At 36.4% G+C, this 288,358-nt stretch overlaps 1 protein-coding gene and 3 long non-coding RNA genes across 28 annotated transcripts; 1 reads left to right on the top strand and 3 right to left on the bottom strand.

Annotated features, from left to right (window-relative positions):
- Positions 1 to 3,570: 3,570 nt before the first annotated feature.
- LOC146545522 (uncharacterized) lies at positions 3,571 to 16,772 on the bottom strand. 2 transcript variants are annotated; one of them, XR_014887639.1, is made up of 4 exons: positions 15,691 to 16,772; positions 15,196 to 15,245; positions 12,693 to 15,006; positions 3,571 to 11,236 (listed from the first exon to the last, which is right to left on the bottom strand). It is a non-coding gene; the product is annotated as an uncharacterized LOC146545522 (long non-coding RNA). The 2 variants fall into 2 exon arrangements; XR_014887637.1 differs by having other exon boundaries at positions 15,196 to 16,772.
- Positions 16,773 to 23,148: 6,376 nt separating this feature from the next.
- Positions 23,149 to 74,384, bottom strand: LOC104913917 (uncharacterized). 22 transcript variants are annotated; one of them, XR_014887617.1, is made up of 16 exons: positions 74,139 to 74,384; positions 73,363 to 73,447; positions 70,123 to 70,252; positions 68,930 to 69,004; positions 68,357 to 68,452; positions 67,070 to 67,138; positions 66,464 to 66,702; positions 65,693 to 65,790; positions 60,095 to 60,361; positions 58,875 to 59,023; positions 39,486 to 39,603; positions 38,771 to 38,930; positions 29,264 to 29,368; positions 28,791 to 29,160; positions 24,663 to 24,790; positions 23,151 to 23,919 (listed from the first exon to the last, which is right to left on the bottom strand). It is a non-coding gene; the product is annotated as an uncharacterized LOC104913917 (long non-coding RNA). The 22 variants fall into 22 exon arrangements; XR_014887600.1 differs by adding an exon at positions 69,275 to 69,393 and having other exon boundaries at positions 23,149 to 23,919; positions 67,070 to 69,004; XR_014887609.1 differs by lacking the exon at positions 68,930 to 69,004 and adding an exon at positions 69,275 to 69,302 and having other exon boundaries at positions 23,149 to 23,919; positions 67,070 to 68,452.
- Positions 74,385 to 104,723: 30,339 nt separating this feature from the next.
- On the bottom strand, positions 104,724 to 256,814 carry GBE1 (1,4-alpha-glucan branching enzyme 1). Of its 3 annotated transcripts, none has more exons than XM_085240893.1 (17): positions 255,781 to 256,814; positions 222,493 to 222,662; positions 218,285 to 218,400; positions 198,137 to 198,262; positions 196,577 to 196,712; positions 194,329 to 194,419; positions 193,640 to 193,849; positions 174,841 to 174,956; positions 174,496 to 174,623; positions 169,820 to 169,918; positions 167,648 to 167,758; positions 162,973 to 163,144; positions 137,453 to 137,637; positions 133,758 to 133,886; positions 118,272 to 118,391; positions 116,484 to 116,546; positions 104,724 to 106,781 (listed from the first exon to the last, which is right to left on the bottom strand). In XM_085240893.1, exons 1-17 carry the CDS (start codon positions 256,347 to 256,349, stop codon positions 106,725 to 106,727), a joined length of 2,598 nt encoding a protein of 865 aa, XP_085097019.1. In that variant the 5' UTR covers positions 256,350 to 256,814; the 3' UTR covers positions 104,724 to 106,724. The 3 variants fall into 3 exon arrangements, with proteins under 3 accessions (XP_085097019.1, XP_085097038.1, XP_085097028.1); XM_085240912.1 differs by having other exon boundaries at positions 256,249 to 256,630; XM_085240902.1 differs by lacking the exon at positions 116,484 to 116,546 and having other exon boundaries at positions 255,781 to 256,793.
- On the top strand, positions 256,142 to 264,883 carry LOC104913932 (uncharacterized). Its single transcript, XR_014887591.1, has 3 exons — positions 256,142 to 256,280; positions 261,621 to 261,750; positions 264,595 to 264,883. It is a non-coding gene; the product is annotated as an uncharacterized LOC104913932 (long non-coding RNA).
- Positions 264,884 to 288,358: the final 23,475 nt, after the last annotated feature.

The raw sequence follows: 288,358 nt of genomic DNA, 5'->3' as shown, positions 1-288,358 counted from the left end.
TCTGTATTTGTATGCATTTACTTACCTTACAATAGTTCACCATCTAGATATGTTAAATCTTTCAATTCAGTGAGGCATCATTTAAACTAAATTGAAACTAAATTATTCATGATCATTCATAGGCTATAATCTTCAAGCACACTACCAAATGGCATGACACTTTTTAAAATTTGAAAGATAACCCTGATAATATATTTTGGAATTTGATCAGAAATAACATCATAGCTATTTTAATGACAGAACAAAACAAATTACTTTGATACAGAAAAACCTTTCACTGAAGGTAAGGAATGGCTGTTCAAAAAGAAACAAGCAAGGCAGGCATCTACAAAATGGACAATACTATTATTTAACAACCAGAACTGTGAGGAGTTAAATGATTTATTCTTATTAAATGTTATGTTCTTGTAGGCAATTTAGTAGTCTGTGACAGGCATTCCTCAAGTGTTTGTTAGTTGCCTGCTTTTCTTTGAAATTAAAATATCAAGCACTGGAATAAACAATAATATTTTTCTGCAGATTCCTAGCTTATTACTCCTTGTCTTTACAAGAACATTGATAATCAGATTGGTTTAATATCCACCCATTTGCTTCTATCTCTCACTCCTTCATTTCTAGGCATGAAAAAAATCTCTCAAGAAATTGCCCTTTGCCTGAATGAGCCAACTTCCCCTCTTGCTTTTTTTTCATCTTAAAGACTGGAATTGTGTAAGAGATGGTTTCTCGTGGTTGCTCTGATACTACAGTCCTCAGCCAGGTCTGATTGATGTATCTCTGTATTTAGGATTGAGGATGGGGTTGTGCACCCCTGCTGCACTGGGTCCCCAGTGCAGTTGTGCTCGCAGGTACCTTCAAGCCTGAGAGCCTCTTAAATCAGGCCTCATTGGCAAAAGGACAACTGACAGGCACAAATGGAGTAATAAGAGGAAATCTGCTACACAAGAGACAATTACCAGAGGTTGGAATGGAAGACCTGCAGATTCCTGTCAGTCGGAGACAGATGAAGAAGCATCCAGGCTTCGCTAAGTATAATCAGTTCCAGAAACATTTGGGGCTCTCTATATAAAATATGCCCCTAATGCTACTACTGGTAGTAGCATTTAAAATTCCATAAGGATTTTGAGGAGAGATACTACCTCATTTTTCTATTCCTGAAGAGAAAAAGACACCACCAAAACTGCTGTAGTCAAATTCAGTAGACTGAAAAGGGACTTATGATTTGTTAGAGGTATCACATTTTGTCACTCATTTTCTTCACTGCTCACTCACACATCTTACCACCACAGCTTGTGAGTCTAGGTGTTTAAAAACTTACGTAAATACATAAGTTTTCTAGCAGTCCTGTAGTCATATGACTGTCAGTTTCATGATTTCTTTATTTCACTTGCCATAGTTACAGAAAATGTACCATGTACATTTCCTAAGAGCCACTTACAACAAAGAATACATTCCTTTCTCTCTTCACTGTTTCCCAAATTCCTTCTCTAAGTGCAGTGAATTTAGAGCCGTGTTATTTTATACCTTGTGAGAACTTCTGCCAGAGGACTTCTGATACACTGGTTTCTGTCCTCCTTAAAGGTCAAAACACTGAACAACTAAGTTTTGAAATCCAGATAGATACTTCCTGTATGTTGTAACAACCAGAAATATAGATTGCTGTAGAATAAACACAGTTAAGCTGATAACCTGAACCAAAATGATGTTACTTTAGTCCACATAGAAACATTGTGCATTTCCAGCAGCAGAGATTATCTATAATATTGTCTTATATTTAATTTTTTTTTCAAGCATTCCCTAATAAACATAAGAAAGAATAAAACTGTCCTTTTATCACCAATACAACTCTATTGATACTGGTTAATCTGTAAATGTGACCCTTCTTTTCAATGTCACAGACCTAACAGCAGTATCTACATTGTTTATATCATGACAAAGTACTAGAATCTATGTCACATTTTTTGAAACAGTATTACACCTTGCCATGGCAAGAGCCAGTAAACAAACTGAATAGATCATTCTCGAAATGTCTGGGATGATTTTCAATCTGCAACCAATTTGATGCAATCTGCAACCAAAAAGCAGCTGATATCTGAGTATTACTGGAAATTAAAATTCTGACATTTTTTCGAAGATTCTGGAAGGAATCGTTTTGTGCAATAATTTTCCCTATCATTTCCTTTGCAAGAAACACCTTGACAAATTAATTTCAAAAAGTGTTAAATCATATCCTAAGTGCTGTGAATATGAAAAAATCCTCAAGTTCTTAATTTCCAAAGGAACAAATATGTTGGTGTATCTCACAGCATGACAGGCAGAACTCAGAATGAGGAGACATAGAGTCATAGAGTCACTTTCATTGGATAAGACTTTCAAGATAAAAAGTCCAGTCATCAACCTAACACTAAAAAAGTCCACCACTAAACCAAGTTTCTAAACGCCACACCCATACAGCTCTTAAATACCTCTAGCAATGCTGTCTCCATCACTTCTCTGGACAGCCTGTTCCAATGCCTAACCACCATTTCCTTGAAGAAACTCTTCCTGATGACCTGTCTGAATCTACTTTGGTGCAGTTTGAAGCTTTTGCCTTGTATTCTTTCACTTGTCAGCTGAGAATAGAGACCCATATCCTCCTCACCACAAAGTCCCTAGAGGTAGTTAATGGCAGATTAACTAATGCAATACACATTAATTATAATGGCAGATGATCTGAGTCAGTTTGAACAAAATTACACATAAATATACAAACATGTACAGAAGTGTTTTTGCCCTTTCAATACCCAAGTTGATTAAAAGTTGTACTTTTTTTGGAGGAAAAGAACATTCTTGGTAAACATAAGACTTGTCAAACCTTAAAATCTCCTAAATTTGATCTCACTTATGTGTCCTTCCCCCAGGCAATGTTTACTTTCAGTTTCTGCTGTGCAGCTCTGACATCTATTGAGCCGGGCAAAAAGTCATTAAACTAAAAGATACATGGCTTCTAATGATGGTCCTGCAATAGTCTTACTGTAAAACACATTAGGCCTCCATGTCTAGCTCCAGCTCTATTCTTTTGGACACCTCAACATCTTCACCAAGTATATGATGGAGAAGAATGCACTGCTAAATAATTTTAGATTTGAGCAGGAGAATGCACTCAGACCAAGAAATAAGGTGCTATTCCCACAGTCATATCTTTTCAAAGGAGAAATCAAAATTTTTTTTGACAAAAATGAGAATTCCGCAGAAACTATTATAACAAGGTGATTGTGGTTTCTTACAACAGCATTCTAAGTGAATTATTTTTGAGTGACAAAAATGTAATTAAAGTCCAGAAGTCGTCTACTTTATCTGAAATCTTGATAGAAATATAAATTTAAGGACATTTTACAGGCTCTCTTTTATTTCACATAGTGTTTATCTCAAAGGGTGTTCATTACAGCAGTGCTTCCTGTTCTCGCCCCAGGTCCCTGAGGAACTCATCAGTAGTCCTTCAGGGATCAATAGGAAACTTTTGCTTGACCATGAAACTGAGATACAAATTATAAACTGGGGTCCTTGCAGGACAGTGGAGGTCATTTCTGGGGAGGTTTGAACTGGAAAGAAGGAAATCAATATGTAGTTTTAAAAATAATTCTGTTCAGAGAAGAAAAATAGCAGTCATACAATGGAGAATTTTATAATTGTTTACTTCTGCAGTACATCCAAGGGCAAGGAATATATTTTTTTCCCAATTGAAACTACATAGGTTGCTCATTTCTGTGGAAATACAGAGAGTACAATAACACTATTTGATAAAGCAAATTCTCAGCTACAAAACACTACTTTTCAACACAGTCACACTAACTAGTTATGCATTTTCACCAGTGATTAACAAGAGCCTGCATGATGCGCTCATAACTATCTGAACCAGTGGAGGTGACTCACTGTCACTATCACCACTGCTGAAACGCACCTCCCACTGCCTCGCTGTACATCCACTGTTTGGTCTCCGTAAACGTTCAGCAAGTGTTGATGAATATCAATGGGTGCCTTCTTTTTCTACCCAGAGAAATTTAGTAACATATTTTTTCTTTATATGCACCTTAATGTCAGATATAATTCTGTCAGACTGCCCCTCTGCTGCCATCTATCACATGGCAACAACATATAATGGTATATTGGTGGAAAAGGTGCAATTTCTGCCATAGCACCAAAAACTATCTGCCACTGTGGACCACCATAATAAAATAGAAGTCATTACTTTTGGAAAAGTCTTTATAATACTTATAATTGCTATACTGATTTATAATATATTTTAGAAACAATATACTTTTTAAGAGAAAAAGAAGCATCTAACAAACATGGAAAAGAAATTCTAAAAGACATGTAATTACAAGTTCTGGTTTCAAACACTGCTCCTTCTAATGAGTTCTCATATAACTACTTTTCTTCATTGAACAGTGGAATGCTTCACAAGCTTACACTAAACTGTTAGTTTTCAGCTGTGAGAAAAGTGTGTCCTACAACAAGACTGCAGCAATTAACACCAGATTTTCACAAACGAACCACCTCTCACTTGGTTGTGCAAGTTTTGACAAGTGTTTAATATTTCACAGCTCTCATTTTGGAAGATAAAGTCCTTTCCATTTCCAGTTCCCTGAAATTTAAAAATTCACTGCTAGATGCTAATCAGCCCCAAAGCTCTTTTGAAAATCTGCCCAGATCATTGCTCAAATCACAGTAGTATACCTATAATCTGTTACACAGACATTCACAGGCAGAGCATTTATTAAAAAAACAATTTACTTTAGAGATCTTTGCAGAGAGTAGTGCTTGCAGTGGAGAGGGAGATCAAATCTCTTAAACTGTGTGGTCAGTGGAAGCCTCTGTTATAATGATCCTTGCAATGATGCCTTCATTTAGGCTGGGCAAAGATCCCTGAACATTGTTTTGCTCAACTCCTATAATCCAGCTGGTCTATAGTCTTAATGTTACCAGACTAGCACATTCACAATCCATGGAAATTGGCTGTGTTAAACTGCATTAAAAACATCTCTAACACACAAAATTCCTACATGACCTTTTCTATATCTGCTGGAACTGTTTCTATTAAGATGTAAAATTTCATCAATTTTGCATCAGGAACCACGTGGGGAGATTTTCTAGAAAGATGATGCACATTCTCCACCATGGATGTTAATCATATTTAAGCACACAAAGTGGACCAGTGGATAGTATGAATAGTTTATTTTTTTTCCTCAGCTCTTCATTAAATTTAATTATTTGAAACACTTATCAAAGTATCATTTGAATAGAGCTATTGAGAAGCACCTGTGTTTGAGTGATACAGTACATGTTTTGTCAAAAAATTATGCAGTCAAGAATTCAGGGAAGCATATTTAGGCATGTATAAACTCCTCAACTTATGCACCACATCAGCCAGCTTCAAATCACCTCATCATGGAAATTACACTCATGCATTAATATTGTTTAGCAACAGCTATTATTACAGAATCATAGAATGGCTTGAGTTGGCAGAGACCTCAAGAATCATCAATTTCCAACTCCCCTGTCACAGGCAGGGTTGCTGGCCACTAGATCAAACACTAGACCAGGTTGCCCAAGGCCCCATCCAACCTGGCTTTGAACACCTCCAGGTCACCCACAACCTCTCTGGGCAGCCTGGTCCAGCACCTCATCATTCTCTCAGTAAAAAACTTCCCCTTGACATTTAATCTGAATCTCCCCTCCTTTAATTTAAAACCATTCCCCCCTGTCCTACCACTATCTACCTATGTAAAAAGTTGATTTCCTTCACGCTTATAAATTCCTTTTATTGGAATATTGGAAGCCTTCAATTAGGTCTCCCCACAGCCTTCTCTTTGCCAGGCTGAACAAGCCCTCCTCTGGATCCTCTCCAACAGATCCACATCTTTACTGTATTAGGGACCCCAGACTTGGATGCAGTACTCTAGCTGGCACCTCAGAGTAGAGGGGGACAATTGCCTCCCTTGTCCGTCTGGTCACGGAATACCATGATAGAGCAACTGTATGAGTTTTTAGATTGGATAATGCTTGCACTCAGTTGAAGAGGATAGGAGTAGACATTCTCTGTGAACACTGGAAAAAGTCATTCTTAAGGCTGAATTCAGTAAGCTTCGTGCCTCTGAACTGGGATGAATTTTCACAAGTAATTTATGCTAATCTAGTCGACGTCTCTAGAGAAAATAAAAACAAAAAAACTTTTGCCTAGGTATGTTTCTGTCCTTTCTACTTTGGTCACCACCACCCCTGAGTGCATACAGGTTGTGGACAGGACTGAGTATAAATACTCATCTAACGGATCCAATTCTGCTTAAAAGTAATGGCCTATTGGGATTTTTGACATAACTACAAAAGAGGCATAAATATTATTTGTCTTTCAGATTACCAATTCTATTTTTCAGATACCAGAAAATGAGAAGGGAAATAGACAGGAGAGGTTTTCCTTAACATCAGCAATCAAACTGTAGAAATACACAGTTTCAGAATCAAATCATACTTTCAACTACTATGAAAGTTACATGTATATCATGGTTAACCTGGTTGTACAGTTAATTGCAAGGGAGAGACTGGAAAGGTTGGTTTGAGAGAGCTGCTGTAATCACAGATGTTTATTATCAGTCAGAGGGAATCTTCTGCATCTTCTGTGATAATTGCTTCTCTGTTTCTCTTGCTCTGGATTTGTTTATTTTGTTATTTTAAGACAAATGGAGCGACTGAGTCAGGTCAACCTTCCTGGTGGAAAGAAAGCATCAAGTGTCCTGCAGTTATTGGAAGAAAAGGGACACAGAAAGGAGCAAGAAGTCTGGAAATGGTTATGAAATTTAGAAAATGCTAGGAAAAGCAAGGTGTGAAAAGTCTAGCATTAGAAATAACTACTTGGTCTCTCACAGTGAGCTCAATAAGGTTTGTTACAATCCAATCCAGGAAGCCAGAAGTTGGCTAAAACCCAGTGTAGAAACCTGTCCTTCTACAAGGACGCTGAGACTGGAGAAAGAGTTGGTTATAAGATCTTTATAAGTTGGCTTGTCTGTTTTCTTTCTCTTTTAAAACTTGTATCAACAAGTCTCTAGTTGTTTGGTTTTTTAAGGAAAAAAAAAAAGTTTTTTTTTTTTTAACATAAATGTCTTTTTATCTTCCTTGGGAAGCTCACTATCCAGAAAAAAAAAAAAAAAAAAGAAGTCCTGACAGCTCTGCCTGCTGGTTCGAAACCTCATCAGATTTATCTCACCCTTATATTACAAGATACCTTAGCAGTTGTTAAGTGGTGACCTTCTGTCCATGAAAAACCTGTCAGGCAATATATGGTATAAGGAAGAACAAATCTAAAAACAAAACTGAAGAAAAAGATAAGGATAGAAGGAAATATGGACAAATGTAGCATAGAAGTGCAGCAGAAAACTGGAAGAAATTATAGTAGGAGTTTGGCTTCTCATGAAGCCAGGTGGAAATACAGTTTTTGGCTTTTTAAAATGACCTTTTGGAGAACCAGAATCTGTTTAGCAGCCTACTGCAATATGAAAGATATCAAAACCAGTTATCAGTTTAGTCTATAAGTTTCAAAAATATGACTTCCCTAGAGAGAATTTTTTTTGAAAGTGAACAATTTCGTCTGGGAACACCAAGATGGGAAAAAAATGTGGAAAAAACGTATGAAGCCTTTAAAACAAATCTGAAGCTCAATCCAACTCCTGTTCAATAGAAATTCCTTTGAAATCTTTAATCTGAACTTAAACAGTAATGGCCTCAGAAATCCAGGCCACTGAGTAAGATTATTAGAAGATTTTAACTGAGAATTATTAATAAATTACTCAAACAATTAATTACATAATAAAATAAGGCAGTATCAGAAAGAATAAAATGAAAACTGACCAAACCGATGGACAGAAAACAAAGCAGTGTCCTTAGTTAGTAAATATCAAAGCTTAAGGAGCATGAAAAAGGAAAACAGTTGAAGGTTAAAAAGACATATTTGCAAAGTTCTATTAAAATTAATTGATGTAAGATGGCAGAAAAGGTAACTCAAAATCCTGAAGATGACACAAAACCCTTAGCAGTATTTTGTGCTTGAACAAGGTCATTATATGTGAAATATAAGCATTTTGCAGAAGCCTGCATTCAGAGAACTGAAGCTACCTAAAGAGAAACAAAATATGAATCAAATACACGTTGAACAAAGAACTAAATTTTTTTATAGGAGCTGCTCAAGATAAGGCCACATTGAGAGGCTTTGTATATCACCTTGAATATGAAAGACGCTTTATGACTTACAATTTAGACACTGATACATAATTTAATATGATCTCTTGTATTTCATTAAATCATGTTGATAAGAAGACAGTTATATTGAACATGGAGAGATAAAACTCAGATTGCACAGTGGTAAAAACACTCCTATTGTGAATGAACATATGTTTGCTGTAAAACAAAATCTTAAAAAAGTGGTTTGTATTATTTCAGGAAAAAGTATATACCCCTGAGTAGAAAACACGGCAAGGTCCACAGGTCACTGAAAGAAATACTTTGGAAGCAAAATGGCAGCCAATGAAGATTTTAAAGTAGCCACAAATGCAGAAGTAGAGAAATGCTACCACAAAACCAAATGATGGAAAGACAAAAAGTAGAAATGATAAAAATAAAGTGATAAAGACAAAAGCAGAAAGAGGTGCTATGTGTGTGAATGCACTCAAAGGCATTTTAGATGAATGATAATAAGATTCCCTTATGTGGTGAATCTTCTCTTACAAAACAGTGAATAGGCACAGGTTAAAGGTTATTTCCTTTGTTATCCAAAAGATGAAGAATTTAAAAATACAGATATCTTGCATGCAGGATCATGCATAACGTATCGGAGTTGGCTGGGGTAAAAAACATACAACAGATGACAACTTGATTATTATGCATTTTAAAATGTTGTTAATTAATATGATTTTAGTGCATTTTAAGAACTCAGGTTTCAGTTACATATATTCTACAAATCTGTAGAAATCAAAGAATCATCTTATTTGGAAAAGACCTTCAAGAACATCTAATCCAACTGTCAGTCTGACCTACAAAGCCATATGACTAGACCACGTCTCTGCTTGCCACCAGTGTTAGTATGGCAAAGCTCAGAATTTGGCCCCATGTAATTGGCATCCTCAAGATGAGAGCACCTTCTTGGTATTGAGTAACTATTCAATAGAATGCTTAGAAGGAGACAGCCTGATTATACAATAGTTTATAATATATTTTTAGAAATGCTATGCCCACAAAAAGAGCAGGAAAAAAGTACTGTTGATAACCTGAGCTAGATTTTGCAGCCACAAGAGAATTCATACAATACATATTCAGAGCAGCTAAAGCGAAAATAACTGGAAAGACTACTTCTTGTCAAGTTGCACCTGACTTCCACACAAAAGAGAGAAACCTCTTTCAGCTCCTTCAGAGGAAGAAGATGGAAAAAGAAATGGGCATTTAGAACTGACTGCAGAAAACAGCCGGGAGAAAGCTTTAGCTCCTGAGGTAGTTTGTACGCTGCATTACAGGGTCACCTTACATACTGGCTGTGACATCTCGATGTGAGGCTCAGGATACCGGACCTAGCTGACTTTACTCTTTTATGTGTCACCCTGAAATGCAGACTCCCATGTGTCCAAGCTCATCCACTGAAGATCAGACAGTCTCACTGCCTCCCTCCAATGCCTGCTTCTTTCTGACTACTCTCCTGCCTTGTCTCAGGTGTAGAAGTTTGGCTTTCCCCAGGGAGGAAGATCTGCCAGAAAATATGTTGACTGAGTCTGTTTGTTTACTATCAAACCAGAGACCCAGCTGGGAAATCTCAGGCCTGCAGGACCCTACAGTTTAGCTAATCCGATCCATTCATTAAAAAGCCATCTTCTTAGTTTTGACTAATATTATATGATATGATTTTAGAATGATTTCCATATGTATTTGTCTTACTGCTTTTGGACTCAGACTGTATCACTGGAATATCTATAACAAGGTCTATATCTAGAGGGAAAAATATATAGTCCCCTGCCAAGAAGGAAGAAGGGTAAAGGGGAATAAAAGAAAACTAAAAATGCCAGGAAATACAAGTCTGTTGTCTGAAATGTCAATCACTGATTTTGATGGCTGAGATTTCTTAAAGAGTTCAGCACTGGCATAGTTCCTTTCTTCACTAAAATCTCCTCTCAGGGCATTTCATGAGTAAAATCTACCCTGGCACAAGAAAAGGTGAGTAGTAATAAGGAAGCAGCATGTATATTTTGGAGAAGTTGAGAATAAGCATACCAACACACAATTTATTAGAAATTGGTTTATCCGAAGGTAGTCACCTAAGCAACCTAATTATGCTGTGCCTGCAATCTGCTTCCACTGAATGTTCAATACTGACCATTTTATGCAATCACTGTAAACAGAGACATAGACAATACCTGGTGTCTGGATGTGTGCCATGTCTTTTTAAGATAGATGAGGTTTACTATTATTCTATGCAGGAGAATAAAAAATTATGAGTAACTCACATTCTCATTTACCACTTTGATCCTGTATACTTTCTTCCCAATGGCTATGTAGAGAATATAATTACAACCTGTCATATTATTTTTTTTTCAGCTACAAAAAATGCAATTTGGTTGAAGCAAAATGTTTTGTGAAAATGAATCAATTTCAATTACACATTTGCTAGGATTAATTCTTATGCAGAGAAGGCTTCAAGGGAGAGCTAGGAAAGGCAAGACTGTGGAAATAATCTGTCAGATCCAAAATAACAATTGTTCGAATGCAAATGGAGAAAAATAACAAAAACTCTTTTATTCCTAAAAAACAATAAAGAATCTAGTCCAGCCATCCCCTGGCTGGACTTCATGCTCAAATCTCAGTAATAGATTTTTCTGTGAAAACCCAGTCTCACAATCATTATAAAATAAATATAATGTAAAATTAAATAAACTTTAAACCTCCAGTATTTCATAAAATGGATTTGCTTTTCCACTTTAATAGTGCCTTACTTAGAGTTTTGGCCAGTTTTATGTCACCACAGAACCACATTTTAATGGTACTTCTCCCTGTATGCTAATTGGAAAGATGTAGCTCTCAGTAAACCTCCATCAGGTCGATCAACAAAAGAGAAAAGTATAATGCACAGTAACATTTCTGCTTGCAGTGACATTCCTAATATTTAGTTATTTGAAGAAATGACTGTTCAAAGAATAATGATGAACTTTGTAGATGAGCAAAGAAGTTCCTAAAGAAAGAAAGAAAAGGTAGAATGGTGAATAAATCAGGTGAGACAGAAATCTCCTCCAATGAGCTAGAATATATATATTCCTTTTTTAAGACACAGGGACCCAGTTCTGTATTGTTTCAGCTAGCTAGTAGCTGCTTTAACATCCACCAGGTCAGATAAAAATCTAATTAGCATCAGTCCACTGCTTGATATGACTGTGACTAAAGTCCTGTAGTCCAAAGTAGGAACCCCAACCTAGAAATGTCAATGTAGCTGATAACATCTATTAACACTTGCTCTGTACACATTTACAGTAAATTCCAGTTCTTACCACAGTTGTGAATTTAAAAGATAAATGAACCTAAATCAATGCTTTCTCTAACTCAATCCTCTCAATGTTTATCAGAAAAATACTATTTTGACTGACTTTGCTATATAAAGACACACACACTGAAAAAGCAGTACTGCATAATCCTACTAGCTAGTAGAACATTACTTACTGATAATGTAAAAGGATCTATGAAACATTCAAATATTTAATACAAAAAATTCTTCAATGATATGTTTTAAAAATAAAATAAATTTAGTAGTAAGAATAAATAATTCCAATTCTCTTTGAAAGTCAGTGCCAGGCAAATGTTTTGGTCTAATATGAGTGCTGGAAAGGATGGAGAGACAGAAAGAACCATCCATTTGAATATTTATTAAAATGTGGGAACAATTGATTTTGTCCTTCCACTGGTGACACTTCAACAAACTTTTGCATTTGACCTTCACTGTTAGCCCATATGAGCTATGAATTCACATAGCACATTTCATTATAAGATTGATCACATAGTAAAATCTTGGTTGCACACTGTAAATGACACAACATGTCATTTACATGTGTTATTCCTCATTGTGCCAGTTCAGTGTGCTATACTACAGACAGTACACATCCTGTTATTCACTCTTAGTTGAATGTTTGAATACATTCATGCACATACCCATATATATAAACACACACATATATATGTACATGTTCACACAGCTCCTCAAATAATACAAAAAAAGCATTGCTTTATTGTTCTCTCTCTTGATGGAGGAGCAGAGGAAACATTATCAAAAAGGCACACAAATAATCCTGAGAAGCACATCATATGCATACTTATGTGCCCCATTCCTGTGTCCCTGGGGATGCAAGTAAGCTCTTCAGCTCTCGTGCAGCAGTGGCACTCATTAGGTGGTGGCAGTACCTCAAGCCTTCCCACCACTGTTTCCGTGTAGCACTCCTCCTCACCCTGCTCATCACCAACCCTATTGCCTCTTTTTATCACTAAGCCCATAATACATGCCCATATATTGAAGGCAAGGCAGATGGCACATCTCATTTATTCAAGAGAATATCAAGCTGTTCCCCATGATCACTCCTTTTATATCAAGTTTATGAGTTTTAGCAAAATATATAAACTATGCAAGACAAATGTATATTCACCCTGTTTCCACCATGGGTGAAGATGTTTCATCCTTCTTTTCTGCAACATGTTGATGTTTCTGAGTGATTTTTCCTATTTCTGGATGCTGCTCTGTTCAGATGTGAAACAGTAATCATGAAGTGAAGCATGTGCTGTGTCCTGATTGAGAGAGTGGAAATGTTAGTAAAGCTTGCAGTTGTGCATGCATCTGGGGAATAAAAGAGGAGAGTTATGCATGAAATACAAATAAAGCATCATAATAGCTTCATCCTAAGTCAGACCTAATCAAAGGTCCATATGGTTTAGTATTCTGCCTCAAGATAGGCAAAAATAAGGTAGTCAACCCAAGAACAGAACAAGTGCACCACAATACCTACCCATGGCATGATTATGGATCGGGTTAGAAATCTATACTGTTTGTTTAGACCCAGATACCTGGTGACTTAATTTTATGTCTCCATGAGGATGCCTGGTCCTTTGGGACATTCAAGGTCAATCTGGACAGGGCTCTGAGCACTGTGATCTAGTCTCTGTTCATTGCAGGGGAATTGGTCTAGATGAACTTTAAATGTCCTTTCCCACTGAAATGATTCTATGATTCTATATTGCCACACTAAAGAAGGTGGCAAACAATTTCAGTCATCTCCCATCCATTCATCAGTCCACATGTTGCCATACTCTGGCATGCCCTCCACTGTATGTTTCCCAGAATGAAGGAAAGATACTTTTTCACGCCGTCTTTGGGAGTTCTATAAATAGCTGGGACTTTATACATGGCCTTTAATAGCAAATTCCAAATGAGCTTCAAACTTTCCAAAAGTGGGTCAAAGCTCCTCAATATTTTCTCGAATGGCTGCTTGGCTTTAGCCAAGATATATCATACAAACAAGTACAGTGACAAGAATTCACTGAATGCAAATTTTTCAGTATTCCAGAATGAAGAAAAGTCATTGGACAGCAGTTCAGTAGCACAGTCATTTTGTTGAAGAGAGAACTTACCTAAGTACATGCATTTGGTAAAATTAGAAAACTTAAAAAAGAAACAATAGAAATGTAATGTTAATTTTATAAATGGCATCTTGGCAAGTATTAGTAGAAATTGAACTCCAAGATGCAAAAACATCTGCTTGAGTCAACAATATGCCATTAAAAAAGACTGAAGAGCTCAAAATATTGCTATCAACTACCTGTTTTTCCTAGCATTATGCAAATAGTAAAAAAAAAAAAAAAATTAGGAAATAAAAGATGTTTAAACTCCCATCTTTATCTAATATCGGTGGAATTTAGGCATCTAAATATTTTTTACAGATTTGCCTACAAGTGCTTATATTAAGTATTTTTTAAACTTAAAGATCTAGATTAGTTTTCACAGCTTTGAGGCTCTTTTATCTGCTATTTAGAAATGCTCTCTCTTTTTCTAATATATAGAAAGAAAATAGAATTTTATGTCATATTTTGCTTTACCTTTCAGTTATAAAAAACTTTTTGTTTCAAAGACATTTTAAGTCATGGGGAGATCTAAAATGATTGGCAAAGATATCAACCTTTTCTCTGTCACTAGTGAGTGATATCAGGGCAGCAAAATAAGGAGAAAATTGCATGATAATTGAAATGAAATGCTCAACCAGAGCATTTTTAGAGGACACTGTTTTATTTCTGACTAAGAATTTGAAAGGAAAACATTACCTTTCTTGAACTTATAAATCAGAATATACTAGTGTATATAAAGTAAGTAAGCCATGCTATGAATTATCTTCTCTGTGAACAAATAGATAATCTCTTCAGAGACTTCCTTCCTTGCTAGCTCTAGTTCAGGTCACTAAAATAATGAGATTCAAAACCATATCGTCATGATGATGAGGTAATAGAAGATGAAACCAACATGGGTTGGTGTTTGCCTCCACCCAGACGCAAATGATCACAGGCACCTGGTCTTTCCATTTTCAACTTGCTCTAAGAAGGGTATAAACTGCAGTACAATAAGCTTTACTAGATGACTCCAGGTCATGAGGAATCAGGCTCATCAAGCTATAGTACTAAAAATCCTTGAAGAGTAGAGATTAAAATAATACAACATTCCAGGTAAATCATAAGTCTTCGTGGATAAAAAACATAATATTATATAGATGACTTATTAAGAAATATAGATATCTCATGACTGAGAAATGCTCAATACTTAGATAACAAATTGGTAAAAAAAAAAAAAAAAGTGTTTCAGAAAAGGAGACAGTGGCAGTTTCGGGCAGATGTAACTTTCCAGTTGTCAGTGGTTTATGGGCTGGTTCAGCCTGGTTCCATGACCAGCAGGGTAGAGGGATCAGCAGATCCATGCCTCTGGAAAGAGGAAACAGGGGAACACAAATAATGAAAAACAGTGGCAATGATCTGAAGAGAAACAAGCTAATTTACTAAATATGGTATCAGAATGTAAGATAACACACTATAATACAGTATAATTAGAATCAAAGCTAATAAATAAAATATAATGAGAGAAAAAGTGTCCAAAAGGTGGAAAGGCCTCACCATAATGCTGAGGTGAGATGTGCAGTCAGGTCGAGCAGCAGGGAGGAGAGCTGAAAAAGGGAAGGGAAGGTCAGGTGGTCTACAAAAGCTTATACTGCCTCTTTGAACACAGGGTCTTCTGGGGTATGTAGTTCTTCTCTTCCGGACAGGTGCCTGGAACTGGAGATTAACTCTTTAACTCCCAGTGCACTACGAGATGTTATGATGTGGAATACCGACAACTAAAAATCATAAAATAATATCACCAGTATTGAATTCTGCACAGGACAGAAAAAATAATCACTTAACCCCTATTTCTCAAAGCTTTGAGAGAATTTAAAAAAAAAAAAAGTCAACAATAATAGCAGTAAAATGGATAGAAACTACATTAATATAAACTGTAGCTTTGCATTAATGCTTTCTGCTCAAAGAGTAGTGGCTTCTAACATTATTTCTAAGCCTTGCAGAGGTTCTACACTGACCCAAGTGATGTAGTTCTTTGCTACTGTAACGCACCAAAATATTTTGTAGGAGATCCATATCCAAATTCTTCTCAGGCCCCTCTTCCGCTAAGTCTCATTTCTCATGAGATCACTCAGTTCATGAAGTATGATAAAGAATGGTATGGATTTCTGTCTGAGCTTCTCTTCAAACTGTGGGCTGTCAATCTCTAAAAGGAAGAGCCAGCAAGGGAGGGAGGAAGAGGGAAAGGGGGAAAAAGGCATGCACATTTGCACACATGAAGGAGATAGAAAGCATTACTGATGATGGATACATAAGACACTGCATTCTGAAATCAAATCCCCAAATTCACCCTCCCCCTTTTCATCTGTCTTTTATTTATGTACAGTTTGTCATATTCTATTTTCCCATCTGGTGGCAGTTATGTGTGTCTGATGAATCCTCCAAAAGTTTCAACTTTATATTCTTCTTTGGTTTCTTAGTGCATTTATGGATAACTTCTTGAAAGCTTTTCTCAAAAGCAGTCACTTGGGTAACATGCTTCTACTTTGCAGGTATTACTGCTACCCTGTGTGTTGCCTGCCTTGTTCTGAAGCCCATTTTTATAGCTTTGTGATTGCAACAATAGGTATACATTATATGAAATAATATTCACAAATGACCACATTGTTCAGTATACTGCATCCCATACGTTTACTTGTGGCAATAAATCCAATCACATTACTTCAGCTACAGCAGATTTATATCTGCTTCCTTTCAGTCAACGCATTAACTTTAAAATTTTGTTGTGAGTTTTTCATTACCTGTCTGAAACATCCCTTTCATACCTATCAAAACTGATCTCCATTTATACATACCCTCAGTCCCTACTTTCTAATAATAAATCTCAAATTCATCAGCCCGCTTGTCAGGTCTCTCATCTGTGGGTAGCAGAGCATTCGTCTGTCACGCCCCTGAGCTGTGGGATTCACTGAACTGGTCTCATCTCCAAGTCCCCTGAGCTCTTCTAATCCCTCTTTGATTCCCACTTATTAAAAATTACTTTTAATATTTGATCCACTACTGACACATGCTGTAGGCTTTACTGACAAGAAAATATTTCTATGTTCTTCACAGAAGATGCAGTGACACTTTCTAGACTAAAAATGCTTTTTTTTTTTTTTTTTTTTGCATTCCACATGAATTACAAATCTTGCCTTTCTCTGCCTCTCATTTCTGAAGTTAAACATCAGTTCATTTATTTAGGCTGTGGTCTCCAGATCCCAAATCTAAAACAAACAAACAAATGAACAAAGTGCTGTTGCTTTTAGTAACATACCAGGAACAAAATACTGAGTAGGCACATTGCCTAAGCTCTCCTAATTAGTAGTAAGGATGCTTTACAGAATATCTTCTAATGACATCCAAGTATTTTTCTGGCCTAATCAACTACTATACTCAAGGAAACTGAAGCAAAGGGGACATGTCAAAAACCACAAAAGACCTTTGGTGGAAGATCCCTGATGCTCCAGTGTCCAAACTCTTCTTTTTCAGGAGCACACAACTGTGTCTTTCCCAGCTATGTTCACTTTGTCTCAGTCTGCATTTTATCACATGTAGAAAGACTTTTTATTTCAGGAGCATTATGTGGGAATAGTAAAGTGAAGTATGTACAGCTCTGAAGCTTATTAGGACTGTAATTCCTGAAGGCAGATACACAGAATCCCAGTAACCTAAGCTTCATTTCACCCCTTCAGGGTATAATAAGTGATAGCTTCAAAACCCAGGACAAGCAAGAAAGTAAACACATCTATATTTTGGGTATTTGTCATTTGTTTTCTTTCCTTCCAGTATGTCTAATTCCACATATAAATTTGTATACATAATCACGCACACACCAATGGTGTAGAACTGATGCTGTATCGCTAAAAGTCCATTTTAGAATTGCTTGGGGAAGTCAGTAGGGCATTGTCTGACAGTTTCGGTAAACCCAGTGGGGATCAAGGACAAAAGAATATTTGTGGTAAGTGAACATAAGAAGGGGATTTATTTTCTGATCACAAGAAATGGCTGCACTTCTGATTACACCTATCCCCTGACCAGGTTTCATAGAAACCTTAGTAAAATGCAAGGATATCTTCCTGCTTTGCACACTCTACTGAACATCATGCACCAGGGCATTTTTGAGCTCTGGCTACACTGAGTGCTGGAAATTCTCTCCCTGGCCCATAGAAGGGCCATGACTGGTGGGAAGCATTGTCCTGTACTGCTTGTTGCTGCCTTAACAGCAGCACTGAACAGCTCCAGGCCAAGAAAGAACCCAGGCAGAACAAAGCACCAAATGGTGATGATTTCACATGTACATTTACATCCCCCATACACAGTTAAACAGTTTATCACAGCAGGCCAAATATATGCTACAGATTTGAGTTCCAAATCAGCCTTTCTGAGTTTTGTCTCAAGATTAATGTCAGGTTGCCAACTCGACTTATTGCGATATATTTTAACTCATAAATTATTGGTGTATTGAATTTGTTTTAGTACTCTGGAACTTCTTCATTGTTCTGAGGTTTATTTAAAATCAACATTAATGGTTCAGAGAATTTCACAGAGTTCTTTCATTACTCTTGGGTGCAAGTTATCTGGCCCTGTCAATTAAAAAAAATCTTTAGCTCTGACACTTGCTGTTTAACACCCTCCCAATTTATTGATTGAATAGGAAGTAGTTCTTATCACTGTCAGATATGAGTATATCAAGACGCTTTGTTACAAATCGAAGTAGAAAAATTTACAGCGAATTCTTCTGCCTTTTGATGGTTGATACTTTTACTATCCTGTCTAGTATCAGCTATACACCATTGTTAGAATTCCATCTTCCTGCAATACTGAAATTATTTCTTCCTCTTCATCCCACACTGTTATCTTTAAATTCTCATATGTATCTGTAATTCCTAATTAACAATGTGCACTCCTCCAACAGTTTTCTGGTTTTCCAAATGTATTACACTAGCTTTAATGAGGACTTATTTTCCCTTCCTAACACCATTTTGGAGTAAGAAGCTTTTGAAGCTTTCTTATACCATTTTGGAAATGTATGCATGTTGCTCTGAAAGTAATGCCTCCTATTTATTTGGATAGAAACTACAACATAGAGTACAATAACTCTGTTTGATGGAAAAAATTCTCAGCTACAAAACACTATTTTCCACTGTTAGCTACACGTTTTCATCAGGAATGAACAGGAATCTACATGCTGCACTTGTAGAAATCTGCACCAGCAGAGGTGATCCACTGCTACTATTACCACTGCTGAAAAACACTACCCACCGCCTCACTATGAACAAATTCACTGTTTGGTCTCCATCAACATTCAGCAAGCATTGATAAATGTCAGTGGGTGCTGGTCAAATCAGTTACTCTTCTGGAGCAAGTCTATTATAAATACTTTCAGAAATAAAAAATGTCTGATGAGTATTTTTAGTTAGGAAAATTATGTTATTAGAAAACAACTAACTTTGAATCAAACTTTACTTTTTCTTTAATAAAGTGTGAAGCATGCTAATTTTACCACCCCTCCCCTCCCCTTTCAGCCCTTCTTATCCCCTACCCTCCCTTCTCCTCTCCATCTTCTTCTGCCTTTCCTCTTCTTCCACCTTTTCCCAAATCTAAAAGAGCTCTTCTGTATCTTGGCAAAGAATATGGTTAAAGACTTCCTCTGTGCCTGCTCTGAAAGCACTTTAAGGGAGGATGGCCACAGCCAGTAGTAAGTAGCTTGGCTCTTCCTGGCCCAGCTTCAGCATCACTCTCACCTGGCATCTGCTTATGAAGAAGATGGGAATTGCAGGCTTTTAATTTCCTGAAGCTATTTGGTCTCACCTCACCTTACCCATCTTAGGGAGAACACTGATAGGCAAAACTGTCCAGGGAAAGGTGTCAGTTTTACAAGGCTAGGCAGGATTTTAATCAACATGAGATGTCATGTCCTTATCTTTCCTCTGCCTCTTCTTCACAGAGTCCACTCCTCCCCCCTTTCTTTCTATTTGTTCCTCATTAAACTTAGGGGTTTTTTTGTTTTTTTGTCTAAATCTTCCTGACATGCCTTGAATTCAGAAGCCATCTTGCTGTTCACTACTTCGGCAAGTAATTTTCTTCTTTTTCTGTTGTGTTTATTTAAAATGTACAGTAGGGAGCTGCCTCTATCTTGTCTCTTTATTACATCTACCAAAATAAGCCAATATTTTGTTTTCTTTTCACTTGGGTCAATTAGAAATTGTAATACAGAAGAAAAAAGAGGCAACAGATCTATTTTTCTCCTTTTTTCTTGATGAAAGACAGTAAAGCATTGCTCAGGTTCACACCACTCTTTGCAATAGCCTGTTGAATAAACTCCTTTATGCACTGAACAGAGATACCTGCTTTAAATTGATGGTACAGTGTGCCGTAAGATGATTAGTAACTTATCATAGTGGACTCCTCAGTTACCCACAGCATCAGTCCTCAAGGTTTTGTTTGATAAATGCCCACCATGAGTTACAGAGCTTCAGGGAGCTAGTTACTTATTCTGGGGACAGTAAGCAAGGGACGACAACAATATTTTGGGCTTTGAACTCAGAGTTTAGAAAGAGGAAGAGTGGAAAGTGCCTGTTTAGTTTAAGTTTCTGGCTGGAGAAGCTCCTCCAAGCATGACAGGCAGCACAGGAGTACATACACAAGTGGCTGTTTAAAAATTTAACAAGTAGGCAGTGGAGGCTGCTATAATAGGTTGATCAAAGGCAAGAGTCAGCATCTTGACAGTGAATGAGTAGTAATAGCTACAGCAAGGTTGGACTCTAAAGAACCTGGAAGGCAAAAGCAGTTATTTCTGATGCATTATAGAAAAAGGAAAGCTGTGAGAGAGGGATACCAAGAGAGAGTGATCTTTTCAGCAGTATCCTTCATGGCTACAAGTGGAGCAGAACGCTATTTGTCAAGGCCAGGGTGAAGAATGTTGCTATAGCTGAGATAAAAGAAGAGGCTGAATGAGCTGGATAGAAAATCTTCTGTATGGAAATGTTTTCAGAAGTGCTGAAGAGGAAGAAATGGTGAGGCTGAGACACTGTCCAGAAGCCCCAGAAGCCAAAATGAGCAGACCATAGGCAGATTGACAGGTACAAGTGGGCAATGGGCAATGAGCTCTTCAGATGAACTGAGCCTGCCAGATGGCTACCTATATGAATGCAGTAAAGGCAGTAAAAAAATCTAGTCAAAGGAAAATATATTACTAAGTAGATGAGAGAAAAGGGAAATAAATTAATGTTTGCAGAATGCATTATTCAGAGAAATGGAGACAGAGAGATGAGAGACATGAGATCTTCTGGTAACCAGCTAGAGAAAACAGGAAGGGGTTAGTTGGTTAGATCTGTTTGTTGGTTAATTTCACCCTGATTATTGAAAGCCTCATCAGTTCAATTACTTAGTTCTTTTGGCATTCATTCTAATACTATACAGGTATGCAGTGGAACAGTCATCTCATGGCAGGGAGCACCAGGATATTTTTCTGCCAGACTCAAGTGGAGCTGCCAGAGCAGGCAAGAAACAACATACTGGAAGAACTAAGTACATCACCTGCATTCATTTGGCCAAGCAATCACCATAGCTTAGAAAAAACAATCTGCGAATTGTAGACAATCTGGAAGTCTTCTTTGAAATGTAACATATTGACTTTTGTTTTTAATGCACCATTTTTCTTCTCATATTTTGCTTAGTCATTCTAGAATGTTCTCCATCTGTTTAGTTATAAACCACATGGCACAGTGGGAGTACTGTCTGGTTAGAGACTAATTCTAAAAGCAATTTAAATCAATGTGAGTGTAATTTACCATGTATAAGTCTCTGACATTCCCTTGCCAGTTTTACCCTTTATTGCAATCAGGGAAGCAAGCATTCGGTTGCAGTTTGCTGTTTTTCCACAAATTATTGTTTTAAAATAATATCCTTATCCTCTGAATACATATTAGAAGTACACATGACTCTTTCAGAAAACTAATCTACTTACATCTGTAAGATTCATCCTGTGAACATGGTAAGCTTAACTTAGCTTAAGTTTTTGGTTCTAGTCATTCCTACTTGCAGTTATTGTGAAAATTATAGTGTAAAGAGGGAAGATGAGAAAAATGATTCCCTATATTTTTTGTACTTTGAAAGAAAAAGTCAGAGGACAATCTATTAAGAACCAAAGAAAGAAAGCCAGTGAAAGAAGAAATCCCAGGACAAGTATGGATGAAAGCATGAAAGGCAATCAGTTGTTCAAGCTTTGGCTAGGAAACAAAATCAAAAGCTTGAGAATCCTTGTGAAAAACAGGCTGCAAGGGATTGAAACTAAATTTTAGAAGAGCTAGAACAGAAACACAGTTAATAAAACAAAAACACTGTATATTTCTCCCACCTCAAATGTACCTAATATACTTAGAAAGAACTAAGTCCTCATCTCTCTAGCCTTAGCTTTAGCTTTCATTGCTCCTTCTGTACTTCAGATAGTCTGACCTCCAGATCCTGTTGGAAACTAGAAGGTAGGACTAAGAATTATTATCATATATGCGGTTCCTTCTTATCAGTGGGAAAAGAATGGGCTAAATTTTGTCCTCTCTTGTATCTTCACTGTAGGTCGATGAAGTGCCACAGAATGAAACAGAGCAATGCATACTGATCCACTTGAAGCCAACCAACAGAAGAACGGTTTTCTGTTCTAACCTAGAAGTTTAGAAAAGACAGGAAAAGCATTTCCTGGAATACCGCAAGAAAATAACTGTTTCAGTATCAGGCACTGTAAGTGAAATAGAAAAGGAATGTACAGAAGTTAAATGAGGCATTTATCTCAAGAGGCCCCACATTTGTTTCTCTCGCTTTTTCTATCATAAAATGTCAGATCACGCCTTTCATTACCACTTCCAAGAACGATTACAGAACACAGTTGCACAGAATGTGGATTGGTGCTTTGGATTGCTAGTTTTTAACAAAATAGTTTCTAACAGAAAACATTAAAGAATTTCATAGAGATATTGAATTCCTAGTCAGAAGAGAGCATAAACCCAGTGCTGAGTTTTGCGACCAGAGCTCACTACAGGATAGCAGATATAGGATCTGAGCCCAGTTCAGAGCAGAAATCTGAATGTGTTCATTTCATCTGTAACCTCTAACTAGCAGGAGATTTACATACAGCAGGGCAAAACAGAAGAGGAGGAAAGAGTGATTCTGTCTTTTGCAGCTTGTCTCTACTATGCACACCATGCCAGCACCTCAAAAAGCAAAATCCCTGAAAGTCAAACCTCCTCATTCAAGTATACAGGCTCACAAGAACATTAAACAACAGTAAGCTCTGTCTTTTGATCACAGGTCACCACAAAGTGCCCATAAGCTTCCCCTTTTGTAGTGGATCCTGATATTCCATTTTTAAACTTTTCAAAGCTTTCTCAAAAATTGCCAGCCAGAAACAAAACCAGAGGAAAGAGCAGTGTTCTTTTAACCAGGAACATCCTGCTGTCCTTTGTTATATGCATACTTGAAAACAGTGCTGATTCTTTTGCTCAGCTGCAGGTATTACCCAGCATATAGAAATATGTTCCACGTGTTTCATTAATGTAAATTATATAGCAGCAAATTTTCCCACTAGGTACAGGCATTTGATCTTACTTGCAGGAGTGCACACATAAAGACAGCTTCATCAGTTCAAGTGCACTGCTAGAAAGACCTGAGCTCGTGTCTTCAGACATCATTGAAAAGAGCAGACAAATAATAGCATGATTGCAGAGGTTATCCAATTTGAACGCAATGGGTATGTCACCCGGCATCACTTATATAAAGCACAGGAAGCATTTATTTCCCACAAACCTGTTTTCAAAATGTGCCTGTGGCAGAAGATTAAAAGAAAAAAAAAAATCAGAGTAAGAGCTCAATAAGGCATGAGAAATAGTACTAAGAAGTTAAACAGAAAGGGAGATTCTGTGTGATTCAGACAACATTTTATTATTTTTTTAACCAAGATCCTATTCATTATTTGCCACAGAGGTGTAAGGAGTACAGCTTTCACAGAAATTGTTTCCAATTTCCACTGTCTTCTCTTCCAGAGGAGATGCCAATGTTTTATGTCAAGAAAGCAACCAAGCTTTTTGTTTCACTGAAAGAAAGTGGTAGATAAAATGGAGCACAGTGAGAATCAGAGAAACAGCTATTTCCAGTTCTAGCACTGAGAGTGCCAGTGCAATCCTACTGTCCTCTTTCCATACTCTCAAAGAAAGCCTCTTGATCACAGCCATTTCAAGCAGGGAGCTGAAAGTAAGCAAAGAAATCCAGGATATTTAAGAAGAAAAGAGTAGGTTACAGCAAAGCCACAGAAATTTTTGAGCCAGTCTTTTCCTATCAAGCGGTAATGATATTTCCTCATCTCTGAGTGGTAGTGCAACTCTCTGTAACAAATGGTACAATACAGAACAAGCAGCCAGTGTGTGCCGGATCAAGAAATACCTCCAGAGCTGACATTCATACACAGAAGATGAGGCAATGCTCACTTGGGCGACACACACCTGGCTCCAAGAATTTAAGTTGATGCTTGCTCAACAAACAATTTGAATAATGCTTCTTTATACTTGTAGATTGCTTTTAAAAAAGGAGTTGCCATATCCTTTTTTTTTTCCTTTTCACACTACAAGAAGTGGAAGAGCAATTTAATATCTGATTTTAACTATATTCTTAGTTTAGTTGCAGCAGGCAAATAGATAGCACCCTAAATTATCTAAACCCTTATCATTGCTTTGTAAGGAAAAACTTTCTCAAGCTATCCCAGCTCATCCATCATCTTTCTTTTTCTGAAGAAATACTGGGATTTTGGGGGACTCTTTTTTACCTCTTGTTTCTTTCCCTTAGAATGAACAACAGCCTAACAACATGCCAGCAAACAAGCATTTCCACAACTATCAACACAGAATGAAAATATCACATTTCTGTAGAGGGATACTGAAAAATATTCTGTTTATCTGTATACAAAGCAATATGATTAACAAAAGACAATATACCTGACAAGATGGTTACCCTGTTTTAGTTTCACATGCCTCCTGGAACTTACACCTTTAAAAGATGTCTTTGAATCACCATCAAATTCTGAAGTAGCTGTCCTTTTTCATTTCTAGGGAAGAACTTCTAGCTGAAAGAAGAAAAAAAAAAAAGATAAAACTCTTGATTAAAAAAATGAATTCTGGAAACTTTGTGTCCTTATGGCTATTTTAATAATTTATCTGGAGAGACAATTATCTCCTTGCATGTGTGTTAATTACTGGAAAGAACATTAAGCCAGTATAAAATAAATTTGTATGGTAAGAATCCACACCCTTTGCATCTTTTCAAGCCTACTGAAATAGAAGGGAAAAATGACTTATAAAACAACTGAGTAGTACAAGGCAGCAACTTTGAAGGCGCAGATAGAAAACACTGCTTGTTTCCATTAGAATTAGTATTGTCTTTAAGCTTCAAAATTATCATTACCTATATTATTTCCAACTATAAAATGGAAAGCTGTAGGGTTTTTACAGGAAACTAGAAGTGTTGCAGAAATTTAAATGTCCTTAAGCTCATGTAGGGGTTTCAGAAAGTCCTTGATTTGAAGTGGTTCTTTCATACTAGCTAATTAAACTACCTGTTCTCAAGGTTTAGCTAATTACTAGCCATGTACTAATTTTTTTGTGCAGCTCAGATAACTTTGGAGGTTGTTGAATTTAGGCCAACTTCCCTCTCTTGAGAAGTCTGAAAGAAGAACTGAAATTAGAACTAAACTTTACTAAGTATGAGCATCAAAGTGAAACTTTGAATTTACACACATATCAACTGAAAACAATTAAGACCTCTACTAGAACTGCATAGGACAGTAAAGAATGAAAAAGTAAAACTAAAAATAAAAAATAAATGAAAAACAAAGTAACAACTGTAGAAGAAACAGGAAGAAAATCACTGTAAGCCCAGTAAGGAACACATTAAATGATGTGAAATTCCTCTACACTCATGGATTGTAACCCACCATCACCAGCTTGGTTTCCCATGCAGAGCTGCAGTGAGCTCCTGCAGTTCCTCCTGCTCCCTTGCTACAGCAGCCCAGCACATGGCTCTTTCTCTCACATCTGAGCCATGGACAGGACAGCAGGCAATACATAGCATCCTCAGTGCCAGAGGTCTTTTTGCTTGGGCAGCCAAGCAGAGCAGGTAGTCTCTGAGCCACAGTGCAGCATTTCTGTCTTAGGGGATGTGAAATGCAAGTCACCAAGATGTCTTTTAACCACATCTATAGGAACATGGTTCTCCTGAACCTGTTGCCTGAATGCAAAGATCTATCACAAATGGAGAGGTGGAGAGACTGACACAGAAAAACTGTACATTTTGTGGTCATAAGGAAAAACAGCTTTAGAGAGGGAAATTATCAAGTTTCTCACATTTTTCAGTCTTATAATATTGTCTACTTTCAGCTATTAGTTCATTATTTCAATTCCAGTATCATGTTATTCAAGCACCACACAGTGAATTCGTTCTGGGTAGTTTCTCTGGACTCTGCTATTCATATTTCCTAAGGAGGCAGTGCAGTTCTTGCAAGAACAGGCATATAATTCACAGCCCTGCCATGGGCTCTCTGTCTGACCACAGACAAGCCACTTAACCTTTCAGTGCTGTGGTTTTCTCAGCTCTAAAAAAGGAAGAATAATGATGCATTTCTTGCTTTTTATTCATTTTGTCTGCTTAGATTGTATGCTCTTTAGGGTGGAGGTTATCTGCATGAAATTATAGTACTGCAGTATTTATTAGTATAAAGATATCGATCGCCCACATAAAACAGTTCAGAATTTATTCTTTTTATGTGAATTGAAGTTCATCACTATCAGAGGGAGCACAAAAGGTTCAAACACTTTTAAAAAGCAAGCAAATTGCTTCACATTGCCTGTATTTATAGATACTGTGCTGTCAGACTCTGAAGTTAAAGCAGCCTTGCACATGTATCCTTGGTTTCTGACAACTGGGAATCCTGCAGCTGGAAAAGGGATTACGGTCTGCCTTGCCACTGAGCTCCCCAGCTTTCTTGATCAGCACATAGTTACTGCAGTTTTAAGTTTTAAGATTTACCACTATTTTGTTCCTATTTGTTACAGTTGTGATAATATGCATAGTGGCCAAGACACACAATATTCCCTTTTTCAGCCCAAAATGGGAAATAATATTATCATTTATACTGTTAGATTGCTAACTTGTTAATCTAGTCAGCTACTTCTGTATGACAAAGACAAAGCATGCTTGCAGAGATTACTAATTCTGTATTAAGAAAAATCTAGAACCAAGCTACATCTTACATTGACTACATCTTCAGTGAGATAATACTTTTTTGAGAGTGAATGAAATGGATAGATATTGAGACATTGCATGGAAGAGAAGAATTCCCTGATAACCTTGTGGCAAAGGAAGTGCATTAGTTTCTGTACCTTCAGTGATATAGTTTGCTCTACAGGCTTTATTTACTTAAGTTGTCATAGATAGTGTGGCTTTGTTCATCACTGGAAAGCCCCCTCCCTCCATTTAATGGAATTCAGCAAGGCTGATTCACCCTTTCTAGTAAATTATCACAAAGATCTTGGGCAGAGCAAGGGGAGAAAGTAAGTGCGGAGACTGTGATGAAGAAAGGAATTTCCTCAAACCACCTACACCATTACTAATGTGCTTCCAAAGACTATAATGTGTTTGACAAAAGCATTACTAATTTACTATGTCACTGCTACAAAAACTTTTTTTTGCCCTAGTCTTAGGACATCTGGGACCTTCTTAAGGTTGAAATCTTAAAAAAATATTTCAGAATATCCTGAGATATTTTCCTGATTACTTTTTTTTTTTTTACCTACGTGCATCATTAATGTCATGTTACTTCAGTCATAATTCCTAAAGAAACCCTTGTGGTTCATATGCACCAGAACCACAACCAAGGCCATTCGCTATTAAAACAAAAAAGAATAAGAACAAACATGAGGCAAACATATATTTCTGAATATTTCATTGAAACCACAAATTATCAAAGGAAAGCTACTTGAGCAGTAAGAGAAAAGCTGTTCATTTAGTAAACAACTGTAGATGGTAAAATGTAATTATCATAAAAGCAGACTTTGCTAAGGGGATAATTGTGAAAGCTGTTGCAATAAAAGGTCTCTTTATATTCCTATATTACCAGCATGAGATCTGTCTGGAGAAAAAAATTCTTAATAAAACCACACATGCAGAAGACCTTTTCAGTCCTTGCTCTCCACTGCATCTTTGCTTATAAAACAAATTAAGCTCATTTGTTTGCAGTAATGACCACATGTGGAAAATGAACAGAAGACTTTCTCGGTACTTCTTGGCAAAATAATATAATCAGATTTTAGATACTAAATCACTCTTGACTCACAGGATGAACGACTAATCTGAGCTCCAATTTTAGTTTCAAGTTTTCATCTGATAACTCTCTAAACTCAGTTTTTGGAACTAATCAAGAGGAGAAGTTAAAATCGGGTTTCTTTTGAGATCAGTTTTCTAATCTTAAGTATAGTGGTACGATATAATTAGATAAAGGCAACAACAGACTCTAATAGCAACCATTTGTTGCTATTAGTTTTTTCTTATATTGTTCCTTTAGAGTCATATTCTAAGAAGTAGATTCAACACTGTAAATAACATAGGTGTTACATTTTAACAAGGAAAATTAGTCTTCAAATTCTATTTTTTAATATATTTTTAATTATTATTAATTTAATGATGTTCACCTCCAGCTTTGACATACCACTTTCTAAACTAATTTCAAAAGATGCTAATTGATTTTTTTACTCCTTGGTCTTCAAAAATATATAATATGTAAAAATTCATCCAATAAAGAGACGAATAGTGAACAAAAATCTCCATCCAGAGTGCTCTTGGCTTCTGTCCCTTGCTTTAGGATGAAGGTCTTTTGAAAACTATGAGGAAACTCACACATATATGAAGGATCAAAGATACAGATTGCACCCTCCCCCCCCCCAAAAAAAAAAAAAAAGTTGATAGTTGGTAAGAAACGTTAAAGATACTTGTTTGTTTTTAGCTTGCACAAAAGAATTAAAGTGCAGTATCTGAGGACTAGGATGTTTGGAATAACAAGAAGGAATCCGTACTTCCACTTCCTTACTTCCCAGGGGAATAATTCTGTAAATTCCTGCCATGCATGTCAAAGCCCAGTCAGCTTTTTGAAGGTCTAAAAGGTCTTTTGAGAAAGGCTGGTTATCGTTTCATCAGTTCAGTCTGTCCTTTCGTGAACATGCAGCCTGATGCTCTGAACATTCATTCATTGCTTTCTCAGTCCCAAAGGACCAGAAGTTCTTTGAACCAAGAAATCAGTGATGTTGCCTGTGTAGTTTATTTAAAGACCAATCTTCTCTTGGTGAATGACCTTAGTTCAGCACAAATGTTTGATTAATAATTCTGATGACATTGCTTCACATTTTGTACTTGATTCTACTGTACCTTTTCAGGCAGAGCTCACACCTGAAATCAAAAGGAATTACACTCTGGTAAAGATGGTTGTTTTCAAAGTAGCACATGCTTCTTTGCATGCAGATTAGTAGTTTGTTTGTGATATCTTAATCACCTCTCTTCATATGATTAAGGAGCATCCATTGTGTTATGTTTCAGGGATATACCATCCTGTTGATTTTTAAGCAAACTCCTGATTGATTTCAGTAGGAAGTTCTGCCTTGAAAAGAAAAAAGAAAAAAAAAAAAAAAAAAAGAAGAAAGAAAGAAAGAAAAAAATCAATGATACATTATGTCTCTTAGAAGGTAAACAGTATAAGAGAAATCATTTGAAGATGTTTCAGAAATTACAAAGGGAGTTTGTTTCAAAACATGAGGAAATAAAACTGGTGCATTGTCTGAATATTCTTATTGATCCGTAAGAACAGAGAATTTGTAAAGAACACATACTCAATGTTCATACCTGTCTAAGGGAAAAATTATGGTGCTAACCATGTCCAGAGCATGACTATAAAAACAGTTGCTTGATGATGAACTCTGCAAGAGAAAAAAGTGACTATCCTTCAGAGAAGTTATTTCTCAGCTAGACTTGAACAAACAAATGTCTTTCTTCTAACCTACAACCACTGAACCACTAGAATTTAAACGTGGTTGTTATTTTTATTTTTGTTGGGTTTTGTTTGTTTGTTTGTTTTAATTTAATAAAGATTGTCACTGTACATAAATTTTAGTCCAGAACATATTTATGTTAGCAAAATTAGGAAAGTAAATATAGAAAATACAGAGAAAATATTCTGCTTCTATCATTACAAGATTTTTCTGGAGGAAATTAAAAAAATAACAAGAAAAAGAACAGAAAAAATATCAAAAACCCAGTGGTTCACTGAAAAGTTCTCACAAGATCTTCCTGTAATTTCATCTTTTGCTGGACCCTTGAGAGAGCAGTGAGACTCTAGAAGAGGCTGTTTCTGTACTACAACAGCATCTCCAATGCTTTCTCTCTCAACACCCAACAAAACTTTATGGCACATTAGTCTGTCAAAAAAACCTCTGAAGAAAAAAATCTCCTTCATTTCTTGTTCATGTAGTGCTTAGCTTCACTACAAAATAGCTGTTCTCATCAGGTTATTCTTCATCTAGTGTAGGTAATTTATTTTGATCATTTGTCCTCTAAAACTATCAGAGTCAAATGGATGATAGCTATCTATAACACCCAGGAATAGCAGACTTGTACCTAACTAAGCACACAGAACAAGGAGAGGCAGCTTGAGTTCACCTGCAGGCAGCCATGCATGCTGTATCAAATAGCAAACTTATCTTGATACCTTCTTCCTCTATTTACTGCTATTTCTGTTAGAACAAAGAGCAAAAATAGGGGGGTAGTTGAGCAATAAGCAAGTCTTTTGCACAGTCTACAGCATGAATAAACACATTTAATCCCTTGCATATAGACTGAGGTCACAGCTGTCAAAGTAAGCTGTATCTGTAAAGCTGAATATTTCAGTTGTACTGTCCAAAAAAAAAAAAAAGAAATAAGGTCTCTAGATGAGACTATAAATAGACACTCTGTATATTTACATAGGTAGGTCTCTAACATATGCTCAGCAGTAGGTTACATGTTACCACTGACAATGTCAAACAGAATTCTCTCCACTTCCCTTTCTTTATTTGTGCTTGGATAGAAGATATTTGATCTTCCTTCCTTAGGAAGAACAAATTCACATTCAAATACAGCAAGAGGTATGGTAGTAGCAGTCAGAAACGGGAAGTAAGAAAAGATTTCTCTCTCTACAGAATTTCCTAATTATCCTTCCATCTATGCTTGTAGCAGAAAGTTACAGAATTTTAAAAACTGTATTTTAAAACAAAATAAAATTTTAAATAATATATAAAAAATATAAATTTATATATAAAAATATATAAAGTTATTTTGTCATTTTGTCAACAATTCAACAAATAAATTAAGATTTTTTTTAATGTATAAACGTAGTGGAACAATAAATGAAACAAAGTAAATGGCCAACTGATTAAAAATAAAGATCTATGCAATCAACTCCACCTTGTGGAAATTTGAATACACTTGTGATCATTTTTCTCCCCGTCCCAAGGGAGAAATCCTTGCTTACAATATCAAACTTTTTCTCCCTTCTAGCCAGCTGCTCTGATTCTCCTAGCTGCTAAACAAGGGGCAATCCCCACACACGCATTCAGAACTTCCATGGGCCAGCTTTTGTAAGAAAGAATACAACCTCCAAAATGGGAGAGAGGCAAAAATTACTTTGCTAACACAATGACGATAAAGCTACCTCAACAGACCTTTCTTCAAATGCTATGTACTGACTATTCAAGGGGAAAAATAAAAATGATTGAGATGTTATTTTTGTCTCAAAGTGAGGCTGAAAATGCAGTACTATCTCTTATAAAACTCTCAAGGGGATTTCCAGTTTGCAGTCTTAGCACACATTCATGATAGATGAATAATCAATGGCTCCCAAGGTCTGTACAAATCCATGGACATGCTACTCCAGAGCTTCTCAAACAAAAATAAAAATAAAAAATAAAAAAGGAAAGTCTTATAATGTACCTTTTGACTGATCTTTTAATGACAGATATACATAACAGATTATAACGGTTCCTAAAATGCAGGTTAGTCAGACAAGTAAAGGGAATACACATAATACATATTTTAAGACTTACGTATCAGTTTTGCATTTACCTGAGAAATTCAAATGATTCCTACAGATCAATTACGGCCATCTAGAAACATAGCACAGTCTGGGACAATGCTATGCTAAGAAAAAATGTAAATATTCAGAGCACTGTTCACACCACAAGAACCTAATTCAGAATTCAGGTTGAAGCTGTGTCCTGAATGAATTGCACTGGGAGATTGGCCTTTCCTGCTGGTCAGAGACCAGCTGGAAGAAAATCATAGCATGTCATCCTAGGGGAAGAGAAAATTTTATATATATTTGTTATTCAAAACAGAGTTCCCCTGAAACTTCGCTGTAAAGTGACCCCTTGAAATTCTTTAAATTTCAAATGCATCTCCTTTCTACAGTAGTAGCTTAGTACTTAATAAGAGGGAGAAAATAATGATTCTATTTTTAAAAATACATATGGTATAGGTGGGGAATTTCAAAGCACTCTATATTTTTCTACTATTATCTAGAGTGCAAATGTCACAGAATAATTCTGCTGTTATTTTCCCACATTATTTCTTGAGTTAAAAGACCTGACTGCTATATAGTCCAGGGTTGCTGATTTCCATTGCAATTACTCTACTTTCAAGTTTACATAATTTATACTGCTTTGTCTGCCAACTTCATACTCAGCTACTGTCTCCTTAAGTATTCAAGGAATATAAGCAACTTTTAGGCTTACTTTATAGTAAAAACAATACAGTATGGCAGAAAAAAAGACTTCATGTTGTCAAAAGACTAAAAATCAACCCTTTTTCTTATTTCATTTCAGTTTGGCCCTAAGCTACAGTACCTTGTCATATATTCTGTTGTACTGTTTGCATTTGAAAATCAGAGAAGCATTATCAAATGTCTCTGTAGTCACACAAGACGATCAAACTGAAAGAGAGATCATGTAAGCTATTGTTAGAAGCAAAGGACAGGTTAGCTGAACATGATAAAACAAATGAACAAGCGAGGCAGCAAATGAATCAGAAGAATTACCCCATCATATAGTGTCTGTCACTGAACTAAGGTTACATAGCAACAACAAAACTGTCTTCAGATAATCCACCTTGCTAACATCATTGATTCTTCAGTTCAAAAAGATGCTGCTCTTTGGGGACTATCTATAAATGGGTGTTTAGAGCATCAAAACTCTTTTCTTCAGAAAGGAAAGCTCAGGTGGATTAAACAATTCCAAGACCTTCTCAAAAGATCTTTTGGCCTGTTAGGGAGCTGGATGGTATTTGCTGTGCAGTACAGGGATTTGCAAAGGAATCTCTCTTGAGATTGACAAAACAGGAGTTTTTGACTGATGATAGACCTGGCTGCAGCCTGGCACCTAGGTACAGGAAAGAATAAGGAATCTTTGCAATGCAGAAAGTTAGTTGGCACCAAAGACAGATAAAGTGGTGAAGAGATTCTTGCAATAAGAAAGAGACTTTACATAATATGAGGTCACACTTCTAAAGGAGCAGTGGTAGTTCTCCTGCTCTTATCGAAGCTCTGTCCATTTAAAAACAAATTCTGGCTGAAAAAAAGAGATTGGGTTTACTCTGCTCCAGCTTCTCTAATTCATGATGGGCATTGCTAGAATTTGAAGGTGTGCTAGCCTTTTTTTAGCTACAGTTTAAACAAAGTTTTATTTAGATTTCAGTATCTCTGGAATAGAAAAATCTTCACAACAATTCACTCCCAAAGAAAATTAGACACAGAGTGGAAAGTTCATTGGAACCTTTCCTTGAAAAGGGTGATCCTCTAAGAGTTGTATGTTTGCCTTTGATACGTGTACAACAAATAAAAAGCAAAGCTTACCATTTCTTGGATCTCACATAAGAATACCTTCTGATTTTTCTAAAAGACAGCTTGGTATTGTAGAAATAGAAATCTTGATTTTTTTAGTTGTTGTTTTTTACAAGAAAGGAGGAAGGATTTTCAGTCAGTTTCTCTGGATTTCGAATAGCACAGAAGAGAAAATTGAGAACTGGAAGCTGATTTATCCCAATGTCTATTATTTGCTTTAGTTTCTGTTTAGTTGATAATTAGGAGAAAACACATTCAAATCTTATCCACAATGTCTATAGGTAAAGACTTACATTTCAACTAAAACATATATCAATTACTTAGATGGAAAAAAATCTGACTTTCCATACAGAATCCTATACTATGAATCAAATGAATTATTAATAGCACATTCCTCTTCCCTGCCTGTTCTGTGTCTAACCATTGCTGTGCACATACACAGAAATGGAAATGGAGATAGATGGTATAAACATCGTGTAGAGGGCATTTATTTTTATTCTTAATTAGTATGTCCATCAGTGAACAGGACCAAAGGAAAATTATTTTTATAGCAGCCTTCTAGTTCAAGATTTAATGGAGGAAGAGGAGCAGAAAAACTATTTTTCTTCAGAAGGAAATAAATGTTCACCTGAGACAGTCATGTTTCCTAACACAAACAAGCAATAAGTATTCAGATTTTATTATGGCATAATATCACTTTTAATAGGAATGGATTGCATTTTAAGTCTGCAACACTGTTGATGGGATTAGCCTTTTCTTTCAAAACAAATTTTAAAACAAGTGACAAAAGTAGCATATTTCAAATGTTAGCTATTTTGTAAAAGAAAAGCTGCACTGCATATCTGTGGCAAGAATAACTTTTCACATACAGCATCACAAAGCCCCTTGGGATACTGATTCCATTATATTTTATTGTTCCTGAGTTCAGTGAAATTCTTTACAGAAATCATTTTAGTAATCAGGCTAACAGCAATTCTGAAAATGTTGCAGTAATCTGTATTCTTTATTAAGCATATATTTGCTGACTAAACAAATGACTCTTGTTTACTTCCATGAGATAATAGTTTTGATGCTATATTTTCTTGCAAGTCTAATACGTGATTTGCTGCCACATAGAAAGAAAAATTTTAGCAATGAACATGATCCAACTGCAGAACAAAAACTTGTTTTTGTAAAACTCACCTGCTCACACCCATAAAATGGTAATATTCTGCTGCTCTATATTAAAAAGACTGAGCATTTAAGTCTATTAAGATGCATTTCATTACCTCTGCCAAATGCAAATGACTTTCAACCTTTTCACAGCAGTAAAGATTTATTGTACAGTTTAAAGAATGATTGTGCCTTTCTTCTTACACAAACAGGATTTGTTTTCATGAGTACATTCCCAGCAATTTAGTAGCTATAATTCATTGGGCTTGATATACTTCTGTAAATATTTGTTAAGGAATTTGAGTAACAGACCTGGCACATCCACACTGATTTATTGAGAGATACTTGCAGGAATGCTGCCACGAATCACAGTATAGTTAATGTCGTCACTAGTAGGATAATTAGTTATCAAATACCACACAATGCAGAGATTAATACAGAGATTCATTACAGTCTGTAATTCATCTTAGAAATAACATATATTTTTTATGATAGGACACAGGATGAGGGTTATGGTAGAAGGTAATCTTTACAAGTACATTTTCAACCTCAGCATTTGATGTTTATATATCACAATAAGTAGGTTATAGAATTAATAAGCTTAGTGTAAACAGATGAATATGTCCTAGCATATGTAGATTAGGAGGGAAATGAAAGATCCTGTTCAACCAAGTTCAGCATACATAAAAGTATTTGTAGGACTTTGGCTTGAAATTTCCACATTTCCACAGTTTATTTCCACATTTAAGTGGAAAATTGTGTGTACTACTATTAAGGCAACAAAACATCACAAAACCCAGAAAATACCACAGGACTATAATCAGTTCTTCTGCTCAACACCTTCTGTTCCTTGTTCTCCCACATGCCATTACGGTGGCAAAATCATACAATTGCTCAGGTTGGAAAAGGTTTTTGAGATCATCAAGTCCAATGGCAACCTAACCATACTACCCTAACTCTAATAACCCACTGCTAAACCATGACCGTGAGCACCACATCCAAATGGTTTTTAAAAATTCAGGGATGATTACTCAACCAGAAGAACTAAGAACACAGTTTGCAAACCTAGAGGATAGACTGCGCAGTGTGATCTTAATTACTCTGAAACTTCTCAAAGATGTTACCATGGGAATTATTTGAAGTTAATTGCACAAAAGAAAGAGGAATTGGGCAGTAAAAGGGAGTTAGACCAATATTTCAGCACCAGGAAGACTACAATTACTAAGTATGGTTTGGGAAAAATCTGTTTTCTTTTTTCAATATCAAATTTTTAGAATTGTTGTGGCAAAATTCACTTTAAAATAAATCTGATCACCCACTTATAATCCAGTTCACTAGTTAGGAAGGCTGTGGACTCAGAAGGCATACAGTTTTAATACATAAGAGTTAGGTACATTGACAGTTAAGTCAATAACGAGGTGCCTGGGGCAAAAACATATTGCTTAGTTTGAAAAGCAAATGGCAGGATAGATCTTCTGGTTTTCAGGAGGACCCAGGAGGTTTGGGTCATCAAAAAGTAGTCTGACTTCTTTCTACTAAAACAAAGGATAAGACAATTCCTCTTTCAGGTTTTCATCCTCACTGCTGGATTCTTCACATTTGGTATCTTTCTGGAAAGACCTGCTACCCCGGGTCCTGAGCAGCACCCAAAACTGGCCACGTTTAGTATGATCCTGCAAACACACTCCACATCCTTTCTTGTGCTCTGCCTTTTGACTGCAGATAAAACCATCAGTTGGCAGGGAATATTCTGAGTCCTCAGCTCACTGGTAGGAAACAAATTCTCCTTCCACTGAGAGGAAAGCTTTCATGTATTGATAGAAACCTGATTTTCAGAGAGTTTAAGTTTCTACTGGTGTAACTTCACTACCAGTTAGTGTACCTCTGAGAAGATCAGTCAGTAAAGCTTTCTGGGAACCCCACCGCCACTTCTGCCAATGAGATCTGAAGCAGAGAGACTTCAAGATATGCTTCTGATATAATCTAACCAGAACATAAAACTGTCGATAAATGGTACACAGTTAACATGTGGAACTGTGCGATGATAAGGAAAATATAGATCTCTTGAAGGGACAAAAAACAATGAACTTTTTCCTGCAAAATAGTGAACAGGCTTTCTCCATGGATTTACAATCTTTTAACCCAAATCCCATTACAATTTTTATAAGAAAAACCCACATAACTCACTGTCTCTATGAAGCCATCTTTTACTGGATCAGACTGCAATAATTACCAGGTACACTACGCTTGAGTAGCAATTATAGAAATAGAAATTTTGGCTATTAAGGGGAATGCTCACAATAGAGAATTTCACAAGAGAGCACTAATTGCATGTCCAGCCACCTTCATTATGTTCTGACTTTAACTTGAAAGTGATATTCTTTCCTGGAATTAATATATTTTTTTCTTTTTGCTAATGAAAGATACTCCTTTGCTGTCATGTACTTCTTTCTACACTTGATCTATAAAGTATGCTTTACACAGTGAAATTAAACAGGTAAATATAAAATACACATTTTTACAATATGATATACAAAAGGTCTCTCCTTTAAATAAAAGGATTCCAAAATGAATTCGAGTGAAAAATTCTGAACACTACACCTTGTTAAAATGAAAAATTTTACATGCTGTTTGAAAGTGGACATGAATACATGTAATCAATTTTTCTCTTGGTGCTATTTGAGACACTCTTATTCTGGCTATTCAAATTATTGTTCTATTTTTGTAATACTACCTACCTGGAATTTATAACTGTACAATACTTTTTATAATAAAATAATCTAAGGTCACTAATAAATACTATTACAACTTGAGATGTGTATGCACTAGAAATCACAAATCACAAAAGGAAAGGAGAAGGGACAGGGAAAGGAAAGCTGAAAATGAATGAAATTTACAAGTTCAGCATCACTTCACAAGGTTTCCTAAGTCATGTTATTACATCAAAACACGCTGAGGTAGAGATAAAGCAGCTCATATTAAATTCTGTAATAAAAACACTCACCTCAAGTGCGTCCTCTACCCTGCAATCTCATTCTCATCCTAGAAGCATATTTTTTAACTTCAGTAATAATTTTCTGGAATAGTACAGAAGCTTTCAGAGGTCTGCTTTAACTCACCACATACTTCCAGAGTAGACAATGTATTATTATTGTTATTTAAACAAAAATCTTGTTCATAATAAAAAAGACTATTTTACTTTCTGCCCCTGGGGAGTTTGAAGGGTTGACACCAGATTTATGTAGTTCCCTGTGAATTTACAAATTTCAAAATACTTACAAATAGGAACAGCTAAGTCCAAGTTGAACAGAAACTTTTGGTTTGTACTACACATACAGTGTGAAAGCAAAAGTGAATTTGTGAAACTATATCACATATTCTATGAACTTCAGAATCTGAATGTAAGATTTAAAGTATACAGGTTAATAATCTTAGCTATAGCTTTTACATTCTAGGCAACAGAACTGGCCAATAGCTATCAATGCATATTGCCAGATGGAGATCTGCATAAAAGCACTGGAAAGACATACAGTTCTCCATCCAAGCTGTTCCACACACTGAATCCAGCATAAACTTTTACTGAGAAAAAGTAAGAGGTTGTGAAAATGAGGTGCTTGAATCTCTTAAAGGGAGCCAAAGTTAGTTTGGAGACCTGCAGCATGTCAGAGGTGTAAAGTTTCACTCCTAGAAAAATGGAGCATGAAGCCCATTTCTTGATCATCATAAGGACATTAGGCTAGATTATGATCAGACTGTAAGAGCAGAAGTGTAACTTACTGACAAAATAAGAATACAAAGTTTTCTAATTTGTTAGTAATGTAACATTATTTCTTTTTTATCTAAATGTAATCATAGCCCTGCTCCTAGGTCTCCACAAATGAAAAATGTAAAACAGTTTTATTTTCAAATTAAAGTAGATTATTCATTATCAAATTATCAAAACACAGATGACATACTATATTTCATATATTTCATGACAGATACCTGGATTAGATATTTCCTCATGTAAACATACTAATTCTTCTGGCATATCTCCAGAAATAGAACAAACTGAATCCCATTACTTCGGCAGTTATTCAAAACCATGCACATTAGATTCTGTCTTCTGAATCCAGCAAGCACAAATGGTGCTACAAAAGTGCATCTGGAATGACAGAACAAGGTTGTATCTTTTAACTTTGGAAAACATAAGATTCTAATAGGTATCTCAATAAGTAAATTCTTGTATGATATTCAGATAAATAACATGAGATACACATCAGTACACAACCAGAGCCTTAGTTCAGTCATTATTCAGTTATTATAAAGATATAATAAAATTCAGAATGTGAATGTATTTATGGAAATAGACTGATGGTTAGCGAAAGTCTTCTGAACCAAAAACTTGACACAACAAAACACTGTGCTCTTTCCAACAAGAATATAATTAGATTGATTGGGAGAGGAGAAAAAAAGGAAGAAGGGAAGTAAAGTGCAATTTCCTAGTAAAGCATTCAAAACAATGACACTGCTATCATGTACCTATCATTTACATTTTAATACAGGAAATACAGTTCTTAGTTTGCAGCTACTAAATTTAGTTCATTACCATTTCACTATCATAAAAGAACTAAAATGAACGCTTAAAAACTTTTATGCAGACTGATTAGCATTAGTCTAGTTCAATGAGCTTATATGAAATAGTAAAGGAAATTCTTACCTTTTCCAACTCAGTTCTGACTGAGCCAATTGGAGAGTATCACTCAGAAAACACTGAAGAAAGCAGGAATCCAAAGCAGCCATAATCCAATCAAAACGTATTCTTTCTCTCGAAGTTTCTATATCATGGTACCACACAAGGTAAAATAATATGATATTAAAATTTTCTGCTATACTACAGAAAATCAGAAAGGATAATAGGATGATAATATAATGCAACAGTCCATGGATATGTATATATATTTTTAACTTTTCATAAGGCAGCATTTCTTATACATTTTTCTTACACCACATTCTGTTCCTTTTCTACCTGCTTCTGCCATAAGCTCCATATTCCTCTGAGGCAGGTGGTGTTTGTGGTGCACCAGCCTTGTCGTGCTAGGCAAACATAGCTCAGTGATGGGACTTCATCAGATTCAGGATCTCAGCATCCCGATTTGGCCTTCTGTTTTCAGATAGGTACTTGTGCTTGGACCGTGCCAGTGCTGCCGCTACTCCCATGCTGTTGCAAGGTCCAGAAAAGTAAAGTCATGGGTTCCCTCTGCTTCTGCTTTGTATTGTCCACGTACTTTCTGCCAAAGCTCTACCAGCATTACCTCACCTTCTAACCCCAGCCTATCCACATCAACAAAACCCTGATCAAGAGGTTCTCAGCAAAGTAAAGAGAGATTTTTCTTCTTTCAGACATATGTTCTTTGTCATTTAAAAGCCGCTAACTTTAAACTTTAATTTAGGAACACTGTCATAATGGAATTTACCAGAAACTGCTTTAGAAGAATTCAGCAGTACTGATGGATCCTGAACTAGACCTGTTTCTGAGATGTCTGGACTGCATAGTTACATAAAGAAAATAAGTATTTATCGCCATTATGCTGTCAAAATCTTAAAAATAATATATCGTATCAGATAAATGCATCAGAGCAGACCTGGTCATACCTGCATACAACACCCTTCTTGAAAGCTAAATTTTCATATTTGCAAGATATGCACTGATTTATTGTTCATTTGTTAATTTTTTTAAATTTGTTCCATGTTCGTATCTTTATTTTTCTTTTCCTTAGAAAGCCTTAGAAAGCATATTCTGTTTGGTTGCTACATTATGATATAGGAACTGTTGCTGAAGATTTAAAATATATCATTTCATTTATCACAAACACTATTATCCATTGGCAATACCACCAAGGTTATTGGACTCTGCAGGGCATAGAGCAGATCTTCCTGGTTTTCATCAAATATTCTGCCAACATGGAGCTGATGGCAACTGGTCTGATATTGTAGTTCCTGTGACAATCAGAACCAGTCCCCCAGCAAGAGCTCTCCCCAGTGTACCTACAAAACATTCCAAGCCTACAATCATAAGCTTAGGGAAAGCCGAAGGACACAATTCTCTGTGAGATCATATAGCCAATGCTTTGCAAATTCATTTTCCAGTGAAATTATTCAAGATACATGGCAGAGCTAACAAGCTTGCCTGTCTCAGACCCCACCAAAGATGCAAAGATTACTTTTTACCACAAAGAATGCTAATTCTCTCCCCACCCCATGTCCAAATACCTTTGTAGTTATACTAATAATATATGTAAGCCAGTGGCTTAGAGAAGGACTTAGGGTATTTAGTCCTGTCATTTATGTTCATAACAAAGCTTCAATCAATGAATAAATGCTCACTTTTCCTTTATCATTAAAAATAGTGGAATACAGAAACTGAATTATTTTAATCCTGTAGGAATTCTTCCAAGTATGGCTGCCTAGCTTATCATACAATGATTTTTAACCCAAAGAACTCTCTTTCCCTGCTTTTTTGGGATTTTTTTTCCTTTGCCAAAAAAACAACTCTTGATAACTGTCAAATTTCTGATGGAACTGAACATAGTTTCCTCATATGATACTGTGTGTGACCCAGATACGTAGCTTACTGCTTTGCAAAGCACATTCTCCTGTACTGACAGATAAATCAGTTCCTTTTGGCTGCTTAAAAATAGCATCTAGCTGTTGGAGAAGTTCTCAGCAAGTACAGCTGAAAGAAGAAATTGCACAAGTAATCTACCACATACTTGACAAGCCCAAGGAGAGCCTGATTCATGCTATCGCGAGCCCCACATGCAACCCCACTGGCAAAGCGACAAAGCTGAAAAACCCTCACGGTACAGTGAAGACTGTCAACAGAGTTAATATGATTAGTTCAGGGGATCTGTTTGTTTTCCTCACACAGATGTGATGTGCTAATGTGGTTAAACTCAGGCACTCTTGTTAACTAGGTCATCCCTGCTATAGGCCCTAAGTAGATATAAAAGCCATCAATCCATGCTGACTGTCAAAGCTAGCCTGTCATTTTTCCTCATGTGTCTGAGCTTGACCAAGAGGTAACTCAACTACCTGTGCATATACCATAACTTTTAGCCAAGGGTACTTCATTATTATGTCATCTTCCATTATACATGAGCTCCCAAATTAGACCTGAATGGTAAAAAAAAAAAAAAAAAAAAAAAAAAAACAAGCTTGTCTAAATAATATTTTTCCACACTTGGAACATTAGAGACCAAACAAAATGCTAGACAGGCAAGAAGAAAAGAATATCCTCCTCCCTAACCTGACTTAATATAGCATTTCTTCGCAGATGTTCCCCAAAATGTTTTTCATAAAGGAAATTCTAAAATATAATGATCTAGACAAAATTTGAAAAGAACTAGTAGTAGTAGAATTGGCTTCAGAAACTGATCGAATGAGAGGATCTCAGCTGTAATCCATTATCTAGCCAATATATTTCATCTATGCTACCTCTAAATTTATTCTTCTCTGCTTGGTTTTGCTTTCAGGAAACAAGAAGGAAAAAGTAAAAAAAAGAAATTGGTAATGATGACTCCCTTACCTCTCTTCATGCCAGAAATTAGTATTTGGCTATGCATTTTATGCATGAAGGCTGCTCCAAAAGTAATACCTCTTATTTTCTTATGTTAGCCTGTGATGTCAGTGGCAGATGGTTGTACGGTATCAGAGGTTGAACCTTTCCACCAATATTCCATTATATTTTGTTGCTATGTAACAGATGGCAGAGAGGGGCAGTCTGACAAAAAGGCATCTGACATGGATGTCTCACTGATATGTCATTGAATTCCTTCATTCAGAAAAAATAGCACCCACTGACATTCATTGACACTTACTGAATGTTTCTGGAGAATAAACAGTGGATGTGGACACAGTGAGGCAGTAAGTATGCTTTTCAGCAGTGGTGACAGCAATACGAATGGCAAGCCATGTTCTAGACATTCATGCATATTTTTGAAAGCGTGACACGCAGACAATTGTTCATTGCAAGCAAAAATGCATTGCTAATGGTGGTAAATACTTTGAAAAATAACATTTTGTAGTTGAGAATTTTCTCTACCAAAGTGTGTTATTATGCTCTTTTAATCTGTTGTAGTTTCCATGGAAATAAATAGAAGGCACTAATTTCACAACGACCTATATAGATTTCATGTCTGTGAAGAGAACATAAGGCTCATGATAGATGTGTTTGACCTGTACGAGTCTCAAGTGAAAAACCCAAGATACGTAAAATAAACATACTTGGAAAGATGAATTTGTCTACTGTAGTAATTAGGTCAGCATAGTCTGTGAGAAGGTAGGCCATTCTCAAGATATTCTTAAACACAGAGGACGAGTAATGAAGCATATGTACTAAAAGACAACAATGCTATGTTGATTGATTCTACTGAAAATATCACATTAGACTCAGACTAATTAACCATCTGATTTGACTTGGTTTCTAAACTACAAAATATTTTTCTGCAGCCTTCCAGATCTTGAATAGTCACATTAAGCTGGTCAAGGTGCTCTAAATACAGCAAGATGAAAAAATAACCTTCTTTGAGTTTTGCGATACATGCTGTAGACAGGAGATCAAGCTCTGATCAGGATGGTTTACTCTGACCTTAAAAGTCTTCTTATATACATGAGAAAATACTGGCATGCCTAGGTTTTTATCCAAACTGAATACTGTCCATTTTCATATGGCTGTCCAACTATCATGAGCAAGATTTTTAGCTACTTGCCTGTCCAGTCTTTTTTTTTTTTAAATAAAAAATAATTAAAACATGAGTTAAAAAAATAAATGAAAAAAATAAATGAAATTCATGTTATCCAATTTACTTCACAAAACAGCAAAAAGAAAAAAAAATCTCAATTACAGCATATTCAATTTAATGAAAAATGACAATAGAAGATAAATATTTCTTTTCTTCTGATTTTCATTGAAAACACCCTTGTTCTTTAATTGCTTTGTAGCTTTTCACACAACATATGTTTTACACTGCGCATTATTTTACTCTGACCAATGAGATCAGTCAGCAGAACTCATTTCCCCATGGGAACTAATTTTAACAGTATATTTTCCAAATCAATTAGAAGCAAGCCAGCTCTAGTCAGGAAGCTGCAGCAGTGTGAAGTTTGATCCAAACTGAAATGCGCCGTTTCTCATCCAGTTTGTGGCAAGACCACTCCTGAACTCATATAACAGAACAGAGACTGATCTTCTCTGAGCATGAACAGATGCATGACCGCCTCTGCACAGGGATATGAACTCACTGAAAATGATGCTGAAGCTATACAAACGCTGAATATTTGTAGCCTACTTATAAGTCAGTTTTGCTCAACAGGACTGGATCTTTAGATGTCTCTGCAAATACTCCTTTGAGCAGCTCCAGCCTTAAAAATCTCCCTCCCTTCTATCTTCATATAACTTTATTGCTCCAGTAGTTTCCCCATGTCAGTAATCAGTTGGGTTTGTGGGAATCACACAGTAAGCTTCTAATTAAACTGATACTGCTACTGCAACACTGGTGCAAAGGTGGCCTTAGTAGTATCCAAGCAATAAACTAGAAAGGAAGAAGAGTAATTGCTGAAATTAATTGGTGCTTTAAAATGAGAAAGAAGAAGAGAGGGGGTATAAAAGTATACTCATTCCTGCTATTCTGCAAAAAAATATTCCAACTAATGTTACCAGCTAACTTCGACCCTTTTCAGAGCTGCCTCTGAACTCAATAAAAGAAGGTATAGATCCCTCTGAATGCAGGCAATCACTTTCATGATGAGAATCATCATCTCCGGTATCATCATTAGGATGATTAATAGGAATAGATCTGTTGCTAACATCGCACTTCATTTGTGGCAGAATCCACAGCACAATGATGCTTAAGATAACTCCCCTGTTTAGTCGTTGTATGATGGGATTTGCCTTTAACTTGCTGTCCTGATTTCAGCTGAGACAGTGCTAATAGCACACTGATGTTTTGGTTGTTGCTGAGAAATAGGAGCAGGGCCATTTTCTTTCCCGTCTTAGTAAATAGTTTTTGTCTCAACCCACAAGTTCTATTTTGTTTCCAATTCTCCTCTTCATCCTGCGTCGGGATGTGAGCAGCCATGTAGCACTGAGCTGCTGCCAGGTTAAACCACAACCCTAGCCATTATAACCAACTAGCCAGAATCAAGTAATAGCTATTTACAGTTCTTTTATACTTGAAAATCCCAGGAATCTATAAAATATTACCAAAAAGAAAGCCTCAAATTTTTATTAGAGGCTATTAAAGAATCCCTTCAATAAAACCTTTTGTCACTATTGACTTCAAGTCAACTTCTAGATTTTAGCTAACATATGCTTCATTGATAAAATTTAGTTTTACTTCTGTAAAGGGCAATATTGAATTAATTAAGTCTTACAATATCTTTTTGGAGTTAAAAAGCATTCTCATTATACTCCAGGTGAAAAAACAAGGCAAGGAATTTCTGTAACTCAGTGACTTGTACGTTATTACTACGCAGCATGACTACAAAAGGAACTCGCATTGGTATCATGCTCCATCAATAATTCTCAAAGATTTCTATTCTAGTAACTATTTTCATCCAAACTTAGAACATTTCAGGAAAGAGAAGAGAGTATTCAAAAAAATTTCAGCACACAGGCAAAGTGTGCAACTTACTTTGAAACTATCTGCCTTGATGCTCTCCAGTGACTCTCTGGAGTGGCCAGTTTACAGAAAGGAAAAAAGAATCAAACTCTTGCACATATTGGAGAAATACTTACATTCATACTACACTAAAGGAAAGAAAGAGAGGACAAAATAATGTATTGTCTTTAAATACCTAGTAGACGATAAAAACAGTAACTCAACGTTATGTACAAAATCCCTGAATCTTAAAAGCTGTGACAAATTAGGCTAATTTTATCTCTGAGATTTGTATCTAATAGAAAATGTAGTAGCCATATCAGTCAGTTTAAAACTAATCTCCTTAGGAAGTGATCATATATTTTATTTTTCTGCAGCTCTGGAAATACACATTAACTTCACAACTCTGTTGACTGCACTTTTTTTTTTTTCTTTTTCTTTCCTTTAAATTATTACTTTTAAAGTGCTTTCTTTTTTGGTTACATAAAATTTAAGTTGATGCAGTACATAAAAACCTGCACTATATCAACTGGCAATAAATACGTTTATCTTACAGATTTGTTTCTTTACTAGCCATATGTTCTTCCCCAGTTACACTCCAAGGTTTATTGTAATACATCTGGCTAAACAATCTTGGTTTATTTTTCAGTAAAAACATGGATTCTTGCTGACAGCGAAATTTTATTGCAGAACTATTGAAAAGTGATATCTGTTCACTATAACAAGATCCCCTGAATCAGTGCTATCAACCAGAAACCTGTTATGGGCCATTTGTTCTGTCTTTTTACTTCCCCTCTCTCTTAAGCAAGTGTAATTGGAGCAGGAACAAAAAAAAGTAACATTGAAGGACAGATCTCAAATGGTCAGCCTTCAAAAGCATTAAGCAGTATACATTGCCTCTTTGGATGCTATCAGTCTGTGCACCTCAATTCCCTCTCATATGAGAAGACTGCCTGTCTCGCATTTCTATTGCATTTTGACAGCTAGAGTTTCCTTTTAGGTTTGTGAAATGAGAATATTCCATGACCCAATACACCTGCTTGCATTAACAAACTGACATGCACACAGGAAAGAAAAAAAAAAAAAAAAAAAAACCACTAAAAACACAATATATTTGAGCAAGAAATTCTTGTTTACCAAGACAAGTCATCCTGAGCTCAGAAAACATAGTCTGGATAGAACTGACTTGAAGTAAGCATCAAATCTTAGAGAAACACACTGGTTTAAATTCTTACTTACACGTGACATGTTTTGTATAAAAGGGATATGTATTCCTTATTGAGCATACTGAAGTACATATTTAACTGATCTAAACTACCATTACAGTAAGAGTTGGAAGGCAAAAGAAAAAGTGAGTGAGGTAAGTCAGGGATGGGGGAGCAAGTACATCCACTCATTGTATTTAACGAACTGTAGCAGTACTTAAAAGAGCAGCAGCAGAGACTTAAATAGGAAAGTTCTGTCATAAACAATTTAACTGCTTAACATCTCCTAACATCAATAAGATAAATTTGCTCCAAGAACCTCTGCAGAGATGATCTTTGCTCTTAACTGGAACAATAAATAGCAGTATGAGTTGGCATCTGGCTCGTGTTGTCTGGGAACAAGAAGAGCAGAACTTTCTCCATCAAAAAACATACAAACAAACAGAAAACAAAAACAACAACAACAACAAATCTGCTCCTCCCAACAGACATACAAGAAGTAAAACCAACAAGGTTTTCAGACCAGCTAAAGCCAGCAGCAATTGAATAAATGAGGAGAAACTTAGGCCCACTGGACTGACATACTCTAGGACAGGAGCTGACTAATCACTCTGGGACAGCTGTTGTCCCTGTTCTCAAGGTCTGGTCTGCAAGCAGTGCAAGCAGCAAAGTAATCTCAATCCATTTCCGGGGATTCAAAATATCCCTGGGGTCCTCACACACCCCCTCCCGCTCCAAGCGGGACACTACGGCAGCCAATTCCTTCTTAGAAGGTGTATCCCTGCCGCCGTAGTCCTTACCCAACTCCTTACCCAACTGCAACAATACCTTAATAACCGATTCCATCCTGCACAGGATCAGGCCACACTCTAGACCTCAGGTCACACACCAGACCTCAGGGGACATCAGGGGGGCGACAGGCCAACGTGCCTCACACGGGGCACCACTTGTTGTCCCCATTCTCGAGGTCTGATCCGCCGGGGACTAGCGATCTCCTCTCGCTAGGACCATAACAGCACTGACACCAATATGAGGATGCTGCAAATGGCATTTATTGTGACTAAACAGCGACTTATATATCCTACATGCTTCGTCTACACCCCTTAAGCATGCGTGATGACTTACATAGCAGAGGGGAAGTCCTATCCTCTCACATCCTGACTCCTCGTTAACGCCTACTACAACAACAGCTAAGCATTAGTCCTTAATCTGATTCAACAATACACTCAAATGCATTCCTTTTTTTCTTACATAAATAACAAAGTGAGAGAAACAATAAGATGAAAAAAGAAGATGCCTGTGAGCTTATGGAGAATATTAAGAAAGAAATCTCATAAGATTTAAATAACTTCTTGGACCTTAACAATGATTCTTATTGGTAGTATTTTTATGCTCCAAGACAAATCTGTCTTAGTACTCATTTTACAACTGCTCTGCCCACTGGTGCGGCTGATAGGGGTTGAGGTTTAATAATGTTAAAATGACTGACATTTTTCCTACACAGATATTGTTCTTTTTGACACATTAAGCTATTTTACTTCCCTTGTATCTTTTAAATGGATATGATTACCATAAGAGATAAAAGCTCATTCTTAGACAGTTCATCAGCAAATTCAGAAGTTGCAATCCTCCCCACTCAAAGTGGTTGACAGTTGCACTGGTTGTTATGAAAGTTTAAAATACATCTTTAGAGTGTGCCAAGGAATCAAAACATGAAGAAGTACTACTGGGGAGAAAGTTGCCATTTGCCATCATTTATTTATAAGCAATTCTTAAGTGTTTTCCAGACACTGTTCCTCCTTTAAGTATTCAAAATATTAATGTGCTGTTACAATGTCAACAAGTAAGCGTGAAAGCTGTCCTTCCCTTTTTGCACTCTTTTAGGAATGAGAGGAGTTAAGTGATGCCTTCACTCCAGCAAATAAATCAGACATGAGGCCACTGGCAGGGGCCCATGAGCTCAGTTCTGAGTGGCCCTCAGATGTCCATCTGACCTTGACAGTCCTCCTAACACAGATCCACAAAGCTGCTTAGGCACTTTCCTCCTAATGATAAGTATAAAATGGGATAACCCAATGGCCGTGTTGTTTAGGTCATAAATTGTTCAGAAATTGCATGAATTGCATGAATTTGTCCATACCTACCACGCCTGAACTTGGCAAGGCCTTCAGTCATGATCTGAATACAAATGAAATAACTGCAGTATATGCTGCAGGAACTTGCCTCTGCTCTTACAGCTTACAGGGTAATTATAGTCCTATGTACTTAGCAGCATTTCACCTCACCATATTTTAACTATTCAGCCTTCTCTTCTTTGAGACTCTCTCTTTGTCCCTCATTTTGGTCCCCCCAATTGGCTGCTATCCACCCACTTAATGTTTCATTAGGAGAGGATGGAAGACACTCCAGCAACATGGTGCTTCTTAGATATTTTGGTCAGAGGCAAATTACTACAATTCAAAAAAAAAAAAAAAAAAAAAAATCCAGATATTCTGCAATTATCTGCAGTAGTGACTGAGGATGTGTTACACAATGATGATGTATGGCTTGTATACACACTCATGAAACACATGTATTCATCTGTTCACATGTCAGAGATAATATTTTCTTTTAAAGAAATTTAGATGTGACAAGTTGATCATGACAACTCTTGAGTCAAAGAGAAAAACAGAAAATGGTAAAGAATAAATTTCTATGTACTTTGTCTCCAAACTTATTGTAGCATAACAGATATGCATCCCTGTGAGTATAGATACATAGCCTCTTTGTCTTCAGTTACAGATATTAATCAGACAGACTATTAAAGCAAATTTGTGTTGTTTTTGACATGCTTGTATCAGTTTGAATGCATGAACTGTCATGAGTTGCTTCAGAATCCTAGGACTATTTTCCCCATGTTTAAGGTCAGTATACCAAAGTCAGAACTTATTATGAAGAGCCTCCTTTTTGTCAAAAAAAAGAGGAGATGATGAATCTAGAGTAACACTGATAGATTCTTTAAAACCTTCAGAAGCATCTACCATATGGAGCTTAGGACATAGATCCACATAGAAAAGTGAAAATAGTGACAAAACCAGAATAGTAATCTTGATACAGCACGGGTAAAGAACCTCAGGCAGATTTTAAAATAGCAAAAGACTCATCTTCAGTTTTGAACAAGAGGAGAGACATTTGATCACTACCCAAAGTTGATCTGGATAATGATAGCTGTTAATCACTTTAATCTGTAATACCTGTACAGTTTATTGTGCTAGTACCTTCTTAGGCATATGTTCACCATCAAGCTTCAGCATCATGTTCTGTTGAAATTATTTCAAATGCACTGTGAATACTCTGAATTATAATCATGTGCCATTCAGATAACAGTTTAAGAACACATTTTAAATAAACTTGAAAGCAAGTTTACTTTTTATCTAAGGAATAAACAACATGTCAAGAAAATAGTTAGGTTGATATTTGAAACTAAAAGGAGATTCCCAGATATTAACATGATTATGCAAGAAACCAAGTTATTTTTTCATAAGATATGACAAAAACAAAATGATTCAAGTATCTCCTTGGGTTAATTTTTATACCTGAGAATATAGAACATGTAGAGGTCAAAATGTCATCTGACATCCTCATCCTCATTTGTTCAATTTTGCTTGGGAATTTCATAATGAGCTTCCAATTGACTTCAACCTGACATAGCTAAAATGTCAAAGATTTTGGCTTAATATGTATTTTAGCCTGTACAAATCTGAAAGGTAAATGTACTGAATTATGAGTGTCAGAACAGTCAGACTAAACCCAGAATACCTTCTACACTATAACGAACACAGGATATGCCATTGATCCTTTTCTCTCATGTTGCTTTATTCTCCAGTCTAAGGAGAGCAGCATACTTGAAGACTAGTTTCACCAGATTCGGAATTCTGGCTATAAAAGCACCATCACATTCAGGAAATCCATCTCTAAACCAGGATCTATTTATCAATACAGAAAATATATATTTTTAAATTGTAAATATCTACTTAAACACTTACCAGACAAGCCTAGGATGGATCTGATGTTTTGCTGTAGTACACCTAAGCTTCCACTCATTCTAACACGGGAGAATTTAAGGCACTGGAAACATGGTTCTTATTCACTGGCCTGGATCTACTTGTTAACAGAAAATTCCAATGCATCCCTGCAAATATAACTGAAAAATCAGGCTGATAAATCTTTCCTGTATGAATGCTAACTCATACTAACAGGATAGGGAGCAATGAATTCATTTGAACTGAATCCTAAATGCTGTTGACTAAATCTGAATTCTGAAGAGGATTGTAAAAAGTGGTAATTTATTTCCAAGTTGCTTAAGAGACCCTTAGTTTCAAAGATTCTAAACCAGATTGCTGGAGTGTTTCTTGCTGATACTGTACACATTCCAGATTATGACATACACACACACACACACAAAAAAAAAAAAAAAAAAAGCTACACAAATATCTATAAGATTTATTAACTCTAAGATTGATCTATGCTCAGACAGTTAAAGGCCTGCCATTCATCCTCATTAAGCCTAGGGAAACATCTGTGTCTCTATATCTCTTAGCATAAGTAAAGAATTCCCCTCTCCTAAATACTCCCAATTTGTAAAAACAATCTATGAATTAATTAAATATGTGAAGGAAAGGTATTTGCTCTTTAATAGAAGAATGTTTGTACACAATACAATGGACGTTACTTAGGTAAAACTTAGATCCAGACAAAGTAACTGTTTCCTCTAATCACAGTGGGAATATCTGAAAGTTCCTCTCTAAAGACAGTATCAGTACTACCCAAAGGTCCAAGCTTTTCTGAGAAAGTGGCCCTTCATCCTGTACAGCCTTTCAATATAAGTCTATTTCAAAGTCTCAAGACTTGCAGTCTTACACATTCAAATATTATTTTACACATCAAGAAGTGCTTCACATGGGAAAAAAATTACACATGGAAAATAATTTGCAGCCTGTCTGCTGTCAGCATTCTTTTTCTAACATTAAAAAGAGAAAATAAAGGTGGCACAACTTGAATGTCATAACTGTTTGAAACATTCACTTTTCATAGATGGCAAGGCATTGCTGTTAATAATTTTACAGCATGATTAATATCTTACATTAAATTTGACCTAAATGACTAAATCAATGCTCTTTAAGATCAGGGTGATGCCTTGATCTAGCACTGTATGAAGTCACACACCTAATTTCATGGTGGTGACTCATCCTCTCCTGAGCAGTGAGGCTGTGTCTACAAAGAGCACTGCGGCAGTATGGTTGAGACACCAAGCTCATTGCTAGCACAGAACACACCTGCATAGAGCTCTTGCATGTCAAAATCATTGCAGCTGTGCTAGAAAGGAATCACACTTTGCTGAATGGATACATTGCTTCTAGTTCTCAAAGGAGAATACCAAATGCTGCTGTAGGGGATCTGATGCATTTTTCTGGGGCATGTATTAGGGGACCTAAGTAGCACAAATCTGATGTTATGCACATTTTCATTTAAAAGCCCTGTCTGAGATGGAAAATGACATCACACTAGTACATGACTCAAGGAGTACTAGTAATTATAGAGTTTTAAATGAACCAGTTCAAAAAGGATTGCTAAATTTAGCATCATTTCAGATGGTCATGCTTAATTCAAGGTTAGTCTTTGCTAACACTAAGCATAATCTCACAAGAGATTGGTTTTTTTTGTTGTTTTTTTTTTTTTTTTTTCCAAAAGAAAGGAGCTTACTGTCTTAACCAATAGTGACTAACCCAAAATATATTCTTAGCAAAAACAAATAAGTGCTTGTATGACTATAGGGTCATTAGGCCAAAGCATAATGTAGTCTTCATCCCAATGTTTACCTTAGCCTCATGCTAAAATGCCAGCTTTTACCAAGATTTCTCTTGTGTTATTTACTCTATTATATAAGGTCTATAAAAGCCTTATTTTCTACTGTGAGTTTTCTCTGTTTGTTCAGTCACAACTAATACTGTCTTTATTTACTCAACCCAAGGGCTGCTCCAGCATCAAGTGATTTTCACTAAAGGGCCAGCATTGGGCAGGTTCCACACACTGCCTACTCCTCCAGCTCTGTAAGGAATGCAGAAGGAGAAGCCTCTACAATGGCAAGAAGATAAAAAGCTGCATAAAATTCTGTAGGGTTGTAGATTTCATGCTATTCACAAGGCATGGAAACTAAACAACAAAAATCTTATTCCAAGCAAGAAAGAATAGAAACAAAAAATCCTTTAAATTTTTAGCCCTACTTATTCATTCTATATGTAAGACTATCTGTAAGACCCAACACTTTTAAGTCCAGCTTTAGGAGTGCTTTGTGTTCAGCCTTCCAGAATACGACAATGTGCTGTGATTTATATGTAGATTCCATAGCAGTGAAAATCAGGACAAGATGCTGCTATTCACATGTCTGACAGAGCCAGTCCAGTAATTATAAATAGAATTAGGAAGAGTCATCTACTTCTTCCCATTTATTCTGGGATTTTATTAGGGTTAAAAAAAAAAAAAAAAGGTAAGGAAGGTAACAAGCGTGGTCTTTTACACTGCAACCTATTTTTAAAGGTTTTCTTTCAAAACTGCCTGCCTGAAAGAACTTATTCTCTTAAAAAACAACTGCGTATAGTTAGGACCTGAAGGAGTAGAAAAGTCAAAGCATAAATTATAGAGAAATGAGCTATTTACTACAATGTAGTAATGAGTAGACTGAGATTTCTCAACATTGCTGCTTCATGCACCTACAATGATCCCAGAAGAACAGTCTGTATTTTCAAACACCACACAAAGCGAATTTCCAGCAGGGCTACGAAAAGATTGGAAAAAAATCACCTTGCAACACAGTTCACTTTATTTTTAAAAGCTTACCAAGGTCACAAGCCCAAGGAAAGCTTAATTAAAGTCGATGGAAGATGCAGAAGTGAGTCGGAAAGAATAAGATGGCTAGAAAAATCATTTTTTAAAACATATTAGATTATGTGAAGCCAGAGAGGCTTGACACCATCGATTTCAGAAATGGGTTAAAGATAAGGAACTGAGTATTGTAGGAATTACAATGAGGCAAAGCAGGCTGGGAACATCTGCTACACACATCCACTTTCTAATTCCAAAAGATAAAATAAAGGCTAAGACTTAAGGGTGCCTAAACCCAGCAGGCTTTCTTTAGGAGCTGTGCACTTACCTCCTTAGAATCAAACAAGCAAAAAAAAAAACCCTAAAAAAAAAAAAATATATATATATATATATATATATATATGTGTGTGTGTACAAAAAACACAAACTAGATCATGACAGACCAGTCATTAGGTTTTCAGTTTTTCTTGTTGTTAACTGTTAGTGAAGGTAACAAAACATTTTCCCTCCATAGACCATGCTATCTCAGCATTTTATCCTGCCCCACCTCATCCCTAAGTCCTGCAAAAGATGTAAGTAAAATTATTTCCTGTCCAAGAAAACTAATAAAGCTTCCCAGCAAGGCAGCTTGTTCTGGAAAGAATAGATAATGAATCAACCCACAAGCTGAACTAGCACTTATTATGCATAAAAATGTTGGCAATACATAACACTTTCATGAAGCCGCCTCTTCTCATCAGTGTGCAGTATTAAAAAAAAAAAAAAAACAAACAAACAAACAAACAAACAACAAAAAAAAAAACACACCACCAACAACACAGGTAATACAGAGATATGGAGTTATGTTTAAAGCTGTCTTTTTTTACAGCTGCATCTTAAGCTGACTTAGATGAATATCTCATTCATAAGGCCAATGCCCAAAGGTGTGCACCCCTTCAACAGAGAGATTTTCATTACCTGAGTAAAGATTTTGCATCTTAACCTTAAGTCACTCAGCCGTTCTCAGCACTCATCTGCTTGTGCATTCTACAACAGTCAGCAGCAAAGCAGAGGGAAAAAAAAGCAGATTACAAAACAAAAAATTGGAAATATCTCAAGTGCTGCCTGCCAGCTAGGGTTAGGAAGGCCTATCATAAACTCTGGAAATGAGTTCAAAGGTGCAAAAACATGGAATTTTGGAGCCCATACATTGCTGATATTTATGGCTGGGTGCATTTGTAGAGCTGAGATTGAGAGAGGCTCTCACCCAAGGAACTCCAGAAAAATTCTCAGGAATTTTTCAGATTAAAGATGAATAGGACTATTCCTTTCGTCTTCCACACAGCACAACATTAATAGTTTGTTTTTGCAAAGCATTTAAAAATGCACTTCAGTATTTCACAAGACAGAGCTAGAGATGCTGGACGAAGCAGAAGAGCTGTCTGATTCTAACACTTTAACTCTTTTTTTTTACCTCGAGGCAGTGCTGACTACACGAATATTAGACTTGCAATCAATTTGGCTAGCCCCTCTGTTGTTTTCCAGATGTGCATATTAAATGTTATTTGAAAAAGAAACAGTTTGAATAATGTAGATGTAGTTAAGAGTTATACGGACTTTTAATTACTTTGGGTTTGTTTATTTTGAATGTGGATTATCTAAAGTATTTTAGGTATATCAAAATCTATGACACCTGTTACAATGTCATTTGCCTGCAGGAGATTGCAACATTTGCTGGATAGTCCCATGAATTAAAAAAAATAGAAAAATTACACCCAACTGAATGCACTGGAGGACTTTCAAATGAACTGATCTCAGTTAGATGTCTGATTATTGGCATCAAGGAAAGAATTCAGTCAAATACTAATATTGTATTAGGTATAGAATTTAGCAAAATATTAATATTGCAATAGATTTAAATTACTAAGTGTTAAATTTATGAAAAAATATTCTCATGGTTAATTTAGGCACACTTTTTTCATGTTCACCACCACTCAAGCTCTTCTCATTACTACTGAAAGCATTCATCCACTCCTAAGTAACAAGAGCTATACATTTCCTACTACTATTTGTCCCACATATAGGCTATATGAAGCAAACAATTAAGAAAATGAATTTTTCACAAACATACTTTTACTTTTATGAATCTGACTGCAGCCTATAATTATTTGGAGATCTTATGTCAGTAACATTTGGCCTATAACATGCTTGCAAATTGTGTTTAGAGAATTAATGTGGCTGTTTGTATTGGGTCACCTTGGGATATTTTTCTGCTCTCCCTTTTCTCAGTGATACACTTCATTATATTTAAGTGCATTCACAGAGGAAAGAGAGTGAAGAAAAGGCAATTAAGGGACTGAGGTTAATAAACTAAAAAGTTATGGGGGGAGGGGGAAGGAAAAGGAGAAGGAAGTGTTCTCTTTTCAAAATGCTCCCAGGGTATATCTTTCTGTTTTTTTAAATATCAATTGACAGAAAATTTCGATTATTGTAAGCAAACTTGAATCCTTAAAGGAAACACTTAGCTTTCTCTTGTTGCAGGAGTATGTGGTTATGTCACTTGGAGTTCTGTCTCCCTCAGAGCTTTCTGCTCCAGCTTCTGAGAAGGCAAAGGAAAGCATCCATAGGTATTACAAGAATATCTTCTTACAGAACTTCTGGTAGAGTTCATTTCAATTATGCTTGGTTCCAAACAGCACTATTTTTCTTGATATCTCTAAGTCACTGGCACACAGATAATATCTGCATGCAAATGACAGGAAGCAGGAAGGACAGGGAAATGTGTGGCAAATAGGGAAGAATTTCTTTAAACAGATCCTTCTAGACCTTTTATAAATATTATATTTTTAATTATAAATATTCAATTATAAATTACAATCAACACCATATCTCTCTCCACCCAACAAGATAGCTCTAACTGGGAAGAAGCATATCAGTGAGAGTCTGAAAGAAACAGAGATACTGCAGATTTAACGCAATCAAGGTAGACCACAATCACCTTAGAAAGGGATACCAAAGACTTTTTACAATGAGATTGTTAAAAAAAATCTGAGTTAGATGGATTTTTCTGTAATTATTCTAAAAAGAAAAGTATTATGGATGTTGTTCATTACTGAAAATATATATTTGCTATATGGAGTATTGAATAAGTGGGTATCATTCAAAGTATATGGAAGTATATGATGGCAGTAGTTGGGAAAGCAAGAAACTGGGCTTCATGGACCTTATCTACTCTTTATTCTACCTAAGGAAGAGTGAGAGGGAGCAGGGAAGACAGAAAAGAGCCTTCTTACAAATTGAATCAGAAAATCAAAAAATCTTTTAATTCCATTTCATCCAAAATGGATTTGGTTTACTATGAAACAGATTTCAACATCCATTTCCCATAAACATTGTACAAAGTTTTACTCACTGAAAAATATTTGAGAAGAGATGAACATGAAAAGAAAGAAAACATGGCCAGCTGTTTCACTTTCTGGATTATCCCAAACATTCATTAATTAGTTTAGCTATTATTCGCCCAGCTTTAAGTTATACTTAAAGTCTAACTGTTCATCTTTAGGGGAAAACACAAAAATTCTTGTTACAGGTGGGCTACAGCAAAGCCCTTAGTCTACTTCACAACAAAGAAGCTTTACTGCTTAATTGGCTGAGCTCTATAATTGCTTACTGAAGTCTGAATACTGGACCTTGATTAAAAATTATAAACTTTTAATGACACTGGAGTTTAGCTTATAAATATTAGGCTGCCACAGAAGACAGATAATTCTGCTTCTTACGCTTCTCACATGACACTTTATATAAAATCTCCCGTGTTAGGCTCAGGCAATTCTTGCAGTACTGTGTAATGTGAAGATTTGCCACTGGGCACTGCCCTTATAACTATGACTCTTATCAGTGATGATTAAATGAGAGAGAGAGAAAAGACACATTTACTTGGTCTCAGTTTTGATAGGGTAATGGATACAGTATAATCTTAGTGAAGACCAGAGATGCAAAATCAGGTTTGATCCTGAAAGTCATTTCAGTGCTGGAAACAGATGTTTTTTTGGAATAATGGCTAGTTTACTGCAACTTTCACAAAGCCGAGTCTGTCCTATTAAATCTAAAAGGTTTGTTTGGCTGGTATGCAGTAGATATTAAACTAGCCACAAAAGTCATGTTGACTTATTGAGACATTTATCTGCTGGAATGATTGCTCACCTTTCACTTGCTTTTGCTGAACTACCTTGCTTCTAACCGGATCCTATGGAAGTACAAGAGTGACACAAGGCAACATAGATCCCAAGGTGCATGACAGAGTTATTACCATTTATTTTTCCCCATCTAATAACTAAAAATACATATAGTGTTTAAACATTTGACAGGACTGTTGCTTTCTTTTCAAGACTTATTTTTTATGCTGTGTGACCATGTGATCAATTTCTCTCTCTGGCACAAAGTTTCCTACTTGGTTATCCACACTGAATCATGGGGAAGAAAATGATTAAGTTCTACTGAAAACAAGATATGCTTTCACAGAGGAAAGGAGTTGCTATGAGGCGAGTTACTTTTTGTGTGTATGCACATTTGTATAGAACTTAGCCCATCCCAGGATGCTGTTTCATTGGCTCCCCCCAAACAGAACTTTATACTCTGTAACATCCTAATCGTTTTCTGAAATGTAGAAGAACACATACATCAACGTCTTTCTCTAGCCCACTCCTATTTCCACAGAAAAGAAATCTTGCAAATCATACAAGAGACATACAACAACTAAGATGGTGATAGATTATTGGACTTGGTCCTCTGTGCCAGACACAAAGACGTATTATTTGTCCTCCTAGGCTAGCACCTCACAAAAAAAAATTGTTGCAGAGCCAGGTATTGCCCTTACTTAGTAGTCAGCAGAGAATACTAAAATTCATTTGATTTCACAGATATTGGAGATGCCACTTGATCCTCTCCATCCTCACTTTCCTTCAGTCTCAGATTGAAAATGAGAATGAAACTAAAAGAGAAAATTAGCCCTTTGGTCACATGTATGGACATATGAATGGAATCTGCATCATCAGTGCAAAGAGTTTATTTTAGTTCTGTCTTAAAAGCAGTCAAGAAAAGTAGCCCCGCATTCGTAAACCTTGTTCTTAGTTTTAATGAGTAAGAGAGAATAACACTGAAAGGACTTGTACATTTAAAATCACAATACATCAGGCTGTCAAAAACATTATAATGTTACATACCCTAATATTTTTCACTCACCATAACACAGTCAGTACAATTATTGTCATGCAGCAAAATATGGAAAAAAAATAGCTAGAGTAAATTAGTGTATCAGAGGTAAAAAAATCTTATGCATCTCTTAAGTGCTGATTGTACCCATGACTAAAAATAGTGAAAAGAAGATAATTTGAAAAACCTTACCTCCTTCCAGTTTCCTGGTGTTTATGACACTTTTCAAAACTATCAGGCTGAATTCATCTGCCTCAACCTGATCACAGTGGCTCAAATGCCCCATGCAGTTTTTGGATATTCCATCACCAACAGCTCTCTGTCATGCTAAAGATACAAACCTAAAGGAAAATGTTAAAATGCAGAAGTAAAAGAGTAAGACCCTATTTGTCCTCATCATTACTGTCAAGAGGAGGATAGTAAGAAGAAAATATTAGAAAAACAGGCAGAGATGACATATTTCGAGGTTTTGCTAAAATTAATCTGTTGAGAAATAATATAGTTTTTGTCAAAGATGGAACATGTATCTTTGAATCAGAGCACATCTTTTTATCTGTAGGCTTTTCATTCTTTAGGAAGATGTGAGGTGGCGTATTGGTGGAGGGTGAAGTCCTAACCACAGTTTACAGTTCACAAATACTGCTCCTAATGACTGGTATAATACATAGGCATAGACACAACATTTTTAAAAAATTAAAGCAAAAACAACAACAATAATCAAAACCAAACTTATTTCTGTCAAGGTAATCAAATAAATTATTCCTAAATTCATTTGTCCAAAGTTTAAACCTAAGATTAGTTTTGATTTTTTTGTTTTCATTTTGCAACGAGCAATGGGCTCTGATCTGCTGACCATTCCTCATGGCTGCCCGCTCCTGCAGCTCTGGAACACATTAAGTAATTCACTTAATCTCTGGAAACACATTACTGTTTTAAGTGTTGGTTTGGTTTGGAGTGTGATCCCCCTCATAGTCAATCTAATGGATTCAGTGAAAATTCATGTAAATACATCCAACTGCAAAAACTTACCTTCTAATAGTACTTTTGTAGCTCCCGGTGATTTAAGGATGAGAGCAAGACAAAGCTTTTAAGATTGGTGTTATCTTTTATTAGGCTAGTATTTATCTATATATCATTCTCTCCAGACACCATTATCCACAATAAATTGGTGCTAGATTCAGATCAACAAATCAGTGCTTATCCTGATGGCATATAATTGGAGGACTTACTCTTGGGTAAATCAAAAACACTTTTTTCCTAGAACTTGAACAAAGCTAGAATTGGCTATCATCTACAAACACAAACACTGACTGACTGCAAGGAGACTTGCTCTTTGCTACCATAAACAATGAAGTAATTGCATGCAGTTGTTCGTCCCCATTCCTGGAGCTGAAGACAATGAAGTAACTCACCTGACTCCCCACAAGCTTTTATCTCATCATGGTTCAATCACCACAAAAATACTTGGAGTATTCCTACTTGGAGTAGGAAGGCTTGTGCAAAGTGTCATCCTTCAGAGACTTGGCATATGACTGAGGCGCATAAATCAGGAGTTGAGGTCTTCTGGGTGCCACACCATGGATGAATTTGTTTCTACGTGTAACAATTTCCAAACTGAATTGAATGAATATTGTTTGCTTGCATGGATAAAATCTGCACAAAGAGGCGCTTGTGTGCTACTGTAATGGAAGCCACAAAAGAGCTAAAAACAGTTGCTCATTTAATTAAATAATACATCTCAGGAGAATTAAAAAAAAGTGCAAACTGACATTTGAAAAATGAATAAAAATTAAATGGTAAATAACATTTCTAAAAAAAATTTAACAATACAGTTTAAATGAAATTTACGTTAATAGATTGAATACCTTGTTTAAAAAAAAATCATGAATGCTGGAGTTATTCATTCAGTACTCACTTGGTTTATTCAGACTAGAAGACTATGTAGTTTGGGTATTAAAATACAAATTTAGTGCTCATTGTATGTCTTTTGGCAATTCATTATTTTCTTAAATTATTATTGATTGGTTGTCTTCAATCATATGAAGATCCAGAAACAGGTGAATGATAACTGGCCATTTAATAATTGGACATACAGGGGCATTATTCACATGGGTATAGAATAAATGAGACACAGCTTTAGTACTTTTCCTTTTAGCAAGTTTAAAATGGCTTTTCTTAGCTCTATCTGATACCCTCTTGTTTGAAAACATATATCCCAGTTAGATAAAGTGTTTCTGTGCAATTACATCCCCACCCAGGATAGTGAAGACATTGGTGAACCCCTTTCAATGAGCTGCCTTCAGCATCACATTTGATCAGTTTTATAGACACAAACAATGCTTGAAAAACAAATTCAGCCTGAAGTGGTTAACTCTTTTTTTGTAGATCCTTCTAACTCCAGCATTCCATTCGAACTAGGAAAGATAATATTCTTTCTGAAATATTTTTCTCCTTTCTTTTTTGGTGATTAGTTATAGATTGAAGTAAAGTGCATGATGTGCCATAATAAGAAGAACGCTAAGCGGTTTACAAGTCTTAGTAATTAATGAGTATTTTTATCACAGAGAATATAGACTACCTTCTTATATCTATCTGAACCTCAATATAAGCCTCTATAAGCCTCCAGGCAGCATAATTGGTGCAATAAGGCTGAAAATAAGATGGAGGATATAAAACAGCTCAAGTAATCCTATATTTAGCTGAAATGGAACAGTGAAGGCTCTAAGCATCCAGAAATGTTGTTTCCATGAAGACTTAAAGCCAGTCAGCTGTTCCTTTCTTTAGTGTACTTTAAATATTTAAAGTAACACAACTGTATATATGGTACATACTGACATTTTTTATCTCTAGTAAATTAAGTAACTTCCACACTTTTTTTTTTTTTTTGTTAGGTTACAAATGGGTGTATATTTTTCATAAAAGTTCATTCCAGAAATTACCTCAGTTTACAACACCTTGGAAATTAAGAAATTGGTTATACCTTCCCTATGCAGTTGTAAGAAATAAATTCTTTTGAAAATCCTAATGGGTTTATAAAGGATTTAGAGAACAGGAACACTGAAAAAATTTATGCAGCAGTGACATTTTAAGATAGTAAGACAGCGCTTGTTATACAGAGACCTGATGAAATCTGTCTGGTTGGGATTTACTACCCAGCACTTTTACCTCAGATTTTAAAAAATATAAAAATCAAAAAATGGGTAAAATGAAAGTAAGACATCAATCTCATCTTCACTTTTCTATACACTTTCTGTTGCAGACAAGATTAGAGCAGACTGATGAGAACAATGACAAAAATATTAACCTACCTTATTGTATTTCTTTATGTCAATTATTGGTAGACAATACACATAGCATAATATGTACACTTTATCATTGGAAACAAAGTGTTCTGGCTGAAATATGGACATTTATTCTGCTTTTCCTTGATTTTTCTTGGCTTCTCGTAAATTTACAATAGATGAAGTGCAGACTGTTACTCATGCTTTTGGATAATGATTATCTTTTTTTTTTTTAAATTGTGTGAAAGGAGCCTAGCAGAGATGAGCCCTGTGATACCACTGTAAAATAGTCACTGAAAGACATTAATTTTTTGGCAAAGAAGAAGAAATCCAAATAATCATGGTACATGATTTCATTTTCAACCTAGAGTCCAGGTGTTGGTCTGCTGGAACTCCATCTTCTGATTACAACAGAAAAATATCATTAATGTTTCTGCCATTTCCACAGACCTATTGCATTTGTTCTTGGGTCAGTTACATTAACATGTTCTCCTTCATCATCTGCATCTCCAAAATAAGAACATAGATTTTCTATATCAGAGAAATGTATGCTTTTACTAATAATAGTTATACATTTTGACACTGTTGGACTGAAAATGATGTGGAACAATAGAGCATTTTTATTACTCTTTAACGTAGTGGAACAATACTTACTACCTTCTTTTTCTTCATGACTCCTATTCTGAAAGTGCGATCACTTCTTATAAGAGGGGAAGAGGGGCTGGTAGGCAATTTTTAGGCAGTGTTCTTCATCCAAACAGGCAATAAACTCACAACCCATTGGCCACAATGAACCTTCTTCTAAGGAAACTGTTCCCATACTCCAAAACATCCTCTGTTATCACCTGTAAAGACCCTGACATTTTGTGTACTTTTGATTTTGGCCTAGGCAAAACATCAGTCAAACTGAGAAGAACTTAATTTCAAAATACCAAATATAGTGAGACATCTCGACATTTGTCGATGAACAGAATGGTCTTTCTTTGGTACCTGAATGTGCTTCCACTCATGACAAAACATGGATCTCAAAAGGACATTTATGCTCTTATATTCATCTCTTCTTTGTATTCTATTTTTTATGCCTTATTTAGAAGAGATTCAAGAGTCGTCCAGTTCAACTGCCTGACTACTTCCGTGTTAGCCAGAAATTAAAGCACAATAATGATGGCATTATCCAGGTGACTTCAGTACTGACAGGGATGGGACAATAACCACCTTGCTAGGAAGATTGTTCCAGTATTTGAACACTCTCACTGCAAACAAATACTTCCTAATGACCAGTCTGAACTTCCCTGGTACAGCTTTATGCTGTTCCTGCATGTCCTGTTATCAGTGACCAGGGAGAAGACATCAGCTTCTTCCTTTAAGCTTGTCCTCCTCAGGAAGTCATGGAGAGCAGTGAGGCTGCCTCTCAGCCTCCTCTTCTCCACACCAGGACAACCAAACTGTCTTCAGCCTTTCCTCACAGGACACACTGGAAGCTCATGCTGAGATTCTGCTGAGCTACTCCATCCCAGTCTGTACCTTTTTCCCGAATTAGTCCATCTCAGGTTCAGAACCCAGTACATTTCTTCATTGATTTTCACATCATTGATAATTGTCCCAGTGCTTCAATTGATCTAGGGCCCTCAGCAAGACCTCTTTTCACCCCAGTGAAAAAACAGTACCTTCCAGTTTAGTATCATCAAACTTGCAAAGGATTGCATTTCACTATTACCTCCAGATCACTGACAAAAATGTTGAACAGAACTTTCCATAGAAATGGGAACAGCACTTGTGACTGGCCATCAAACATCAGCTCTATTCCCTGCAATCCTTTGAGCTCTATTGTTGAGCCACTTCATTGCCCAGCAAAGCATGAAGACGTTTATCTCAGGGATGGACAATTTTTCCAGAAGGGATTCATGAGGGATGGTACTAAATGCCTTCCTAAAATCTAGGAAGATTATGTCCACCACTTCTTCGTTCACTAAGAGAATCTTATTATCTTATAATCTTATAATCTTATCTTATCATTGAATGATATCAAATTACTAAGACAGGACATTCACTGGATGAAGCCATTTTGACTGTACCTGCTAACGGCTTTTTTCTTTAATCATAGAATCACAGAATCACAGAAACACCAAGGTTGGAAACGACCTACAAGATCATCCAGTCCAACCACCCACCTATCACCAATATTTCTCACTAAACCATGTCCCTCAACACAAAATCCAAACATTCCTAGAACACCTCCAGGGTCAGTGGCTCCACCACCTCCCTGGGCAGCCCATTCCAGTGCCTGACCAGCCACTCATTCAGAGAAGTAGTATTTCCTAACATCCAGCCTAAATCTCCCCTGGTGTAGCTTGAAGCCATTCCCTCTAGTCCTATCACCAGTTACACAAGAGAAGAGGCCGACCCCCAGCTCACAACAGCCTCCCTTCAGGTAGTTAAAGGGAGCAATAAAGTCTCCCCTGAGCCTCCTCTTCTCCAGACTGAACAATCCCAGTTCCTTCAGCTGCTCCTCATAAGGCCTGTGCTCCAGACCCCTCATCAGCTTTCTTGCCCTTCTATGAATACGCTCCAGGGCCGCAATGTCTTTCTTGCAGTGAGGGTCTCAAAACTGGACAGAACTCAAGGTGCGGCCTCACCAGTGCTGAGTATGGGGGGACAATCACTTCCCTGTTCCTGCTGGCAGCACTTTTCTGATGCAAACCAGGATGCCATTGGCCGTCTTGGCCACCTGGGCACACTGCTGACTTGTGCTCAGCTGAGCATCAATCAATACCCCCAGGTTCATTTCCTCTACACAGTCTTCCAGCCACTCTGCCCCAAGGGGTTGTTGTGGCCAAAGTGCAGGACCCGGCATTTGGCCTTGCTGAACCTCATCCCATCGGCTTCAGCCCAGCTATCCAGCCTGTCCAGATCCCTCTGTAGGGCCTTGCTACTCCCAGGCAGATCCACACTTCCAGCCAACTTGGTCTAATCTGCAAACTTACTGAGGGCGCACTCAATGCCCTCATTCAGGTCATCAATAAAGATATTGAAGAGGACAGCCCCAGCACCAACTCCTGGGGAACACCACTTGTGACCAGTTGCCAGCTGGATTTAGCTCCTTTCACCACCACTCTCTGGGCCTGGCCTTGCAGCCAGTTCCTAACCTAGCTAAGAGTGTACCTGTCCAAGCCAGCTTCTGCAGGAGAATACTGTGGGAGACAGTATCAAAGGCTTTGCTGAAGTCTAGGTAAACTACATCAATAGCCTTTCCCTCGTCTACCAGACAGGTAAGTATATCGTAGAAGGAGATCAGGTTGGCCAAGCAGGACCTACCCTTTGTGAACCCATGCTGGCTAGGACTGATTCCCCGGTTGTCCCGCACATGCTGCATGATCTCCCTCAAGACAATCTGCTCCATAACCTTCCTTGGCACAGACGTCAAGCTAACAGGCCTGTAGTTCCTCAGATCTTCCTTACAACCATTCTTCTTTAACTGCCTTTCAGTATCACCCAGGAGAATCTTCTCCATAACTTCTCCAGGGACTGAGACTAGATTAAGAGGTGTAGCTTCCTGGATCTTCTTACATGCAAATTGGTATAACGTTGGCTAGCTTCCAGTCAGCACAAATCCCCACCATACTCTCACAACCTTTGTTATATAAACTGTTGAGAGGTGTCCAACTAGAACGTCTGCTAATTCCATAAGGTCCCACGGACTTATAAATGTTGAGAAGATAATTTTTTTACCTTTCAGTTTCAGTGACCACAGATGCAAACTCCCTTCTCCCAGTGGTCCTCCAACTCTAAGGTCTGGGCAGCTTAAAATCTGTCATTACTCTTGAAAACTGAGGGGGGGGAAAAAAAAAAAAAGCAATAAATGCTCGTCTTGTTCTTGTTAGGCTTATTTTGCCTTTGTAAATTACACTATAGAAGAATTGCTACATAGTATGCAAAGAGATAATATGGAATATTTTGCTAAAACTAGTTTATCACATTTACATTTAACCAGTGGTACTGAATAATTTTTAGTATTCATTGGGACATAAATAACTGCTTTTCCTTTTTATGTTAAAAATTTATATTTGTCCATCATCAGTTTAAAACTGCTTTGTCCGACTGCTTTCTTCAAACCTCAGATAAAGTAGGATTAGGGGAAATTTTGTTAAGATGGAGATTTTCTGAACCTCAAATTATTTTATCTGATACACAAAGCCCATTTGACCATATGAAGCATTTCCTCTAGGAATTTCAGACCACTGTTCTTGTGAGGAAACTGTAATGTAAGAAACAAGTTTGTGAGTTACAGAAAGTTTTAATGATATTTCAGGAGCTATAGGTAACCAAGGGAATAGAGATTTGGTTAAAGAGAATACAATATTGCCACAGAAAGTCTTCAATTATAAATAAATAAATAAATAGATAAGAAGGATTTAAAAATCACTAACAGGAAGAGTGATAGATCTGCTCTTAATCTCTTTAAATTACTCATCAGAATTTTTATTTTATTGTTAAAGTCACCTCTATTTGGCTCTGTAGTTCTTTATATGCTTTGAATTTATATATTTGAATATTCTCCTTCCTTCTCTGATGTCTTTCTTCAGATCTCTTGTTAAAATTGTCCTCTCCATATCACATAATTTATTTTTCTATTTCCTTCTCAATATTTTCATTTTGTTTCCTCTTTATTTTAAATGCTTTCAAGATCAGATTCTCCTACAGTGAGACCATTATAGTTTTTTTTTTTTTTTCACATCAACCTGTAGGAAGAAGAAGCACAAGAACTTTTATCACAGGCATTTTGATATTGACTATATATGATGATATTTCTGCCTGCTTATATATACATGAAGTTAATGGTTTTTAAACATGTCCCACACTCTTATGTAGAATGCTGGCCTATTATTCACATCTGATAGCATACAGAAAATATGTTTATTCCATCCAAAGAGGAGGAGAAATAGTCTTTTAAAGCATTTTTCTTAAGTCTATTTTATAGACTGGAGCTCGCAGTTAAATGTAGAGTTCATAAACCTTAATAATACAGAATCCTGCAGCAGGTTATCCATTTCTTAATGTTATGCTACATTTGGAAATTGTGCCACCTGCCCACAAGATAATGTGTACCTGCAGTTTTGAAGCAGACTGCTTGCAGACCTGTGTCACCAAAGACATGTTTCACAGTTCAGGGTGGAGCTATGGAGAAGAAAAATACAGGGAAAAACATAAAAGATTTGCAATCAGGAAATAGTTATGGAAGGATAGATGTTATTAAAGCCATAGTAGTGGTATCTGATAAGTCTATAGTCTGAAGATGTGCCAGCATGTGAATCTGATTAGATCTGTGCTTGAAACTGACCTTAGAGGCACAAAAACAGGGATGCTCAGGGGAAATCAACAAATTTGTTTTCTAGCTTAGTGCATTCAGTCTCCTGCAATCTTATAAACTTCCTCTGTCATACTGCAGGATAATGAGGACTCAAGCTGCAACTACTTTAACATTAGTATGTCCATGATATAAAACCTGGCCTGCAGAAGTGGCAATCCAGGTGGGCGTTAATAAACCTGCCATTGTTTATTACCATATGTGCTGTTCTCCAGCAGGAAAAGCAAGGAACCACTATGCTACATGCCCCTAAGGAGCCAACAGTCCTATGCTTAGCAGGAGTGATGCAGAAACCAGTAGGGAACTAGTGCACTTTGCCCAGAAAGAAGGCAACTTACTTTCCTTTGGGGAGGCTGTAGCTTTATGAAATCATGCAATCATTGAGGTTGAAAAAGACCACCAAGATCACTAAGTCCAATCATCAAACTGACCAAATCCCTCACTAAATCTTGTCCCTTACTGCCATGTCCAAACCTCTCTTAATTTCCTCCTCCAGGGATTCAGACTTTTTTTTTCCCCCGGGCAGCCACTTCCAATGCTTTATCATCCTCTCATGAAGAAATTATTCCTAATTTCCAATCTAATCATCCCCTTATACAGCTCAAGAAGGTTTCCTCATCTCCTGTCACTTTCTCACCTGAGAAAAGAGACCAACACTCTGGTCACTACACCTTCCATTCATTTAGGTGTTCAAGTTGTTGTTGAGAATGATGAGGTCTCCCTTCAGACTCTTCCTTTCCATACTAACCTGTATATGTATCCTCAGCCACTCCTCATAAATCTTGTTTACTAGTCACATCACCAGCTTCATTGCTCTTTTTTGCACTGAATTGCTTGAGCAATTCAGTATCCTCGTGCATTGAGACATTCTTCTTATTTTGGCTGTTTTGCCCAAGAATGGCACTTCTAAATAGCCTGAACCGGAAAAACTGACTTCTTCTGTGATATCAGTGTTTCAGACCAGAGCGAACAGATCTTCGATTGGAAGGAGGATGGAATCAGGGAACCAGCAATGGAGCGACCATCACCTGGAAGACAAAGGGCGGTGGCTTTCCCTCCTACAGTAAGTGCCGTGAGGAAGCCCTGTGCACTGCTGGGCAGCAGGTCTGGTTACTGCATGCAAACTGGCAGGGAAAAAGTGAGTAAAAAATAGAGTAAACAACCAGTATTTATTTGTGTAATTAAAGGAGGCTAAAATGCAATAGAAATATCTAATCTCCACAAGAAATCCCATAACCAATTTCCAACATGATTAAACTCTCATTGTTGCAAAATGAAACAATCTAATCAACCTTCTGTGTTCTAATTATGTCTACCTGATCTTGAAATATTTCTGAGCTTGTTTATCCCCAGGCCCTTTTATCTTGATGTATTGTAAAATCATTTCTAAAATGAATGGAGTAGCGCGTTTTTCTTTCCGTGGCAGGTGCCGCATGGTGAGTGCAGGGAAGTTCAGAGCCTGCTCCTATGAGATGATTGAAAATCTCAGGCAAGGAGGGAGCAGTGGAGAGAGAAAGGGAAGAGCTCAAGGGAAAGAAATGTGTTTAGCACTGGTACAGAAGAAAAAAAAAACACTGTATACAAATGAGGGTATAGCAGACCGTTAAGATGAGGAGCTGTGCAGTGCAGAATGAGAAAAGAGAGCAGGAAGATGAAGGCAGTGCAGTCAGAGGCACCTGTAAATAGAATAGAAGTGATAGACAGTCCATAGCTCTTTTCAAATTACTCTCAATTAATTTTCAAAAAGTTTCATTTCTAACTCTTCCTCACACTCTACTATTTTATTCCTTTGAGCACTTCTCCAAACCTGATTTTTGCTCTCATAACCATAAGAGTTCAAGAAGTAAATGAGGGAGTTAGAGAGTTGTTAGAGGGAGAGATGAATGAGAGATTATATATATGAAAACAGTAATATTTTTAATTCTGTAAAACATAAATTATATTACCTCTAAAAGACAGTGAAGGACAGAAAATCTGGAGAGTGGGAAGAGAAAAAACATGTCTTTATTTCACTGCGTAGCAACGTGCATTACAAGGATTTGATCCTGATATAGGATTCTGGAGGCTACAGCAACATACAAAATTGACAGAGTTGTTATGGCAGTAGGAAAAGAGAACACTTCTTAAATTAGAAAGACTGGAGTTTGAAGCCCTAATTGTTTAACCAATAGATTAACCACACAAATGATGAGAGGGAAAAAGAAATGCAAACTTTCAAGTTGTCATTGTGTTTCTTTTCATTAAAAATTCTTATCAAAATCAAACTTCTTAAAAAACATCTCCCCGCACACATTCATATTTTATTTCCAAGGTGATGATTTAAATTAAGGTTTCTTCCTGGATTTCTGAAAATCAAGAAGATGGGCAGGGTCCCAATTAGAAAAGCTCTCAACAGAACACTACAAACCCATGTCCATCATTTCTCTAGTAACAGAGGCTTAACCTCAGGTAAGAAAACAGTTTGTTACTTTTAATCAACATGACAACAACAAGATCATTTGGACAGGGTAAAAGGCATTGAAGATACTTTTCCACTAATGAATAAGAAATGTTCTGCCCTTCTTGTGAAGGGGAGTACTCCTATGTTTTCAAAACAGACATAAACACTTCAGAGGTGCTTTGTGAAATACCTCTGGCTCCTTGTTTCTTTGGGTACTCAGAAGCAGATACTGTGGGAGATTTTTTCTTTAAAATTTGTGAAATAAAATTCACTGCATTAAATGTTTCTAGCTTTAGAGCTTCAAGATTTAATGTCTTGATAACGATAGCAAGACTTTATTATTAAGATCAATACCTAGGAGAGTGGTCTGCCCTCAAGGAGAAATGCAGTTTTGAAATTTTGGCAGGCTTCCTCTGAAACACATCTAGCGTTCTCGTTCTCCCACTGCAAACAGGTATTCAAAGAAGCAGCATCAGCTGGAAAACTGAAAAGACAACAATTATAATTTTGATGGTGATCACTGTATCAGGATTCAAGAGAAGAAAAAAAAAGAAGAAAACCAACACCAGTTCTCTCTCTCTGAGCTGTCACAGGAAGGCCTCATGCAAGCAGCTTCAGAGTAGAACAGAGAAAAGGCCTAGCTCAGACCTTCACATTTACTTTGCCCCAGTCAGAGCCATGTAGTAAGACTAAAGCAACTTTCTGCATAAACTAATTAGCTGCATTATGAACACACTGAGTTTGGAATGCACTGTATGACACATAAGATCCAGAGGAGATTTTCCTGAGGAATTAAATATCCAGGGTGTCTGATCCAAGGGGGAGGGCAGGGGAATTGGAGAACACGTCCTTATTGGGGAATGTGAGCAGGGGTGGGACAATGGTGTCCTCATGGACAGTTGAAAGAGAGAAATAAAATGTATACAACACCGATAATGGAACAAAACAACAAACAAACAAACAAACAAAAAAAAGGGTTAAAAAACAAACTGCAGATCTGGAACAAGGTTAGCAATTTCCAAAAGTTCTTACATAACCTACATATCTTTCGTTAAATATACTGCTGTCCATAATACAGTGCAGAGATCAGAATACCTTTGTAATACAATATGTCTGATTACAGGTAAAACCATAATTGTGACTACACAAAGCTCAAAATCTAGCCTTTTTTTTTCCCCACATCTTCTTCTCTGACTGCAGTGTATATATTACTTGAAGTGTCAAAATCTCATTTATTTCTGACCTCCATCTGTAAGAAGCTTTCTGAGCTTACAAGGCTTTGCATTTTCTAGAAACAGAGAGAGAAGAAACATGCTGATTATAAACTACCAATTATGCAAAAAGTTGGTATGGTAGCTGATGATTTATATGTTGCTTCATCTTTTATAGGTCAAGACTTATAAGTTAACATTTAAATTATTTGAGAAATTCTGACTCTTAAATTGACTGTTTTAATAACATCATTGCTGCTGACTCCCTTGAGTGTTTCTGCTCTTACTTTCCTGATTTTAATTATTAATTCACCACTGCATGTTGCATTTTTCTGAAGCAACAGAAAAGTTAATATTCATAACTGATATTCTAGGTTATTTTTAAAGGTAGGTGAGGAACAGTGGAGAGGAAGGTGGAGAGAGGGGGAGAGGGAATCAATTTTTAATAACTGGTTAATATCACTATCTAGGTTATGGAGCTGATTGCAGCTCTGCTTCTTTCCAGCTCCTTATGTGCACACAAGAAGTGCAATTCCAACAAAGGCTTAACATAGCTCTCTGCTATTTGCACATCACCTCTGCACCAGCTGCTCCTACAGACTTGTGACCAGCAGTTTTTGTTAGACCAGTCTGCTGAAGTGATAAATGAAGCAAAACATCAGAGAATAATTTCATAAAGGAAGCCCATACATACATACATACATGCAATCTCATGTTATGTTTCATCACGACGTAAACAAGGCTGACTAGCTTCCTTCTTAGTTCGGAAGGACTAAATCCAGCTTCCATTTCCAGAAAGCTACAGAGCTTCCTGGAGACCCAGTCTTTTCTATGTTTTATTCATTAGTGTCTCTCAAAATGATTTTTTATCCTGAGCCAAATCTAGACTTAAAAACAACAAAGCACACAATTTCTTCCTAACGTCTATTTGTCTGATTGTCCATAAAGTGCTAAGGTTGGTGTGCTGTTGTTTAGTTTTTTTCTTCTACAAAGCCAAACTGACAATATCTTCCTTTCTGTCAACTGGGACTTCCAGCACAGACTCTACATTACATCAGAATGTAGTATTTAGCCTTCTCAATATAAGGTGTACTCTCTTACAGCTATAGTGAAGTCAGAAAGTGACAAATACAAGAAGAAATGGAGAAAAATCTTTCTCTAGCACTCTAGCAATCTTCCATTTAGGTTTTCCCAAAGGAAAAAAAAAAAAATTCTCATAATTAACCACATTTAGAACTGGAATCAAAGTTCAGAGTTGCTGGAGACAAACCTCCGCATGCCTCTGCACTTCTCTGCATTAAAATGACGATGTTCCTGTTGGGACTTCTTGCTTCCAGTCTACTCTGAAAATAAAGATGTCAATGGAAAAAGCCCATGCCTTCGTATCCTTTAAAGTTATACAAAAAATTCAGATGTGCACATTTTTTTTTTTCATTTTAAATCCTCAGCCCACGCGAAAGAAAAATAGAAGCTGCTGCTTTCACTTCTTGTTGTCACTAATCTCAGAAATTCACCAGTAAGAACTAAGGGGATAGTCAAGTTTTGCCTTGGAAATTGAGATGAAAAATTGCACCCTAAAAGATACCCCAACAAATAACATTTATGAGAGACACAACAGGATATTTACTTTTATTTTTCCTGATTATACCCAAATGTTCAGGAGCAATCTTTCCAATCTTTCTAACTGCATTGGATCACAAGCATTATTCAATTCAAATTCAAAATCCAATGTTTATGGTACATTCCTGTAATATCCTTGAAATGCAGAATGCATTCTAAAGCTCTCAGGTTTTAATGTAATATAACTATAGTTCTGCCACATAAATACAACATTCACGGTAACCTTGACAAAAATCCCACATACTTAATGATGAAATGGACAACTAAGGGTTACAGCTTTTTTTCTGCTGGAGATATTTTTAAAAATTGTGTGAGAAGATCTGTTATTATTATCTCACAAGATTGTTACAAAATTCCTTTCTGCCGAATGAACTTCATGAACACACTTTGCTGCTACAGTTTATTTTACTGTATTTTCGAGAAGTTTCTTTGCTTGCAGTATTATCTGTTAAGATACAGGCAGCCCCTAGGAACACAAATCATTACTGTACACTCATTCCTCTTGTTTAGGCAGTTTTAATCACCTCTATTTACAAGAGGACATTTACTTTAGACTCGTTTATTTTTCTTTACTGCAAAAATGATGCTATATTTGCCATACACCTGCATTCAAAAAGTCCTTTTCTCTATGTTCTACATCAAAAAGATGAAGTGAATAAAAGCTGAAAGTCTTGTAATATATATAGAAGATAACAATTCTGAACTATAAACTGCAAGTTCATTTTAAATTGCTTTTTCAGAGCAAAAAAATGATGAAACTAACCTCAGCTTATGCCTTGCCACCAGTCAAAACATACACGTGTCCAGTTTCATGCAGAAAGGTGAGTTTTAACTAGGATCACATACAGCTGAGACAAAAGGGAGAGTGATGCTATTATTGCATTTCTCTGAAGACCCTGAACTGTTATTTTTGCTCTGTCAAAGACCTCTAGATGGCATACTTTAGTAAACTTTAATGGTCACAGGCATTTTGGTCTCAGTAAACTATTTACAGTGTTCTCTCCAATGTTTTTGAATTAATCTACTGTAATGACTGTCAGTTTAATGAGTTATTAAAAGATATTCATGCTTTTGTAGTGCAAAGTGTAGAGAAAATAGAATAAATAACATTTCATTTATTACAAAAGTTCCTAGAATAAAATATATTTCTCAGTCTGAACTCCACTGCAGACTCTAGGGGGAATAAAAGCAACAATATTTTCAGACAATAAAATATTTTTCCAGAGCAGGACATGGGCTTGCAGAAGTTATTGTAATCAGATTTGCCCTTGAAGTAATTAAAATTTTTCAGAACTTTAATAAATTTGAGTGGCTTATCTAGTAGAGATTTGAATGGTTTTACAAGCAGAACTACTAATAAGGGAAACAGAAACTTACTTCTAGAATCCCTGCACATTATTCCACCAGAATATTGCATTAATTTCTAGTAGATTCCCAAATAAAGGTATAATTAAATCAGAAGATACGCATTTCTGTGTAATACAAGCTGTCTGTTACTGCTACATGGAGTCCATTAATTTGCATTTAGATATAACCTACCTTTCAGTGATATGCATTTTACAGAATTGGATCCTAGCAGTAAGGCTGTCTGTCTTGACAAAGAGAAGTCAATATGATGCTGACTGTCATAGCCATCAGACGAGTGACAATCTCCCACAGCAAGTTCTCGAATGTATGTGTGATCCAAGACATTTTTATGCTAATTCAGCATGAGAACTGGACACAGTGTGATTACTGCATGGTTCTTCTCCCTTTCATCCTACATTATGGCTGAAGCTTTCTGAGTCAAAGAAAACCAATGCTAGCACAAGAACTCTAGGGCACATGACTTGGCACGTGGAGTCAGCTTATGCCAATCCTGATCTCCCACTGAATGCTCTGGGCTGGTTCCTGTATGCCTGCATTGCTTTCAGGCCTTCACTAGTACAAATGGGCTGAAGAGGCTGCACATGATCTCCTCCTGTTTCCAGACCATAAGCACACAACTTGCCTTTTCTGCAGGTCTGCAACTCTACACGCCTTTTTTAAGAATGTAGTTGTGAGATTGATAGATTTGAAAACCAGCCTCAAAAGACTGAATCATTGGTTAATTATGTTTGATCCAGTATGTACATAGGTGTTATGTTTTTTTAACTGCCTCAAATTAAGCCATGTATGTTCTCTCTTTATATACTCTAGTGGGTGGAGGATACTGCATACTTTATTCAGAATACCATTGGAGAAGGGAGAAGAACAAATGCTATTCAAAACAAGAACTAGCCAAAAGTACCCTGGGGTTATTGTAAACTCCAGCAGATTTTTTGCAGGTGTTCTAGTCTTCAACAGCACAGTGAGACTTTTTCATTCATGTTTTGCCTGCTTCCTGGAAAACCATGCTGATGTGAATATCCAAGCTAAAGAAAACAAAGCCCAATGTAAATTTCAAAAAAAGAACTGGCTTTATATCTCACGGATTATTATATAGCTGTGTTCACAAGCTGTGCCCAGGCATCTCAGGCATGTTGAACTATTCAAGCATAAACAGAGCCAAGATTATTTATAGTTCTTTTGTGTCATACTGGATGAGGCTGTTTTGCAATCGGATAAATAATAGGGCCTGAGGTGACACATACTATAGAATTGGTAGAGGGGAAGGGGGGGATATCACGAAATTGAAATGCTTGAAAGTCTACAAACTATAGCAAGAGCAACCAATGTCATGAGAAAGTCATTCCTCTCTCACAACACGTGGTTTTGGGTTCCTTTTAATCATTTTGTCTAGCTGTGTACTCTGTTTTATGATGGTTTAATTGTAGCTGTACTTCAAATGTGGTACGCTGATGGGGGACAGCAGGGGAGCATTAGGCATAAAATTTAACTGCAAAGCTCAATGCAATCCTAATTATGGTGCTGCTATGACACCTCCATAATTACTCTTTCTTATCCACTGGCTCTACTAAAATAATTCACAAGACAAAAAGCAAGCTGAGAATGCCAGCATTGTCACTGCAGTCCAAATCTAGACATGACTAAAATATGGTGATGGCTGGCTTTTTGACATGCACATCCCTCCACAGAATTTACAAAAGACTTATTTTAAGCAGTCAGTTTCCATATAATCCAAAAGACATCTAAACCAGCTGGAAGGAAATGTGGATGAGAATTGCTTAAAATCTCATCCTTCTCAGTCTACTCTATGCAATTTGAGGTAGTAGTTCCTGAAATCAGGATCTACAGTCCTGCAGGATGTAGGAACTTTCTGAGCACATGCAGGCTGCTTACACTTTTCCTCTTAAAAAACAGCAAGAAATAGGAGTGGAACTTGTACCATTATTTTTCTTTCTTATGGCAACATAGAAGCAGTGCATTTCGTTCATGGACAAAATGAATAAGTATCACCATGCCTTACTCCCTCTCTAGATCAGGAGCGCAGTGACAGGGCTGGCATTCTCAGCTTGCTCCTTGTCTTGTGAAACACTCAGGGGAGACAGCGCATAGGGATGATTAATGACAAATGTGTCATAGCGGCACAGCAATTAGGATTGCCCTGGGCTTTGAACTTGATTTGGGAAGCATAAATCAATCTTCAGTCCTCTCTTTGCCTTATTGCGGGACTATGGAGGCAAATTCCTCTTGCAGACTCTTCTTTTGGACCCATTAATTCACCATTTTTAAAGAACATCCAATCTAGCCCCTCACTTTTCAGTTCAAATGCTTTAATGAGAAAGGACAAATGAGAGTCTGCATTCTTGGGCACAGGATCAAGTCAAGCTCTGACCTTTTCATTGTAATGCAATGGATACCAGGCCTGGAGAACCCTCTTAGTACTTCTTCCCCCTCTTCCTCTGACCTCAGTTATGGTACAAAGGAATCTAATCAAGCCTAGATAACTAAATACTTTTACCAGGAAAGCAGTAAATTTGACCGTGCTCAGTGACAAAACCTGCAGCTATCTTGTAAAGTCCACTATGAAAATGCAGGTGCACATTCACAGGCCTTTCAGTACCAACACTGTCATTTTGTGCTCATCACTCCTGTATTTGGGCTCCATTTTGCCTGTCTTTGTGTTTTACAGTTTATATCTCAAAGTATAACCAGAGCTGAAGGATCAAAGTGACTCCAAATAACCTGTAACACACTGGTGGTACAATGGTAGCCATCACATTATCATAGTAAGATTAAACAACTTTTGCTTTTTGGCTCTACTTAAGAGGTTGAGGAAAACTGCCAAAATTATCATTGATGTACTTCTGCCTTTTGGTCCTTCTAATCTGAAAAGTTTAGGTAGGATACAAAACCATTCAGAGAACTGTGAAGGCAGGGATCCTTACATTTGGGAAGAATATCAACAGTGATACAGTTTTCCTCCAGTATTGATAATTCCAAGTCACCCCAAAATCATAGAGCATGGTTTGAAATAATAAGCTTTGAAAATATCCTGAATATGATGCAAAAAATGTTTTAATGTTTTTCCTCTTTAAGAGCAAAGAATACAGATTAAAAAAAAAAAAAAAAAAAACCACCCTACATAAAGATTCTTAAGCACTAATATGCAACTATGAAACTGGAATGAGACACCACATACTGCAGGAATTTCAAATAACTGAGTCTGCAACGTTGTCCCAGCTCAGCTAATGCATTTCCAGACTGCGGGGTTGGGTGACAGATACTGACAGCAAAGGTTAGATCAACTTCCCAATCTGCTTAGGAGGGTGCTTAAAGGATTACTGCTGAGGGACTTAACACTATTGAAAGTACTCGATTCTCTTCACTACTTCTAGCTTATTATGAGGAACTTCTTTTCTCTGCCTACACAACAGCAAAATATCTTATCAAAGCTAACATCAGGTACAGTTATTTCATTTCCAGATACCTTCATGGCTCATTTTTGAAAACTGAGACCCATTTCCTTTAGTCAAATCTGTGAATCAATCTGGATGCATAGTGTGCAACTGCCAATCAACATGTTGGAACCTGAGGCCAGCTAACATATTAGAAAAGGAATTGTTGACTCTAAATGTGGTTATATTGAAACAAATGCAGATGTATTTATATAGTAAAAAAAATGTTTTGGAAAAAAAAATGCTTTAAAAAACATTTAGACTCATACATTTGCTATGTAGACATGTACATATATACACAAGCATATATATATGTATTTACATATTACTATACATACATGAACCCTTAGTGTAGACTGAATTGGGCTTATGTGGCAAGGTTTTTGTAGCTGGGAAGCTGCAGAGGTGATCTCTGTGAGCAGTGACCAGCACTGCCCCAATGTCAGAGGAGTATAGCTTCAGCTGCTCCAACACGGACTTGCTGATGACAGATCTGAGCCATAAACAATGCTGGGTATGCTCATGGCACACCCAGAAAGGCAACGGATGTAATCTGCCTGGACTTCTGCAAAGCCTCCATCACATCCCTATCTCTAAATTGGAGAGAGATGGATTTGAATGGTGGAATATTCAGTGGATAAGGAATTGGTTGGAAAGTCACAGCCAGAGGTTTGTGATCAATGGCTCCACGTCCAAGTGAAGGCTGGTGACAATTGGTGTCCCCCAGGGATCTATCTTGGGACTGGTATTCTTTAATAGCTTTATCAGTGATGGATGATGGGATCAGGTGCAGGCAACTTTGCTGATGACATCAAGTTGAGTGGTGCAATTGATTCAACAGAAGGAAGGGATGCCATCCAGAGGGACCTCTATAAACTCAAAAGGTGGTCCATGTGAATCTAATGAGGTTCAGCAAATTGCAAGATTTTACGCTTAGGTCTAGGTAATCCCAGGTATATACACAGGCTGGGAGAAGAACTCCTTGAAAGTAGCCCGCCTGAGAAGGTCTTAGGAGTCCTGGTAGAAGAAAAACTTAACATGAGCCAGCAGAGTGCACAACTGCAGGCTGGAAGGTCAATGGTATCCTGGGCTGCATCAGAAGAGGTGTGGACCAGCAGGCCGAGGGAGGTGCTTGCCCCTCTCTACTCTACCCTTGTGAGGCCCCACTTGGCCTATTGCATCCAGGTCTCAGGCACTCAACACAGGAAGAATGTTGAGCTTTTGGAGAGAGGACAGAGGAGGGTCACAAAGATGATGAGAGGGCTGAAACACCTTTCCTATGAAGACATGCTGAAGAAACTGGGCTTGTTTAGCCTGGAGAAGAGAAGGTGGCAGGGAAACCTCATGGTGGCCTTCCACTATTTAAAGGGAGATTATAAACAGGAGGAAAATCAATTTTTTTTTTTTTACATGGGTAGATAATGATAGGACAAGCAGAAATGTCTTTAAGCTAAAGGAGAGGAGGACTACACATTAGTAGTATCACTCCTAGGATGGTGAGGTGCTGAAACAGGCTGCTCAGAGGCTGCGGATGCCCCATACCTGGAGGTGTTTAAGGCCAGGTGAGGTGGGGCCCTGGGCAACCTGATCTAGGACTAGATCCACTGCTTGGCAACCCTGCTTGTGGCAGGGCTGTTGAATCCTTGAAGTCCTTTCTAACCTAAGACACTGTATGATGACTCTATTAAGGAACAGAATTAAGGCAGTGAAAACTACTGTGCAAAAGCAGCTAAGAGAGAGGACTGAGAACTGTGAGAGAAACAGCCCTCCAAACACCAAGATCAGTGCAGAAGGAGGGCAGGAGATGCCCCAGGTGCAGAGCAGAAGCTCCCTGCAGCTCAGAAGATGTCCACGGAGGAGTGAGCTATCCCCAGAGTAGATCTTCATGCGCAGTCATAGAAGAGCCTGTGGTGCAGCAGTGCCTGGAGCCTGAAGGAGCTGCCAGAACTGCAGCCTGCAGAGAGGAACCCAAAGTAGGACAGAAGGTCCTTACTTCAATCCATGAGCTCTTTTTCACAGTATTTTCTCCTTCCTCTTCTTTTGAGGAGCATGAGTGAGGGAGTAGTATGCTGGACCTGAGCTAGCTGTTGGTATAAAACAACCAGAAGTGTTTTCCAAACATGAAGATTTTTTTTTTTTTAAATGCATATGGACACAGTGAGGCACAGGCAGCTTCAGTGCTTCTTTCCCTGAAGTCAGACTAAGAGTCATCTGATTGTTTATAGACGTCTATAACTTCGTCAACTAGACTTTTATTACAGTCAGCACTGAATTTAGGTTTATTCAGCTGCAATTTAGGTTTATTCAGAATATGATTGATCTCAGTTGAAGGGAAAGGTATAGATTAGGAATCAAGTAAGAGAAGTATTCTTCCAGCCCACTTAAAGATTCATTTCACAATATGAAAAAATAGCAGCAAGTTTGCATTAAGTAACAAAAAAACAAGTGAAAATCAAATGTGTGCAAAACTTTAAAGCTATGAAATTCAAATCTCATTTGCTTTTTCTTAAGATCTAAAAATTGGGTACTAAGTCATCCATTAAGTGACATCCTGACAGCTCTCTGGATTTAAAACATATGGAGAAATCCAAAAGTTGACTGACTAAATTTTATTTACTCTCAGAAATGTCACTTCTGATCTGAAGCCAACCATGGAGTACATTAAAGAGAAAGAGATCTGGCTGAGGAAGCTGTGGATAATTCAGGTGAAAATAGTTAATGGAACATAAGCTTGAATAAGTTTATTCTGCATCAGCAAAAATAAAATAAAACTTACAATAAAGAAAGCCTTCTAAAAGTATAAAATGGAAAAAAAATCCTAAAGAAACATATTATTCATAATTTCTTTTTTTTTTTTTTTCCCCTCCTCTCTGAGATTATGTAAAATACCCATTTAGTGACATGTCTAGTCTCCATATATCATTTATTTAGTGGAGAAAGGCTTTTTATCTAATGTAAAAATATTTTTATATACATAGAGGGGAAGTAATTATTTTGGTGACCTCTCCTATTCATCTAAAAAGAAAAATTGGATGCACAATAAACATATAATTTTTGTCTCTTCTATAGGAACAAATTATTCTACTTGCCCTTTAACAATACATTGTGACTCTTTCACCATCAGCTTATGCAAACAGCTGAGGGAATTCTACTAATTAACTACAAGTTATGAACTAACAATTCAGCTGTCAGCTTGCTTCTTCTTTAAAACAAACAAACAAAAAATACATCAGAACATTCAAATCCTCCTGTTGCCTTCATCTTGTATTTCTTGAGGAAAACTGAGATATTTAAGATCCAGAATAAATATTGATAGTACTAGCTTCTAAAAGCTAATGATTGATGCAGGCCCAATGATGCTGGAAGTGAATACCAGAATACTCCAGCAAACTAAGCCATTTGATTTCCTATCCTCTACACTGCCAATAATGCAAATACAATGATTTCATTTCTATAAATAACTGCTGCTGTTCAAAGATAATGGAAGCTTAAGCTACTCAGTGTGCAGTAGGCCACTTAAAGAAGCAAAATAAAAATAAATCATGCTGTAGAAGTACGGAAGAGCTGTGCAATCACATGGTTACCCTTACAAAGAGAGGGACTGCGATTTCTGGCTACTGGAGCAAGCACAAAGATGAACAGATAACTACATGGATAAACAAATGTTCTTATATAATTAGGACACAGGCAACTAGCCCATAGAATAGATCTGTACAACCTTGAATGTAACAGGTTTTCTTTTTTTTGTTATTTTTTTTTTAACTTTACTTTCAATGGCTGCATGTACTAGATAAACTCATGCTACTCACAGGCAGTGACTAGAACAAACGAGCTGGTTCAAAGGGCCATTGTGAGACTCTCAGTTATTTATATAGGAGTACCATTTTTCCTTTGTATGCCGAATTCCATCTCTAATCCAAAGCAATTGCTCTGAGGTGCCAGACTTACATGCAGCATGACAGCCAGCAACAGCAAATAACAGCAGTGCCTGCTTCCTCCAGATACTAAATGCTGCTGGACAGAAAGCTCACAGTGTATTCTGCCTGTGGTCCACGATTCCAGCAGCAGTTGTAACCTCAGACTCTATTCCTCAAAGAAGCACAGTTATTCTGTAAGAAAAAGAGCAGTAAGGAGATAAAAGTAATGCAGATTAATTCAATACAGAAAACAGTAGGGAGTTTATGTCTACAGTTTTGGACAGTTCTGAATGCTGAATTTTTTCCCTGCCATCACATCAAAGATGTAACAGACGATCACCAAGCTGTCCGTGAACTACCGCAGTTTGCAGCACAGAGTAAATGGCATCAGATGGTGATTTGTACTGAGGTTATTCACACTCTGCAGCTAAGGGTGGTTAATTCCTCAGCCATCTCACACTACTCATCCTCTAGTAAAAATCCAGGGGACAGCATGAATGGAAGCACGTACTGGTAATATTTTTAGAATCTTCTGTTTGTCAGGGGCTCATAGGATACACCATGCTCTTAAAGTAGCCAAAATACTAAGAAAATGGTGAATGAATCATACATCTGTTTCTATGACTGCATGCCTGTAGCATCACTAGCTCTTACCCAATGTTAGAAGTATTAAATATTGGAAACCATTTAAGAGTGTTAAAGGTTCAAAACTCTGTGGGGGAAAAATGGTCATGCTGGTACCCACCTTTCACCGGTAGATACCTCGGCCTCTGAAAGACCAGTGTCAGGTGGACATCCTCTTGAAAATTCTCAAACAGAACTCTGCCATTGGCTCTCATCTGCCTGTGGGAGGAATAGCTTATTGTAGTACCACAAATGAAACAACCCCTAGGAGCTTGTAAAGAAAGCCCGAATTTAGGATTATCAGTGCTCTCATAAGATAATGCATAGAAGGACAAAAGTGAGTCATGAAATTATCGATGAACTGTTCAACACTGCCAGCGAACTACTATTTCATAGGAAGACATGACCAAACAAGAATAACGAAGTGTTCTTGAGCTCTTGAAATTTGATCACTTTCTCCCAACATCAAATATACAAAGACACCTTAGATTAATCAGACCTCAGAGACTTCTTTCATACAAATACAATTAAGAAAGGATTGTCCATCTCCAGGCAGAGGTGGAGATGAGCACAAGGACATGATGCAGCATCTCCTTTTCAGAGGAATCAGGGGCACTGGGGCAACTGTCTGCACAGTTGACCTGGGCATCTCTCTAAGGCTTGGAAAAAGCTTTCCTTGCTAATGCACAACTCTGAAGCCTGAGTCAAAATGGTTGAAAATTAGTACAGCAGCACCAGGTATGCTGCCGTTATCTCAGTAAAGGTGCTCTTCCCAAATCTTAAATATTTTTTTAACTAGCAGAGGTCGTGACCAACCATGCCATTATGCCAGTTAAAGCAGTAAGAAACAGCTGGGCTCATATGTGTTTAACATGGGAGGGAGAGAAAGATACCAGAAGTCAGCATCAGTGATCAAAGCACAACTGCTTATTTGTTCAGTAAAAGTTCTTGGGTTTTGGTCATTTATTTGAAGCATTGTCATCAGCTGTGACCTAGGAAAAGTCACATCTTTGCTTCATGCCTTTGCCTTCCCACCTGTGAAACATCTTGAGAGCTGCTGCTTATCTCCAACTGCTATGCCTACATATCATTACTGTATCCTTCCGTCTTTTGTAATTAAACGTGGCGAATGTAAATTTGATTTAAGACTCTGTTTTAAGTCAATCACATATTTCAATAGAAGCATAACATTTATTTTTAAAGAAACACTTGAGTTCTTTCCTGCTAATCATATAACACGTAACTGCTCCCCATTAATGTCACTGTGATACGGAATATACTTTCCACCATTTTCCTTTTAATTATTGCAAGACTTCCACATAATAAACTGAGACAACGTATTGATGGGACAAGCCCTTTAAATGATGAGACATAAGAAATATTAATTACAACTTAAAAGTCCCCAGCAGAACTTATTTGCTATAAATACTGTCTGACTTCAAAAGCTGAACAAAGGCCAGTATTATGCAACAGTCAATTAATTACACATATACACAGATACAGTTGTTAATCAATTTGCCTATGGATAGAGCAACTCTCAGATTGAAATACTGACTCAAGTGTTAGCATTCATATATTTTTCCAGGAATTAATATATTAGTTCATACAAGCCACCTAATTACATCACAGATTATTATTTTCTCTGATATAGCACTGTGTACATTATATATGGAGTTCTCATTTTCACACTTTTACAAACTGTGCTTAGCTATGCGGCAAAACTTTAAATCCTCCAGAAAGGCAAATATCTTTTCTCTGTTTTCTGTAGAACATGACAAATTTTATTGTTAGCTTGAACGGGACTGTAAAATAGCATGCCTGTCACAAGTAAATCAACAGTGTGCCCTTCTTAAAACATGCTATGAAAATGTTCAGCAAACCTCTGTCTTAATTTCAAGTGCTTTTAGGAACAAGTAATTCATTTTCCAAAGAAATGATTCCACAGGTAAAGAAGTTTTTTGCCAGTTTTTTGAAAGAGATTTTAATTACCTTCCTTTAATCAATTCTTGTACGTACACACTGCAAAGCAATTTATGAGGTTTACGGAGTTTGCAGCATAGCTCACAAAATAAATCATCCCTTTTGCAAGGTATTTACCTTGCCTACTACTGACTTGGAACAATGATTTCTTGTATTGTTTTTATTTATTTAAAAGAAAAATGAAAAACACAGAGATGTGGTCTTCTGGTACCAATAACAGCAGCGTGGTCCAGGGTTTAGGGCATGTGGTCAGAAGAGGATAACTGGGTTTTCTTCCCAGCTACACCAGGTAATCAGTAGGAAACAGACCAGTCTCATTATCTGCCATTCAGAATTTGCACTGATGTGTAAACAAGTCCTTTTCCATTTTCATTATTATTATTATTACTATTAGGAGAACAGGAAAAACAAAAACTTCCAGTTGGGAACAAAATGTTAGGTGACTGCTTTACAGAGGGCCAGACACTGCCCTGTGTTATGACAGTATATCTGTACATCAGAATGAGTAAAATCCAGCAGTTTCCAACCATGGTCATAACTTTTTGTGGAGAGAATGGGAAGGAAAGACAAGTGACTAAATCTGTATGAAAAAAATGCATACGTTTGAATTACAGAAGCACCTATAAGTCCCCGGAAATGTCAGTAGAAAACTGCCTCTGTTCCGATGTGTTACTCAGATGGATAGGATTGGGAAAAAAGGAGTAATCCTAGGACTATTTAGTTCACTGTTCTTAGCTGGGTGTTTTTTTTGTTTTGTTTTGTTTTTTTTTTAAACCAGACATGAAGGCCATTTTGTGAACAGTCAGAGCACAGAATACAGTAACGGTAAAGCATTAATCATACTGAACAACTGGCTGCTCTTGGGGGTCCTAAAATTTTGTGTCCTAGAAGGATGACACAGCAGTAAGAAGGTTTTTTTGTTTTTTTTTTTTAATCATGTCATTACCTCACTTAACGTGTACTAGAAGAAATACCACTAGGAACATTTGCAATACTAACTATAACAAACTGATGATTTCTAGCACTGCAAGCAGAACAATGGAAGATACTGACTGTATTCCTTGGCAGATGTATGTCCTCCTGATACTTAGCTCATGACCCTGTGAAATTCTTGTACAAGTGAAGATTAGAATAGGCATAAATATAACAAGTGACAGGAAAAACATCAACAAAGCTGGTACAAGAGTGTGGTATGAACTGTACATTTATGCACATCTCCCAAAAAATTGTATATTAAGAATAGTGTTAGCACTTTCTGAAAACTTTAAGGCATTCCCATTGAAAAAAAAAATTCAGAGACAGAGACTCATAATGACATTTCATAGAATTAGAGAATCGCCAAGGCTGGAAAAGACCACAGGATCACCCAGTTCAACCATCCACTAGTAGCTCAGACTAAACCATGTCCCTCAGCACGACATCCAAACATTTAACACCTTCAGGGTCAGTGACTCCACCACTTCCCCAGGCAGCCCATTCCAGTGCCTGACCACTCTTTCAGAGAAGTAGTATTTCTTAACATCCAGTCTAAATCTCCCCTTGTGCAGCTTGAAGCCATTCCCTCTAGTCCTATTACCAGTTACATGAGAGAAGAGGCCGACCCCCAGCTCACTACAATCTCCCTTCAGGTAGTTATAGAGAGCCCCCTCTTCTCCAGACTGAACAATCCCAGCTCCTTCAGCTGCTCCTCATAAGGCCTGTGCTCCAGACCCCTCACCAGCTTTGTCGCCCTTCTATGAACATGCTCCAGGGCTTCAATGTCTTTCTTGCAGTGAGGGGCCCAAAACTGGGCACAGTACTCAAGGTGCGGCCTCACCAGTGCTGAGTATGGGAGGACAATTACTTCCTCCATTCCTGCTGGCAACACTGTTTCTGATGCAAACCAGGGTGCCACCTGGGCACACTGCTGGCTCACGTTCAGCTGAGCATCAATCAATACCCCCAAGTCCATTTCCTCTACCGTCTTCCAGCCACTCTGCCCCAGGCCAGTAGCATTGCCTGGGGTTGTTGTAGGCGAAGTGCTGAACCTGGCATTTGGCCTCACTGAACCTCATCCCATTGGCTTCAGCCCAGCTATCCAGCCTGTCCAGATCCCTCTGTAGGGCCTTGCTACCCCCAGGCAGATCGACACTTCCAGTCAACTTGGTCTAATCTGCAAACTTACTGAGGGCGCACTCAATGCCCTCATTCAGGTCATCAATAAAGATATTGAAGAGGACAGGCCCCAGCACCAACTCCTGGGGAACACCACTTGTGACAGGTTACCAGCTGGATTTAGTTCCACTTACCACCACTCTGGGCCTGGCCTTCCAGCCAGTTCCTTACCCAGCCAAAAATGTACCTGTCCAAGCCAGGGGCTACCAGATTCTGCAGTAGAATTTCTTCTTAGTTCTTCACCCTGGCACTAATTAGTGGGAGATATTTGCATTGAAACAATCCCTTTTTCTTCTTCATTCATTTGATCAGCTGCTTATCCCTCACCTGGAGCCGTAATCTCTTGTCTGTTGCTTCATAATCTTCTGCATTGCTAAAAGGATTAGGTATCCAGGTGAAGCATAAACAGCAGGAACAGATGATCACATAAGAAACAAAAACTATTCTGACTTTTCAGGTGCCAATTTCCCCAGTGGTAATTAAAAATTAAGTAAAAATGAACCCTAACCACCACCACCCCTCAGGAAGTTAAGCAGCAACCCTGTAAACTTACAGAAGAAAACAAAGGAAGAAAAACAAACAAACCCCTTTAGGATACAACTTTTTAACTAACTCTCATTACAATTAAAGCTGCATGAAACTGCAGAATTTGTAGTAGAATGTATAAGAAGATTATAAAAAAGAGAGAGAGAGAGATGATTCTAAAGTTTTATCAAAACTGCTGCAAACGTTTACAGTACAAATATACACTATCCTTAAAGTAGATATTTTTTTGTTTGTTTTAGCTTCCTAAAAGAGAATGGTAAAGCTGAACTAGTTTCAGAAAGATTACACTTTTATTCTGCAGTTTTCAGTGGGCAAAATTGAAACTGGCTATTTACAAACCATATTTATTTCTTTCATAAAATTATACAGTGTTCCATGCAGACAAATTTCTTTTTCTTTTTTAAGTCAATACACCTATTGAATAGTTCACCATAACTTTTCACTGCAATTGAAAGAAAGGCTCTGATTAATTGTGCTCATGAAAAATGCAGAGAGAAATATTTCTAAAATTCAATTTGCTTTTCAAAAGATTAGGGTCTAAATCTAGCCAATTCACACTCTTTCAACCCACGCACTTTATCTAATATATAAGTGTTTTGTTTTGTTCTTTCCTGTTACATTTTTCCTTCTACTAGACTTTTGATATTAAGCTGAAGCAGGGCCGCTGCTAAGACACTGCACAAATGGGAATCTTTCAAGAATTGAATTGCGTACAATTGTGAGAAAATATGAAAATATTTTGAAAAGTGTTACACTTTTTTTTTTGAAGCATAGTTATACAATGACTTCTACAAAAATGGAACAATGACAGATGAATATGGCTTTCTGACTACTCAGCTGTTCTTTGTTGTGACGATGGAGAAGTCTCCCTCCTAAGCAGACAGACCGACAATTCATCCAGTAGACACAGCCACTGGAGAAGAAAAAGGAAAGTCAAGCTGCTCAAAAACACACACATCTTCATATTTTCCTTCTTCCCTGCAAGTTACCACCAGGCTCTGTTTATTTATCTACCAATATTGTTTGAAGGTTCACAGAGTGTTGGTTCATTCCCTGTCAGCTTAGTGGGCAATAGATCTACTTTTCTCCATTACTAATGTATGGAGATTTACAGTAAGTAAAGCAATAATACAAAAATCTACTCCCAAGAAGTTTGCCTTCCCTTCCGTCAATTAAAGTAGATTTTAGCAAGTGAATGAATGCAATAAATAGCATAACATTAAAGAGGTTTTAAAGGTCTGCAAAAATTCCAGTCAAACGTATATCAAATTTATGTTTTTTTTTCCTGTGGACAACATGCAGGGAGCATCTAGAGAGCTGCCAACAGGCTGTGACAGACACAAATGAACCCCTGAGCCAATGTACATCTACATTTATTCTTAATGGTTTGTTAAAAACCTACTATTTAGCAAACCCCACAGAGACAGAAAACTTAAAATGAGGGCAATTCAAACTTTATCTGGCACTCCCCTTTACTGTGCTGTTACAGACAGGTTAAATCACTCATGTTCAAGCGTGGATATACCAGGACATGAAATTAGTAGCAAAAATGCAAAATGAACATTTTAGCAAAAGTTCAGGCAAGATAGAAGTTATATATTGAAGATACAGTAAGGTCTGCACCTGGTACTTCAGTTTAAGAGTTAGCAGATTTCAACACAATAAATCTGCAACAAAATAAATTGTATTGAATTATGAAGATAATGCAAAAAGACATCCACTGAGGGAAATTTTTAGGCTGTGAAAATGACACCAGGCTTCCAGGAGACACAATCACTCCTTGGAGGTGTACATCTAAAGTTACCCTACCAAGGCCATTTTTTTTTGCATCTAAAATATTCTCCAACTACAATTGCAACTCCCCCTGAATTTGGAGAAATCTGTGAATAGTGTTTGTCTCATGGGCAGTTCCAGTTCTAAGCTCATCACCCCTCCTTCTCTGGAGAAACCTCAGGTCACTGACTTCAGGAATAAGCTGAAAAGATTATCTTTTCCCCTGAGCAGTAGAAATGGCTAAATGACACAAAATGCAAGAGCTGAGACTGAAAAAGCTGTGATATATAATGGGCTACTGTATGAGGCTGCTGAATCACAGCCTGAACCTCTGATTGATCACCTGAGGCGACCAATGAGTCAGCCATGGGAGCACAGGTGAAGGCAATTCACCTCTGCTGCAGGAAGGGGTGGAGCCTGGCTCCACCTCTCCTAGACCCATTTAAGAGCTGACTGCCAAGGGGGAAGGATCTCTTCTGGAGATCTGTTCCACTGGAGTTTCCTATGCAAGCCCAGGATAGGGTGAGTGTCCTTTTCTGCTCTAGTATAATAGTTACATAAGCTAAGCTCTCAAATATACTATATCATCTGTATATTCATTGATTGTACAGCTACTTATTTCTCTTTTACATTTATATTCATTATTATAATTGCAGGATGTATCAGAAAAGCCCAGTATCTAGGACAGGTGTGCTGAATATCATATATAACTCCAGCCAAATAGGTATTTCAGAAAATTGGAACATCAACAGTGATTGTTTAGGAAGCAATTAACAAGGAAGGACAAAAATGACTGAAAATGTGCTATTTGGACGAGAATTGACTGAAAAGAAAGGCATAGAGAAGATAATAGATGCATGTTAATGGGATAACCAACAAACATTTCTAGGGAACAAGGATCTAGGAAGAAGACAATTATACTTTCTCAGATTCCCTTAAATAACAATGGAAGTGACAAATTTAGAGATCATGATTAATTAAAAACTTATTTTTGAGCAGTAAAGCTTTAAGATATTTCTCTATAAACACCAAAGAGTTAAGGTATGAAAGCAAAGAAAAGAACTTATTAGAAATTGAGATTTATATTAATTAGTTCAAAACCAAGTGTACCAACCATGCTATGAAACCAAGAAAGTGTTAGAGATGGCTATGCTATATCTAAGACTTGAAAAGTGCTGTTGCCCAAGCACTTTCAATATGCTAAAATTAGGATCTTTTAATGATTACACATCATTACAATATCCTGAGTAGATTCAATTCTCTCAGTGCTAGTTTACCACATTTTACAGCCACAAAAGTTTTAAGATCGGAGAAGAGGGAACACATTATTACATGGTAAAACAGAATAGAGTCCCTAAAAAAAAAAAGTTTTATAACTTGTTAATTAAAATACAACAGAGAAAAAGAATTAAAATGCACAAAAAGGCTTTGATATAGGCCCACACAAAATTAAGGTCTTTGACATGGTTCCATATGACATTTTTTCTCTAAATTTGAGAGAGAGAGATTTTAAGACTCTACCATACAGTGGATAAGGAGCTGACTAGATGACTGCTGCCAGAGGGCTGTGGTTAATAGCTGAATGTCCAGGTGGAGACAAGTGAGGAGCGATGTACTTTGGGGTGTGATCTTAGAACTGGTGCCATAATATATTTGTTAATGACATAGACAGTGGGATCAAGAGCACCCTTAACATTTTTGCAGACAACATCAAGCTGAGTGGTACAGCTGATATGACAGAAGGAAGAGATGCCACTCAAAGGTACCTGGACAAATTTCAAAAGGGGACCCATGGGAAGATAATAAAGTTCAACAAGGTCAGGTGCAAGATCTGGGCTAGGGCAGATTTCCCACCCCCATGGGGGATGTGGGGGTCTTGGTAGATAAAAAGCTGGCCATTAACTAGCAGTGTGCTCTTGCAGCCCAGCCCAGTCGTATCCTGGGCTGCATCAAAAGAAGGGTGGCCAACAGGATGAGGGAGGAGGGAATTGTCCCCATCTGTTTCTGTTCCTGTGAGGCTTCATCTGGAGTCTGTGGTAAAAGAACAAATTGGAGTTATAGCAAAACCATTTGACTTTAATATTCAACACTTGCACAAGACAAATAGAATTTGTCATTTATGTTGCTAGAGAGTAGATATTCAGTATTCTCGAGCATCAAGAGATCTTTCTTAGTAAAAAAGAAACAGTGTCCTCATTGAGTCTCAACTGACTTGTGCTATTTTGCTGCCAACACAGACACAAACAACAGATTAGTAAAAAGAAGAATGCTTCTTTTATATATCTTAAGATAAAATGTGATCCATCATCCATGAACACATTCTCTGCATCTTAGTTAAGATTGCCTCTTGCAACCATCTGGCACAAAATGTTTCCTGTTTTTGTGCCTCACTGGACACCCTGACACCTATTAGTGCTGTCTGGGCTATTCTTTGTGCACACTAAAGAAAATTTGGCTCAGCTTTAAGTGAAAATAGAGAAAAGCACATGCACAGAGATGTATAAGAAATGAATAATGGATAGATGAAAATGATGGAAGAAAGAATGGGACATGCAGCGTATGGAGTTATGCTCTTGACCCTGTTTGCTTTTAACCTTGAGAAATGTTCTGATAGAAGACTTTACCATTTACTTCAGAGAGGTTAGACTTCTGACATGTTACCTACATGTTCAGCTGACTCAAATTATCCTACTTTCACACATCAATCACAGTCCTATATGAGCAGTCCATTGTTTCATCAGAATGTCTAGGTTGCACTGAGGCACTGACCTACCAAACTATAAACCAAGGCACTCAGGGTCTTGGCACCAGGGAAATAAGTTGTCAGTTACTGTTTCATAAAGTCATTAAAATAATAGAAGTACTACCTTGACTGTGTATTAAATAACTAACACTACATAAAATACCTAATATCAAACAACAAATATCTACTCTTGAAGAATTACCAGTATAGCTTATTTTGAGAGTACACTAGCATGCTGAAAATAAGAATGTATACAGAGAATGCACTGATAGATTGAAATAACAGTGACAACTTCACACACAGTCTTTTAGCAAGGATTTAGGAAGGTGTATTGTTAATGTTCGAGGAAAGAACTAAACAATTCTGAAAAGTACCCTAGAATCTGATGTAGCAAGAAGCCTTAAAGTCAACAGCATGTGTCTGCCTATAAATTGTATCTCCAGGGAAATAATGAAAAGTACAAACACTTAATCCAGTCTAAAGACCCAGCAAATAAAAAAAAAAACTTCTACATTTTGAAACTATACTGGCCTAGTAGGGGCATGGAGCAGATGAAGTAAATCAATTTCCAGCATCTTAGATCAAGGCACTAGAAAGCTGAATTTCTAGTGTGTTATATGAAGTCATCTCAAATATTTAAGCTCTTTTTTTCATTCAGTTCAGAAATGTTAAGTTTTGTAGTCCATCAAGCCAACTATCTCAGAGTTGCTACAAAAGCTAGAAGACCTCAGAAAGGAAGAGGAAAAAATTAAAACAAAATTAATTCAGGAAGAGGAGATAAATCAAATAGCAAAGTCAAGAGTAAATTATTGTAAGATCTTTTATCAGAAATGAACAAATTTTTCTACTTCAAGAGGACCGTATTAATTTTATTCCTCCGCACCCCATTCCTTGCCCTGACTGTAGTTCTAACAGCATAATATGAAAATAGACTTAAGATTTGAAATATGTTTAACTCATCATAAGCATTGCAGTGCTTCAAAATTTAATTTAAAATTTTATATAAATCAGGAGAACATAAAAGAGTTTGCACTTGGCAGTATTTAAGCAGTAGGAAAAAAAAAAGTAAAATGGAGCCAGGAAGTAAATGGCATGGGCTGGATTTGACAATCACTGACAGCACTGCAGCTGCTTTCGCTGACTTTAAATGAGACTTGGGGATGTTCCCTATGGAGTAATTCTATCTTTTTCAAAAGACAAGATATAGGAGGTCCAGCATGATTTAACACAAGTCAAGAAGAGATTCCTGAATATCTGTACCCCGATTCCATATGAAAGTGAAATCTCCAGTCCTGGTTAAAAAGGAAAATAAAATAAGAAACATATAGCATATATTCAAGTTTATGGCTTTTATCTCATTAGCATCCCTCATTTACTACAAATTAAGCAAAATGCTATAATTGCTTTCTAGATTTGCCAAGGTGAAGCTGTGGGACATGGAACCGCCTACTGGTGGTACATGGTACATAAATCATTTTATAGTGGCTTGTACCACGTGTAGACTTCTTCAATTTTGTTATTTACTGAAACACCATTCTGTGCTACAATTTCCCCCTCTTCCTTTTCCGAACTAATTCCTTGATGAGAGGCCAATTAAAACTTCCTTGGAATAAGGCTGTGTCTTCCTAAAATGTAGCACCTGGTGCAGCCCTTTGGATGAAACAACAGATGCAGAGGCACCACAGGTGCAGGGCCTATAAGTGCAGTACTGGAGGTGGCAGGACAAAATGGGTGCTTTAGTATCCCATGCATTACAAGTGCTAGACCAAGGACATGAGACCCATGTGAATCAAATTGTTGCACCTGGAAGCCAAGCAGATGACTGAGACTGTTAAAGGGCAAAGATCTCTCTATTATTCAGTGACTCATCTGTCCACTTCTCAGACAGGTGCCCACACCCACAGAACAGGAGACACCTTGGACTCAGACAAAGACACAAAGTTAAAAGCATCATCAGGACACATGATCAATAGTAGGTCCTGGATGAGATACTGTACCCCACAGCTATCACCTGCCCTGCGAGTCTATGGATCACTAGGGCAGAGATTCATGACATTTTTCTGTGCAAATCCACATTTGAGTATTTCGTATTCTCATCAGACTGGAGCCTGCATCACATTAACACCAATATCTCTAGCTGAAAAGCCCTTTTCCAAACACATTTCAGATCTGACCCTTGGCAGAACTCATCCATCAGTTCTCTTCTGTTCTTCATTTGTTTCCAAATTAATCTTGTTATTTTAGGTCAAAGGAAGTGTTTCTAGTACTACAAAACATTGTGATTTACTTCAATAACAAGTGATAAAAACTGCTAATATGATCTTTAAACATTTGTACTTTATTGGTGTGCTGAATGAGGCAATAAATTCAATTATTCATCCAGAGAGGAGGCACTGAGCTCTACGTAGACAGAACAAATCCATTTTAGTTTTTGCAGGGTCTTTATGAAAACTGAAGGATGACTTTTCCTGGAGGACTAGAATGAGAATGACAGCTTTAAAACATTTGCTTAACCATCTTAAAGTTTTTCCAAGATAAATATTTTAAGCTCTAATGCAAGTTAAAATGTATTTATAAATAATATTCTTTCTGTGGTATCAACTGACTACATAAACAGGGATTACTGTATAAGCAACGAATATATTTAAAATCAGTATTTCCTAACTATTAAGTTGCAGTCTGTACTCAGCAAGGTCAGAACACGTTACTCTGCTGGAGAAGTCTGTGTCTCATATTCCTTACAGTAACAGTAAGTGTGAATTACTGGACTGCTGTTATTCAGCCAACATACCTCTAAAAATACAATGTCAAAGTATTGAATTCTATGTGAGATTTTCCAGTAAAATTTCTTCTCCAAACTCTTCTATAATGTTGTACTTACTACATGGTACAGCGCTCCAACCATGTACACGAGCTTTGGATTAACAAAGATGTAAATTTTCACCTAGATTACCCAGACATTTAAATGAAATTAAATTTTTGTTTATGCTGACTAATATTGGCCACATAGGTATATTTGGTTTCAGTACAGTGCATAGATATCTACAGTAGTTATATTTGGTCTATTTACACAGAAAGAAAAAAAAAAGGAGTTAATGCTGCATAAGTTGAGGTCTCATACACGGTGCTAGAGAAAACACTATCTGCATAACCCTGTATATACAACTTATGCATATTTGAGTAGAAAGCTTAGTTTTATGTTTAGTGATATGCATCACAACATCCCTGATGTTAACAAAGATCCTACACATCAGTAAAATAGAACTTTGCACCAGTTCAAGCTGCTCCAACTAAAGGCTGAGCAACAGCAGGCAGAAAACTTTTTTGCATGATGCTACACTTGCCCACTCTTCTGCAATGATGCATCTGCACCTGGGACAGAGGGACAGCAGCCTTGTTGTATAGGGACAAGACCACTGTAGGGCTCATCCGAATGCTATGGACATAAGACTCATCCCATATATGGCTTTTACACCTGAGTTCTGGGCTGATGACACTATCTTCCTCTCAAGCACTTAAAATCTGACAGGATATCACAGCACAATAAAGCATATCCACATTTAATCTCCTCAGGTGTCAGGCAGCAGCTCCAGCAAGTCTGAAGGAGAATATCTGTTCCTCCCATGAATCCACAGCAGTTATCCCACACACTGTGTAGGATGACCCCCATCCCTTAGCCCCCTGGTGCCTAGGTGATGTATGCTGCCATGGACTGAGCACGAGGAATACCAAGAATTCTCACTTTTCTGCTCATATCTTTGGGCAGTATGGGCTCCAAGAGAGGTTGTGCATGATAGAAAAGAACAGCTGGGTCCAAAACTCCACTGGGAAGCTGCAAGAAGGGTTGACACGGTAAGTACTGCAGCATAATCATTTACATACCTAAAATGCAGAAATTGGTGTCTCCTTGATACTCTCCCTGATTACTGCATTTTCTAGAGCAGTGATAAAAGAATAGGAGAACATACACAGTATAAAACACTTGAAGAGCACAAAGAGCAGTATTTGGCCCACTTAACCCACAGGTAGGCTCTTCCTCAGCGCAATTAAGTAAGGAAGAACTTAGTAAGAGAACAGCATTGCAAGATCTGGAAGCAATGAATCTTTCTATCAGCAAAGCACCACAAAGTATGTCATGAAATATGAACTCCAAGTGACAGATCCTTGACTATAAAATGGTACATACCACTTCTACTTCCCTATACCTTATGTGAACATTTGTTGTTTCCTTGTGCTACAAACCAATCTCAAATGAGATTTGAGGAATGAGATTAAGTATCAGATATCAGATTTTGAGTTTGCAAATGGAGGATGGAGGAATATGCTGACCTCCACTATGTGCTTCTAAATTTAGAAAAAACTATGTAAGTTCTTAACTTAAAAATCTTCTGGTGCAAAGACAAATTAGGGTCAGTTAGAAAAAAGAAACAGAACTGCGAGACCAAATGACAATTGCCATCCAAATGTCTTATTGGTAATAATTTTGTGTACTGAATATTATATGCACTGCTTCAATTTATAAATCTTCATTTCAGATGAAAAAGTACAAAATAAGGTTTAGCAAATTAAAGATTTTGCTGTTCACTGTGATTTCTGTTATATTAGACGAGAACATTATTTGCCTTAGTGGGCTGAAGAGCAATGACTAAAGGCTGCTGTTATGCCAAAATGGCTGCATTAAGATAAGTGTAGAAATAACTGTAGATTCACATCATCAGTTCTGTGTAAGCATTTTCTGAAATGTTTCTGTGTCTTTGTTTTGCAGTGTTACATAAAGAACAGTGCTTAAACCAAGGAATATGGATTGACAATAGTGAAGTCGGTAGCTTAATAGAAACAATGGTATTGGCTTAAGTTTACATCTGTGTGGCAAATATTTTAGGAACAGAATATCAAAGTGGCTGACACCAAGCTCTTTGCATTGCTACTGCTTATGGTACTCCACATGTAATTTGAAGCCTTTTGGCAGGGACACATAAGAGATGTCTGTGGGAAGTCCTTGCAGGAGGCAGAAACCAGGCATGGGCATATTAGGGTCTCAACAAATCACACATCTGATAGACATTTGGAGTGCTTTTGGAAAATAAACTGCTGTTTAGTTCAATTTCTAAGGAACAAAAAGTGTTTGCCCCAAAACAGCTCTTGGTTAGCACACAGTAACTGGAGTTCCTCAGGGTACTCACTGCAGAATTATTACCTCTCTGATCCAAATCATAGTTATAGACTCAGCCTTACAAACACACACCAAATCATTTGTAGTACAGTTCAGAAAGATAAATATGCTGTCATGTTTTTGTTGTCATTTCTAAGAGGTTCGGGACTTTCTGGATGTACATTTAGAAGGGTGTCATGTACTATTATTACACATCACTTAATTAAGTAGTATCACTTGTGGAAATACTATGCAGCAGTGTGCTGATGGTGCTAATGATGTGACCTACAGATGTAGAAAAGATACAAAGATAGATACGAAATACTGCTGAGTGTTTAAAGAAAAGTCCAACTTTTCAAGTTTCTGTAACAAAGAGACATATCAACAGAACATATAAAAGCAAGAACAGCTTCACTGGAGATATCTATCTGATATATTTGGATACTTACTTCCTCTCTGTAGTTCCTTCTCTGCACAGATCCATCTATCATGTCCATCTCCAAGCAAGCCTGGCCTTTATGCAGGATTATCATTTAAATACCTACTACTGCCTCCTTGCATTTTCTGCCAGCACAGATCCTGTGAAAAGATGAGCACTTGATTGATCTTAGTAAGAACCATCTGTGTGATGTGCTTTAGGTTGTGTACCCTTATTTGCATTGGCCCTTCTGTTGTCTGAGTTTCTGCCACTGCACTTGCAATTCCCTGAGCATAAGAAGCATCTGTGTACTGATATGGATACAACAGAACTTCCTTGGATATAAGATGGTTTCTTCCTTGGATGGTAAGAGGGTTTATATGATTATCTCAATCGACTAGGCATGAAACTAACCTTAGAAGATGATGTGTCTTCACAGACCTTTCACACCTTCGTGCTTGATTTGCTTCCCCAGTATCCTACTACAAAAAGCTGCACCTAGTGACCTGTGGTGTGAGATTCTCTCATCCTGAGCAAGTCATCTACCACATCTGCTTTTCAGAGGTGTACAGGACACAAAAAGGAGTCAGACTCCCCTAAATATATGCAAGAACATGCTTACACCTATAATTTTTGTTCACAGGGAACATTCCCTACCAGCAACACGCAAGCGTTACTCAGCAGATGACACATAGAAGTTTAAGAAGTTGAAGAAATGGTTCATTTGCACATCTCTTATTGAAGGTTACGTCTGTGCTGTTATAACAATCATTGTGAGCACAATAGCATAAACACTGCTGTGAAGCTTTTCAGCTCAGGCAGACCTGAAAGGGGATCACCAAACTAGAGAGACAGAATTCATAGGACCTGGGGAAGTTAAGAGTTAGGAGCTGGGCCCCTCATGACCTTTACAGATAGGGTGAAATAGGGGCCAGTGCATTTATCTCTGCTGTAATCCTCTCTGACTTTGAGCACCAGAGAGATTTGGCTTTAGCAGAACTTTCAATGGGTCAAAAGCCTTGCAAGTACTTCTACCAACATAGCTTTGCTAGGCAGTGGGGACAGGACATAAGTGCTGCTCAGCACTCAGCTAAAAGCTTCCAGGACTAAGCCAGGAAAAGTCCTGCAGGGAATGGCGTCAGGACTCTGTAAGGGTCACAAGGCACTAGGCTCCTGCCCACGTCAGCCAAAATAAACAGGAAGGACCACAAGCTCTAGTCTGAAAAAAAATCAAATCCAAACAAGACAGGTTGAAAGCTGTATCTAGCATTAAAGTATGTCTTGGCTTTGACACCCATCAAGGCTGTTAATACAAAAGGTCAGTGTATTTAATTATTCACAGGAATGAATACCTATGAGTTACCTCCAACAAAACATCAGCAACTATCTTTCATGTTTAAATATCCTTGTACAGTGTTTTACATGATGTGTTGTGTATCACCACTCAAGTTTAAATTGGGCTACTACAATCAGCCTGTGTAAAACACTGCAGGACAAGAACTTCCTGAAGAGAGTTTCTGTAACAGTACCAGATGTATAACTCAGGGATATTTGCTCCTGTCATGTTTCATACAATAACATGACAATTTTTGAAAAAAAAGTAACCCTGTTTCTGTAGTGATGAAAGATCAGGACTCTCCTCCACTCTACCAGTACTTCAATAGTGAACTGCTTAATTTGATATGAGAATAGCTTTCCTTCCTTAATTTCTAGTTGTATGTTAATACAGCTTTATATTTCTTTTAAAATGTGTGCTCAGTGATAACATTTCTAGTGATGCACTAACCACTGATATGTTGTGCCAATTCCATCCATAAGAAGAGTGAGAATTAAAAAAAAAAAAAAAGGAAAAACCTAATAATGGACTAAGTGAATACAATTTCTTCATTATCACTCCCAACCAGGTATCCCTATCTGAGTAGCTCGGGCTCAATTTGCTTAAAAATACTTAATTATACTACTAAATGATTCCTTGGGGTCATTGCTATGAAGGACACACAGTTACTGTGCTAATCCGTGCATTATACACTGCATTACACTAGTCCAGTAAGTCTGAGGAACAAGGACAGGTTTCTCTAAGTTATTGAAAATTGGAAGGAAGCTAGTTCTGTTTCACAGCAGTTTGTTACACAGGACAACTAGAGAAAAAAAAAAAAAAAAACCACATATATTGGATACTACATTGTCACCCCCCCTTGCAAGCAGCAAGATGACTGAGACACCTATAGCAAGAAGCCCATTTTAAACCTTTAGTTATGTAAAATAACAGGTAGCCCCCAACTCTTAAAACAAACAAACAAACAAAAAAAAACACTCAACAACCACCCAACTGCCTGAAAAATTAACTAACATTAAGTGTTTCTGTATTCCACATCCTGTGTAAAAGTGTCGTGTTTTGTTCATTATAGTAGTATTCAACCAAACAAGAAAACACCACAGTGAAAGCAACAGCCAGTACATGACAGGAACTCTCTACAAGAATATTGATTAGAATTTCAGGCACTCAACAGAACAGGCTCCCACTTGAGTTAATTTTCCAAAGTATAGTCGTTTGATATAATATTTGTGTTTAACAGAGAATATACTTTTACAAAGTATAATTTACATTAAAAAAAACTTTTTTTTTTTTAAGCAGAAAAGTTTCTCTATACTTTTTTTTAAAAAAAAAAAAAAAAAAAAAACCTCTTCTACAGAAATAGTCTGCAAGTCGAAACTTACACAAAGAACTGGTCCAATAATTTTTACCATGAAATAGTCTGGATACATCAGTTTTGTCTTGTCATTCACAAAGATGTTACTTTAACAGCAGGATAACTAAAGTACCCCAGTTATCTTGCGCTACAACTCAAGTTAACACAGGACACACTGAATGCTTTTTGAAAGGCAGATAAGGTTGAGTTTTAACCCCTCCATTTTCCTTCAATGAATTTCAAGTGACTTCACCTAATTTCACGTTGCCAGCCAGCTTAACAGGCAAAGCAAAAGCTGTATGCACAAGCAAAATGGAAAAAGCAATTTATTCATGACTTGACATCAGGAAGACATCCAGCCACTTCCTGGCTTGCCTTTGGACATCTTTGTGTCGGCCTTCCTGGCCATCCTCCCACTTGCGGGGGTGGATAAAGGCAGGGAAGAAAACAAAGGTTTGACATTGTGCAAGCACTGCTCTGTAGTAGCCAAAGCATTGATATGTTATAAACACTATTTTAGCCTCAAATCCAAAACACAGTACTATATGGCTGCTATGAAGAAAGTGAACATCATCCCAGCCATATCCAGTACAGTAAGGCAGCTAGCTTCACATGCCCAATTCCTTCTCAACCGTAAAAAGAGTAGAAAATATACCAAAGCCATTTCCTTCACTACAAAACACTTAAGCAGACTACTGGGAAGTGGAACAATACAAAACTACTGTGGAGAAAACAGTATAACATCATAGCATTTGCCATTTAGTTTCTTCAGTGTTTACAGACATAACTATTTATCTGAAATGCACTCTATTTTCTTTCATAAACATCATACTTATCCTGAACAAAGACTGAATTAAACCAATTAAATTTATATCATCTTATTGACTATGCTCACTCTATACATTTAAACTGTGTTTTGTGAGGCATAGTCAGAAAAAGACAGGTAAGCTTAGAGGGAGTTCCCTGAGTTTTTAACAACACTGAGAATCACCTTGGAGTCAAATGGCATGAGCAATTAGTGCTGCATCAATTTTAATACTCTCTAATACTCCAGGAAATGATTGTCTTTCGAAGACAGATTTCAGAAAAAGTTCAATTAAAATTGGACAAATTCCAGGGTTCAGAATAGCTTTATAAAAATGCAGAATATTACCTAAGCTGAGACCTATTATTTCAATGCCTGTAAGTTCTAACATTTTCTCTTAACTCATTTTAAGCTTTAATTTACCACGAACATCCATGAGTTATTTATATTTACAGGGTACATATTGTACTCACAGGCATGAAAAACATAATTTGTCTCATCTAATGAGTCATAATTAACTTTTGTTTTTACCTTTCCAAAAGCAGAATATTTTTAATATATTCAGCTGGAGTTATTTTTATGCCAAGATTTATATAGTTCTTTTTAATAAAAGCAATCATATGTCAGACTCTCATTATTACTGCTACTTGTTTTCAGATAAAGCAGAAATGAAAGAGCCCACATAAAGGAAATACTGCATGAAGGGAAAAGTATTTCTCTAAACCAAGTAAATAAGACGAAGAGTTCTAAATTTTTAAGTTTTCATTAAATGTTTATGAAACTTTTGGAAAGGTGCAGTTTCTTCCATCAAGAACTTTAGTAATGCTCTAAGTAATCTGGAAACTCAAAGAATTAAATTTTTTTCTCCATAATAAGAGACAGCTCCCCACTACAGCAAATAACCCCACTCCCCCTTTCAAAAAACTTGCAGCATATACTATGAGGTCTGAAAACATACATACATAAAGATAGCCTTGGCAGAAAACTTTCTGTTAACCAATACAAAGGTGCCACTTCAAGACTGACTTTATAAAATTGAGATCCTACTTAAGGGACTATGAGAATAGGCAATGGCAGATATAGATATTTTAAGCCAGTTTTAGATCACCTAAGAAAGGCAGAGACTACAATCCAATAATAAAGAAGGAATCACTTACCCCTTTCCAAGGATCAGGGCTCAACCAAATACATCAAAGAAATCAATCTTGGAGTAGAGATGCTTCCCTTGCACCTGCCAGCCCTTAAATGAGGTTAGAGAAGGATAGACCCAGTGTTCTCCCCTGCTTGTTGCTCAGGGGAATTGCTTCCACCTATGCTCCCAGTGCTGGCTGTGTCCCAGGTGCTCAATCACTGGTTCTTTATGTGACCTAACATAAAGTTCCCATACACGGACTAAGTAAGAAAATATGGAAAACTGATTTGGCTTTTTAGCAGTTGACCTAGAACGGCAAGAGTTAGGAAACATTAGTCAGTGAAGAAACACTATATTTTTAAATTAATGAAAATCAAATTATGGAGGAGGACAATCACAGACCTCTATGTGTCTGGAACAGAATTGCTACATTTTATTAGCTTAAAGGAAAGGTTTCTGTTCATTCAGATAACTCTCCCTTTTCACTATTTAATTAATAAAGCTATTTCTGCACATGAGAATCAAGACTTTTAAATAAATAGGAACTTTATTTGTTTATCCACTGATGTGCAGTTGAAAAGAACCTGGAGTCGTGAAAAAAAATGAGGCAACTACAACTTATTCAGCTGCTTAAATCATCTTCATTTGAAAGCAGAATTGTGATTGACAGTGATACAGAAAGTATCACCTTCCATTACGTTCAAGTACCACACAACAATTTACCTACTGTTTTCTTACTGTTCATATAGTTGGTCTCCCATTTTCAGAGGATTAGCTATAACACATTCCTGTCTTTCAGAAACCTTGGTTAACAAACTCTTTACTAAATTGAATATAATGTGCAAGACAAATTTCATAGGAGAAAAACAAACAGAAAGGTCAAATGGATTTTCCATTATAGTCTGTTTTTCAGAAATACCGATCTAGTTGATATAACTACTCCGTTCCTTATCTTCAAAATAAACTTCAGGACAACTCCCTTGAGTTTGTCAAAGGAGGAGGAAAAATAAATCTAAAAAAGAAAAAGGAAATTAAAAGTTACTGCTCTGTGAATATACCAGCCAAGTGGACACCTTCCTGTCGTTGTAAGAATCACCTGAGTTAAAGAAGACCTTTATTTACTAAAAGAACCAGTTAGCACAAAGGCTACAAGACAGAGGTAGGGTCCTTAAGCATCAGCCTGCATCTTTAACTGACAAAAAACTTCTTGAGTTCTCATTAACTGCTAGAGAGACCATAGTTGAAACTTCTGAAGCCAAAACTACCAAGACGCACCAGCATTCTTCCAGATCATAGGGAAGTAGAAAGGCTCTCTTTAAAGGAATACAGATTCTTATCAGTCTTCCACCCTATGCGAGGTTATCTTTAAAGGTAGTTCCTCCGCAATGCCTAAATCTCTGTGGAAAGCTATTTGCCCTCAAATGAATGACCGTAGACACTTAATTTATTTCTGTGATAGAGATAAGCTAACAAATTTGACAGAAGAGTCCTGATTAGAGCTGTACTCTCGAGGGAAAATTTCTAGCGTATTAAAATAGGCAGGAGAACATCCACTAGGAGAATCATAAAGGCTGGAAAAGACCTCTAAAATAATCCAGTCCAATCATCAGCCCATCAACACCATGCCCACTGACCCATGACCTTCAGCGCCACATCTACATGGTTCTTGAACACCTCCAGGAATGGTGACTTCACCACCTTCCTGGCAGCCTATTCCAGTGCACAATCACTCTTTCTGAGAAGAAATTTTTTATAATATCTAACCAGAACTCCCCTGGTGCAACTTAATGCCATTCCCATTAATCCTATCGCTGTTTCCTGGGAGAAGAGGCCAACCTTCACCTCGACACAACTTCCTTTCAGGTCATTTGAGAGAGCAATAAAGTCTCCTGAATCTTCTCCAGATTAAAGAATCCCAGTTTCCTCAGCCACTCCTTCTAAAACTTGTGCTCCAGACCCCTCACAAGCTTCACTGCCCTTCTCTGAACATGTTCCAGGGCCTCAAAGTCTTTCTTGTAGTGAGGGGCCCAAAACTGAACACAGTACTCAAGGAGTAGCCTCGCCAGGGCTGAGTACAGGGGGACGATCACTTCCCTGCTCCTGATGGCTATACTATTTCTCATACAAGCCAGGATGCCATTAGCCTTCTTGGACCCATGGGCACACTGCTGGCTCATGTTTAGCTGAACATTGAGCAACATCCCCAGATACTTTTCTTCTGCGCAGCTTTCCAGCCACTCTGCCCCAAGCCTGCAGTGTTGCCTGGGGTTACTGCAACCAAATGCAACCGAAGTGCAGGACTTGGTCTTGTTGAACTTCGTCTCACTGGCCTCAGCCCAGCTACCCAGCCTGTCCAGATCCTTCTGTACAGACTTTTGACACTCAAGCAAATCAACACTTCACTTCTTCGTGTCAACTGCAAACCTACTGAAGGTATGCTCAATCCTCTCATCCAGATAATCAGTAAAGATATTAAAGAGGACCAGCAACAGAAGAGATCCCTGAGGAATATCACTCATGACTGGTTGCCAGCTGGATTTTACTCCATTAACCACAATTTCCTGAGCTCAGCTATTCAGCTTGTTGTTTAATCAGCGGACACGTGGAAGTCATGGGCTGCCAGTTTCTCCATGAGAATACTGTGGGAGACAGAGTCAAAGGTTTTACTAAAATCTAGGTAGATTATATACTCCTCCAAGAGGCGGGTCACCTGGTCATGGAAGAATATCAGGCTGGTCAAGCAACATGTGTTTCATTAACCCATGATCACCTGGTTGTCTTGCACATGGCATTCACACACTCATGAATTTTTGCTCCATTACCTTTCCCAATTCTGACAGACCTGGAGTTCCTCCCTCCAACTCTTCTTGTAGATGAGTATTACATTAGCAAGTTTACAGTCATCTGAGACCTCCCTGGTTGACCAGGACAGCAGATCAATGATGGAAATCAAGTTAGTAACCATTTCTGCTAGCTCCCTCAGTATTCTTGGGTGGATCTTGTTCCACGGACTTATAACAGTCCAAGTGAAGTCATGTCACTAGCTGGTTCCTCCTGAATTGTGGGGAGGTTTATTCTGCTCCTCATTCCTTTCTCATATCTTGGGGGGCTGAATGCACACAAGGACTCCAAAAATTTCCTAATTATTATGCTTCTCACATTTACATGCTTGCAAATCTTGTAGTTTGCTTTTATTAGTCTATTACTGCAGAAGAGTGATATATGTATGTCAAACAATCCACCATTCTCCCTAGATTGTTTCAGACCAAGACAAGTTACTGATTCCAAGACAGTATTTGATATTGGTCTATCCAGTGTTAAGAGTATCACACAATCTTTTCACAGTACAAGCAATGAAACCATATATGCATTTGTTTTATTCTCCTCAGTTTATTTGCACGTAATGTTACAGTTTTTTCCTTCATGTCACACATTTATTCCTTCTCTTGCAAAAAGTTTTGACAAGGGGACTTGCCTTCCATTACTTTTGGAAACCTGCAGCTGGTGTCAATAAAAACAATAAAGCAAAACCCCACCTACTGAACACCTACTAAATAAAATAATGTAAATATAGCATACATATTAGAAGTTCCTTATTATTTCAATACAAGGAAAGCAATTTGGAAAAAAAAATATATAATCAGTTCCAGTTGCTAAAATAGTTCAGTGTATTCTCTTTCAAAGACTTTATTTCAAAGTTTCAGTATAGAAATGTTTTTATTAGCTCACTACCAAGCAGTGATCAAACTGGTATAGTAGAAAATGAAGCATGATAGTAGACAATATTGTAGTACTCCACCACAATACAGAATTCTCTGTCACAACGAATACAGCAGACTAGGGATGTTCATAAAATCCCTTCATTGTAAACACTACCAAAAGACTGTTTTCCATCATGCTGCAAAATTCCATTATGTACCTTATTTAGCTTAAGCTTTAAGCTATATAGAAGTACAGTAAGCATTTCAAGAACGGTGTATAGACTTTCAGTGCTGGCACAATTTTTCAGTAATTTACACAATGGTTTATGAAGGAAGCTGGGTAAAAAACAAGAAACAAAGAAAAAAGAACGTTTTGAAATGGTTACAGGCATCTTCCTTTTTGGCTAATTTAAAGTCACAAAATTCAGACGTATAAAAGAGACATTCAATTCATACCCCATTCTAATATGCCTCTGAACAAGTGGAACACAATAAAGTCCATTTCATTAATTTGGTATTAATTTTTCATAGTATTCCTCAATACATTTTCAAATATAAAGAATCTTATTCCTTACAAAAAGAAAAGTTCTACTTATTAAAGAATTCTCTTGAATAATGTTAGCAGCATTCCAATAATTAACTATCTTGATTTTATTGAAAAAAAAAAACAAAAAAACAAAAAACAAAAAACCTTTATTACTGTATTTTGAGACAGCTTTTTCTCAAAACATAAACATTTTAGAAGTTACAAAAGTGCAAGAAGAAGCTCATATTCAAGCTGAAAGGCAGCTCCTGGAAATGGTGAAATCACTATTACAAAGTCCTAATATCACTGAAATTAAAGCATTAAGATGAATTATGTATTTAGAACATTCTCCACTGTAACATTCTTCTTAGTGAAGACCTTAGCAGTGTAAATAAAACAGATAAGTATCTTTTTTTTTTTTTTTCAGCTGTAGCAAGTAAAGTGCACAGACTGAGTGATTTGATGGAGAGCAAGTAAGCAACTCAGTGGCATCAGCACATCGGCAGTGAGTTGTGTGCCCACTTGGATGTTAAGCACTTTTTAGCAATTTTAATCAAATTAAAAAAAGGCGGAGTACAACACTCTTAAGGATCTTCTCATTAATTTGGGTAAATATCTTAAATTGCATGTTAGAACTCATTGCAGAAGAGAAGCCTCCAATTAGTTCCCACAAATCCTTAAGGCTGCCTTTCAGCCAAAAACTTCTGTTTCATTTAAGCAAATCATTATTAATAAGCAGCATTTACATATAATGAGCATTTTCATTCACTTTTTGAAAAAGAAGATTTCAAGAAACTACAAACATTGGAGCAGGATCATTTTTGGTAAGAATGTTATTCCTCATAAAATTCTGTAAACAACATTTTAATTGAGAATACCTGCTGTTTTGAAGTATTGTTAGTGAAAATTTTTATTACCAAAATGATAACATTCTTCTTTCTCTTCCTTAACATTTCTTCAAAATAGGTTCTAACAAGCACAGACCTCTGCATTTGCATGTGAATATTAATCTTGCGTTTTAAAAACGTTAATATTACTAGATTCAGCCTCAGAAAGATTCAATAGAGCTAGTTTTGTTACACTTAGTAGTACAGTGTAGCAGCACTTCTATCACTTGCTCCTTCAGTGATATGTACAGAGATCTTCAATGTGGGACATCCGTATTCTGAAGCACAATAGCCACTCTGCTTGGAATGTACACCTAGTAAAAAGATGATAAAAACAAGAAAAAATCCATGAACGTCATAGGATTCATTTTCTAAAAAAAAAAAAAAAAAAAAAAAAAAACCAAAAAAACAGTATATGAAACAACATACGTAATACTTAGCTATTCAATATTTCTCATTTTTGTGATCTTGTAGGTTATTCTAATTGTATTTTAAATGTGACTGGCTGCTTAGTTCCAGTACTTGAGATATACAAGATAATATAAAAGTTTAAAAGACATCTTAATTGCAATCTCTTCTCTTTTCTCTTTTTATAAATATTGCTTTGAAAGATTTAAAATGGCTACCAGTAGAGGGCCTCATATGACTTCCAAAGTCCAATTTATAATACTTGAGGACATGTAGGTCAATAGACTACATAATGATAAATGAGAAAGTTTTACAACAGTGTTTGAACACTCCTCTGCTGTGAAGTAAAGTGGCCTCAAGGCATACGATATCATTTCATACAGGTAAGTAACAGCATCATGACACAGCATTGCATTCTTCTCCATCTTGGCATCTATGGAATTTCAGTGCCAGTTGCTAAAAATCACTCTAAAAACTAGATATAGATTCATATTAACCATTACACTGTTGCATTTTGCTTTACCCTTTTTTATCTGATTACCATGAGAAAGATATGCATGTAATCAAAAGACTTCTCATAGATCACAAAAGAGCTTGTGGCAATATATTTTACATGACATTCCTTCTAAGCAAAGTAGAATCACAATCTGAAAACGAGACTGATATGCACTACCTACCAATTACCTTGATATATGGTACTCCATCAATTGTCAAGTACATGAATGTGTTTGCTGAACAAGTCAATAAAAATGCAATTATAAAAGGTAACACAAGATTGAAGATTATCGGCTTCATTCTGACAACATCCTCCTTTAGACTACTCTCCATCCCTGTGGAATATCTAATATCCCACAATTTCAACTATGTTATCTGCAAACTAGAGCTTGATGGCATGAAAGGCTTTCATAGTTTTCAAAACAGAATGAAGGAACAGAGCAAAGAGCTTTAAGAAAAAGAGAAAAAAGAAAAGAACAGCTGATCTTCATTGAATCAGACAGAGCCATATCCAATGCTTCTTGAAAGGCAGTGAACATAATGATTTCCCCTAAGGTTTCAGTGATAAATAGCTCCACTGTTCAGGGGAGGAAATACTTAATGAACTAGCTCAGAATGTATAGATAATGCCAAGATTTTTAAATTGTGTATTGAGAAATTCAGCACTCTGAGTTGATATGATGAAAATGGAAAGGAGCTAAAGGGAATAATTTTTCTAAGAAAATAGAAGTTTCATAAGAAGTTACTTTGGTTAAGACAACAAAGACTGACATTAATAGAGGATGTATCAATTCTGTTATAGCCAGGTCAATAATATATCAGATCTTGGGAGAAATGTATTATCTCAGTTTCTATAAAGTCAACTTGCACCAACTGAGAATCTAAGAGCATTGTGGAAGCACTCCACCAGTACAGTGTCAATCAAAATTTTAGAACTGGTTTTAGGTACAATTTTGGAATTTGAGTAATATATTATATTTAGATTGATAAGAATTTCCTGCTTGTTTTTCTGCTTGTCAGGAAGAGATTCAATTGCAAGCTTATTACTTTAGTCACACATTTCTTTTTCCTACCTTGGAAAATTAAACATAGTTTCTAGTGTTTATTGACTTGGTGGTCTTTTTACTAAAACAGAAAAATCAGCTATGACATTGCTTCGTAATCTGATCAACTTATGTCATTTATCAGTGTAACCGCCTCTAAGGCCTACATAAAACTACAAGAAATAACAAAACCACAAGGGCATGAGCAAGGAATACTCTCAATTGTACGTTAAATATTCATTCCACTGGTAGGAATACAATTTTTAAAAAATAGCAATATTACACAAGCATTAGATAATTCCTGTTACTTTGTTTAAAAAGAATTCAGAACATCTGGGTGAAGGAAATGTTAAAAAAAATGTGACCAAAGACGTTGGAAAATTGTCCATCTTTCACGAGGTGAAATCAGGAAGATTATTTACCCAGAATCCAGCAAAACTTTCAGCCTTCCCAGTCCAGATTTCTAACTTTTTACTCTTCCCACTTCTGGCACTCAAACTCCAAAGCTGGGGAAGCCTCTTCTTTTCTTTCATCACGTTTAACTACCACTTGTGTAAAAACACATCCCCACACATTTCAGTTTATTTTCTCTATTCTCTTCCTGATTTCCTCCTAGTCATACACACTCCTCCTCTGTCCAGACTAAGAGCCATCATACTTGTAATTACTGAACTCCTTTGGCAGCCTGGCAGTAGTGGTGTACTGGTTAGATCACACACTACCTGTGTTTTGAAGAAAAAACAAACCAACCAACCAAACCAAACCAAAAGAACAGAAGCCAAATTTTTAAAGTGGCCTTTAAAAATTCTGAAATTACATCTCATCTGTTGCAACTAGTAAATCGAGAAATAACAAGAGGAACAAACAGTAGGCATTCAATCTTCTCCAAGCAATTTTTACTTATACTGAAAACACATGAACAGCATAAAGCTGTACTACAGAAAGATATGCCCTCTCAGAGTTAACTAAATTTATTATACTAAACCCCCAACATCAAGAGATAAAATTTAAGGTGGCTTTAATTGAAGCTTTCACACCTACCTCCAGGTGGATCACAGCATCCTGCCTAATTAGTAGCTTATAAAAGTTCTTGAACCTTAAATAATTCTACAAAGTCAGGATGTAAATTAAAAAAAAAAAAAAAACAACAACAAAAAACCACATAAGAACTATGGTAGAAATAGTGATTTATGTGAATTAAAAAAAAAAAAAAAAATCAGTGCTTTGGAAAAGCTGACAAGAAACTTAAATTATCTAGATTATTAGTCTCTTAATAACTTAATACAACCCTGCTCCCTCTTGAATTTGTAATTTATATAAGTCAAGAATATTTAATAGGAGATAGCATTTTGCATATTTTCTGCCGTTGCTAGAATTTGCCATCACATGGTACAGTTAAAAAATAAAAATTAAAAAAAAAGAAAGAAATCCATTACTGCCAGGATAAATTGAAATGCAAGCATCTGATTGTATTTAAGTCCAGATACATTTTAACATATAAAGAATAGATGAATCCTAGCTAAAAGCAAATAAAAGCATGCCTTAATTAGTGACAATACATACATGTTAATTTCTCTATCCAATTTAGATTAAGAACTATTTGCTTATTGTGTTTTAATCCATTGTTCTAATCATATCAAAACACATACATATAGTACTCAATATTGTAGAAAAATAAATTTGCAATAGCATATAATAAAAGGCCATCATCCCCAGACACATGCATCCATGCTTCTCCTGTACTACTCAGTTCTATCTTCTTTAAATACTGAAAAAAATGGCAACCATGGTTCTTTATGTATTTCCTAGGTAAGCCATTATGTGTATTTTTGGTTTTGTTCTTTTTTTTTTTTTAAGACAGTGCAATTCATATTAAAGTATTTTAACAACTACTCCAACACACTGAAATACATTAATGAAGATGAGTTCTGGCATTTTATGGTATGTGTCTGTGACAAACCCCAATCAATTCAGTCTGATATCCAGCATAACCACCAGTTCTTATCAGGTCTCCTACTCAGCATACTGGTTTTCTAATCTTTATTAGTACATGGGAGTGTTCTCCTGATTTCTTCCTCGTTGATTTTTCTATTGGCTAAATCCTCAGATTTATTAAGATGCATCTGGATTGGACCTCTACCATTCAATTTATCAAAGATTGACCCTAATTCATCTACAAATCTGCTGGGGATGTGCTTTGTTACTGCTAAAGACTCCATCAAACAGCATCAGCCCTGGCAGTAATTGCTACAGCAGTCTTCTTCATATCAGTCAATACCTGAACACTGAACCTTCGACTACTAAAAGTGCAGCAGCCCAACCAGATTTTAATGTGTGTAACAATCTTCCCATCCAGCTTGTACTTCCACTTGTAGGAGACAAAGCTTAAACATCACAACATTGACTGTAGTAGCCTCATGCATGTAGTCAGATATTTCACCAGAGAAAGCAACCAGGTTATCAGGTATTTACTAAATCTAAGCTGTCTTTCTGATCAACTCATATCTATCCCCTTCCAAGAGGATATAGTCCATGATCTCCCAAGAGACTGAGCAGGTAAGGCTCACTGTCCTCGAGATCCCTCAGGTTTCTTTTCTTGCTTTCACTACAACCTTTCTTCAGTTTCCAAAAATTTCCCCTGGACACTGATTTTTCACAGATGATTTCAGCCTTGCAGCCACACCAGTGAAATCTTTCCAAATCTCTGGATATATCCCATTTATCCAGCTTCTTTAAGATGTTCCTAACCTATTGCTCTGCTGCTGCTACATTCTTTTTGATAGTGTACTGGTACACAAAAGAGTTGGAAAGCAGGCTTTGCCCTCAGAGGCTGAGGTTTAAAAACAAACAAACAAAAAAGCGTTTAACTCCTCATTTTCTCAAGGATCTTGCATTTTTTCTTGATCTCTTCTGATTTTGTACGCTTTCTGAGCTCTTGTAGAACTCCTTCCTTGCCATCATTTATATCTCTAACTAGTTTTTAACTCAAACTAGGTTTTGACCTCTCTGATTTTGCTCTTAGTAGTCTACACTTGCTTTAATATTCCTTCATTACCTGCCTTATTTCCTTATTTTTGTATGTAATTAAGTTTGCCAAGTAGCTCCTCATTTTTTATTGCTGTGTTCAGCATATGTGTTCTTGTCATTTATGATTTTACATAGAACAGTTACTGAGTTTTTGACTTCCAATTAACAATTATGAAAATAAAAGTTACTTAAGAAATGATAACTGAACATCCTTAAGGGATGTTCTAAAAAAAAAAAAACTTCAAAACAGACATTTTAATGTAAAGTGTTACTACATTACACTAGCTTACATCCTTAACCTTTATTTAGCTACAGAAATAATGATAAAAGAAGATTTAAAAACAACTGTTTTTCCCATTTTAGCTCAGTACAAATATCTTAGCAGCTACATCCACGGTTTCTCTCACACATGCTTACTATACTATTCTTCATGATGCTGGTCACAGCAGTTAAAAACTTGATCTCCTTTTCCCAGGCTTTCTTACCCTAAGTGCATCTCTTAAAAGCCAGGAGATGTGGACACTGAGAAATGACTTCTGGAAGTCTTTCTTAAGATGTTCACCTCCTTGTGCCCCAATTGCGGACTTCAAAATGTCTGTCTAGCTCAGATCACATAACAGTACATAAAAGCATCTTGATTCAAAGCACAACAGGAAATCCACACATTTATCATTAAAAGAAATCATAGAGAAATGCCATTTTTCTTGTTTTTCTATACACCAATGAGGAAAGGTACAGAAGCATTTTCTAGTCTTGCTTTTCTTTTCATATACTGTTGCTGAATTATTTCAATTTCAATTTTCAATTAACAGCTTCAGTTTGGTTTACATCCTTATATCTTATATCCTGCCTTTCTGATCACAGATTTTATCTCATTCATGTCCTCTTCATCATTTCACAAGGCTTACTTGATGAACATGGATATAAGTGAAAACTCAAAGTATAGAATATTAAGGAAAATACATTCATAGATAATCAAATTCTTGACTATCTTTCAACCGTATCATCCCCCGAATGTTGTTTCAAGCATTCTCTGCTCATCCTACAGGACCTTCTAAGTTCTCCCTCCCCTTCAAGACTACTTTGTCATTCACACTGGAAGGGGACTCAAGAGGCAGGGCCAGCTATGAGGTCAAATCAGGCTAGTCAAGGCTTTGGATATCTCAATGAACTGAACCTTTGTTTTTTATACCAATTGCTCTCTTATGACCTTGTACCCTCTGTGCTGTCACAGTAACTCTGCTATTTTAGGAGGCCATCAAAAAACACATCAGGAGATTCATAAGGCCTTCACTAATGGAGGGAGTGGAATATGCAGAAAGGAGAACATCAGATCCTCTGGAGACAGTTAGGGTGACTCAGCTGTGAAAAAAAGTTTTCGACAAAGTTAATTTTCAGATGTTTAGTCATCAAGTTATTGAAAGTCTTTTTACTCCCAATGGAGTATTCAGTGGGAATAAAGTGGAATAGTTGTGGTTGACTTCACAGGAATTGCTAACAAAGATGATGATTGAGGACAGAGATGTTTGTAAGTCAAATACACACAAAGTGTTTTTTATTACCTCCTCTTTGACATTTTCATACCACTTATCAATTTAAAATGTAAGGCAGTCGCAATGTTTTCAATTAGGCAAATTTCACAGAGATCAGAGTTTCTGGCACTAATACAGTATAGCCAATATAATACACACACGAAAACATTTCTTACAAGCAACTTGTTTTCCACCTGCATACATGGTGTTCTTTCAAGACCATATTCTGTTTATGTCGGCTATAGCAGAAACGGGGAAAAGAAACTGGTCTTGCAACCATTTGACAGGAGTATATAAAATGCTTTCTAGTATTCAAATTTTTTTTTTTCCTGGATAATTTCAAGGAACAAGAGACCAGAAGAGTTAAGAATACAGCAAAAAAAAAAAAAAAATACAGGAAGTATTTGTGAATAGCAGCAGTTCTAAGTATGAAGCTCACCTTAGATATTTTAGGAGGGTGGCAATGTATAGCAATCTCTAAATATATATTTAAAACAAATAAACAAACAAACAAAAAAACCTCAAACACATAAGCAAGAAATTCTACAAACTACATTTCTACTTTCAGATTCATCAGAGTAGATTCTGTACCAGGTGCAGGCAGAACTGAAATTGGCTGGAACCATAATGAACTACTTTTCATCCCACTTTGAGGGTTGGGAAACATCAAGTCCTAAAAATCATTTCAAGGTCATTTTGCAGCAGATGGGGAGAATTACTGGAACTCAGAGCTAGATCAGGCACTGCAGAAAAATATTTGATAGTGCACATTGCAGCTGGTGGATGCAGAAGGCAATATCACAGGAGTCTCTGCCAACATTTTCCCAAACTTTTAATTAAAATGAGGGCCTTGGACAATCTCATGTCTCTGTATCACTACTAATTGTCAGATGCTGACGCTATTCTGAGAATATAATTAACCATCAATGAATAAGGTACATGGTAGCTTTTCCTTTCTGACTGTAACATGTTATAAAGAATTTTATATTTCAGATTTTATTTTGCTAGATATTGCATATGAAAAAGAAGGTATGCTTAAAATAATGTGAAGCACTGCCTTCCAATCTGTTTTTCAATTTACAACTGTAAAGCATGAATATGCAGAAAATCATTTCTCTGTCTTGCTTCATTTACGCAAAAGATCTCCAGGCTCTATCTCAAAATTTCCATTATCTTTTGCACTCTTCCTTAAGAAAGGCTACTTCAAAAAGACAACTAAATCCTGACAAACTTAAACATGCAGTCCAAAAAAATAAGACAAAATGAAAGTGGATAACAGATTAACTTTGGAATCATTATACTTATTTCTAAGTTTTTGTTTGTTGAAGAATTGAAATGATCAATGAATACGAACAAACTAATTTATCAATTTATTGTTGATTTATCTTAATCACGAAGAGGCAAGATCTTGCTGCTACCTGATCTTCCTAGTTAGAACAGTCAATTTTCTAATAACAAATATTCTTTCATATATTCTGTATATCTGTGCATGTTAAGGGAGAAAATAGTTAAAGATTACATCATTCTTTTAAAATTCAATACATAAATCCTTATCATGAAAGTTTTTCAAATTACTATTTTCAAAGCTAAGGTCACTAAAAGCTTTTAGATCATTTCAGTCTATGTGCATATTTTTAATTTGTCAATAGACTCATGGAGACATGAAGTTGCACTTTGACACTGAATATTATATATTAAGTTCAAGGTTAAAAAGCCCAACCCAGCTATAAGGATATTCTTAGAATAAACTACACAATTTCTAGTTGATATAATGAAAGGGAGAAGGAGTATTTCAGCTTCCACTTATAGTTTAGCTAATTGAATTGATGAGAACTACAGGAAAAGTGAATCTATAAAAACTGAAATATGTTAAACAATTACACTTCCCATTACACTGCATACTGTTTTGCCAATGACATAACATATTCTGCAACTTTACATTTAGACTACTTATTACTCAGTTCTGTTGGTGCAACAAGTATAAAACCCAGTGCATCCATACAAATCCTTACTTCTTTCTTACTTACTACTTTTATTAAAAAAAATACTTAAGTTACTACAACACACTTTGATATCTAATTACATTTTCAATAAAAATCAATCAAGTCAGATGCCTGATAAAACATTTGTAATGATGAATGTTATTAGAAACAGATTTTTTTCTTCCCCCACCTTCTACTTGCCCCAAATCTAAGTTTCATATTCAGCTACAATAATCAGGTAAGGCACAAATGTAAAGGGGCAGTAGGATCTTACAGGAGTTGAAACATGTCTGCAGCAGTTAATTTGAAATGTGAAGACAATATAAAACTAGAAGGTTACGCAAGCATTGAAAAAGCACACGTCTTTCATAGAACATAGAATGGCTTGGGTTGGAAGGGACCTCAAAGACCACCTAGCGCCATGGGCCAGGTTGCAACCCACAAAATCAGGCTGCCCAGGGCTCCATCCAATCTGACCTAAAACACCTCCAGAAATGAGGCATCCACAACAAACATAGCTCAAAAAAGACTATTAAATCTTTTTTTCCATGGCAGCAATACAAACAAAAATATGATGGTTTAAAAGTCCTTTTGTACAATGACAAATACAAAACAGCTTGTTTTAAGAAGGCTTGATCACATGAAAAGTTATGTACATTTCATGTATTTGTTAACAACCCGCAGCAGTGCAAGCAGCGAAACAGAAAAATGAGATTATTTACAAAGAATACTTTTGATATATTTTCCAATGGTATTTTTAAGGCATGCATGATGATCTTGAAATCTGGCCTTATACAGAACTTGAATTACCATATATTCATCAGCAAAATTTCACAGTGCTGAGTAGTGCTTACAAAGTTTACTCTTCACCCAGTTTTCTTCAATCCAGGTATTTCACATTTCTTTTCTTCTCATTCTGCAATGTCACTTTGAATATTTCTTTTATTAGGTGATGTTTCTAGAATGAATTATGTCATGTCTAATCTCCTATAATGTGTTTGTGCACTATTTAAGCTTGACTTGAGCAGCAGAATTATTGCATGTAATTTCATTTTGTCCTGTGGGTATGTTTTACTGACAATGTTTATCTAGCACACTTTAAGGGAAGTGTATCTTTCACTATAAAAAATGTGTTTGTGGTGAAGGGAGAACTAAAATTTTTGAAATAGACACTTATGTCACATGCACTATGTACATACAATAGGATAAAGTACAAGAAAAAAACATTTTCTGAGTTCACTGGGGTGGTGCCATCAAAAAGAAAAATTGAGAGGAAGACATCTACTTAGACTTCTTAACATTAAACCAGGACTAAAACAATTCCCAAGGATGACGGATTATCTAAGAACTGAGATCTAAATTTCTATTTATGATAAAACATTTGTTTCTTTTGTAAAATACCAACCAGTGGTATTCACTGTAACTTTTGTTCTTTCTTACTTGGTGTTATATCATGCTGGATTTGGTCTGATTTTCCACAATTTTTCCCCCAATTACTTTTGCTTTGTGTCTTCTTACTACCATTTTACCTTTATGAAGTGCTTGTGGCATCTTCTGGAGTGTTGGCTGAAGCTGGTCTGTGAATTGGACTGCTGAAGGACATAAAGGAAAGTTGTCATGACCCACTCTGATGGGTTTCTATCTGACTCAGAAGTGCCATTGCCATGCCACAGCTTATGCTGCAAAAATGCATTTGCTGCTTTGCTTGTCACATGCTTTATCTTCCACATGCTCCTACTTAAGATGCACCTTCAAGTTCTGTTGTATTTTTTCTGTCTTGAATGATTTGCACTTGTCATCTAAAAGCCCTAATGTGAAATGTACACTCTAAATTACAGTTAATTGGCTTGCAAAAGTTAAGTTAGTGGCAGCTAATTAAAATGCTCTCTAATCACTAAAGCATCATACTTGAATTTGACACAGGAAGCAAGAATTCTGGGAGCATTAATTTGATGTGTAACCTGCAGGACTGGACTTTTAGATCCTCAGTTTCTTAGTGTGCTTATGATAACAGATACTTACCTAAGGGTATCTAAGGGCACTGTCACATACAAACACTTTAAAAAAATAGCATGTTCCCAAGATCCTCTAGGCCAAGCAGAATAAAAGCACAATGTAACAAAACTATTTTAAAACATGCCAACAAAAGAATTGTCAAAACTCTGAGTGTAACAAAAGAGGGTAAAAGAAAGCATGAGAGGCAGAGATTAAAACGCACAATAATTCTCAGGAATTGGGATCTCACAAGAAATGTGACACCAGAAGATCATTTATCCATTCTGGATAACATGGAAGAAGACTGTCACACACATACCAGTATAGATACTCCATATCTGTAGTCTGTTACGTTACAAAAATAATACAATTTTAGTGTTTCTGTATAGAGATATACCTGTGTATAGAGATACATTTTCACACACATAGATGGTTTAGATATAAAAATGTGGCCAGCAACATAAGCATTCTCAGAACTTTTCCAGTGAAGCCTGACCAGTTCACGGCCTTTTCGAATCTTAGTATCTGTTGAACTAGTGAAAATACATAACAAGTGTGTAATATATATATACACACACACATTTATATATATATAGTATATGCATACATGTATATGTATACATATAGAAAGAATGGGAAATGGTAGATTTATAAATTAATTGTAGTAAGGGATTATGATTTCAAGAGTAATGACAATGGGCACTTATTTTGGTTTTGATTAGTCACCACCTCAGCTAACAGAAATTGTATATACAACTATACAAGCAAAGTGATTAGAAGTTGATCTGAAGTGATTTGAGGGAAACTCTTTGTTCACTGTTCAGAACAATTAGGACTAAACATTCTTGATGCAAATAGAAGATGGTCTGTTCTATGTTTTTCTGTAAACTGAGGAGGATAAAGCCAGTTAGCTTTGTCAAGTTAGGCAAATGATTTTAAGAAAGCAATGAAAAATTAGTTTCTACAGCTTTATTCACTAAGAAAGCATGAAGATGGAGTTTTTCAGACATGAAAATAAACTAAATGCTTATATTAAAAAAGGCAATTCAAAAGTACATTAGAAGGTTTTCATGCATATCGTGTGGCAAGACTGTGCAAGATGACATGCAAATGAAAAAGTAATGTCCAAGGAAAATCAGATAATATTATTAGCCATGATAAAATTGTAATATCACCTCTGATGTATTCATACACAGGCTAATTTCAGAATGTTAAAAAGCAAACAAACCCACCACAGAAATACTCCTAGAATAGTCTCCATTTGTCTGACGACTTTTAAAATCATTCAATTATTCAGATTAAAAATAGAACATCTTTCTTACCATAACTGAATTAGGTCGATAATTGTGAGGATATTCGTCAGAGAAGTACTCTGTATTGTGGTCCAACCTTTGATGCCCTCCATATTCTGAAGCATCGGAATCCATAATGATTTTATACTTAAAAAGACTGTTAAGGTATTATGTCAAAATTATGTTAAATGGGAAATAAATCAAAGTGGAAATTCTGAAACAACTGCTACAACATATTTAATTCTAACATACTCAATATATAGGAAATTTAAATGTATATACATAAGTATATATACATGTGAGTGAGAAAATACACAGAACCTATAAAAACTGTATAACATTTTCTCTTGAAAATTTCTTCTTAGCACAGTGACTCTAGTAAATAAAGTAGCTTTCCAACTTTTCTGAAATTTTCAGTAACTGATAAATTTTACAGTATTACAGTAGATATACATAGCAATTTGTGCAAAGATATAGACTAAGGATACACCAGTAAACAAAGTAAGTGACTTTGATGTGAATTGCATTTATAAGAAATAATACAATTATGAACAATCACCAAAATAAAAATTAGTGTTTAACTGCCAAAGAGTGATCAAGTGTTGAAGAAAAAAGTATATATATTTATAGGAATAAAACCTTATAATGCCTTTCGAAGTTCATAGAAGAACAAAAGAAAAGTTATATTTAATAGAAGGCAAGCATTATTCTGTCTGCAGTTACTAAAATGGGGGCGTTACTTCACATTTTAGCAATGAGTTGAAATACTTGTATGGATACACATAAGAACTTAAAAAAAAAAAAAAAGCGGAATCCAAAAACTAGTGATAAAATAATTTTGAAAGAAGAAAATAAAAAAAAATAAGGGAGGAAATAAAGAGGTAATTGTAAAGTATAGTTCTTATTTGGGACAAGAACAAATGGAGTACTTTATTATTTTCTGACATCACTTCAGCTGTAGAAGTTTATTACACAAGCTATTTAGAACCCTTGAATTTCAGTAGGTTTGAATTTCATGTTCTGGTATAAATAGAAAATCTTTACCTCTTGAATTCACAGCAAAAAGCCTCAGTCTATACCCCTTATCTCCCTCTCACATAAAACAAACAAACAAATTAAAAAACAAAACAAAAACCAAACACATACAGAGAAATAAATGAATGTTCTATAATCACAAACTGCCTTCTTAATTTAAAATCACACAAGAATCTTATTCTGATAAAGTGCATATTTATTAGGATTAGGGAAGAATGAAGCAACAAGTTATGCACTCAGGGGTTCTTGAACTGCTCTTGGACTTCTGTATTTACTCGCCCTTTTAAAAATAGGACTGATTAAAATCTAGGGATTTTGAATTGTTTTTATTCAAGTCTTCTTACATTTCTCTGTTTCTAACAGGCACTGATGAACTTTGAAAATTTCCCAACTGTCACAGTCCTACCAATTTAAATCCCCAACAACAAGAAGGACTGCCCATTTGAAGCCTGACATAACACAAAAAAATGTCTAAACTAAAAGTAAATGCAAATTTAATCTGTGATAGTTCAGAAGACCAGCAGAGTGCACAGGTTTTGGGACAGAAGGTAGGAAAGAAGAAATACAGGTACAGATCAGGGAAGAAAAACAAAGCTGTCAATTAGCTACTGACTAATATGAAGTAATGTCTTCCCCAGAAGTATTTGCAGCAAAAGAAACCAATGTCCTAACTGCCATGCTATGCTAACTTTTGATTTTTAGAGGGTAGGTATTTAAGAGAGAAACACTACATCATCTAGCAATATTCATGTTTGTTGCTTTTCTTGTTTGTCTCTTAAGAAAATGTTAGAAAAACTATAGTTCATTGTCAGCTTTAATTCTCAGTGCCTTGTATGCTCACTATATACTCTCTCTCCTTTATTTTATAAACATGCCCAAATCATCAACCATTTCTTGCCATGCACAACATATCTACAAACTACAGCTCTGACTTTGCAATATCCTTCCAAAGCCAGTATCAACAAGGGCTGCTACTGTGCCATTGTATATTTTATGAACATGGCAGGGGAACATCTCCCTCAAGCATTTCACTCATTGCTACTATGATCTACATTATACATTAAATTTAATAATTTATCAACGTTGCTGAGAGGCCTGACATCTCTAATTATTCCTTTAAAACTACTTACAGCAAATGCAATTGTTATGGCTATATTAATTTGAAACAAATTATCCAATGTCCTTAATCTACACTATCAAAGTATGTCTAGCAGTTCTCTCTAGCAATCACCACCTCTCCACACCTCGCAACACAGCTTATTTGGCAGAACTACTGTTAATCAGATCCTGAAAAATGGGGACAGAAGCATTCTAAGATCTTCATAAATTAGAAGGAAGAAGACTTAGTTTGGTAAACAAGTCCATTTCCCTTCCAACCTGAACCTCATAAAGAAGTTGCATTCACATTTCAGAATTTTGAAAATTAATTAATTAATTAAAGAGCATTTAAGTTTTAGAATGCTACCTTCATAGACACATTAAACAATAGTTCTGCAATTTAATTAAGCACATAAAAGCATTTTATTTTGCAGTGAAGTCTCTTGTTTCAGTGACAGAATGCTGGAAATACTACTCTGATTCAAAAAAAGCCCAATTTCTGTTCAATTTGATTCTCTAACTGTAAATTTCCTAACTACTACAGTGAAGTAGAGCAGTAAAAGCAATGAACTCTTGTACAGATCGAGCTGGAAATGAAAAGTCTGTCATTATATACCACATTAATTACTGAATTACCATGTTTTTATGATATTTGGAAATACATACTTTAACACAGATTTTTAATTTAATCTTTTGCATGCTTAATGACACATAAAGCACCACCAAGTAAAGGCACACTATAAAAAGAAATAATTTGTATTTTGTCCCTCAGCCTTTTGTATTGAAAAAAGAATACCAGTGTTAATTGTGGGGATGATGGCTCTGCAAAATTAGGAACTTTGCAGAAGAGTAGAAAGGAATTTCTAGTGACCAGCTAGAAAATGATGTAAGATTTACTGAGTGTTTATAAAGAAACTGTTTTCTTCTCTGTATAGTCTATTTCAATTCACATAATTTTATTTGAATGTGTTTGATCTGTGATAGATGTTTAAGTACAGTTGAGTCCTCTGTATTATACTTAGCAGTCTTATTAGAGAGATTACTTACATGACAGGTTACTTGACCTATCAAGTTAGAAAGTCTGAACATGACAGATTAAGACTGAAAATGTAGTCATCCTGACTGTTTTGCCTCCACCTTTCATAATGTGTTTTAAAATTAGGATCAGGCACTGTCATAGTTTTGATTTTATTATACAATTAAATGTCTAAGCACCCATACTTCTGTTTCTGCGGTGTTTTCCAGACAAGTAACTAGAGCTTGAGTGTGTACATAAAGATTTACTTTCTTTTCTGCTCAGATGTAAATCAGCTCCCACCTTCTTGCTGTCCTTCTCAAAATATAAACAAAATATCTTAACAAGATTTCATTTTTATCCCTTGCTACAATTTTCTAGCTAAAAATAAAAGGATATGGTTCTGGCAATACAAAGCTGAAGTACAGATAAAAAAGGATCAAAAACTGATGAAACATTTACTTCATGGTCATATATAGGAACTTTCAGAAAATGGATTTAGGCTAGAAAGAAAGAAGGTTATGTACAACAGACATAGGAATAATTTGAAGAAACCTTTGATCCTATAAACAGTATTGGGATCAACTGAGTCAGTTATAGAGGCAACAACTGCATGTCTGAATACTTAATTAATCTGGAAATTATAACCTTATTGCAAGATTAAATTTACTCATTCTCATTACATCCATGTGGATTAGCAGATTTACTCAAAAGGAATAGCTAAAGTACATTCTCCTATTTGGGATGTCCAAAAAAAAAATTGTGGTGCTTTCTTTTTCTTGTTTCTATAAAACAAACAACTTTCCCAAAAAGACACTTTCAACATTTCTGAAAGGAAATCCTTTACAGAAATAGCTGTGTATATGCTCCTATAGTTGTATATCATATACAAAAGACCACTCTTCTCAAGAACCCTGTATCTTATTGAACAGTTTCATATACTAAATATATTAGCAAAGGCTGTACAAAAGCAAGATATATTTAACTATAGAATTTGGCAAAACACAATGGAGTGCAGGAAAAAAAACAAAACAAACACCTTTCCCTGCTCCCTCAAATTCGTTGTCATGAAGAAAAAGATACTCAAGCACTGCTAAAACTGCCCTCCACATGTGATTCTGTACTGTGCATGACAAGAAAAAGAAACCTTTTATGCACGGAATAGTGAAGAGGGAAAATAAATTTTCTTATGGAAAAGTTAGATTCTGGATCAGTCTTGACTTGGTGTTCTAACCCAGAAACAGATGTTAAAGGATGGTTTTCTTTTTTCAAAGAAGTTATATCACAGTAGATTAGAAGAAAAAAGGTTTTCCTCAATTATTAATGGTGCAATGCAACACCAAAGTACAGAAAAATTCCATCTTTACTAAATAGAAGTTACATTGGCACTGTTTAATAAAGACTTATAAAAGTTGTTTCCAAACCTCAGAAAAAATAAACCAAACTTAAAATGAACTAGTAAGTTTTTAAATTAACAGATCTTCGTAGATATGAAATCAGCATTTTTACAGATGTTACCACGTGCAAGAACATTAAGAAGTAGTGGTGGGAAGGAGAACACAAAAATAAATGCTGAGTCTTCCAGAGACTGCCATTTTTTATATTAAAGAAATGCTAGCAATATTGGACACTGTAGTACTCTCTACTCTTAGGCAGCAATAAATTGACACAGTTTCCATACACATTTATCTAACACTCGTCTGAAAAGACAGAGACTTTGGGTCTTATTCAAGTTGGATGTACTGAAGTTTTTTATGAAGGTATGTTTAGCAACTTAAAAATCATCCTTACGTGTAGCAGATGAAAATCAAGGCTGACTCTGTCTGATGCAAAGCTCTTAACTGCTTTTTAGTACAATTAGTTTATTAGCTACATACATAGTGATTGCATAAGATAAAAACATCCAAATAAAAATCTTTAATAAGTTGGAAATATTACAACCAATCTAACCTTCAGACTATAGTAAAATATTTTTGCCCATCTGAAATAAGAATCAAAACTCAGCTCCAGGCATTGTACCAGCATTTCTCTTTTGTCTTGTTTTAGCAACTAGCATACAAGTGGCCTGCATCTAAACTAAATTCAATATTGTAAGAAGTGGATGCTTAGAGGTCAGACTGAATACACTAACAAAGAAGTACAACGATTCATATCAGCATTTAAAAGCTGAATATACATGTCTTTCCAACTTTGCTCATTAAAAAAGAAGTCACTCTAAGCCAAAAGCACAGAAATAAATAAGAGGCAACTCTTGTAAGTGTGGATTAGAAAACTGTCATGAATGCACCAAAATTTCCTTTTACTATTTATTTAAACACAAAAATAGCTTATCCTGGATTTTCAATATTTCTCTATTCAAAATTGAAAACTATAAGAGGCAAAATATGAAGTTCACAGATTTCACATTTCATTTGAAGCCTTCACAGATACCAATCACTACCAGAAGTTCCTTAAATGCACCATTATCTGAAATAGCTTCTTTACTTACTTTGGCACATTTTTCTCTTCTTTAGATACAGCTAGTGGCTCAGATATGTAAGAAACTATGCTAATTTTCTCTACTTAAATTTCTCAAAAGGCAGAAGAGAAACACTCTGTGGTTTTACTGTGAGAACAGGTAGGGCTCCATGTACCTGTTTACTCACCCTGAAGATACAATCCAGGGTTATTCTAAGAAAATAGAATGGCTTCAATTCAGGGCACTTCTTAAAGCAAGTTGCTATCTCTTTCTTCAAAACTAAAACTGGTTACACAAAGAATTAGAGAGGTCCTGTACTAAAAAATTGAAGCGCAATGCTTTAGAAGTGCCTTTTTGTTTACCACAAATAACTTATACCTTGTACGTTTATACGTACTCATTGTAAGATTCTCACTATCATCATGAGATGTAGGGGAATGAAAAGGTGCATCAACCTTAACATTTCAGAAGTCTTGGAAGTACACTTTTGGAATAAATCTCATCCATCAATCCTTTCTGTGCTTCGATTTACAGTTCTACACCATTTTGGTGCTCAAAGAATGCCACCTGTAGATCAGTTTTTTGTGTCTTTCATTTGTTTGTTTTTAAATCAGTTTAACAGAATTTGAAACTGAGTATACATTCTTAAGTTAGTAAGACAATACTAAGAGCATACACGAAACTTTCCCTAGAGAAGAAAAACAATTAACACGAAAATACTTCGGTATTCTTTCCATGACATCTGAATATTCAAGTTATGTGTACAAAGGTTGAAGATGTGAAATACAGAATTTGACTCAGAAGCTTATAAACGAAGAAAAACATCCCAGATTCAACAGAGCCCTTCTGAAAGCAATGTGTTTTTCGTTAACTGAAGTCCCAAAAAATCAAGAAATCTACCATAAACACAAGCACCTTTCTATGTTGAATCACAGACTGACCTGGGTTGGAAGGGATCTCAAGGATCCTCAAGTTCCAAGTCCCCTGATTGCGGGTAGGGTTGCCAACCACTGGGCCAAGCACTAGATCAGGCTGCCCAGGGCCCCATCCAAACTGGCCTTAAACACCTCCAGGGATGGGACATCCACAATCTCTCTGGGCAGCCTGTGCCAGCACCTCACCACCGTCTGTGAAAAAAACTTCTCCCTGACATCTAATAAAAATATTTCCTTCTTTAGTTCGAAATCAGTCCCCTTTGTCCTGTCACTATCTACCCCTGTAAAAAGTTGATTTCCCTTTTGTTTGTAATTTCAGTTTTAGATCCATTTAGATATTTCACTACTTCAATCTGTTTAAAATCAACTCTGAGAGTGCTCTGGCATGATCAAGAGTGCATTTCCCAAATTTAAGTTGGTTCCAATTATTATGTTTACTCATTTTTAAGAACTCTGCTGACAGAAATAACACAAAGCTGCTATTTAGGAAAGCTACTGCTAAATAGATGCAAGTTAATTAGAAAAAAACATCTCATCTAGGTAAGAGAGATGCCCCCACTTACCACAGGACTTCACACTCACACAAGAGAGTAGAAACCAGTATCATAAGACAGCCTAAACGAAAACTGGGATCATCAAATATGTAGGTTGGAAGGAATCTCTGGAAGTCAGCTACAGGGTTAGACCAAGTTGCTCAGGGCTTTATCTAGTAAGATATTAAAAAGGTTATTCTAAAGATTGAGCCTGCCCAACCTTGTGGGCAATCTGTTTCAGCATGTGCTTGCCTGTGTGCACTGTGGAAAGTTTCCATTTGCAAAAGCAACATCCCTGCAATTGGACTTGTAGCTAATAATGTTGAACCATGGTTGTAACCTCCTCCAACTTAGATTTTAGACTGGATTTACTGGAACCATGCCCTGTTCAAGAGTAAAAGATATCTGGGAAGACAACATCATTCTGTTTTTCAAAATTATGCAGAAAAGCTGTTGGAAAAAGCACTGATATATAGAAATCATGAGGATGATAATGAAGATGATACTTGACTATTACACACAAAATATCAGCTGGTTTGAGCAGTCAAAGCCAACAGCAATGAACAAGGTCTAAAGGAAAATACTTACACAAAGCAAGAACAGATAAGCTGTTTTGGCAACAATTTTCATTGCCAAAATGTTACCATTTGAAGAAGACACCTTGCCAAAGAGGGAAGATAAGAAACAAAATGAAAAAGGAAAGCAGGTGTAGAACTGAAAATCATTATTATAACATTGAATTCATTTTGTAAAAGAAAAGCTATGGCCACAATCATAATTTATAAATTACTAACATGCACAACAAAACCAATAAATACAGTCACAGATCATTATGACTAAACAATGAACTTTTTAATCATCTCAAATCCTAAAAAGCAGAAAGCAGATTTTCAAGCTACATCAAGAATATCCAGGTAATAATAAGGATGTTAAAGGGTCAAAATTATATGCTGGTAAGACATATTAAGTAAAACAATAACTCATTTTTTAAATGCAACATGGAGGAAAGATGACGATAAGAGGAGCTTCCAGAAGAACTGTAGAAAGCCCATAGTTGATAGGATCCCTTTTTGTTTGTTTTGTTTTTAATGGTTCTTGAATTTCAATAACAAACCAGGTAATTAGCATAATTTCAAGGAAAAGGGTACCTGTTTTCCTTCTCTAAACACACTTCAAATTTTTGAGAGGGCTAAGTTGTCAACTTTGAAGAAGAGCATATTAAAGAATTTTTAGACGAGTTTTCAAATCAAATTAAACATCTTGGCTTGATGATCTTCAGCTCAGAATATTTACAGGATAGCTGAAGCCATTTGTAAGTTAACTAATGATGCAACACTGAAGGGGAAGAAGACAAGTATTATACCTTTTTGCTTCAATCAAATGTACGTGTGGATGTATATAAAGTCATATCAGCTGATAATCATGAAGACAAACTGCTGATTTACTTTTGTTGCAAGATAGCAAGCCTCGTTAAAAAAAAAAAAAAGGAAAATAAATACAGCGTAATTTTAATGAGACTTCTGACATAACAAAAGTCAGCATGAAATCTTATGAAAGGAAAAAGGGTTATTTATGAAATCTTTAAGAAAGTTGCTTTTAGCCACATTCATTCTGTCACAATTTTTTCTCACTCTCATACGAAATCACATGCGTCCAAGTGTACACTACAAGTGTACAACACTTAAAGAAATGTCAGTTACTAACACTTCATTCTCTCTCTTAGGTTCTTCCTGATTCATAATGAGGATGAAGCTATTGGACAAGTCTTTCACATTCTCTGGAAGATTACAGTTGTTCTGAGTTGTTATTCTTTGCTTTGGAATTTTCCTCACTGCAGTCTCTGTAAGTGTTAGAAAAGATTGCTGTTCACTGTCTGCTTATCCTTGTTTACTTGTAATGTGTCTGCTTTCCTACTGTGCTAATGGGAAAAGGAATAGCATATGTTAAATCTTGTTGCCATCCCACTGCTGTTAGGATGCAGGGTTGTCTGACAAGTCAGCTGTGCCACAGCAGAGATGGTGACACTTATCTACCCTGCTGTCTTGATAAGAAAACTGATTCCTTTGTTCTGCTGCTGGGAACAACTATCTCCATTATCAATAGAGATCATTCTTTTAACTCTTATTTTGTTGTTTCTGGCAGTACTCTCACAAACATGTCTCCATTCACACATTTTGTTCATATTAGTAATACATTTGTTACAAATCTACTATTATTTTGGAGATGGTGAAATATACTTTTGCTTCAATTTCGTCATAGGGCTGCAGTAAATTTGAGAATGGTCCAGGGTGAAAGGAGGGAAGTTCAGTTGGCATAAATGCAAAAAGCTACAAAAGTAGGAATAAGAATTATTTAACTGGAGGGAATAGTATAAAATGAGAGGAAACGGTTGAAAAACATCGGCATAAACATCACACAATTTAATTTTTCAAGACCATGAATCTTTATAGCTCTGTGGATTTGGTGAACTGTCAGAACTATGACTCAGTTTTGACAATGAAGTTCAAGAAAGCTGATTCCAGAGAAACGGTTGAAAAATTTTAACAAGAGAAGATCAAAAAAGTGACATCTAAACAGAAAGAATCTCTCTACTTCATAAATATGGGACCAAGAAAAAATGTTTAAAATGTATTTGAACAGAACTCAATTAAACAGTAAGGAAACCATTCTAATAGTAGAGACAGTAACATACTGGAATAGATCTTACCACAGAAGTGGGGAAGTTATTTTCAAATTACTGTTATTAACCCAAATGGAAACCAAAGCTCCTTTCCTTTCCTTTTCCTTTTCCTTTTCTGCCTCCATTCAGCCATCATCTTTCTCAACAGAGGTAAGTTTTACTGTAGACAAGCCTTCGAATCAAATTAACCACTACACCACAGAAAGGTCTTGGCAAAATTAGAAAAAAAAAAAAAGAGAAAACTTATGAATGGTTTCCTGTTAATATTCAAAATTTTGTCTACAGCCAGAACTAGAGACAGATGATCTAGATATTGACTATTCTTCCATTTCCAAACTGAAGCAAATTAGGCAGAAATAATTTGTTAACTCAAGCTGCCTGTTTCTCATGAAGAGGCTTCTGAAAGAGCATAATTTATGAGGTAAAATTCCAGTATCAGCATAGAAATGTTTTCTTCTTTTCTTCACATAAAAAAGTAGAAATTGAGAAATAGCATGTGCAGCCCTAATAATTACACAGATTCATGGTGCTGTAAACCCATGGCTTTTCCTACACAGATCAAACTTTTTCAAGATGCATTAGTAGGCTATATTTCTTATTCACACATATTAACCTTAACGTATGAACTACCTTGATAGAATTTGGCATTTGGCTGATCCTAAATTAAGTTCTTTGTCTTCATTTGGTGTATATACACTGAATTCTAATAGGCAGGGACAGTTACATAACTGCACTTCAAAGCAGCCTGCAAAGCAGCATCTTTGCCTTCAGCAATCACACTCCAGTGACTCATTCAAGTGACCTTATTTGCTCATTAGAAGCTCTTGGTGCAGGTTGCAAATGTCAGAGAGCCTGAGTTAACTTTTTTTTTTTTTTTTAAGAATATTTCTGCAGCATTTCAGTGACAATATTTGTGGTATTTCAGGCCTCATCTAGCTACTTGCATATCGATAACTGACTTTCAGTATATTAACTGCCAACAATATCTGTGTGACTTTTTGATATTCATTCACCCTAGCTTCAATGCTTTGGTACATTATTTTATATTAAAAATGGCAATGTCTGTAATGAGGTAACCATTTCTTTTCACAATATTTTTTAACTCCTTCTATTTTAGTAGTATAGTGTATGACAATGTAAAATGTCAAGACAAACAGACATATGCTAGTTGAGACTCAGTACTGCTTAACAACACAGACTTTCATGCCCACATCCACTACTAAGGTCTCAGTCTTTGAACTAGGATACATGACAACAGGCAAACAAGATGTAGAACTGAGCAAGGGAAATACATCAACAGAGAAGACAATGTATAAAAGGGAGGAAAAACTGAATTCAAGCTAGCTGTGAGTCTTCATTAAGCCACCTGTTCAGAAGAAGACTGTCCAAACTAAGCAATACCAGAAGGACTGTAAAGTCTACTATGACTTCCCTAACAAAAGTACAAGTAAAATTTGCTATGCCAACAGCCTACAAAGAACTGTTGACAGAAGGATGATATTTTCAATGAGATAAGAACAGCCAAACGACTACAAAAACATTGGCCAGAGAGCCAGGAAGCTCTGTATCCTTTAATGTAACTAACAACATACCTGACAAGCTATAAGTAGCAACAGTGTTGTTATATATACTTTTATTTGAATATGTGTCACTGCCATCCACTTAATACAGATAAATTTAAGACACAGATCTGATTAATCCAATCCATTAAACAGATTGAAACCCAGGTATGTGAATGATCATCACTACATTTCCTACAATTCTCAGTGTCATTCAGATAAACCTTTTATTAAAAAGAACTTAATCAGTGCATTATAGTACTTGCCTCTTAAGGCTTACTCAGCAAATTGCCTCTTAGAGTACCAAGCAAAAAATCCACTCATTTCTTAAAATAAGAACAACACAGAATAACAATAAGCTCTTGTCTTTTAGTTCTGCTTTATGTTTAATTTCCAAAGGGAAAGGAAAGAACTGCTTTCAGAAGTGGAGAAGTTGTTCTGATGTTTTAAGGTCACATGTGACAACATTTCCTATTTATAAGAACTTCATTAAATTTCAGGTTAAAAGTCACAAGACTACACATAAAATTCACTGCTCTAATTGCAGAACAACAGTCAGAAAGAAAAAAAAAAAAAAGGTTTAGCATGAAAAACACCACAGCATCTCTAAAGAAAATAGATACTAATCATTGGTCAGCTGAATGTTGGCAGGCAGAAGAGAAGATGCTGGAAGTAGAATAAGAGAGTAATAGCAGTTGCTAACTTTGGGGTACATTCCATTTAAAAACTGTTATTATAAATGGTTTTGCATTGTTTCTATACTACAAATGTTTGAACACTTTAAAAGACTGAGTTGCAAGAATAAACCTTCATGACTTTTTGTTGTCTGATGCAAAATATTATTCAAGGAAGCTGTTTTTGATGAGTAGTTTAGAAAACTCCATCAAAAAGGACTTCCAACATGCTCAAAAGAAATGAAGACACAATTTTTAGCTCTCCTGGTTAACTGGGATATAAAGAGGACTTTCTATGGTCTTGTGTTGTTGATAACCACCCCTAACTTTCAGTTCTAAAAATAAACGCAAATCCTTCCTGAAGAACATGATTCTGCTTTGGAGCTCAGATTCAGAGAAGTGTTACCAATTACACACATCACATACCAGTTATTACTAAGATTTCAGTAGTTCCCTAATATGCTGATCAAGCTGTACCTGGTCATGGCAGTTCCACAACTCCAGGTCTTTCCTTGGAGCAGTAGAAAAGCAAACTTTTTACACATAGCAATGGGATAATGGAGTGCTTTCACATTTATTTACCAATGAAAAGAACATAAATAATGTAATTGTTAGATTTAATATTGCTTGGCTTTTACCTATACAGAACAGGAACAAAAAAATTAGGTATGTTCAAGGTATTTATGAACAACTTATTGCCCACAGACTTTGCTAGCAACAAGCACTTTGGAAACCACAGCTTGTAGACAGATATATTGCAAGAGATAGCACATGTGTTATTTGGAATGATTCACATCTTTAAAATCCTAGATACTGAAAAGAAGAGAAGGTTCCTGTTTTCAAATATAAAAATACAACATTAATCAGGCTGTGATTCATTTAGCAATAGCTAATTCCCAAAGTTCACTCACCTTGTTCATACACTAAACTGTCGAAGAATAAAATTACCAGGAGAAGGATTATTGAGAAGGTGAATTGATGGGAAGAATCGATATTTGGAATTATGAAATAAGACTACTACTTTACAAAAAGCTCACTAGTTCCACTCAATGTTGTGAACAGTACAGTAAAGTAAAACAAGACAACACTTTCTTAATCAAATGAACAAAGCCCTCAGGTAAAGGTGCATGTTTGATAGAAAAGTAGTAGAATGACTGCACCAAGAACCCTCAGCTCTACCAGAGGAAGCAACTAGTGCAGAACACCGAGGACACAGAAGTAAAAATTTCACTATTTGATTAGTGTGGGAGGGGTTAATACAACAAAACAGCTCTAATAAATGCAGATGGAGTGTTTATAACTGGCTGTTCCGTTAGCTGTAAAAACTTCAGCTCAGTGAATGGAAAAGTTAGTATGTATCTTTATGCCTTAACAAAGGCCTTTTTACATTTAAACTATATTTAAACCTGTAATATATTTTGTAAATAAAATTATATATTGCATTCACTTAAAAAAAAAAAAAAGAATGCGTACTGAGAATAACATATTAAAATAAATATATAATGTAAACTGTAAATATGAAACATCATAGAATCATAGAATCATAGAATGGTTTGATCTTTAAGATCATATAGTTCTAACCCCCTGCTATAAATTAAGATTTTTTATAACATGCTTGTTTTATATATATACTTGAGCTGCTAAGTTTCTCATATGATTGTCAGTGAATTAAACTTTTTTAAAAAGCATCTGAAAAAATGTGATCAGCTACTGCTAAGTGAAAAACAAACATTTTCCAATAAATTTCCACTTGCTTAATAAAAATAAAGAAGTCTGCATCGACTGTTCTGCTCACTAAGAAACAGTACAGGAAGCTGTTTAATGACCAGAGTGAACTACTCTCAGATCAACTTACTGAAATCCAACTGGGCCTTGTGATCTGCAAAGGAAAAGCAGTGAAGACCAGATTTTCCAATTTGCTTCTCAACAACTACTACAGAGCAGTCTCAGCTGAAACAGGAGCAACGCATTCAGAATTCTACACAAACAACAAATGCCTAGGGACAAAGAAGATTCTGGTGCTGTAAAATAGATTCATGAAATGCTTCCAAAATGACTGAAAAATTTAGAGCACTGGTAAAAAAAACCCAGAAGACTGCTTATATAAAATATTTAGTCAATAGACTAATCATAAAAATAGTTTCATAAACATAAAGAAAGATCAAACAGTTTCAAAAGTGCCTGAGCACAGCCTAGTGCCATCTTTGTTGTATGTGATACAGAGCAAAATTTTTGAAAAACTGTACATAGCACATTTAAATACATGTGCAAAAATAAAGAAACAGACTCATATGAAATTGCACTTAAACCCAGGCCTCATCAGCACATTTGTAATAGAAGAAAGAAAATAAATGATATGAAGATCTTGAGAGTGAGTTTTCTTGAAATATTCTCAAGCATTTCTGAGAACTGAAACTCTAGTATGTTTGAGAAAGAAAGACAGAAAGTGAACAGCAAAATGTGTTTTGGTTTAATTGCATCTGTATCAGAAAAAAGTTGAGTTAAATCTATTGTTATGTGTTGTAGTCCTTAAAATTGATTTTACACCTTTTACATCTGCAAACTCAAAGCATTTCATACAAGACAGAGGAACTACGGTAGCAACAATCGAAACAGGTGGATATCTGATGCCTGTGACAGTGAAGGGTTGGTATATCTCACAGTATCAGGTTAAGGTTTTACTAATCCAATTTACTACTCCACTCTATCTTTACTAGGAGCTCAGGTAGGACCATATAGACAGCAGAGGACAGCAGTGAAGAAGGATTTGACCTGATGTTTCTAAACTAGAATCCTGCAGTCTTTTTGAGCTCCTGTCAGTAAATTCAAGCAGTACTCAAGTAATAAAGTGCTACACTGCACAAAGGCAACTCAAATACAGCAACAGTTTGCTCAGTTTGCTGAAACTGCTAATTAAAAAAATAAAAAATAAAAAAATCAGGAGCTGCAGTGCTTTAAACTGACACAGCAAGATTCATTAGACTTCACTTGTCAATGCACTTGAAAAACTGGATTTGGACACAAGCAAAACCAGCCAATTACTTGAGATTAATCATTTACTGTTTCTCAGCTGAGCTAAGAGCACATTCTCAGTCCACCCAATTATAAAACAGAAATTGCACAATCTTCCTGGAGGTTTAAACTAATGCATTTCCTTGTGCAAGTGTGTGCATCTTACTGTGGTCAGCTTCTGTAATTTAAGAAGCAGGAATTCCTTGATTTCTATGCAACATTTTGGGATGTGGAGGGGGAGATTCACAGAGAAATTTTCAAATGGAGCCTTTAAAGCTCTACTTTTACTTGTGTTCTACAAAATGATCTCATGAAGACAGTAAACTTCTAGTAATTGTTTTTGTTGTACACTAAGAATTAAAGCAAGACTCTACTGATGAGGAGCAAGTGATGTCTGACCTTCTAGTTACAGTTTGCGTTAATATTAGAAAACATATATGCATTTTTCTATATATATACACATGCACTAATTAAGTAAGTTTCTTTGTAGAAATGAAAGAGTAAGAAAAGGATATTTTCCTGGAACTTCAACACCCACTCTGTAGTCCACATAACTTTCATATGGATGGAAATTGAAAATAAAAAGGAGACCAGCTCTCTCAAATGCAATGACCTTGTTGGATTCATGCTTTTCAGTCACAAAAGCCTAGGAAGGAAAAAAAAAAAAAAAGGTAAATCCAATGCTAAGAAATATTTTCCTTCATAGAATCAATCATAAAGTAATAGAATGGCTTGGACTGAAAGAGACCTCTAGGATCATTAATCTCCAAATCCCTGCCATAGGCAAGGTTGCCAACCGTTAGGTCAAGCACTAGATTAGGTTGCCCAGGGCCCCATCCAACCTGGCCTTGAACACCTCCAGGGATGGGGCATCCATAGCCTCTCTGAGCAGCCTGTTCCAGCACCTCAGCATCTTCTCAGCGAAAAACTTTCCCCTGATTTAGATTACTAAATCTCCCTTCCTCTAGTTTAAAACTATTACCCCATCCTATCACTACCTAGTACTGTAAAACATTGACCACACTCCTGTTTATAATCTCCTTTTAAATACTAGAAGGCTGCAATGAGGTCATCTCATAGCCTGCCCTTTTCCAGATTGAACAAGCCCAGACCCTTCAGCTTGTCTTCATAGGAGAGGTGCTCCAGCCCTCTGCTCATCTTTGTAGCTTTCCTGTAGACCTTCTCCAAAAGCTCAACATCTTTCCTATACTGGGGACCCCAGATCTGGACGCATTATCCCAGGTGGGGCCTCACAAGGGCAGAGTAGAGGAGGACAATAACCTCTCTTGTCCTTCTGGCTGCCCCTCTTCTGATGCAGTCCAGGTTACCATTGGCCTTCTGGGCTGCAAGAGCACATTGCTAGTTCATGTTAAGTTTTTCCATCTACTAATACTCCTAAGTCCTTATCAGCAGGGCTATTCTCAAGCAGTTAGTCTGTATACATACCTGAGATTACCTTGACCCAAGTGCAAAATCTTGCACTTCGCTTTGCTGATTGATTCTCATTAGGTTGACAAGGGTCCACCCTTTGAGTTAATCAAAGCCCTTCTGGACGGCATCCTTGCCCTCTGTTCTATCAACTGTACCACTCAGCTTCATGTCATCAGCAAACTTGCTGAGAGTGCACTTGATCCCATCCTCTATGCCACTGATAAAGATGTTAAAAAATACTGACCCCAGGACAGACCCTCTGGGACACACTGCTCCTCACCAGCCTCCACCTGGACATAGAACCATTAACCACAACCCTCTGGCTGCAAATAGTCCAGCTTTCAGATCTATCTCTCTCCAATTCAGAGATAAGGATGTCATGGGGGACCAAGTCAAACGCCTTGTAGAGGTCCAGATAGATGACATCAGTTAACTTCCCTTTGTCTACTGATGCTGTTAACCCACCATAAAAGGCCAGTGGATTAGTCAAGAATGACTTTGTCTTAGTGAAGTTATGCTGGTTGTCTTTGATCATCTGCTCATCGGCACATGTTAAGGCCTCATGTGCCTTAACATGTCTTCAAGGAGGATTTGTTCCATGATCTCAGGCACAAAGATGAGGACCACAGGCCTGTAGTTCCCTGGGTCCTCCTTCCACACTTCCTTATAAATGAATGTGATTTTCCAGCCACCAGAGATTTCACCTGACAGCCACAACTTTTCTAGTCGTGGAACCGGGCTGAACTAGCTCGTAAACCGTTGACAAAAATATGATAAAGAGCAGCTCAGCAATCCCATCAACCAGTTCCCTTAGGACCCTGGGATGTATGCCATCCAGCCCCATAGACTTATACACATTCAGCCTCATGAGGTAGTCTCAGACTTGCTCTGCCCTTACAGGGTGTAGGAGGAAACTCTCCCATTTCCCACCAAGAGGTTCAGGGAGGTGAGGTTCAGGATTCTGGTTGATCACAAAGACTGAGACAAAGATGTCACTGAGTACCTCAGCCTTCTCCATATCTGTTGCAGCTAGTTCTCCTTTGTCATTTATCAGAGGAAGTACGCTACACTCTCCTTGGCCTGTCTCTTCTGATCAGTGTACCTACAGAACCCCTTCCTGTTGTTTTTAACATCCCTCATCAAGTTGAGTTCCATCTGTGCCTTGGCTTTCCTAATCCCACCCATGCAAGTCTGGACAGCATCCCTGTATTCTTCCTAGGTGTCATGTCCTTGTTTCCATTGCTGATATATCCCACACTTCTGCCTCAGTTTGACCAGCAGGTCCTTGCCAAGCCACACAGGTTTCCTGCCTCCTCTGCCTGCTTTCCTATACTGGGGGATGAAGAGCTCTTGCTCTCTCAGTAAGGTATCCTTAAAGAGTAGTCAGCTTTGCTTCATTCCTTTGTCTCTAAGGACAGCTTCCCAGGAAATCTCATTCAACAATTCTTTAAACAGAAGTTTGGTCACCTGAAGTTCAGGGTTCTGATTTCACTCTTTGCCAGGCCTATGTTCCTTAAGATCATGAACTCAACCAATCATCTTTAATGATCTTTTCTGCATTAGTGAGCACCAGGTCCACAACACTTCACCTCCAGTTGGTCTGTCCAATACTTGAACCAGAATGTTATCACTGGTGGATTCCAGGAGTCTGCTGGATTGCTTGCAACAAGCTGCATTGCTTTCCCAGCAGGTATTTGGATGATTGAAATCCCCTGTCAAGCCTCATCAACAGGTTCCTCTTGATCGAGTGGCCTATAGTAGACCCCGACGACTAGCAGTCCTCTACTGGTCTCATCCCTAATCTAAACCCACAGCCTCTCAACCTGCTGCAGACTTTTTCTAATTGAATTAACAAAAATAAGAAAAAAAACAACAAATTGCTGCAATACTTCATTCCAAGTAAAACAATAGAAGATTCAAGCAATATAGATAAGAGCATTAAATGTAAACTGTAACTGTTATGCCTACATAATGCCATAGAAAATTTATGAACAATGAATTGTAACTTACTTTTTAAAAGGATATGTAAAATTAAAGAGGAAGAAGCACATTTTCCTTTTATAAAATCAATTTTTTCCATTTCCATGGGGTGAGGATCAGCATCAGTTCTTGATGGGTTTTTGTGTGCTTTTTTTTTTTTTTTTTTAAATTGTGCCCAAATAGCTCTGATAAATTAAATAAAACACCTTTGCTGAATTTACTAAAGATATTAATAACTAGAAGCACACTTAAAAAAAAATTTTTGAAATAGATTATGACTAGATTATGAAATAATTTAAACGCTGGGAAATTATAATTCAGTTGCTTCAATAAATACAGTTCAATATATAAGGAAAAAAAAGGCAAATACAAAAGTGACAAGTTGAAGACTAGGAAAATACACCTTGCATTACAGCTGATCAAAAGTGTTTCCTCAGAAATAATTATATACGTAAAAGTAACTTGTCAGAACAATTTACACTTTCCCAAAGCAATCCTTGGATTGAATTACGCACAATTTCATAGTCTGCTTTATCCAATCTGCAGTTACTTAAAAAAAATAGCAAAAATGATACAAAAAGAGCTTGTTATGAAGCTACAAGAAGACTGTTTCATATTTCCATTATCTGTGGAAGATATTTCAGAGACAAGTTTTGACAACTTGAAATATATAGAGAGACATTACACAGCGCATAATAAAGTGCTGTTTAAAATTTCTGCATGCAAATTTTGTATTGTTGTTATTCTGAACACGTACACAACTGGTGACTAAAAACTTATCATTTACTATATACAGCTTACCGGAGGAGATGCAAGCCAGCCAAATTTTTCTTCCAATTTATTCATATCTCTGTCAAACTCATTTAGGAATTTATAGCGAAGAAGATGATCATCAGTAAGATTGAACTGTCTTCTGGCATAGTGAAAGCTCTCATTATTCCCTTTTCTGGGGAAGTCAAGCCATTCTGGATGCCCAAATTCATTACCTGTATTTAAAAATATCAAGGAGCTGTGAAATCATGTGATAAATATAATAATAAAATCCTAGAAATAAAATACATTAAAAGATATTTCTTTTCTATAAGTTTTAAATTTCAAAGAATTCATACATGAATTGGTCCTTGTATTACTAAAATCATTTTTAGAACATTCATGCTTGGTAACAGGTTTGTTTGGACAATAAACTAGCAGAGCAAAATATCCATGAACCTGAAGGGAAATCTGAATTGATGGATGCATTTTAACCTCTATGCTATCATATCATGATCATTTCTCATTGCAATTCCTTAAAATAAGGGCAAAAGGATTTCAGTCAGCCAGGATACAAGCTTCACAGTTGCTATAAAACCATCACCATAGTAAGTCCATTACCTAAGAGAACTTATCAGAAATCAGCACTGTCAGTTTCCACAACCATAGAGGCAGAACTTTCCCCCAAAAAATGCCATAAGACAGGGACCCACTTTAACCATCCTTCTAATTTTTTTTAATGGTGTCCATAAATACTGTCATCACTGTTGCCAGTGTTATAAAAATAACAATTAGAAAAGTGACCAGAATCACTGTTCCTCACTTCCCAGGAAAATTCAGAAAGATATCCTCATTCAAGGAGTAGTCTAGATTGTATAGAATAAAGCACAGTGCTTAAATTCAGTCTATTATATAGAAAACAAGTGACTTGATGGGCATGACACTTCAGTGACATAACATAACACCTTAAGTGAGTCCCTCTGCAAGTGGAGCTCCCTTCCTACACATTATACTTTGTTTCACACACACAAGACTCTTCTAAGGACTGGAGTGATGCATGTTTCAATTCTGAATTCACCCACACACAATGGTTCAGGTCCCACTGACTATGCAAATGTGGCATTTTTGTTTTTCACTTGTGGTAATGCTTTGTAAGTTTACCAGTCTCATCACAATTATCTAGCCGACACACCAACCCTTTAAGGAATGAAATTGGCTTATTCAGACTTAGCAGAAACTCTGTGTTAAAAAATAAGAAAAAAGCTTGACTTATGTAGAATCTCCAAAGCAAATCTCAGCTGACAAAGCCAAAGAATCATGTCAACACTTCAACTGGAATACAGTATATCAAATGTCATTCACATATGCAAACTTTTTTTTAATTTTGTTTATATACCATAATTATTACATTTTGATGCGAATCCAGATGAACTTAAATGTTTCTTACTCAGGCTATAAACTATTGCCTTGTTTACTCCCAGCCAATTCTGATTAGTCATTTTACACAAGATTAGATGGCATCCAGCATTTTGAAAATTAGACACATTTCAATGTCTACAATAGCTGGTTCACCACAAACTTTTTATGGAGATTACACAGAATACCTACTCACTCCAAAACACAGGCAACAAGTGGTACATGGGAATACATGGAATACACACAAATACATGGAAATATGTTAAGTAACACAATCAGATGTAAAAGGTACTAAGAAAAATTCTAATCTTTATACAAGCAACTATTCAACTTCTGGCAATAAACTGCAGTTTTGTGGGCAGATGAAGGACAGGGATGCTGAGGGAAGGTGTGCACTGTTTCCTGGATGGATACTCTGCATGTGCAGCCACCATCTGCTGTCTCACACAGCCTGCGCTGCCTGGGAGGCTCTGAGGATACGGTCAAGAGTGACAACTATGAATTTAGATTTTCAAAATGGTTTTTGTCTCTTTCCACGCTTCATGGGAATAAAGAAGTGAACAACAAACAAAAGAGAGAGGCTGCATATATATTTAGGAGAATTTTCTGCACTGGTACTTGCTTTGTAAGCAAGCTGACAAGTTGTAAATTAAATTTCCCGTTCAAAAGCTAAGCCACTAAATTTCATATTCAGCTCAGAACCAGGGACAAATATAAAAGAATCAGAATCACAGCAGGACTCTCAAAACGACCTTGGAATAATGCTGGACTGAGCTCTTAAGCAGTGATAACAGTAAGGTACAAAAATGGAGAAAATATATTGCTGCAAAACAGTTTACCTAACCATACTCAATATTCTCTTAAGAGCTGGACAAAGCATTACCTTCATTCATGATCTATGTACTATTGAAAAGATGGACTACACAAGATAGCTTAGTTAGAAAGTAAAAAACATCAGAAAGTCAGAGATTATATGTATCTTGAAAAGATAGCCAGGGAAATCATAATTTTTCATTCAAGGAAAACATAAAAATGGGGAAATAAGCAATGGAAGATAGTGAAGATAGAATGAACCAGCAAATTATTTTAATGGAGTACACCAGAAGTGTATCTCTTTATGTTTACACCACACAGCAACTCCCCTGTCTCCATCTCTTTTCCTTGTTTACCCACCAGAGTTGCTAGCGTTGTTTGAATGCTGTTTGTGCTTTTATGCTGATAAAAAAGAAAAAGAAAAAAAAAAAAAGAAAAAAAAAATGAAGAAGTTAATAATGGTCAATAAGAAATAAGAAATTTAACACAGAATCATAGAGTCATGAAGTTTGAAAAAGACTTCTGAGATTACCTGTTCCAAGCACATACTCCCCATCGTACACACTAATGATGTCCCTTAGTGCCATGTGCACACATTTCTTGAACCTCTCCAGGGACAGTGACTCCAAAATCTCCCTGGGCAGTCTGTGCCAGTATCTCACCCTTCTTCAGAAGAAGAAATCTTCCCTAGTATCCAACTTGAACATCCTCTGGTGCAACTTGAGGCCATTCCTTCTTGTCCTATCACCTGCAAGAAGAGGCTGACTCTCACCTCTACACAGCCTCCTTTCAGGTCGTTATAGAGACCAATAATGCAATAAGGTTTCCCCTGAGTCACCTCCCTCTTCTCCAGACTAAACAATCTCAGTTCCCTCAGCCGCTTCCTGTAAGACTTATCTCCAGATCCCTCACCAGCTTTGTTGACTATCTCTGGACATGCTTCACGGCTTCAATGTCTTTGTTCTGGCAAGATGCCCAAAACTGATCACAGTACACAAGATGCAGTCTCACAGGTGTTGAGTGACAATATATAATATATAAAATAAAAAGACCATATTACTAACATTAATGATGCCAGCAGACCTTCTAATTAATTTAAATATGCTTTTGCAACTTGAAAAGCATTAATGCTACACAACCCTTAAGAAAAAACACACATCTTGTACTACTTTTTAAAAATCTTTTCAATTGCTTTTTGTCCTAAAGCAAAAGAAGGGAGGAGCTAGAAAATGGAAAGTAGAGGGAAACTGACTGATGCTTACTTCTAGCCAAAGGTATCAGTGAAGCACAAGCTTCATCCTCTCCCGTGTTCCATTTCTCCTTTCTGATGAGAATCAGAAGCATTCACTTCTTAATAACTGTGAAAACCTCCAAGCGTAGAAGTACTATTGGGATTTCTTTTCCTGTAATTAATTTGCTGTTTGATGTAAAGGTCCAAAGGACAGATTAACAAGAAGCCAGCTGCTATAAATGATGCAAATCTAGACAACGGAACTAATGTGGGGGAGGCTGAGAACAAGGCTGAAATTAACTGGGATTTTGATTAGAGAAACAAAACAAAGACAAATCATTGAAGTGCAATGCATACTAATTTTATTTAGGAATTAATTCAAGTTTGCTATTCCCTACATATTGTACAACTTCATTGTGTACAAGATTTCAAGATCATAGTTCCAACAAAGGAATTAACACTATCACTATAATGAAAATTTACATCTCACTTGTTTATTAGGGTAGAAATACATCTACAGCACAAAGTACTTACTATGATGATGATTACTTTGTAGCTGAGCCCCACAGGTCATTAAAGTTTTCTTGATCTCCCCTCTTAAGACATCTTTACTAGTTATTTTCTCTCAGAGAATAAGGCTAAACAAAACTGAGGGCATATTTAAAAGATGAAGGCAGTGCTAAGGGATGTCTGGTATTTTTGCTTGCTTTTGTTTGTTGTTGTTTTTTTTTTTTTTTTTAAATGAATTATGACATTAAATCTTTAAAAGGAGTTTAAGCAAGTAGTCTACTTGATACATCAAAAGTTAGAAGCCTTAGTAGGTGTATAAGGTTGAAGAAGTATATAAATGATCTAAAATACTGTAAAGATACTACTTAAAACATATGAGCAAGAGATCAGACACACTGAGACAGATACTCAGCTGCTCTACCTTACTACATTGCTACCAAACTAGGTGGTAGTTTTAACAAGCCAGGTATTCAGCTCATTTGTGAGTTATAACTGATTTGAATCTAAGTTCACTACCTTTGTGAACACTGATCATAATATAACAATCTGCAGAATACAGAGACAGTGTAGATCAGATCTAGATAGACCTGTTTCAAAAATAAACATTTCAAACAATTAATTCTCATTTTCTCTAAATGTGGAGCGCTTGGATATTATGTAGTTCTAATCCTTTGTACTTAGTCATTGCTGCACTTAATCTTCAGCCCCTTAAGTAACTCAACAACATTCTTATTACCTGAACCATGCAAGACACTCTGTCTTTCCTTCAAATTACAAGAGAATGAGTTTCATTCATTACAAGCAGTCATTTAATCTTGTCATTCAAATGAAAATATAATAAATTCCAATTTGAATGCTGTAGAAACAGGTGGGTTAGGCAACTTGAAGACTTTAATATTTTCCCATTTTTCACTAGCCTTCAATTGACCCAGTAAAGACTAACAGAAGTTCAAGCAAAAGTTACTGTACAGTTCTTGCCTAAAACACAACCTAGAGGAAACTAAAATATAACTTAGAGGAAATATAATGAGTAAGTTGGTAGCAATAACAGATGTAAAAGAAATTCTGTGAAAGAAGCATTTTCCACCGTCTGAAAATATCAGATATTGTACTTCAAATCTACGAAGTGACAAAAATAAAGATAAGTACTGTATTTGTCTTGAAACTTAGATCTTCCATACCCAAAGGGATTCTTTTGACCTCTGACTGGACAGTTCTTTCTTCCCACTTACCATCATCTCCACTGGAACTTTCTCATATGTGCAATGCCACTTGTAAATATTTTTTTGAAACATATTTTTGAAGTCTCAGAATTGATATTTCTATTCCTTATTTAAAAAAAAAAAAAAAAAAAAAACAACTTATGAAAAAATTACCATCTACCCTTAGCATAAGAAAAACCATGCAAATTTGCTGGAAGCTAAAATTTGTTTGAAAATATTTCAGTAAAATATTTTCAGCCCCATTACAGTGGTTTGGATTAACCTATTTAATATTACATAAGTTTAATTAATATTTTTTGTGTAGAATCAAAAAGTCTTTACTAAGTCTGCACAAAAAGTTTAATCTACTAGGACTGATTTTCAGGTAACAGAAAGGGGATTCAAGTATCTTCTCCTTATAAATACTGTGATACTACTTTTCTATTAGCATTATTGTAATAAAGGAGATTTTTTTTGTTGTTTCAACAACAGCTAGTCATTGCGACCACATCATCTGATGTTTACATAGATATTCTTCATAAAATTACCCAATACTCTCAACACCAAAGACAGGAGCATTTGTGATACAATACTGGCCTGGTATCATGTGTAGGCCAATCTCCAAAACACCAGGTCACAATGGTACAGTGAGGTCCTGCAGTCAGAGTTATGGAGACCAGTTTCCTTTGCTATGTGGTAACCAATCTACTTCTGATAAATAACATGGCAGATATACATAGGTTTATGATCATACCTGTGATAACAATTCTGCTCTTAACAGAAGTGAAGGCGAGACAGTAAATAAGAACAGGGACATCATACTGGACATCAGAACAAAAGCCTAAGAGTATTAAACAGACTTGAGAAAATAATTAATAACTTATATTGCTGAAAGAATTAGGAAAGAATTATAAATTAATTATGAATGAAATTACAACTACGATATGGGAATGGCAAATATCTGTAATTATCCTATAAATATCTGTATAAATATCTGTAAATATCCTATAAATTACATTAAGTATACCATGATGTGCAAGACATCATAATAGATTTGAGATACTAAGTTGAATGTATCTAAGAAAACGACAAAGTACAGAAAGGGCTTATAAGAAGTACAGCATTCTAGTCAAGCTTAACTTTTGATAATGTCTTAAGAAGTACAACAAGTTAAATCTAATTCTACAATATATCACAGAAAAGCACAATTTCATTTAATCAGAAACTAAAACAGGTTTGTACGGGAAAAAAAAAAAAAAGCAAACAACTATTTTTTTTGAGTGTCATTTGCTTCTTTTGCTAAGCATGGATACTGCACTTGCTAGCATCAAGCCTGGCAACACAAAGCATTACTGTGCTTGTGCAGTAGTACTCAGAGGATGTTTCCTGGCTATTCCCAAAGTCAGATGAGCGTGTGGCAATTCAGGCTGACTGAAAAACAGCATGAAGGGAGATGATAAAAAGTTACAGACATTTATTCCTGTTGCAGACTATAATAATACAAGATGAGAATATTTTTTCAGCTATATAGTGAGTGATTTATACTGATCTCGTTTTGTTATTAAACCTTTGCTGCGCTGTATGATTGTGCACACACGTACACATCAGTTATGAAGTTTTCTGTTGGGATCTTTGACTCAGCTGGAAAATGCAGTCATTGCTGATTTGCAGTATGTGGATCAGCTGAAAATGGCTCAAGACAGAGAATAAAAGAGGGGGTCACTGCTTGTATTATAGGAACAAAATAATGTATCTCCTCTGGTGTTGAAAAAACACAAATGTTTCTCTAATGTTCCAAAGCCATAGGAAAGTACTCGGTCCATAAAATTATAACCCTAGATCACACCAGAGATACAGTACTCTACCAGAAACAGCTGTCTTGAGTCTGGCCAGGTAACCGATGATTCTTTTTATAATGGAAATTCTAAGGAATTCCTAGTATGTCTGACTTGCTGCTTCAAAACATCTTTCAGGTTAACTATGGATACAGTTTTTTGTTCTTACACCAGAATAGCATACACATTTCTACTGTACTAAATAAATGCTTCTGTTATAACTTCCTTTCCTACTTTCATAGACTCATTCTTTTCTTCAGCACTTCTCAATCTCAATTTTTATCACAGCCAACAGTTTGAATGCATGGTTTCAACATGAATATGTGGGTCTGGAATGCCATGCCTAGATAACATACAAGCAAATCTAACTGAATAATAAAAAAATGCTCTGTCATTATGAAACAATTTTGTGCTGGAGAATACCAACTCTGGCAAAATCTTAACTAGGGCAAATACTCTCCATGCTTTTCTTTGAGGCTAATAAAAATAAATAAATACTGGGTCACAGAGAAAGTGCTTCTGTATTCTGTCAGCTTGAGAACAAAACTAGGGTGTCGACTCCGTTATGAGTGTTACTGTACTCCTTCCTTCCCTTATCAGTCTTTGGCTGGTTTAATTAAAAGTCAAAAAATTTCAAAAATTGTGAAAATTTTCTTCTATTCTTACTTCCTAAGGATTATAACTGTGAAATTTCAAGTTGGAAAGAATAAAGAACAACATTAAAAAAAATATAAGCCTATGAAAACTATGTAGATAAACATACTATTTATGACATGTACCAAAGCTTCTGGCAATCAAAGCTTCTTCTGCGTGGAAGAAATGGTTGTGGGTTGATGCTTGACTAAATATAAGCCACCAGTGTTCCCAGGGAGCCAATGGCATCCTGGCTTGTATCAGAAACAGCGCTGCCAGCAGGAGTAGGGAAGTTATTGTTCTTCTGTACTCAGCACTGGTGAGGCTGCATGTTGAGTACTGTGTTCAGTTTTGGGCTCCTTGCTAGAACAAAGATACTGAAACCCTGGAGCATGTCCAGAGAAGGGCAACAAAGCTGGTGAGGGATCTGGAGCACAAGTCTTACAGAAAGCAGCTCAGGGAACTGAGATTGTTTAGTCTGGAGGAGACTTAGAGGACACCTTACCGGTCTCTACAATGACTTGAAAGGAGGTTGTGTAGAGGTGGGGGTCAGACCCTTCTCCTGCATAAGTAGCAATAGGACTGGCCTCAAGTTGCACCAGGGGAGATTCAGATTGGATGATAGGAAAAACTTATTCTACAAAAGAGTGGTCAGGACTGGAATGGGCTGCCTAGAGAGTTGGTTGAGTAACAGTTCCTGGAGATGTTCAGGAAACATTTGGATATGGTACCAAGAGACATGGTTTAGTGGGGAAATACTGATGGTAGGCAGAAGGTTGGACTGGGTGATCTTGAATGTCTTTTTCAACCTTGGTTATTCTTTGATTCTATGAAAACCATACACATTACTCATCAGGAAAACATTAGCTTTATAGGCTACCTTCATCAGTCTAAGAATTTTATTACCATATATATATATACAGTAATAACAATATATAGTGTAAACATATACAAACACTTATTTAAAGATCATTTACTGGTCGCTGACCTTTTCTCCTCCAAAAGAGATACATTTACAGTATACGTCACTTACAATAAATGTCTTCATGTCAAAACAAACAGATCTACTTCATCATTCTCTCAGTCATTAAGGCAAAATGCCACAGGTTAATACAAAGTAATCACCAAGAAAAGCAAATATACAGATATTGGAGACTTTGTTTAAATAGTAATCTATGAAGCCTCTTGAATTTATATTTCATAGAAGTGGACAAATGCTTACCAAATCAGCGCTCTTGCAAGATATTGTACTATTTCTATATTATATTAAAAGGTTTGGTACTCCCATTCTTTTCCTATTTTATATGCTGACCATTTTACATCACATTACACTATTGCTTGGTACACAGGTTGTCAAGCCTAGACAAATACAGTTAACCTGTACCTGTATGCAAATGCTATGGAATTTAGCAGAGGGCCTTCTTTTTTGAAATACACTGCAATTTGCACTATTTAGCTTTTTTTTTTTTCTCCTTGTATTAGATGATCACAGTACTTTCCAAGTTCATGATGACAAATACTCTGAAAGATTATCTTAAAATTGCATGTATTCTTATCTATTCGTCACACAGTCTACTTGGCAAATAAGAGATCAACAGAAATCCCATTAAAAGACATTTCTCACAACCAGTAATGCCATGTTCTTTTCAAGCTGGAAAAATAAATGTCTTGAAATCTCAGTAGAATTTAGGATTAAAATACTGCTGTAAAGCCAAGGAAATAAGCCATCATCCCAGACTTCTATGAAATATATTTTACTTGATTTCTATTAGATTTATATGCCACAAAAATGATACAGTTGACACCTGGGTTCCCATGTGTATTTCCCAGGGCTATATCTGGCTTACCTAAGGAAGTCTTTCAGGGAGAATGACTGTAGCAGAGAATGGCTGTAGTAGAGGAACTGAAGGATTACATTAAGATCTTTGTGCATGACATACATCTGCATGACATGGAGTAGAAACACTTGAGTTCTAGGGGTATCCATGCTCAGGATCATTCCCCTGCTGGCAGAAGCTGGGCAGACACATGTTGGCTACTTCCACACAAGTAAAACTCATTGTTTTTATGCTCCTATCTTTCATTATACTCCCCAATCCTTTTGCTGTTGTTCATGATAAAGCACAGTATAGCTAGTAAAGCCTACTATTATAGCTAGTAAAATATTCATACAAAGAGAAAGGGTTCAATTCTTGTATACTGCCTAGGCATTCCTAGCTTCTCAGCTAAGAGCTTACTTTTTTAAAACAAGCACAATTAATCCTTAACTCCCTTATTAGGAGAGAGATGCATTTGTAGAGCATCAAATACACTGAGAGTGCTCAAACCTATGCTGTTAAACTTATTTTATATTGTGTATCTGATGAGTTTGTAACTTCCCTAGGGCATTTTAACATTAAAAATAGTGACTGTTAACCTGACTCATTCAAACACAGCAATAAGCTTGCTTTGCAAGAAATGAGAGGTAATGTCTCAAGTACATTTCTTTGTGTTTTATTATTGCATAAATCTTTACATTGCTATATTTGTATCTGGGAAGGCAGGACAATGGTAAAGCTCACCTACATAGAGGAACAGCTCGGTGTAGGCAAGAGCGGACAGAGCATGAAGTTGTACAGTATGATTTACATTGATTTCCAATGGAGGAAAAGAGGAGTCTGTTTGCAGTTAGTAGAACTATATTTGCATAGGAAAGTGTTTCTCTGGAATAAACATTTCATTTACTTATCTGTAGTGTTTCATCAAAAGAGCATTCAATCAAATATTACTCATGTCATTAATAATATTTGGTTCCCAGGAGCAGACAAATGTTTCTCTTTAAATGCTTTAGTGAACAGAACTCAGGAGCTTTGTCAGTTCATAGTACTGACCAAAAAAAGAGGACCATAAGAAGTCATCTAGATCAGATTTCACTAATATTCTCTTAAAAAATTCTAGTCACAAATGTCTGTATTTCAGCATGCCTTGCACTGTGTAGAATAATAAACATTTGACATAAAACTTACTCCAAGACCACATACTGCATTTAACTAACAATGCAAACAATGTGTGTTGCTGGAACACTGCAACAGTTTTCATTTTGCTGTTTCCTATTAGTAGCATCTTGGCAAAACAACAGATCGACATGGAAACTGTGACATTTCCACCACACTGCATGCCTACTCAATGATACATCTTTTCATACTACAGCGTTGTTAAAACAACAACAAAATCTGAAAGAAAAAAAAAGCTGAAAACAATCCCCTCCAAAACAAAACTTGATGAAAAGGAGCTTTCTTCAAACAGAAGATGTCAACAAAGAAGTTCTAGCTAATTCTTTAAGTGTGACATACTGCTAGCTATTGGTGAATACCACAATTAACAGGTCAACAGATTTTAAAGGTGAATCAAAGACAAGACTGTAACAGGAAAAGTTCACAGAAAAATGGCAGATGTTTTTGCCATGATACATTAAATAAATGGAAGAGTTCTTACTGGCTCCAGTTAGTTCAGAGTGTCATCCTCTAATTTTGAGATAACAGATAAAGGATTAAGCTAGTGAAATTAAATGAAAACTAAAGAAAAAGACTACTTGAATAGTATTTGATAAAAGAGAAAGTTAAAGCTTTTCACATGAAGTAAGTCAACAATGAAAGTTTAAATTGTTCAATAACATTCAGCTCTTGAAATAGAAGCAAATGCAGTTAAAATTAGGTGAAATTAGGTGTGTGGTGCATTTCAGCAGTGGTGACAACTATGGGAAAGACAAGCCATGTTCTAGACAGCCATGCACGATGTTCACACCATTAAATGGAGAGTGTTTCAATCACCATATCTACAGTTGGCTCACAGTGGTGATGATGTAGAAAAATACCACTCTGTAGCTGAGACTGTGCTTTAGAAAACAGTGTTATTGTGTTCTTTGTATCTGTTGCAGTTTCCATGGAAATAAATAGGAAGCATCACCTTCAGAGTAACCCTACATATATTTTACAAAATAAAAATGAAATAAACAAAAAAGTTGTGTAGAACTCCAATGCAAAGAATGAAAAGTAAATCTAATGTACTGCCAGCACATCTTGTCAAGGCAAGCTGGCATATGAATTTTTTGTGCTTAAATAGCCTAGGCTTTAAAATCCAGCTAAATTCTGATGAATTTGTAGTGAATTCACCTGCTGTGAGTGACTGCAAATAACCACATAATTAGGTCTGTACCTAGTTTAGGCCTGAAGTAAGTTAGAAAATTCACTGCCTTCTCTGACTACTAGGTCTGGGGGAGAAGAAAGCTTCTATCATGCAAAAAAAAATCTTTGGCACAGAATTTCACAACATTAAAATGTAAAAAAAAATAAAAAATAAAAAAAAATTGCACAGTAAAATGATTCTCAACTAAGTCACATATGTCACATTCAGTATGAAACTTTTTACATTAATGTTCTTGCAAGTTCGTAACTCAGCAATTAAACAAGATGGGTGCATATGTCAAAGAAGTTTTTGAACATAATCACATCTTCCAATTATATATCCTTTCGAAAAAAATGATCTGAATATTCAATGTCTGTTTCTTACAAAGTGTTCAATAGAATCTTTTAATTAACTGTTACAGAGTTTGACAACACCATTCCATGTAGTGCTTGGCTTGCACATCCCAGCTCATTGTTAAGAAGAAACACAAATTATTTGACCCAATGTTACATACTAACAATGATTCAGAATATACAAAGCCTTCCAAAATGAGAAGAGTTGCAAACATTTTCAAGTCAGGTTTTTTTTTACACAATTCTCTCAAAAATAGACTTGCCTCAGTGAGCTGATAAAAAAGCATAGTCTTGGCATAATTCAGCATTCCTACTGTTCAGCACAGCATAATTTCTTTCTACAACTACTTCAATTCCACTACTTAGCAGGAAGAGATTTGAATTTTTATTGTATTTCTTCTTCTCAGCAAAATAATGTAGAAGGTTGATGTTAAATAATAACAGACTGAAGATTTCAGGTTAGATCACTTCTTTTTTTTTTTTTTTTTTTTTTTTTTTTCTTAAATACACACAGTAGATGAAAATAAATGCCAGCCACTGACAATAAAAAAGAAGTTTGGTCAAATATTCTCTTTGCTTCACGACTACTGCTGCGCTATAAATGAAATATTAGCCATCTGTAAAATCCAAGCATGCTGGAGAAAAATACAAATACAAAAATGATACTTTGAGAATTGTAACTTAGTTACTAACGGTTTAGAAGAATCCTGAAGTAACACTGATCTAATCAAGATACTTTCCGGTACAGTTATCAAAGTAAATGTGGTACATAAAATTAATAAAAATAATTATATGCATAGATAAAGGACTCCTGAGTGTGGGCAAACACTTCATCCTCCCATTTGCAAATGCTCATACTAAACTCTTTTTGGAGAGAAATACACTGAATGAGCTGTAGAAGGGTCCAAATACACTACATGCTTGACTTAAAAAACTGATGACTACTTTGTGTCACTGAAGTCATTTAATGCAACAGCACTTCGAGGAGATAAAATGAAAGGGCAGATCAGGCCCTGCAGAAACCATTCAACCACGTTTACAGGAAGGACAAGACCTTGTAAAAAGCAGGAGTGACAGAAGCCCTTACTGAGCCCAAGATCAGCTGAAATTGGCCTATTCCACAGCTCACACAGATTGAGAGGCAAAAACTCTGATGAAGTTCTGAGCTGACAGCCACTGTGTTATACAGATTCATGGTACGGCTTATCAGCTGCCCCACACTACCTTGTTCTGAGATAAGCAACTCTGCATAAGTCTAGCCTCGTCCACCTGGACTGCCTGCAGTGATGGGCAGAAACTGCTGTTAGTCCTCCAAGTACAGCTGCTGATCCAAAGACCTCACAGTGTGTCAGAGAAACAGTGGTGACACTGCTCTCTAACTTACAGCAGTAGTTTCACTTCAGGACCTGAATATCACAGTAGCTTTGCTTAAGATATTTTCTTGGAAAAGAGAGAGAAAATTTGTGTCTTAATTTCTAAGACAAACATTGATTTAATGTTTACTAGCTCTACTTAGAGACAAAATAAACTCACTAACCTAAACATGTCATAATATTATGCATTGCTCATTTGGCATTCCCACTGAAATCACAGCAATTTCATTAAGATTTGCTGGGGTAAAGAAGTAATTTTTTTCTAATAATTTAGGGATAAAAGTTGAAGCCTTGTGAGTTTCAAATTCTCATTTGCATTAAACCAAATTAAGCATTACATTTACATCCTGATTGTTTTCCATTCTGCTTACTAGTAAGTAAGTACATTAAAACAGAAGTACAAGCAGTTTCAATTCTATCATTTGAAAACTACTGATTTTTCATCTCACAAAATTTTGATGTGTCATTCCAATTTGAAAAGAATGCTACCTTTGAAATATACTGGTATTCCAAAGAGTGAAAATTTTCCTTTGCAGAGAGTGTCCCATAAGCAGTAGTATTAGTACTTTAGTAGTTCATAAATATTTATGCTGATATGGACGTAATTATCTTGCATGTCTGAAAAACTTTCCATCAATCCACCCACTTTGTTCATTCTCTGATTCTGAGTCTCCTTTTTTCCTTTCAACTTCTTCACTGTTACGTTTAGGGTGTTCTTTTGTTTCTGCTTTTTGCTTGTTTGTCTGGGACAAACTTACATAAGAGATGAAAGAAGGTGACTGCTTATTCAAAAATATAATCAGGCACTTAAAAATTTTTTTTATAAGTGATGGTTATTACTTTTAGAGTATTTCCAAAGTGCTAGTATAATTGCATGGTGACAGTGCAGTCTGTTCCAAGATCCTTATTCATTACAGTCAATCAAAACAAGAATGCTTAGAGATAAAATTATATTTATGCTGATAACTTTCTTCCTTTATTTTGCTACATGGGAAAGGATATTGAAGCCTGCAAGTTTAGATTTTCAGTAAGAACAGTTACGCATCCATAGGCTCAGTCTCTGTATGTAGCCAGGCTATAAAATAGGCAAGTTTTAAATACTTGGAAGTCATATCAGGCAGTTTATGAGCTGACTGAAAAGTTATTCAGGCAGTCACAGAACAGAAAAGGTACAGTGTGAATGGAAATGCCTCATCTGTACATACATACGTTCTACTAATGAAGATGCATGGAAGGTCTGTATTAATTCATAAAAACCTCAGATTATTTTGTTCTGACCTCAGTAATTTCCCTGGAATTCACTGTCCCAGCTCTAACACGGCAGCCGTCTGCTCTGGGGATGGCATGCAGTGCAACAAGGATGCTACAGCAGACCATTTCAAATGTCCTGATAAATGGATAGGCTGTATTTACAACTGTAATTTAAAGATAGTCTTAACTTGTGCGTACATTTAATCAGCATCAGCACAATTGAGAAATGGGTGAAGAACAACACAGGAAAGGAGAAAATATAGGAAAGAAGAAAAATCAATTTAGCAGGTTTAGATATAGCCCATCAGGCAAATGTCCAGCAGGAAATAGCTTTGGAAACTAAAGTGAAAAATCACTTCTCAGAGGAAAAAAAAAGGAAAGTAGTGTAGAGAACTGATACTGATGGTAACTTCGCTACAAATTGCAAGATTTATAAAATATCATGCCAAATCTCTAAGATTAGAGAACAACTGTCCTGTGAGGCATTCATCATACTTTTTGTTTCTATGAAGTGAGAAAAGAAAAAAAATAAAAATAAAAATATTATTGTAATATTTGGAGAACAAACTTAAAATATGATTTGTTCTAAATTTTGCCAAACATAAGGAAGGGGAAAATTTATAGGGAATTCTGTAATTGACATACTAGATCACAACTAAACGTTACCATATTCTTTCTTTGAAAAATTAGTTGTAGCAGAAAATGCACTTTTTGCATAGGTAATAGCTTAAAGAAACAGATGTAAGAGACATTAGAAGAGCTGAAAGATACATTGTCTTAAGTGATACTGCTGCATCCTCATTCTTTCAAATAAGCAAGCACATTACAGGTAGAAACACTAGAAACAACATTTTGACCATCTGCCTCCCGACAATGTCTTTTGATGAAGAGCTTCTAAGAGGTACTCAGAGTGACACCAGGCAAAGCTTCTTCCTATTTTGTATTTTGTCTACCAGTTTTCAGGTTTTAGTACAAAAAATTGTTCAGGTAACTAGGAAAATCAAAGACCAAGTAATCACCTTGAATGTTTTCTGATAATTGGCTTATTACATACATAACATTGGACATGTATCAGCCCGTACATTAAGAACACTACTACAAGGTGTATGTACATTTACAACAGCTGAGCTGTGTGAGTTTACAAACAGAAACAGCAGATATACCTGCTAGACTTCAAGCTAATGGTGATGGTTATTTTGTTTTTATTTTCTTATTTTTTATTTTTTGAAATGTCTAAGAAAAGCTAGAAAAAGTCTAAAAATTTTGTTCAAATGATTTAGGAAATAGGTAAATAAATAGATTTAAACAAAAGGTCTAACTATACACACCTATGAGATCTAGTTTCCAAGAAACTGGATTCACCATGAATTATCTGTTTTCATGAGGGTATGTCATAGTTCTTTATTTTCAGATTACAGCTATTTTGGTTTTGGAATTCCAGAATTTGCTATGTCCACAAGTGGTAATATTCCTCTTGTGCTAGAAACACATTTAGTTTAGCCCTAAGATTTAAGAATAGGTGAACTGGGATCCTTTCAAGACACAACTAACAAATGCTTTTAGGTCTTCCTTGTGACACCAAGTTAATATACAGAAATTTACACTGATAAATGAGAATCAGAACAGATTACAAGTCTAGATTACATTATGGCTGCTTAAAACAATTTAATTTTTGAAACAAATATTTCTGAATGAACTGTATAAAATCAATAAACTCATTTAAGTAGTCATCTCCAGCATTTTCTCTTGAGGAGTTTTTTTAGTAGAAAAATGTTTCTAATATGTTCTTAAATGAAAAATGTTTCCTTTTCCAACTCCAAAGTTTGTGTACTTACTGGAATTTATTTTGTATGCATATATTCACTATTTTATTTTAAAACATTATTTCCAGAACTATTATTTAATTTCTTCTCTCCCCTGTAGCAATGATGTACGGAAATTCAAAGTGACAAAAGTAAAACACAATACAGAGAAGAAATTATTACAGATTACTGACAGAGAAAATTTTGATTTGGACAGATTAATATATCTCAGTAAGGACTTTTAATTTATTTTCTTTTTCTTTTTTTATATTTAAAGAAATTAAGTCACCGAGGTGAAAAAAAAATCAATCTTCTGAAACAAGTAGGTCTGCACACTTACTGCCCAAGGATTTATTTAGCTATATCATTACTTCAGTTTCATTTCATTCTTTTACAAAGCCAAAAAATACTGGTCATGTACTTCACTACTTGTTTTTTCTTATTCAGACCATAATGGGAACTGAAGAGGTAAAATAACACTCCTTAATACATACAACATGGTGTTTTCTATTTTTTGTTCAAGAGTATCTGTGTCAGTATTTTTAATGTATTTACATAAAAGAAGATACCAAAAATCAAGGAGCTTACCAAGAGATTTTAAAACTGAACTCTGGGCAGCCTAGTCTAGTCGTTGGCGGCCCTGCACATAGCAGGGGTGTTGAAACTAAATGATCACTATGGTCCTTTTCAATCCAGGCTATTCTACGACTCTATGAGCGTGAACTTAAAGCAGCTATCTGTGTTATTTTCAGATGTGTTCTTCTCTTCTTGTATTTAAGAATTCAGAGAAAAGCAAAAGTCATGAATTCCTATGTGCAGTGTTCAAATCAAACATGGAGGAAATGAAAAATTACACTGTCCTATTGTTCTATAAATATAAATGCAACTAGTAAATATGCAAAAGGAAATTTCACAGTTTATCTGAAAAACTGCAATGAGTTAAAAAGTTAAACTCAATTTAAAACGGTTTTCATCTTCTGAAGAGACTGTCTGTTTCATTATTTTTAATTGAGACCCCCTTCTGTCCCATAAACAGGAAGAAAGGACATCAACTAATAGCTTCTTAAATTTCTAAGACAAGTCACAGCTAGCACTGTAACAACAGCAGAGCCCTATTTATTATTTTTGAAACCATAACAACAAATTTCACATAATGTAGAAGTCTGCACACATAATGTAGAAGTCTGCACAAGAAAAGTCCTTTTATGATGGAGTTACAAAGTCAGTGGGCAAAGGAAGAGCACTGAGATCATCTTTCCAGACTTGTGCAGAGCATTTGACACTGTCCCGTGTTACATCCTGGTAACAAATTGGAGAAAAATGGAATCGATGGATGGAGCGCATGCTGCATAAGGAATTGGATGGATTGTTGCACTCAGAAAGTTGCAGTCAACAGCTCAGTGTCAAACTGGAGACCAGTGGCGAGTGGCATTCCTCAAAAATCAGTATTGGGACTGGTATTATTTAACATCTTTGTAGGCAGCATGGATAATGGGATCAAGTGCACCCTCAGCAAGTTTGCAGACAAAGTCAAGTGGTTGATGTTGTGGTGCTGTTGATGCTAGAGGCAAGAGATGCTACCTAGAGGGACCTGGACAGGCTTCAAATGTGGGCCCATGTCAACCTTGTGATGTTCAACAAAGCCACGTGCAAGATCCTGCACCTGAGTTGGGGCAATCCCAAGCATAGATACAGGCTGGATGGAGAATGGCCTGAGAACAGCCTTGAGGAGGATTTGGGGGTGTCAGTTGATGCAAGACCCAACAGCCAGTAATATGTGCTAGCAGTTCAGAAGACCGATTGTATACTGGGTAGCATCAAGAAAAGTATGACCAGTAGGTTGAGGGAGGTTATTCTTCCCCTCTACTCTGATCTTTTGAGACCCCACCTGGAATATTGCATCCGGTTCTGAAGCCCTCAGAATAAGGACGACACAAGAAGTATATAGTCTGAGTGATAATTCTGATGACACAAAGCCTGCATAGTTTTAAATTTCAAACTGAAGATCTCAAGACATACGAGAGACAGTTCAGAATTTAAAAAAGTTGTTTTAATATGCTTTCCACTGCAGAATTTACCACTTCTTAAGAAAATTTGCATAGTAAATACTTTGCCCCTTGAAGATCAATGCAATGGTGTTAGAATTCATATTCAAGTAAATTTATGAGTAAGTGCAGATTGATGACCTTAGAAAATTAAGACAATGAGCAGATTTTAAGCAAATAGGGCTTGTGAAGAGAGCAAGTTCTTGAACTCAAAGACATGAGGTTTTATTCCAGTTTCACCATAGAAGGTGTTAGCATAATTTAAACTATATTGCTTTGGGAGATTTAATGATGCTATTGAGATGAACTCATTTACAATTACCACAACAGTACACATTAAAATCTGAATTGGAATTCATGCTTAAAGGTCTATTATTCAGACTTTACTAATACAAAATGTCACCTGTTCAGTCACGACTCAAAATAACAATTTCTTACTGAGTAACCCATACAGTTTAGTTTTATTTGGCTATTGACTGCCCTGTATCAGCCTTAAGAAAGAGTAACATATTGTCAAATGCAGAGTCACTGATGGACAGATTCTTATGCTGCTATTACAGCAGCTTAATACGGTCTTCTTTATTATTTGTTTGGAAGGTAAAAGAAAATGCAGTTTATGTCATCTCTCTCTCTTCTAAAGCCAGCCTACAAAGTATAACCAAGAAGAAATTATTTGCTTTTTGGTACACTGTTTATCACTAGACCATGAAATTCTTAAACATTTTCCAGATCATTGAACACAGACATACTGCAAAAAGCAGAAATAAAACACATCTGGCTGTGGTAAAAGGCTGCTGTAGTTGTTTTCAGTGTTGAGAGATTCAGACATAAGTAACTTAAAGAATCAAAGTAATATAAAACTTGACTACTAACAAATTGTCAGCATCAAAACTGTACGAAGAACTCAGAGCATCAGTGAGAGAAAAGACAAACTTTAACATCATAACATCTAGGTTTAATTTAGCAGATATAGCCTCTTTCATCAGGATAGATATTGATGAGACACACAGTTCGTAATACATGCATTATGTAATGAATGGCCATCCTTGCTGATGACTTAAATAGTTCATAAACAATGTATTTGTCACTGTTTGGATTGGGCACTCTTACTCCATGCCCTGTTGTTACACATAAAATTCTTCAAATGATGGCCTTGGAGAGACTTAGCATCTCCAGTGGGTTTCTAATCAGGTAGACTGTTTCTGTAGATGTATGGCATTCAGAAAATGACTGGCCTCCTATACTGCACATGTAACTAGTGAAGCTGGTGAACTAGAAAATAAACATTACTCCTTGCTTTTGCTTAAGTCCTATATGAAAAGCATATATCATTACACAAATTTATTGGAGATGCAATTGAAGGGAAGAAAAGCAAGACTAGTTTATCCCAGAAATGCAGATATTCATTTCTGATTAAAATATGGACCTTAATGTTGGATTACAATCTTATCTATAGGTCAACTTAGTTACACAAAAGTCTAAAAATACTGTTTTCTTCCTTTTCTTCCTTGGTTTTGTACAATGTCTTCCAATTAAGAGTATCAGAAGTTGATCTATAATTTCCCAAAATAACTGAGGTGTAAAAATTATATCTCTCTAAAACAGTAACAGTTAAAGAAAAAAATAACAAAAAAAACACTAGAAATTCATCCATCGAAACCCAACATATATGGCAATGAAAATGTCAGTATGGACTACAAATCTGCCCCACCCATGATACTTGAAACCTGGTACTCTGCAGACCTGAGTCATACGAAGGAATGAAATATCCGCATTGCTCTGTTTTATGAAAGTCTTCCTCTAATTGCTTCTCTCCTAGTTTCTAACATGTTTTGAGCAAGCATACAAATGAGATTTATTTCACTTACCTGTAAATGAACACGAGTATTAGCAATTTGCCCTGGAAGACCTTTTGGAAGAAACTCTCAATGCAATTAACAAAGCCTATCCTATATAACTGGATAGTCCTTCCCATTCCTCAAGTTTTGATATACAGCGTACTGCAGAACAACATTGTAACTGGTCCATTACTACTAAAAAATACATACATAATTACATCTTTCTTATTTTGCACCTTACCTGATGACCTTAAAGGTCTTTTCCAACCTAAATGATTCAGTGATTTTAATTGTTACTGTCCAGATGCTAGGATATTAAAACATCTAGCAGAACTGGCAACACAGAAAGCACATTTGCCAGGAATACTAGCATATATTAAGAAGAATGACTTCAAAATACATATCCTAATCCCCAGTCTTTTTACCACCTGACAATTTCAAGACCGTTCATCTAAAAGAGTTGACAAAAGTGAGCTAGTTCAAGGAGAATCTGTTCTTGCAAAAGGCCATTTTTCAGGTCACGATCAAAAAAGTCACAAGGAACACTGAAACCAGAGCACAACAGTAATAAGCACAACAAAATTACTAATGGTTTGTTTGCAACATCCCTAAAAAAAACCTAAAAATAAATAAACAAAAAACTCACACCTTTGGTTTGAAATGAATATCCTTGTTTTGGATAAAATTTCTTTTTTATCCAAAGTAGTTCACAAAAATAGCATTTTAGGTTTTGCATCAGGAGACTACAGATTTTGCTTTAAACAACAACATTTCCATTCATCCTTATTATTTCAAGCTTGAAATTAATAGTCTTCAAGCAAATTGTATGCACGTTTCCCATCATGATATTGGTGCTGCTGATGCTTTTGCACCATTCCTTGTTTGTTAACATATTTTTGCCTAATAAATGCTTTTTACTTTGAAATGCCTTAGTTTACAAAAATCTGTGTTTCTGCAAAATGCTCATTTGAAGGAAGAGTTGATGCACGGCATTTTTTTTTAAAAGCCCAGGAGAAAACAAGGTTTCATTACCTCAAACATTAGAGAAGAAACTATTTAGTGCATTAGAAAAACTTCAGCATAGAGAAAATAGATAAATTGCTGTCTAAATGAACTAACAAGTGGGAAGAAGAGAAAGCTTAACAGATTGATTTGATGATACTAGTGAAACAGAGATACATGTCAACTCAAATAACAATAGCATCACTCAATGACCATGACTGCAAAGAATTCTGTAGTTACTGAAAATCATTTTCTTGTTTTTACATTAAAAAAAAAAAAAAAAAAAGTCGTGCTTTAGGAAGAGACAGACTCTAGAGCCCTAATTAAGAGCTATTTTACTATAGAAAAGCCATGCAAATTATTCTAGAGAGATCCAAGGAAACAAGTTGCATGGGAACTGTTGAGTCATAGCCTGAACCACTGATTGATCGCTTGGGGAAAGGATTGGGTCAGCCCTAGGAGCACAGGTGAAGGCAATTCAGCTCTGTGACTGGAAGAGGTGGAGCCTGGCTGCACTCCTCTTAGACCCTACTTAAGGGCTGACTGCCACTGGGTAAGGATCTCTTTCTGGAGATTCCTCTGTTGTGTAGTTTTTCTCCTGTGAGTCTGGATCTTTGAATATGGGTGAGTGTTCTTTTCCTGTTTGTCTCTTGCTATTCCATCATGCTAATCTTTCCAACTGTAATACAAACTCATGGAAGAACTGCTACATCTCTTCTGTGTGCCCTGCAGAGTTTTCCCTACTTGGAGGGAAACATAGACAGTTGTCTGTAGCTTTTCTTCAGGAACAGAAAATAAAGCCAAATACAAGTGAAGGTATGTACAGGCATGGTAGTTTTGTAGTGATAATTTCAACTTTTATTTGCATGAAAAATGAGAACTGTTATTTAAATGTTATCTAGTGGATGTTAACAGTGTTTCTTGAATTCAAAAGGTATGATGAGAATATTTCAATAATATTTTAGAAGTCTTACAATGATTTCTATTTATTCTTATTTTCTAATTTAGCAATTAGAATCAACTCAAAAGAGTTTTTGTTGAACTTGCAGTTTTGTTTGTAAGGTATTTATTTTGGTTTTGAATCTTCATGCTATGAAAGGTAAATATCACTTTTCCTCTGCTTTGAATTACATTAATATTATATGCTTGTTTCAGTTCAGTATCATTACATTTACAAACATATACATTTGTGTTTGAATAGAGGTGTTACCAACATTGCCAACAGAAAAATTATTTCTACTATATAATATAGGCACACACTGTGAATGCTTTGGACTTTTTTTCTAAAGGTCAGACAACCATGTGTATATTATCTATATACATCAGTATTGTCATGGATGCTTCTCCATGGAGGAGAGAATGCTGTGGCACTACTTAAGCACTGCACAAAAGAACTCGAGACTTCTGCTATTTCCTAAAATCCTATAATGTTTTCTGAATAGCAATGGCCCTTCTCAGTATTTAAAATCTCCATCTAAGAAGACCACTTGGGCAACTAATTACAATTACAGCAACAGTAGAACTGCTGTTCCCTACCTGCTATGAAAGCACAAGTATCAAAACAAGTACTACTTTATGATGATGATAATAATTATTAAGCAAACTGTCCTTCCTGAGTGTATTCATTCCCTAAAGCAGAATGTTAATCACTGTCATGCTCGCATTCAGCCAGGCATATTAAGTTTTCCTTTCTAGGTTAAGTTTCAATTCCAGATGGGCAAAAGAAGCCCCAGAGATTACTTGCGAAGCTGCACTTAAACTATTGGGAGTATTCTTTTTTTTTTAATATTACTAGGAAAGTAATTGTCTGACATAACAGAATGTTTATTTTGTTTATATTTGTTTTTAAGTTTCTATATGCCACTGCTTCCCTATACTATGCCTTCAGTAAAAATAAAACAGCCTGAAAACATGAAGGAAAAAAAAGGGTAACTTCCTGGTTTTTTGCAGTGGTTTCCTACTGTAATAAGGACAGAACTAGATAGCATTAGTGTCAGGAGAAAGTCACCGTCAGTGTTCAATGGGCAAAACTTTCTCAGTAAGAATCTGCTTGCACATACAGAATACGAATGATACTTCAATACAGGTGTAATCAAATACTATTCCAGATCTTCAAAGAGAAAATCAAACATATATTTGAGAGCATGTTTCTAATCCCATGTATAGTTCTGCTAAAAAATACTTTCAGAAGATGTTTCTTTTTCTTTAAGATAAGCAATGCATTGAGAAGGGTATCTTCGTTGGTAGGGTATCTTTGGTATCTTCATTTTCAGAAAAGTAAGATACATTTTGTTAAATAAACTTAAGGATGCACAGAGGCAACCAGAGTGCCTTCTCCAGCTCTGAAAAGAGATTCCTTGTCTTCTTCCACCTCACTTGAGTCTTCCCTTCCTAACTCTAGCTTTCTCTCAAAATAGAAATATAGAGAACTTGCTTTCATTACATTTGCTTAACTAAATAGTGTGTCATAACGTGCATTTTAAGTACACTAAGTTTATACATTTTTCTCATCCAGCACTCAATTTTTTTCACCTTTTACATATAGCATTATAATTTACTGAAACATTTCCAGAACTGAAGGATACACAGTATTAATTGTTCAATCAACCTGCACTGACATACTGAATTTAACATGCCACATCGAATTACTTATTGTTTCTCTAACCTTATGAAGTCAATCTGAGCCAGAGACATCTGCAGGCAGTCTAGCAGACATATTTTCTAAATACCTGCTTCCTCAACTACTATGTAGTATCACTAGTTTGAATGGAATAGCACACATCATACCTTATACTTTTTGTAGTCTACAAAACTCACATTTTTTTTTACTAATTCTTCTTCACTCTAGAGGAAAAAATTCTGTGTTTTATTGAAAGTGATATTTTTACTAGTGTAGCGCATAAGTTTTTTATGCATTGTATTAAAGTTACTCCAGTTCTCAAAAAATAAAATAAAAATAAAATCACCAAGCCCACAACCAGGGCACCTAAATTTTCAAGTGCTCTTTTATTGATGAGGAGCTGAACAGTACAGGCATACTTAAATGTTAGCATTCTGTTTTTAAGGTTTCTTCTTTTTTAATTAGAATGATATTAATATGTATTTATGTATATATAAAACATACTACTAAGAAAAGAGAACAAAGTACATCCAGTTCTTCTCAAACATGATAGTAAATGACATTTAATAACAAAAACTGAAGGCAATATTAAGCTATAATTTTCAAGTAATTCACTGGCTGAGAATCATCCAAGATGACTGCTTTCAGCATTTTTGCCTTTCATGTGACTAACAGAACAGCTGTATAAAACTTGACATACCATGTTACAGAATTGTAACTTTATTTTTCTTTTTTTACTATAAATAATGTAAGGGTTATTTTGCAAAGAAATTAAGAGGTTATCAAGCATAAATTGTTTCAGCATTGTATGTAAAACTAATAACAATATTAATTTTTTTTTTTAAGACAACATGCAACTTTAACTGGCTGATCAAATGAGAACTATGAGGTAGTCTTATAGCAATAGTTCAGGAAGCAATGCAACAGTTGTATTTTAAAGATTATGAAGAAAGAAGTACTGCTAGCTCTCACTACTTCCCTGCTTCCACAGCAAGATGTACATCCTATCTCTGATTCATCCTTGCCTACATCTCACTGAACTCCTGCTCTTGGAAGCAATGAAACATAAGACAAATGATTCCAGATTACTTTCTTGCACTAATTATTTGATAGCGAGTAACTGAAATAAAAGCTACCCTCAGTTATTTCAATGCTACTTCAAAAATCTTGAGGAGACAAAAGACGACCTGGTTTTGTAAAGTAAGAATTACAGACAGATCTGCAGAACTACAATTAAAATACTCACTCAAACTATAAGTACGAGTAACCTGAAACTTTAAAAAACTTATTTATTTTACGAATAGGGGCCCTGCTGATTTTATTTTCTTGTTTTACAATACATCTTAAAGACAGAAAAAAATCTGTTACCATTTGTGCTTAAAAAAAAAAAAGTATAGATGTAAGATGGTATCATATATTTTTATTTCTCTGTCAAGCCTTCTGTAGATGAGAAAATGAAAGACATGCTCCTAAAGTTACTTACCCATGAAGTTCAGATAGCCATCTCCTCCAAGTGTGTGAGTAATGAGGCGAATCATTTTATGAAGCTGGATTCCGCGATCAATAACTGGAGTTAGAGGTGTGAACACACTCATGTTTGTGTACATCTCTGCATCCATCAATCGAAATGCCAATGTCTTATCACCAACAAGTGCCTATAAAAAAAAAAAAAAGAAAACCCCTAGGCATACTAGAAGAGTTTCTAACGTTGTTTTTTTGCTTTTTGGATTTTGCGATTTTGTAAGGGGAGAACTTGAAAAATCTGTGAGGAGTCAAGAATGTGGCTTGATGAATATGACCTAGTCCTAGCTCACAAAGCAAACAACTTGCCTCTACTTATGACCATAAGATCACAGTGAGCCCACCGTGGGCTCACTTTCTAATTACTGCAGCAATTATATTGTTTGATATATACCACACCCATATGATTATACAATCTGCTGTCAAAAAGAAAAGTCTAAGTTGAGGTAGGGACATCCCTGAGCTGAGCCCTGCCCAGATTCCTGATCCAGCTGCCCACTTCACTTGTGCAACTCTGTGCTTGTGTGTATATAATAAATCGGCTCCTAGCCACCTAACTCCAGCTAATGTATTACGTTTTGCATGATGGTATCAAACCACACAATTAATTCTGAATACCTTTTTGCTTATGTATATAAAATGTAAAATGTTAGTTTCTACTCAATAAGCCACAAGTAGCCTATCATTTTGGAATTTTTATAAGAAAAGCATAAAATGAGAAAGCAAACACCTCGAGTACAGATCCTAGGATGCGCAAATAAATGGCTATTAATACGTCTGATTTAAAGATGCAGAAAGATTGTGAAGCATTCATTTATATGCTATCAAGAATATGATTTGTTTTTCGATTTTTATGCAAGGGAGCAATATAAAGTCATATTTCTACCTAAAAACAGTAATTGAATTACTAACTTGCTAGTGTTTACAGTACTTAAGAAAGGCCAAGTAAATCTTTTTAATAATGAGAATTATTCTAATATATCAGCATACAGGTAGTTGGAAATGTTTGGGATTGTTTGTATGTAAATCTGTAACTTTTGTTCTATCAGCTTAATTCTCATTTTATACTCTATTATGAAAACTTACTATGTTCCAGAGACATCTGAGTTGTGAACAGGTGAAGGTGAAAAACCTCATCACCCTTTAGTTTTCAGACTGGCGATATAATGACATAAATAGATAATTCCCCCAAAGTACTCTTATTTCATCAGGGAGGGAAAAAGAGAGTCCTATCTAGGAATGGAAAGACTGCAATGCTAAAATGTCTTGTATTAAGCAGACTTGTATTAATATGCCTTCCATTTGGCTTTAGCCTTTTAGTCATTAATGAATATTCCTCTAATTCAACAAATGAGTTACTTGACTTGTATATTCACACAGATACAACAAGTGTAACTGTAGTACAACAGCAGTCTATCTGGCTTAGCACACTATCTCCAAAAACAGCCAATAGCAGATGTGGAAGAACAGAGCATGAAGGGAGCCAAATTCGTAGCAATACTTCCCAAAAACACTATCACAAACAGACAGATGTTGAAACATAATGTTGGTATTCAGAAGTTTTTAAGGAATCTTCTGTGAAACTAATTCAAACTCTTGAAATTATGTAAACGTGTACAAACACAGCATAATATGACAGAATTTGCTTCACACTGAAGAAATATGGGAGGAACAACTCTTCTCTTTATGCAGAATCTGGCATTTCTTCATTTAATTTAACATCCCTTAATCTTTCTCCTAGAAATGGAAGCAACTATTCACATTTTTTATGTCAGTCATGGCTTTGTAAACTGATGCTCTTCCAATTTTAATGATCTATCCTAAAGAGTCTTGGTCTATTTAGTTTTCTTCTTATGAAAGCTATTCCATACATCTGATTATTCTTATCAATTCTGTCAACTTCTTTTCCAGTTATGCTGGTTGTCCTGAAATACAGGACTACACCTACATGCCTACAGCATTCAAGATGCAAGTAAGCTATGAAAGGCTACAGTGACATACTGACTTTGCTTTTTGCTGTCTTTCATAATAATTTCAAGAAAAATGCTTTCTACCTGCTATTAGCATTGAGTTGATATTTTCATATGTGCATTATAATCACAGGGCCCTATACTGTTTACAGTCTGCTCATAAAACATTATTACATGTAAGAAATTGGAATCATTTCAGGCCTTTATGTGTTTCATTGCATATCATTACATCACATTTTATCTATCATCCTGTTTTGCTTCTCTGTCCTACTTTTTACCTCTTCACATATCATCCTGGTGTTCATCTGCAATCCACAAAGCTATTTTTATGTTCAAATTTGAGACATGCAGACAGATCTTAGCCCAGAGAATAAGATTCTAAAATAAAAATACATTGTCATATGAAAAAATTAATAAAATCCAGTATGAAATAAAATGGTAATGCTATATGGGAGCTCCTTCAAAAGTAATACTTCCTATTCTATTACCTTGGCCCACAATGTCATAGGCTGCTGTTGATGGTATGACAGTAGAAGTTGAATCTTCCCTCAAACATTCCACTACCTTCTGTTGTCATGCAACAGGTGGCAGCAGAGGGGCAGTCTAACAAAATGGTGTCTGATGTGGACGTGCATATGTAGCGAAGATGTGTCACTGAATTCCTCCATTTAAAAAAAAAAAAAAGCACCCATTGACATTTGCAGATGCTTGCTGAATGTTTATGGAGACCAAATAGCAGATGTGATGAAAGATTTAACATGAGCCAGCAGTGTGCTCTTGCAGCTCAGAAAGCAAGTAGTATCCTGGGCTCCATCAGAAGAGGAGTGGCCAGCAGGGACACAAAGGTGGTTGTCCCTCTCTACTCTACTCTTGTGAGGCCCCATCTGGAATACTGTGTCCAGGTCTGGAACCCCCAGTACAAGAGAAACTGAGAGCTGGGAGAGGGTCCAGAAGAGTGCCATGAAGATGATCAGGGGGCTGGATCACCTCCTTTACAAAGACAGGCTGAGGGAGCTGGGCTTGTTCAGCATGAAGAAGAGAAGGCTATGGGGTAACCTCATTGCAGCCTTTCAGTAACTAAAGGGAGCCTACAAACAGGAGAGTAATCACCTCTTTGAAAGGGTAGATAACAGCAGGACAAGGGGAAATGGTTTTAAGTTGAGGGAGAAGAGATGTAGGTTGGATGTCAGGGGGAAGTTCTTTACAGAGAGAGTGGTGAGGTGCTGGAACAGGCTGCCCAGATAGATTGTGGATGCCCCATTGCTAGAGGTGTTCAAGGCCAGTTTGGATAGGGCAGCCTGGTCTAGTATTAAATGTGGAGGTTGGTGGCCCTGCATGTGGCAGGGGGGTTGGAGATTGATGATTCTTGAGGTCTCTTCCAACCCGGGCCACTCTGTGACATGGGAGCACAATGAGGTGGGGGGGTGGTGTGTTTCAGAAACACTGCTGTCCTAGAAACAGTAGGTGCAGATATTTATGAAAGCAGCATGCAGGCTCTTGTTTATTGCTTGTGAAAATGCACAGCTAATGGTGGTGACTATGTAGAAGAATCATGTTATGGAGCTGAGAATTTGCTCAATTGAATAGTGTTACTGTGCTCTTTGTAGCTGCTGTATTTTTCATGGACAGGAATGGGAGGTATTACATTCAGAGCAACCTTCATGTTTCAGGATGAAGACTCGTCTTTTATAAAAGCAGATAAGCAGAAAAATATGCATTTCCACGTAATACTTCAATTTTTTGCCAGGATAGGGACTCTGCTCTTGTGTTTTAAGTGAACACTGTGAAACAATCTCATTGATAGGAAGGCAAATAAGCACATGAAAGCAAGTTGATAAATTCTTATTTTATTTGACAATATATATCTTGTTTTAGGCACTTTTGTTGACTTATGTCAATGCAGAAAATACACATCAGTCTCTTATGTAAATGAAAGATCTGAATAAAGGTTACTTAAACCTTTTATTAGAAAGGTTTTTTCCTTTGTTCTAATTTTTAAGTTTCTAATATTGAAACTCTAAAGTATCATGTCTGCTGATACCTCAGAAATAACAACTAGAAAGACAGTGGGAATTGAGTGTTATCTAACTAAACATTATTTTTTGTTTTTCCACATACGGAACCACTACAATTGCTGTGTTTTGCACCAAATTGTTAAAGAACATACAAGTTAGATCTCAAAATAGAATTGGAGGTTGCAATCCTTTAAGAGATGAAACATTTTTCTGACGGGAATAAAACCATTTCAGACAGTGATTCAGTAAGTAAATTTGCTAATTTGTCATGTTGTTTATGCTTATCATAAGCAGTGCTCCAGCCTACCTTATGGAAACTGGAATTTTTGAAATTATAAATTATATGCTTTTTTATGTTCTCTGACAGGCAGGCAAAACTGGAAGGTAGAATTTGTTTGTTAAATTACAAAACTGAAAAGTAACACCACCCACCCATGCAAAGGAGGATTAACAATAAACAAATCAAAACAAACAAACAAACCCCAACAATAAGCCTACATGCAGTGTATGAGACCTGCACTTGTCTGAAGCTGTTTCCTATCTTTCCCAAGTCAAGATTCAGTTTTAATAACAAAAAACAACTAAACCATTAAGCCTCATCTTTTGTGTGCTTATATATGATAAATAAATAAATAGGCATTGTCTACCATACCTGGTCATGACTCTCTGCGTATGCAATATATTTCTCATCACATCGTCTGTTTGTTAATGTATACACAATATTGCCCATATTCCAGTCTTCATCTTTCAACTCCTTAATTATCTACAGAAATAAAGGAAAAATCAGTCAGAAGTAATTGTGTTTTTTTTTTTTTTTTTTTTTTTTGACTAAAAGCACAGTACTTCCTTTCTTTATTATTTTGGCATAGAAATTGTCAACAAATGGTGAACTAAATTTTGAAGTTATGAGCTTTCTCTGATAATCCAAAAAGATTTCTGTTCATTATATGTCTTTCTATGTATATGATATACAGACAACAAAACAAAAAAAACAGCAGTGACATCAAGAACACTGATATGATGCTGTAAAATTTAACATTCTGATTGTATCTGGCTACGCACTGCTCAACAACTTTTTTATTCTCTCTGTCATAAATTCTAGCCCTGAAAACATTCAGGCACTGATGCAGCATATAACATACTAGATGTAACCTTAATCTGAACAAAATAGTCACTGTTATGGTAGCTACCACGATTTAGCTACTTTTTACAGATCCATCAGAACAAGTTTACGGCACCCTGGAGATATTTCAGGTCAAAAATTTATTTTAGAAAGTTGCTCAGAAAAACAGGTGATTAAAACATACATACTTAAAAGCTAGAAAGAAAAGTCATTAAGGAACCAATAGACTGCAATATTTATCTTCCCAATCATTTTAGCTTTACTTTTGTCCCAAAAGTGTGGTAGCAAACTAGGTACATAACCTCTTTCATAACTCAAACTAGTCCTCTGTGGTTACTTATTTGCAGTTACCTTATCTAGAAAATTTTTGCATCACTTACGTTTTTGTAAAATCAACATGCTCCTGAACTAAAATAAGAGTAAACTAAAATAAGACGCTACAGCAGAAATTGCTGTAATAGGACAATAATACATCCATAATACAAAAATCCAAACATTTTGATTCTAAAAATTTAACTCTTTTCCTGTACAATATAAAACAACATTCAGCCATATACATTTTACCTATGCAGAAAATCACTAATTTTTGTCTGTCCAGGTGTGGCAGGGAAGTTGAACTAATAATAGGGAAAAAAAAAATAAAACAAAATAAAATAAAAAAGCATCATCACAACAGGTTATTACAAAATTATGTGCCCACACTATATTCAGGATCCAAATTTCTTCCCACTCCAGAGTTCAGTGATGCTGTTAGAAAACCTGGTAAGTTTGTCTTCTGCATGGAAAGAACGCAAACTGTTTTTCAGAAAATCTACCCTCCACCTACTAGTTACAAAAATGAAAGATTCTGAAGATAATTCACTTTTTATTTTAAGCTACTCACTACATTTACTGGGGCATTACTGCTCATATAAAACATTTATTGTTTTCAGATTATCATGATAGCCCCAGGGATTAGGACGCAATCTTATATCAAACTGAAAAACATTCTCTAAAACATTAGTAAAAGCCTTTTAAGATTGTTTCATTCTTTCATTGTTTCATTCTTTTTTCTTGTGATTCTCTGTAACAAGGTAAAGGTGATTTTAATCTTTATCACAGTCAGTGTTCATTAGCATATTATTGTTCTTGAAGAGCACTTACAGAGTTATTATTCTTTTTGTAACCCCATGCTGCAGATTGTTGGTGTTAGAGTAATTAGCTCATGTTTACTTTGGTTAAATTTTCAGCCCTATCTATGCTCAGTGCCAATTGCTACACCCGATTTCAGAAGAGTTCATTGTATGTTTTTGTTTGTTTCTTTCTAACTTATGTGCATATGGTTATCTTATTATTTACCTGTTCACATTCAATATTGACTATACATTCTAATGTTGCTCCAAGTTACAGGTTACTTCAAATAAAATCAGTCTATGCATGTTGCATTGAATAAAGAAATGAAATCAGCTAAAATGCACAGAACAGCCCATAATCTTTCTCATCTTCTCAAACCTGAGATATGATATCTGACAGCTCTCATTTCATCCACTAATATCTGTGCTCAAGACTGTCAGAATTTATTCTAATAGGGCATTAAGTTAATGGATGAGGGAGACAGTTGAATTCATCAGCAGAATTCCTAAAAGTGTTTCTATATATGTGCAGTTAGAGAAACATAGCACTCTGAAGAGCAGAATGTATTTTTAAAACACATTTTCTCACCTTTATCCACTTATCTGGAATAGCCATGGCTAGTCGATAATCAAATCCTCCTCCTCCCTCTGCAATAGGACGGCAAAGAGCTGGCATTCCAGAAACATCCTTAAATGATACACAACATAATTTGGCTAGCATAGTAATTATTTGTACAGCTTTTACATCATACAGTTGTACTCCACTGTACACAAGTGCTATGAAAACTCTAAAAAGCTTCTGTGATTGACTGGGGAGAAGGGGAATGGAGGGAGAAAGAGAAAGAAAAATCTGTGTGATTTCAGCACAGACTTACTCTTTGAATGCAAGTAACAGGGAAGCATTATGACTCGTCTCAAATATTTCACTATAAAGTATTTTGATAGAATAGATATTTGAAGAGAAAGAGAATTTAGCAGAGGCAGAATTTGATATAATTAGCTCTCTTGAGCTTCAAGTAATCAATAGTAAGTAAAAAGTAATCAACAAAAGACAAGTGAAACCTTCATTTTGTTTATTGATATTCTGCATAAAGAACGGCATAAAAGTAAAAGGCTGAATTAAGTATAGCAAGAAAGAAAAATACAATCTCTACGATTTTCCTAAACACATAAAACTGATTCAGCTAGCCCTGGAAGTAACACACTCTCATTGCATATTTCTCCAGCTTTATATTCATGGAGGCTGGTCACTCTTAATTTTATAATTCAAAGTTCTTAATGTTTACATCATCATTTTATTAGACAGTTATAATAATAATAATAATAGCATCTTTTCTATAAAGTTAGATTATCTAAGTAGAAAATGCAAATCCAAAAATAATTGCAAAATATCTACCAACAATCAGTTGAACTACATTACGTAAGTGAGAAGTCATTCCACCACAGTAGCGATGGATTAACACACATATCTTATGTGTCTACTCAAGTGTTTATATGGAACTGAATTTATCTTAAACCAGAACATTATTTCAATGCAAAATCTGTAATAAAATCAAAAGATGTGGAATTTCCTTCAGAATGAAAAAGGTATTTGCATGTGAAGTTACACATAAATACTCATACAGCAACCTCAGGAAGTTCAACAAGGGCAAATATCAAATCCTGCCCATGGGATGGAATAACCCAGGCATGTCCAACCCACAGCTTATGGGTCACAGGTGGCCTGGCACTGCAGTCACCCTCTATCCCAAGCCACCATGGTGGCAGCTCTATCCCACCAAGCAGCTCTACCAAATTCAGACAATGTGCCCATCTCTCACAACAACATCTCTCACAACAAAGATTTTCAGTGTAAAATCGTCACTCTCTGGGCTGAATCCAGGGCATGGGATAAGTGCAGTGCAGTGCTAACTCTACTTAAGGTAAATGAATTTTGATTTTATGCATTTTAAGCATCCACTGGCTAAATACTGTTCTGTGAACAATGAAAAACATTCTGTGCTTTTCATTCCAATAAAGGAATTTGCGGGTAGGTTTCAAGATTGACAGAAAAATAATCAATTGTTTTGCATATTCCTGACTCCATTTTCAGTCAACATAAATATGTTAACCACAAATTTTCAAGTGGAACATACAGAGTTGCAATCAGATACTCAACTCAACATTTTGATCATGTCTCTTTACCAGACTTTAAAAACACTTCTCTTCCCAGAGAAAAAATTCCCCCTATTCAGAGTCACGCCTTACATGTTATCGCTTTTTGTCAGTGTGTACATTCGTGAGCAACTCTTTTCAAGGATGAAGCACAGGAACAATTAAAATTTCATCAAAAATCCCTGGCAAACACTTTGAGAGCACATTAAGAATTGCAATCACTGCCATCAAATCACCCTGATGTATCAGTTTCACAAAACAAGGTCAAATATCATGCTAGTCCTATGTTTTGTTGCTCTCTTATGTTTTAATTTAAAAAAAAAGTTTTGTTAGTTATACATATTAAGTATATTATCTATTTATACGCTACTCGACAATTCCTCTTCACCCAGTGCAACCCAGGCAGGCCAAAAGGTTTGACACCCATGGACTAACCCCTTTCATCAGGGCAGGCAAGGGCCTGCCAAGCCAGAGAGCTGCTCTGCTAGAAAGGCCCTGGGCTGGCAGCATGCTGAACAGGAGTCAGCAGCCTGTCCTGGCACCAGAGATGGCTGGCAGCATCTTTGGCTGAATGAACAGACAGATCAAAGGAAGGGATTATCACACTTCACTCAGCAGTCATTAGACCACAGAAAAAACAGCATCCACTTTTTTCCCTGCCCAGCTAAAGACAGACGCTGCCAAACCAAAGGGAGTTTATCAGGAGGTTAGCAGGACATGGGGTTGGAGCCCTTGCCCTGCGAGGGGAGGCTGAAGACTGGGCCTTGTTCTGCATGGGGAAGAAGTGACAGCAAGGGACCAAACAGCAGTCAGTGCCTGCGGGGTTACTGAGAAGACAGTCTTTGTAATGAGTTAGACAGCAGGAGAATGAGTGACACAGGTGCTAAATCAATATAGAGATGGTTCTAAATGGATATTAGGAGAAATTTAAATCACTGTGAGGTTAAACAAACAGACTACCCAGAGAAGCAGTAGGAGACACATCCTAGGAGGTTTTCAAGACCAACTGAACAAAACCTCTGAGCATTCAAATTGTGTAAGTTCAGTTATGAACCAATTTTGAGCAAGAGGCAAGGCTAGATTATCCTAGTTACCTTCTAACATGCACAAATTTATGTTTTCTTTTGAAATCCTGAAAGTATTTTTTGAAGTATTTTTCAGTATCTATGTATTTATGATTTTCACATAAAACTTCACTCTTTCAATTTATTGAAGAAAATTAATAGAAGAGTTAAGTTTAGGAAAGTAGGAAAGCACGCAGCTTTAAAAATAGGACAGGCTGTCAAAATAATTTCTGTACTAAAATAGTATTTTCTACAATTTTCAAATTCTTTATGTAGATATCTTCATGTCAAGGTAAATATATCTAGAGATTCTATATGTTGTAAATCTCAAAGTTTAGTAAAGTGGAATTTCTTTCCAAATGTTTGGAAACTAGAAAACTAAGTTAAGCAGTCCTTCTAAATCAGTCAAAGGACAAAAACATGACTAATGCCCTCCAAGACATCAGACTTGAAACACACGCTTTTCTCTGTGGCACCTACCAGATCAAGGGTGGGAGTCTGAGATTTAAATACCTCCCATTGACTTTATTTGCAGTTTCCAAAGTCAGATTTTGGGGAAGTAAAATTTGAAATTTAATATTTATACCCATCCATATCTACAGTTTGCCTAAACACTGAAAAAATAGAGACAATATTAGATTGTTCAGCATATTTTCCTTCAGAAGTAAGCAGCCAAAGCCTAAGCACTTGCTCACATTTGTTTGACATGAGCTGTATGTAAAGAATGAAATCACTGCAATCGAGTCTGTTTATATAAATCTTCATGCCTGATATAGGTTTTTTTTAACATTTTTTTTCTTCCAATTATACAAAGCCTTAATTACAGTTTTATTTAAAAGACAAAATGAAAAACAAATACACAGACAGAAATACCTAAACATTTAGAAGCTACTAAGATACTGAATACACAGAATACTAAAAATCTGTAAAATTATGAGAAAAGTAATTAAAATATATATTATGATTAATTATGGTTATGCAAAACCATATTTTACTTCTTTTGCATTCATTTTATCATCATTATAGGCAAACAAATATTCTTTATTGTTTTCTGTAATTTTCATTTCCCCTCTTGATCCATACGGATCAAATTTGTATTTTGTACAGTGACTCCCGAAGGCTGAAGACTGATGAATTGAAACAGAAGCAGAAGCAGTTTTTAACACAAGCAAGAGAAATAGATGAGGCAACTCACGATAAAGAGTTCTTAAGCCTGGAAATACAAGCAGATTGAACTCAAAATTTTATTGGTAGGAATGCTTATAACTTACAGCTTCCTAGAAAATAAGCCTTCTCACTTACTCACAGAGTAATGAGACTTTTTATTATGAATTGCTTACCAGATGTGGCTTTGATAGCTATCCATAATCTTTTAGTCTATAATGTAAACTTACATAAGTACCATGATTTTGTTTATGTTTTGTTTGTCTAATACAAAAGAGTTTCATTAACAATCTATATTGTCCCATAATGAGATTTTTTTTTTAATAAAAAGAATTATTTAAATATAACAACAGATAAATCCTCAAGAGAACTCAAATGACTTAAATACAGCTTATTTACTCCCTCAGAAACCTGAAGGAATTTAACACTAAATATAAACTATCATACACATTCTGTATTTGTAAATTTACCTCATTTATTATGAAAGGTAATTGTCAATTATGCCAATATAATTCAAAATATGCAAATCAGCACAAGGGCTGTTAATCTTTAGTAGCATGAATTGCTAGTGACAAATGGCAATCATGAAAGACTAACGAACTAATAAAAACAAAGCTCATTACAAGTTCAAGAAAATGAGAGAAAAAAAAAATAGAAATCCTCACATTAGTTAATGACCCATTAATGTAGAGAAAATTCCCAATATGTGTTTTCCAGTTGTTTTTCACCCCCCACAAGGTGCAGTCTGTCCTCTAATTAATATTTATCAGCTCATGTCACTTCTTGAGTCCCTGAAGGATGACTTGATAATTACCAGGAAATCATATCCAAACACAAACTGATCAATACTAATTTCATTGAGTATGGAAAATTCTGATTTTACCTCTGCTATTGTTATGCATTCCGGATGCAAGAAGTTAATCATGTGGTTGGCCAGCATCAGATAACACAAAGCATCTTCATCCACATCTAGGCCAAAATATTCATTGTAATCTCCACTGAATTCTTTGCCTATTAAAATAGGAAGTTTAAAAAGATGCATTTTAAAAATATATTTTGTAATATGTAAATGGTTATTCAAAATTTCAAATCTATCTTCATAGCAGCAGAAAAAAAGATATTTGCAAATCTGGATTAGTTTTTGAGTATTCAGTTAATTTTTGTATCACGATTTCCACAATAGAGCTGCAACAGGACTGCTTACATCAAAACTGATTAAATTACTCACCAATCCCATGATTGTGATACAGCATAGATGTAACACCATCAAATCGGAAGCCATCGAAACCATAATCTTCAATCCACATTCTCAGATTAGACAAAAGGAATCTCAAAACTTCCCAGCTGAAATAACACGAGCGGAAAACTTTAGAAACCTTGGAAGGAACTACAGCTCCTTACACAATGCATCTACTTGAATATACTATGTAGACTGCTCATATTGGTATTTCATTTTAATGACTTTTTCCCCATTCCTTGAATCTGTGTCTCTTACTGCACAGAATTTTAAGCTGGATGGGAGCTAGGAAAAAAGTCACAATCCATCTACATCTTTATAAGTTAATGTTTTAACACATTTTAATACAGAATGTGTTACTGTATGTATGGTTTGCATCTCTAAAAACTGTTATACTCTGTGAAAATAGATCTCATAAAAATGAAAATGAAATTGTTAGTTAAGATTTACTCCCCAAGATGTTATGGATTTACAGCAATTTCTAGGAATAGAAGTTCAAAAACTTCTATGGTATTTTTTGTTTCCCTACCCTAATTATACATATAAATCACATTTCATCAATAAGTTACTAGCACCATATCACATACTGTGTTATAGAAATTGCTTAAAGCACAAACTAATGGAAATTGAAGAGGTATTATTTGCAATTCAGAACAACAGGAATGACATGTAATAAATACACAAAGCAAGGACAGAAAATCGAAAATCTAAAAGAAGTTCCCAGGTAAGTAAGCACAGAGGCATCTGTGAACAAAATTTATAACAAAGAGTAGAACAGTTTCCAAAAGTCTTCCTACTCTTAGCACACAGACTTCAGTAGTTTCAAAACCACTCCTATCTTGTTTCCATTGGTTGTGCCGTATTGTGCTCCTGTATTTTGATACCTTCAGTACAGGCTGCAACAAGTGCATCTCCTGCAAGCTAAGGTTCGGAACAACTCATCCACATCAACCATTCCCATGAAGTATTTTTTGCCTCTGCGTACAACATTTGCCAATAAAACATAACTACAGTCCTAACCACTAACAAGTTTGAGCTCAGGCAAAAGAGCAAGCTACACAGAAGCATGCAGGGCACCTCACTCATCAGCCTCTGACAAGATGAGATGGAAGGGGTACACCTAACTCAAGGTGCATTTGTTAGCATCACTACTGTAATTTATCTATCCACATAGATGGAATTAGCCAGTGAAGAAGATCCTTGACCTTTTCTATATTTTATTTATCAGATAAAAGAGGCAGCACACTCATGAGGCTACTGCAATAAAAGGGACAAACTCTGTTTTGACAAAAGAAATATTTCCACCTTCATTCCTCCCAGAACCCTCCTCAGGTGAAGGCTGCTTTAAATCATAAAATACTGGGGGCATCCCAGATACATTATGAACCTGGTAAAATCCTGATCTCATTCAATAACAAACTCTCATTTCTCATTTTCTTTGCATACAGTGCATATAAAAACAGAAATATTGCTAAATCAGAAATTCCAAAGCTAGGAAATGCTAATGAATGTGCTGCCTCAATTCAATCATTTAATACCTTTTTGAGCATGTATTACTTGATAACTTTTTTCCTCAGGATTGTTTAATTTACAAGATAACATTATAGTAGGAAGATCCCAACATCTTTTCTGTAGAACTTCTTAGATATTTCTTATTTTTTAGGTGAGATGAGTTACAATGAATGAACAATGAAAAAAGATAATGCTCTGATGGTGAAAAGACTAGAAAGATACCAACATTCTTGTGAATTGGCAAACTCATCCCTTCAAAATGCAACATTTTGCCAATGTTGCTTGCTGAACCTTTTCCTGGCCAGCATCAAATATGCAGTAAGCTCTTTACTGTAAGCTAAGCACTGTTAGTCACATCAACAGTAACTGTATAGTGATAAAAATAATCTCTCCTGATTAAGATAATACATGTACAAAGAGTAGATTAATTGTCACAAGCACCAACAAGTCTTAGAAACTGGTTTTCCTCATTACAGACTGCTTGACTTTATAACCTTCTAGCACATATGACAATGAATAGGATTTGTAAAACATACACAGAATTCCCAAGATGGGTAACATGCAATTTTTCACACATTGCGGGCACTGAAGACTGATCTTTTGAAAAAGATGGAAAGAAAATATGAAAATAATTTGTAATTACTTTTACATTAAAAAAGTGACTACAGAGAAGAGTGAAAAAGATGGATTTGCTGAATCAAAACATTAGTTAACAAATCAATGACTTTAAAAACCTGTGTAGGAGCAGGAGGTGTTTTCCAGACATCTGATTGCACATGGGAGAGAAGATCATGAATAAATAAACAAGAAAACAAACAAATGAAATCTATTTCTCATACAAACTTGGAGGGGGGGAAAAAAAAAAGTTTGAGGAAAAGGTGCAATTCTAGAGTGTAATTGTCACCCTATAGGGTGACAGCTCCAAAACAAGAGCCAGAATAACAGTTTCAAAGAAACAAGCAAATAACAAATTATACAGAGATTCATTAGTTCATCCAATTCAATTTGCTCATGGGAGCAGCAGCACTAAAAATAGAAGTTGACAAAAGTAACAAAAAATTGTGGAATTGCAAAATCATAGCATAAATGAAACACATCCACAATATAAGCAATAATTCAGTAACATTTCTAAAAGAAATAGATCCCATAATTTAACAGATATGCAAACAGGATAGCATTCATTAAGAATGTAATTTTTTCTGGGTAAAAGCTGTGCATTAAATTACATCCTAGCAGTTTCTCACACTTTTACATGCCATAAAATTGAGAACATTCTTTTATTCCTTGCAAGAACTAAGAGATCAAGAGAAAAAAAGAAAAAAAAAAAAGCTGTATTAGCATTTAACAAAATGATTTACAACACAGGAAACTTAAGCAGTTGAGAACTCACTCAGATATCATTCAAAACAAAGGTGGTCTTTGCCTTTTTTGGTTTTTGTCCTCCCCTGTGAAAAATAACTTATGTATTTCAACTGAGAAAACTGCCTTTTTAGTGAAATGAGCACACAACTGCTTAGATGGCCTGGTTTTCACAAGGTGATAAGGAATTTAAACAACTAGGTCGGCAGAAAACCTGTGAAATTTTGTGTAAGTCATCCTCATTATTTAATTTTTTTCCTCCTTTGCTAATAAAGAGAGTAAATAACGATTCACTCTGGAATTCCAAGGCAATATGCCTTGGAAGTGAACTGTGTGGAAACCAGAAACCAAAATAAAAGCCAATACTAAAACAAAACTAAAGCACTATCCTCCTGGAGGACACAATAATCCGAGAGCAGAAGGAGGCAGCGGTGACATGTCATTTCCCCTGTATCAGTCCCTAGAAGCAATGAGTTGACTCTTCCTTCCCCAGTAACAAGCACAGAGGCAACGCACAGGGTAATGTTTCCAAAGATGAGATTTCTGGGAATGCACTGGTACGGCTGCCTATTAACCAGCCTTTTAAATAGCGAAATAAGCCACTACATTTCAGCAATATTGAGTTCAGTTACATTTCAAAACTAACATTCTTTCACAAAATAACTTTTAAGGAAAAAGCTTCTTCTGACTATAAAAATTGCTAATTAATCTTAGTGCATAGACAAATAGAGAGGTGAAAAATTACAGAACACTAAAATTTTATAGTTCAACACACACTGAGTTTTTAAGATTATTTTAAAATAAAGAGAAGATAATTGACAAAAGTTCTGAGGACAGACTGATATAAAGTTTCTACATTCAAACTAAATTCCAGTTACAGGATAATTTAACTGATATTAGTCTTCAAAATGACTGCAACACTCTTGCAGAGTTCTTGGGCTATTCTTTAGTGTGACAGCATTTTGGATATCATTAAATGAATATGAACAAATTAATCTTTTTTATTTAAAAAATATTTGCAGTATTGACTATCAACTCAATAGACAATCAGTGATGCCACAATCCCTTTGGTCAAGCAGTTCAAGTGTTGTACTGTGAAAGTGAGCTGAGGGCCAAGGGAGAACTTAAGAGGTTACATGAATGAGTTGGAAAGTTTTTACTTCTATCTATCACAATCTCGGACATGGGTGAAGCTTGAAACTAACACTTCCAACCAACAATACGTCTTTATTTGCACGAAACTTGAAAAGATGCTACTCACATTGCATACATCATTGTTAAATTTTCTTGGGAAGGATTATAAGGATAACCTTACAACTTCCCCATCTTCCCAATGCTAATGGCTCAAGAGTTACTTAATAAAGAGCTTGAATCGTTAAATAGGATCTACCCACATCTTCTTCAGTCATATCACTGATGAAGAGAAGAACTACCTTTCCTTCCCATGAAGGCTCTGAATTTAAAAGAAATATTAGCTCTAGATCTAGCCTGTAAGGTTTTTTCACAGTTAGAAAACATGAGGGCTGCTCCAAAAGTAATACCTCCTATATTATTATGTTGGCCCAGGGCATCAGAGGTGGATGCTGAAGGTATGTCAGCAGAGGCTGAACCTTCCCATCAGTATTTCATTACATTTTGTTTCTGTGTGACAGATGGCAGTACAGGGGCAGTCTGACAGAATGGTGTCTGACATGGAAGTGCAGATGAAGCAAAGGTGTGTCACTGGTTTTCTCCCTGCAGAAAAAATGGCACCTACTGGCATTCTTCCATGCTTGCTGAAAATGTTTACTGATATTTCTGGAGACCAGTGGATGAGAGCATACTGAGGTGGTGGGCTATGCATTTCAGCAGAAGCAATGGCAACATGAAAGACAAATCACATTCCAGGCGGCCATGCAGATTTTTTATGAGCACGGCATGCAGGCTCTTGTTCACTGCTGCTGAAAATGCATAGCTAATGGTGGCAACCATGTTGAAAAGCAATGTTTTGTGGCTGAGAATTTGCTCTATCAAAAAATGTTATTATGTTCTTTGTATCTGCAGTAGTTTCTATTGAAATAAATGGGAGACAATCTACATATCTTAATTACTGCCCCACTGTTTTTTCCTTCCCCGCTGTCTTGGTTTTAGCAGTATTCCATAACATGATATCACGTGACGAGATCTTTAGTGCTGGAACATGTTGCCAGAGAGCTGCACCTTCCTCAGTCAGCAGTCTCATCTATTTGCACTTCCTGTGTCCTGGCAGCATTGGGCTGTTCTTACGTGAGTTTCTTATGTGGGAGAAAGATACACTAAGAACAGACAGACTACAGTTCCCCGAAGTCTCCAGTATTCTCCATGTTTTCCGATTCTGGGTAAAAGAGGTAGGAGAGCACAGCCATGGAGAAGAAAGTTCTCTTCCACTTACAGTAGTGCAGCGAGCAACATGGTCGAAACTTCTCTCTCCCCCATTTATTTAATTTATTACCTATAACTCCTTTTCATGTCATATTGTCTTACATTCTCTTACCATTTGTAGTAAATTAGTTATCCTTCCTTATCTCGATCACATCATTCATACTTCTTCCCTTCTGCAAGAGGGAAAAAAGGAGCAGGTTGTGAAGCCCCATCATTTGTGATAGAATCAATGAAACCACAATACTCACTTACTACTTACAATTATTTATCACATTTATCACTCACAATGCTCCCGTCATTGTGAGGTTCTGTTTGTTTGTTCTAAAGAGAAATGGATCCATATCATGACCTTTTTGTTTCACTTGATTAGATTATGCTCACTTTGCTGCCTGCATGGAATTCATAACGCTGAAAGCATACAATTTATATTCTGAGATGCATCACAGATGTTGACAATGCTACAAGACTTATAACCTTTGATCTTTACTGTGCAAAATAGCTTTATCTTTTAAATGCTATTTCAAATTAAGAAAGCATTACACTAAATAACAACTAATATCACAACTCTCTGAGTTTTATCTTTCCTTTTGGACTAGTATGACAACCAAAACCTTCTCGACTATGAATTAGATAGCTTAGTCTAAAGGTTTTCACGGCCAGCTTTCCTTCCAGCCTCAGTAAGAAACTCCTGACTGACACTGCAAGATCTTAGGACCCAATTGTGGAACAGAGAGCTTTCTACTGAAAAAGAATGCACACAGATCACTGCAAGTGGATAAAAGGTTTTGGTAAACCAGAACTGCTATGCAGTGAAAACATTAAAAGTGATTTGCCAGCTTAGATTAATGCACAAGTTAAGAGTACTATGACACCAGAAAGGAAAGAAAGACCTTCATTTAGGCACATGGAAGAATGTCAAATCAATAAAGGAACAAAAACGCTATGCATCTGAAATCAGAAAAGTTGAACAAAGGTGAAATACTCAGAGGCAGACATTTGACAGCAAACCAGATCTTAATTTCAAGAGATACAAAATCCCTCTGAAGCAGTGCTAGATTGCTTGACTTGTCAAATACCCATTTGTATCTGTTCTAGATAATCATACTTCTACTGAAGAGCAGATGTCTGCACTAGAACACAGCAGTGACCAAAGACTAGAGTGGCCTGAAGTACATAGCTTACCCTGAGGCCAGAAAAGGATGCAGTTAAGTATGAAAGTCTGAAACAGTAGATTAGGAATCAGGGTCTCAGGATGACTTAGTGATTGTGAAAAACTGCAATACAAAAGTTTCCTGTAATCTCACAGCCTATACTGTGGCCCTCTGGAGTCTTTTGTCACTGGAAAAGCATTTTTTTTAAAAGCCAACTAGCCCTTATGGACTTAAAACAAAGATCTAAAGGAAGATCGGTTATTCTTAATCAATCTTGTTACAGTGAGGTGCCAAAATACCACAAAGTGGACATGTTAATATACTAACTTAGTCTTCTGGTCAGGTATTTGAGTATCATATGCTCAGCTGAGCATTTTTACAAAAAGATATAGATCACTGAAAAGAATTGATAGGAAAATGTTTTATATGGTTTTATAGAACGCTATTCCATTAAACTGAACAGCATGGGAGGTTACAATGCTAAAAAATAAAACAAAGAAGGCAGTTGAACCCCTCGATTCTTCAGAATCTCTTTTGAAGAAATGCAGGAATCTTGCATGTGTAAGATCACATGAATAGCACATGAAAGTCCAGGCAGATTTTAATTTTAGCCACAGGAATTCAGGATTTTTCAACATAAGAAAATCAACAATATTATAACACTAAAAGACTATTTCAAATGAGTCATAGAAAGACTAAAAGCTTCCTGTAGCGGTACACAAAGAATAGATATTTTTTTAAACCTTTTTGTCAGAAGACATCTTTGCTCAGTTGTTTCATCCCTTGACTTACAAAGGAAAAGCTCAACAGTACTTCTGATTTTCAGTAAGTCTTCAGAAAACTGTCATTAAATATTTAAGTAATATTATAAAATATCATGAGTAGGTGAAAGAAGGATTATTTTTAAGTTTGGAAGCATTTGTTCAGGAAAGATCTGAAGTCTTTTCGTGAACTAGGTCATATAATTTTCGAACAAGCAACATAAGAAGTTCAACACTGATAAATCGATTGCATACCAAATTGCACAATTCTATCTCACTCTCTCTACAGGCATAATAAATACATTTATTTTTAATACTAAAAAGAAAAAAGGAGAAATTCTTTAAAAGAAGTTACACTTTTTAATGATTATTATATGTTAATTTATATTTTCATATTTTATATATAAATAATTTAATAATTATTATTCCAATAAGAGCTGCACTGGTTAATGTATCATAGAATTATAGAACCACCAAGGCTGAAAAAGACCTCTAGCATCACCCAATCCAACCATCCACCCATCACCAATATTTCCTACTCAACCATGTCCCTCAGTACATCTAAATGTTTCTTGAACACCTCCAGGGACAGTGACTCCATCACCTACCTGGGCAGCCCATACCAGCACCAGACCAATCTCTTGGAGAAGTATTTCCTAACGTCCAACTTGAATCTTCCCTGTCACAACTTGAGGCGATTTCATCTAGTCTTATTGCGAGTCACATGGGAGAAGAAGCCAACTCCCACCTCACCACAACCTCCCTTCAGGCAGTTGTAGAGGTACCCCTGAGCCTCCTCTTCTCCAGACTGAACAATCCCAACTCCTTCAGCCACACCTCATAAGACTTGTGCTCCAGACCCCTCACCAGCTTCGTTGCCCTTCTCTGAACTCGTTCCATGTCCTCAATGTCTTTCTTGTCACAAGGGGCCCAAGACATGGTCACCATCATTAGCTATGCATTTACCCTAGCAATGAACAAAAGCCTGCATGCCACACTAATAAAAGCCTGCACTAGAGGAAGTGACCCACTGTCCCAGTTGTCATTGCTGAAACACACCACCCACCACTATGCTCACATCCACTGTCTGGTGTCTGGAATCATTCAGCAAGTGCTGTTGATGGTCAGTGGGTGCCATTTTTTCCACATGGAGGAACTTAATTACAAACCTTTGCTTCACATGCACTTCTGTGTCAGGCACTAATCTGTAAGACTTCCCCTCTTCTGCCATCTGTCACACAGCAACAAAATGAAACAGAATATTGGTGGGAAGGTTCAATTTCTGCCACCATACCAACAACATCAGCCTCTGATGTCTCTGGCTAGCGTAATAAAATAGGAGATGTTACCTTTGGAGCAGTTCTTGCATACTCTGATAACTAATAATCCAACTCTTGCTGCAGAAAAGACGGTTAAAAAAATTCAAAAGGAAAAGAAACAGAAAACAATGCACAAAGACTATTAGTTAAGAATCATTAACATTGCATTACGCTCATCAAAATTAATTACGATCAAGCTATTTTTCATAACTCGGAATTAATTGTTGTTTTAGAGAGTCTGAAGCCATAACTTGATATTCTAAGACTAAGTGAAAGGTGTATAAAATATTGATTACTCTAAGTAAAGATGAAATCAGCAGAGTAATTTTCTCCATTTTGCTTTAGTTGAAAGTATCTCATTCCACTAAAAGTCTTCCCCCTCTCCTTTACGAGTAAAGAAGAACAGAAAAACATCTTTGAAGATGCAGAGGATTTTGCAATTTAGTTTTAGCCAGAGTTCCAGAGTCCCATATCATACAATGCCTGCTCTGAAAGCTTCAGTCCTGACTCCCATATGTTCGCTGTTATGCAGGAAGAATAAACTTTTGTTCATGTCACTCTAAAAGATACAATAGCAACATGCACTTATTAGAATTATAGAATCATAGAATCATTTGATTTGGAAGAGACCCTTAAAGGCCATCTAGTACAACTCCCCTGCAATGAACAGGGACATCTACAGCTAGGTCAGATGTTCCCCAGAGCCTGGTCCACCCTGGCCCTGACTTGACACATACTCAATAATTACTTAGGGAAAATGATTTTTTAGGAAGGTCTATCTTTCATTCAAATAAAAGTAGTAATTCTGAAAATATTCCAAAATAGCGCTTGTCTAAAATTTCTACTTCATCTGTTGCAGCAAAGAAGTCTTATTCAGTGAGGATCTCTTAGTACAGAATCTCACATTAAACTAGAGTGCATCCATATAACGTTCTCATGCTTTTTAAATTTGAATCCATACCTAGATCAGAGCATCTTCTCTTCTGCAAAACAAGGAAAACTGAATCTATCCTGACTCCAGAACTTAGAACACCAGCCTGTAATAGGAACACAAGGGCATGGAGGCAGGCTATTCATTCAGTTCTTAAGAATAGCAGTATAGGAGGAGAAGAAATTCAGCTATGTGGTGCTAGATGACAGATTTGTGGACACTTTTCATTACAATGATGAAGTTGTTGAAATATATGAAAAATCACTTCCAAGAATCAAATTTCTTTGAAATTTAAAAAGAAAGCTTATCCACACTCCACATTTTCTAAACATAAACTAAGTGATTTTGAAAATAAACTTTTAACAGATGCCAATTCCAAAATACTTCTTTAAAAAATGACTTACGCTGTAAGGTAAATGAAAAGTTCAAACATGCTACAGATTTGGTCCATATCATTACATCGAAAGTGCTGACAGCATAAATAACAGCACCTAATTTATTTTTTTCTAAAATCCATCAAAAAATCTGAGGGATGCACATTTCAGATGTCATTTTATATTTGGGCTGCCATTTAAATGAGCTCCCTTCTCTACCCTTTTTTCTTCAGAACTACCATATACTGACAACACAATGTGTTCACTGAGGTCTGTTTTACTGGTTCTCAGCAGATGAATTATAAAAGTTTGTAACTAATTACTTTTAACTTACAGAATTTATGTGGATAGAGATTCTGATGCTTTACCTTAGTTTTGAAGTTAAATTAAGATGACTAAACATGTACAAGGTAAACAGTCAAAGGCTCTAACCTTTTGTCTAGTTAAAATTAAGAGATATTGAGGTAATCTTGTACTTCTTAGAGATTCTCCCAAAGTCACTGTTACTGACCCTGATGATCCAGTGCTGTATCCATACAATATTTTAATAGTTGATTATTTTCTACTTTCTATGGTTCTTAATTATTTTGTCTCATTATTATCCATTTTGTCTCTTTTCAGTGATCTTACCAAAATCAGATTTCAACTATCTGTATGAAACATTAGAATTAAATTAGAATTAAAAAAATAAACAGACAAACTGACAATGTTCTTAATGTACTCTTAATGTTCCTATTCTTTTGCCTTGCGATGAGATGTAGCATGCCTAATTTTTCTCCAACTTGGATCTTCTTTGGATACATCACTACTAGGATGAAGTCTACATTCGCTGCTTCATGTGTGGTATTTTCCATAACACCTCTCTTTAATCTCCAATCTGTATAGCCATCACCCCTTTTCCTCCCAGCAAAAAGGTCCTATTCACAACAGATTCATTGTACCTGTTAAACTGCTTGTGCAATTTGGTGAAGTAATCACATAAAAAATCCTGTGAAAGATGTTAATTTAAGTATGGATTACTAAATGCAAGATCATTATGACATTTAGACTGATGAGCAATGATTCTCTGCAGCATCTTGAAACTATCCTAATTTCAGATCTTTACTGAAATACTGTAATTAACTTCAGGAAAGAGTTATTGTGTCTATTCAAAAGAATAATGAATTCAATTGGCTACAGGCGGTGACCTCTATATTTTAAGATTGACTACTTGACAAAATTTAAAACAATTGCTTGCAATTTTTCAGTGTGCCTCTTCTTCTTGTATTAATTTATTATTATAACACACATTTCAGAAGCTTCATGTAAAGCTTGCACTGCAAGTTACTATAGGAAACTGGATCCATCAAGGAAATTTATATGTTCACACCTGATCTTCTAAGCTTCAGAACATCTGTGTATTTAAAGCCTTCTGTCATATCAGTACAATAAAACAATCAAGCTTATAGAAGAACGTTAATTAAAAATAAATTATATATAACAAGGCTAGACTAATATATTCATATTTTCATGGCTGGAACATTACAGAACACTATTATTTTAATCATTTCAAATATATTGCATTTAATTCCAGTGCTTTCTGTTGATGCTTCTACTACTTATTCCCCTCAAGGAAAGGAATTTATTAAAACACTACATTCCCAAATATGCAATTGAAAGTTCCTTCTTGCCAGCATCTACAATGATAACCAAAAGGAGGAAAATACAAAGAAAACAAGATTTTCAAAAGCATATGAGCATTTACGTTCTTGTAAAGTAGTTTGGTGCTTTTATAGTCACCTTCAAAAAGTCCAGTCTATTAGAAGTAGTGTTAATTACACACAGAAGCAGCTTTTTAGAAGGCCATTTTACAAGCAAAATACAAATCTCACTACTGCATCACAAATGGTGCTTTCTTAAAACTGTTAGCCATTAAGAAGGAATCTTTGCCAGTGAAATCCAACTCCAGAGCTAATGCATACTATAGGAACTGCGAACACAAGAGTTTTCCTGTACTTAGTGAAAGAAGACTGGTAGAATATATACATTGAATACGTAGAATACATGGCCATAGTTTAAGCTAGATATCTAAGACATCTCACCAGGAAAAATACATTTGTGATAAACATGACCTGCCACTGGTCGTCATTGCTACTGCATATATGCTGCTGGAAGAATATTGACTGTATTTGGCTAAGTCCCCAACAATTGCAGGAGAGATCACTTTAGCCACTTACCAACAATTTGGAGAATCCTCTCTTTTGCATATGGTAAATGATTGCTTTGTAACTTTTCCCTCTCCCATTCCCATCTCCATCATGACTGGAAGATCAACTATGTCCCAAACCGAGAATAGATTAAACTGTTACAGAAATCGCATAGCTGAGAGAAAGTAGCAAAAAAGTTTTAAGAATACAGCCAGGAAAGGTAAAAAAAAATAAAATGAGAAGTTATGCACGAGCTTGTTGCAATAAGGATTGCTCATGGATTCAAGAGAAAAGGTGCAAAACTGTAAAGCCAAAAAAAGCAGCTAGTCTGAAGAGGATTTACCCAGCACCATCAAAGATCTTTTATATCAAGCGATGGAAGATTCCCTTCTCTGATACCTGACTGATATCTGCCTGGCCAAAGACTCCTCATGTGAGGATACTGTGACTCTAAAAGCAATTTTTAAATCCTATCTATCCTTTCAATATGATAACTAATAAGTAATAGTTTGCATAGTTTATAATGGTCATCACTGCTTTCTGTAAAACACAGTTTGAAGTCTGCACTAGATTTAAACACTGGTGGCAGAAAGGGCCATTGTCTCAGCACCCAAATAGGTGCAATGTGCCATTTCAGATGCAAAGGGACATCCAAGGTACCTGCATGAGGTTGAAACACAGGATAAGGAACAAAACCGACAGATGACCCACATCATTCTGGAGAGGCACCTGGAGGACAAGCAGTCTAAAGGAGGACAAGCAAAGCACAAATTTGGACATCTGAATCACTCCCCAGACAGTTATCCTACTTCTGCTGTACCGACGGCAGGCTAAAAGCTGTTCCAGAACTACAGTAGCTTATAATCCACTTTAAGAATAAGTAGAGAAAGAAAAGAGAAAAAAAACACATATACATACAAAAAAGAACAATGAACTCTGTAGTGAACTCTGTGGAGTTTAGGAGCTGCTTTGTGAATAGTTCTGAAGACTGCACTGGAGAAGACAGTGCAGCAGGCAACCAAAATATCATTCATTGTTGTGAGCTGTAGAAGTGTTTATACTTTGAACCCTACTTACATCATTTTAAAGCATGTTAAATATGAACATTACTTGAGTTGTATAATATAGAACTGAAGAGGGAAGAATAAAGAAAATATGGCTTAGTTAAGAAGACTACAGTTATTCTACAACATTTACAAGCCTTTATTGCCAAGACAGAGGATTGTTACCAACAAGTACAAAAAAGACAAAATCTACAGATGCACAGGTCAAAGAGTTCCCACTCATTGTGGTGCCTACACAGAAGAACCCAAGCACAGGCTCACATTTAAAAAAATTTGGTCCTGAAAATAGAACCTCAAAAAAGCCTGAAGAGAGATTCCAAGGAAGTCTTCTGGCCCCAGAATCTTGTAGCTAATATCATCTCTCATTGCTGTGTTCAAGGAAGCGAGTCATTAATTAAAAACAGGATTAAATCTAACCTCTAACTTTTGTGCCAAAGTATTCTCCAAGACTGAACAACTTAAAATTTGGGTTAAATGCTCAGATGTCACAGTATTAAAACCAACCAAACAAATAAGTATCAAGAATATTGTATGATTTTTGCCAACTTTTACTTCTGTCATTTTCCTAAAGGCAGACCTTACACATAAATATATCAGGATATCTATTGTCCCTTAGAATTAGATAAAGTGTAAAATCTAACTAAATCTAATGAGAGAGAGAAAGAAAAAAAAAAATTAATTCAAAATAATACTCTCAGTTTTCAACAAGCTGAGGAAAAGCAGACTCATTTACAGGAAAAAAAAAAAAAAGAGGCAAAAATCTTCGCTAGCTAAAATCTTGCTCTCAATTATTTTTAAATTGTTTTGCCTAATTAGTATTTTAGACACATTTGCTATTCGGATAAATGAATATGAATCAAAACACAATCACCTACTCTAGTTGTGATCCCACCTGGTCTACAGTGACACTTCTAATGAATTAGGCAGCTGGATAATGTTCAAATACAATTTGAGGAGGGAAGAAGAGATACACTAAGCTTGTGTTACATTAATTATAAGCAAAATCTTTACTTAAAATGAAGACGGGGGAAGAGAGAAAATTGGCTTTTTGCATGCATTTTGAGTGAGCCATCTAAAACAGGATGACAGTAGAGACAAAGCATTTAATTTATCACAAAATGGAAAGACAGTGCCAGTTAATGTACAGATCCAGAGTATTTGATATCTCCACCACCTTAGAGCATGCTCCGTTACTGTATTTGGGGATATGAAAGCCCCATTTTAATAGAAATCAAGACAAAGAATGTAAAAAGTATCTGTCTTAAAATTTATTATTAAAATATAACACAATACCTGCTAAGAGTTTGTTAGTTAGGCTTCTGGTTTACTTTGATTTGAGGGATGCAAGAGAAGAACAACAGGATGGAGTAAAACAGTAGATTCACCAAATTACTATATTTTAAGAATACAATGCCTAGATCCAGATTTTGGAAAAAAATGGAAAAAAAAAATCAGAACTGTGAAAGTAGAAGTTTATTTCTGAATTGATTTTTTGGGTTGCTGGTTTTGGGGGGGGGGGGGGACTTTTATTTTGCTTTTCACATAAAGATTTTTTTTTTTTTTTTTCCCAAATAAAAGTTAGGCAGAAAATACTATTTTACTGATCCATTTTTTTTATGTCAGTTATCTTTCTATGAAATTCAAGGTTTGTTCCTCACATCACACCACCTTAAATTAGATGATTTTTAACATGTCTACAGTTTACAAGTCTTAAATAAACATGCTCATTAGGTATTGCTGTGAAGTCTACAATACAAAACCTGCTTTTATCTTCTTAAATTATATTACTGCGCTAGAGATGAAGCACAAGTTTTAATACCACTTCTATTGGACCTTCTCACTACTTACATAACTGTAACTAAAAATATTTTAAATACACCATGAATATAGTTTGCATGAATATAGACCTTTGCTTCTTTCTGCTGTGTTAAGCACTCACAGTCACCTTCCTAGACAACTAAATAATTTTGCAAATGTTGCAAGACAATTTCCTTATGCCCTGGCATTCAAAGAAAATGTAGACAGACTAAACTGATAAAGCAATTTTTTTTTCCATCTCTTTCATGGCAGTGATTTAGTTTCTCTCAATTCCAAAATAAATTGAGCATCTTCTGGTATTTGATGTTTAAGTGCATGTAGATTTAACTTTTTCCACTACAGAACAATAAAGACTCTATTCTGTATGCTATTCAATACGCTGTGCTTGGCATCATTTATTTTCAGCGAAGTTTGAGCAACTGCAAACAATCTAAGTCTATCCCACAGAATTTTGTACTCGCCTCTATTAGAGGGTATCTGCTCATTTACTGGTATGGAAATCTGCATGCATGTCAATGACACATAGATGGAAAAAATAATATTTTCAGTTCCAACACTCCCAATTTTGTTTGCAATCTTTATACACATAAAAGAGAAAATAATATATATTTTTAACAATTTCTGAGCAATCTAGAAGAAACATGATTGTTATATCTTTTAAGCATTAAGCTTTGACTGTAAGTATGTATAGAATATTTAATGTTTCAGATATTAGGACTAAAGAAAATGTTTCTGACTAAACCTAGTTCACTGTACAGCATTCTGTGCTTAAAGGAGAAGGATGGATTTCTCTGAAAGTTTAAAGAAGGAAAACTGAACTCATTATTGCAATTCACTAGAGGACAGGGGATGGGGAATGACATAAAAGGCACCATCAGACATCCAGGACAACATTTTTTTCTCTTCAACATATTAAATATATTCAACATATAGAAAACATATTCAATTGCTCTGGTCTTCACTGTTTTGTAATCTCTTCTCTCACATCTCTTCACTTTCTCCCTTTTCATCATGCAGTCTAGCATCTATTCCAGTCACATAAGAAAAAGAATAATTATGCAGTGATGCCCCTCCTCAACAAATAAAGGCATATAACATTAACTAAAGAGAACCGTGTAAGCAGTTCTTCAGCTCTGAATATGAACTTAATATTGCCTATCTCATCCAACCTATGTCACTTGGAAAGCAGCTTCCTGTTTCTTTCATTTATGAATCCTTCCAAAACACTCAATAGCATCATCACTTTCTTTACAACCTGTTTCTGCTTGGAATAAAAGGTCTTTAACTATTCAATTCAACTTATTTTCTCACTGGAGAGGCTGGTGCCACCACACAATTGTTTGATTATACATAAGTATAAAAGGTAATAAAATGTAAAGCATCATTGTATTATATTCAAGCTTTAAGATTACCTGAAATGGAGTTTATCTGAACATAGATTCAAAGATTAATAGGAAGCAACCCACACAAGAAGTGGTTATGTGGAGACCTACTAAAATGCATTTGTTGCAGAATTCAAATAGGACCTCTGAATTCATCATAAAATTATCTCACATAAAAGAAATTCATAATAGTTTATCCTACTAAGTAACACAATGTGTACATCACTTATTACACTCGTCACTCAGTTTAATTGAAATTGTGAGTTACGATGAGAGAGTTTCCTTTAAAAAAATGATATTATATAACAATACTTCTTTAAGAGTGACATTCTTAAACAGTTATAATCCTCATTAGCTGTGAAACTGTCGGTAAAGAGTACAGCCCGAGTACAATATGTATAGATTTCTCTATCTACCTATACATATACACACCCTTTTTTGGGGGGGCCATTACATGAACACACAGAATTCTGATTTAATGTTTAAAGACATTTGCACTGTAAGCATAACTAGTTAATGGCAATTATAGACAAGCAAGAAAGAGAAATGAGAGTTAAAAAAAAAAAAAAAGAAGCAGCAGTAAATTGAACTTGCAGGCACACAAACCCTAATAAATAATATATTAACAAGAGACAAGAACTCTTAAGGCACTGACTGATGAGCTGTTGAAGGAACTACTCAAGCAAAACCTTAAAGAGGCTAAACCAGAACTTTGTAACTGATAACAAGATAAAAAAAATAGTGCATTTCAGGGGGATGTTTAGAGGAAGAACTGAAGACAAGAAAAGGGGGAAATAAAGGTGGTTCAAGTCAAAATATGCATAGCAAAATGAGAGGAGACAGAAATAAGCTGGTTGCCTTTTCCTCTCACCTTCTCTCCATGTAAAAGAACTATAAATACTCAGCACACAAGACAAATCACTCCCCATTCCACTATCTCAGAGAACACAAGGTAAATTATATTAAATGCTAATCATTATCTGGCATTAATCTGAATCTCTACTGGAAAGCTAAATGTGTCTAAGGTCTGGGTCTCCATGCTGTTCGGAACAGGTTCCACACAGAAATCCTTCAGTCTCCAAAACAGGATGTCTGCATCCAAACTGCCTACTGAAAATGACCCTTGCTTTGTACTAACCGTTGATCCACCTCTGCAAAGTTTTGGAATATAGCTCGCCAGGGCCACAGTCTTTACTGAATTTTAACAATCTTATAGTTTGATAGTAGATTTCCATAGTTCACAAGTTTTCTTCAGCTTTTCTTATTCTTTTATTTTATTTATAAGCATATTTTCTTCTTAAATATAATGCATATATAATACTTACAAATACATTATGTTAAGTTGTAAGAGATTATTTAATTTTCATTGTCTCAAAGCTTGCTGGGGACACAGATGGACTTGTTCAAGTCCAGGCAAGTCCTGGGCAAAGGTTGTGAAATCCTTTCTCTGCTCTGGAGAACTTTGATGGACAAGTCCTGGGCAAGAGTTGTGAAATCCTTTGTCTGAAGGACACAGATGGACAAGGCCAGGGGCAATGAGAGAGAGATAAGCTCCAGCTTAATGGCTGTGAAGCGGCCTTTTCTATGGGCTTATCTCAAGGATGATGACCATCTCAGGAGGTCTTCCTGAAGTGCCCAGGGATGTCACGTAGGCAGGAGAAAAAGTAGGATGAAAGGGGAATCGAAAACCACAACGTTTAGGTTTTTCTGGCAACAGATTCCTCATGAAGAAGAAGAGGTTTCCGCCATGAGAATCCTCACGACATGTCTCTCTCTCTCCTGGACTTGCTCTGCTCTCTCTCCCCACTGGACTTGCTCTGCGCTCTACCACGATGCTTAAGAAGAACAGAGGTGTCTGCCATCAGATTCCTCACTACGGAATTCCTGCGTGCTGACGGACTCTCCTGGGCCTGCTACCTGAGTCCTGCTGCTTCCTCCTGGATTGGCTCCGCGACTTCCTCCTGCCACCTGCTTGCTGCCCAAGGCCGGCCACGCTGCTTCTCTCTCTCCTCCCCTGCTGCTTCTGCCTCGGACCTTCGAAACGGCGTGCAACGGGACCGCTGCTGGATCTTGGTGGTGACTATCCCAGCCTTACGTGATTCTTGCTTCTTTCCTATCTTTTGTATCACCCTCCTTCCCTTCCCCGTGTACGTATATAAGTGTGTACGTATATATAGGTAGATATCTATATTATATTTTATATATTTTAACATATACATGTATTTAAATATATACACATAAGATTTATATAACTACCTGTATATGTTCATACATATAAAAAAGTTACATACCTGCACAAGCTTTGTAATTACATACATACATAGTCATAGATAACAGAAGAGTAACAGAAACTGAATACAATTATTTTATCTCAGATTTTAAATATTTAGCAAAGCAGATGAATTTAACTCAGCATATTTTAGCCATTAAGCAATTCAAAAGATTTTTTTCAGCCTAGAAAGTACTGAAGCTTTAATATAACTGCTAAGAGATTATTATCACTAAAGTACTTGAAACTATACTGTATGCTTACTTTGCGTAATCAAAGAGCCTGCTGTCCCAGATCCGATGAGTTCCTCTAGGACCAGAATGGAAGAAACAAGAATCTGTACCATCAAATTTGTTGAGACCATCTTCTGAGTTTTTTGATGCGTGGCTGTGCACAACATCCAGCAGTACAGTAATACCCATTGAATGAGCAACGTCAATCAATTCTTTCAGATCATCTGGAGTTCCGTAACGGCTATCGGCATAAAAAATAAATGTGTTATGAGGGGAGCCACCCAACTTAAGCCAAAAATAGTTGACATCACTAACAGAAAGTACATCAATGTCACTAGTTCTTCATCATCTAGATTCCGTTTGTAGATTTTTCAGCCTCTGAAGTAGTAACTTGATTACAAACTAACAGTTAAAAAGATTTTTTAACTATGAAATAACATCACCCCTATGCATGCAAAATACATGCAGGGTGCTGAAACTGAATTAGATGGAATATACTGTGATGGCTACAGTTACTTACAACTTTTGTTTTTATGCTAAGTGTTTTGCAAAACAGGTGATGACTATGACAAATTGATATCAGATTTAAGAAGCTATTGCAAATGCTTAAGCCTATACTTTCTTCTTCCATTAAACTTGTACTTGCAATCAAAGACATACCGATTCTAGCAGATGGAAAGAAAGGTAAAGGAACAAAAAAGATTAAGTACTTATACCCACCTTGATGCTGCAAAGAAGCTTGTGACCTGATAACCAAAGCTGGCGTAATATGCATGTTCCATAACAGCCATCAGCTGAATACAATTATAGCCTATAGAAATATAAGACATAAACAGATACACCTTTGCCTCAAGAATGGTTAACCAAAAAATTCAACTCCTGTGACTTATCAGTTCCAAATTGTGTTATCTTTATCCTATTATAGTTGGTTTAACTCTCATGCATACTTAATAACTAACTACAGATTTGCTCTCTCTCAAGAGGTAATTCTACCTAATGGCTTACATGACCTTCCTTTGAAAATGGAAGGTTCAATCATCAAGTAATCTATATAAAACTAAATCTTTCAAAAGAAAGAAAATACAGGAGTAATGTGTTTTTGTTCTGAGTTTACCAAAGAACCAAGACAGTACAGAAGCATAAGTGACTCACTCTCTCTTGCATCACCTAAAATATTTCAGCGCATATAAGAAGGAAATCTAAAGAAACTGTGCACAAGTAATGAAACTACTTACTATACATCTTACCCAATCTATCATTAACGCTAGCAAATAAGTACCTCAGCTAGCTAGTAAGGACAGTCAACAAAAGGCAACTTTCAAGTTTAATATACAATCTGCTGAGACACCTACAACTACATAGTTTCTCTTTATTAGTTTAACCAAGCTCCTCCTTCTTTAGTGTAAACCAAAAACTTTTGTTGTTGGTTTTGTTTTCAAATTTTTTCACCCATAAATGAGTTAGTTATTAGCAGGAAGTTGGCATAAGCTCAGCAGTTTGTCAGATAAACTGATGTTTCATAATTCAAGCTCATTGCATTTATTATTATTTACAGTATTTTTGTAAATAAAAAATTGAATAGCACCAAATTAGTATGATTTAGACTACTTTGCTATTTTTTATGCATATTTCTACAAGTTATTTATATCTTAGTATTTACTCCTAAATACTTATGTCTTTAAGCTTGTTTAAGATATTTCATAACTGAATCAAATATCACTTAAAAATACAGCTTAAAAAAAAAAAAAAGAAAAAAAAAAAGAGAGAGAGAGAGAGAGAGGGAGACAATTCCCACACAGCTTACTTATTTAAATTAAAAAGAAAACTACCTATCGTATTCTGTATACGCAGCCTAAACTTTGAATTTCTTTTATGGTGTGTCTTTTCACAACATTTCTTCTCCCCAAAAAAGAATTGGTACATAAAGCAGAAAGTTGCCATAATTCCATTAAACCTATTAACCTCCAGGAAAGAAGGAAGTATTTTGGCTCGAGGAAAAGAGGCACAGGTATTTAATGGACATTCCAAATGAATTTTTTGAGGGCATTCAGATTTGCAGACTGCAACTCCCATCATGCTTTGTGAAACACTGGCTCAACAAATAAGCCTACAAGAAAAGCATACACCTTCTTCAGGCACTCTGATAAATAAAAATCAAACTACAGATAAGGACAGCCAACATCTAAAAGCAATCAATCATGTATGGCAAGACTATGTGACATTTGAGTGTAACAAAATATACTTAATCACAGTGAGTCAAAGTTAACAAGTTAGAACACTGTCCAATGCATAAACAGTGCAAAGGTGCCGCAGGAATTTTTTTTAAAAATCATTCAACAAATTCAGGTGAACAGTTTGCTATGCTTCTTAATTTAACCACGCGATCTGTTTCCACATATACCTTCCACAACACTAGAAATTTCTTTGCAAGAAAGGATTTCTCATGTTTAAAGTTTCCATATTCTGACACCTCATAACAACTGTTATAACTTTAAGGAATAAAAAAAAAAAAAAAACAACAAACAATTAGCACACATTGTATGGCAAATAAAAACAACAATCTTTGCTATTCAGATATTTATTTGTATTTTCTAAAAAGCAAGATGTACATTAGCAGAGCCAATTAAGAACACAGTATTTTCCAAAGACTAACATGCAACAGATCTGCTTTCAGATGAAAAGCAAGCCATGCCAAAAGCAAATTGCCCTCCAATAACTGTCTAGATTTCTGAAATCACATATTACTTTAAAATCTGTTGAATGTATTTTGGTTTAAAATGATACTTCAGTCCACATCCCGTTTCCATAAATTTAACTTTTTTATTTTGCTCTGCCTTAAGAAGCTATTTCTGCAGTGCTTTTAATCTGAAAATACAAAAAAAAGAAACAACCCTCAAAGACACTTGATAATTACATATTCTAATAAGAGTACAAGCACATATCTGCAAGCATCTGTGCTATTACTTACCAAGATCCCTTATTCTGGGCAGTACGTTAAATGTGAAGTTTTTATAAGAAGCTATTTTCCCTTCTGGGGAAGCAATTCCCACATGAGATTCATAGATTCTCAGGCTTTTTAATTTCTTGGGAGAACGATGCTTACGCTACGAAGAAAAATAAAAACTAATTGTCAGCAGTATATAACATGAAATGCGAGAAGTTTACATCTAATTGGGATTTTTTAAAAACAAAAATCCTACATGAAGAAACAGATAAACTATTGTTTAAAATATACTTTTCCTCCAAGGTTTTTTCACTTCTAATTTCTCCCAATTAAAAAAAAAGAAAAAAATGTTTCAAGACTTTATTTCCTACTTGTCAGTTCAGTACTTAAATGAAGTCAAAGTTAGAACAACCAATTAAAATACAAGCAGACATACATATTTGCAAAGAGCAAACAGAATTTTAAGTATCTCTCTTACTCATAAAGAGTCAATTCCTTTTATCTGACAGAACTCAGTAAAGGCTAGTCCACAACCTATATGTTTTTGCCTCCTTTTTACTCTGGGCCATAAAAACTGATCTCTTTTCCAGCTGCTGGAAATAATCCTTTTTGATTTGAGCAAAGCTTTCGAAGCCATTTCTCATAGTAACCTTCTGGACAAAACGTTCAGAATACACCTTAACAAAACGATAATGTGATATGTGGACAAGCAGTCCATGGGTTGAGCTCAAAGGGTTATAGTAAATGGGGTTATATATCAGGCTGGCAGTCACTGGTGGGGTTCCAAAGGGCTCCTTGTTTCAGCCAGTGTTCTTCAATGGTTTCGTAAGTGACTTAAACGCAAGGTTCAACAGTATACTAATTGAGTTTTAGGATTGCAGTGGACTTGGAGGAGCTGTGAAGTCCCTCGAGGGCAGGAGGTTTTGCAGAAAGATAGTGACAGATCAGAGGGTTGGGCAATCACAAGCTGCAAGGAGTTCAACAAAAGCAAGTGCTGGATTCATCACTTGGGACAGGGAAACACTGAATCTGCATACAGACTAAGGAACAAAGGCTGGAGTGCAGTCCTGCCAAGAGGGATCTGCATATTATGGCTGACTGTTACCTGTATCTGAGTCAGCAGTATGCCCTGGTAGCCCAAAGGGCCAGTCGTACCCAGCACTGCCCATTGCGTGAGGGAAGGGGCTGTCCTGCTTTCCTTATTCATTGATTTTTGTCACTCAATTATTTCTTCTTGTGCAAAAATTAGGAGTAACTGAGCATGAAAAAATAGAGTATATCAATCAATTCATAGGGACTGTACATATAAATTCTGAAGTTACTGTAGTTAATGTAGTTTTTAAAGAGATTCTACATGAAAATCATTTTTTCTCTGTCAAGCACATACTTCATTTGTTTCTGCCAAAGTGTTGAATACAAACCGTTTCTCAGGTGGTTATTCCACCTGAATACTCTCTTTTTTCATCTAACAGCAACATCGTTATTCTCTTTTCATCTAACAGCTCTAAATTTTCAAAATAGGGCTACAAATACGATGTGATGCATGTTTTTATACACCTCTCAAAAATAATATTTAAGCCTTACTATATATGATTGTGGTGGATCCCAGTGTACCCAATCGTAATTCACTTTGCCTTCATAACGGACTACGTATCTTGCCCACGGTGAAATACGATAGAGGAGTTCGCCATTTTGAGCACGAATCACCACCTATAAAACAATCGTAACATACCAATGCAGTCACATAAAATTCATGAAACATTCACTGTGTAAACCATAGAAGAGAATGAAGTAGTATGGTACACAGAAATTTAATTTAAAGAATAAACAAATATGCAATGCTGATTAAGAAAGAATGTTCATAGGCAAAGTTTGTAAAGTGACAGCACACCAGGCATGTCAGACACACAAATGATGTTCCCAAGTAAGAGTTAAAAGGTGAAAACATATATGTAAACTTCATTAAGTAATGGGAAAATGAGCCTTTCTGAACAGATTACTGCTAGGTTCCCTTACTTCCTATCATCGCTGTTTCACCACCACATTCTAATAATTGAAATAGGTTTGTAGTATAATGTCACCAAGATGAGAACTGTGATTTGTTTACTATGCCAATTTTAATATCTTAATTTCTCTTCTTTTCTATACTTCACCAATCATGGCTGCATAGATAATAGCTGTACAGATCAGGATTTACGCATGGATTTACACAAAAGGCACAGGAAAACTTCTAAGCCAAGAAGATGGTAAAGAAGAAAATTAAGATTGCTGGATTTCCTCTGTTGCCTTGAGTTCCTTCAGTTGTTTTCACCAATCTAATGCTAAAATAAAGGTAAGCATATAATTTACTATACCTTTCTTATTTGCCGCCACCTATTTTACACAGAGCTGAAAAAAAATGACTTTTTAATTACTCAAAAAATCTCACAAAACTTCACTTTGCCAGAATGTGTGATCAAACAAAAGAAATCTGTTTTGCTTATCATCATTTTACACAACAAAAGCAAATTTGAAATGATGGACAGCATCAAGGGCTCTGTCTGGCTGCTATTAAAGCCGTTAACAAAAAATCAGTTGTTGTTAGGGTTTTCTTACAAAGATCCTGAAAATGTCTGCTTCATCCCTCTCACTCATTTCCTCAGTGTAGAACAAGTGACAGTCTAGTTTTGTTCATTGTTTTGGTTGCCATTCAAGCAATGACAGATAAGAATTGTGGATTTAGAACCCAGAAACACACGAGTCACTGAAGCTTTTCACCTACACTTTATTCTGCATTTGTTAGGAAACTGGCTGTATATTTATTTTTTGGGTTGGTTTTGGTGGTTTGTAAAAGAGAGCTGTAAGCATAGTAATGAAGGGTAGAAGTTGGCTTTCTCATCTTTAAGTAAAAAAAAAAAAAAAAAAATATTGCTGTCATTTCCTAACAAGAAGTCTGGTTGAAGATAATTATCAGCAATTGCCTTCTTGCCTGTAACAAGTTTTTTTTTTTTTTAATTATTATTATTTTGATAGATTATCTGTATCCTTAATCCAATCACGAGAAAACAAGATGGAAATAAGTATACATAATACCAAAGACTATTGCACCTTAGAAGTATACATAATACCAAAGACTATTGCACCTTAGCTTCACTGACAATTGAAGACAGGCTCTGCTGAGAATAAGCTATTGCATACTCTGTATAACTGCGTGAAAAATTCCTTCTGCCAAAGTGCTGTGCTAGAAAGTGCGCTAAAAAGTATTTTTGCAAATTGAATCAACAATAAAGATCCTCCTGTCCAATAGCACTGATGTAATTTGCATATTACTTCTAAAAACTACCTCCTCTTTCTGATAGTACACTTCTGATGATGTTATTGCTTGTTTTATTGTTTGTTCCAATTTATTAGAAATAATGTAATTATTTATTATGTAATGTAATTAACCATCTTCACATTCCTTTTTTCTCTTTAACATACTAGTGGAATTTATGCTATATAAGATTATGAGAAGTGGGCACATTTTTATAACTAAATATAAAACATCAATTGATCACATGTAGGTCAGGCTTGATCTAAAAATGATTCTGGGGAAGTGAATGGGGAGAGAAAAAAGTTTATTATGAAATATCAAAACCAGTCATGTGTACTCTTTAATTCATTAAGCAATGAAAAACTCTCAAGAAAACAGCAGATTAGAAACATTTAAATATGATCACACAGCTATTTCCCTATTTTTAAGTCACACATCCCAATTATGCTGCACATATGAGAATTTAATTGATCTCTATTCAGTACATCCGAAATTAAAGAATTTTTCTTCTTCCACAGTCACTCATGTCAAACTGACCATACTTTTTCCTCATCTCTGAATTTATACAAAATGACTTTTGAAGAACTGATAAGTACTCTAAGTATCTATCCAGTCAAGTTTGTTAGACTTTTCATGAACTTACAGACTTTTGTAGGAGCAATGAAAGTCCCTATGAGTTTTAATAGCCAGAAGTCAAACTGCAATAAATAAAATTATTGAGAAGCAGAGGTACAGATAAATTTCTCTGTACTGAATAGTAAACATTCATAAACAGGTTGTGCTAATATACCATTTTCTGCAAATGCTGGGTTTACACACTTTATTAAATAAGTGATTTTCTTTGCTCTTCATCCCTAACAATATCTAAATTTTTTTTCTTTAAATATTCAAATTGTCCTTTAAATATAGGATAACTCAGCTTACAGTTCGACTACGCAAATATAAGAAAACTCAAATATTCTAAAGAAAATAACTTTTTTCAACAACAGAAGTGTTAGAATTTAACTGCAAATATTAGAAAACCTCTGAAGAGTGGGAATAAGCACTTCAATTAGACAAGTAGTTAGAAAGTACATCTGTTGCTTTCTTCACAGTCTAAGTCTTCTTAAAACAAGGAGCAATTTCAGATACAGCCATGGCTGAATCTGGTCGAACCTCAAACCTCAACATGATTAGCACTAGTAGAAACCTTAATGCCCCCCATGTGCTGCTGCTGCGTTTTAATGTCATGAGTGCAGTTAACTCAGGAAATAAATCATTACACACTAGTAAAGTTCAATTTACTTCTCTAGTTTACAAGAAAGAAAAAAACAAAATAGTTTATTTAGAGCCATTCCATGTTATGAACCTAGCATTTTCAGTTATTGTTTCCTAAGCTTACTTAACCCTTTTCTCAAATTTACATGAATGCCATTTATGAAACTTTTCTGTAATTACTAGGTTCTATAATTCATCCTATTATTCCTCTACATGATAGTATTGAGAAAAACGGATTCATAAATTACAAATAGAAAGACTTAAATTTTTTAAAGTGTTATCTCTAGGACTCCTATATCATTATGTTTAGCTGAGAGATGACAAAACACTGCAAAATCTTGAATGGTCCCCCAACGCAAATAGAAATTCAGCTCAAGACCAATAGAAACACTTCAAGAAAAATGATCCAATAACTTTTGTTTCCTTACTTATCAAGGCATTTCTTGAAACAACTAATTAAAATGAAAGTTTTATCATAATTACTTCTTTTATAAAACATACATGTAAAACTAAAATAACCCATGCTCTACTTGCCCACAGTATTACCCATGACTCATTCTTTGCAGTGCTCATTGATGAGATGTAGCCACCATGTACAGGCTGCACATACTGCAGCAGGTTATATACATGAAGAACACTGAATATATTCATTACACAATGTAGCTATGAGTCTACTTAGCAGATACTTTGTTTCTGCTCTAAATTTGATTTTTTGCTCATTTAAAAATAATATTTAAAAGTTATTGTGCATAACCTAACCTAGTTACAACTTAGTCCATCAACATTTTACAACGGAGTTTACATTTCTAAATTACCTAACCAATGTTCTCTACAGAAAAATGTATAAAATTATGATGTTCATTAAACAGGCTAATTCAAAATGCTCTTGGGATTTACCTGCTTCATTTTTAAGAGGTACGTTCCCATTCTTTGCTTAATGTATATGTGAAAGGACATTATACTATTTGGTATAAACCCTCTAATCCCATTAATAAAGCACCAAATGCATAATACTGTAACATGATATGCATTTGTCGCATGGACCAAGCAAACTGGCAGTATTCTAGCTACTAATGACAACAAACCTGTTTCACCCTTATTAAGTTTTAAAGAAAATTGTAGATAAAAACATTCAATATTTTCAATTTTATTACTATTTCTTCAATTACTGATGATTTTCAAGAACATACAGCATTGTTTTGCTGGCTTTTAAGAACATGGACCTGTTTGAACCTGATGAGAGTCAAGAAAACGATAAGAGGGCTGGAACACCTCTCCTCCGAATGGGGGCTGAGGGAGCTGGGGTCATTCATACTGGAGAAGAGAGTATAGTTATGAACCTCTTTCTTTGGTTCTTTTAAGGATTTAAATTCCTTTTTAGATGCCAACTATGTTAAAATGATCAGAAAAGAGATTTATCATTGGTCACTACTGAAAAACCTCCAAGAGGTCAAGTAGGAGGGAAAAAGGGAACTCATGTTTTTCATGCAGTACAATACATCTGCCTCCATTCTATATTTAAAATAATCTGTTAAGAAATGGCTGAATCTAGGTTAAGAAGAAATCTATGCATCAAAAGAGTTACATATACTGTCCATACTTAGGCAGAGAAACAGAATAAACAAGTAAACAAACAAGCAGATAAAGTACTTGCCACCACCTACATTAAGATTGAAGATAATCTTCATTACCAATAGAGTATTATTTCATGAGAGCTGCTCGAAAAGTCTCCTATTTTATTATGTTGGGCCACAACATCAGAAGCAGATGTTGGCAGTATGAAAGTAGGGATTGAACCTTCCCATCAATATTCCATTACATTTTGTTGCCATGTGACAGATGGCAGCAGAGGGGTAGCCTGACAGAATGGCATCTAACACAGATGAGCATAGGAAGCAAAGGTGTGTCACTGAATTCCTCCATGTGGAAAAAATTGCATACACTGACATTCGTTGATACTTTTTGTATGTTCACGGAAACCAAACAGCACATGTGAACACACTGAGGCAGCGGGTGGTGCGTTTTAGCAGTGGTGACAGTGATGTGAAAGACAAGCCACGTTCCAGAAAGCTATGGTTGTTTGTTTTGTCTTGTTGTATTGTTTTTTTTTTCAAACAAACAAAAAAAATTACCAGCTCTTGTTCATCACTGACAAAAATGCATAGCTAACAATGGTGACTGTTGAAAAATAATGTTTTGTGGCTGAGAATTCAGTCAATCAAAAAGTGCTATTGTACTCTTTGTATATGATATATTTATCTCCATGGATACTACAAGGCATTACTTTCAGAGCGACCTACATACTACCAGCAAACTGCATAATACATAGGCAATTTGATACTTTTTTTTTTTTGTGGAGGGGAGTATGTATCTCACAATAGTTAATCTAGTGCATATTTCATATTTAAAATGTTATACATAAGTCTTTTATCTACTTACCCATACTTTTTGAGTTGCTTATCCTCTGGTAATTTACAGTACAAACTTCCAGAAAATTCAAAATTAATCATACAGAATTTGCCTACATTAACACTAGATATACCTCATCCACTGTTTTTTTTTTTTCCCTCCAGCAGTAATCACACAAGAAGTATAAACTCTGGCAACCGCAGGAGCCAGAAGCACACAATATTCAAAGTGAAATATCAGTGTAAGTACACATTAAATAAATGCTCTCAGACAAATATGCAAATGTCAGAAAGATAGAATGAAAGCATTCTTTAAAATTTGACATTTATGTTGTTCAACAAATGTATGGGCACAGATATATAAATCATATACATGTAACTGTAGAACAATAAAAAGTGAAGAGCTTCTGCTAAGCTGCTCACCTCTCATATTTAAAGTTTTAAAATGTGTTTTATTTACATTTTCCATTATAGAGACGTTTAAACATTTTGTTTGAAACTTTCAGCACACCTGAAGTTTAGCATCCAAGACCACTGTGATTAATGAAGTAGATTTCACTAATGAGTACACCCAACGTAGTGAAAAGATGCCCTGGTAACCTGAGGCATCAATGCTGCTAAAGTGATTAATTTTGAAGTAAGAAATTCTGCATCTAAGTAAAATCACCAAAAAAACTGGAATGTACAGCTGTAATAAGAGCAAATGTACATAAAGAAATTGCTGACCTTGAAGGTATGTTAAAATTGGTGAGCAAAGATGCATTATTTTAATAATGCTGAACTAACACGAGAAAAAGCAGGAACTAAATCTCAGAATAATGTTAGTATCAAAATGACAAGGTGCCTGTCCCACTAGAGTAGAGGAGATTTATGAAATTGAGAGTAAGCTGTAGGATAAAACTAAGTACATTCTCAAAAGCAGTCTATTACACTTAGCAAAAAAACACTCTGAGGGCAGCGTAGCCTTACAGAAAAGGCAATAACATGCTGAAGTAACTGAGAAGCTGAAATAGTTCTATTTAATTTAATGGTGCTTCCAACGCAGGACAAGTGAAATTCAGTGGCCTCAATTTACACATACGGTAAACATTTTAGAGCCTCTCAAATACCCCACTATTCTTTCTGTCTTTCCGTATGGCCTACAAGACATCTTCTAGTCCCTTTTCTAGTCTCTAGCATTTGAATTAAAAGTAGGCTATTAGATTCAGTCAGTTTTCCATCTACTCTGAGTTAGTGAAAAATTTGGGCTTTTTATGACCTTTAAACCATATAGTCCTTTCTTAAATTATTTATGACAATGAGCAGTCTGAAAGGTTTTCAAGTCTAATGCTTGTTCAATGACAAACAAGAATTGTTTAAACAAAGTATAAAGCTACATACAAAATAGAGATTCTTGTGATCGTGCTATCTTTTTTTTTTGACAGACTGAACTGTGCAACAAAACACTGTTTAAAATTCATACATGTTTATGAATTTCATTTCTTTCTTTTTGTATTACTCTTCTATCCTTATTTTCATGTTAGCTTTACCTGGCTTTCTCACCTCTGTATACATACAAATTCAGATCTTCAGAACAGGATGACAGAATCATTCAACTGACAGTTACATACAAGATCACACACAATTTTTTTCCCACTTATAGCCTCCATGCCCCTCAAACTCCTGACCTGAAAGTATGCAAATTCAACATGCAAGTGTTATTTTCAGTTACAACATGACTTATTAAGTCATCTATCTCTGTTTCTCACTAACGGTGATGCAGAGTCAATCACTAAAAATTGAAAACAAGGAATTGTCATTGAGACATTGTGATTTATAGTTTTCAAATTAAAAACCTGAGAAAATTTTCTTTGAAAAAACACTCCTGCAGATGCTAAAGAATTAAGAGTGATGTTTTGCACTTCAGTAAATTTGTTACACCGTGCCTTGACATATATACTAGAGATGAGGAGACAGACAGAAAAGAGGAGGAGATAATAAAAAATATCATACAAACCAATAAACTGCTCTGAAACACTGTATTATTATTTCATTACTTTAATGGCTTGAAAGCCCTTGGAATGATTATTGGTACATGTGGCTTTTAATAAAACGATGAAATTGAAATGACCATCAAACTAACAATAGCTAACACATAATGAGAGTGTGGATTACCTTTAATACAAATATAGAAGTGTCGGTGATAAGGGCAATAAGCTATTACTTCCATACGTTATAACATTTTTTCATTAGCTTTATTTTTTTTTTCATTTCTGAGAAAAGATAATGTGAATTTTTTTAAAAAATAAAAGACAAAAACAGGCACAAACACCATGTCATCTGAAAAAAAGGGACTAAAAAGTTAGAATTATGTCAGAATTAGGTCTGAAAGACTTTCCAGAAAGTTTAAGTAAGTTAGATGCTCAAATATGACAATAATTTTTTCCCACTCTATGATTAGAAATTAACCATCAAGGTATTTCCCTTCCTTGGTTGCGCGGAAAGAAAAAAATGCCTTGTACAACAAGACTCTTTCTAATAAAATAAGCACTGTAAAACAAGAAGGGTTTTAATTTCTATTTCAATAAAAAAAGGGAAAAGAGAGAAAGCACAGGTTTACAAGAATAGAAAAGAATCTGAACCAACTCAAGATTCTCTCTCTAAAAATTTGTACCTGAAACTTTCTGCTACTGTAAGAAAACCTAGCCTTACATTTTATTTCATAAATGCAGTTGGTTTCAAAGCCTATTTCTGTATTCAAGTCATTGATGCAATCCTGCTTTGAGATCATTTTTCTTTTTTCTTAAATTGATCATCCTTCTGTCCTCAGCTACCTTAAGTTGGCACATAAATAGAGAAGTGAAGTTTTATAATTAGTTGAAAATAGCTTTTCCCTGGACATCTTTGACTTTTATTCCACAAAACACATCCGGTCCTCAATACTCAATAGAATATATGGTTAAGATTATCTTCTTCTGCTAGTGGTTGATTCAAACTGAGCATATATACAAGACTAAATGACCACCAACTCTGCATTCTGCACACACAGAAAACTACAGGGCAAACATTACCATCATTTCTACTGGTCATACCAGTTTATAAGCAAAGTATTTCTACCCTGCATCTGATACAAAAGTAATGTGCCTATTCAGGGAATATTGTATCAGATAACAGAAAAAAAAAAAAAAAAAGGAAAAAAAATCCCCCCAAAAAAACAGTCTGCTGCTTCCAGTTCAGCCATGTGTTTTCAACTAAACCTCTCAGAGCAAACTGAGGCAGCTTTACAGCTGGCAGATGTTGCATGTCCAACAGTTTCATGTTCATGGGCCCAAACTATTCCCAGATTGGCTTTTCTCCATATTCTGGAGTGCGGAATGCTTTTGGTAAGGCTGAGGAATACAGGACCAGAATGCAGGGTTTCTTGTCTCCCACAATTATCTTTAAAAGAGGATACAGAGAAAATTCATCTCCAAATGCCTGGAGAAAATACATAAACAAACAAACAAACAAACAAGGACATAACACTGTTAAGAGCTTTATTCTGGAATTCAACCTGATAAATTTTAAAGAGTCCAGACAAAGAGAGCAACGCCTTAGCAGCCTCTGCAGTAGAACAAAAAGAATGAGCAAGCAGACATTGTTTCACTACTGCTGCACTGTTTTTGCTCCTCTACATCCCTGCCTCACAAAGACCAAGATGGGCACAAAGGCAGTGGGTTAGGGCGAGTGACACAGGCTGGTTGGTAACAACAGTAAAGGAGAAGCTTGAGGTACTTATTTGCTTTAGCCTTCCCAGATAACTGCTCACCACACAGCCCTCAAACATTTGATTTGGTAGCAGGGGATTAGGGAAGCAATATCCCTCCCATTTTAAGTGAAGACCAGGTGATCACCTAAGGATCTTGAAGATCCACAAGTCTATGAATCCCACTGAGATGCATCCCAGAGGCCTAATGGACTTGGCTGATGTGCTTGCCAAGCCCCTCCTGATAGCATTTAAATAGTCATCACAGAATGGCCTGAGTTGGAAGGGACCTCAAGGATCATGAATCTCCAACCCCCCTGCCACACGCAGGGCCACCAACCTCCACATTCAATACTAGACCAGGCTGCCCAGAGCCCAATCCAATCTGGCCTTGAACACCTCCCAGGGATGAGGCATCCACAGCCTCTCTGGGCAGCCTGTTCCAGCACCTCACCACTCTCTCTGTAAAGAACTTCCCCCTGAAATCCAACCTAAATCTTCCCCCCTCTCCCCCCCAAACTTAAAACCATTTCACCTCGTCCTGCTGTTATCTACCCTTTCAAAGAGTCGATTCCCCTCCCGTTTGTAGGCTCCCTTTAGGTACTGAAAGGCTGTAATGAGGTTACCCCGCAGCCTTCTTTTCTCCAGGCTGAACAAGCCCAGCTCCCTCAGCCTGTCTTTGTAGGGGAGGTGCTCCAGTCATCTTTGTGGCCCTCCTCTCGACCCTCTCTGTCTTTCTTGTACTGGGGGCTCCAGACCCGGACACAGTACTCCAGATGGGGCCTCACAAGAGCAGAGTAGAGAGGGACAATCACCTCCCTGCCCCTGCTGCCCACCACCCCTCTTCTGATGCAGCCCTGGACGCCATTTATTTGCTATCCAAGCTGCAAGAGCACACTGCTCGGCTCATATTAAGTTTTTCCATCCACCAGGACCCCCAGGTTCTCATCATGGCAATCAGATGAAGTTACTCGTGACTGAAAAAAAAAGGTGATGTCATACTCATTTTTAAAAAGGGTAAAAAGATGAAACTACCAAACCTGATTGTCTCACCTCTATGCCAGGGAGGATAATAAAACAGATCCTCCTGAAAGCTATGCTAAGGCACACAGAAAGCAGGGAGGTGCGATGGGAGAACCAGCATGGCTTCACCAAGGGCAAATCCTTCATGATCAACCTAGTGGCCTTCTATGACGGTGTCACTGCATCAGTGGACAAAGGAAGAGCCACTAATGTCATCTATCTGGACTCCAGTAGAGCCTTTGACACAGTACCCCACAACAACCTTCTCTCCAAATTAGAAAGATAATGATAGGTGGACTGGTGGATGGATGAAGAACTGGCTGCAGGATCAAGTCTGGAGAGCAACGGTCAATGGCTCAATGTTTAGATTGCTATTGTGACAAGTGGTATCCCCCAGGGGCTGGGGCCAATACTCTTTAATACGTTCAATGACATCAAGAGGGGGGCAGTGGGGTCGAATGCATCAGCAATTTTGCTGTAGGGTGCAGTTGACACACCAGAGGGACAGGACGACATCCAAAGGGACCTAGGTAGGCTTGAGCACTGGGCCTAGGTGAACTTCATGAAGTTCAACAAATCCAAGTGCAAAGTATTGTACCTGGGTCATCTCCCATTACCATTACAAACTGGGGAATAAAACAATTGAGAGCAGCCCTGTCAAAAAAGACCTGGTGGATGGCAAACTGGACACAAGCCAGCAGTGTGCCCTCACAACCCAGAAAACCAATTGTATCCTGGGCTACATCAAAAGAAGCATGACCAGCTGATTGAGGGAGGTGATCCTGCCCCTCAATTCTGTGCTCATGAGGCTCACCTGGAGTGCTGCATCCAGCTGTGGAGTCCTCAGTATAAGAGGGACATGGACCTGTTGGAGTGTGTCCAGAGGAAGGCCACAAAAATAATCTATGGAATGGAATACCCCTCCTATGAAGACAGGCTGAAAGAGCTGATACTCTTCAGCCTGGAGAAGAGAAGGCTGTGAGGTGATCTAATAGTGGCCTTTCAATATCTAAAGGGGAGCTACAGGAAAGAAGGGCACAGACTCTTTAGCAGAGACAGGTTGCCCAGTTATGGGGTTGATGCCCTGTCTCTGGAAACTTTCAAGGCAAGGCCCTTGGCAACCTGATCTATTTGTGGATGTCCCTGTTCATTGCAGGGGAGTTAGACTAGAGGGCCTTCAGAGGTCCCTTCCAACTCTAAGGACTCTATGTTATTTGTTAAAAAGCTAATTCAGTGTAAATTCTGAAAAGAAGTTTCAGAAAACACAAGTATTTTTCATCTGTCAGGTTGTTCTTCATAAATTGCAAGCCAACTAAAATAGAAAGGAAAAGTAATGGGATCCTCTAGTCACATTACTCCTGGTCTACCCTTTTCAACTTAGTATCAAAATTAGTCAAGACAAAGCTGCCTGCTTTAGAAAACTAAATAGAGATGTGCTAAGAGGTCAAGCCTTTATTTCAGATATTGAAAAAATGCTGTCTAGTTATTGGATACACTTGAATACTTCTCAGGTGGTTTTATGTTTAACAATTCTGTGAAGAAGTATCTGTGATTCAGAAGTCATTCGGGAGGAATTTTATGTGAAGATTATTTGTCTGAAAATACGTCAATCACACTAGACTCTAAACTTATCAGGGATATTCAGAATTTTTCCCCTCATCCCTCTCACTGTGAAAAATTAAAATAAATAAATAAAATCAATAATAAATGAAAGAAGGAAAAGCCCAACTCCAAAGTTAAGCCATGCTCAGACTTTCCAAAAGAGGGAGATATAACTCCATTTGTGAATTAAGCAAGTATTTCTATTTCAATGAAGAATCTAAGAATGTGTTTAACTAGTTTACTAAAACAAATTCAAAAAGAAAGTTTTGTTTTTTTTCTTCTTCATTTCCCTGCTTCACTTAGAAGACATATATACTAATAAAAATGTACAGAAAATAAATACAGTATCTATTTGGATACAGTATAATTCGAAAGACAGATACAGTAGCCTACTATTACAAGAACTTCTATGTAGACAGAGATATAAATAACATATGAGCATCAAAATCAAGCAAACAACAGGAGAACTGTTAATAACGAAAGAACTATAACATGGAAGCAAGCCCAGTATATTTCAGCAGGCACCAGACTACAGACAGCGCTTCACTTAATCATCAACTACTCTAAAAATTCATAGGAATATAGTATTACTATAGGAAAATACAGTAACTTAATGCTATTAGCTACACAAAATAGGTATTTACAGACAATTAGGATACCTCATAAAAAAAAAAAACCACCATAAATTTACCTTGCAGGACATCATTGAAACTAGAATCTAGAATCCAGATTTTGAAAAACTCTTTCAAAGGTAAGTTAATAAAAGGAAAACTGGAATCTCTAAAAAATGTAATTCAGTAAATATTTTTTCCCCACTGAGACTCAACCAGAATCATGTTACCATAACAACAGTGATGAAGATTAAAAACTATAAAATTTTTTTATACACAATATAAAAATATTCATATGTATTTAATAATTAAGAGGCTTGGGACAGCATGATTTGAAAAGCAATCATAGTTACAAAGCAAATTACACACAATAAGTGCAACTTATTAGAGTTGTTTCAAGCCATGTCAAGTAGAAAAGAAGCTACTGAAGTACATAATTGGCATACTAAAGCCCTATGACATACCCTCTACTATAAAGCATTTGCGTAAAGGATAACTGATGCATAATGAACCTTGTGACTGGGTGGCTGTGGCATTGCTGCTTCTTTTTTGGTGCTCCCATTCACAGTTCGTTCAAAGTGATGAAGAAACGTTTCTAGATGAAATAGCACAGTTTCCTGCGACATACCCAATGTTTTACAGATGACTGAGGTAGCTTTTGGCAATGGCTCTTTCACTGTCCATCTCTCTTCTTGTTATTTCCCTCCACAACAACAACAGTCTTGATCATATTTGGTCACAGCCTCTTTGGTAGATAATAGGGAGGAAAAAAAAAAAGTACAAACCACCCACTATCCTGATGTGTTTTCTGCATTATGATGTCATCTTCCAGGGATAAGCTCCCCTGGATCTCTCTATACATTGTTAGCTGCATTAATTTAGCTACTTTTTGATAACCTCAGAGAGAATACCATTAATATTTTGTTATAATGCCTCAGAAAAAGTCATTTTCCACCAATTCCTGTGTTACCTACAAATATTCCAAGGCAGGACTTGAGCATCAACCGTATGGAATTGTTCCATTAGAATACTGAAGTTTATCCTCCACTTCATCCCCTGCCTACAATTTTCTCTTAACAGTATTATAGAGAAACACAGCTGAGAATTAGAATTTCTAAATTACCAGTAGTCACATCGTAGTGTTAATAGCTTTAACCTATTAGTGACTCTGTCCTAAAAATAAACAAACAAAAAAAACTCAGAATATGGTATATATGGTAATATATATGCAGACTTAACTGGATCATTAGGCTCCAAGTTCTAATTTGAAGACTTCTTTCTTTTTAAGAAGCTTTGAATTTTTTCCCTTAAAAAAAAAAAAATACATTTTGCTCTAGTGCATACCCATTATCAATTGAAACAATTCATCTTTTGTATGGCTAAACTAAAAGGAAACAACTTTTTAAATGGCAAAACCTCCTACCAAGGAATTGTGCAGTCACCAAGTCACAGGAGAGCTCAGCCTGCCAAAATAACTGAACAAAAACATTCTGAAGTACTGGGCTCAATCCGGAGGAAAAAAAAAAAAAAAAAAAACAAAAAGATCTAAGGCTCTAAAAGGCTCTGAAGAACAACAGTCCACTGTATCACAATGATTTATGGCTCCTACAGCCTCTCCTATGTGCCCATGAGTAGTTGCACATGGCCTATTTGGATTTGATAAACAAAGTAAGAGACCATTTTTGTCCCATTGAGAAAACAACTCTTCCTGCCAGTAAATTTAATCTGTAGTTAACAGAGAATTTGACAATAACTTGTTAACAATCATGCAATGAAACAAAAGGCAGTGCCACACGCTAAGGCTTTACCTCCCCATTTAGCTCCACTGAGGTACTGAATGCACCTCATTATAGAAATGATATGGACATAGATATGCTACCCCAATCCTGTTCTCTGTAGTTCAAAATGCCAGTGATACTACATCTGCTCCTTGCTGCACACAAATGATGCAGCATGATGCTTCAAGACACTCATCTCAGTCACTGTTCAACTTAACAGAGCTGGGGTTTTGCTCCTCTCACAAACTTGAAGACATTAAATTTAAGTGACACTGCACTTAGATTAAACAAGAATATTTTCCCCACATACAGCTGAAGTGAAAGCAGGAAATATTAGATTTGTATGTATGAGAAAACAAGGAACGCTTCTTCAGAAAACTTCCTATGGAATTACCTCAGCTAGGGGTATCTGGGCTCTCTTTGTATGTAGACTGTTGTCTGACTACATATAATCCATTTACATCTTATATTTAAAGGAAAGAGCCACTACATCCTTAACACTTCTGTACCTAGCAACCTAGCCACAAACCTGTTATCCCATTTATTCATGCCTACTATTCTTTCATGTTCACATTAAAAATGGTTTCACACTTTGCAGCCTACTTGAAACACATGAGACTTGAACTTGAAACCTTTCTTATACTATGCTACTGGACTTCCTGATCAGTAAGGTCAGCTGCAACATCATCTACTTCATTATTGTCAGTAATTACACTTGATGAATTTTACCAACAGTGGTTCCCTGACACTGATTAACCTACTTGCTCACCACATTTGATTCTTTTTCAAGGTTTCCATGTTCAACATAGAGCATGCAGCTCTGAGTTACTAGATAGAGTGGTAAAAAATGGTAAATATCAAGTTTTTCTTTCCAACCAGTTTTCCTTTCCCCGGAATCTCATAGGTACACAAATGTGCTTTTAGATAGTTCAAACATGGTTAGTGTGCATTAAAGCATTCTAATGTAAAGCAGTTCCGCCTTTGCACACATTAATGTTAAAAAGCAATATATATTTCAACTAGAAAACTATCCAAAACCAGGAGAGGTGGTATTTTTGTACAAAATAAGAAATTATGACTTATTAGCCATGATGCCAACCTCAATTTTGTGTTTTGGATATATTTTTTTCTTACTGTCATCTATCTACATGCAATTACATAAAAGCTATCTAAGAAAGCTACCCAGTGCTAGTTAATTTATATAGCCTCAAGAAGACTACGCAAAAAAAAAAAAAAAAATCAGTGAATGTAGTCATCCCTGAAGTTTTTCAGACAATTTTCCTAATCTTTACCATACCTTTGGAAAGGTATATTGTGAAGACACCCTAACTCTTGCCCTCATAAGTTAACAGGAATAAACCAAAAATCAATGACACGGAGCTAAATTTCATTAAGATATGAATAAGATTTGGAGGTACACAGTGTTTTAATTTCAAGCACCTACTCAACATGTCAGATAAAGCATCAGATAAACTTATATAACATTAATAATATCATTAAAAAAAACAGTTATCAACTGTCGCTACTTGAAAGTTTAACAATTATTATTTTAGTACTATTTAATTTCTCCAGACATAGGAGAAAAATTTTGCACCTCATCTTACACCAATGACAAATTAGAAATTATTTTCTATCCAATGTTCTGAGGTAGCAGATAGTCCACAATCGTAATTGCCAACATTTTATAAGTACCATGCTTTATTATTTATCTGTGTCAAAGTGTTTTAGAATTTGATTGTTAGTCATAAATTTGGAAGGTAATTTTCTCTAGATCTGAATTTTTATTAGCTTCTATTTTCCAGTTATTCTTCATTTTCTGTTTTGATCGTTTGTATTCCAATGAAGAATATTAAACAAGTTCTCCAACATAGACAATAAGATTTCAGTTTTTAATGGTGCTATCAGCAGACCTAAGCTTCACTGGCATTATTCCAAAATTAGATACTGCTACAGTAAAAACTGAATTTACAGGTACTTTCAGCAGATACAACACCAAGTTGAAGAGGCAGCGTTGATCTGCCTGAGGGGAGAAAGGCACTACAGAGGGATCTGGATAGACTGTATGAGACTGTTTAACTGTATGAGTTTCAATAGGGCCAAGTGTCAGGCCCTGCATTTTGGCCACAACAACCCCAGGCAACCCTACAGGCGTGGGAAGGAGTGGCTGGAAAGCTGCCTGATGGAAAGAGACCCTGGTGTACTGATGGACAGTCAGCTGATATGAGTCCAGGTGGCCAATGGTATCCTGGCTTCTATCAGGAATGGTGTGGTGAGCAGTACTAGGGAAGCAATCCTGCCCCTATACTTGGCACTGGTGAGGCCCTGCCTTGAATACTGTGTTCAGTTTTGGGCACCTCAGGACAGAAAGGACATTGAGATGCTGCAGCAGGTCCAAGGAAGGGCAACAAGGCTTGTGAAGGTCTTGGAGAGTATGCTCTACAAGGAGAGACTGAAAGAACTGGGACTGCTTAGTCTGGGGAAAAGGAGGCTGAGGGAAGACCTTATTGCTCTCTTCAAATACCTGAAAGATGCTTACAGTGAGGGTGGGGTTGGTCTCTTCTCACAGGTGACAGGACGAGGGCAAGTGGCATCAAGATGTGCCAGGGTAAGTTCAGGTTGGATATCAGGAAAAACTTCTTTACTGAAAGGTTGCTAAGCACTGGAATAGGCTCCCTAGGGAGGTGGTTGAGTCAGCATCCCTGAATGTGTTTAAAAACAGTTTGGATGTGGTGCTTAGGGACATGATTTAGCAGAGGGTTGTTAGAGTTAGGGTTGTATGGTCAGGTTGTGGTTGGACTTGATCTTCAAGGTCTTTTCCAACCTGAGCAATTCTAAAAATTCTATGGTTTATGATGATTTACGATTATTTGCTTTTATGAACAAGCAAAAGGAATGAAGTGGAACATAAATTCCTACACGTGCATTACAACACAGGACTTACTAAGGAAGCCTATCCACCTAAATTCTTCTAACAGCTTGCTGTATACTATGAAAAAGAAATTGGGAACACAGTCAATGAAAGAAAAATTGAATCATTTCTAACAATGAAAGTAGATAACACTCACCCCCCCCTCACAAGGAGGAAGTCATCGGTTCGAAAATAAAAAGCACTCATAACAAAAACAGCAACCATATTTGTTCACCAAGTAACTGTTTGTAAGTTCCTGCATGGACATAGGAGGAGCTATACCTAGAGGTATTATCACCAAGTAACAACAACAAAAATACATTGTTATTTTCAAAGAAAAAAGAAGGTGCCCAACTACTAAGTATCCATTCCTTGACACACACACACACACACACACACACACACACACACACACACACACACACACACACCCACCCACCCACCCACCCACCCACCATACTAAAATGCAAGATTTCATTGCTTTTTTGTTGTTTTCTTATTTTGAACTCATCTTCTCTAATGTCTTTGGTTATGAGAAGGCTGCCTGAAGAGCTACAGTAGATAGCCTACTACTACTGAACACAGGAAAATGTTTGACCTCTGTTCTTCATTTATTTTCCTATAAAAATATTTTGTGACCTGGTCTAAATTAGTGTCACCAGCTACACTCCATCCATTTTCATTCTGGTTCAGGAATTACTTATTTAAAAGAAATGACCTTGTCACAATTTCAGAACTTGGCATTCACCTGTGTAGAACTGAAGATGAAAATAATGTAGAGAGAAGCTAAAGATAAGGACCTTCTGGAAGAACTGTTTTCCTCCTAGCAGATTACTCAAATCTGTATGTGAATGTCTGGAGTTCACTACTTAAATATTTAAGCATTAGTACTGGCAAAATAAATTTTAGAAAACTTATCACGTCCTTACACTTTTTACAGTAATGCAATATATATACACACCTTCAACAACTTTTTTTTTGCTAGTCTATTATACAGACAACGTTGCCAGAATGAAGAACTGCAAAACATTGTTGTACTACACAAATTCTAATGATCCCCAAAATAAACAAATCCATGAATGGCTAATTAAGCCACTAATAAAAGAGCAGTAGTTCTATGAATCTGTTACTGGAGTGACAGCAGATAGAAAGATGACCCATAACATGAGGATAATGTACACTCTTCCCACATAGAATATTCCAACTTCACTTCAGATTTTGTGACAGATAAACCATCTCAGAACCACCTTACCTTAACTGAGGAATTTTTTCACGTTAGTTTATGATACATAAATACACAGAAAGGAAACATTAATGATGTGTTAGATTTGTATGCACCAATAACACAAAAATAATCATGAAATATTATCAGAAAAGTTACATAAGATGTTTGAATGAATACACTGTGGGTGAAGTCATCAGTAAAATACAAGTGTACGTAGTTATAAGTGCAAAGATAACAAAATTTGATTCACATCAGGATATACGCATTCAAAAGCTAATCAGACTCAGGGGCAGACAAAATAATAGTTTACCTTCATGGACCTCTTTGGTAACTAAACATTTTGAGTGTCAGTGATAACTGCATATGTCCTTGTTTAGAGCAAACTGCACAAAAGCACAATTAAAGAAAAGGGGGAGGAGTAAAAAAAGAGGAAATCAAACCCACGTTCTTCTCTGCCAACGTTTTCAGAAGGCTCAGAGCAACTACAGAACTACAGTGAATAACATGACTGATATTAAGAGTCATCCTGGGTAACCCAAAATTCTGTATAGTAAACCAACCATATAGTACAACCAGCAATATTGTCTTTGCCTTACAGATGGCAAATGGAAACAGAGTAAGTACTGTACAGATCTGCTGTTTAAAAGTAGGAAAAATATGACCGTGTTTATATAAAGAGAAAGACAACTCAATTTTGCCAAGCATTCTTAGGAATACACACTATTTGCTAATAGTTATCAACACTTCTCATCATTCTCACCTTTTATCTCTACACTGAGCATAGAACATTCTATAGTAGCTAAGCACACTAATTTTGAAAATGCAACATAAATAAAAGGTAATATAGCAGCAATTAGAAAACATAACCTATTTATCTCTAAATTATAGAAAATATCAGTAACCATTCTCTAGTGTCATAAATTATCGTTTAATCATCACATTTTAGTTGCAGAGAACAGTTTTCTCCCTGCTCTGCAAAATAAAATCAGCTTTCTCACACCCCTGAATGACTAATCCTAAATTTCAATTCATCCATATTTATTATGGAGACAATTTTCTATACCATAATAAACACAGCATTAAGTACACATATTGAGCAAACATTTCTAGTGCATTTTTACGTATTCTTTGCTTTGATAGATTCGATTTCATTAAGATCAGATTTTTAATTGACATTTTTTTTGATGTGCTAGTTTTGTTGATGGGAGCCCTGAGACTTTAGTATATATATTATACAAACACTCCCAGTTGATTAGTTTTCTTATGATTTCAGTATATTTCTTAACTCCTCATTACTGACCCCTCTTATCATTTGACATCTCTAGAACACAAGCTCAAATTGCAACAAGCCAAATTTTCAGAAGTATATCTCAATGAGGGAAATCAGTATTCACATGTAAATAACCACATCCAGTGATAGCTGTTGCTATGTATATAATGACACCAGGCATAAAAATTGTGGTATTTGACAGCTCAAAGAAACCTTCAGTTAATTTTTGAAAGTCAGGACTTTATGCTTATGAAATACAACTGGTGATAAGCTTTCCCTCATTCTGTATTTAGCTCAAATTCCTTAAACTAAGTCTACAGATCAATATTCTTAATTACTAAGTGTTAAGTTTTAGGAGGCTAGATATACTACATACAAACAGAACACTTGAAAAATTATAGTTAAAAGCATAGCACTTTCCACCAGGGTGCTAAGATTTGAATAGAATACTAAGTAGTTGTACAAAATAAAGAAAACTAGACATTACTGTTTCACCATTTAGGGTCACTCTGCACAAGAAGATAAATTAATTCTGTTTCTTATAACAACCACAAGATATTTAGGAGAAAACAAACAGGACAAAATGAGTAAGAAATGTCAAAAGAATTGAAAAGAAAAAGGTTAGAGCTAGCACCTTTAGCTTTGATCCATGAGGCACAGGAGAAAAACCATCTTGTCCAGGTGGAATGAACAACTCCCATTTCCCATAATCCATTTTCTTATATGGATGAGAAAATGGATTCCAGCCATCTGTAACAAGAACATAGAATAAAGTGTATTTATCTTGAAATATGTCTAATTAAAATTCAAAGTCATAGCAGTATTTTCAATCTTTTCCAGAATACATTTCATTTTTAGCAAATACAAATACTTTTAAATCAGCTATTACTGCACACTTCCTTTAGGAGAGGTTCAATATGATGTTCACTGGGAAACCATACTCCAATTCTACTTTGACAATTTCTGATTACAGAAAAGGAAAAAAAGATTCTTGGACAGGATAAAAGCCATCTCCATAAACCATATGCTTAAACCAATTCTGGATACGGATACGCATACTTATAATTGCCTCTGTTTTGACTAACTGATGTCCTTAATAACATGAAGTATATAAACTAGGAGAATGAGGAAGCAGCAGACAAACCTGGCAAGGGCTACAAAACCACTTAGAACTAAATACTTTGTAAGAGCTAAGAACTTTAGCCAGAAATGCCACAGTTATAATTAATTAAATCCTGAAGAGGGTTCCCTTTTCATTAAAAAAGGCACAAAACCAAATTTATTGAATCAAGCTTAGATTATATACATATATTCAAGATTCTTCATACTGTTTTGACTCACTGAGTTCTGGAGAGGTGCGAGGTTAGTCATACTTAACTGAATAAATGTCTGCCAAGAAAATTGTGCGCGTTTCTATAGATGTTCAAGGTTAATTCTTATGAATGCAACTAAATATAAAGCTTCTGAACTGACTAACACAGGCAATGTAACTACTTCTGAACTAGAAGTGGCAAGTTGAGTTTCAAAATAACTTATTTTTGCTTTGAAACTTGTCCACTTCAAATAGCCCACAGCAACAGTGAATCCCATGTTAACAAGAACAAAAAACTGAATTGCATGACATAATTTCCTTTTTGATGATCTATTTGTGTATTTCCTGCAGTAAAATGACAGGTGGTTTTCATCTCAAGTAGAAGCATAAGCAGTCTTCTGCAAGCTCCTATGTATATTTAATTACATACAAGATCTTACATACACTAACAGCTGATAAATGCTACGCTCACATCCTCAGCTGTAGTTATTTAAGCTAATATAAAACAATATTTCTATTAAACACGTTAGTGGTTGAAAGTAATTAAAGAAAAACTAGACATGACAGCAAAACTTATTGCCCTGCTCCAGCAGTTATTTGCACTACTTTGAAACCACTAGCCTACTTACTTGTCTACAAGTTTTGATTGCTTATTTCAATGGAAAACCTAACAAATATATATTTACTTCTTAGTATGTATTAGTAGATGCCAAAGAATGGATTACTTGAATACTTATTAAAAAAAGAATAGTAACACTTTAATATCTGACATGATTCAACATTTCACTGTACATAACTCAGAAAATACGCAGATTAACTGAAATTCATGCTTTTCATTCTCCAATTTGAAAACGGATTTGTGTGCCATTCTACCTTTTTCCAGGAGGTATAACACTAGAAGTTATTCCATAGAGAATCTCATTCCCTACAAATGTCACAGAAGGAGATTAAAAAAAAAACCCACACACTCATAATTTGAGCTAAAAATTCTAATATCAAAGTTCTTATTGTCTGCACTATGAATTTTCACTTGTTTTCTATCCTTGAATATAATTAACTTAAAAGGTTAAGTAGCAGGAATTAGTACTTGTGGTATTTCGATTTTTTTTTCTTTCATTTGTTTTTTCTTGTCTTTCAACCAACCACTTAAGAGATCCACAGATAATACTCAAGTAAGTAAACTATTATGAGAAAACACCATTATCCATTTATCCACAGCAAAACTAAAAGCAAGTCATGAATTATCTTGTTTTTAAATCACATATCATTAAATTTCAGTTTAAAACTGAAGAGCTGCTATTTTAAATTTGGTTTGCTTCCTCGTAACAGTTCAACCCGTCGTCCCTCCAGTAGTTCAATTACTGTTTCCTCTTTACAAACCTGAGCTTTTTTTAAAAAAAAAAAATCTTATTAACAGAAAGCCTGATATTCAATTTAAATACAATACAATCATAAATTTAGTTTGAAACTTTAACCTGTTTGAAAACTTGAAGAAAGGTTAAAGGGATCCAATTTTAATTAAATGCACCGATAGCAACCTGACTCTAAATCTTAGGGTTTTGCAACCCAATTTCTCATCAGAATATTGTTAAAGTCAAATCATCTGAATTGAATGACAATCTTCCATTCCTCTAGGCTTTTTGAGTACATTATCTCCCCTTTGGGAATGAATACTTTACTACGATTGATAATGAATATGATATATATAGGACAAATGAATTTTTTTTCCACATTAAAGTGAACTCCTTTTTAGTCTCTTGACTTCTTACTGCCACATTTCATTAACATAGATACTAGTTTAAGTTCTAATTCCTAAAATTCTGCTTCATATGATGTACTACGTGAAATATTTTTTAAATGAAATAAGTTTGTTCTTATGAGGTTATTGTTGTTTTGTTTTTTTAACTGTCTTTCCAGTACCAATACATGTACTTCCTTGCCAACTCCACTCCAAGCCAGTTTACAATTTATATCTTCATTTTAAAATCCTAGGTATTAATTTCATTAAAAGTCTGTTTTCAAAACGGCTGATCTTAGATTACAATGTTTAATTTAGCCCATTATGTAGAATAAGCCTAAGATGTAGCTGATGGTGTTAGATTGCAAGCAGGAAAGAGAAAAGGAGAATCGTGTGTGTTTATAAATGTAAAGTTTAGCTTTTAAAATTCCCTCATGCGCTGTCTTACAGTCACTATTAACAGCTAGCACCACTGTAATCTAGCAGAAGGTGAACTATGGTCATGAGTTGTTACTGAGTTTTGGAATCTAAAGATGTATCTGATTTTTGTATTAAAATTCACGTGCTATATCAACCTATTTTATCAGCATCTATTCAAATTTAAAGACAAGGACTATTTGAAGGAAAGCTATCCTGTCATTCGTTAGGTCAAATTGTATCAAATGGGACCACAGCTGAAAGTACTGTTACACAAACCTTTCTGTTCATCTTCTGCATTAAAGACTTTCCTAAAAGTAATCACTGTTCTTTTTCATATTCTGTTTGTAAGTGTATCTTATGACTATTAACAAATAGTACTAAAACTAAGTACTATGAAATACTGAAAAAAATCTCAACATCTGAGAAGTACTGTGAGGGTTATCTACTTAAATTTCTTTCTAACAGTGCACATTTTAGTACAAAGGCTTAACTGCTCTACCACCAAATACTACAGCTAACAGTGTAGGTAAAGAGTCTTACCATTTTAAAGTTACACAGGCATACAAAAAAAGTTACAGAATTTAATTAGTATTGCAGGATTTAAGAGCAAAAAAAGCACCTGACTTACATTTAAGAGTTTGCATAACATGACCTAAGTGTAGCTAGCCTTCTGACAAAGGAGCAAATTTATGATTTTGTCTCAAGCTTTTAGTAAGTAAAAGTAAGTAAATCAATCTCTTCCCAGTTCTCAAACTAAGCAATACAGTTCCTCCACTGTGATCCTGCCACCTTCCTGTTCTGCCATCATCATTCCTTCTTTTCCCAGAAAAGAATAGTACTTTTTCATGAGTATGTTCACTTAGGATTTGATATTACCATTTTGAAGCAGTACTTGTTTCTACACTCTCATGATTAGCTAGAATCACAAAGAGCCTTGGTTCTTGGGCAACGCTGCTGTTGAATTAGTATAGAAAGTAAATCAGGTTATTTCACTGTTATTTTCTCCTTCCCTTCACACAATATTACAAAAGCCTAACTATATCTTCAGGAACGTTATCAGGTAGTTTAGGCATAGTCAGCTAATGCTGCACTGTGATCAGGCTAGAGTCTTTAGAGAAGTCATTTTATGGATATAAAAATAGAAACACATAATTCTGATACATAATACTGAATTCAATAGAAATGCACACATTATTAGGCCATTCTAATATAGAAATTATTATTTAAGTTACTAAATGCCGCTACACTAGCAACACATAACATATATTTTTGCTATCAGAATTTAATGTTTGCCACAGCAGTGTTTTTAAGTGAAAAGGACATTGATCTAAAACACAGTGCAAGGGAGAGGAAATGTTCCTGAAATACTTACTGAAATCACCTGTGAGAAACACTGCTTCTGCACCTGGCGCCCACTCTTTGCAATATACTCCACCATCCACAAATTGGTTAACTCCAAAAGATTTGTAACTTTTTGAAAATTTATTAAGACCTCCTTCGTTGTCGTCAATGCTCTTCAAACGTTTATAAAACAGAGCATACCTTTAAAAAAATAAATAAATAAATAAATGTTAGAATAACAGACATTTCTCTTTACAGAAATAGAAAATAAATTATCAAACCACAATTTTTTATGGTTGCAATCCAGAGAAAAGTTGCAATTTCCGCTTCTGTTTTCTCTACTTCAAATGAAGTCCTTGCACTTTAAGTTTTAATCTACAGCTCCTGATTGGCAGTCCAAAAATCCTGGTATTACAACACAACAGGAGAAATTCACACTCTGAACAGCTTAACACTTTTTCATCTATCTTATTAATACTGAGCAAGGGCATCATAGGGAGAACTGCATAGGCCTGGTACATCTATCACAACCAATTTTAATAGACAAACTCTGAATACTGAAAAATCTACAATACAGCACATGCAAGCATGGAGGAAATAATCTGGCACTGCTTAACCAATTTGTCTAGAAAGATCATCAGAAAAACTACATAGTCCTCTGCCACTGGAACTAGTTGGCGAGAAGTATATACATTTATTCACACACACACACACACACACACACACACACACACACACACACAGTCAAACTGTATGGAAGTAATTGTTTTGCATTGTCCTCTACTTACCCCTGTTAGGGCTAGAAATGCAATAAGCCTCTAATGTAAAGTTTGATATTAACAGCTTGGAGTTCTCCTGTCAGACATTCCCAGCAATTCAGACACGCACAATAGGCAGATGCTACACAAAGAAAAGGGTTAGATTCCTAAAGTGTGAGCTACTATGTGAAAAAGCATGGCTAAAAACTTCAATTGAGAATTTTATTAATGCTATCTGCAAGGTTATTTTATTTGCAATTTAGAAATGTACCAGTGTTCTTCATAAACGGAAAGAAGGCTTCTGAAATGCATAAAAGATGGAAAGAATTGAAGCAAAACCAACTTGTCTGCCTCATTACACTTACTGTATTTTGAAAAAGGAAAAATAAACAGTAAAAAAAGTTAACAACATTATAGTATTATACCTCGTTGGTTTAGAAGGAAAAAAAAAAAGACTTACTCTGCCTGTAACATTAGGACTGGTACACTATCTCAGGTTTGTTTTAAAGTTTTGTTTCAGAATTGGTCTTCATTAGTTTAAAGCAAGAGATCAAAATGTCAATTTACTGGTTAAACAGGATAACATTAATTTTGAGTACTATGACCACTTTCAAGGTTGATCCCCCAGCAGGTTTGTATTACAAAGACTGATGTTCACATTTAAAAACAGCAAGATTAAAATAATGCCTCAGGATTCACTACAGAAAAAACATTTATAACATGTTGCCCATCTACCTGCACCATTCCTTTAAATTTACTCATGAATCTAATCCTCAGAAACACATTGCAAACGACTAGTGGTAATCAATTTCATTTACACTGCTCAAGGGAAAACATTTTGTCAGATTTTCGAATATAAGTATATATACACATCCAGCTGACTGAATTAAATTTTAATCAATTGCAATCATAGAAATATTTATAATTGATTAATTATAAATAACTTATAATCATTAATATAAATGAAAGTTAAATACAGAAAAAGAACAAGCAACTAAAACAGCCTTGAAAGTTCACTATATGGCATTTGGTAACAGAAACATTGTTCCTTACTGAAAGCTTCTATTTGAAAAGTAAATGTATTCTGATTTGCTTGGCTCAGGGAAGGAGTGTAGTTTTTTTGTTATTTTATTTAAAGCTACTCTTTAAAATATAGTTATTATACAAGAGCAGAGTGCTTGTGACAGAGCAAATTCATTCAGACAACTGCTGTGCCATCATTATAGAAATTATGAAAATTGAAACAACTAGTGCCCTCTGTGTTTGTTTTACATGATATTCTAGAAAGCACTCAGTTTTAATTCTGTCAGTGACCTCCTGAAGCGATCAAATATCGGACTATGGGTTGTTTGAAGTTCATGAAAAAGCCACAGGCTTCTAAAATGGATCAATTACTTGTGCTGTGAACTATTCTGAAAAACTCATCTCAGGAGACAAAATGCATCTGGGCACAAAACAATGTTATCTTCCCCTGAAGGTCCTGTAAATCAGAAGTGTATTTCTCTATCTGCTGTAAAGGAGAGGATTCATTTAAGAGCGTTCTTATAATCCAGGTATAGCAACCTTAAGGCTTTGCTTTCACAGAATCTTCTTTCATTTCTACATCACTGAAACATTTTCATCTTTCAGACTGAAAGCCCAGAATCACACAAAGAAAATGTCAGGAAAACCTTTTTGTTTGAGCCATTCCAAAGGCTGATATGTTCATTCATGGCACACAAGCATTAAAAAGAGCTGGATACCTGTCTGATCGTCACATTTAGCAGTCTCCTCTGAACACTATATGTTACCATCGGCAAACATGCACACAAATTTATATGACATATGTAGCTATACAGACTATAACCAGACTGTTAACAGGGAACAATCTGAAGGTGAGAGAATCTTGCAAAATTCTGGATGTGTGACAGGAATTGGCAGCAGCATTCAAAGCTAGAAGCCAGGATTAGAAGCCAAGATCTGCATCCCACATCTTAAACCTTTATGCCTTCACAAGCAACTGCAAAGTCTCTTCAGATTTTTCTACTTCCTTATATTGAAGTTGACACTGAAGAGATATATCACAATGTTAAAACCATACTTAGATACTTTGAGAAGTACTACTGTTACCTTTGTGACAAAGAAAAAATAAAGAGGAAAAGAAAAAGTTACAAGATGATCCACATATTTTCAGGGCTCTGGTCAGAGGTAAGTGGAAGATGTATGCTAACTCCCTTACTACAGCATCAGAAATGACGAACACACCAAGTACAGCTGACCAGGACTGCTGTGGTGCATTTCTTGCTCCAGGAATTCTCATGAAAAAGCAAACTCGTGCACTAGGATGAGATCATAGGACCACACCAAAGGCTTTTTCAATTCAAATCCCGTGTTCTTTCAACTCATCTCCATTAACAGGACAATGAGTTTTAAGCTAAAATATCAAAAATTCAGTATTGTTCTCCAGACTTACTGGAAACAAAGATTCAGACTGGACATTACTACACATACAACCAACATGAAATACTACATTTGGTAACAGACTAGCACTTTCACACCAGTCCTCCTGCTTCTCTCCTCTGGTATTTCACAGTGAAGTATGGGTAATCATAAATATAACTTGTCACAAAAGTCTTCTCTGTTGCTGTTACATTCATGGTTTGTGAAACACTGTTGCTTTGATTCCTATGCTTCATATGCAGCCTTGTTTGGAACCATACAATGGAAGTGTAAGAATTGGCACAGAGGTAGAATTAAAACCTGAAAATACGATATTGCATAATGACTATCCAGAAAATAGGTGCCTTGCCAGTAACACAGCTTCACAGAGAATAAAGATGAATGAAAATTTTAAAGATGGCATTAACTCAGGCCATTTTAAGGAGTTGTATTTCATGCAAGCAGCTATCACTTCAAAAGACTCAAATATTTTGCCTTTCAACTACTTGTAAACCTAAACTTACATAATGGAAGTATGTAGATGTTAGAGGACAGAGTATTTCAAAGCCTTTCAGTTCAGTGCAAAGCTAGACAGCTCTTCCTCAAAGAAATAAATGTACTAGTTGTTTTGTAACTGTGATACTTCAATTCCTATCATCACTGACTTAAGTCAACTAGCTAATACCATTAAAAATGAGAAAAAGACATTTTAAATAGTAATTTTATTATGGCAAAATAAATAAATAAAATCCAAGCTTCCTCCTTCCCAAACTTAACCATCTCAGTGAAATATCGCTTTTGGCACAATATTGAAGAAGTTTGATGGCAAGTCATAATAATGAATTATGTCTCCACATAAAGCTCTCAGATATCTAATTTTTTAAAACAATTGGAGGCTTCTACTTCCCTCTAGCTACCTTGTATTATAAAATTTTCAACCTTTGTATTTACACTGAATTTCTTAGGTCTCATAGGAATCTAAATAGAAACTAATATAACCAAAGAGGTCTTGGCAGCATACATAATATCCTCATTTAATCACCATGGTGCTGCACTCTAACATGGCTGCATAATTTCAGAACATTTTTATGCCCACTCTTGCACCTTTTTAGGAAGTCATAATTATTGCAGTTTATAGAGCAGTCAATCAGCCTATTTTAAGACCTGTAGTGTCAACACTGACATTAATCATTTTTACCCCTCTTCTGCTTATGATGTTCATATTACAGTAGCTATTCATTTTTTAGATTTTTTTTATCCACATTAGTTTTTGTGCCATAATTTATTTCCACAATATTGGCCCAATATTAATGCAAATTTATTCAAAACATGAAAGCAAATAGGAGAGGCTTTGATGATGATGTCTGGCATCCATATGGATAGCCCAATTCTGCAGACACCAAAGGGAAAAGGATATGAAAGAAAACACGCAGTAAGGTATTCTCTGTAACCAAATCCTCTCATTTTCCAACAAATAAAAACACTTGCAGAAATGTCAGTGTTAAAAATAAAAGTAGAGACAAAAGGAAAGAAAATAAAATTCTCAACTACTTCAGTCTGTTACATTTCTTTTCATTTCTTCTAATGTAGATATTTTGTCAACAGTTTATGGGCTGGTTTGGCCTGGTTCTGTGACTAGCAGGGCAGAGGGATCTGCAGATCCGCGCCTCCAGAAAGGGGAAAACAGGGGACCCTGAATAATTAAAAACAGCAGCAACAATCTGAGGAGAAACAGACTAATTCACTAAATATGGTATCAGAATGCAAGATAACACTATAATACAATATAATTAAAGTTGAAACTAATATATCAAATATAAGTAGAGAGAGTATCTGAAAGCTATAGGTCTAATGCTAGCGCTGAGGCAATGCGTGCAGCCAGGACAAGCAGCAGTGAGGAGAGGCTGATGATTGAAAAAACAAGTGTCAGATGACCTACCAAAGCCTTACATCTGTTCCCCCTGAACAGAAATGATAACAGCACAGCTAACAGTCTAACTAGTTCTTCTCTTCTGGGACAGGTACCTGGAACTGGAGCATTAACACTAACTCCCAGTGTACTGCATGATGCTATGATGTGGAATACCGATAACCAAAAATCATAAAACCATGACATATTGGATGGACTGAAAGATAGAAGTAGACAGTAGAATGTTTGAGACTTTTTTTTTTGGGGGGGTGGGGGGAAGGTGAAATGGAGGGAGTACTTCTTTTGTTTTTGTCCTTTAAAACAATAAACATTAAGGAAATAAAAACAAAAAAAAAACAAACAACAAAACCAGTTTGTTTTGATGTTTTGAGATGTCATTTATTCATTTACCCTATTCATAAACTTATTCCTGAAACCTGAGAGGAATGCTAGGTCTTATTCCCAAGCTTCCAACAAACAGGAAAGTCCAAACTGTCATTGTAACCACACTTTCACCAGCATTATAACATTTATAGATCATCCCTCTGTAAGATGATTAAAGCTCATGATTTTAAAGGTTTATTTCTACACTAAATAATATACTATTTAAATGAAGACACTTCAAAAATTAGCAAACCAGGAATTGAAAAGTTGATTTTAACTCTGATAGACTACTACAATGAGAACAACAGAAAGGATTAATAGCTGGTTTTGACTGATATATCAAAAAGGCTTAGGAGCTACAGTTCCCTTCTGTTATCACAGACAGCCCATCTTTAAGATATTGATGTCCAAAATTTTTCAATGCTGTCATCTACTAGCAGTGACAGGTATCATTTAAGTGCCTATACTGAACATTTATACAGCAACAGCTTCTTAAAATAAAAAAATAAAACATCTTGATAACCATGTAAGAGGAACTCTGTATCTGAAGATGCGGTTTTAACACTTTGGTGACAAAATTCTATACAAAAGCAGCTCTGCATTCTCACTATGTGTTCCTGGAAAGGAACACTTTCCAAGTAGTCGAAGGAGGAACATGCGAGAATATTAAACAGGATGATCACAAAACAATCACCACTAATAGTGTCCATCTTTATTCCTTCTATGCCCTCTACCATTTCACAGAAGAAAAAAGGAATGAAAAGATGAAAGTGGAAGTCAGAAATATAGATTCAACATCTCTAAATATTTCAAAATAAAGAATACTGCTATTCACAGATTAATAGCAGCAATATTGGAAAAAGTAATTTGTAGATGTAGTTACACACACTTTCAACAGCAGTAAAGTCCATGCAGATAGCTATTGCTATGATTACTGAGTCCCCACATCTCAATTTCTCATTTACTCAATAGTTTATTCTCATACACTGTCCTCATTCAGCTTCCTATAAGGGAATAGCCTAAAAGACGACAGGAGAAAGACAAAATTCTTCCCAAAGGAGATTTCTGCAGTTCAACAAAATAAGCATACCACAACTTGTAGAGTGTGGCAAAAACAAATTCCTTTTTCTTTCTTCAGCAGGTTTGGCCACTAGTGAAAGGATATCAAAACAAAAGTATTTTATTTTATTTTATTCTCTTCTTTATCTCCCCTTACTCATCTTTCTTTCACCTAATCATGAAACAGTTTGGGTTGGGACCTATCAGATCATCTAGTTCCAACCCCCTACTACAGGCAGGAACACCTCTCTCTAGACCAGTTAGCTCAAAGCCCATCCAGCCTGGTCTTGAATGCTTCCAAGGAGCAGATATTCACAACTTCACTGGACAACCTGTTCCAGCATCTCACCACCCTCACAGTAAAGAATTTTTTCCTAACATCTAATCTAAATCTACCCTCTTCTAGTTTAAAACCATCTCCCCTCATCCTGTTGCTACATGCCCTTATAAAAAGTCCCTCCCCAGCTTTCCAGTAGGCCCCCTTCAAATACTGGAAGGCCATTATCAGGTCACCTTACAGCTTTCTCTTCTCTTGGCTGAAGAACTCCAGCACCTTCAGTCTGTCATCATAGGTTAAGTGCTCCAGCCCTCTGCTCACCTTTGCGGCTCTCCTCCAGACCTGCTCCAACAGTTTAGTGTCCTTCTTGTGTTGGGGGCTCCCAGAAATTGACACAGTACTCCATCGGGTGCGGGTCTCACAAGAGCAGAATCACCTCCCTCAACCTGCTGGTCACACTTCTCTTGATGCAATCCAGGATACACTTGGCCTTCCGGACTGCAAACACACCCTTGAAGTGTCCAAAGAATTCCAAGAAGGTACACTTTAAAATTACAAGATACCAATGTGACCTAAAGGGTGACCTTTACAGAGACACAGGAAAGTCTGTCATTTCATTTTGCTTTTCTAAGGGCTAAAAGCAAAGATTTTATGTTTCTGAAATCATGATCACTGTCTGGGGGTGGCTAAATCAGAATTTCCTGGAGACTCCAGTAATAATTACTAGAAATCTTCATTATACAAATACTTTGCCTCTATCTCAAAAAAAAAAATCTCGAAGCAATGTAACATCTATTTTCAGCTAAAAATGAAAGATTTCATAGATTGTCCAATGATAATCAGTCTATATTAGGTATATTACTAGGCAAGTAATTTGGATATACAGGTATTCCAATAGGAAACTTACACAGTTAAAACATTTCTGTTACTATTCTTATCACTAAGGGAATGCTCAAAATTCAAGATCTGGTTCCTCTTTTCAAAAAAAAAAAAAAAAAAAAAAGATTCAAAAGCAGCTTTTCTAAATTTTTCTCTAGTCTGCAAATAACTAATGCCAACATGAAGAACACAAGTAAATGCACTAATTGAGTGTCTTCGTTACACCTCTCCAGATAGAATGAGACTAATACTGGAAGCTACATAAGAAATGAAAATAGAAAAAAGTCCACAGCACATTAATTCAGCAGTCAAAATTCTCAGGCATTTTCCATAGTGAGTAACAGGATACAAAATCCCAACTCACCTTGGATGTCCCATTACTTCAACATAAGGAGATAGCACAGCTTTGTCTCAAACTAAATGCAGTATCTTAAACATCAGGAAGATATCTGCTTGGGATAATTAATGAGCAATCACTTGCTCTATTAAAACTTATTCATGCCCGACAAAATAACTAATGAAGCATAAGTTTTGTTTTTTTTTTTCAAAATATAATGCAGTGATTTGCAAGTCGAGGCCTAACAACACTATACAGCCTCTTTTATGGGCACAACAAACTGTAAAAATTATCAGAAAATAAAGAGCAACTATAGAGGTTTTCTTGACATCTTGTCAGCAGCTGCTGTTTCTCACAAATGTGAGGACTAATAAACTAGAAGTTTAATAAAGACAAATTCCAGCAGTATTTTAGCAAGAAGATTATTTGCTGACTTACGTTCTGGCATAGTGCTTTCTGCACAGTAACAAGGTAGTTGTCAAATGTCTCATAAACATATACATTGCTTGATTCAGAACCAAATGCAAGAGCGATTACAAAATGTATCAAATCCAAACTTAATGCAATCATTTAGCAATAATTCCTCCTCTGAATTATCTAAGCCAATCCACTTCTAAGAACACCCTTCACCACAATAGAGATTTCCTTACCTAAATCTCATGTTGATTCTCACCCCCTTCAGTTCAATTAGAAACATATGAAAGCATCTCATATAGCAAGTGTAGCAAATCACTAATGTTTAGGAGGAAGGGGGAAGTCTAGAGAACTAGTTAAAGACATCAATTTGAGTGAGAGAAAAGCATACAAATACTTCAGCATTAACACTTCCTACAAGTAAGCTATTTCACCTTTTTAGAGATAAAAAATTATACATTTTTTGTTTGTTTAAAAATTTGAAAGACACCCCCAAAAAACAGCCTCCTCCAAGATACTAACAGCATTACATCTTTTTGGAACAAAACGGCTATGCATATTCTGCGTATGCCAAAGCACGGAAACCAACTTCCCTATCATGAAGGAACAGTCTAAAGAAACACTAGTTTGCAATTACTATCTAAAAGATCCATTTTGTGACTTTACATACAAAAAGTATAAATTTAGTGGTAGTGTTCTTTATTTTGTTTTACACATCTAAATAGTTATCAACTAAACACTTTAGTTATCAGATTTCATTTCAGTCATCGTCTCACTATCTCTCTGCAAAGTAATCTTAATCATGCATAAATTATGCTCCAAAAAAAAAACTTTAACTGTAAAACTTCGGATGCCATCTTAACAGAGAAGCAAAATAATTTGATGCTTGTTAGATTAACAGAATTAGAGAGAAACTCCATATTCAAGCAGAAAGCTGTAGGAATGTAAAGAGATTTCTTTCTCGAAATCAGTAGACTAAGACTGTGTTAGCTCATGTTTCATATTACACAAGAGAAAATAAACTGAAAGGTCAGTTGAACAGTTACAGCATTGCCCTTTTCCAAGGTAATCAGCAGAGCATGTAGCAGAGACGTGAACATGAGCGTGACTGGAAAGACGGGTGCGGATGAAGAAGCGCTGCCACAGGCACATGGGACACAACACTCCCACGTGGCACTCCACAGGCCATACTTCTGCAACTCTGATTTATCACTTTTACTTTAAATTAGCATTCTTGCTAACCATTCAGGTTTTCATATTGCCACTGGACTAACTAATGGGGAACATTAATCATGTTCCCAGGTAAATTACAGGAAAATCAGTTATTCGTTTGTTTGTAATAGGGACCCAATACAGTCAAAAAAATAGTTTATACTTAAATTAAAAATGCATTAGTAATCGAGATAAACTCTGGTTATTCAGTATTATTTAACTACAAACTGTAGAGCTCTACTCCTCCCTGCCTTTCCTCACACAAAATAGTTCATTTTTCCTTTCTACCAATGCACTCTACTGAAAGCTCCAAAGTCGTTTTTACTATTTATATGCTTAAATCCCCCCTTAAGCTGGAGATAACTCAGATGTTTTATTTACCAGAATGAATACGTAAATAACACCATACCCTTCCCATTTGATCCTATCATCAATGATTTCTAAGAGACTTCCTTTGTATTAACAGATACCAAAGTTAGTTAACGGGGGAAGTTAAAAACAGAGGCAATGATTCCCATAGCACTAGCACCACACTGGAATCAAAAGACAGTCTAGAAGCAGAAGTTACAGCAGAGGTTTCAGAAAGAGACACAGTAGCTTTTTAGAAAAAAAATTATAATAGTTTTTGCTAGGCAAGAAGTACTGCATCATGAAGGTCTGAATCAACCTGAAAGCATCAATCAGTCCCATTCTTAACGCAGTTACCTATACGGTAAAAATCTGACCATGTGTGTACTATGTGTTTTATAAACTCTGCACATTGTGACAGGATAATGTGGACTTTGGTAACTATTTCATTTCATTTTAGTTGTTAAAAAGAAGCCATTTTCAATGTATTTTCTTTTTTATTAGCTTTCTAAAGCAGTAAACATAAAAAGCCATCTGTTTCTTCTCAAATTTGGATTCAAAGTATATTGCATCAGTTTGGCTTTCATATTCTTACAAATACTTCAAGTAATTTTAATTGGCATAAATGAAGCTCAACACAGTACTAAAAATGATTTATCCTTTTAAATAACCCCCAAGAAATTAAGAATGAAAAGTTTTAGTTGACTACCAACTCTTCGGCTACCAAGCTTCTAGGTCAAAGTCACTCTCCATTATTTCAAACAAAACATTGGATGTTTGTCATTACATTAGCCTCCCAACCTGCTTTAGAGGACACATTACACAACAACCTGAATTTCATAACAGTTGGCTTTCATAAACCTTACTTCATTTCCCATTAAAACCTGCTCAAAAATTAAAAGCAAACTCTGACTTAATAGATCAAATCAGTAGGCTGTATATTCAAGTAGTTTACAACCTGAAAGTCAAGCTAGAAAGGTAAACAGAAGTCTTGTCATCCGCTGACAACCACAGAGCAAACAAAAATCTTATTTACAGAGATGTTTCTTTATAGAGAAAGATGTCAAGCTGTGGCTTGAACAGATTTAAATAGCTGGAGTTGTCAAAAAAAGTCGGCTAGAGGAAGGGCACCCACAGCTGTGCCTGGGTTCCATACCACATTCCCTTGTAACGCTTTTCCTCTCATCTAGTGTAAAACCTACAGTACTCAACTCATTAAATAACCCTTTGAGTCACAGAATCATTAGGGTTGAAAAAGACCTCTAAGATCACCCAGTCCAACCACCAACCCATCACCACCCTGTCCACTAAACTACATCAACATGTTCCACATCTACACATTTCTTGAGCACCTCCAGCAGCAGTGATTTTATCACCTCCCCAGGCAGCCTGTACCACCAGTACTAGCAAGCAGTTGCTCAGGAGCTGAGCCCCACTCTCAGAGCAACCCCATACCTCCAGCCCTCTGGGTGCCCAAGCGGCCACCAAGTTCCTGCCACACCTTGCTGCTCATTGGAACTGGAGCATTCCATCCTCCAGTTGCAAAAACTGACAATTAAAATCAGTAATTTGTTTGCATTCAATCTTCCTGCAAGTGTATTGATTTTTGTCTACAAACAAACAATAAACCTTACCGCTTCAGCCTCAATTTTGAGATGTGCATGTATACCAACTGAAAAAGCATTCTGTTTTGCTCTCACAGACAAACAGCTTTATTCCCAACATAGTTTTTATTTCCTAGTCTTTAAGTTTTTATCACCCATTCTTAGATTACCTCTCTGTATTTTAATATCACAAAGAAAACTTCACAATACTCCAGAAATGCAAATATATTATTTTACATATGAAGAATAGATAGAAAAACAGCTATTAAATATGAGATGGGAAGGAAGGTATACGTTTGCTTTTCTGGTTGACCACTGTAGCAGTTCGATCAGTCTTCACTGCTTGGATCAATAAATCTTTTCTATTTAGGCTCAGTGGCTCTACATAACAATTCATACTAACTGCAGATTCAACTTACCGAGCAAACCTGGTCTGCTTGCTAGGTTCCCTGTTATGCCAATGAATAGCAGCCCTTTTAGAATAGATTTTTGAAGAAGGTTTCCGTCAGAGACTGTAAGATCCTAGAGGGATTTGGGGCTAGAGAAGAGGAATATCACAGAACTCCTTTATCTGCTAAATAATTATGACAGCTTTAAGCACCTTAGCAGAAGCACCACGCCATCTTTACAGCATGAGTTTCCCTACATTTAATTATTAACTGACATCACTGTAGACAAGATCAATGAAAAAAGCCAAGCAATCAAACATTTGTACTGTATACAATGCAAAATGCTCATAATTCAATATCAATAAACTAGAAGAACAATTAGACCTTGTGTATTTCAGAAGTATTTATAACTAGCCCCAGCTAATCAAACCTATTCCCAAGGAAGATGAGCAATCAAAAAGCATGCATTTAACTATTCACAGAAGCAATCTACAATACAAAAATGTGCTTCATTCACAGTCGAGCATTTCCATTCTAAAAAGCTCTTCCAAACTTTGGCAGCAAGGAGCACAAAGCTGAGAAATACAGGCCATTAAGTGAGTTGTACTATCATCTGGAGAGGTATGAACATCAAATTCACAACAGTATTAGCCTGAATATTCACATCTCTTTAGAAAACAGAAGAGAAATAGAAATATAGAGTCACACTGTTCTTCTGAAACTTTGTGTCTCCTTAACACAACCTTTTTACTGGAATAAAAGTACATGAAATGTTGCATGTCAAAAATCTGTTAAGGCCCTCATAACTGTGAGCACGATTCAACAGCTGTTGGATTCATCTCAACCACATATCCATTTCCACAGGATTGGAGCTCTGAAGGACATGACAGCTTTGAAGACATCTGCCTTCTATCACAGCTGTATTTCAAGCTACTAGAGACAGTTTGATAGTCATAGAAGTCACTGCTACTTTGCAGCCTCCAAGCATGTGCTAGTTGCTTACCTGTAATTCAACTTGCCTGTTACTGCGCTGGAAAACTAACGGTTCAAATATTGAATTGATAAAGAAAGTTGTAAACTTTTAGAAAACTAATATAGCACTACTGCTCAAGACTCACAAACCAATCACTGCACATATGGCTCAAGACTCAGTGAGACACTGAAGCTTACATCAGAGTTTTCAACAGCTCAAGCGATGAAGTAGCTGGAACACACAGAAGTCACTTGAAGCTATCAGCAGAAGAAGTAAGGAGAAGAAAAACCTCAACTCCACCGGCATGCACACGTGTGCACACACACACACCCCACTTCCCTCAGAAAGCCTTGTATTGCCAGGCTGAGTCACTTTGACGTGCCGCACACCATCATCTTACTTTTCAACAGGGCTACTGAAAAAGCTTCAAAGATCACACAAGTATTAACACTCTTCTAACACTAGGAGTTATGAATACAAGATTAACATTCTGTCTACTGGGTGGATGAAACCTATTTTTACAGTTGCATATTCTTCTCATCTGCTTAGACGCTACTAGTACCTGCTTTAGACAGTGCATAAGTTAGAGAAGACATTAATGACAAATTTTGACAAAAGCTTTATTTACACAGAATCTCTTGTATCAAAAATTAGTTCTGTAAGTATTCACTTCAGAAGGATAAACACCACAAAGATTGAGCAACATAGTAACTGACAACACATTGAAAAGAACTTCCTCTTTAGTAATTTTCCACTCCAACTACGACATCCTATGGCTACTTAATACCTTTTCTCCTGTAGAGGAATGTAGACAGCACTGGCGTATCGCCTTGATAAATTCTATCTCAAAGAACCTGTCCATCTCTGAAATACAAACTGTAAAAAAGCAGTGCAATATACATACATGCACCTTCAGTCAAGAGTGTTATTTTCCAAGTATTTACACTAGGTACCTAAACAAGCATCCCTTCCTTCCTCTCTCCCCCAACTGCAGCAGGTACAAGCAAACATACAAGTATCTTCTTTGGAACTAAGCCCAGGAAAACACCACTAGCTCCAATTCTAAAACTGGAGAGCTGCCAACATAAAGCCTGCCAAGCCTACCAAAGTCAAGTAGCCAACAGGTTAGCCTCAGAGCTTCAGTCAGCACAGCCACCTTGTGCCAGGCCAGCAGCTGCAACGAATAGCAAAGGGTGAAAGAAATCAACCTAGAGCTCTGTTCACGGTTCATCAGGAATTTGATCTCTTGATTTAAGAGTTAGGTATTCAGAATGAAGCTGGTAAAGACTTCTGAGGCATCACGGAATGTTTCCATCACAATATATTAATTATATCAAAGTAGCTAAGGAACTTATTCTATAAACAGATGCCAATTGTATAAAACTCCTCCAAAAATTCTACACTTCAACCCTTTCTTCCTCTTCTGAAGATCCTGGAAGGCCAAACATATCTCGCATCCACAGCAGCTGTGAATTCACTCATTGCCAATTATAAGTGTCCAATTGTCACTTGTACTGGTATAAGATGTAAGATTAAATATGAGGTACCAACTAAAAAGAGAAAAAACAGATTCCATTAGAAACAGAATCTGAGAGACGCTGCAGAATCTGTATCTTTACAGGTTTAAGATCCAAGTGAAGAAAATCCTAAGCAATCCATTCTGAAGTAAATATTGACTTGTTTCTGAGAAGTATGCTGGTTCCTGCCAACCAGAATTTTCTATGAATATTTACTACTTTTTGTCTTTTGAAGCTAGCTAGTTTTGTGAAAGGAAAACAAAGAACATGGTAAGATATAAAGAGAACAATGTAGACAATGGAAGAAACACAGCAACTACTGCAAGTGCCAAAACATTCTAATACACCTTAGGTTAATGAGAATCACATACACCTCCGCTGAGCTTGCATTCATTTTGTTTTTGCATGTGTATTTATGTACACATATAATAGAATTCTACATTGATAAAACAAAACAGGCAAAACAACTCATACTCTGAAAGTTTTGCTGTTGTTGTGGTTGGCATTGTTTTTCCCCTTAAGTGTCTTAACACAATTACCATATTATTTAAAATCAGTTAAAATAGTCACTGAAGCGTGTCAAGTGATCTTCTACATCAATATCACATTAAAAATTGTTACTAGTACAATTTCAGCAACCAGACTTCACAAGAAATTGATACACCTGGTTATTTCCATTTTAATTTCTTGTATACAAGTTAGATGGCTGTATGGTATACACTTTACATATATACATATATATAAATTAAATTTGTATTCATAGTAAGTACTGTTTCAAAACATTCTGGAACTATAACAAGTTACTATTGACAGAGTTTTCCAGAGTTTTCAGCACTGAAGTATAAAACACTTCAGGAATTAAAATGTTACAGATACAAGATTGTACTCATACTAGATACTGCCCAATTCTAAAGATTGTTTTTCCTTCTTCTTTCTTTAACTAAATAGTACTGGTGCAATTTTTGTGTCTTTCTTCCTGGAAAAGCAACTCAAATGAGATCATCCATATTCTCTGAGAACTCCACATCAGAGGGAGATGCGCCATCAGGAAACAATGCCATCATGCCTCCTACCACAAATGAAGGACAGAGTTTTTGTTAAACACCACAGTATCTCTACAAGATAGGGATCACTAGTTTTTCCCTGTCACCAAAATCTGGACCAGTGTGAAGCCATCATAGGCCGCTATTCAGTATCTCACCTTAAGTACCTCATAGCTACCAACTGGCAAATTCCCTCAGCTACTAAGGTCAGTCTCTCATTTATGCCAGATTCTAAAGGCAAGAACGGGCCCACACATGAGCTGTAGGAAGACCAGGACCTTACCCCATCTTTCAGACTGCTTCCAGTAAATTTAAATTAAGTGCAACAGCTCTAATTCTGTAACATTGAACTCCTTCGTAGAGAACTTCCCCCACTTCCACCCATTTTTAAGACTAGTTTCCAGGCTATAAAAGTACTTAATCCTACATTTTCAAGACAGATGTAGCATTCTTTAGGGCTTTTGAAAATCTACATCTACTGGGGAGAGTTGTGTTTGACATGTCTTTCCTCCTTGGTAGGTCTCTGTTAAGACAGATGAGCATACTCTTGCATTACCAGGGAGGCACTAACTGTACTGTGGTTATCAGAATTAGCTCAATGTCCACCATACTAAGTCTCTTATACAGCAAGAGACTATGAGGGTTTATCTAACCCAATTTAAGTTCTTTCGGAAGAAATGTGGATTCTTATATTTGATTATTAACTCATTCTATTTTTTTTTAATGTAATTCTCACATTTTTCTGACCTAAGCATTTAATGTCTTTTACAAATGCCTATTCTAAATGAAATATTTTGTGTTTATTTTAAATATTAAGTCAACACAGATCGTCAGTAAGTGCATCGTTTGACAAAGTTAATAAAACAACTCAGTTTAGAAAGAGCTGATACATATACATTTAATTATGACCTATGAGGGCTGCTCTGAAAGTAATGCCTCCTATGCTATTACGTTATCCCAAACATCAGAGGCAGATGTTGGTGGAATGGCAGTAGAGGTTGAACCTTCCCACCAATACCCCATTACATTTTGTTGCCATCTGACAGATGCAGCAGAGGGGCAGTCTGACATAGAAATGCATATGAACCAAAATGTGTGTGATTGAATACCTCCATACAGAAAAATGGCACCCACTAACATTCATCAGCATCTGCTGAACATTTTGATCAACCAAACAATGGGTGTGAGTACAGTGAGTGAGTGATACCAGCAGAGAAGACAACAACATAAGAGACAAGCCACATTCTAGGCAGTCATGCACAGCTGTTACATCACAAGACAATGAAAGTCTGGATCAGCTCATCCATGCAAACCAGCTAATGTTAGTGAATATGTTGAAAAATAGTGTTTTGTAGCTGAGCATTTGTTTTATCATATAGTGTCCTTATGTTCTTTGTGTCTGCTTTCCACAGAAACAAGTAGGAGGCATTACTTTTTGAGCAACCTGTGTACTACCAGCTTCCTGCACAGCATTAGCAGACAGGAGCACATCATGAAAAGGCTCCTTTCACTACTACGCCTTTAGTACAGTTCAGATTTCTAAATGCAGGCCAGAGCCATGGCCTCTTTTCCAGTCCTAAAATATCACACAGCTGGTAAAGGGAACACAGTCTGCTACATGAAGCCACAGGAGCACGAGAAGTTCATTCAAGGTTACGAGCACATGAACTGGAAGTGCTGCACTGTGTGAATACAGTAAGCAAATCTCAGGTCCGAACTGAACATTTATTTTTTTTCTTTCCTTGCATTAACCATGTGTACTGCTGAATTCAATTAAAAAAAAAAAGTAATTTCCAACCTGCCAGATGACTGAGAGAAACCTCTTAAGAATACCAATTATTCCTAATTAAGGGTAAACTTTCAGATTGCTTACTGAGGAAAAATCCATGATAAGAAACAAAATTTTGCAAGCACAATAGGATCTGTAACAAACAGCATGAACAAAAATTGATACGGACACTAAAAAACAGAGCTCAAATTCATAATTAATTCCACTTTTACACTATTTAGGAGTTGCTAGAACTGGATTTCTATTAGAAACTGAGTGACTCTAATCACAACATAGCTAATAAGGATTTCAACTTCCACATATTATATCACAAGCCCCTCCTCCTGGGGGAAGGGGTCTTTACCTAAGTAGTGTTCCACCACATTACTGTCTTCTTCAGATGGCCTCTTATGCCAGCATATGCTTGCAGTGTAACATGCATTACAAACAGCCTTCCCAGTTTGCTTGTGCCCTCACACAAAGAATACTGCAAAGAGAGCTCTGATCTTGAGAACAATGCATTCTGTTTTTCTCTACCTATAGAATCAGAAAGCTGAATGCTCAGGGACAGCATGAACCCAGGCTCAGTATACAAAGCACGTTACTGGAGCACATCCTTTCACAGAGAGGACCTGAAATTCTCTGACAGCTTTTACCCAGAGCCCAAGCAATTTTATGTACTGGGAAATAAGGTAGATGAAACCACACATCTTTACTAAGACCCTCTAAGGCCTCCAGCTCCAGGGCAAGCACCAAGACTTGCTTTTTGCCCACAGCTGTCCTTTAACAAGGTCTTTTCCCTCCCCTTCTTCATTTCAGTTTGGAACAAAACCAAGCTTTGAAATCCCCAAGCAACGGGGCCCACATTTCTGCACGTAGTTCTAAAAAAAAGCGCAACTGTCCATGATGCAATTCTATGGATCTAACACCTCAAATAGCATGCACACAGTCACAGTTTAAAGCCACAAACATTAATGAAATCCATTTTGTTAAAAGTTTAAGGTAGCGTGAAGAGAAAAGCTGTTCTTTAATTAACTCAATATTTACATATTAAGCTATCAAGCAAAACAGGTAAACAGTTTTGAAATAAATATCTTGGCAGAGGTAAAGCCTGTTAATCTGAGCAAAGGTGAACCTCAAGTATGGCAGCCTTTTACTAAAATGAACAGGAGGCAAAATCTACAGTTTAAAACTACATATTGCCCCCTTTCCTCAGCAGCTAGCTCTCTTCAGCATCAGGCATCCTCAGGTAGTTCTTAAACAGCTTTTCTCAGTTACTTGCAGATGAGGGACACTGAAATCAACAGAAACTACACCAGTTTATGTAATACAATTATTTTCCATTTCTATTCTCTCAGTAGTGAAAACAACACTGGAAGCAAGTTTAGCTGGCATCCAGGACAGCCAATTCAGATGCCCATTTAGAGATCAAAGCCTGCTGACAAAGATTCCAGAAAATTCTGAGCTTACACAGTTCAGAAAGGAATTTAGAGAGAAAAAGTAAACAGCAAAAGAGCACACACAAAACCACTCATCCCATCCCCCACAAAAATCACACCACACACTGTCCCCATCAAACCCATGAAATCATACCTTGGGCACAGCTGAACAGCCAAATTTATCTAATTCCATTAAAAACTTGGAAGACCAAGTGCTGCCATATTATATAATTGCTTTCAATTTAAGCTTGTGTTGGCAATTTTCATTACAAACTAAGACCCCATTGTATCACCTCCATACACACCGACCATATCCTCTACCGCCTCGTCCATAGGTTTTACATCATGTGTTATGATTAACATTTCCACAACAGCAAAACACTAGGAGTTACAAAAAAAGTGAAAATTATTATTTGGAGCCTAGGAGCCTTGAACTCCCAATATAAAGCACTGGCTTGAATACCTCAAGTACATACTACAGATTACTTCCAGTACAAGAAGTACACAACCAACTAATGCTTTTAAGCAAGATGAAAAATAGTTATGGTAGAAAAGAAAATATGAATGAAATAAATGAATATAGCAAATAGAAGATGTAGTGCAGAATATCTGTCAAGACCTGAAAACACAAGAATTTGCATATTTTACCTTTCCATAATACTTTCAATTAACTAAAAAAATTACTACTCTGCAATAATCATTGAGCATTTCTATTGTTAAAAAATTATCTTTTTTGTTTGTTTGTTTAAGGTAGAAGCTCTTCTCATAGCAAATGGTATTCAGTAGGCTATGGACACAATGATATCCAATACACACTGTATCAAATAACACTGAAACTGTTGTTTTAAAGTTTGATGGTAACTGGTATTTTCAGCAATGTAACAAAAAAGACATTAAGAAATCCCATCTACTAATAAGAATTTCTTAGCAATATCTAGTCAGGCAATCAGAACAGTAAGAACAACTGAAGTCACACTGAAATATAGTGAAATATAGAATTATTCTAAGCAAAGATTTGAATTTATATACATGATATAATTATGTAGTTTCTTAAGTTCCCTGCATTTGACCAACTCTCTCATCAGCTATCCCAGCAGAGCACAAAGGAATAAGCCAGGCAATGCAACACTCCATTACAAATGTCATTGAGAGTTTTGTGTGATCTGCAATTACCATGTCACTGCAGTAAGCATCACGAAAAGTAACACCACATGTTTCAATTACAGCCTGTTTGTTCCAGTCATCTTATGACCACCCTATTATTTAAAATAAAATCCTACCCACCTCTAAACAACCCACAGCTACACTCTTCTTCACAGACGGAAGAGAACACTGCAGCAAGGTCTGGATCTTTCCAAAAGAGACACAAGCATCCTGCCTTTTCTCTCAGTCTCTAAGCGGGGATCTGCAAATCTTCACTGTGTTCCCTTTCCTCCTCCAAAGTTCATTCTGTCTCAAACCTCACACACTCTTTCATTCCTTAAGACAATTAGTTTAAGAAGTTGCAGAATGTCAATTGACAATATGGAAATTAAAATTTATGTTGCAGTAGTGTGTACAAAATCTCACTGGCTTCCACCAAAATTTGCTTTGGCAGTATTATAAAAGGTAGAGCAAGAAAAATATGAGAATCTTATGGCAATGTATACACCAGCATCATATATTTTATCCTCAACAAGCGATCAGCTATTTAGGCTTCAGAGTCGTATATAACCTACAAAGCAATAGGCCTGTTTGGCTTTTTGAGAGATGATTTAAAGATTGTTTAATAAATACCTCCATCATTTAAATAAGATCACATAGGCATTTAGTAAAAAAACAAGACCTATCTTTTTAAGTCCCTAAATTCAATTTTCATGATCTTGAAATCTAAAGAATAGAGTAAAAAACTCAATTAAAACCTTGTGCTTGTATGTCTATTACACAACATCTCAGATCAGAACCAAAGCAGAACACATTGTTTGTATCAACAGGATACTTGAAATTCAGTCAGTGGAACAGAATGACAAAAATAAAAATAAAAAAAAAAAAGCAGTGCCTTACATAGTCTGGCAATCATAAGCAGTTAAGTTATACTTTTTTTTTCCCAGTAAGAGCTATTTAAACCCTCAAGGCTTTGTTTTATTTTTCCACCAAAGCCAAATACTTTTGAACAAAAGAGGCTGCGTGCCCCTTTCAACTATATTTCATACAACAAACCGATCTTCCTTAAATTCATCTCCAAAGACCACAATTCCTCCCTCACTTCAATTTCCTTACAGTTTCTTCCATAGTTTACAAGTGGCTCATCTGCTGAAAAAGAATCAGGAGAAATAACAGGAAAGAAAAAAAATGTACGCCTAATCTTCTCACCTAACAAACCACATATTCATTGTCAAAGCACATGTATAACAGTAGTGCCTTATCTCCACAATGTTTTTTAGATGCCTATTTATACCTTAGAGCATTAGATTTTTTTATTATCAGATGAAAGCTTATATTTCATTGAATGTTGAGGTTTCTTCAGTACTACTTTGCTTCCATAGTGGAAAGCAAACTGCAGTTAGTACATCACCTTGATAAAAGTATCGACTTCCCTCCTATATACTCTGATAGAAAGCAGTTTATCAAGTCTCATTGTTGGACACCTTATAAAAAAAGCTTTGTATACTTTTTACACCTATTAAAAAAGATTTAATAAAAGTCATAGAAGCTATTTTCAAGATGCTGTGGTTCGTTGCATTAACATTTGAGTACCAGAAACTTCAGCAACACAGATTCAGGAAGTTGCTATTATCCCAATGCAGTCTGATACTAAGAAAAACTGGATCAACACACGCAAAAAAGAAAACTGATTTTTTTTTTTTTTAACTGAGAAACAGTGTGAAAAACATTTACAAAACCAGCCACAAATTACTGTTAATTCCTACTTTTCTGTCCTTACGTTTTTTTCCCCTCTCACAAGAATTGGCGGTCTTTCAAAAACAATATCTTATCCCTATTTTTAATTTGGATAATTATGAGTTTTGCATAACTTGCTATCAGGAACTCTTTATTAGGGAGTGTAGCAATACGACAAGGGGTAAAGGCTGTAAACTAACAGAAGTAGATTTAGATTAGATGTAAGGAAGAAGTTCTTCACTGAATAGTGGTGAGGCACTGGCACAGCTGCCCAGAGAAGCCATGGATACCCCATCCCTGGAGGCATTCAAGGCCAAGCTGGATGGGACTCTGGCAGCCTGAGCTGGTGGGTGGCAGCTCTGCCCATGAACAGGAGTTGAAACTGGATGATCTTTAAGGTCCCTTCCAATTCAAGCCATTCTACAGTTCTATGATTAAAAACATAAAGCTAGGATTTGGAGCTCATGATCTTACCAAATTGATAGTACATTTCACTGTGCCAAAAGAAAACAAGCATCAGCTTTCGGTCAACACATCAAGGTATAAACAGCTTGCATAGACTAACCTTATTAAACACTAAATAAAAACTGCGAAGAAATAGAGTTGCAGTTTTACAACTACTTGCCCAGCCAATGTAAGTGTTCATTAATACAACAGCAAATGCAGTTGCTAGTGAGCAATATCCTTTTCGTTGCAAAAGGCCTCAGTGAAGAAACAGTAAGACCAAGGAACCTGTCATCTCAAGTTCTTTCTAGTTTGGGGAGGGTATCAGCAACAGCTTGGACTATGAAAAGCATACTCTTGCACCTGTAAGCTATACAGATAGCACAACCATTTCTCTGATACTGTATGCCATGCTAGCAATGTCACTGTAAGAGACCTACTTCAGTACCTGCTTTTTTTGGTTGCCCTGACAATTAATGTGTGTTTTATTTTTATATTAATTTGTTTCTACTACTTCCCATTAAGCAAAAAAAAAAAAAAAAAAAAAAACTAAGCCAAAAACAGTGGCTGACAGGCATACTCAAAACTATCACTTGTTATAATACTTAGGCCATAGTTTCACGGTCCAAAAGAGATAAGATACAAAGCAAACTTCAGTCCACTCATTTCATTGTATAGTACCAACACTCATGGTTTACTGGCTGTGACAATGTAGCTGCTTTCTAAATTTACTAAATTTTACAGCAATAATGATCATTAGGTCTATTCCAGTACCTAATCTATTAGTAAACCATTTTGCTTTATTTCTAAAAGTCTCAAGTCAAACCTGAAACAAATACATCACCATACGCAAACTGACTCCTTACTTTTAACAGTTTTGGAACCTAGCTTCATAGTTTCTAGTACTTTCTGTCAGCTAAAGGAGTCAAGGAATAGATAAACTACTGTGCTATGAAAGACATTTTCTTCCTGCTATCAGTTCCTGAGAAGTGGCAGATGGCTTTCTTCAGAAGTGGGCAAAGGCAGGAATAGTATTTTTTGAACAATTAGATTTCAAGTTTGAGCATTCTGCAGCCATTAAGAACTCCATGAGTACCAAGGAACTTAAATTACCTGATTTTTTTTCCTGCAAAGGTTAAGATACTGCTGCTGAACTAGGGCAATTATTCCATAAATCTTAAAATCAGAAAAGACAGCTTGCACCATAAGCAGCATTTACTTTGTGCCATGTTATGGGGATAGGTTAGTGGAATTTACATACGACAGATAAGTTTTGCCAAATAGCATCCATTTTTGGCATTATCACCCTACATAATCACTACTTCTTAGATTGCATCTGGTAATTAATATCTCTAGCCTCACCAAGTCTTGTCCTTCTTAAAAGCTTTTCATCCATATTCTACCTTAAAACCATTTTTTAAAGTTATCTATTTTTTATATATTACACTATTTTACACTGACACTGTAATTCAATATAGTTTTATTTCAGGATGACAAATAGGAAACAACTAGAAAAAAAAAATCTGTCCAGAAATGTTTAGATGACATGAAGAAAATCCAAAAAAATTTGGCAAATAAATCTACATACTACGAAGAATAATTTATAATTTTCTGTCTAAAAGAGCTAATCATTATAATCACATTCAAATTACATTGCAAGAGTGTTGCTATTAGAAGTCTGTCTACTGCTATGTAAAAGGGACTGTTAGAAGCCTGATTTTTTTGTTAAATATTGCCCAATTATTGCAAATAGGATTAAAATAAAGCAGCAATATTTTGGAAAAAAAATATTTCAGATCTTTATGATAATTGAGCATTAATGAACTCATTCTTACTTGAAAATTCACAAATACGTCATTCAGACTACAAACTCCACAAGCCATAGTTAAACTCACCAACAAACCCAGTGGAAGCTGAACACGTGGACACGCTAGCTAGAAACTCCTTCAAAGAAGGATGGCATATGTACTTAAGTGCATGTGTGCAATTAACAAAAAAAACACTTCAAGTCTCTCTCAAAAGCTATACAGACAGGTGCACAGCAAACAACAGGAAAAGCTTGCTTTCACTCTCAAACTGAAAGCTTTGTCACTGAAGGCTAAGACATAACTAACTTGATTTTTCACCAGCTAAGAAACAGTTAATTGCAGATCGAGTGACATATCCACACAGCCCCTCACAATCACTTTAAAAATAACCAGATAATCCTCTAGCACTTAGATTTTCTTCTCACTTCCTGACAGAAAGCACCACTTTTTTAAAAAAAAAAGAAAAAGGATAGAACAAGAAAAAAAAACTGCTTAGAGCATGAATACAATCCAAGGTAGCTAGCCTAAATGCTATGCTTTAGCTACAGTCTCCCTCTCATACCTCTGAGGCTTGTCAATGAAAAGATTATTTTTCCACTGGTTCTATAAGCACAAATTAGCATCCAAACAGTACCTGCTGCTGTGGTAAATAACTGCCAGTAGCAAAGAAGTAGTGACAAGCTAACCAAAGAAGGAAACAGAAGCAATGAAATGGGGGCAAGCAGATAAAACTGTTTTGTCTCCTGAAGACTGCACCAAAGGGAGAAGATGGAACAGACACCATATTACCTGCAAAATGGGAAAAAAAAATGAGATTATTGCAGCACTGATCATTTTTAAAGCCTCACTTCTCTAAATTCACTTACCCTTTAAGTCAGAAAAATTCATAGAAAACATACGAGTCCTTTTGAGAGAAAGAAAAATGAAAGTCCCCTGCCAACAGATTACACATCATTTAAAATCTCATATGTGTTCAAAGAGCCAATGCCATTGCTAGTACCGGACGCATACCAGCTACACCATTTACTCTTAAAAAAACTGAAATATCTTATTACAACAAAATCCATTTACCAAACTTGAAAGACATGATGACTTATTAATGTATCCAGGAATATTTATACAACAGTTATTGACCACAATAGATATTAAATGATGTTAACAGCAAGTGCTACTTGCCTAAAGGTCTATGGGCATGTTAGCCTGAAGTATTCAAGATACCCACTATCACATACAGCAGAATTCATGAGAATTCTACAGTGTTTTCTGGAATAACAGTTACAATACAGTCAGGATAACCCCCTAATGCTTCTAGAATGTGCCACTAGACTACTATGTTTATGTAATAAATTCATTCTAGATGGGCAATTCCTGAGCAGTTATGGTAGTATGGCATGTTTGCCACATAAAAAACACTACATATATGATTTTAAAAGGAGCCTTTTAGACAATTCCCCCAGCTTCCTGCTTTTCTCCAAAGTATCTAACCAAATGTTCGTACAACCAAACGAGGCTGCATTCACATGTGACCATGAGCAATGCCTGCCCATCAGTGACAGATTACAAAAAAGTGCCCTCAAAACAGATGTCTGGGCCAACAAGCAGCTGGCACAGATGGACTTGCTCGGAATGAGCACTCCTCTGTCAAAAAAGTCCCCACACTGACTGCTTATAGCAGCATGATCAGTACTGAAGTGTTGCTTTACACTAGTAATTCCAATATAAAGAGATTTCTCTATCATCTTCCCACGAAAAATAACCTAAGACCAGCTCACATAACAAGGGTGGAAACTCATACTTTGTGTTCTAACAACTGAGTACTCAGAAGTTCATTTTGCATGACTAAGCATCACTCAATTCCTTCTGCAGATCTGGGCAACGTTTTCTGAACTTGGCATACCTCTCAAGCAGAGAAACTCCTGGGAAAGTAGACCCACCTTCGCTGGGACTTCATAACCCCATTAAGTTCTTCTCTCTAATGCTAAACACAATGGCAGACATGCTAGCACAAAAAGCAGCAACACAGCACACCAAGAGTGTAAGGACATGCTGGAGCCAGGACACTGTGCCTGCAGGCCCAAGGAAAGGAGGAGAGCATCAAACAGCATGAGAACCACCCACAGCTGCTTACCGAGAAAACTGTCAGTAAGGTTCATGTTTTCTTTTGTTTGTTTTGTGTTTTTTTTCTGTTTGCTGTTTTAACTATACAAGATGATAGATTAAAATAAATTCAGAATTAGAAATACCTAGATTAATAGTCTCAAGATGTTCACATAAGTGAATATATATTTCAAACAAACTAGTTGACTTGTCTAATGAGACAGGTCTTCAGGCATCTATTCTGAGAAAACAGATCTATACTAGATTTTAATTGTAAATAACATGAAGATAACATTCATCAGTAAGGTGCTTCTGACAGCAATATGAGCAAAGCAGACTGTGTTGTTCTAGGCAGCTTGAGAGTCCTATGCTTTGCAGCATGACCAGGAATCATCACTAACAACTGGCCTTCAACTCATTAACATGAAATGCTATAAAAACGTCAAATAAATTGTCAGATAGTTGGGGAAGAGGCAAGCTGTTCTTTAGCTACAAACTTTTTTTTTTTTTTGCAGAAAAATATTTTTTTGCCAAGGAAAACTGAAAGCTCATGTTTTAAACATTTTAAATAGAAAAACCTTATGCTGTTTCACTTGACATATTGCCTTAAGACATTATTTTCTTTTTAAGCTAATGAATAACTGTATGAAGCAAAGCTTCAGAAGTACAAAGTAAACTGAAGCAGAAGTGAGACAGGGTTTAGATCTCTGACACCATACAAGTGGAAAAGAGCTTCCTTCATGGAAAGACAGGAGATGAAGGAGCAGCCAAGATTAGAAGGCATAGTGGGAGTAAGTAGAAGGTAACAGGAAGGCAGAGAAGATAGGAATGTATGTATACATAAATATTGAATGGAAAGAAAATGCATCTTCATGAGATAGGTTGTCAATTTAAGACGGTCCTTCAGAATAAGAACACTTTATTTATAGTTTAGCTCTGGAATTAGAAACATGCATAAACACTTGAATGTGAAGTATTCAACATGACAAAGCTATTTCTCAGTATTACAATGAGACAGTAATTAGACTCCTGGTCACGTGCTCTATAGTTTCAGAATTCTGGCCAAATTCTCAGAATCCATCCAACTTTTTTGGACATAATGCTAAGTAGCAGAATTGAGGGGGTCTCCAATCAGTTTTTCAAAGAGTTCTTAGCTCTAATTAAAATATAGAGGCAACTGTCCTGCTAACAAAATTTAGTATCTATATCTAATTCTCTCTCCTGCCTTTTCCTAAACCTAGCAGCTATTAAGCCAATAGGCAGCCTGAATCTTTTGATGCCAACTATGGCAACAAGGCATTGTACTGTCTTACCATACACTTGGTTTTGCGGTCAGTAGGTGCCAGTGTGTCAACTCTAGCTCTAAGTATAATGGCATCAACAATTTCCTAACATCAGTTTAGCACAGTATTTCCTTCAGGAATCTCCCAATTTCTAGTTTTAGTCAATAATATTAAGACCTAGGTTTGTGGCTGTTACCCATGTTATGCTCATCCCAATTCTTTAAAAATACTCATTAATCCAATGGCCCTGCTTCTGGTTTAAGCTTACTAAAGTGTCTCTTCAGACTGTGAGAAAACAGGTGGCAAACCCCTTTTTTTTTTTTCCCCCTCCAGATTTAGCATCATCACTTCCTACAGAGAAGGCAAGAAGTCACTGTGTAAATTCTGATAGAGCTTATCCAGGTTTCCACCTCATTTTCACTATTATCCATGACTAGGATACTATCTGAGGCACTCTTTCAGCTATCATTCCCTAACTTCAAATTGACTCCAATGGATGCCTTCTCACTCAGTGCTATCAAATCTAATTTTATACTTCATTTTCAAAACTTGGAGTACTCACTACTGTGAAGCTCTGGAATTAGAAAACTGACAAAACCATACTAAAGCACCCATAACCTCGTAGTAGAAAGATACGAGAGGAGAATGGCAAGTATTTCCCTTCTGAAGGGATCAAGGAACACCACCAGAAACCTATGAGCCAGTTGACAGATATGCTCTTAATTGATCCAGCTTCTGAAGTCACTAAGTAGATCCAGTCTTCTTGACCAAAAACTCAGCAACACTTTAAAAGAAGTGGAACAATCCTCTTCTCTTGTAACCCTTGCCAAGTACTATGGCAGGTATTTCACCTACTTCAATAAATGAACATCCTTTCTGAAGCTTTAGTCAAGATAAAGACTAAATCTACGCAGCAGTACATTTTTACTCATTTACTGTATAAATTGAACTACTCAATAACAATTTTTCAATGAGGACTATATAGTTAATAGATACCGAAACAGTTACAGGGGCTGGTAAAATATAATAAGCCATGCACGCTGTAACAACAAAAAAATTCTAATGGGCAGCACTTTCCGATTCCAGTTTGTAACTCCATAAAATGCAATTACACCACAGGCATTAATGGTTTTAATTGAGACAATTATGTACTAAGAGGTAAAAAGACTAAAAATACACACTAAATTATACGAAGTCTTTAGACTAAATAACACTTGAGAGTTAACAAAATACTTGTGGGAAAACATATCACAGATGGTCAAACAATTTAGAGCAGTGGTATCCCTTGGAGTTTTCTTCTATTAAAAATAGAAAAAAATAAAAAAATTTAAGTATATTCTTGTTTCAGCTGTTAAACCAAATGCCTTTAGGTCAAAGCTGAAGGGCAAACTAAATATACTGAAATGATTCCTTTCTTTCCTAAGAAAACATCCCCACATAACTCAGGGCCAAATTCAGATATTCGCAGAAATAAAGAATTACAGATTTCTATTTGCCCTACCGTGAAACACCACTTGCAATGAAATGATTATGCATGACAAAAAAAAATAGAAGAGAGATCAGAAGCACAATTCTTCCCATAATCCATCCATTTAACTACACTAGCCCATTTTCCATGCTGATGACTTAGCAAGGACCTAGAATCACATTTTAGGTAGCTCCCTTTCACAGAAACACTTAGTTTTTATAGAAGCTCTCAGACTGTAGAACAAAAGTGTTTCATAACACTTCTATAGATGTATGCTTAAGATTTGAGATATGACAGTCAAGTAGAAATTTCTGACCCACATACTATGGCAAGCTGGAACAGCTTAAGCATCCAGTCTCCAATGAAGGGGTAAAGACAGCATCTACTTGTAATGTTACTAAATGGTGTTAACTCATGATTCTGATAGACTTCACCCCCCACCTTTCTTAGCTCAAAGTAAAAAGAAGCAAAGTCTAGAAGTCAAGCAAAATGAAGAACGTAACATTTGCAGAATAACTTTTCGTAAAGACCAGCTGCGTTCACTGAAAGCCCACCCATATAAGTGTCCAAGGCTGTGGTGAAGCCCTACACAGTAAGATGTAGCTTAGTTCATTTTAGACACTTTTTATTTGGAGCTACTTACTTATGGCAGCGATTAAGCAAGAAATAGCAAGATACACTCAAGTAGAACTACCTATGAAGAGTTCTGAATGCAAGAGCAAACAGTACTTGCAACAAACATTTTGATGAGGTCACCTGAGAAACACTGCAGAACACTAGTTCAGAGACCATAGACTACTAATTGAGCAGAACATACTTGAGAGAAGAATTCAGTAGCATCAGCATACAGATTGTAATATCAAGGCTTGCTTAGACTTTAGTGCCGACAACTTTAAGCAAAACCCTAGCCGATAGCTTTGACAATGTCTGCTTATCAGGACTTAAAGCCCCCCCAAATACAATGCATCTTCTGCATAAACAAAAGAACAATGATATCAAGAGTGTGTCTGCAGCAAGTACATCTAAATGTCTGTATGCAAAATTGTGTACGAAATACATCTTACCCTAGCTGTAACACCCATGACTGGCCTCATTTCAAATAACTACTAGCTTGAAAGAATTCAGAGGCAGAACACATTACATAAGGAGAAGACATCCCTTTTAGCAATGAACTTCACAGCTGGATATTAGGAAAAATGTCTTCTCAGGAAGAATGGTGAGGCATTGGAACAAGCTACTCAGGGAGGTGATGGAGTCATAGTCTCTGGAGTTGTTCAAGAAAAGGGCAGATGTGGCACTGAGAGACATCGTTACGGGACATGGTGGTGATGGTTTGGCAGTTGGACTAGACTAGAATCATTAACATTAGACTAGAATCATCTATGATTCATGTCCAAATAGATGTGAAAAATTAATATCATCTACGATCATTTCAATTACACAGGTACAATCTTAAAAGTCATGTTAGGCAACTATTTCTGAATCGTGGGAGGTGGTTTCTTCTGACTAAAGAAGTCAAAGCTAACCTTGGGGAGGTATGGATGGCAGATGTTAACTTACAGTCCCCAGATACCAAAGGGACAGGTAGAAAGGGAAATGTCAAGAGAAAAAAAAAAAAAAAAAAAAAAAGGGCCAAGCTCACCCTCCCAGCACACAGAAAGAGAACTGAGACAAAGGACAAAGCTGCAGCAAGGGAAGTTACAGAATTAAGACAGAAATATTTAGTCAGGGTAGCCAAACACTGGGACAAGCTGCCCAAAGAGGTTGCGAAAATGAATCTTCAAAAATACAGCACATCATGATCCACCACCAGAAATAGCCCTGTTCTGAGTAGGAGAAAAAGACATCATTATGAAGTTAACTGTGTGTCCTTTAAAAACCACGAAGAAAAAGTTATGAAGTTTTCTACTAGCAATAATCCAAGCTAAGATGACACTATGGATAAACAGCAGGCAGACTCAAGCCCAAAGGGTGAGTCAACAGCTTGCTGATGTCACAGCCAGGAATAGAGCTCAAATCTTTTCTTCCCCCTCTCTCCTTCTGTTAGTAAGCAAAGCAAAGGAAGGACTATTTTTATGTGTTCGTGCACAAAACACAGTAAAAAAATATCACCACAACCACGTTTGAGAAATAGCATGGTGGTTATTGTTTTTTTTTAATCTTTAATTTTGTCAAAAAAACCAGTTTTTATTTTTCTAGGTTACACACAGCTGTAAGCCACAAGATTTCCCTTCTTTTTTTTTTTTTTAAATATTGAATTCAACATCATTGTACACTTTACAAAGAAATTTAGACTACTACACAAAAAGTACTCACACTCTGCATTTCACCAAGTCTGTTTCACTTCTTGCTTTCCTAACCTAAGCAAGAAAAGTTCTTTAGGTATTTTCACTTCCTGCAAAGTACCAAGCACATCTGTCTTGCCCCCATTACCAGGAAAAACTCAAGCCTGTGAGCTGGAAAGCTATCTGTATTATTGTTGTTTAAAACTGTTCAAGTGAAAAATAACACCACTGAGGAGGAGAGGAGGCAGAATCAGCAGCACAGGTAGAAAGGCCAGCCAGTTGGTTCACAAGGAACAATGAACTTCAGTATCTAGGAGTTGAGTTGTATTATGTCCACACAATTTTCCTACGTTGAAAAGATCGCTATTTCTACAACACACACTAAGAATTGGCCCTTCCTCCCTAGCTATGATCACAAGGCAAGCAGTTAACAGTTGATCAACTAATACTATTGCTTAGCAGTACATACTCCTAGCTGCCTCATCACTGCCTTTCCTACTTTCTTTGAAATATATCTAATCCACTGGTTTTCTCAATAACATGCCCTGCAATTGCAGGATCAAAATTTAGGCAACCATTTAAAATAACTGCTATCCTTTCAGAGGCATAAAAATGTACCGTAACTAGGATTCAAGACTATGTGCAACTTTATTTACACACATTTGAAGCTTCAAAGGTAAATACACTTCTGCCTCTAGACAGCTTGCCAGGTTGTATTTTTCTTCACACTTTCACATGAAGGATTAGTTACATGAGTGCAGTATCATTATGTAACTGTATTAACCATAGTATTAATCCATACAGTATGCAACTCAATGACTGTTCTCAGTTCTAATTCCCATCTCACAAGGGAAAGTCACAGAAAACACGGCACAGACACATAGGTCACCTTCTAACAACCAGTTGAACATATTAGGATTCCTGAGCCTGGAACAAAGATTACAAATCTACACACTGCTCAGGATCTTAAGACACAGCAGAATCAAGCAGAGTCGTTCACCTTTTGCAGCACAAGAACCTGAGAGCAGAGAGTTAAACCAGTACACTGGAGCTCCAGGACACTCCAAAGAACCCGTTCTTTACACAAGTAACAATTAGGCTATGAAATTCCTTCCTCCCCAGCATTCCTGATGCAAGAGCTATTGATAAAAAGCACACCTAGAGCTATTAAATAGACTATGAATCACAGTCTGTGAAGCTGGGATGAGTACTGCATGGACACCAACAGGCACTTCGGTCTGCCTCCTTCCCCCAGGCATTCTCTTCCATAGCATGAACAGCTGATCTGACTAAGCTTTGAGTAAGACATTTCATTTATCACAGGTTGTCACAGAAATTGTTTTTCTTTCAAAAAAAAAAAAAAAAAAAACTATGAGCTTACAGATTTCCACAATAATTTCATTGTTTAGGAATGCCTTGAGTTCCAGAAGACAGTAAGAGAATAGACAAACAGAATCATCTGAAGTTCTGTGTGCAAGACAGACAAACCTAAAAAACAATACAACAGTTCTGCAAACTCACTGTTTCAGCACAATCATGCAAAAACACTGCTCTCTACAATACACCATTTAGATGGCAGGTGCATCTGGGCTTCCAAACTGTTTTAATGAGCAGTTTTGTTAAGTCAGATCTGTCTAGTCATACTTCCTACACGCAGGCATCCTACTGAAAGAATCAGATGCCTTACAGCACTGCTGTAAACAGAAATCCGCCAGGAATCACCGCTCAAAACACTCTGTTATTCAGTCATTAAGTGATTACAGTTGGAGAAAATGCACTATAAGCTAACCTAGCAGTTTACTCAATTCTTAATCCCATTTTACAAGACCTAGCCATGCCACTACTCTGCCAGAAGCCCACAGGACACCTACCAGCCCTAAACCAAACATGCTATTTGTAACACAGCAAGGAGAAAAAAAGGAGGAAAAAAAAAAGCCAAAATAATGATAAAACCTCAAACTGCCTCCCTGCCACATACGCAGATTTTTCCAGACTTTGAGGACACAGGCTGTTAGTATCATACTTTTGGCTATTAGGGGACCGTTAACAAAATGGCAGGCATTGAGGTGTAGCAGAGAAGATTCAAAATCCCGTTCTAAAGCTGCCACTGGGGATTTAGTGACAGCTGAGCGGGACGTGAAAAGGTAATAGGAACACTGGGGGGAGACCTGCACCAGTACGGTGCTCGGTCTGCTGCAAGCCTGACCAACGCTTGAACTGGAAGGAAGGAATACACCAGAAAGAAAGAGGTCCAGACTAAGTTTATTTACAAGTTATCACAACTGGACTTCGAGAACGTTTAATTAACAACAACGGCCTTACTAACCACGTCCACAACCGCAGAACACATTTCTTCCCCGCCCCCGACGCGCAGGAGCTCGCGAACGAGCCCTCCCCGCCCCGGCTGCGTGGAGAAGCGCTACCGCTTTCAGGCGGTACCAAGGGGAACGAACGAGACGCCAGTAGCGTGGTAGCTACGGCCACCAGAGAGACCACAGGGGACGGGACGGCCCGGCCGCCTCCATCGCTTGGGGTACCCGTGCAGCGTCCCCTGCGCGTCCGGAGAGGCCGCACCGGCTGAAAGGCCCCACCACCATCAGAGCGGTGCGAATCGCCTTGTCCTCGCCGGGGCCGGAAGCGGAGCCGCGCCGGCGCAGGGACAGCCCACCACCGCGGGGAGGGGTGCATCCGCCACCCCCCGCCCGATCCTGCGCCCCCGGAGGCGGGCGGCCGTCGCCTGCCAGCCCGCAGCTTAGCGCGCAGGTCTAGTCCGCCGCTATGCCAGGGCCTGTACCTGCGTTGAAAGTCCTGCTCAAAGGGGGCCAGGTAGGGGTCCCGCTCCAGCAGCTCCGGTAGCTTGGGTGCCTGCGGGCCTTGCGCGCCGGAGACGGCCATCTTGCCGCCACAGCTCGGTGGCGCCAGGCACGGCCGCTATATACCTTCAGGCGGGGGGGGGGGGGGGGAGGAGGGGGGTCGCGGAGCGAGGCGGGCGAGGAGCCCACTGCCTCTCACCGCCCGGCGCCGCCCACCGGCGGGGGCAGCCCCGGGACCGGGAGCCGCCCGCCTCCGCCGCCACTCCCCGCCCGCCGTTTGCCTCGCGGCCTTGGGCAGGATGGGAGGCTGCGGGTGACGACTCCCGGAATCCCTGTAAGGAGTACGGGGTGCGAGTGCTGCGAAAGATTCCTCCGCCGCTCGGCGGGGTGCTGGGCAGCTCGCAGTCGAGCGCAACGGCGCGGCTCTGAAGGCATCCGTGAACTCTCATAAAACGCTGCGTGTGTTTGGCGGAATGTTGCTTTGCGGGGGCCGGAACAAAGTAGAGTGAGTTTAGTGGATCCTGAGGCAGCTGTAAATGCTGAATAGCACAGATAGATTACGAAGGACAGAGTATCAATCAGTGTGTCTCATTTTTGGATTGGTCTCCAGATATCCAAGGCAACTCTTTGCCAGCCTGACCGTGGCTGTAGGCCAACGTCCAGCAGTACAGCAGTATTGCTTTGTTAATACATGTACTGACAGTGTGTATTTACAGGCCTCTTTTTGAATACTGTTTAGCCACAGGTTATAAACTTTCCAGCACTAGGGTACTTGACATTGCTTTCACAACCATCTCCAAGATTTCTGTCCTTGGTTTGTAACTCATCTCCCCTGCCTTGGCTTACTCTGGATTTAGAGTGGCTTTCTATTCTGCTGCCAGGTGACAGCCTGTAACAAACTGCAGCAGTTGATTTATATCTTCTCCAAAAATTGGCTGCAGTGACAGTTTTCAAAATTATTTCTTTCATCAAATGATATGCATTTAACTACGTTGTATTTCCTTCCTTGCAGCAGTTTGTAACTATGCACACAAAAATCCAAGTACTCTTCTCCTTTTGTCTTACGGAGAACAGAAATTGTTCTCTGTCCCAAGAATCAGTGGCTCAGTGTCTGGATGGATATCAGTGGTAAGTGGTGTCCCTCAGGGTCAGAACTGGGACAAGTGCTTTTTAATATCTTCATTCATGGCATCAACAGTAGGATTGAGGGGTACTCTCAGCAAGTTTGCGGAAGATGCCAAGCTGTGTGGTGTGGTCAGCACATCTGAGGGACAGGATGCCATCTAGAGAGACATAGACAGCCTTGAGCAGTGGACACAGGTCAGCCTCATGAGGTTCAATGAAGCCGTGTTCAAGGTCTTGCACCTGGGTCAAGGCAGTCCCCTCTATCAGTACAAGATGGCTGTGAAGGAATGGAGAGCAGCCCTGCAGAAAAGAACTTGGGGATACTGATGGATGGGAAGCTGGACATGAGCCATCATTGGGTTCTCACAGCCCAGAAAGCTGACTGTATCCTGGGGTGCATCAAAAGAAGTGTGGTCAGCTGGTTGAGGGAGGTGATCCTGCCTCTCTACTCTACACTGCTGAGATCTTACCTGGAACGGTGTGTCCAGATGTGGAATCCTCGCTACAAGAGAGACATGGACCTGCTGGAGAGTATCCAGAGGAGGGCCACAGAAATAATCCAGAGAATGGAATACCTCCTCTGCGAGGACAGGCTGAGAGAGCTGGGACTGTTCAGCCTGGAGATGAGATGCCTCTGGGGTGACCTGAGAGCAAGCAGCCTTTCAGTATCTAAAGGGGGCTGTGAGAAGTAAGAGGACAGATACTTTAGCAGGGTCTGTTGTGATAGGACGAGTGGAAATTATTTCAAACTAAAAGAGGGGAGACTTAGACTAGATATAATAAAGAAGATTTTTACAATGAGAGTTAAGTTTTTTACAATGAGGCACTGGAACTGGTTGCACAAATAGGTGGTGGCAGCCCTGCCCTGGGGACATTCAGGGTTTAGGCTGGACAGGACTCTGAGCAACCTGATCTGATAGGTGTCCCAGGGAGTTGGACTAGATGACCTTCAAAGGCCACTTAAATGATTTTAGGATTCTGTGAAATTGTTGCATAACTTGCCCCGTCAGAAGGCCTGAGCAGTTTCTGTTTGTTTTGTAAAATAAATGGCATTATACATCAGAGCTACCTGTCATAACCAGCTTACAATAGGATTTCTTTTTCTTTCTCCCTCAGTGTCTATGATTTCTTCAGTCTCCGTTACACCTGAAGCTGTTACACGCTTCAGAACTGTCTATTTAGCAGTGATTCCTTGTCTGTGTTAAACCAAAGTTTAATAACTCCATCTTATTTCTGACATCATGCTATGCACATTATGTTTTCTTTTGCAAAATGTCCCTGCCATTCCCATAGTTATCTGGTTGGGCAAGCTAAAAGGGGAGCAAATCCAGCTGTTAATCAAGAGCCAGTAACTTGTTTTTCACAATAGCTAGCATTTTACTTGTACTGTTGTTTGAGGCTTCCAGCTGTAAGGGAGAGGTTGCCTGCTGCTGAAGAGGAAGGAAGGGGGAAATCCCTGCAGTCGTTGAGTATATTACTATAGGAAACAGGAGCTTCATTTTGAGCAGTCTGTTTGGTTTTCTTAATTATCAGAAAGCTCAATAGGTTCAGAGTGCCATTATTAGCTATTTGGCATAGACACAAGAGAGGGATTTATAAATTGGCATTAGCAATTTATGTAAACAGTAGAAATATTGCTATGACTTTTAGCTCCTTGGAGACAGAGACCCTTTCTTAACCTTTGCTTGCAAGATTGTAAGCAGAAATAACACAGTATCCAGACTTGCATCCAAGCATCCTTGAATGTCAGGAAGTTAAATTCTTCAAGTAGCCCCAAGTGCTATATTAAATACCTTGTGAATTAGGAAATTGATAACCATTCTATTTGTATCCGTTCATGTTCAAGTTTACTACTGAGGTGTGATTTTATCTGCCTGCTCAAAGACATAAAGGCATATATTACTGTGATCATCTAGTTCAACACAGTCTGGCTGAGACTCTAAGGGCGAATTTGGCTCTGAGGACATCGCCATTTAGTCTTCTACCTAGAGGCAAAAAGGGCACTTGAAACAATAAAAGTTGTCACAGTAGATGTATGCTTCTTTGTATATTTGTCCGACATCCATACAAAGATAGCAGCTGCCAGTAGAGATAGGAGGAAGGGGTGGATGGTAATAACTGCTCTTTTGTGGGACAGTAATCAATCTAAAAGGAGTGGCGTCTGAGGCATGTGTCTGGCACCCAGTTACCACCAAGAAGAGTATAACAAACCACTTTAAATTAGTCTTTCAAAGGACATTCATGATTAAGTTGTGTATACTTTAGAATGTTGCACAGCAGTGCTATGCAATAACTAGTTACGATTCTTATAATGATTTCTGTACAAAGTTCAAAAAGAAATCAAAGTTTTGTACTTAAGAATATTCAAGAACTGACTACTCATGTAATGTACTACAACAATTTTCATTTTCTCATATTTTTCTTTTACTTGCAAAAGTAGACCGAGATGCTAAACTGTAGGAACAAGATTCTTTCTTTGAAGCACTGGTTCAAATTCTTCCTACTATTGTGGCTCTCAGATTGGCCAGAGGCCACCACGTGATGTTAGCTGGAGCCTGCAGGGAGACAGACATGGCAGTTGTCAAGGGTGATGTGTACCTAGTTTTCCTTCCAGTATAGGTATAAAGTGGGCATTGCAAACATCCAATACATTTCTTAATTATCACTAATCTACATAGTCTTTACATGTAGGTCAGACAATGGCAGTTGAGATTAAACAAGTTTTTTATCCCTGTCTTTGAGCTTTCCAAGGCTCCGCTGAGATGCAGGAGGGAAAACGGGCAATGTTGCACAGTTGCTGAATCTCAGCAGCATGTCAGAGTTCTTTAATTAAAACATAGTTTTGCAGTTTTTGTAAGGATTCAACTGTTAATTAATTACTTAGGAAGAATAAAGGATATAACCTTGAAAATTACAGCAAATATTCCAAGAATCCATTAGTATATCCTTTAATTAGTTTATGGTTTGGGGGTTTTGTTTTTGTTGGCTTTTTTTCTGTCAGTTTGTTTTAAGAAATGTATTATTCATTGAGATTATCTTTTAAGGTCTTACCTTTGCCCTCTTTCAGTATCAGGAGCTTTAAATAACAACACATCTTTAAAGATCAAAAGTAATCTGAAATCTAAACTACTAAAAAGCCAGTTCAGATTGTCAAATTCCACTAAATGCTCTTGATAGGAATGCTATTTGCACTTAGCATACAGAACCAAAATCACACTCTAGCGGCGTGAAAGCTCTAGCTAATGGCTGCTTTTTGCTTTCATGTTTCTGAAGTATTACTATGATCTGGTGTCCTCATGGAACATCTCCCCTGCGAGGACAGGCTGAGAGAACTGGGATTGTTCAGACTGGAGAAGAGAAGCCTCTGGGGAGACTTGATAGCAGCTTTTCAGTGCCTAAAGGGGAGCTGTGAGAAAGAAGAGGACAGACTCTTTAGCAGGGTCTGTGGTGACAGGACAAGGAGAAATGGTTTCAAACTAAAAGAGGGGAGATTTAAATTGGACGTAAGGAAGAAGTTATTTACAATAAGGATGGTGAGTGTCTGGTACAGGTTGCTCAAACATGTAGTGGATGCCCCGTCCTTGGAGACATTCAAGGACCTAATAAGGTCCTTTCCAACTCAAAAGATTCTATGATTCATTACTACTTAGTAAGAATATTTTACATCACCTCAGTAATACTCCATTTCTTTTTGCTTTGGTTTCATCTCTTCGTTGTAATAAACAGATAAACATTTATACTTTAAATAGTAGTCTTTGCAGTTAAACATATTCTTTTTTTTATCATGGTTTTGAGATCTTAATTACAATCATATATAAGGTTAATTTTGAGTTTTCTGAGTTAATGTTATCCTACTTCAGCTGGAATTATGGATTGATGTTTCTCAGTTTCAAATGCCCTTCATTTTTTGGTATCTCTTTCGGTTTTTTGTTAATCTCTAAAAATTCTCCCTGGATATTGGATTCAGTCTCCTAATTCCGCTCAAGAAACATTTGATATCTGATTTTAGTTTAACTAACCACTCTGTGAAAATATTTCTCCCATTCCGCATTATCAGCTTCTACAGCAGGGTTCTCATACCAGTTCTGGTTTCCTCTGCTTTTATATTTCAGCTTCTTTGTTAGCACTTCATTCTCTTTGTATCTGCTTAATCAGAATAACCTTCTAAATTGTACAGATCTCAGCTTGTGCCAGTATTCAGTCTTCCTGCATTATGTTCTCTTCTCAGGCAACATCCAAGCTCATCATTTTCCAATTGTCTATTGGTTCCATCAGGACAGTAGGCCTTCCCAAATGATCAAATTGTAATTTGGAGTCTACAAAGGTGAAGTGTAAGCCTTTTTAGCTGCAGCTGAGAGGTAGGAATAGCCTTTTCCCTTATGTCAGTCTTCAGCTAGCAATCCAGTAGAGACATTGGAGATGCTGTTCCAGTACATTGAGTTTTTTGAGTTTCCTCACTGTATCTGGATGTTTGTGCTAATTTTAACTGCTTTCTTGTTACACTATTTTCCTACCATGCATAGATTGCTTTGCTTTTGCATCTTACCTTGTCATATCCCTTTTGCCACATTTTCTTAAGAAGAATGTTTGAGTGTAAATACTGATAAAAATAACAGTGTTACAGCTACTGAATCATCTGCTCATTTTGATATTTTCGATTTTGCTGTTTACTGTCTATAACGACTGATACCGCTTCTCCCCTCGTATACGCTGCTAGCTCATTCCATGTTGTTCTGGTATCTATAGGCCCTAAAACTAAATAGGCTCCAGGCCATCCATTATAGTTATTTGAATACACCTGTGTATTTAAACATTCAAGGCTTGTCAATTTCTACTTTGCTGCCATGCACAAAACATTAAACAGAGCCTGACAACTTTTTTCTGCTTCTGTTATGTCTCTGCTTTCTTTTGGCTTATGACCATTATAGTGGTATAATCATTCAAATTCTGGTCTTCCTTCTTAAGTTCATACAGTGTTATGCATCCACTCATAACAATCAGTTTCTTGATCTTTGGAAAGACTCTGGAGCCCAAAGATTTAGTCCCTGCTTAATACTGTTTCCTCACCTCATCTATTTCTTCCAAAAAGTAGAAATGGATAGATGTTCCTAGGAGCAGAGTTGGAATGTCCAGCAGGGGACTGAGTTTGTTTTTGTACTTCCTAAGAATCACAGAATTACAGAATCATTAAGATTGGAAAAGATGACTAAGATCATCTAGTCCGACTGTCAACACAACACCACCATGCCTGCTGAACCATGTCTTCAGAGCCTTGATTCCCCTGTCAATGGCCTTGTCCTTTACTAATAAGGCATAAGAAAAACAAAGTCTCTGTTCAGCTGAGTCATGGGAGGGAGCAAAGACAAAAATATCTGATCACTTAGGGCTTTGATAGAGGCTTTTAAAGCAATCTTTGGGCTTCCATACAGTGTCCACCTAGTGTCAATTTGCCAAACTGCCACGTTTTCTTTCTCAGATTTTCAGCAGTTGGCATCCACCACAAAGACTGCCAACTATCTAAAAGAGATTTGCCCATAGTGAGCTGCAGCCAGATCACTGAATGATTTAGCTACTATTTCTCTTCTTTCCTCAGATCATCAGTGATCTTGAGTCACCTGGGCTCAAAATTTATTTGTTATGCTGTATACAAAGTATTTACAGTAAGATGAATGGTAGGATAACTGACAATTCATGGACCAGTGGATGCCCTGAGTCTCTGGAATCTATCTGCTATTTACTTTGTGTCACTACTTGGTCTTATAACACAGTGTTCTAAGCAAAATTACTATCACGTATATATTTTTTCTTTAATATCAACCATTTATCAATTTAACTTTTTTTTTTTTTTTTTTTTTTTAAGATGTAATACAGTTCTCTGTATCTGGTCAGTCAGGTCAGTAGTAGTCAAATAACAGCCATGTTAGTACACTGTAAATGAGAAATGCTTTAAAAAGTCTTCTATTTGTCTTCCTCTATTAAAACTTGGTCTCACAGACCATGTTGAGATCCTCTACTGTTATTTTTATGTTAGTCTTTGTCTGGCTTTTTAACCTTTACTGTTAAAGCATTGGTTTATGCAAATAGAGAGATTTTCTTCATTGATAAGATTGTTATCCAAATTATTAGTAATGTTTGTTTTTTCCCTGTTTCCCTGTTTCAGCTGCACATTTAAAATACTGAAATGCTTTACAGTTCACAAATTATCTATTGCTTCTTGGCCTGTGCGATCTTTCAGCTGTTTCCTCACTAACTCTTATGTTGTCTTCTGTCTTCTGCAAGTATTACATATATGATTTTATGTTGATTTTTTTTTGGCTTCTCTTACTTTAAATTGCTTGCATATCTGACTCAATATAACACATCATTTAGCTGTACACTCCAAAATTTTCTTTGCATTCATATAATTACATGATGTGTTACATAATGCCAAAATGTTAGTTATTCTTGTGTTCTAATTATTTATTTGATAGTCATTTCAAAAAAATGCACTCACATTTTCACTAGTTTTGTATTTACACCTAATTCTCTTGAACTTTAACTGCTTTCCTCCTCCAGGAAACCTTCAGTCCTCGAGGAACATGATCTGTACAATCAAATTGTTAGTCCAGTCACACTTTTAAAAGACAGTCATGGTGAATAGCAATCTAGCTTTAGTCATCTGAGATAGCTAACATTTAAAAGAGCTGACTAACAGTGACATGTATCAGACATGGAAAAAACAAGACCGACTATTTATTTCTTACCCTTTTCTTAGCACTATGAAGTACCTCACACATTCTTTGTATTTTTAAATAAACATTTTAAATAAAAAACCTAAATCTTGTTTTGTCTTGATTGCCAAAAATAAATGCTTTAGAAGGTTGAAACCACTCTAGCACTGTAAGTTATTAACATTATGATATTCCCTGTTTATATTCAAATTGATGTGTGGATTACAGCACTGAATGAGATTTATACAAAGATTTCTGAACACCTCTGTCTTGATTTTTATTATACTTCTTGAAATAAAACTTTTCAGCTGATTGCTCCAGCATAATTCTTTTCACCTGTTAAAAATTCTCATGTTAGCTCTGATTTTATAAATAATGCCTTTATTAAATTTATAATTTTCCAGCCTACTACGTTTTTTATTCCCCTTTCTTTACTTGCTTGCATACTTATCACTCTTTGTTTCAATGTCCTTTTAACTCTTTGTTTTACAGTAAGTCTTGTTGCACTGCTTTCCTTGAGGAACTTGTATCTGCATAGAAGAAAATTGAGCCTCATGCCAATAGATGAGATAGACTTTATGACTTCTCCATGATCACAGCACATATTGATAAAAGCATGGAATTGTGAAATATGAGATGCAGATGTCAAAATATTTCTTTGTTTTTGTAAGGAGTTGCACGAGGAGTCATTCCTTTTCTGTACAATGAATTATCGGCATTCAGAACTGTAAAAAAGCCACTCTGCCAAGAATAGAAAAATAAATGCCATTTGTTGTTTGTTGTTTTGTTTTTCTAATTTCCTTTCTGTAGAACATAGCATTAATATTTCTCAAAAAGAAAAAAGCCAAATCTGAGAAAAAACATCACATTGCCTACTGTTTTTCTCCAATCTATAAATGTTTTGCAGGTCTTATCTTAAGTCAGTTGTCTTGCTCCAGTTTTTGATCTTTAGAATAAATCTAACTTATTTTGGCTTTTAGCATTTTAGGCTTTTAGCACATGATTTCATTTGTATGTTGGGAACCAATTTTTCATAAACATTGAGAGTTCCTTCAGCACTGACACAATTGCAAGGAATTGAGGTAGGTTCTGTTGTACTTCTGTAATAAATTATTGTACAACAAGTTGAGTAGTTACAGGGAAAAAAGGCCTTTTTATAAACTGGAAAATAGGTACACTACATATTTCAGGTTAATAACTTTTATATACTGCTTTGAGTATACGTTTGCATATTAACCAAAAGGCGGTTGATTAGTTTTATTCTTTTTATTCTTTTCAAAAAGTTGTTTTTGTTTTTATATTACATCCATTAGTAAAATGTATAAAATATTCTCTGACAACTTTCCATTAGAATCATAGAATGACCTTGGTTGAAAAGAACCATAATGATCATTTAGTTTCAATCCCCATGCTACGTGCAGGGTCACCAACCACCAAACCAGGCTGCCCAGAGCCACATCCAGCTTGACTTTGAATGCCTCCAGGGATGGGGCATCCACAACCCCCTTGGGCAACCTGTTCCAGTGCATCACCACCCTCTGTGTGAAAACCTTTCTCCTAATATCTAACCTAAACCTCCCCGTCTCATTATGTTAGAGAACCATTATGTTAGAGAAGATTCAGCAAAGGCTTAAATTTCTTTTGTCTTGCACTATAAACCTGGATAGTGAAGAAAATAAAATTGTCAAGAATATGGTATCTGCATGTAAATAAAATACTGTCATTCACAGACATAAATATGCAGAGGTTATAGCTGTGAGAGCTATTTAAAAATCAGAAGTCAGAATATAGTCATGTTTGGAGGAGTAATACATAAAAAGTTATCCCTCAGGAACATACACTTCTAAAGTGTAACCAAATAAATAGAATTATTTCACGTGGTGCTGTATAATTGAGATGACTGGGAATTCCCCCTCTTATAACACTTTTGATCTAACTGTGAGGTGTGACAGGGTAAGGTTAAATCTCCTCCTATCACAGGTTAGGAAAGAGTTCTAAGAATAGCTCATTGAAGGAAGATGGTAAGTCTTCTTTTCCAATGTACATGTGAATTATCAAAACACTCAGTGAATTTATGTTTGCTGACAAGATGATACACCTTGCTTACATATCGGTGGGAAAAAAAATAAGTTTCTTGCTGATTTAAACTGTCGCTTTCCTCAAGTAATTATTCTAATGCAGTAAAACCAAGGAAAGCAGAGAAAGATTTTGTAAAAAATATATAGTTCTGCTATAAGCAAACCAGCACCTGTTTCCTTTTAGAAAGAATCTGAATTTCCTGGATGCCTACCTGTGCGACCTGGTGTAGGGAACCTGCTTTGGCAGGGGGGTTGGTCTCGATGATCTCTAGAGGTCTCTTCCAACCCCTACAATTCTGTGATTCTGTGATTCTGTGAATTTAACATGAGTCTTGAAAACGTCACTAAACTCATGTTCTGATCCACCATTCTAGACCTTACATGAGCATCTGCTGAATTTCTGGCTTCCCACTGATGTAAAACATCTTAGCAAACATAGTGCTTGTACCTTAGAATTTGAGGCAAGCAATGCCAGGGACATCTGCAGCCACAAGACAGATAAAACACTTCTATCCTCTTCATCATCCCCCAATTACTCTTGGTAATTAAGAAAGACTAAAGAATACATATGTCATCAGATCTGTGTCTTTGTTTCCACAGGAACACCTTACCCTTTATTTTATTTTGTCCCTACTAATTCTTTGCCCCAGCACAGAGAAAAATAACTGCATAACTTCAGTTTCAGATACATGCTACAATGTCTTCTTCTGCTCAGTATAAAATATTTTTACTCACCTCCCATTGTGCAGACCAGTGTGAATAAAATACATTGCTAAGAAATTATTAATATATGCAACCTTACTTGACTTTCCTTTTAGTTGCTGAAATAAGACACTTAATTTCTTAAGGAAATTTTCTTAATTTTCTTAAGGATAACTAGTAGAGCTGCAAAGCAAACAAGAAGCTGCCCAGTGCTTCTTGTAGTAGTGACAGTGCTTGTTTAAAATCTGTTTAGGGATCCGCTGTTCCTATTAAGATGTACAATACATCTGTAGAATTTTTTCATATAGAACAGGCATCTCCAGGGCATTATCATCACAAAGTTATAAATAAAGTATAGAAAGATTTCAGTATACTTTCAAAACATGTGGTACTAGGAGTAGATTAAGGAGTTTATTATTCATGATCAAAGACAATAGCCAACTCTGCTGTAGCAGCGGTGAACAAAAGCAAAATTTAAAATGCTCTATAATTCCATCTTTTTAATAAAAAAAAGCTCAGTATCATCTTAGAACTTGGTCATTTTTTTTCAAGAACTACTAAAAAATACAACATAATTATTTTAATACTTAATTTTCACCCAAACTGGTAATGAATGGAAATAAAAAGCATTAAGTCTTTCAGAAATTTTTTCTCCATATGTTTAATATCTTTTCTATAAATTCAGAATTTGATCTGTGTACTATTTTTGGTCTGTAAGTAATCCAAAGATAATCTGGTACTACCATTCATGTCTGGAAATTTGATATCCTTTGGCTTGTTTGACTGAACTTGCATGACATTCTTGTTAGATGTGGGTACTTAACACATCACTAGTCCTGTTCAAATATTATTCTGAGTGATTTTTCTCTGGCAGTCATTAAAATTCATTCTTTTTGTAAGGCTATAATCATGGAAGAAAAAAAAATGGAACAGTAAATGTCTTAGCATATTTTTTTACTGATTTGACCAAATATTCACACAGAAATATTTCTAAGCATTCACTAATTGGAAGACTAACAGTGCCTTTATATCTAATAATACCATCTCGTGGGACAAGAATCGTTGCTGGACCTCACCTCCACCTAGTCTCTTCAGTGCAGACTTTTTGAGTGACAGGCCTCTGTTCACGTTACCCACAGCAGAACTCCCAAGAAACTGCTTCTTTAAACCTGGTGGTAAGTCTACAGCATCCTGTATTCTGTATTCTTGCATTTAAATCTCCTTCTCAGAAGCACATCCCTTAAAGTGCTAAATGGCAGTACATTGGATTCTTTCTTGTATGAATGCCCTACAGTTAGCACTTTTTGTCTGAGCTCCAAAGAGGCATTTCTATCTCTATTAGCATGGCAAGCCAAGCTACAATTTGCCTCTGCATGATGCTTCTCTATGGTATTACACCAGTGCACAATGACTTGCAATCTCTCAAAGAACTATTTTAAAGAAAACTGCAAAACATTTGTCCATCTATATCTCCCTGTAAAGCTTGACCCTGTGATAAGGATCACAAATCTGCCTACCTCAGGTGTGCCAAGCAGTAGTTCAATATCACAGATCCAGCACTCAGTGCCCATCTTTGTGTTTTTCACATCCCTTTGGAGATGCTGGTCAGTGATTTCCTTCCCCTCCCATTCTTTCCCACACTGGGTTTGCCCTGAGTTTTGATTGTAACTTCAAAATAGAAAAGCAGGGGTATAACCTGGAGATAGGCAAAGCAGGGCATCCCTAAATTAGCAATTCTACCATTTCTCATTCCAAAACTCTTAGTATGTTCTTGGAAATGTCTCTAATCACAGTCTGGTTCTCTTCTTCCTTCATTAATTGATTATTTTAAGCAAATTCAACATGAAAATATCAGGCAGTTAAACTGAGATATATATAATATCTATGAAGAAGATATTCCTCCAAAGTTCTAAAGAAGTCAGAGACACTTTTCCTGCTGATTAGGTTCCATTCGGTGTAAGCAACAATGAGAATATGACCTTGTACTACAGTGGTTAGAGAAACCAGGGGCTGTTTATTTTAACTGCTACATTAACTAAGCATGATTATTTTTAATGGAGTTATTGTTGAAGGCATTACAGGTGGCATAAAGGAATTTTTGTAAGCAGGAACAAAGGAAAATAATCTGAACCTTTAGCCACCCCAGAGAGATAGCTGATGTTCCAGTGTATTTTCAGTATGAGGCCTCAGAAGAGTTCTCAGTAATGTCCTTAGAGCTTAGCTCATAGATAAGACAGTTTCCTGTAGTTCATTTCCTAAGCTACTTCCTGCTAGTCTACAATATTACAACCATTCGTCTCATCCTCAGAGCTTTTTTCTGTTGTTTTTTCACCTGCAATACCTAAAGGTATGCTTCTGACCTCATTTAATCCTGAAGAGCAAGGATGCTAATTGAGTTGAAAATGGTAATGATGCATCTAATTTTGTCATATCTGCGTACTCCCCCTCCTTTCAGAACACCTGACAACACCTGCATCCCAGAACAAGGGCTTCAACACATATTTTTCTCTGTTGTGCCCAGCTACTCCCTTGACCTATTACCTGGGGCAAATTGCACAGTGAATCAAACGATTCTCTCCACATTTCTCTTCATTCTGTTTCTGAATAAGAGCAGATGTATGCTCAGGACATTTCTGTGTTTGTTGCCACAGTTAAAGCATAATTAGCTACATGAAAAAGAAGGGGGATTAACCTCCTCCACTTTAGCTGAGACATCATCACCTTTACATTTAAGGCTGCTATTTGGTTTTTCAGGTATTTCAATTGCCGGTCAAGGATCGGTTTAAGTCTTAATATAATAATACTTGCAATTACTAGTAAATAACATTTTACAGCATTAACTAGCCTCTCCTTACAACATCCTTTCCAGGCAGGCAAATAAATGTTATTATCCTCATTTTACAAACACATTGATTAAGTGATTTGCCTAAAGGCCACACATCAATTTCAATGTCAGTGCCAAGATTAGCACAAAGGAACTTCTGCATTGCAGTCACAGAAAAAAAAAAGAAAAGAAAAAAAAAATTGTAATATTAAATCCCTCCCCTGAAACAAGCAATCACTTCAGACACTGAGTCTAAATAGTGTTTACCTGCTTTGCATCCCCCATCAGCCCAGTGCTCTGTCCACCTGTTAAGTGCTGCTTGTTAATGACTCAAAATGGTTCCCAGCCTGCCATTAGTAGGGGAAGCTTTGCTCTCATCTGCTAATTTCATACCAGTGGCTGGCAAGTGCTGCCTGAAGAACCTGTGTAGCTCCCAGGCTTATGGCTGAACCTGTGCTCAGGCAAGTAAGGAAGGCTCATGCTGCTCCTTGAAGGGCCTGAGTATGAGCACTGATTTAAAGATGCAGCAATTTCAGCAGGAACACAATTAGGAAGACATTAAAAGGATCTTCCACCAATTAATAGATTGTTGGCCTTTCCAACCAAGCATATTTTCAATTTCTAGACTGTGTACAGCCAGCACAGTTCTCTTTTCTATTGTTGCTGTAGCTACTGTTTGGAAATTGTAGTAGTTGGATTGGCAGTATTGGAAATTGAGTCTTCAGCTCTAAAATGCATTCATGTCTCCAGTCCTCGATCTCTTGAGCTACTAGGTAAATTACCCTATTTCAAAGCACTTGCTTTTATATTTGGAAATAATTTTGGTTTTGATCTACATCGTTTGTTTCAGAGTGAGGTGTTATGTCTATGTTCCTTTCCTGACTGATGAGCAATGCAGACCTTATTGCATACACATATGACACGTGGAAGTATAGCAAGTAACACAAAAATCTATTAAACACTGTAGAGTTTCTAATGTTAAAACCCTGTTCTGTTTGCAGGCAGTTATTGCTTAGGAAAAAAAAATCCAAACAGTAGCAATTGCTTTTTCCCCACATCCCACTATAACATATGTTTCCTACTTGGAAAGACAAAACAGAGGAAGTCACTCCAGCACTTTGAACAGCTAATTAAGGCCATTCACATGTAAAGGATGGCAATGTTTTCTCCTGACTTAGGCACTGTTTATAAGATCTTCATTGCTTAATTTCTAAATGTGACAGAAAATCAAAATAATTGTGAATTTTTTGAACTTCAGTAGCATTGTTTGTCAGTGGATTCACAAATCTGTCATTAAAGCCTACAGCATCATTTGCAAATACCTTAATTTGACCTAGTCATTGAAGCTGGTACTGTGCCAATGTCTGAAAGCAGATACATTGAAAAATTGTCCAGCATTTATGATAGATACTGGTATTTCAGACCAGAGTCCCAGGCGATGAATTATGTTCTTAATAAGCATACATAACAAAGTTAAATTTAGAAGTAGACTTTGAAATGGTTGCCAAGTTTTTAACTGAAGGTCATTTGTACTTTTTTATTTTTATCCCAGGTGGGGAGAGTATGCACATATGCACATGTACTCAGATGAAATGTGTAGACTTAAGTGCAAAATACCTCAAATATTAGCCACATGAATTACACTTTTTTTTTTTTTTTGCCTTTTAGAGATCATTTCTTGCATTAAAAGAACAATATTCAATTGATTGCTTGCAAACCATCTATAGATTGCAATATCAAATGCATTCATTAGGTTTATGCCTGTCAAATTTTTATGTTAGCTTCATTATTTTTTAACAGCAAAAAATAAAACATCTTTATAAACAAATGCGTAAGTGTGTGTGTGTGTTTTTAGCAGTTTATTGGCTTGGCTTCTACGCAAGTCTGTAATCCTTACTCTTCCACCTCAAACTGTGTCACATAAAGAGACTAATTAAACCGTAATGGAGGGCTACTCTCGCTGGTGAAAGAGCAAATCATGGCTTGATGGCCATAGATATGATTGACTTCTGAAGCCTAGTAAATATTTTATCATGCCACAATTTCAGATGCTCAAGGGCTTCACAATTTTAATTGTGTTTTAATGATAGCAACTCTGTTCAATTATGTTGTCTGCCTATTTCAGATATAAGCACTTCAGTCTTTTAAATGGTATTATGGCATAACTCACCTGCAGGGCTGCTGCAATATTCGGGATATGTCATGTCACCTTCAGAAGCAGTTTTGTGTGTAGTTTTACACACAAATACATAATCAAGAATAAAATATGAGGAAGTACTATAAAAAGCATTAAAATAACAGAAGATTGTATGTTAGCATGAAAATGGCATGCTTTTCTTCGTTCAGCTTGTGTGTTCTGCAGGACAAGTAGCATCTAGTGTTTTGTGAGGCATGTTACACTGCACAGCATGAACTTCATTTTGGTTCCTTAGGTAATATCATGAACATGACTACTGAAGAAAATAAGGTTTCTTAGTTCCTTCTGTTCTGTAATTTGTATTGCTGCGCTTCTCTTAAACTCTATGGTACTTCCTTGCTAAAAGAAATTAAGAATAAATTTTCAGTAGGCACTTGGATTCCAGTCTACTAAAGTGCTTAGGTCCATGCTTATTTTCTCAAACTTTTAACACTCTCATTGCCTTTGATGAAATTTCTCACATGATAGAAGTCGCAAGCATAATTTAGTATTCCAATGGATTAAAAGTTTAGCTGTTTTCTTTTTGTTGTTGTTTTGTTTTTTTGTTTTGTTTTGTTTTTTGCATTTATGTCTAAGACCTAGTTTCTTAAAACTGTACTAGATCAATAATTCTTAAACATTTTATAATGTTTTTGGCTCAATTTTGGTACTCAAATGTTCACTGACAATTCATCTCTTTCATTCACTTCCAAAATCCACTCCTGATTTTAATCAGTGTATAATGTCAGTATGTAATGAAATGTTCAGCTGTGCTTTCAAAAGAAGTTACAATTGCCTAGTGAAAGCCTTATTTTCATTTTCAGAAGCTCCTACAAACAAAATCATTTGAGTTTGTTCAGAAGTGCAAGAACTATGGGTGAAATTCTCTTTGCTTCTCGTGCAAAAAGTCAGGCTAGATGATCAAAACACTCTCTTGTGGCCTTAAAAATCTCTGATGTGTTCTAAAGCTTACAACTGCCGCATCAGATCAGTGAAACGTTATCTTTGTTTCCAAAGAACAAGCCTCTGTGATCATTACTGCTCTGTTAGCTGATCATTTTAAATTAACATAGCACAAAACAATTCAAAAAAAAAAAAAATCAATTCATATTCTTATCTCCAGAGTTACAGTTTTAAATGTGGAAAAAAAATTGAGTCAAAAAATGGGATTTGCATGAATAAAATGCCTTATACCTCCCAACCACCTCCTCTATTATCTCATGGTGCTTTTCAAATAAATGATTCCATGTAACTCACAACTTCTAAAGGGATTTGAAGGTTATTGCATTCCATTCAGTTCCAAGTAGATTGGATACTAAAAATAAAAAGTAATGACAGAGCTTACCTTTCCTGACTCTGGAACTGAAATGGTAAATATTTAATAAGGGAAACTCACTTTCCCAAAGTTTTGTTCATCTCTGTCTTTCTCTCTAATAAAAAACAAAATGAGTTTCTAGGCCTATAGCTATTCTGATACCACACTCATGGATGATCATGTTTCTATTGGACGAATGCAAAATCTCCCTCCTGCAAAAAAAATTGAGGATTTTTACTGATGATAATAGCTCCAATAAAGACAATAGGAATAACTGAAAATCCCATGGGCATATAAGATACAGTGCAGTGACCTAAATTGACCTGTTTTTACCTACCTTACTAAATGTCTTGGTATCACGGAAACATCTGCAAACATCTTATATAGGTAACAGCATATATTTTAAAATGCATGATATATACATCTGTGATTATTTCTGTGCTTCATGTACACTTGAAAGTAGTGGACACAGCAGAGCATTTCTGCTTTAGTCCAGTTTTCAAATATGGAGAAATACAAAGGCATCTTATTTCTTTCTTTGCAAGATCTAAATAACAATATAATTTGTTTCTAATTTTGATTGTTATAACATATTAACCTAGAAAAAAATATATTATAATGAAACATAATGTTTTGTGCATTACTCGGTGAATAAAATAATCTTTCCACTAGGGGCCATCATCCCATGGAGACTCTATAGCTCCTTTGGATTATCTCTCCAATGTGCATAGCATTATTAGCATAATATATTTGGTTCAAAGAAAGAGATAAATACGGGTGTGCCAGGAAGACTCCTTCAAATATGAAGTAGAAGGGAGTGAGTATGAATAAAAATACTAAGCTGGAGATTTCAGCTCCCTCTCCACTCATCTTTCCATGCAGGCCCTCGCTCAGATCATTGATCTCTCTCTCTCAGTGCTTTCAATGACCCCTGATCTTTCTTTTTTCCTTTTCTTAGCCTTAAAATTGAAAACCTTGTTTTGAACAAAATAGCTGTCATAGGAAAAGTAAGTAAAAGTCTCAACAAAACTATATTGATCCTAACAGTTTTGTGCTAAAAGTAAATGCACATACCATTTACTCTGGAAATCTGAATGAGTTCTGAAAATGGCTTACACATAGGAAATAACAGAGATATTCTCTAGGGCTTTCTCACTTCATTTGAAGGTAAGGTGAGCTGGATCACAGGTGATCTCATTACAAGAGCCTCTGGGAATCAGATTACCTTGACACTTCTTACTGGCCTTTCTTTGGCAATGCAACTGAGATAAAGCCTTGGTATAGAAAGTTCTCAAATGAATCTGCCTTGTGCTGCCATAGGCCAGCTATGTGCCTCACATATGCTGTCCACATAACACCTACATATATTACAGAAAGAAAAATTGAGGTCCTGGGAAGCGCTCAAAAGTGTCAGAGTTTACAAACATACAAGACCATGCCACAGGTAGCATATCCACTGCTATTGGAGACAAACTGATTTTACATTTCCTTTTATTATGTAAAACTTCCACTGGTCATTCAAGAAACCAAACTGTGGATTTATGACACTTTGAGGAAAAGCTTTGTGAAACACAAGGACAGATTATTAGTTGCATCCTACTTAATAACCACTCCGGTTTTGTAAACCGCTGAAGTTTTACTTCCCCTAGTTTGTAACATCTACCTTAGCTAACAGATTGCTAGCTACTTTTTTGCTCTTGAGAAAGTAAATTTTGACACAAGATGGTGAACAACTACATTTTCATGTTGCTCTTACAGATTACTGCATAGCTACATTTGGTTTCAGTTTGAAAGGGGAAAAAGATTTTTTTTTCTCTTTTCAAAATATCTCCATTACTTCTGTTTCTGTACACTCATTTCCTCGCTTTACAGTTTTTACCATAAATTCTAGATTACATTGTGAAATTACAATGTGAAATAGTGACAATAGTGAAATAGTTTATTGGCTGACACGCCTGAAGGCTGTGCAGCCATTCAGCGAGACCTGGACAGGCTGGAGAGCTGGGCAGTAAGAAATCAGATGAGGTTCAACAAAAGCAAGTGCAGGGTCTTACACCTAGGGAGGAATAATTTCATGTACCAATACAGGCTGGGGGATGAGCTGCTGGAGAGGAGCTTTGCAGAGAGGGACCTGGGCGTCCTGGTGGACGACAGGTTGGCCATGAGCCAGCAGTGTGCCCTCGTGGCCAAAAAGGCCAATGGCATTCTGGGGTGCATTAAGAAGAGCGTGTCCAGCAGGTCGAGGGAGGTGATCCTCCCCCTCTACTCTGCCCTGGTAAGGCCTCATCTGGAGTGTCCAGTTCTGGGCTCCCCAGTACAAAAAAGACAGGGATCTCTTGGAAAGAGTCCAGCGGAGGGCCACAAAGATGGTGAAGGGCCTGGAGCATCTCCCCTGTGAAGAAAGGCTAAGTGAACTGGGTCTGTTTAGCCTTGAGAAAAGAAGACTGAGAGGGGACCTGATCCAGGTTTATAAATATCTGAGGTGTGGCGGCCATAGCGGTGAGGCCAGTCTCTTTTCAGTGGTACGTGGAGACAGGACGAGGGGAAACGGACATCAGCTGCAGCATAGGAAGTTTCGCACGAATGTGCGTAAGAACTTCTTCACGGTGAGGGTGACGGAGCACTGGAACAGGCTGCCCAGGGAGGTTGTGGAGTCTCCTTCTCTGGAGATATTCAAGTCTCGCCTGGACGCCTACCTGTGCGACCTGGTGTAGGGAACCTGCTTTGGCAGGGGGGTTGGTCTCGATGATCTCTAGAAGTCCCTTCCAACCCCTACAGTTCTGCGATTCTGTGATTCTGTGACTTTACAGCAGAAACACGTTGACTTCTACCACTTCTTTTTGTGACTACAGGTTCATTTTACCCTCCAAAATATCCAACCTACATTACAACTGTTAGATCTGTATTCCTTGGCTAGGAGTCCAAAATTTTATTTCTTTAATCTCTCCCAAGACTAAGTAGTGATGTTACCAAATTTCTTCAGACCTTGTGAACTACTCACAACAATAGCATTAGTGTTATTACTTTTAACTCTTCCTTGCAAAAATGGATGATTTGGGAGTCGAAAAGTGTAAGAGGTATTGATACCAGTTCCTTTTTTCAGCCGAATAGTCACTCCTTCAGATGAACACAAGATTGGTTCTTGTATTCCCTTGATGGAAAATTTTCGGTAGAGCTAATTAAATAGTGTCTGTGGCTCTAGGTTACAGCACGTCACAAAATATATTATATTGTGTTGATTCTTTTATTATTATTATTATTATTATTATTATTGTTTAGGCGTTTGAAATTGTAAGTGTAAGAGAAATGCAACATTTTTTTTTAAACTTTGGATTCAGCAGGCGTACTTACCAAGTTACCTCTACATCTTCAAGCAAGTAATACTGTACCTCATTATGTCCATGTGCAAAATGAGAAAAAAATACTAGAATGACTTTTAGGAGACTAAAGAGAGAATCCAATCCCTCTTTCCCCCAGTGTCACTTCATTTGCCCCATCTCCTGGACCAACTTTCAAACTGGTTTGATTATTACATGCCTGCTGATGTGCATTTGTTTCTATTGTCTTGTCAGGAATTTAATTTCACATGCTACCAACACAACCGTGTCACTGTAATTTAGCATGCATTTTGATGATGCGTTCTATATCTCATTAAAGTCTCATCTCTTTAGCCAATACCATATGCTACTCATCTATAGAAAAGCTCTTAAACATAATGAAAAAGGTATAATCACAAATGAGAAGGCAAGTGCTGACAAACAACCCACAGGTATTCAAGTTCCATGACTCTACTGAAAGAAAACATTGCAACAGAAAGCCTTCTAAAATTTTTAGAATCGTTATCTGACAGGAAAAAAATGTTGAGCTTGGAGCTATTCTTCAGTTACTCCATGCAATCCATTGCAGCATTCTCAGATCACCAGACAATGATGTACCAATGTGTATGTAGGAGGAAGATTTGTTTTTAACAGAGATAAAAGTTTCAAATTATTGATATACAATAATGAACAATTTATGTTTTCAAAAGTGCTAATTTAAAAATTTAAATACTTTGAAAATATTTTGAGAATATTATACCTAGCTTTTCTTTTCCCTCCAATTTTTTTTTGTTTGTTTTGAGCCAGAATGGGAACTTCAATTTTTTTCCTATCTAATCATTATGAAAACAAAATAAAAGAGTTACTGTCAATCACCTGTATCAAGAGTAGTAGAAGAGATAAGCCAAGTTCTTTCTCATACATGTGAATATAACTGTCAGTAATCAATTTAAAGTACAGCTGGGTTCGGTAAGAAATCAAGTTTAGAAAGAGGATTAGAGAGACAACTTCTATCTACTCAATATTACTGCTAATACTTAAATTCTTAAAGTTAGAGAGATGCCAGCCCTAAAAGGACCTCTATACACATATGATGCTAGGTTTACCGCAGAGATGCATTGAGACCCTAAAAGTTTTGCCTAGGCACATGAGGGCCCAATCCCAGGCTTCTGGTCACATGTCTCAGAGAAGCCAGGACACTGCAGAAGGGAGCCACCTGGGCATTAAGCAGAGCTGAGAGACAAAGAAGTAGTAGAAACACAGTCACTGTGACTAGGGAGGCTGCCTAGTTGAGCACGTAATCCAGAGTGGAGAACAGCTGGATGAGGCCTGTGAGCAAATGGTTGATGCTTGCCCACAGTTTTCTTCCCTACCTTTGGGAAATAAAAGCCAAGCACAGGTTTTTATAAGCAGTCCTGCTGTCAGCATTGATATATTTTCAAACTGTATTTCTCACAAATGGTGAATGTGTGATTGATGCTGTTGGTGGGGGCAGTAATCTTGCTTTGATGGTTGACAATGCCCACAGCCAGTTAACCTGAAAGGTAGGTTTTCATGAGAAAAACCTGCCTGGGAGAGCCAACAGACAAAGATAACTTCTACCCCTCTACAGTTAACAAATGCTTATTGAAGACATGTCTTGACTCCAGTCCATCTCTAATTAAATCTAGATTAAATTTCACCAAGCAGAATTACCAGGGCCTAAACAGATCTGGTGATAAACCCTTGTTCCTGAAGCTGACTAGTATTCACTAAGGACAAAGATCCACTAACAAGCAACAGTTTTGTCTGTTCTTGGTATGTTAATTCAAATCAAAAGAGCTAAGATAGTAGGTTTCTTTGGATAGGCAGTGTATTGCATGTGTTCATTTAGACACAAATTTTAATTGTACAGATCATGAAATATATTTGGAATTAATTCAGTGTTCTTGACATGAGAAGATAACCATGTATGCAAAAATCAAAGCTTTCATATATTTCTTTGGTGGCAGCTTTTTTTAAAATACTCTCATATCATGGACCTTCCCCTGTCAAAGCTCTATAAATGGTTGCTTTATGGATGGCTACCTTAGTCTAATTTTTTTTCTTCCTTTTTTTTCTGAAAGTATAATGTTTCTTATGTCCGCCTTCCATCTAGAAATAACTTGCACTGAATCAAATGCACCTTTTTTAAAGTGCAAAAGTTAACATTAATTTTTAATTAAGCAGTCTTTTTCATTCATTATTTTTTTTCCCAGGAAGCTCTGAAGCTAACACTGTTTCTGTTTCATAGATTACTGGCTTATTTTATCTTTTTACTTTTAGACTCACTTTGAACAAAAAAAGATTACCTTTTCATTAATCATTGACAACAAATTAGTATTCTGAAAACAAAATGACTACATTCTTATGAAAATACTACTCTTATCACGAATTTTAGTAGAGCACTGAAATTTTTATATGTCTCAGTTTCTGAATGCCCAGCTTAAAATTGAAAGGCCCAGAATATCAGGTAGAAAACAAAATTGTATGTAGTTTATGTATCTATCTAATTTTGTGCAGTGTGTGGTGCTTATGTATACAATGAAACTTTCAGTCCCTGACACAATAAAAGGTCACTCCTGTGGCTTCCTTGTAATTCTTAGGCTTTCTTACAGTCTGTGGAGAGCATCTGCTCATTCTTTGTCCAGGCTGTTAGATAGTCTAAAGCTCTGGAGCAATATTGCTTAGTAGTCATTAGAAGTTATTATGGATTTATTCTATAATAATGATTAAGAAATATCTATTCCAGATGTCTGTACAAAGCTTTATGTGCTAAGTAGATATATGTGAACTAATAAAGCTATTTTTCCTGAATGTTGCTACCAACAGAAAAGGAGCCAATTAATTCCACACAACTTTTATTATTATTTATAAACTGATTCTTAAATAGAAATGCTTACATCTGCCTCTTGCTCCAGATGGTGCAATTTAGCTGCCTATGTTACTCATGAATCGTCTTTGGTTTTAAACAAATTCTTAACTCAGCAACTGTCTTATCAATAATTCTTCATTTCTTACAATTGAAATTTAAACTGCACTGATGCTTTAATTCTCAGAACAGAGAATTTTCTGTCTCATGGGTCAAAAGTACAAGGAAAAAAATATTTTTAATATTCCACTGTAGCAATCACAGTTGTAAAACTGCCTGGTATGTAGCCTCAAGTCACTAGCAAAAATCCAGGCAGCAAATTGAATCCAAAATTCTCATGACCACACGTAGACACTGAGACAAACCTTTTATTATTATTATTACTATTTTCCTAGCACATCATCTTGGTCATTGAGTTTACATTTATATTCTGGGCCCTAGGAGTACTATTTTCAGCTTAGAGCAAATGCTCCAGCATATATAACAATGCTGTGTCCTTGTTCTAAAAGCTGCCCGGGAGGAAGCAGTAAGCAGGCTTCCAGCTTTCTGCCAGGACAGTCAGGTGCTGGATGCTGTTTCTGTAGTTAAGAACCACTGTAGGTACAGCTACTCCCAAAGATATTGAGGAGATAACAGAAAGAAAAAAAAAAAAAGAAAAAAAAAAACAACAAAAGACAACAAAACATACCAAAACCAATAAGTAGGCGTTATCCTGTAGAAATGTAAGAAGCACAGCAAATATAGTCTGGTAAGGTCCTAGCAAAGTTTCAGCCCAGATCCACCATAAGTGTAGCCCTGATAGAGACCTTCAGATATGATTCAGCTGTCTACTGGAATAATAAGCAGAAATGACTAAAATACACTTCTATATGGCTATATTATGCCATGAGTGTAATTCTTGCCTCAAACCTTTATTGCCCGTAACGTGTTTCGAAACGATTCTATAAGGTAGAATTATTTAGAAATGTTAAATATAGGATTATTTCAATTTGCCTTTGTAAATCATATTCTTAAAAAACAAACTTATATTGAATTCAAAATGGACAGTATTCTTGAGACTTTCAGAATACAATAATTCTGTAGAGTTTGAGTTAAGCCCTTCAAATCAGTAACATATAGCTGGTCAGATTAAAAACAAAGCAAGCAACAGCCTTTCAAATTATTATTCTAAAAATGGACTGGAATAAAAATAAATAAAAAACTTAAATCTACGAATTCACAGAATTTTATTTGTGAGTGATTTTGGAGTCAGTTTGAAAGGTAAAATTTCATTTGAAAGGTAAAATTGAAAATAGGGTAATTTTCTATTTATGATTTCTATGCATGCTATATTTTTGGGTTGTTGTTTTTTTTGGTTTGGTTTGGTTTGGTTTTTGTTTTTTTTTTCAAAATTAAGAAAAACTCTTGAAATTGCTTGAACCATATTTGACTTACTGCTTATGTACCTCAGCTGATAAGTCCATTCCTTATGAAACCTTCCTAGAAGATTTAAAAGCTGTTCATAGCTTATTTATACTTAGAAGAGAGTAGCCATAACTTTACTGATAATAATCAATCTTGTAATCATGTACCAGAGTGGACATTACCTAGGACTTGATCTGAATTTAACTGAAGCTACTAGCACAGCTGCTCCAAAGAGGACTAAATCCAGCAGCAGAGCTGATACCTGAGGGATGTGCAATTAAAAGCCATGTCACCATAGGCAACCAGCAAACAGGAGATTTGGGATTATATTTTAGACCTAAGTGAGCAAACCTTAGATCTGTTCCAAGTAATTGTTCTATGACTAAGCATTTAACTTGAACTACTGAAATGCCCTAGTGCAAATTTGGTAATTCTTTGGGCTTTGTGATCATGGCATCTTTGTTAGACTCAAATCAGCCTCTCCAAGCTCTTCTATGTTGTTTGACCAGTGAGTGCAAGTTAAGGGGCATTTCCCAGAACTCTTTCTAATCTGCTCTTGACTATTAATATTTTCTTTCCACCCTTTACAGGTGACACTATAGGAAAGCACTTTAAGGAAAGGAGAACCAGGACAGCAGTGGGTGGACCTTGTTCTCAGCTGTGAAGTGTGTGTGAGGGCACTCCTTGTCAGCTCAGAGGTGATGGTTAACCAGCTAAAGGCTCTTCTGCTTCTCTTCCTTGGGAGAAGGGCTTGGGTCTTATGAAGCCACAATTCACAGCTGAGGCTGAAGACACATAACTAATTCTTTGCTGTAGGGGACATTTAAACTACTTATAAAGGCAGACACTTATGCCCATGTGCTTAGGACAATAAATTCAATACCTGATGATAAGTCAAATAGTCTTTGTAAAACCAGCTTAAATTAAAATCATACACTATATAGGCTTTTTATACAGCTAAAGAAAAAGAAATGAAGGCAGAATTGCTTTCTGGAGGAATATAAGCTGTGATCATAGCAGTTCCTCTCTGTCTGCACATGTTACAATTAAGAAAATTGGATTTCCAGATCCTTTTCTCAACCCAGCAGCTAGACACAGGCTGAAAGAATTGTGGCTGTGTCTCATGTTAGACTCACCTTTTAGAAAATAAGTGATTTTTTTTTTTTTCTTACTGTCAATCTTCAGGCATTTAAGAGTTCTTGAAGAGTTAGCATCCTGTCAATAGGGGGACTTTCATTAATATGATGTGCTGTGATACCCAACACAGAATTAAAGGTGGGAAATTCTATCCTTCTTATGAGATTGAGGAGTCACATCACCAAAATGAAAGTACATTTAGCAAAGCACCACCTGTCTTTGTTCAGTATATTCACACAGTATCATGTCAACATCATTTGACAGATATACAGTTTTAATAAATCTGCTAAGCTGCCACTTCAGGCCATTTTCTCTAAATCTCAAAGATCCATGTGTTTAAAACTGAAAAACTGAAAATGATGAGTTGTTTTTTTTCAGTATACTTTTTTCAACACCCCTTGACAGTGAACATTTTACAGTCAATAAATGATATCTAAAGCTACCACAGGGAACCAGAGTCATTCCAGATACAAATAGCCAATTAAAAAATGCAGCTCAGAGTTGAATAAATTATTTTCTGACCCTATAGGTGATAAAGTGATAGCCAGCGGCATGCATTTCATTATCCATATCTTTATTACAGCTCATATGACTGATAATGTCAACAATTAGTTTGCTCATATTCAAAGAAAATTTTTAGGTATGAATCTAGCAAACTACATTCTGATCACTTTGCTCCAGCTTTCTAAGACAGAGACATAAACACTCTGAATGACCATATATCTGTTGATTATGAGCTTGCACAGAATTAACGCTCATACAACAATAAGACTTGTCCAAATGAGCATTAGGATCAAAGACAGATCAAACATGCAGCAATTGTACCTGTCAGCCTCATTAGCTAACCCTGATCATCCTTCATACTTCACAGAAGAACTTTTTGCATTTTAAAATATCATTAATGGAAGGAAAAAAAAAAAAACTGTTTAGAATCCCAAATTAATTGCTTCCACATAATATTTTTCTAATGTATTTCTGTGAGCATTGCAAATATCCGTTCATATTTCATTTGGGCTGCTTTCCAAACCATCAGACTCATTTCTACATGCTACATACTACAGCCAGGTTTATTTTATACTTAAGGAGAAGAGCAACAGAGAAATGCCTAGGGACAGCTATTGTTAGAAGTGATAGTTAAGACTTTCTTTGCTCATCTTCTCAGCCAGTGGATTCCTTCCATTTATTCATGTCCCAACAAAACTTACACTATTACCCCCAACACACAACTTCTAATCATCCATATATGAAAAAGAATCATTTCTCTGTAGTCATTCTACTTTGGTTATCATCAGGAGTAGAGAGTTCAAAATCCTATCAGGTAGAGGGAATGGAAATGATATACAATAATTGATCAAAAGTCAGTAATTATGTATTTGAAATTCCAATGTTTTGACATATAGTTTTTTATCGCACTGAAATGAGAAGTAATTTTAACAAGACTCTTGGCAATAAAGAAATTATACAAAATATTGGGAATCAGGGGAGGGGTTCAAATACTTTTATTCATTTGTTTTAAAAAGCATTTACTAAGAGCACAGAATCCTGCTGCATTATGGTCAAGATATCATGTCTTAGGATTTATGGAGTAGTATGTAGAGAGATTTTACTTTCCTGTCATTATTTTTTATGTATGTCATGTATTTTTATATATGTATGTATGTGTTTGTCAGGGCAAGAACTTCACAGTGAATGCATCTTTTAAACCCCAGACCACTCCTGTAGTTGCCGGGCTATAGATCATTAGAGTCTATAACTTTCATTGTACCCATTTCAGCTCCTGGAAAAATATATGCCGTAATGACCTGAAGGGAAGCATTTTTCAATAAAATTTCATCTATCTTTAGCAGAACAGCTTCTGTGCCTTTCTAGATATTACCAAGGAGTGGGAGAACCTAAATACAGTAGAAAGTGTTTTTCTGATGTTAAAAGATTATAAACAGGACACTGCAGCATGAGGAATGATGCTCTAAAATGGGAAGCTAAGCTATAACTTTAGGTATTATACATGTGTCCATTCTGGCTTGCCTCCATTTGTAAGAATGAGCCATTCCAATGTCTGCTTAGGCCTTTCTATGATTCGAAATAGTAAAACTTAGACATCCTTTTAAACCGAGTTCCTAACTGGCAATGCTTTATGAACACTCTCTTCAAGAGATAATTCTAAGAAGAGCAGAACTGAGAAGTCTGCCAGTGAAATAGAATTATGTTTAAATCTTGGGTACTCTGTAAGTTACTGAAAAATGAAAACAACCTCATGGTGCACAGCAAATGAGGCGTGAAAGATTGGTTGGAAGAATGAAAGGTAGTACACCACTGTAATAATTCCAATAGTTTAAGGACAGCCTGTGAACTGAAAGTACATAACAGTTTTAGTAAACTGTAAAGTTTGAATGTCAGGAAAGGTCTCACTTATGGTCCTTTAGAACAAAAGGCATACTTCATCTATTAATAAAAGTTTGTTCTCCAGCAACAGACTTCAATCTTCAAGGCTGTCATTGATACTGAAAGTCAAAAGTAAATTAGTTTGCATATATATAGAAGATGAAACAAATATAGATTTTCCCCGTTCATTCCTACTTAATATCCAAGCAACAAGATGCTTTTTTTTTCTTGGGGAAAAAAAAAAAAAAAATCACTGTTGATCACTTATCTTTACTTATTTCTTGGATATGGACACAACAGCAGAACTTAAAGGTTCACTTAAATAGAAGCAATAGAATGTCTCTCTCTACCGTGCTACTTATCCAGTGTCTAAAATGGGTACTGGCACATACCCTGAGGTCCATTTATTTTATGAATAATATGCTCAAGACAAGCACTACCTTTTTTCTTTTTTCTTTTTTTTTTTTTCTCTCTTTCCCCCTCATACAGAAATGGTGCACTGCTTCTTTACTGTCTTTCTCCTTTCCCACTAACTAGCAGAAACCACTATGGCCAAATGCAATTTTTTTGAACAAACAGCATACAATGCATTCCCTGCGCATAGGAATAAATAGATTAAGAAATGTTTAACAGAGTAGTGTATTTAAAGACGGACAATACTTCTGTGATCTATAGACTCTGTCTCCAACTGCTTTCTTTACCAGTAAATCCTCAAAATGAGGAGAAAGCTGGAGAACAGTTCTGGCACTTACTCTCATGAAGAGGAATTTTTCTGTCTACTTTTTAATTGTTAGATATGGTAGGGTTTCAGTCATCTGGGGCCTTGGTAGAACAGCCTCAGCACAGCAGCCTAACGAAGAGTCAGGTATTTGCTGCTGTACAGATTGCTATGAGTCCTTCTTTGCAGATTTGATTGGCTATCTTCAAGATGTGGTGACATGTTTTGCAGAAAAAAAGGGGAAATGTTAGTAAGTGGGCACTACTTGGTTCTGCTTGAGCTTAGTTGTGGGAGGATGAGAGAGTACATCCCACATAGCAGATGGGCATACATGCAGCCTACTGCTTATAGCAGTGGTTCTTACATTGTCTCACATTTTGAGATACCATGATGAATAACATGTCTCTCTAAGTTCTGCAGGCATTAGTCTAGGCCCAGCCTCTCTCCAACACTATGGTTGCTACAAGTAACCCATTGGGAGATGCTGTAATTTCATCATTATTTATAGCACTGTAATTGGGAAGAACCATTTCCTGAAATCCCCAAATGCAAGACCTGAAGAAATGAAAAATAAAGCTTTGCTCATTGTTGCAGATGTTCATTTCAAGAAACTCCTGCTGATTGGATGCTTGATTTCAAAGGATTTCACAGAAAGATAAGTTGGTGGAAGGAATCCATCCTTCCATTAATTTTTGGAAACCTTAGGTATATTGTTATTCTGGAGCTGGCCATAAGCATGTGTTCTTTCTATGTGAGAAGAACAAAGGTCTTTTGTCCTATTGTATATATGCTTAGATATACATAATTATTTTTCTCTCTTCCTAAAGATTATGTATTTAAACTGCTAAATCTCTGTGGTTTCCAGGTAGTCCAGGAATTCATCACCATTTAGAAAATCATGGAGTTATAGACACTCTTCATGATACAAAAAGGTGCTCTCTCCCCCCGGAAGCATTAGAAAGCAAGAAAGTCTCGGTCAATGCAGATATTGTTTGAGTGGCTCTGTGAGCTGCCAGGTACTTGGTGAAGGTGAGGCTGGCAACCAAGAGTTCCACCTCTAGCTGGATTCAGGTCATGGCACGGCTATACTTCCTCTTAACAATCAGTCATGTTGGTCTGTGCCCTCCAGTTGGAGGTAGGCATTAGAGTATATCCATTACACATGCATGACGTTTGGATGATTGTTAGAGGCCTTGCAAAAACGTGCAGTAAGGTGTTTGTCTGAGGGCAACTCTTTCACACGAGGCAAGATAAGTACCAGGATAGATACACCTATTCATGAGTTCCACCATTATCTTGTCACATGGGACACAACTATGCCAGCAAACAGAAGTGTGACTGCAGTCTTCAAGGTTATCAAACAACCTGGCTTTCAAATGAAGGCTCAGGGATCTAGCATTGTCCAAAAATGAAAATATCAGATGTTTCTTAAATAATTGCAAATTTAGTTCAGAAGTAGAAAAGAATATGAGTACAAGAGTACATGACATCTGGGAACGAAGACACATACAGCCAACATTACCCCCCGAAAGTTACACTTAAAAAATTACTTGCAAACAAGTACCTGCTTGTTACTTGCTGGGGAGTGAGACTGTTCCCAGCCTGCTCTCTTTATTCCAGGCGCTGAAATACAGCAAAACTAAAACGTTTTCTAAAGCTCTCTGTTATAAATCAGGAGCTTTCAGATAGCTTAGAAGCGCTTGTTTGCAGGAACTCATCTCTCATAAAAAGCTTGTTGCCGCTCTAGGGAGGAGTAAAATAGCTACTGATGACATTCAAATCATGGTCTGCCTTCTCAGCCATTAATTTTAAATATGATTCATACTCCATTATGCTCTGGAAACCAAAGAAATTATCCTTTATTGTGTCTAGCCATTTTTCATCACTATGGACCTGTAATGACCAATTTTACTCTTATCTGTTATAATATGCTTGAAAATGTGCAAAAATTATCCCAAATGTTTACATTTCCCTTCAATTCAGCTTCATAAAGATTTCCCAGTGTAAATATACATTTACACAATAGAACAGAATTATTAGCATGTAACATATGTAAACAGCTTTAGCTTTTAAATTGCTTAAATATTCATGTTTGTAGATTAGAAACAACTTGGGTCAATCTTCAGGGTTGGGTCAAACGCTACTGAACTCTGTCCTACTTAAACAGAAATCCAAATAAAAACATACATTTTAATGATTATCTAAGCCAGTTCTAGACTATTTTAATAACTGTGAAGTCCAAAAATGAATGGGTTTATACTGCTCTTCCTCATTTACAACACCAAATTTTAGTTAAAGACAAAAAATAAAGATCATGGAGAAAAGGTCCCGGCTGATGTTTTCAGAAATTCTAATGCAATTTCTTGTTTCTGCTATGTGACTTTAATAATCTGCTGTTTCTGTCACTCAAAATCTCACCTGTAAAACTGAGGTATTTTTTTCCAAACAGAACAGCTATGCTGCATGAAGTGAATACACCCCTTCCTTCACCTGTTGGGGACAGGATGCATCTTCTTCCCCTTAGGAAGAAGATGCAGCTCTGCATCCCAAAGCAGGGCCAAATTCTTCCTCAAAAGCCTTCATGAGAAGTTACTCTGCTGTAGCTCTCATTAAGCTTTACTCACTCTGTGCACAGCAGCTGAATGCTAGTTTTGGTGTCTATGTCCTGCCTCCCACCTCAGACCAGCCCCATGCTTGCTGGGGGATGCAGGGTTGATGACACGGAGCAGCAGTGATCAGTGCACGGCAAGGAAACAGGGCCTGACTCATCCACTACAATATTGCTCAAGGAAGAAGGAGTTATGGCATAACAAAATTTATAAATACCCGTTTTGTTTTGCTTTTTGGAATAAGATGGATAAGGGTTGCCACTCTTACCTGGTGGTGATAGCAAATGCCATGGAGCTCATGCAGCTTGCAACAAGTAGATCAGGTCCCCACACCCTCCACGAATACAAGCTTCAGAAAGCGCATTTTCAGCTTGATCACAAAGATTTGATCTTAAATTAAGCTCCCAATTGTTAACTGGTGAAGTTATTCCTATTTTTAAAATGTTACAGATGCTGGAAACAATGAGGGACAAGGGATAGGTATACAGGGCTCAGGTATCCCATCAGTGTTAGGGGGCTCTGTGAGGCAAGGCCAAGACCCTCCATACTGGACACCAACAGTTCCAGCCAACTGGAACAATGGCCTCAGCACAGGGCAGGGTTGGACCCAGCAGCTGCCCTGGGGTGAGTGAAGAAAGGGAGAGTGAGAGCACAGCTGGGTGGGAGCTTGGCCTGAGCCAAGGTTAACCCATAACAGACTCATA

The sequence above is a fragment of the Meleagris gallopavo genome, chromosome 1 (assembly GCF_905368555.1).
Source record: "Meleagris gallopavo chromosome 1, MGAL_WU_HG_1.1, whole genome shotgun sequence".
In the NCBI taxonomy this organism is placed as follows: domain Eukaryota; kingdom Metazoa; phylum Chordata; class Aves; order Galliformes; family Phasianidae; genus Meleagris; species Meleagris gallopavo.
This window is presented reverse-complemented; position numbering and strand designations above follow the sequence as displayed.

Coding starts and splice junctions, on each gene's coding strand:
- GBE1 (XM_085240893.1), bottom strand. CDS start 256,349: ATGGCCGTCTCCGGCGCGCAAGGCCCGCAGGCACCCAAGCTACCGGAG. Junction 174,624..174,840: donor GTATCACAATCATGGGATTG/GTGAGTAATTTA, acceptor CTATTTTAATAG/GCAAAGAATTCAGTGGAGAT. Junction 163,145..167,647: donor ACGCAGAGAGTCATGACCAG/GTATGGTAGACA, acceptor TTTTTTTTATAG/GCACTTGTTGGTGATAAGAC.